Source organism: Symphalangus syndactylus, chromosome 12, assembly GCF_028878055.3.
Source record: "Symphalangus syndactylus isolate Jambi chromosome 12, NHGRI_mSymSyn1-v2.1_pri, whole genome shotgun sequence".
In the NCBI taxonomy this organism is placed as follows: domain Eukaryota; kingdom Metazoa; phylum Chordata; class Mammalia; order Primates; family Hylobatidae; genus Symphalangus; species Symphalangus syndactylus.
Genome location: NC_072441.2, coordinates 71,402,985 through 71,646,777, shown reverse-complemented (window position 1 = coordinate 71,646,777; position 243,793 = coordinate 71,402,985). Strand labels below are relative to the sequence as shown.

Sequence of the window (243,793 nt, the reverse complement as noted above, 5' to 3'; positions counted from 1 at the left end):
CACATCAGAGGCTACGGCTCAGAAGGGCTTTGCTAGTTGCTAGCACTTTAATATTTATAAAGAACGAGAGTGGTGACAACCCAAAGGCATCTTAGTCCAGGGACCTCCACAGCCTGCAGCCTGCTGCCCTCTTGAAGTTCTCCAGGGGCTACTTTCTGAGTCGCCTTTAAAAAAACGAAACCAAACCCCAACTCAACAGTGTTGAATCAGCTGCTCATTCTACCTGGTCCGCCCCATGTGATCTACAGCCACAATTGCTAACGGTCACCCAGGGACAAATTAAGGAATTGAAAATGCTGAGCTTGAGAAGTCGAATTCCTTACACTATTTGGGGTCGTTAATCACCCAGCAGAAACAGCAAGCAGGGAAAGTAGCCGGAGGGACAGAAAGACAGTGTAGGTCTGTGCGCTGATGTTAGCGGGGCTCAGGTGGTCGGATTCAAATATAGATGTGCACACGTGTCAGATGTACTCTAAGTGGGCACCCAAGCACATAGTGGAGCATTCCCAGGAATCTTTAGGCTGCCCCAATCACCCCCGTTGGACAAAAGAGGAACGTGGTCTCTGCAATTGAGACTTGTGCAAGGTTAGGTCGTGAGTCAATGTTCCAGTGAGTCCACCGGTCCACGCCCACATGCAGGGTGGACCTCCTGAGAGGAGGTAGCCGGTTTCTCACCCAAGGCGGTGAGAAAAATAAGAGATTACCTGATGCTCTCGGGAATCTACCCACAAGCGATCGGGGTGAGGTTAAGGGTGCTGTGTGTGTGTGTGTGTGTGTGTGTGTGTGTGTGTGTGTGTGAGACAGAGAGAGAGAGAGAGAGAGACTGACTTCTGTGCAGACCAGGAAGGGTGAAGCTTCACCACGAGCCACCTTCTGGAGTGGGGAATCCTGACAAATTCAATCTCTCCTTGCAAGGCCAGGAAACCTGGCGCTGGGGTTGGGTACCCTGGTAAGGGTGTTCCAAGGCAGACGCGCTTTCTACAAGCGCCAGCCAATGCTTGATTCTGCTCCCTTGCCCATTTGGAACCCATGAGTTTAGGTCTGGATCCCCCTGCTCCTGGGGCGTCGACACCGCTTGCTCGGCTTCGCGACCACGGCGCAGGGCGTCACTAAGGGGCCGAGCTCTTCTCTCCTCCTGACAGTTGGGGGGGTGGAGGGGTGGGGGGGTGGTTCCGGTCACATTTTCTGGCAGGCAGGCTCCAGGGCACAGGGCCTCACTAGAACCTGCCCTAACCCGCCCTTCGCAGCTCTATAGTTTTAGGGAAAATTTGTTCAGTGAAACTTCTCAGACAATAGAAAGTTCTGAGGTTTCCTAGACGTTGCGTTCGGGAGGCGGGGCCGGGACCCGCTGACGGCAGTTTCCCAGCCCTATTCCCCCTCCCCTGCCCCCTCAGCCTGCGGGCAGCAGAAGGAGGCGGCCAGCCTACTCCTGCCCCTCGGCTGAAAGAACCGCGGCTGCCGCGCCTGTCACCTCTGCACCTGCCTGGCTGAGGTGAGATGCCTGGCGCGCACGGTGAGGGCGGTGCGCGCAGGCCCGCACAGAACTGTTGGGGCTGCCCCGGGGTCGATGACTTCAAATGACAGGTGGGAGAAGGGCCTGCGAGGCTAACAGAATCACCCTCGCGGGAGTGGAAAGAACAAAAATTTTTAGGTGACCTAGGTAATAGTCCTAGCTTTGAGGCTCAAGAACTTGGGACCATTTAACGTCAAGTTGTAGGGACATTGGTTTCCTTATCTGGAAACGAGAATAACACTGTTGCCCCACACTCCCAAGGTGGGGATAGCTCCCAGATTGGAGGTGCAGTCTGGTGAGCGGCTGGAGAGAAGTAGAACCCAGGGCGGGAAAGAGCAGGCGCGCTCTCAGCTGTTTTAACCCATCCTTTTTTAATTGAAAAATCTGAAATTTGAAACAGAAATGGCCACATAAGGACAATTCAGATGAAGTGCAGGCGGGCTGACATCGCGCACTTGGGTCTTCCCTGGAAAGACAGCCGCGCTCTGGGAGAAGCCTAGTCCTCCGGCTTGTCCCCGGGCCCGCCCCAAAGGCCACTGGGAGCTCGGTGAGGACGTGGCGGTCCCCTTGCTCATCTTACTCCGGAGGCAGGTTCCGCAGAAAGAGCTCTCAATCTCGACAGCTGGGTTCCAAGATAATCTCCTGGCGAAAGCTAAGAGGCGGCCATCCCCTCCCGGGGACTCAGTCCCTAGATTCAGCTTCTTCCGCCGCAAAAAACTCCCAAGCCCTGCGAACTTGTAACTTGCCTCTCCAGGCTTCCGGCGTGGGCGTCCCAGCTACACTTTTTTTTTTTTTTTTTTTATTATACTTTAGGGTTTTAGGGTACATGTGCACAATGTGCAGGTTTGTTACATATGTATCCATGTGCCATGTTGATTTCCTGCACCCATTAACTCGTCATTTAGCATTAGGTGTGTCTCCTAATGCTGTCCCTCCCCCCTCCCCCCACCCCACAACAGTCCCCGGAGCGTGATGTTCCCCTTCCTGTGTCCATGAGTTCTCATTGTTCAATTCCCACCTATGAGTGAGAACATGCGGTGTTTGGTTTTTTGTCCTTGCGATAGTTTACTGAGAATGATGTTTTCCAGTTTCATCCATGTCCCTACAAAGGACACGAACTCATCATTTTTTATGGCTGCATAGTATTCCATGGTGTATATGTGCCACATTTTCTTAATCCAGTCTATCGTTGTTGGACATTTGGGTTGGTTCCAACTCTTTGCTATTGTGAATAGTGCCGCACTTTTGAGCACTTTGCTTGGCCGGCATCTACCCGCTCTTCGATTAAGGAAAGCGCAACGGGGACAGAGGGAACTCCTGCCTCCTGTACCAGGCCTACGTAGTCGCCCAGGTGGCCGGGTCACAAATAAACAATTCCACCATCAAGAACCCCGCTAACCTCTGTACTCCGCTAACCTCTGAAGACCTAATACTGATCCAGGTCTCCCAAATAATCTGAATCTCCCGAGTCCTTCCTGTGGAACAGCTAGCCTGAGCGCAGGGAAAATTGACAACGAGCCTTCAGCTAGCCTTCTAGCTTTGAGCTTGAGTAGGGGCATGGCTACTTGTTGGCTTCTTCTCGGTTTATTGGTGTATTTGGTGACTCTACAGATCCAGATCAGCCCCTACCCCACTCTCTTCCTCACCAAGCCTCCCCTCCGCACCCTCCCTCCACCGCGAGCTGGGCAAGTTGGTGTCTGTAGAAGAGCCTCAGGGTTCTGAGTCCCGTGGGGACGCGCAGATATGGTCAAAGCAAGGTTTCTCCACAAGCTCTGAACTCTGAAGCTACACGCTTCCCCGCTGCGCACCCTGCAAGATTGGTGGGGAAGAGAAGTTAAAATACAATGGCAAAATGCACTGTTGAGAACCCTTTGAAGTTGGGCAACCACGACTGCGCCACTCTCCCCCCTCTTTCCTCCCCATCTCCCCACTCCTCCAGATGCACCAGAAATCGGCATTTTGATCTTGCAAAGCAGCAATTTATATTTATTTATTTTTTTTTTTCCTGTAAAACGATGATTGGGCCGGAGAGAAAATAATGTAATTTCAAGGGCGCAGGGCTGAGCAGCGGCTGTCTAGGCCATGGCGGAGCTGGGTGAGGGCACCATGCACGTCTGTTCGCCCGGGTTTGCAGCGCATTCCTCTTCGCCAGGGTTCTCGTTCTCTCTCTCTCTCCCTCTCTCTCTCTCTCTCTCCCCCCCCCTCCACCGGAGAACCGGTCAACCCAGGCAGTAAGCTAGGCTTTATTTGTCTTTGACTGACGAAGAGATGCCGGGCGCGATGGTGGGGGCTTGGGGAGTGAAGGAAGAAAAGTCAAGGCTGAGGCTCCAGTCCGGGGAAGTGAATTAAAGAGAGGGGAGGAGGAGTTCAGAGAGAAAACCACCTCCTGCCTTGGAGAGGAAAACTCAAAGCCGTTCACCCTCTTCTCTAATAGTGGAGGGGTGGGGGCAGCTGCGGACTCAGTGGGTGGAGGGCCAATATTAGCCAGTTCTCACGTATCTTTCCCCACATCCAGAGCACGGAGATTTACTGGAATAACTCCGATGTGCAACCTTTTTCGGCACTTTGCCTAATAACCTCAAATTGGATTAACATTTGGGAAAATATTAACCACTTAAAGTGACAAACACCATGGCTTCCCACTAATTTCTCCCACCCTCATGCCAAACCCAAGGTCCCTCCATCCTCTGCCCGAGTCAACCTGGCCAAACTCCCACTGCTCTGGGTCTTGCTTCTGGGTCTTCCACTCCCTAGGGCCCTCAGTCTCTTAGCCCTTTCTCCCAATAACCACATTTTCTTTCTGCACTGAGATCTCTTGTTTTTGCTCTCTGGCTGCCCAGAGCATGCTGTATCCAACACATCAGTGTTTGAGAAAGGAGTTCAGGAGATGCACCCCTAACTGTCCTTCAATCTGCACAGCTGATTCCTCCAGGCCTTTGACCTTCCCACCCCACCCCCTGCTGCTTTGTGCTAGGAACCCTTTGCTGAGGCCTTCAAGCCCAGGCAGTGGGCCACCCTGGCTCTACTATACATGACGTGATTGGCTTGCTCAGAAGACACGTTCTAGGACCCCTAGTGCTCTGCCAGTACCTCAAATTCTGATAGTCTCAAGCTGCTTGGGGAAAACAGGCCAGGGTGTGGGGCATTGATACATGCCCCAGACAGAGGTGCAGTCAAGGTCTCAGTAACTGAGAAGCAGTGCTGACCACTTCCCTTCTATTTTTCTTTCCCTTTGTTTCCTTTTTCCATTCCTCTCTTCTTTTTTTCTTAAATTCTGTCTTCTCCTTCCATTCCCTCTCATGTTTCCCTAGCTTTCATTAGCCTCTCTCGATTCTAAATGGCTGCAATCCACATTCCTCAGGACCACAGAGACTGCTAGTACAGTTGTCCACCGGCATCTCCAGCCCTAGATAGAGCCCACAGGGGGTGCTGTGGGAAACTGGGAGCAAAACAGGAGCAGCTAGTGTTAGAACCCTCAGGGGCCTCCCAGGGCCCAAGGCCCAGGTGAGGGACTCAGTGGCTCCTCCTCGCACATATCTTTCCTTTGAGCATCTAATGCTTCCACTGGCTCACCTCCCTCCCCACAGTCTTCCTCAGGAAATAGGTGCTAGCTGGGCTTCCGGCCATAAGTTTAAAAAATCAGGAAAAATAGATGGAAAGAAGGCAAATGGTGGTCTCTTGATGATACAAGAGTCAGTTGGCTGGGTGAAAAAAATCCATCTGTAGCACTGAAGGAAGCTCCCCCAGTGGGGCGGACATGGTTGAGAGTTACTAGGGAGGACAGGAGGGAGATCCAGAGCAGCACAGAGCAGATGCCTGGGCAACACCTGCACCAAGGAAACCTGGGCAACACCACCTCACCTCAACAAGAGTTTTAATGCAGCATTTGCACAGAGCAAGACGGCCAGTGAGACTGGATTTGCCATCAAGGGGAGAGAAAAAGTAGCCCAAGAAAAGAGGCTGCCAACATTCCACTGAGAAGTCCAAAATGGGGAAAAGGCAAAAATAAAGAGGGGAGGTCTTCTTGCATTTCACCCTCTTCCCTTTCCTTTCTGGATCCCACAGGAAGCGGTGGTTTGGGGCCTGGTCCAGGGTGTCCCAGGGACTGGCTTTTTCCCCTCCATCCCTAAAAGCTTCCTTTACTCTGGCAGCCCAGGCCCTCCTGGCCAGCCTTTGCTGGGGGCAGGTGGGAGGGGGTGGGGGTTGGGTGGGGTGGGAAAGAGCTAGGCCTGTGGCCTCTGCTAGGGGAGGAGGCTGCAGCCACCTGGGCTCCAAAACAAGACCAAACTCACTCCCAGAACTGGGACTCCTCTAAGCCCAGAAGTCGAGAGGGACTTTGCAGCATCGCTGCCAAGGTTCATCCTTTGAGGGGTGGGGACTTTGAGGGGCGAGGCTGTCTCTCCCTCTCAGCCGCTTTTCCTAAGGCTAGTCTGCAGCTTGACAGGAGCCCTTCAAATTAAGCCAACAGCTTTTTCTCCCAAGCCGAGGTTTTTCCTCTGAACTCTGGAGTTCTGCTCCCTTCCATTTGGCTCCAAGGACCTGTGAGGTTTCTCTGTCTGTCCTCTTTCTCACGAGGAATCTGATTTCCAAGTCCTCAGCTACTCTCATAAATAACTGACACCAATAAGTGCTCGGAACCTTAAGACCATTTCTTATTTGCATTTCAAGTGGATCTGAGCTGTAGGGATGACCATTAAAATAAACAGAGGACCCCCGAGTTGAGCCCTGTGAGTGTATGTATGAGTGTGTGTTTGGGGATGGGTGAGAGGGGAACTCAGTTTGAAAATATTTGAGGGCCCACCATAGGCAGCTTTATCTCACTAGTGGCCATAATAGAGTGATGGAGATAGCTCCCATGCTGGGTTAACACACCCTGTCCTCAAGAAGCTCCCAATTGGCAGGCAGAGATGGTCTGCTTGGCACTGGCTACAGACCACCACTGCGAGGACAAATTCTACTTAAGACATAATTGCTGTTAGCAGCCTACAAGTGGGTGGGGTTGAAGGTCCAGAAGCCTTCAGAGAACAGGTGGCTCTGGGGTTAAGCCAATAAAGGTTCAAAGCCATGTAAAGCGGATGCTTTTGAGGTGAAGCCACCCAAGCTGACTGGGCACCCAGAGAGAAGGCTGACCAAGGGCTGGTCTGAGGCGGGCAATGGGGATCCTGGTGAGCAGAATAAGAGCTTAGCAGCATGATCCCAGTTGACTGCCCATAGCCCTAGGGGACTGCCTCCAGGTTGCCTTCCTGGAAGCAACCACCATGGCTCCTGCAGTGATACATGTTCTATTAGGCACCTGGCTGAGCCGTACCTTGAGTAATGTCAGAGTGGGAGACCCTGCCCCATTATCCTTTTGCTGGCAAGGATGCTTTGAAGGCCTCTCATGTGTATTTTAGATCTGGGCAGGCAAGAGTTTTTGGCCTGTGTAAGACAGTTCCACCAGTGCCCCATCTTTCCCTACTAAGTTACTTGAGTCAGTTGCAACCAGAGAGAACTTAGGTGTGCACAGAGAAGGACTGAGGGTATAGGAGCAAAGAATTCTAGCTCTAGAATTCTTTTTAGAATTTTACCTGCACTGAAAGCTGTGAGACCTTTGCCAAGCTGCCTAACTCCTTTGTACCTCAGTTTTCTCATGTGTAAAATGGGGCTGGTAATACTAGTTCTTGGCTTGTAGAGCTTGAAGCAGGCTACATAAGTCCATGCATGGAGTAACAAGCTCAGTAAATATTAGCTCTTCTTAATTTGTGCAGACCAGAAAGAGAGGAGCTACAGAATGAAACTTGGTGGCAAGAAAGGAAGGCCATGGAAATAAACACTTATCTTGTTCTCTTTGTCTTTCCTGGAAGGAGAGGCCTCTGGATAGCAAACACCTTCTGCTGTTTTCTGAGCTGGCTCAGAAGTTCTCATATCCTATGGTAAAGGCAACCAAGGATAGTAATATTGGATGTTGGTGAAGCTTCCATCCACCATAGTGCCACTGACCCTTGCCCCTCAGAGTCATCATGCCTCACAGGCCCCTAATGCCACAGACACCATTGATAATTAGGAGAAAATGGATTCATGAATGGTTCCATTTTGGAAATTCCTTCATTCGCCTAGATTTGTAGGCTGTCTTACAAAGTCCTTGTGAAAGTATGTGAATTCAGTATTTTTCTTGGTTTCAGATTGGCAATGGGCCAGAGTGCAATGCCTCTTGTGGCTGTTGGAGTGGGACCAGCAGTGGGGCTGTTCTTCCCCCCAGCTCTTCCCCAGCAGCAGCTCAAGGGACTCTGGCAATGTTTGCCTCTCAGCAGACACCACGTATGTGTCTCTGGTCTGAAAATAAAGTCAGGTTATAAAACAAAATTTAAAAATTACATATATCAATCGGTATCTACTGATTTACTTCAACCATTTGGAGGGCTCATTTGTGTGGGGACAACTGTGCACCTGCTCCTTACCCTGACTAATTTCAGTGTCACAGGATGCTGTGCATACCACCCGAGAGTTCTGGATTTCTTCCTATCCCCTTAGATTTGGTTTCAGATAGAAGAGGTAGCCTGTGAGTTATGGGCCAAAGTCACATAAAAGCCTCCCATGGACTAGCTCACGCCCCGCCAGCTCCCCCAACCTCACCTGAGGCTGTGGGCAGAGACAAGAACAATTCCAGCTGCCCCAGCTACCCTGACCTCGGCAGCCTGGAGGATGTAATGCCCCAGCCCCATCTGGGAGCTGCCCAGTTGTTCCAGTGTGGAGAGTTATTTTCCACTCTCCTTGAATAATGGAGAATAGCTATTGAACAATGGAGAATAGCCGCCCTACTCTCTTTAAATAACTATTTCGACTGGGGGAGAGGGGAGATTGAGTGTAAGGAGGCTGTAAAAATCCACATATGGGACTTTTTGGGTGATGGCTCAGGGCTGGGTAAGCTCTTGAATTTCCATCTTGGACATTTTGCTTGTAGGTGGCCATTTATTAGCAACAAATGAAATTCAACCACTTCTGGAAAAAATAGTCATCATCAAATTTAATCCCTAATGCCTCAATTCAGCTGCCTTTAGCTGCTGGTCCTTGTGCGCCAACAGATTTCAGTGCTAGAGGCCCCTCTCCCCTGCCTCCTTTCTGCCAACCTCAGCCTCCCCACCACCAGTCCGCAGAAATCTCAGGTACCCCCTTTATGTCCCAGGGTTGCTACAGAGTTAGACTGCAGGGCCCAGTGCTTCTTCCCGCGTAAGCTTTAGATAATTCTTCCTCTCAGTGGAAAAACTAAAGAGAGAAGTCTACTTAGCCAAGCACCTGCAAACCCAGCATGAAGTGGGAGATGGAGTCACATTTAGGGGGTGAACCTGGTAAAACTGGGGTTTCTGAGACCAGAAAGAACAGGAAAGAATTCTCTGTGTAGGACTCATCTGGCTCCCAAGATTTAGCTTTTTGGCCTGAGGCCTGCCCACTAAAGGGCCAAGGGGCTGCACATGAAAGCAAGACAAAGCCCTGCTGCTCCCACTTGGCCCCACCATTTCTCATTGTCCTGTCTGTCAGTCCCTGCTGAGGATCTTGGGGCTTTGGAAAAAGTCCTAATCTCCCCCAAGAATTGGGTGGCTCTCCGGAGGAGCGGAGGAGCCAGGGCTGGAAGCTGGGTACTCCTCATGTTTCATTTCTTTTGTTGCTTCGGAGACCTTGACCATTCAGGCAATCCCTTGCAGATAAAGGAGAGGAGGCTACAGGACAGCCGCATGTATTAAGCTTCAAGAAGCCAGGGAGATCCCGGGAGAGTTATGGATTGGGGACAAGAGATGCAGCAGGAGGGATGCGTGTTGATTTCTGCAGACCTTGGGGGCAATTGAGTGGGGCCAGGATGTTTCCTCACATGCCTGTGTGTGACGCTGTGTACCCACGTATGTGTTGTTTCCACATTCATGTTTGATTCTAGAAAGGTACATGGATACAACGCGTGTGAGTGTAGGAAGTGTATGCATGCTTATGTGTGCTGCCGGATAAACATATGGCTTTGCGTAGTCACACATGATACGTGCATGACGCTTGTACTTAGCTTCCTATAAAAAGTATATGGTAGTTGCTGATGTACCCGTATTTTTTCGGGGTGCATGTTGGGGCCTCAAAACTCGCCTATTTTGGATTGGGTTTTATGGTGCTGCCAAGCAATCTCGAGCTCCTGAGAGTGCAGAATGTTACCTGCCAGCATTGCGGAAGCAAGGCCAAGGAGAGGGGCTGGAGGGCTTCCCAGGAAGCCTCTTCACCTCGCACCCAAGGCCTGTCTTTCCGCCTTGGTAACCTGAGGCAGGCTCCTCCCTCATGCTCAGTGGGCTCAGCTCAGGTTCAAAGTTAGGCATCCTGCATCCTGCGAAGGCTGGCAGGGCCGGAGCTGGAGCCTGGCACGGCGGGCGCACACTGCAGTCGAAGGTCGGGCTGCGGCGTTGCGCGAAACGCCGTGGGGAAAGAGAAGTTGGGCCTGGGGGAACAGGATTTCCTCACCTTTTGGGCGCGGCCGCTCGGGCCTGGCCACACAAGGATCCTTTTGTGGAGGGGCCCTGCTCCTGCGCAGACCGAAGTCAGCGAACAATAGCGCAATTTTGCGGCCCGCCGGGCCGGCTCTGCCGGCCACACCGCGGCGGCCGAAGGCGAGGAAACCGGGTGGCGCTTTTTTATAGTCACAAATATAAAATCGGGGCTTTCCCCCCCTTTTCGCTCTCCTCTTGCCCCAATGCCGATAGAAAGCAGATAAATTTATGAAGGGCAAGCTAAGAGAATAATTACAGGGTGAAGGCCGTTAAATTTTATTTCCAGTCCCAAAGGCAAAACCTGCGATTTTATTGCAAACATCTGGAAGGACCAAGGGATGGGCACGCTGCTGGTTTAAAATAAAAATAAAAGATTTTATTTCGTGAAAACAAAAAAACATCATTAAAGACCTTTCACCCCCACGGACTTTTATTTTTAAAAAGTGTGAGGGGGTGGTTGAATAGTTAACGACTCATGCGGGTCCCGCAGCTCTCTGCGACTTGAAGGAGCGACTGGAGGTGCAGTCAGCAAGAGTGGGCCCACGCCGCCTCCGCGGAACTGGCATTGGGCGGGCGTTTCCAGAAATCCACTCCCTCTCCCCATCTCACCACGCCCGAGGGTTCCAGATCAGTTATGCTGTCCCATTTCATGCTCTTGTTTTTTGTTTTGTTTTGTTTTGCTTTGCTTTGCTTTGTTTTGCTTTGGGGGCACCTATTTGGGAAAATATGTGAAAAGTGGAATCGTTGACCTCACATTCCCAGAAGATTCGATCACAGCAATAATAAAATCTCAGGTCTGTCCAGCCCCAGGGTCGATGACCTTGCCTGCTTTGCTTAGCTGTAAAGTTTTAAGAACCCCTTCACTCTGAGGATAAGGAAACTGAGGCATAGGCCATTAATCGACTTGCCGAAGGTCACACAGTTTGGAGGTGAACCGGACCTGGTCACTAGGCTCCAGCTCGCCTTGCAGTCTAGATGGTTCCTTCCCACCCCATAGACGCCTCATAATGTTTTATACCTACCCTGATGGGCGAATTCATTGTAATTCTCTCACCCCCACAGGGTGTCCTACCCACGTGTTTAAGGGCAGCCTAATATGTCCCGCTGGCCAACTATTTTTAACTTTGTTTTCAATTACTCACTCAAAACTCTGAAATCAAAGCCGGCTGGTGGTTCACCTTGGTATTGAGGCATTAGCAGTGGTGTTATTTAAGGTGATATTCAGTGTGGGGTAATGGGAAGAAAAGACAGGTATGTGGAGGATGTGGGCGCTCCGTTTCTGGGAATGCCTATTTGTGTTTATGACTCTGATCTGTTGCCGCATGACTCTGCTCCTTCTTTGAAAAATCAAAATAGCTGGACCTGGTCAGCTGTAGGTGAACAGTTACTGTACTGCCTTTCTTTTTCTAACTTTTCCCCTTCCAAGACTAGGCCTGGACTTCCACTTCCCTGTAAGCCCCTGCGGGTAGCATGTGAAACCCCAGGGCTCCTCAGACTTCCCAGGTACCCAGTAACCTTCGCTTCCTTTTGGGGGACCTGCAGGGGTTAAGTGGGAGGCAGACATCTTGCTTGGTCTTTGTCAATCAGTTTCAGGCTGAAAACAGCTCTGAAATAGAGTCATTTCAGGGTGGATCGCCTGTAGGATCCACTCAGGGCGAAAAGTTGAAGTCTGCAGCAGGGAAACCTAGGTAGTGCCTAGGGAATTAGCCTCATAAACTGGGGACCCCACCCTTACCGATAAAGGTTAAAAGAGAGATAAACTGGGGTAATGAGGAGAGATTTTTAAAGCCCGTTGATGTAATCAGTAGGAGGAAAATTTGTATCACACTTCCAGATTCTTACATGTAATCTCCCAAACCCTCCCTCAATTGCACACGAGTGTACACCTAAGCACACATATTAAGCCGTCCTGCTTACTCTTTCTCCAGACTTTCCTTCCCATCAGCAGAGTCACCCACCAAGGAGTGCATGCTTCTGGGAAAAACCTTACAGTAACTCCTATAGAGTCACGGGAGTTTTCACTGCTCCTCCCATTCACTTAGAGGAAACCCCTTATTTTCAAGACTGTTAAAAACCAGCCTGCTTTCATTTGGGTTCGATTGGTTTTAGTGGCCTAACCTACAATTCCAGGATATGTGTGTCTGTGGAATGGGGGTGGGAGCAGCCTATGTGCAAAGCTGAAGGAGGGGTATGGGAACTCTTCTGGCTGACTCCTGACTCTGCTGAGTGCAAGCTTCGGGGAGGATGCAGATGCATGCTGTTGAAGCCATTGCTCATTCCTCTATGTATGCCTCTCAGATGCTGTGTCTTTGGACATACAGGAACAATCGGGACTCTGGACTTGTAATTATGTTCCTCGATAACCGAAAAGTCTTCCTTTTTTTTTTTTTTTTTTTTTTCTATTTTTGAGACAGGTTCTCACTCTGTCACCCAGTCTGGAGTGTAGTGGTGCGATCTGGGCTCACTTCGGCCTGGACCTCCTGGGCTCAGGTGATCCTCCCCTGTCAGCCTCCTGAGTAGCTGGGACTACAGGCCCACACCACCACACCTGGCTAATTTTTGTATTTTTTATAGAGATAGGGTTTCTCCATGTTGCCCAGGCTAAGTTCTCCTTTTTGAGAAAATTCCGTGGTCTCAGGGAGGGTGAGACCTGTGGTGTACCCGCTTCTCAGTCCAAACCATGCCTGTGAGAAACTGTGAAAGGCAAAAGGCTACCAGGGAGAGATGGGAGATACCGGCTATGGGGAGGAGAAAAGAGCTGGGAAAGTCTAGAGGCCGGCCCCATTGCTACCCCACCAAGCTTGGTAGGGGCAGGCTCCAGCCGCAGGCGGAAAACGCCGGGCGACACCAGAGTTGGGAGCTGAGAGAGAGGCCCCAGCCACTGGGGAAGGAAATTGCGGGCTCCCGTCTGCCTTGTCTCCAGCTTCTCTGCTGAAGCCCGGTAGCAGTGAATGCGCGCTGACTTTCAGCGACGACTCCTGGAAGCAACGCCAAATGGTGACTGAAGTGGGAGATCCTGCGCCTCTCCATCCCGGCTCCCCAAGTCCTCTGGGCAGAGCTGTAGGAGACGGGGACCAGTACCCTGCTTCCAGCTCCCCAGAGTTCATTTTCGTGCTCCCTGGGGACTTCCAAGCCTGAGACACAGGCTCCGGGGAGGTCAGGCTTGGCTGAATCACACTCATCCGGTGGCTTTTCCATTGTTCTTTTTGCATTCGCATGGGATGCTAGCTTCCTGACATCCTGGTTGGATCCTAATTTGGGGTGGGGGTGAAGGAAGGGGGCAAAAGTAGACTCTTGTCCAAAGAGGCCCAAGGTGCATTCACAACACTGTGGTTGCCTTTAGCACCAGAGCACTTCCAACTCTAATAATAAAGACTAGATTTCCCTGGGCCCCTCCGCAGTCTGGCAGAGAATTCGGCGTTTCAGAGGCCTGACAAGTCATCTTTTCTTGCCGCAAGGTGGGAGAGCTGATTCTCCCGGGCCTCGCGAAAACAAAAACAACAACAACAAATCTTAACAGGCTGTGGGCCCCCTAACCTAAACTTTCAGGTTTGGAGACTTCTAAGGGCCTGGCTGTAGTCACGACTGGCCTGCTTGGCCTCTCAGTCTGTCCCCCGCCCCCGGGACCCAGCTCTTTCCGGCTTCTTTGCAAAAGGATAGAACCGTCTCGACCAGGGCACTAGGACTGGAAGATCGGCTGTGTCTAGGCCGCTGTCCGCGAAATCCGAGACGTTTTTCCAGCTTGGCTAGGACCGACTTCGCCGCCGGTTTGAGCTTTCTCTGCACTCGGGGGTCTCCTGCCGTCCTCGACCAGTGGCGTAACTTGGGAAGGGGTGTGGGAATTAAGAATGGCCAGGAGCGTTGGATTTTTTAATTCCTTAGAAATCCATGTTGAATGCAGTCCTTACAGATTGCAAAAGGCGGGGGGCGGCCAGGGGGCAGATCAGCTGGCCGGGAAAGCCAGGGTCTTGAGGTAACGGGATTTGCAGGGAATTTTGAAAAAGCTCCTTCTCTTCTGTTAAAGTTCCTAGCTGCTCTCGCCTGTCACCTCTCCATAGGTTCTCTGCAACAAGAGCCCGGAACAGGCGAAGCGCAGCCCAGCGTTCGGGCCGTAGGGAAAGAGAGTATTTATTTGCAGCGTGAGGGGGCCCAGCTGGAATACTCCTGAGGAGCTCGCCCTAAACCCCGCTCTCCGTCGCCCACCCCTTGCTCTCAAGGCGCCGGTGTCTCCTCCTCCACCAGGTAGAGCTGGAAGGAGGAAGCGGTCTTTAAATTTTCAGTTACAAGACCCTGGTTAGTAACAGGGCTTTTTATTTGTTTGTTTGTTTGTTTCCTTTTGCCTTACCCAGATTTGCTTAGAAAACGTTCAATAGGAACATTAAAACCTGTGTGGCGAAATCCAGGAGGAACCAGAATATTCTAAAGCACCTGGGGCTGACGCGAAATTATCAGAATCGTTTTCTGGAGTTTTGGACAGGTTAACATTTTGTCAGAGCCCCAAAATTCCAGATCTGCAACTAAAGTGACTCTGGGCTTGCAGCGTCTAGGACACCAGCAGATCTGGAAGAAAATCATATGGATTTGGGATTTGCAGGAGTTTGTAAAGGCGCAGATCAGACCTCGACTTTCAACTGTCCTACCTCCCTCTTGGAGTAACCCATGGGGAAACCGGGAAGCCAGGGGTTAAAGTCGGCCCAGGAGCATCCAGGGGACGACTGGCGCGCAGCCTTGGCCCGGGCCTCAGTCTCTCCCTTCCTCTCATTGGTTCGCGCTCTCGGGGTTTCTCTTGTTCCCTCCTCGCTATTGGTTGGGGGCTGGCTTTTTTCCCCCTCAGTCTTTTTCTTCCTCCCCCTCCCTCTCCCTCACCCCTCGGACAGGAGCGCACCGCCTGCCCCCTGTTCCTCGGGAAGGGAGGAATTTAGCGGAAAAAAAAGTTTCCCAGAAGTTTGGATCACAGGGAGGACGGGAAGGCAGAGAGGAAGAGAGAGAGAGGGAGGAGAGAAAAAGAGAGGGAGGGGAGAAAGAGGAGACAGACAGAGAGAATAATAATAATAACAAAAACAAGATGAAGTTCAGTGGACACAGCCTGTGAGCGCCTGCCCCGGGGGTGGGAAGCAGGACTCCGGCGCTCATGCAGCGAGCGGGCGGCGCTCAGGGCGCTAGTTCCTAGCAGCTGGGCCAGCGTAGGGGCGCAGATCCGATCTGGCAGAGGAGGGCGGAGGAGGACGCAGTGGGAGGGTGCAGAGACCCGCGAGCCGCCGTCTCAGCCTCGTCCGCCGCGCCTCCGCCTCTCCCGGGCCGGGCCCGGTGGGCGCTCCGAGCTTGAGGGCACCAACTGCTCCCTCGGTAGCGGGGGCGAGCGGAGGCAGGGGTGTGGGCGGCTAAAATGAGTGAAAGGAGAAGATCTGCAGTCGCCCTGAGCTCGCGAGCACATGCCTTCTCCGTTGAAGCCTTGATCGGCTCAAATAAAAAACGGAAACTGCGAGACTGGGAGGAGAAGGGGCTGGACCTGTCCATGGAGGCGCTGAGCCCCGCGGGCCCACTCGGAGACACGGAGGACGCGGCGGCACACGGCCTGGAGCCTCACCCGGGTGAGTGCGTCGCAGCCGACCGCGGGAGGCGGGCGGAGAGGGGACGCCGAAGGGCCAGTCGCCAGTCGCTGGTGAGGAGCTAGGCCCTGCCGTTGACGCCCTGCCTTACCCCAACATAGGTTTCTTTTTCTCCGCGCAAATGCCCTGAGCCTCCCTAAATTCACCGGAACCAATTTTTGGGGCCGGACTGAGCCTTGCATTTTCGTCGCCAGCCTAAGCAAGGAGTCCTGTTTGTTTGCATTTCCTTTTCTTTTGGGAGGAGAGCGCAGCTTTCTGGGTGTCCGTGGGTGAAGGGCTGCCGGTCCCTGGGATTGGGAGGGGCGCGGGCCGAAGACAACCGCGGGAGCCGAGATCTGGGACTTGTTTCTGAGAACTCGGGAGGACTGGCGCGGCGTTCTCCAATCCAATACCTCAGTCTCGGGGAATGACCAGTTTGTCTCATTTAGCCTTCAACCTCGTCCTTGCCCTTCTCCCACCAACTTTTCGATGATGGAACATAATTATATTTCTACTCCTTTGGCGTTTACGGAAACAAGAATGGATGTTAGACCCCTTACTCCTTGGGTCACTCTTCAGGGCCCACATCTCTGTGTATTTAGGGTGTGAGTATGATTGATTTGTGTCTCAGATCCTACAGTAACCCATGTATATTATGTGCACGGAACATGTAAAAAGCAGGGCGGATGTCATGTCTGTATTTTAACAGAACCCTAGGAGGGGAGAAGCCAACTTTTAACATTTTGTGTTAAGTGCCAAGATTTCAACTGTGCAAAAACAGCCCGGGGGAACAGCTGTTGTCGAAAGAATCTTGAGTGTGCGCGCGCGCACATACACACAACGCTCGCAATTTGGTTTAGCGGTTTCAGAAGCTTTCCAGCCCGGACTTCTAAAACCATGCTGGAAGGTGCTCCTGCTGAACAGCCGGAGCTGGAGAGCAGACCCCGCTTCGCACGCTGGCAAGCCCGGGGAGGGGGCAGCGGCCTGCACTGGGATAGAGACGGCCTGGGGCTCAGGAGCTTGGGGATCCCAGCCGCAAAGCTGTCCAACTCAGAGAAGGGACAGCTGTCGCTTACATTTTCTCTTTAGGCAGTGACAGTTCAATTTCCATGCTCCCGAGGCTGGTAATAATGCGATTAGCGGGTGACCTGCAAAGATAGAGTTTTATGAATTCTCCGTGTTTTTGTGGCCCGTTACGGTATTTGAGTTTAGTACTGGGGAATTATTTTTATTAGTCGATGAAAAGAAAATTAAAAGGAGATTTATTTCGACCGTCCAAGCCTTTTCCTGTATTTGAATGCAAGTGCTTGTCCACGCGGACCCCTGCGTGGGCATTCCAGAAAGGGACCCAGGGCTGATGTGTGTTTCCCTTCCCTGGCCAGACCGTATTTCCTCAGCTCATTTATCTATTGTCAAAATCTCGCGTGGGCCTTCATACAGTTAGAAGTTCTTGCAGGGGTTATGACACCTTAGAATTTGTAAGGTTCTTTTATTTTCTCCACGGCGGAAAAAACAGAAGTTGTTTAGCTGCGCGTGGCAGACGTCCTGTCCCGGGGAAGTTTTCTCTTCGGAGGCCCCAGTTCGCACGGAGCTCGTCTAGGGCCTTATGTTCAAAATGGGCAATATATGGGGTCATAATTAGAGATTCAGATAAGAGTTTGCTCTTTCTGCCGTTCTCCTCAGCCTGAGCTCCATTCAGGAGGCGGAAGAGAGAAAAGTTAGGGAATGAGGCAAAAAGAAACCATTCTAGAGCGTGAACCTGGGGAGCTAAACTCATGAATTCTATTTACTCGCTCCCGCGGGATGGGGGTGGGGTGGAAGATCTAACAGAACTAACTTTATGTAACAGAGTTCGGTTGGTCATTTCCCATTACGTTATCATATTTTAAAAAAGAAAAAGATGAGTATTTGGATTGGAGAAAACGAAATGTATTTGTGGGGCAAGGGTCTAGGAGGAAGAAGCTGAAAGCCCAGCACCCTCTGGCTTTCTGCGGAGCTGGGCTACAGGCCGGGCCTAGCCTTTTAGTGGGCCGGGGGAATCCTTAAGGTGGAGACCCCGCAATGGCTAAGCCTTTCTTAACGATTTGCTGGTAGGATGAGAAAAGATCTTTTAGTAAAAAGGGCGCCGTGGCGTGGAGACGCGGCGGTCCAGGGAGCAGAAGAGGTGGAGCTGTGGGCTCCAGACTCAGGCGGTAGCGAAAGGCGGGACCAGGCCTGGGGCTGTTTTTAGGCCTTTCTTTTTCTGTAATATAGCACCCTAACGAGCACACACAGGGACACATTTAAAGATGTGTGTATGGAGGAGTAGCGCAGGCGACCCTATTGTGCCCAGGGCAGCGTCTCTTCGCGGGTGAGCCTCATTATTGTTTCAACTCTCTTCTCCTTAGGGCCGAGAAGCCGCTGCGTGGGTCTCCCGCCCTAGGCCGATAACAAACCGGGAATAGGAAAAAAACAAAAAATTGTTTTGGGGGAAGAATTAAACACACACACACACACACACACACACACACACACACACACACACACACACACACACGTTCATGCCTAGAGTATTCTCACCATCTCTCATAACACCGTTTTTTAGTCCGCTCTGCCGGAGCTTCAAAATTCCGCGATATTTAGACAACTCTAGGGTCAGATTTTAATGTTTAACTTTCATTCAAAGACGCGGCCTTTTGCTTTTTCACAGCCCATTTTTCTTTCCGCGTCTGGACAGAGCTGGCTTTAGTCGGCGCCCGAGCACCCGCAGCCTGGGGCACCAACCTGCAGCAACGGGGGATCAGTCCGGCCTGCGCGTTGTAGGCACTCACTCCACAGAGGAAACTATGTATTTCGAAAGTGTTTCAAAAATTCCACCGAGCCTGGTGGCCCCGAAAAACCCCAAGGCCCGCCAGACTTTGGAGAAGGGTCTGTGAGGTACCCTCACTGTCGTACCTACGCCGGCACTCGCAGTCTTTTGGAGAAGCCGCTAGAGTGCCTCAAGACCAGCCTCGGAGGGGCCTGGCTCTCGAGCCTGCTCGCCCCCGCCCTCTCCCAGAGCAACAGAGGAACTTTCGAGCTAGGATCGGCTGGAACAGCTGCTCCGGCTGCGGCCTTGCAAGTATATTGCTGCGGCCTTGCAAGTATATTTCAGGCGCTCGGCGGCGCCATCTGCGCTCGGACCTCAGCCCCAGCTCCACGCGGAGTCCTCAGCTAGGGCTTGGGCGTTTCCCGCCAAAATCTTCTGCAGAGTGCGGCCGAAGCCGGGTCTCCCGCGGAGCGAAATAATTTAAACCTTCTGTGGAGGGATTTCCTCCTCCTGAAACTTCGGGCCGGGCCACGCAGCAGCTGCGCTCCAGAGGCCTGGGGAGGTGGTGGCGCGCGCGGGTGGGCACCTAGACAGGCACACCCAAGGACACGCAGGCAGATCGACACTCCGCATACACGTGCACAAGTGGCAGGTCTCACATTCTCGCACGCACCAGTCAGCTCAACTGCTAGTGAAATGAGACAGGAAAAGCCCGTGCAGAAAGCGCGGCCGCCCCAGGGCACTTTCTTTTTTGGAGTTATCTAGACCAAGTGGTCACATGAATTAATCTGCCAGTTTATGGTTTGTTTGCTCAAAATAAAACTCAGAGATTTTAATTCTGACATCACCTCTCTACCAACCTCCAACCCCCAATAGGGAAACAGGGTGAACACGGAGGAAGTGACTCTTCACTGACGTTTAAGTAACGAATAAAAAGTGACGAGTTCAAGCCAGCGGGGGAGAATGTGTTTGTGTTTGCGCGGGGCAAGCGCCAGCCAGGGCACAGGCCGGAGCTCGGACCGCAGGGACAGGGTGTTCGGCGAACGCGTAGAGTGAGATGCCTGAGGGTCTGCTGGGGTAGAGTCCAGGGACAAGGAACCTTGATTCGGCTCTGCCGTGCACGCCTCTGCTCTGGTGCTGGCCTGGAGGTGCCTGGCTCCGAGGAGTCAAGGGTGAGGCCTGGTGGACCTACGCAAGGCACTCGCTTGTCAGGTTAAAACGGTCTTCCACGGAGGTCACCCTTTTGGTAAGTGACCTTGTGTGAAGGGAAGCGAAAGGGATCTAAGGCCCGAGTTTGTCATGGGCCAGTGAGGATTATTGTGCGCTGAGGGGATGAACGCCAAGGACCTTTTTCTGCGCACTGATCGGATCTTACTAAATTAGACGCCCTTTGGGTGCGCGGGGCTGGGTTCCCGGGCAGCAGGGATGGTTATGAAGACATTCTATGTAAAACTCCGGCCCCGGCGCGGTGGCACAATAGAAATCAGTCGGCAAAGGGAAGTAATTGTAACCAGTTCCCACCCAAAGAAATGACCACGGCAAACTGCACTAGGGCAATGGGAAGTTCAGAGAATGGGAAAACCCAGATGTAGAGTTTGGACTGTGATGGGGAGGAAGGTAAAATGTGCTATGGTTTGCACCTCCAAAGGTCCCTTCCCACTCTAGGTTCCCGCGCTTCAGAAGCCAGTAATGATAGACCCAGGGATCACAAGCGGGTGTGCAGGTCTCTCCTTTTGCTGCCACGAAGGGCAGGGCGACCCCTCACCCGCCTCTGGCGTCCACCTCTGCACCTCAGAGACCCGCTGGGGAAGCACAAACCTCATGGGCAGCGAAGGCTTTCCTAGGCAACTTCACACACAGTCTACCGCCGCTGCAATTCTGAATTCAGATCTTCTACTCCCAACTCAACGTTATTTCTTACTGAACACTATATTTGGGCTCTGAGCTTGCCACTTTGGGTATCTTGATTTGTATAGGTGAAATTCCCAGAAGGAAAATTTCATGGGGGCAACCTTCATGCAGGGAGGAAGGGAGAATTAAATTTCTTAAACAAGAGTTCAGACTGAAATGATGGTGACACAAATTGTCTGCCATTTTTCTGACACCTCCCATACCAATGACTTCAAATGGTTAAAAATCTTTTAATTATGAAAGAAAATTTGTTTAAAATATCTTTTAATATAGAAAGCATGTGAGGAGTGAGTGAAGAATGGCATGCAATGCCTAAACTGGAGACCAAAACTAAAAATGCTGAGTATTGTGGTTTGTGTTCCCCATTTATCTGTATACTGTTCTTCATGAGTGTAAACATGGAAACGAGTCCCTCGTCATTAACCCTCATATTAGGCCACAAGGAGAATGGGACAAATACATTTAGGCTTAAAAGACCTAAACATTGTGTTCATCCAGTCCCCTCTTAGGGCATGCAATGCTATTATTGAGTGAAATATTTCTGGTCCATCACAATCGTTCTATTGCCAAAAAAATTATAAAATGAGAGGACCGCTTTGAGATCCTGATTATAGACTCTGGTAGAACTTTATTTCTCACATCCGGGAGAAAAACAATTACCTCTTAAATCTGTGAATTCCTTCTCAGGGTGGCTATAATTTTTTGTTTGTTTGTTTTTTGTTTTTTAAAGCAAGGCCGAACTGTACAAATTCGACAGGGATAAAGGGCAGATTGGCATGCTATATACCTTTCTCCTTTCTGGAAACAGGACTCCATTTGATTATTATTCTGGGAGTGCAGCTGGTTATTGCTTTCTTACTCTCAAAAGATAAAATTGTTCAATAGGAGAAAATACTTAAATGATTTTCCCATCTGAGCTTTATGTTTTGACCTTTTGAGATACTTTTCACAAAATGGAAAACTAAGGAACTGGTGGAATGTGGAATCTCTTTTCCTTGCTCTTTCTCATCCGTGTAGTTTATTTTTGCTTTGCTTTTCCTGGTTTCTAGTAAGTCTGGAATTTTATATGTGCATGACTGACATACTCAGGAGTCTGCACTAGGAACAGCAATTAGCAAATTTATAAATTAGGGTCCTGTTTACACTTCTTTGGGGGAAGGATAATCATTAGTTAATTTAAGTGAGGCCCTTGCTTTAAGTGTCAGAGGTGGAAAATGTGATTTGGTAGGGAGGACCCGCTGTGAAATGGGAAAAGGGGAATTCAAGAAACTGGTGAGGACCAATCAACATTTCTTCAGTGCCATCAATGGCTTCACTTTTAGGCAGGATATCTTGCTGACTGCAAAACTGGTGATGAGCTTTTGATACCAGAAGTGAAACAGGCCTTGCAAATGACTACTTTTCATTTTACACTTTTAATATTAGCTAGTGTTTTATATATTTTATAGATAAGTGTATAAAACATATGTTCACAAATGTATGTGCTTATATACAAACTTACGTGTGTGAACACCATAATATCACCAGAACACTATATCTACATCAAAATATCAGTTCTGAATTGGATGTAGATAAAAATTTGGGACAAGAAACTGCCATTGTGTGTGTGTGTGTGTGTGTGTGTGTGTGTGTGTGTGTGTGTGTGTAGCCAGTTTAACAAATTGGGAATGTATAAAATTTGGGAGGCCAAAAGTTTTGTTACCCCTAGGTATCCCAGTTTTGAAACTTCCAGGTAATGGGCATTTTCATTTAATTTGTAAATAAACTGATGACTGTGACCAAAGTCAGAAGTACCAGTCAAGGCCGGGCGAGGTGGGTCACGCCTGTAACCCTAGCACTTTGGGAGGCCGGGGCAGGGGGATCACGAGGTCAGGAGTTGAAGACCAGCCTGGGCAAGATGGTGAAACCCCGTCTCTACTAAAAATACAAATACTAGCCAGGTGTGGTGGTGCGGGCTTGTAATCCCAGCTACTTGGGAGGCTGAGGCAGGAGAATAGCTTGAACCAGGGAGGCAGAGGTTGCAATGAGCCGAGATCGTGCCACTGCACTCCAACCTGGGCGACAGAGCGAGACTCCGTCTCAAAAAAAAAAAAAAAAAGAAAAAAAAGAAAGAAGCACCAGTCAAAATACCAGAAATTGAGACTGTACAGATGCTATTTAAAAGAACAGGAGGAGTGGAAATTTTTCTAACTAAATTTAGCATTTAATTTTGTAATTTGTATTAATTTTGGATTGGCAGAATGGTACTTTTTATTCTAAAAAGTGGTTTCATGTTCTTCCATGTAGAAAGTAAACAGAATAACTAAAAGAAATCTTAATAACAAATATAGCTTATAGAAATAACTAGAGAAACATCGTGATTTGAGGAAATTAATTTAAGAACATAAGAAATGCATGTAAAAGCGTCCTCTTATTTGTCTTCTTATATTTTCTACAATATAGTTGCCAAGGCTCAAATGAGCTGACAGTTTCCAAAATGTTGCCATACACTTTAGAGGATTAAAAAACAAAAACACAAACCACCCACTGCAGATGACGAGTAGAGTTCCCTTGGAAAGGGAACATTAGAGAGGTCATTATTATAGACCTAGCCCGGAGCCTTGGAGGTTTTTTTAGCTCCTAGTTCTCAACTGGATGAACCGATTTTCCGAATCCCCTCACCGCTGCGTTCTCTTTACTATCCCACAGCTGGGAACGTGTAGTTTAAACTCCGGATAGGGGTCCGGGAAGCTGTTAACCCCCTTACTTGCCACTCACTTCCCCTCTCCCAATTTTCCTCCACCCACGATGAAAACGTCCAATTCTTCCCCCTCTCCAAGAATTTCAGATCCCATTTCACCGCAGAAGGAACTGGGATTGCATCTCTTCTCTTCAACCCATCTCTGGGAAAACAGAGCAGTTTCGGTGACCTTCACAAGTCAGAATTGGGCCGTGGCCGTGTCTGCCCGCCCTCGGCCCCTCGGCCCCTCGGCCCCTCGGCCAGGCCTTGGAGGCGCCGCGGGGCGGGAACGGCGAACCGGTCAGGCGCGGCTTGGCTGCGCGGCCTCGGTGTGCCAGCCCGAGTTCCTGTTCTCGCGCCCGGGGCTCCCCGCTGGCCCCGCCGCCTCGCCTCGCCGCGCCGCGTGCGCCCGGGGTTATCGTGGGGCCTTGGAAACCCGGGACCCGGAACCCTGAGGGATGGCGGCTGTTCTTAGCTCTAATTACATCCTGGAGAAATGTGGGGACCCTGGGCTAACCGGGAAGGCCCTGGTGAAAGACACTCCCCCCAAAACAAAACAAAACAAAAACAAATCAGGAACCCGCCAACGACAAACCAGAAATGCAAATGGAACCCAACAGTCTCACACCTCGCGCCCTGAGGGGAGTTCGAGCTTTTGCTTTCATCAGGCAGAACAAATTTCCGAGGAATCAAACTGACTTCAAACATTAGCAATTAGAAACCAAGAATCCGCTGACTTGAAGAACTTTTAATCCCTAACCATTTCCAAATGGGTAAATCTAGGGTCAGTATATATCGTAGCTAGTCTGTTAAAAAGGAAAGTCATCCTGTGGGATCCTGACGTGGAGGATCCCTGGGTGCCTAAGAGGCAGGGACGCTGACGCCCAGAAAGCGAGCATTGCCCACCAAGACAAAGAAAAGCAAATGATTGTCTTTCCCGCTGCTCTTGGGGATTAAAAAACAATGAACTAATTCTTTTATTAAAAAAAAAAAAAGAAGAAAAAGAAACCAACCAAGTGTAAAAGCAGAGTGAGAAGTGACTACTATACTAGTAGCTGAAATAACTGCGTTCTTTTAAGAACCCGGCGGGAATGGCTTCCCTTTGGAGGGAAGTCCTGTCCCGATGCATCCTTGCTCCAAAGCTTTAATCTCTCCAGGATACAGGGCTCCGAATTGTAAACCTAGGGGCTAGGTGCCTTGGGTGGTTTAGTGCTTCCACTCTTGCTCCTGAAAAATAAATAACTGATTTTCGCAGTGGGGAGGGGCAAACATTTGAGCCAACAAGTGATTGTGAACACAGCAGTGCCTTCCCTGGGTTCAGAAATATTTTTTCAGTTTAGAAAGTTAATTAATAATTTGATTTTTTTTGGCATCAAAGGGTGGGAGGGGCTATACGTACTATTTAGAAAGAAGGATTTAGTTAGAAAATTAAAGGTATAAACAAACTTACAAAGGAATACTGAATTGTAAAATATATCAGAAACTTTACTTACTTATGTGGATATACATGTCTTCACTCTCCTGCAAAGCTTTCAACATAGACCCTCATGTTCTGTATTATATCCATATTTTTATGGTAGAAAGAGGGCTGGAGGAGCTTAAGTTAGTAGTCCTAGATTCTAGTGCTAGCTTTGAAATTGGTGTTGGAACCAGGGATATTTGTTTTAAAACCAGACATATTAATGTTGAAAAAAAGTTTCAAAATTGTTTTATAGCCACTGATGAGTCCTCAGTGCCTCATTTGTGAAGTGAGGGAGACAAGGCTTAAATGACATCCGAGGCCCCTTTAGCTACAAGATTCTGTGATCCTAACTTTGGTTTTGTTTTTTGAAATATTAACATTTTCTCCTAAAGTACTTTGGTCATCACTGGACCCATCCTTACTTTGTTGGAACTAAGGAATTTTACTGCAGTTGTAGAAATTAACAGCAATAGCAACACAAGGCCAAAAAAATTAAAAAAGAGAGAGAGATTTTTAGAGCTAGAATTAAAAGCTTTGGTAAAGTTCTTAAAAGAGTTTTTATATTAATATCACATGTTCAGAAGTCCTGGATCAGTGATTTCCAGTCCTTGTGTATGATGTAACCTATTGTTGCTTGTGTGAACGCTGTTGAAAGGGTTCTACAGCATTAGCGAATTTAAAGGAAATGTAAGTTATTTATGCTTTGAACATTTTCTGTGCCATTCCCAGAAATAACTGGAAAAACTCTGGATTTGAAAAATGAGGGTTGAAAAAAGCAACTTCATCACTGGTGAGTTGAATTGGTGGGCTAATAAAAATCAGTTGCCCCCTCATTACTATTTGAGCCTGATGGAAAGCACTAGTAACTATTTTCCATGTCTAGTCTGCTACGCCGAGATCTTGATCTGGCAGAGATGTGAGAATGCTAAAAGGATGACTTAGTAACAGGCAAAACGCTTGTCAACAAGATAGATCAGAAGACAGCTTAGCATTCAAGGCCTCTATTCATAGCTGCTGAACTTGAGGGCAGGGTCAGATGCAAAACTGTGCCCAGCACACACCTAGGAGGGTTTCTAGTGTTTCTATTTGTGGGACTTTATTTCCTTACAGACTTCTGCAGGTGGGTTCAAACTCCACTGATGGCTCCCCACCCTCATCTGATGTCCACATTCTGCGCAGCCCCTGTGCAGAATTCTGCAATCATGGAACCGGTGGATTTACTAGTTGTCCTCTGTCACTACTACCCTATAAACTACTGTAGGCCAATGACCTTGTCCTCATTGTTTTTGTATCTCCAGAACCTAGGACAAGTGGCTGTTACATAGGAAGCACTTAATAAATAACAAAACTATAATAATGATAACACGATAAGAACAACGATAAGAAACAGCAACGTTTATTAAATAGGCACTCTGTGCCAGCCCCTGTGCTATATATATATGTGCATATATATGTGTATATAACAATTATATGTATATCAAAACACTCACAAAATACTCTATCTTATTATCATTTCTATTTGGTGCAATGAATGAATGAATTATACAGTGTAGTGGTTAAAAGCTCAGATTCTTGGGGGTCAGACTGCATGTGTCTGAGCCCTGGTTTTAACGCTTGCTAGTTGTATGACCTTGGGCAAGTTAATCACCCTCAACCCTAGTTTCTGCATCTATAAAATCGGAATAATAAATGTGTTCACTAAAGGATTACTTGAGAATTACATGAGATAGTTCACATACAGGAACAAAAGATTTAGCACAATGCCTATTATTCCTATCAATTGAATTGACAGTGATTACTCACCTTAGTGAGCAGCTTAGGGATAAGAAATTGTTGCAAATTGTAATCTATAGCAGCCATTGCCCCCTCCCCCATTCTTTTGCTTTAAATGGAATGTGTGGGACTTGAAGTGGAATCCCCACTTTGTTTATAGCCTACGGTTAGAAACAGTACAGAATTTGAGTACCTGTAGCTAATAAAGACGAAAGGAATTTTGACAGCTCTTGCTATTGAATGTTCCACTGAGGCAAAATGCCAACCTGAGTGAGCATCTGGGGAAGGGGTGGGAAGTAGCTGGCTGGCAAACAGTAGGAAGAGGGAGTGAGCAGCGGTGCTGAGGAGACTTAGCCTTACCAACTTCCCCAGGAGCTCTGCTCTGAGAAGACAGGAGGGCCTTTCTGAATGCAGGGAAGTGGAATAACACAAGCATGTTTCTCTTTGGTTAGTTTTTGATATTTCTTCCTGGAGCTCAGAAATCCCCAAAAAACCAGACCTTACCTGATAGGAAATAGAAGGATTCATTCTTTGTCTGTAAAGCCATATTCCAATGTACCCCCAGGATTCCGGGAAAAACGAGCCAGTTGCACCAGTTAGTTGAAGCTGCAGTAGAGGATTAGTAGGTGTTGCTTGGCTGAATTTAAACAACAACAACAACAAGAATAAAAGAAGAAAGAGACTAAATTAAAAGAAAACCTGTAACTGAGCTGAATGTTGGGGAAGAGGAATCTGGGAAGTCTTTTTTTAGAGAAACAACAGGAACCCCAGATCTGTTTTGCCCAGTTTAGGACTGGACAACCCACATTTGGCAGCCCTGGTTTTCCCAGTTTTCTTCCTTCTGTAAAACAGAAGCCTGGATTTGATAATTTACTACTTTTTAAAAAATTTTTGTTTCACCCTAGACTTTGTTTATATTATTTCCTGGGAACAGAGGGAGAAGGTGGCTTCCCTAGGAAAGAGGAACAGAGAAGAAATCCTTTCCTCAGCCTCCTTCAAGAAGCCCAGGGCCCTTAAGAAGAAGTGCTGAGGTCCTGACCATCCAGAGGAAAAGGGAACTGCCTTTTCCTTCTGGAATCCAGGTCTCAGTGTTCAAATTAGACTCTGCCCTATGTTTTATCTCCAAGACAGATGTTACTATACTTCTCCAATTTTCCAAGCATTATTTTTGCTCAGTGTCCACAACTCTAACCAGCAGTAGCTTTCATGGATTGAGAGCACACTCTGTACCAGGTACTGTGTGGATGGTTTTATTCACATTCTCTCATTGCATCTACCCAATAGGCTTGAGGATGGTAATTCTTTCCCCATTTTACAAATGAGGAAATTGAGGCTCAACAGATTAAATAGCTCACCCACAGTTGCACAGTTCCAGTATACTTTAAGTGACCAGGCCAGAATTTAAACTCAGCCCTGCGTGGCTCCAGAGTAATATCCTTAACCACTAGATTATATTGCCTGCCCTGTAGATGATGCTTAAGAGCTCTAGGGAGAATGTTGAACCTTTGTAGGTGGAAATTTATGTTTGCTGCTCATGTTGTCACCAAAACAGAAATTGTTAAATTGTGAATGAGAGAGAGGTTATTTAGTTTCCACGTCTTTTCCTTCCTTCCTTGTCATTAGTAGTTCCTCTGCTCCTAAGGTGACTTTTCCATACCTGCTAGTAGAGGTCTTTTTGTGGCAGTGATATAGGGTTGTTTTCTAAGCCATGGTCTTTGGAATGGCACATGTGCAGCCTTCCCAACATGATCTGTGTTTCTTTGACTTTAATGCACAAAAATCTCAGTCAGTGTCTGAAGTGTAGTGACTACATATTGAATTTTATCTAAAACCTCTCCATCCTAAATCTCCTCATGCAGTGAAATTCGGGGGGAAACTTTAACTGTGCTGTTTTACCCATTCCCTTCTCCATTCACAACGGGATGGATGGAATCTTATTGGTAATTGATTCAAAATGGAACAGCTTAGAAACATATCAGTTGCAATGACGGGCAATTCGTGCATTTCTAAGTACTGTTGATTTTTTTCAAACTCAGTAATCGCAGCTGAAATCCCCTTGCCATGGATTGAATTTACAAAGGAAGAGATTCTGATTTCCACAGTGGCTTCTTTTTAATGCCCTAGGATTAGGAAACTGCCTTGAGGACCCACGGCAAGTACACCCACTGTTAGGGTAGAGGTTTTAACTTTAACCTCTGAGTGACTGCTCTGATTCATTTATTTTGTAACAGCTCTATTTAGAGTAGCCTTGTTTGGTATGGTATCAGTTATTTGCAGAAGTCTCTCATCTCAGTGAACACTTACACCCTGTGCTCCATTACTCTTCTAATGCTGTAAGTGGATGAGATGCCAGCAGTGAGTTTCAGAGAACTTAACAACAGGTTTCATGCTTTTCTGGCGCACCTGTTCACTGTCTTTCCTTTACTTTTTCTCCACTCCAAGTAACCTTCCTCTCTTAGGAAGTCTGATGTCTCCGACAGGGATTTGAAGAAAATCCAGCCCCCTGCCCCTGTTTTGGTGCGTGGATTTTAGCATTAATGTGTTTCTTGGCTGTTTAGTTGTACAGTCTGTCATATTCCTGTCTGTTGTGCCCAGTGATTAAAAAAATGGCTTTCAGAAGCGAAAAAGAGAAAGACATAAAATCCATCTCTGTTTTAAAGCTTTGCTTTCTCCTGTTGCCAGCACCACTCTATGCAGGCCACTGATTGATGGGATTTGATACGCTCTTTCAGCAACAGAAGCATATGAATCTCTGGGTCCATTTCCTTTCCCAAGGAACCCATAGAGAGCCAAACTCTTGAAATATAGAATGTGGCAGAGGATGAGATGAACACTGCAATCTTGGGTGATTTACTGGATCTCATCCATAAGATCTATCACATTAGAAATGTAGATTCTGCAAGGTATGCAACTAGCCAGGCCTTGGTCATTTCATTTTCCCTGCAGTGTTCAGAGCACTAGTTGCATGACCAACATTAATCCTGGGAACATTAGATCCCATCTGGTACAACTGTGCATTACCCAGATTAGACTGTGACAACACAGAGATTTAAGGCATCTCTGTGATATTCTGACTGGGTGGTAGGTACTGCAGGAGGTGCTTCCTAAAGACACAGGCCAATTTGATGGCTGTAGGGTTGAGCAGAGAGTAAGCCAAGCCTCAGCCAGTGTGTATGAGTGTGTGTGTGTGTGTGTGTGTGTATGTGTGTAGGGGAGTGTTGGGGGCGGTGCTGAAGGGTGTTACGGAGAACTGGGTGTAATAGTTCCCTAGCCTGCGTGGGTGAATTGGTTCCGGATGTTAACATTTTTTCTTTGGGGCTTGACTACATTCTTCTTTTTCTTTGCCAGTCTGTTTTCCTTCCCAAATTCTTAGGCTTCCACAGCTGTGTGGCTCATTGCTGGTCAGTGCTGAGAATGAAAAATCTGCTTTATTATAAGGGCAGTTTTTAGGCATGTGTATAGGTTTAGACTTTTGAGGGGTTTTTATTCAGCACCTTTTCTGAATTCTGAGGGCTTTTTTTTTTGCCCATCATCTTATCAGCTGAGTACTAATTCTGTAGTGTATTGGATGGCCTCTGTTGGGAGATGAGCATGAGTGTGAGTATGAAAGCATGAAAGCAGACAGCCTTCATATACTAGAAGCAGAGAAAGCTGGTTGGTATGGGAAACTAAGACAGTAGATAGAGGCCAAAGAAGTAGCACTGAACTGCAGGGAAGAGTCAGGGAGACCTGATTTGAGCAACTCTTCTGGCTGTGACTTTGAACACATGACCTGGGCACACTGTACCTCAGCTGTGTACATGTCAAATGAGGGCAAAAATATTGCTGCAGAGTTGTTGTGAGAATTAAGTGAGATAACAAATCTAAGGTGCTTGGCATAGTACCTGGTACATTCATCATGTCAATTAACGTTTATATCAAATTACCCTTTTCCATCTTAGAATATTCCTGTCATATTTGGTGCAAAATTAGGGAGTGCTCAATATTATCAACTGTCTACCTTGCTCATAATTATACTTTTCATACATTGAGACAACTCAGACACTCTTTAGTGTTTTTATGAGAAACCATTTGGCCGGGCGCCGTGGCTCACGCCTGTAATCCCAGCACTTTGGGAGGACAAGGCAGGTGGATCATCTGAGGTCAGGAGTTCAAGACCAGCCTGGCCAACATGGTGAAACTTTGTCTCTACTAAAAGTACAAAAATTAACTGGGTGTGGTGGTGGGCACCCGTAATCTCAGCAACTTGGGAGGCTGAGGGCAGGAGAATCACTTGAACCCAGGAGGCAGAGGTTGCAATGAGCCGAGATTGCACCACTACACTCCAGCCTGGGTGACAAGAGTGAGACTCCATCTAAAAAAAAAAAAAAAAAAGAAAGAAAGGAAAAGAAACCATTTGGAGAGTGTTGGCACAAGATGGTCCCAAACTACCAAACTACCCTCCTTGCCCACTTTTCACTGCTGCCCTATTCACAGCTCCTCTCCACACAGGCTTTTTCTCCTCTTCCATGCCATTATTGCTGCTGTCTGGAGCACCGTTTCTCCTACTTTTTCCCATAAAATTCTTTCTAAAGAAAGTTATTCTACTTTCAAGATCTATCTTGAGGACCAAATATGACAGGAATATTTTAAGAAGGAAAAAGGCAATTTGATATAAATGTTAATTGACATGATGTGTAAATCCAAACATGTAATGGCTTCAGAACATTACATATGTCCATGCAGAGCTTATATGTTTGGGAATACCGTAATGGAGGAAAGTTCTTGGATGCACCAATTGTACCTTTAACTCGGAGTTGGCTAAAGGGAGCTCTTTTAGGGATGTCTTTTTGGTTTCCTCTCAAAATGGCACCAGGGTGCTTCTGTGGTTTTGTGGTCACAAAAGAGCCCCAGTTAGGTATTCTGCAACTCTCGAAGGTGTAGCCAAGATTGTACAAATACAAGGGTCTCCCTTTGGCCATCATCATCAGCTCCTCTTGGAAGGAGGTCTTCACCAAGTAACCTGACTTGACCATTAATCAAGGCTCCTGTCCTGCCTTTATCATCATAGAATACCTGCCGGCTTTACACTATCAACAGGACAGTAATTTGGTTTTAATCTGTTATTTTCTTGGCAGGATGCACACCTGTTCTATTCCTTTTGCCCTATTAGATTGACATTAACTTTTAGACTTTTGGGCAATTGATGCCTATACCCAAGGGGTTGTTGGCTTTGGCTGTCCCTCTTATTCTGTGGCCATCTTTGTGCACATGTAAATACATATACACACTCACACAATGGTTTTGGTTGATCTTTTCTACATTTTAGAATTGGTCATAGGTGAATGGATAAGTTAGAAGCCTTTAAAAATTAATATTTTGTACCTTTCTTATGACATCCAACGTATTTTTCCTTGAATTATCACTTTTTGGAAGAAATATTTATTTTACAAGCCCCAACTAGACTGCAAAACCCTGGAGAGCACTGTGTCTTACTCATCTTTGAATTCCTGTTGGCACTCAGTTAACATTTGTAAAACTGAATTGGTGGTTGTCAAACTTTAGTGATGGGTTTTGTGACCACTACAGCCACTTTACAGATGACTTGGCTTCAAGATGATCCTGGAGCCCAGCATGAGGTGCCTGCCAGTCACCTGTAGGTGTGACCTGGAATGTGTCAGTTGATCTCTCTATATTCTGGAATCTCTATAATAGGAGTAAGACCCCTGCACTTAGAGAAGAAAGAAAGGACATTTGACATTTTTGTAGATAGAAATTGTTGAATGCTCATGGAGTCTTTTTTGGAGCTTTTGCCTGATGAGGTGTTAGCATTTAGAAGCATAATTAGTTTGTGGGAACCTCTCTGCCTCCTCTTTTCCCATTTGTTTCAGGATTGTGACCATGGCAACCTCTGTTTTCTGCCCAGCAAAGGAGAAAAAGAAATAGAATAAAAAGCAATCTGAAACTATCTAGTGTTCTTAAACAGTAGTGCAAAAAAATTTCTAAATGAAAGACAGATTGTGTGTGTTTGCCTGAGGGAGCAGAATTGTGTTAACCTGAAGCAGAATGACAGATTTTTTTTCTGGCTTTTCCTTCCCAAGAGCAGTGGAGAATATGTGCATGAACTGACAGGAGATCCCAGCTTAGGTCTCAGCCCCATGGTACCAGGGAAGGCAGATTGTCAGGAGAAGGAAGGAGAAAAACCCCTCATACACAAGGTAATCACTGAGCAAAATGGAGGAGTGAGAAATGTGAGGCAGCTCTGTGAGAATGCATTAAAAAACTGCACGGTCAAGCATCAGCCGCAGAGATCCATAGAGTGCCAGGTGCTTTTTGGTCCTGTCAAATTACATGTAAAATCCTCAGTACTGTTTTGGTTCTGATGCAGATGGTCAAGGAGAAAAACAGCCTCACTTTGCTATTTCCTTTCTTCTTTTATGCTTTATGACCTGCCTTCCTGCTGTTGCTTGGAAAGAGATGTTCTGACTACTATGCCAGTTGCTTTTCATGACTTGCAAGACGGTTTCTCTTTAACCCAGATCTTGTTAACAATCCATTGGTTTAGAAGATAAAGGTCTCCTTGATTCAGTGTGAATTCTCAGCTAGTATGCCCACAGTGGCAGTGGACTGTTAGGGCTGACCCAGTGTCATTGTGGGTTCTGCAGGGGTGGTGGTTTCCAAGCCATTGTTATATTCTAAATCCTGCAAAGTGGAGACAGATGTGGAGGGCCAAACTTACACAAGGAGGCTGTATTAGTCTATTCTCACACTGCTATAAAGAACTACCTGAGACTGGGTAATTTTTGAAGAAAAGATGTTTAGCTGACTCACAGTTGCACAGGCTGTACAGTAGGCATGGCAGGGGAAGCCTCAGGAAGCTTACAATCATGGCAGAGGTGAAGGGGAAGCCAGCATGTCTTCACATGGCAGCAGGAGACAGAGAACACGGAGAGGGAAGTGCTACACACTTTTAAACAACCAGATATTGTGAGAACTCACTATCACAAGAACAGCAAGGGGGAAACCCCATGATCCAATCATCTTCCACCAGGTCCCTCTCCCAGCACTTAGGATTACAAAACAACATGAGATTTGGGTGGGAACATAGAGCCAAACTATATCAAAGGCCAACAGACTTGAGGTGAATGGATGCCTTGAGCTCCAAGCATGGGAAAAGAGAGTTTCTCTGCACTTAATATGTAAATGATCAGAATAACCTAGTCTATCTTTCTCTAGTTGAGAATCCCTGATCCTGAATCTTGGAGGATACTTCTTCAAGATACATTTGTGGGTTTCTAAATGTTAATAGCCAACAGACTCTAGGAATTGTTAAATGACCTAGTGTCTTTTGGGAGAATGCCACTTCAACATGGTTCTTATTCTGTATCCTCTTTAGAAAGGGAATGTGACCCAGGACTCAACCCAAGAAGGGTTGTACAAGATGACTCACCAAGATCTGATTATAGGTCATGAAGGACCTAATTTGATGCCTCTGAAGAACAAGAAGTCTCTTCAGATGCTAAAGTGCTTTTTGAGGACATATATTGTCCACAAAGATTTGAAAGTTCATTATTCATTCTTCTGTATGCTGATCCTTAAGGCTTACAGAGTTCTCTTATAGGCTTCCCTTCAGGTCTTTCATGGTTCAGAGGCCAGAATCAACAACTCCAGAGAGTAACCCCAGAAGGTCATTGCCTTGACACCCCTATAATAATCACACAGTTTGAGCTCCCCTATTTTCTGTTTCACAGTGAAATGGGTCCTATTAAGTGATGGAGAAGATGGGATGAACCTGAACCATAGGCTACTGGGAGAGGTCTATCCTTTGAGCTGCACTAGGTACAGGGAATAAGTTCATTTGTCCACAATGCTAAGGAACATGGTGCAGATACTCTGGGGCAAGAGATCTGACTGCTGTGCCAGTTGCTTTTTATGACTTGCAAGAAGGTTTTTCTAACCCAGATCTTGTTAACAATTCATGCTAGGTGATGTATTGATTATGCCATTTGGGCTGTTGTATCTTAGGAAAACCCCAAAACCTACTTTCTAATCCCAACCATATCGATACTTTTCAAAGAAGCTGAAGTGCCTGGTATTCACGATGGAGATAGAGGCCTGGTGTCTTTATCAAAAAGAGGGTCTAGGTAAACAGGGAAGCTCCCTGTGCCTGGCTCTGGGGCTCACCATAGACTGTAATCCAAGTTTCACATCATATGGTTCTCTTTAGATGGGAAGCAGGGCACCAACACCTTCTTCTGGAAGCCTAAATCAGAACAGACCCTCAAACTAGTTTCCATGCTGAGAACTTCTGGGTCTTTCCTTCTCCACCCAACAGCATTGGCAAAATAGCCTGTTTACTCACAAATGCAATATGTATATATTCGCAATATATATGTGTGTATATATATATACCATTGAGAGAAAGTATTTAAGTTTGTTTTTCAGAAAATTCCTCAGATGATGTTAGGCTGGGCATGGTGGTTCACACCTGTAATCCCAGCACTTTGGGAGGCCGAGGTGGGCAGATCACTTGAGGTCAGGAGTTCGAGACCCACCTGGCCAACATAATGAAACCCCATCTCTACTAAAAATACAAAAATTAGTGTGATGCATGCCTGTAATCCCAGCTATTCTGGAGACTGAGGCAGGAGACTCTCTCGAACCTGGGAGATGGAGGTTGCAGTGAGCCGAGACCACGCCACTGCACTCCAGCCTGGGTGACAGAGGGAGACCCTGTCTCAAAAAAGAAAAAAAGAGAAAGTCCTCCGATGATTTTGATGGACAGCCAGGTTTGGAAAACACTGTTCTGTACCACTGTCTTTTTCTTAGGAATTCCCAGGAGAAAAAGACTGAGAAGTGTACATTTGGCAAAAATGATCACAGTGCTCTGGAACCTGTATTTGTAATGCTATTGTAATAGTTCTACAAGTATACAAATAAATGTCATAACTGAGAATATTAATTACTCTAGCTAAGTCAGAAAATTACTTTTTGTTTTAATAGGAGGGACTCATGGCTATTGAAATAATGTGAGGGCAGTAAGTAATGTCTGATTACAGGCTCCCTAAGCAAATGAGGCCTGGGATGTTTTTCTGGTTGTGGCAAATACAACTTGTTATTTTATAGAGGTCATGGAAAATGAAACTCCTTCAGGGTTTTAACACTGACAACAGAATACCATTCTGGAAATAAATTAAATTAGAATTAAATTTAATTTTATGCAGGTTGACTCTGGGAACTATGCTCAACATTTGCAACTCTTAGGATGATATTTAGACCTGAATGAAACACCAAATTGAATAAAACACAAGTTTAAAAGTGAAGTATTTGGGTAACCTCTTCTTTTGTCTACATGGCTTTAAACAACTGCTTTGACTATTTTATCTTCTACTTGTCCCTTTCCTTCACTTAACTGATGGATTTGACTTGTCGAGTTGACAGATGAGGTGCTGTTTCTATGGAATATAGCTATCTTTGTCAGGTATACAGAGAACATAAAATCTTAGCTCAGTGGTGGCAAACACATTATTTTAAATCATTTTGTTGAAATATTGCCTAATTATGCTGCTACTTATAGGTCATTTTTATGATTTTTATATAGCATTTCTACCTCTGTGAAATCTTGACAATTTTAGTCCTTCATTTTTGAAATTATTCACTTAGATGCTTGTCTAAGTGAAAACAATACAAAGCAACAAATAAAAAATAAATATTTGGTGAATCTGCATGAGAAGGTCAATAATGTAGGTGTCTCGAGGTCAACCCTTTTCTTTTTCTCTTGTGGCACTTTGCTTGTACCTCTAACAGAATACTGCAGTGATGGTATTGGAGTACAATTATTTGTTTACATCTGCCTTCTTCACTAGATCTGGTATTTCCTATAGGTCAGGAGTCTGTCTTTATCTCTGTATGTCTAGTCTTCACACCATCCCTGGCTTGCAATAAGTGCTCTATTAATTAACATGTGTGGCAATTAATGAATAATCATAGTTTTGGGTTTTGTCTGTCCTGAGCTATCAGATTAACTGTTTTGACTGAACCAGCTGGCTGGAAAATTTAGTCAAATCACTGGCTTTTCTCCAAAATGATCACTTGCATAATACTGCTAATATTTTATATTGTATATTGGTTTATTTTCTCAAAGTACTGTCTGTCCCAGGACAGAAAATCATGTTGATAATTTTATTTCATTCTCTCAAAAACATAGAAAATGAACCACTAGTCTTATCTTAGAAGCAGGAAAGCAAATGAAGACAGCTTAAGCAAGATCACAGCCAGGTATGAGCAGAGCTGTTGGCATAGATCTGTTGCTTTCCTGCTAAAATGCCCAGTCTCAGTATACCTTCCTTTCCTCAGTATACTCTCCTCCTTTGCATACCTCATTTCCTTACCCTGGGCAGTGTGGATGGAAGTTTAGAGGATGTGCTGGAGGCAGGCCGAATACCATTTTACATTCTAAGGGCCTATGAACGTGCAATGAGTTTTCTTCTAGTTCTCCTAGGAATTGGGTTGAAGGCCAGACCTAGAGGCACACAGTAGTGATATAGAGGGTTTCCTTCACTTTTTTTTGAGGAGCCAGTGTTTCTAAGCCCAGAATGTCTACCTTTGTGTTTCCTTAGCTGCTGCCCAGCAGGCCCAGGAGAACCTGCTCTGCATAATTTGTGAAATCGCTGCTGGGTGACAGTCCATTAGGTATCTTCTTCTGTTCATGGGCCTCTGGTTTTCCCTGAAAGACTGAATCAAAACCTCAAAGTCACAAGATTGGTTCCATTCTTCTTTTCATCTTAAAGTACCAGGTGCACTTCTGTGCCTGATAAGATTGTGTTGGCCTCAGTTTCTATTCTCTAATAGACTGTGATATTTTTTACTTATTCTTTTTTACTTATAAATTTAAAAAACTCAGATAATTTGTATACTTTTAAAAAATCCAGACAGCCCAAAATGAACAGTGAGAAGCATAAAGAGCAATCTCCCATCCCTAGTTTCCGAGCTTATCCCAGGATAACCACTCTTACCAGTTTCCTTTTGCATCATTCCAGATACATGTATGATATATATGAGTCCTTATATACACATACACACATATGTATATATACAAACTTTTAAAATGAAAAGAGAGATTGTGGCATAATATATATAGTACTTTAGACTTTATAATTTTAGTTGTGAGCTGTTGTGTTGGAGACTGTCAAATAGTCATTATTGCAAGTTCTCCACTTCCCCCCTTTTAAAAGTCTCTTAGAATTCCATCGTGTGGATCTATCATAATGTTTATTGAACCTATTTTGATGAGCCTTCAGGTTGTTTGCAGTCATCTCCTTCTTTAAATAAGGCTCCATGATTACTTTTGGGCATTCTTGTGATAGCACTTATAGAATAAATTCTAGAAGTAGAGTTGTACAGTTGAAGTCATGGCATTTAAAATTTTGATGATTATTCCAGATTACCCTCCCAAAAGGTTGTTCAATTTACACTTCCACCCACAGTGTATGACAGCCCATTTTCCTATCCATTTGCCAACAGTATGTTAGAAAATATTTTTGTCTTTGCTACCCAATACCCTTGTATTTGAAGGGTATAATGCTTGCAAATTGATTTCATCATAAATTCTCTTCTGTTCTGCCTCCAACTTCTCCATTTTTTCCAGGTACAGAGCTTAAGTTTATAGATTTGTAGAGTAATTCCTTCTTCTCTTTAAACAGGCATAGGGTTTTGTTTAATATCACAGGCTTCCCTGTTCCTCCATTTATTACCAATCATTACTTTAACTTATTCTTTTAGGATCCTGGGGTGCACGTCTTCAGTGCCGGAGGCTTTCAAGGTGTTGAGTAAATAAGAAATGGCAGCAAACATTTCTTGTTAGTGAGGGAGAGAATAAAAGGCATGTCAGTCAGGTTTTCTGGGTGCAACTTTGGTTCAATTATCTTCAGATGTTTAAAATAAAGGCTGTTTCCAAACCATTTCAAAGAACGGCAGGGCAACCTGCTGAGACCTGTGTGAAATGAACACCCTGTTACAACTAATTAGTGTTACTGTTTTCCTTGCAGTTGGGGGTGAAAGGAAATATATGAAGGGTGTTTATCTCTTCCTGTAGTAGGAAAGAATTGGAACCACTGGAAAAGCCTGGAGGGGGACCCAAACCATGACTCCAGCTGGCTATTCCCACCTTTCTCCAAAGAGTGGCTGCAAGCAGCTATGAGCCATGTGGCTGATTTGACCCAGTGCATATGCCTTCTTTCACCATGCACAGCCTTCAGGTTGTTTTTACAAGAGGCCTGAGACAAATAGCCCATTCGATTAAATTTGACAACTATTTATTGAACACTTAAAATATGTAGATGAGTAAGGAATAGTCCCTGCCCTAAAAACTTTACAATCTAGGCAGAAAGGATAATTGAGTAGATGTTTGGAGCGCCTGGAAGTTTTCAAGGAGGATAGCGGTTATGAGCTTAGGCTGGGTTTGAATTGTGACTCTAATCCTTATTAGCTCTGAAAACATGGGTAAGTTGCTTAATTTCTCTTGACTTCTATTTACTTATCTATAAAGGTTTTGTCATAAGAATTAAAGTCATCAACAATTAGTGATCTATTAACGTCAGTAACTACTACATAATTAGGGCTATGCCTTAGGAAGATTCATGTCACAGTAGTAAATAGGACGCTAAAGCATGGAATGGGGAAAGATAAGAAATGGGGAGATATGAGTTTAGTCAGGATAGGTTTGGCCCCATGGCAAGACAAACAAACCCTGAAGTCTTAGTGGCTTAATATATACAAGTTTATTTCTTGCTCACTGTTTCAGTTATCAGTTTGTGCGCTTAGTGCCTTAGAACCCTTAGTGGCACCATTTCGTTTGCTCCTGATTCTGTGGGTCAGGTATTCAGGGCACAGCATGATACATGGGGCCTCAGCTGGGGTGGCTTAAATGGCTGGCTGAGATGACCTAATGTGGGATGTATGTCTGTAGTCTCCATTTTGGCTGTCAGATGGTCTTCTCTGTTCTTCTCCATGTGGCTTCTCTATGTTGCTAGCTTGGGCTTCCTCACTGCATGTCAGCTGGGCTCCAAGAGCGTGTGTTCTAAGAGGACAGACTCCAGTGTGCAAACATGTATCAACCCTTGCATCATGCTTACAAAAGTCCACTTGGCTAAAGCAAGTCATGTTACTAAACTCAGGGTCAGTGTGGGAGGAGACTGTACAACGGTACAAATACTGAGAAGAAGAGTTCATTAATTGAGACCCACTGATGTAACAGTCTGTACTACTGTGAGAAATCTGGACATCTTCCAGCATGCCTCTCTTCTGAGTGGTGACTCAGGGACCCAGTATGCTTTCATTTTATAGTTCCACCATCTCAACACATGGCTTCCAATATTGCCATGGCTAGGGAAGAGAGTTACACTGAGGCCTTAGCCTGTAAGTTAAATATGTCACAGTCCAAAACTAATCATCGCCTGTCTAAGAACAGAGGGTCTTAGCTATGTATTCTGATGCTCAGGAGAGGGAAACAAGTAAGAATGAAACTAGAAATCTTTTCTGTTATCACTAGGGAAGATGCCTGTGGTGGTCCAGGTAAGCAGTAATGCAGATCTGAAACAAAGTGTTTAGGAAGACATTATAAAGGAGAGGATTGATTCAATGAAAGAGCCCTTCAAATACCTGGTTAGTAATAGTTCAGATAAAACAGTGTCCTAAATCAACTTTCTGCTATATTTTTTAACCTCATAAAAACACGTTTTCTTCATTTCTGTGAGTTAATATTATAGCTTGGTTTTGCTCTAAGGATATGAGGTCCCATCATGGATTATTTTATTTACTTAGATGTATATTCTCTACTTTTCTTTTTCAACAAGAATGTTAGGCTTTACAGCATAAAGGTTAGAAAGACTTTCAGAGATTAGACAGTGTAATGATAAACCTGAATGACAAACTTTTAAAAGTGCCTTGTTTCTTATCTCCATTTTCCAAATATGCCATCTTCCTGAAAAGCAAATTCCTTAAAAGTTTCATTCTTCCCTTTTCTAGAAAATTTTAGTTTTAATGGAACTGAGGGATTGTCATAAACTATTTCTGCTTTTGAGATCTCTCCTACCAACTTGTAATTTAATTATGTAATAACCATTTCTAAATTAATTCAGTTACCTAAATGGTCAGTGTTCATTGATATTTTTCCAAAGATCATCATTGTCACCAATTTTCTAGATTCCCACTGAAGGCTTTATTGTGTAGCTAAATAAACCAATACAGTGAGGAAAGTGTGTGAAGGGGTAGAGAGAATCCCTTAAATCCTAGAGGTTACACTTTATGGGGACATGAAAACTTCAGTTTAGCACTTGGTTTGGCCATTTTTGAGAGCACTTTGATATGATGCACCAGTATTTCATAATTGATTAGAGGTAGTGAGGTGGCTCACTGAAGTTCATGAAGCCTTATCAGTTTTCCACTTGTCCAGCTAGGATATTTTGAGGCTTTGGAACGAGCATCATTGTCATTTAAATACAGAAGGCAGTGTTGTTGGTAGCTTTTGGCCACAGAGACAAGAGTAAGTAGCCTGCTTTACTTTTGGGAGAAGTGATGATAGTTACCCTTATCATCAGCTGAATTGTCATTACGCATTAAGGAAATGTAGGCACGATTTGAGGTTATGTAGGCAACCAGAAGTTGAAGGCTGTTTTTAAGGGTTACCTAAAACAGCGATTGTCAATTTTTTATTTATCTGATATTGGAGCAAATTGTAAGCTCACATAGCCAAAAATTTTATCAGTGCTGGTCTGTAGTAATGGACCCTTACACAGTTTTCCTTAGAGTTCTACAAAAAATGAATGTGCCTTTTGTGTAACACTGTCCTCATAGAAAAAAGAAATTTTGTTGGCTAGGATTTGGGCTTAATGTACTAGAACTTTTGAAAAATTGGCATATCCTCATGATATAAATGTTAATCCTGGCTTCCTGTAGTTCTTCTGGAAAAGTAGAAGTTGACTGTAACTTAAAAAGTTCTTCCGTAAACATCCATATATTGGGTTGTTGGAAGACCAAAGCCATTGTCATTTGCTTCAGCATGGGTACCATAGTCTGTCTTGATTATAGGAGAGGGTCTTATCTCAGCACTTGGACTGTACATACCTTGAAGACAGGGATAGTGCCTTAATCACCTTTGCATTCCCCTCAGAGCTCACCAGAGAGTCCCCCAGGTAGCAGGTACCAAGGAGATGTTCATGGAAGTGACTCAGCTTGTAGTGGGAAAGAACGGGGTTAGACACATGATACTCCCCACTCTGCTAGTACTAGATAGGAAATTTTGAGCAAATCAGTTTTCTTCCCTAGGCTTCAGGATTCACACTTAAATAAGGGGATCTAGTGAGATGAAACTTCTTGTCCTTTTTTGGCCTCCATCATCAAGCTTCTGCTTCAGAGAGTCAGAGGAAGGCTCTAGGAACCTGAATTTTACATAGGAATTGGGGCATTCTTCTGACATCTCCCTTCCCCTCATGCACTTTGAGTAATGCTTCTTCTCCCCACGGAAGATGGCTGTCTTATTCCTAGCAGTACTTTGCAAACATCGAGACTGTACAAGAGTACATGCTCAATTTCAGTGGAGAGAATGAATCACACTCTCATCATAGCAATAGTTGATTCACGTATTCAACAAACACGGTATTAGGTGCTGGGAGGTATAAAGATGAATAAACACCATTCTCTGCTCTTAAGAAGACAGATACATAATCAGATAAATGAAACACAGGGAGATGGGTGTCTCGACAGAATATGAACAGAGTATGGAGCACAGAGCCTGAGTTAGGAAGGGGGAACCAGGAAATCATTTTTAGTCTCTTGATTCCCATCAGGTTTCCTATAGCAGGGCCTGGATGAAGAAGGACCTTGCATGAATTCCCAGTCCTTGGGGGCCACCACTCTCCTGCAGTTCCTATAGCCCAGCACAACTGCCACCCACTTCTTTTGCTCTCCAGCCTTTCCTGCTACTGCTGCTGCCTGCAGATCTCTGTCCATAGCCGCCCAGTGTCAATGACAGCAGCAATAACAAATTGCTCCTCCCTCACACCAAGAGGATGGGTTGGGCCAAGTCCAGGATGATTAAATTGCACTTTGAGCCACTGCTGTGTTGACCAGACCTTGGCTCTGCCCTCCCTCCTCCCTTCAAAGCAACAGTAGCAAACACTGGAGATGATTGAGTCAGAGTGGCCGCTTGTCCCTATTTCCTCACACCAGCTGGACTTTAGAACATGAAGCCCTGATCCTGAGGGAGACTCTGCCGGCTCACTCAGTAGCCTGCCTGGGAGGCTGTGTCATCTCCTACAAATTAAACCTTGTGCTTTCTACTCTGGCAGGCCTTCCCTGCAGCCCTTCCTCTCATTGTCCAGTTTGGCCTCCTGGTCGCTCACTTGTGTTGTGTAAACTTTGGTACTTTTTAGAACTGGCCTCCTCTTCTGGGTCCTGGGAAGCTTGCAGCTGTGGATGTCAAAGCTTGGAGAAGCTCAGTCACTGAGTCTGGCCATGCAAGCCATTCGCTTCAAAGGTTACATGGAGGTGCAAGGGCAGTGAAGAGCTGCAGGTGTTCTCCAGGTCTGATTTGCATCCAGTTGTTTCCATTCAGCTGCAAAAATGCATGGGGCTCTTGAAACTAGAGCTTCGTGGTGTGAATCAGATGAAACCTGAACTGGGCGGAAGGTGGCAAGTTTTCCAGTGCAAGCCTAGCGGGTGTACTTGGGTGGAAAGTCACGTCAGGCCCATAAACACAGCAAGATGGAGATGCCGCCAAAAGCAGAGGCAGAAATAGCCAGGGGGTCCCCCATCTCGCCTCACTCAAACCACAGGCTCCTGCCAGACATTCTTCTCCCTTGCTCTGCCTTCCCTTTTTCCCTTCTTTTTTTTTCTCTTTGTCTTCAAGTTTTGTTTTGCTCCAGTGATTCTTCAGCTAGCCCTGCAGCTGTCTTGCCAATCTCTAAGTTGCTGCTGGGCCTTTTCTTGGAGTGCGGGAGAGATTCAGAGAAGATGGTTTCCATCTAGGGCTTTTCTCTGGGAAGCCGCAGGTGAAACATGCCTCTCTGCTCCACCCCAAGGTACTATATTCCAGGTGTCTGTACAAGGAGGAGAAATTGGCTTCTAACTCTAGTTGTATTCAGAGCATCTTTGGATATACTGAATTTATTGCAGACATTTGTGCCTATTCTGATTCTGAAGTCAGATTTCATCTCTTTCTCATTTGGTCTATATGTAGCTCCCCTTGCTCACCGAACTGAGTTCATTCACTATTTAACAATGATGAATTAGGGGGCTGGAGTAGGACTGACACTGTTCTGGAGAACAAAGCTCTATATTTTGCTAGTGCTCAGAGTGTTCAGGTAGTTTTAGGGAAAACACAATAGCAGTGAAACAGGTGCTGCAGTGGCAGTAACTCCAGGGAAGGCTCAGTTCAGCTTGGCAGGGCTGATGTGTTTTTTTCCAGCTACAGAGACGGGAGCCCCTACAGTGCTGACAGAGGTTTGGTACTGGAAATATCAAGGACCATCATCTCTCAGGCCTGAAACACCTTGTACATTTCATGTTCAGATGCAGAAGCCTTGAACACCTGGCAGAACACAGCTGTCTGCCTTCCAAAGGAGAGCTGATGGTCTCTCTTGCAGATGTCTATAAATACAAATTCTTATTCACCTGAAGGCTTTCTGGCATGGATCAGAGTGTATCCTCCACAGCCCAGCGTTCATAGTTGGGAGGATTCAGTGAGGTAATGTGGGAGGTATCTAGCACAATTCCTGGTGCAGAGGAGGCCTTAATTGTTGACATTTCCCACTCTATTCCACATTCCCTTTTTTCCTTTGTTCTTAATTTCTACCCTCTCCCACAAGGAATGTTACCAGAGTATACGTTTAACTTAACACACACATACTCTCTCTCTCTCTCTCTCTCTATATATATATATATATATATATATATATGAAGATATTATACCTTCTGATGATCACTAAGGCATTTTCTTCCCAAGTTAGAGAGCCTCCCTATTAATTAGTATTTATAATACTGGAACACTAAACATGGTCTTCTACCCATCTTTTACCAATCTTCCCTCTCATTTACTATTCCAGCCTCTGTTTTTGCTCCTTCTAGGGTGAAACAGCTGTTTAATATTTTTCTTCTTTTGAACCAGGCCATCAGAAAGCAGAGGAGGTAGTGGCCAGGTAGAGTTGGTAGGAAATGGTGAGCATCTCAACATGCCTAATAAGATCAGACATTGGTGAAATGCAGTCTCAGGAACCATGAGGTTTAGCTACTTGTCTGGGAGGTGGGAGGTGGAGCTGGTGGGAATATGGAAGGATATTGTGGTGGGAATGGAGTCATAGACTGTGTTTGTTAGGGTAGGGCCAGGACCATGTGGAGGCAAAAATTATACCACTGATCAAGATAAATAATATTTAGTGCAGTATTTTAAAAATTCAGAATTAATGTAAAAAAAATCTATGTTGAACTAAACATCAAAATATTGGAGTGATATTGGAACCTGAAGCAAAAGGAAAAGTCAGGAATACTGACCTGTCTGTTTTAGTCTGCTCAGGTTGCCACAACAAAATACCATAGACTTGGAGGCTTAAACAACATAAATTTATTTCTCACTGCTCTGAAGGCTAAAAGTCCCAGGTCAAGGAACAGCAGGGCTAGGCTCTGGTGATGGCTCTCCTCCTTATTTGCAGATGGCCATCCACATGGTAGAGAGAGAGAACAAACTCTCTGCTGCCTCTTCTTATAGGGGCACTAATCCCACTGGACCAACCCCTACCCTTATGACTTCATCTAATCCTAATTACCTCCCCAAAGTCCCGTCTCCAAAAACTGCCACATTGGAGGTTAGGGTTTTGACATAAGAATTTTGTGGGGACACAAACATTCAGTCCATAGCACTATCTTTATTAAATATTTTGATAACTTCATTCATGGCAAATTTTTGCATTAATTTTAATTTTTAAAAATATTGCATTGAGAATAGTGCCACAATAAACATACGTGTGCATGTGTCTTTTTTTTTTGCATGTGTCTTTATAGCAGCATAATTTATGTTTATTGCGGCACCATTCACAATAGCAAAGACTTAGAACCAAGCCAAATGTCCAACAATGATAGACTGGATTAAGAAAATGTGGCACATATACACCATGGAATACTATGCAGCCATAAAAAGGATGAGTTCATGTCATTTGTAGGGACATGGATGAAGCTGGAAACCATCATTCTCAGCAAATTATCACAAGGACAAAAAACTAAACACCGTATGTTCTCATTCATAGGTGGGAATTGAACAATGAGAACACATGGACACAGGAAGGGGAACATCACACACTGGGGCCTGTTGTGGGGTTGGGGGAGGGGGGAGAGATAGCTTTACCATATACCTAATGTTAAATGACGAGTTAATGGGTGCAGCACACCAACATGGCACATGTATACATATGTAACTAACCTGCATGTTGTGCACATGTACCCTAAAACTTAAAATATAATTAAAAAAATAAAATATTGCATTGAAATATTATTGATCTTGATTGCTGAAATTTTTGGTGCCCCTCAAATTTTTCACTCCAGGCCAGTGCATTGCCCACCTCACTCCAGTCCTGGTCCTGCCCTGGAGAAACCCAGCTCCTGGATTTGGGGTAGAGCAGTGGGTCAAGGAATCACTCTAAGTCAAAGGGGCAAGGTCTGACCCTCACTGGATTGGTCCAACTGACCAAATTCTTCATTTCCTTTTTCTTCCTTGATTATTGTCAAGTGCATGGTTGTGTTTTCAATGCTCAATTGTTTTCATTGTTCCACAATAGTTTGAATTTTACCCAACATTACAATAATTAGTTAAATATAACATTCAGTAGCCAAGTATGATTTTCTAAATTTCTCATAGGAATGGAGGTAGGCAGGAACTAGAGAACCCATTCAGAACCTTCAGCTTTGTTAGGCTGAATGTTCTTTTGTTGTGACTTCTGTCATCTTGAAGCGTTAGTGGATTTAATCTTTTTTTTTTTTTTTTTTTTTTTTTGAGACAGAGTCTCTCTCTGTTGCCCAGGCTGGAGTGCAGTGGTGCAATCTCGGCTCACTGCAAACTCCACCTCCCGGGTTCATGCTATTCTCCTGCCTCAGCCTCCCGAGTAGCTGGGACTATAGGTGCCCGCCACCACGCCTGGCTAATTTCCTGCTATTTTTTTTTTTTTTTTTTTTTGTATTTTTAGTAGAAACGGTGTTTCACTGTGTTAGCCAGGATGGTCTGGATCTCCTGACCTCGTGATCTGCCCACTTTGGCCTCCCAAAGTGCTGGGATTACAGGTGTGAGCCACTGCGCCCGGCCGGATTTAATCTATTTTTAAAAGACTATGAATATCTTTCAGCTCTCTGATGATGTGGTTATTTTTTCAAAATTGTTGGAATGAGTTTCCAAAATGATTAAACATTCTTGAACTTTTAATTCTGATGTAATTTTAAGTTTACAGAAAATTTACAGCAACTATTAGAAGGAACTCCTTCATGTATATATACCCTTTACACAGTTTCACAAATTGTTTATATTTTGCTCCATTTGCCATCTCTGTGAGTGTGTGTTTTTGTATAAACATTTATACATAAATACCTAATTTTTTTCTGAACTATTTGTTAGTAAATTGGAGACTCATATATTGACACAATCTGTTATTTAACCCAGTTGGTATTTACATTTTACCATTTGTCCTAATATCCAGTACTAGTATTTTTTTTTCTAATCTAAGATCTAATTCAAGATTATTGTCTTAGTCTGTTCAGACCACTAGAAAAAAAATACCATGAACGGAGTAGCTTATAGACAGAAATTTATTTCTAACAGTTCTGGAGGCTGGAGGGTCCAAGATCAAGGTGCTGGAAGATTTGGGATTTGGTGTCTGGTGAGGGCCTGCTTCCTGATTCATAGATAGCACCTTCTAGCTGTGTCCCCGTGTAGTAGAAGGGGCAGGGTCACTTTCTGGGGCCTCTTATATAAGGGGCACTAATCATATTAATTAGAGATCTTCAAGGAGGTTATGGATGGAGAAGCCAGGCATGACCCACAGCTCATAACCGTTAGGATGAGAAGTCTTTGAAGACCTAGGATAAACTCTGTGCTCATTTACTTTGCCTGGAAGGATAACGATTTGGTAGACGATCTTTTACACCTGAACTATAAATCTCCATGAGGCACACATAGGGAAGAGTGGGCTGTTGTAACTAATCCTTGGGTCTTACTCAATTTCCATACAGAAGCATTCCATAAACTCTAGAATAGGGTCAGGGAATTGAAACAGAAGAGGATGACCTTATGTGATTCTCTGCCTTTTTTCACTTTCTAATGGCCCTAGAGCAGGCAGTTCTTACTCTTTGTAAAATGGCTCTGAGAGCTCTTTTTCTAGACTCTAGTGGAAAATGTCTTGACTCGCAGAAAAGCAGGCCGAGGTTTTCTTCTGGCTGAATAGTTTTGTATTTCCGCACTGTCTACACACTAGATTGTAAAAGCCTTGGGAGCAGTGCCCTGAATTATTCTTATTAGCATCCCCCATTAATCACTGATTGATTTGTTTTCTGGAACAACACCAAATGCTTTGGGGTGAGATGGGAGATATAGTGAGACGTGACTTGTGTATAAGTATAAAGTTTTTCTGTGTTAGCTTAATCTTATAACCTTGGGTGGTTCTGGAGTTTCCCTTGTACAAGCAAAATCACTACAGCAGTTCCAGACTTCACTTTTCCTAAACATCCATTTTTTAAAAAATCACATTGTTCATATTTAAAGGGCAGATGGCATTTTAAAAGAATGGAGCTTCTACATATTTAAAAGCCCCTTTTAGATAAAAATAAACCTGTGGGCTAACTGATCTTCCATGGGGAGGTATAGGTAAACTTAGGGCAAGGGAGGCCTTCTTGGCAACCCTAAAGTGATGCCATGTAGATGACTCCTATGCCACCCATGAAGAGGGATTCTGGAAAGGTGGCTTACATTCTTCACACTCCCTTTATGGGTCTCACTCTTGGGCCTGATGAAGGCTGAAGCTTGATATATTGTAATTCTAGCCAAGGAGGTGCTTGGGACTCTTCCCTCTTTATGGTGGGGATAGGCTCTGAAGGAACTTGAGGGGTATGCTCAACAAGGGCATATAAAATCATGCAGTGCTTCCAGCTGAGATGCCTGTGTGCATCAGTTGTGGAAACCAACAGTTGGATTAGGGAAATCCCCTAACCTGAAATGAATATCGGTTTGAGTTATTAATCCCAGAAATATTTCCTGTCTTTGAGATTTGCTGGCAGGCCATTCTTGTGTTAATTTAAAGGGTCAGATTTTCCTGAAAGCGGTTGAGCTCCCTTGGTATTTTGGGTAATCATCTCTCCACACACATATGGTTAATCAAGAGCTGGAGCATAGTGAACTTTATTGACTTTGTCCTGTGCCTAAATTAGGATCTCTTCCTTGGCCAAGTGAATGCTCTTGATGAGTTTGCCTCCTTCTGTGATCATGTTGTAGGGCTTTTGATTAGACATTGCTGTATGTAATCCACTCTCAAGTTGACAAGCATTCCTCTAAGTAAAGATAAGATCTGGCTCGTGGTAGATGATGACTCTTTTCCTGAGATCTCCTGGGGACAGGCTGGTGCTTTTAGAACTGTCTTGTGCCTTGATCTTAATTTATCTGTTGTATTCAATATCATTGGAAGCCAGGAAAAGGCCAAATACCTGACCTCTGTTCCAGGGCTGTGATATGCCACCCACTCCAAGCTTCCTTTGATCCTTTCTTTGCCCAGCCAAGCAGGGAAACTCCTTAGCTTTCCTTGGTCTCCAGAGGTCCATCTGACTGTTGATTTGTGATATTTAGTCTTCCTATTACAGTTTGATTTGATTATATGTTGGGGAAGTAGAAGGCTCTGACAGCCCCTGGAAAGTAACTATTTAGAATGGTGCTCTTCCAAGTGTCCACGTGAAGATTAGTGTTTCTCCCATGACCACCTGGCTGTCATGTGACAAATCTTGAGGGATAGAACCTTGGCTTTATTTGGTCTGGCCTGGTTATAAGAACTTAGAAGGGTAGGCAAAGGACACTATAGATAGCTTAGAATATTCTCGTTAAGTTCACTGCCTCCTCAGATAAAGACAACTCCTTGACTGTCCATTTCAGACTGTTTATTAAAACTAATTCAGATCTGCTGAAATAATGTCTACCTTTGTAGGAGGCAAATGAACATTCATCAGAAAATTTCACATAGTGAAGAGAATTGTTGACTTTCTTGAGAGTGAAAACCAATAAACTTAAAAAAAGAAAAAACTTGGAACAACCCTGTGTATAAAGTGTTGGTACTGGGTTAGGAAGAGATGGGTTTCAGATAATTCCCATATGTGTAACATCAAACATATTATAGGCACATGGCCCTTCTCATTTCACTTCCATTCCCATCTGAAATATTATTGTGTAAGCTGTGGAATAATGAAATTTCACTTTAAAATGTGTTTTACAATTGGAATTTTGAGTGTCATTCTTACCTTTCTTTCTAATTAGAGTGAGGCTCTGAGGATCCCAAAGTCCAGAGTGGGAGGTTGGGAATGAGTGAAACAGTGGAGACCCCATGTTTCTCTTGGGGATGTGGAGCAGTTGGAATTCGCCAAGATTCTATTTAATCTCTTCTTATTTGTATATCCTATTTTGTATTTATTCTATGTCTTGTATTTTATGTTTGGTTGGCTAAGTCAAGTGTTATAAGGGTTAAAATAAAAAGTAGCATTTAGAATGAATTAAATTCCAGTGACTCATTTATAAGGGTTAGGTTCAGAGGACAACCAAAGAAATTGCTAGTCTGAAAAAATACCAGTGGCCTTAATTAATTTAGTCATAAAAGCAAATCTTAAAGAGAATACCGTTAGTTGGCCACAGGTGTATTTTTTTTTTTTTTTTTTTCAGAAACTATTCCTTGGCAACATGGAAAAATGTCAGTATTGGGTTTATACATTTAAAAAACATGAAGTGCCTCTCTTTCCTCCAGCCATCTTTTCCTATTTCTATTCTGCTTTAAGAAGCCTGAGCTGTGGGTGGATCTAAATATGAGATGCACCATTCCTTCAAGTGCTAAAGGCACTTGGCTGACGACAGTTTTTCCTGGTGGTTTCCTGTACTTCATTTTCTGAGATAGCAGAATTTCAAATAAAATAAATACTTGATTTCTGTCTCTTGTGGCTCCTAGTGTAGTTTCTTGGCCAAGGAAAAAGTCCTTATTAGCTTTCTGAGCCAAAGAGTTACTATTATTTATTGGTCAAAACTACTATGGCTAGCCCACTTGGCAAGTTTAGCCATACTTTATGCTGGTGCCTAGTCTGGGCATCTGTAGGTATTTAGGGCTATGTTACGGCAGACTGCCCAGGAGAAAGAGGGATTAGACATTGGGAACTGATGGTTGGCGCAGGATTGTAAAATGTCTTATAAAAAAAAGAGGGTGGCCGGGCGCGGTGGCTCACGCTTGTAATCCCAGCACTTTGGGAGGCCGAGGCGGGCGGATCATGAGGTCAGGAGATCAAGACCACGGTGAAACCCCGTCTCTACCAAAAAATACAAAAAATTAGCTGGGCGTGGTGGCGGGCACCTGTAGTCCCAGCTACTCGGAGAGGCTGAGGCAGGAGAATGACGTGAACCCGGGAGGCGGAGCTTGCAGTGAGCCGAGATTGCGCCACTGCACTCCAGCCTGGGCGACAGAGCGAGACTCCGTCTCAAAAAAAAAAAAAAAAAAAAAAAAAAAAAAAGAGGGAGTAAGACTGTTGACACTCAGTGAGGGCACTGAGTGAGATGAGAACCCACGCTTAAAATAATTGAGAATTTAGAGTCTTGGTTTGAATCTAAAGACATGGTTGGTTTTAAGGACAGAATTTTTTTTTTCTAAATTTTTCTTTCTATATTATTAACCCTTGAAAAATGTGACGGTTGTGGTGCTGACTCCCTGTGTAGCCAAAAATCTGGATATAACTTCCGATTTTCCCAAAACTTAACTGCTATAGCCTATTGTTGACTGGAAGCCTTACCAATAACATAAACAGCTGGTTAATACATATTTTGTACATGTATTATATACTATATTCTTACAATAAGGTAAGCTAGAGAGAAGAAAAAGTTAAGAAAACCTCATGGAAGAGAAAATATATTTACTGTTGATTAAGTGGCAGTGGATTGTCACAAGTCTTCATCCTTATTGTTTTCACATTGTGTAGCTGAAGAGGAGGAGGAAGAGGAGGGGTTGGTTTTGCTGTCTCATGGGTGAAAAAGGCAAAAGAAGATCTACATATAAGTGGACCTGCACAGTTCAAATCTTTGGTGTTCTAGGGTCAAATGTACTTATATCAACTTCCACTGCAGCCCTACATTCCTGCAAGCTGAAGGCAGGGATAGAGAGTCACATTCAGATTTTGAACACTGGCAGGAGCAGGGCCCTCCCACCCTTGCCCAGGGATGGCACAGGGAAGAGACATAACCTTGTTGGGGCCAGCTGTGGAGAAGCAGTGAGGCCCAGATAGGGCTGGGACACTAACATCAAGTTGGTGACCTTTTGAGTGTGTGGTGTGAATTGGCAGATATGGGAGCAGGAAGCAATTTTGGCCCAGGTTAATGGTGACCTTTAGGTTTTGCCACTTGGAATCAGGAACAATGAGATGTTGCAACCGAGGGCATGAGGCAAAGTAGAAAAAGGCACCTGTGGTTGTGGCAGGTGACCTTTAAAAATTGCCAAGAAGAGCTAAGGAACCATTTGGAGACCTTGCCAACAAGAGAGGAAGGACCAGGGTTCTGGGACTCCACAGATCTCCCAACACTCCTGCCCTGGGCTCAGAGCCAATGGCTGTTATTATTGTTACTCAAAACCCCTCCACTGGACTTTCTCCAGCTGGGAGAAGTAGGGGTGGCATAGGTTACCTCTATTTCTTAGGAGAGAGTTGTCGTTGCTTCTTATTCTGGGAATTGCATGTTAGCTGCTACCTGTGTATCCCAAGAATTTAGAATGCTGAGCCAATTAGGGGAAATGTCTTCTACATTGGGGGGTAAACTCCTTTCTCATGATTTTGTTATCCTTATGACAGTTGGAGTTTGAACATTTCTGGTCTCTGGATAAAAGGAATCTTTTTTCTCCTGTCAAGGAAATTTATTTCTAGCCAGGTATTTTATGACATTAAAGATGTAGTCATAGTTTGTAAGTTGTTTTCTATAATATCCTATTCTTTTTATAGATAGCTACATGACATCTGAATTGTGTAATGATTCTATTTCTTAAAACTTTAAATTTTTTGCAGTATGAAAATTGTTCTTGTGCATTGCTCTTTTGGGGGCAGTAGATGCCAATGTCTTTTCAGAGTGCACAGTGGCATGTTGGACTTTTTTCTTTTATCACCACTGCTTCATTTGGTAAGGAACCAAGATCACATGCTGATGTTTGGACTGCCCCACCTGATCCTCCAGTGAGAACTATGAGGCATATTGTGCTTTTATACTGGCAAGCTTGAGAACTGAAGCTGGTTTTTTTCTTCCTTTTTTGTGATGGTCTTTGAAACATAGCTGACATTCTGAGTTAAGCTTTTCTATTAGAGAATAATAAAGGCCCATACTTGTCAAGGTATGAATATCAGATGTTCATTTAAGAAACAGAACAGCAACAACAAAACCACATGACAGGTCAGGCAGCTCAGTCCACTACCACTTCAACAGGCTTTTCTGGGAAGGCCGCAGCCTGGCCCTGTACTTGCAGTTTGCTCTCAGGGAAGGTGCTTATATATTTTCTTCAGCTGCTATTGGGAGATACTTTAATGGTCCAACATGGCTCTTGTCCTCATTTAAACTATATTTAAGGCCAAAGATGAGACCACACCAAGTGGCCTCTGCCCCAAGGATGCATGAAGAAAGAGCTCCTCTTTATGTCAGTAAGTCTTGGCTCAGCATGAGCTGGCTTCATCTTGGGTTCTGCATCCTCAATCCTGTCTTTGTCTCCTCTCAGTGAAGCACAAGTCAGACAAGAGCCTGTCCCAATGAAGCCAGAGGCCTCAAAGCAGCAGAGAAATCTCTCTTCCAGAAGCCACATATGCCTAGACCCCGAGAGTATATGACTATTACCATGAAGAGGGGATTCCTTCTGCCGCTGAAGAGCAATCTTTTACAATTTCTTCCTTTACCCTCCCTATTTGTTTCTCTGAGCTGTGTCATGTAGCCAGAATTTTATCAAGTTAAAAGCAAGGTATTTATTGTGTGCCCATGCTAGGAGCTGGTTTTTCAAGCCAGATAGTAGGAGATTATTTTAAATGCAAATGTATCTCGAGGACCACAGAAGGGAAATAAGTACTGTCTTGGAGAATCTGGATTGGGTGATGGCTGCCACTATGGATCATATAAAAGAAGTTTAAGACTATTCTTTCTTTAAGGTTGTTTTGCGATTTTTGTGAAACTCACTGAGAGATCCGGAGACAACCTGAATAGTGGGTCACGGGTTCAAAGTCTTTGTCTTTTTCTCCCATATTCTCCCAGTTCTCGGGGTCCTGGCAATCTGGGCCATCTTAAGCCATTGAACCAGTGCTAATGGAAAGGCAGGAAAAGTAGCAGCTGCTTCTCTTATTCTCAGACTCAAGGGCCTCAGCTAAGAGGCCTCACGGCCAGGTCCCTGCCAAGGACATTGGGTTTCTTGAGTGACTTGATCACACACTGATGTTTCAAGGCTGGGTGCTCCCCAGCTGGAGCCCTGAAAATGCTTGTGTGACATCCTTGGAGAAGGAAACAAACTTGAAAGAAACTCCCACAAAGTAAATCACCAGGACTGGATGGTTTTCATCCAAGAGTTGGGGAGAAAATGAAGTGTGAAATAGCACAGATACTGATGAAGACATTAGTTCTCCATTAAAACCACAACTGTATCAGAGCAGAGGAAGTTTGCTAACATGATGACCTTATTTCTAGAGGGGAGAGATTAGTGGCCTCTCAGATGCCTCTGGAAAATCTGGGCCACTTGGAAAGGATAATATAAAATATGAACAATGACACAATAGCTTTTATTTCCTGAAAGCAGGTAAGAGGGATATTGTGACAATTCGTGCACAGCAGCATTCCAGTAGAAGCCTTAGAAATAATATGATAATAAATATGTAATGCATATGCTGCTATTCCTTACTCCTGTGTCCATGAAAGACATCACCACTCAATCTGGTACTCTTCCCTTTGAGCTTGGATTGGGCCTCATGCTTCTGAATTTCAAGCTCTCAAATGCCACATTCAAATGGCTAGAGTTGACATGCATGTTGAAACTCATTTGCTCTCCCTTCCTAAGAGGATATATTTTATCCTGGTCCACACTGACTCATAATTAAATTGTAAATAATGACAAGAAGGAGGTCTTTCACAGGTAGTTTAGGAGCATGAAAAGAAACATGTTGCGTTTTTTCTAAGGACCAAGTTAGCAGAACATTTATCTCTAAGTAGTAATATTTATCTTGTGCAAACTGAATTCAAATGTGTAATCACAACTCAAACCATGGTAGGGTCTTTCTGGAGGGAAGAAAAGTCACTTTCTCTGAGGAAACAAGCAGCATGTTTTGCAAGATCATTTTGAGAAATGAGAATCAATAGAAAGATCTTTCACTAGGTGTTTCTTCGTGAAGTTGAAAAACAGTTGTAAACATTGAGTCCTGCCACAACAGTGACTCTGTGGGGTAAAGGCAAAGTGAGGTATGCTTTGAGAGAAGAATTGCACTGAGGCCCAGAGGGGAAAAGAGCCAGGCAGGTTGGACCCTAGAGAAATTGAGCAACTTTATGTAAAACCTGAGGCTTCTTTGGGACTAGCTTTTGTTTTAGGAGGGAGCAGAAGGCCAGCTCTGCTGCTGGTCTCAGAATCCCATAGGACCAGTCCCTGGAACATTTTGCCATTGGATTGAGCAAAGCCTTCTTTTGCTGAAAATAATTAGAGCAATTTGGCTATACTAATTATCCTGCAGCCTAGTGGCCTCTGTATAAGAGGATATGTGATAGAGCCAATCTCTTGGTGTGGACTTTAAACTGACCTTTTAAAGATGTTATCTGCCTGCCCCCATAATAAAAAGTTATTTTGCTTGATCAGTGAAAAGTTGCTACATATGTCTCTTAACAGAGAATCAGAATGTAGGAAAAGGCACTTAGCATGATAGAGACCCTGACTGTACTGTGACTCTTCACTGAGTCACCACTGAGGAGATGGTCAGATGCGATGCTTCAGAAACCAAAAGAACAAATGGGGTCCATTGGTCAGCACACTTGGCTGCTAGTTCCCCACCACCACAAGATAACTCATGACCTTGCTCACATCTTGCAGAATCACAGCTCATGGAACAAGATGCTGGGTAGGTCATTTTGTCTAGATCTTTGTCTCATAGGAGCAAGCAGTTAACGTCTCCATTTTAAAAATGAGGCAATAGTTGCTTAACAAGAGTAAATGAAGTACTGGTGCTGGGGGAGGCATGGACCAGTTTGAGGAGAGAACCCAGGCTCTCAGCAAGCAGGTCTTCTCACTTCACCACTTTGCTTCACCGAGTTTCACTTTCCTCATCTCTAATGGGCACTGCAGGTATGGATTAAGCATGGTATTTAGAGCACATTGAAAAATCTCTGCAGGGTAAATGATTAAATGTAGTGCTGATAAGTTACATTTTTATATGGCACTTTATAATTTACAAAGTGCTTTCCTCTGCATTATTTTATTTTGCTGGTGCCTCATTGAGTTGGGTAAGCAGTAGGATTCCTTCTCCACTTTTCACAGATGTGTCAACTGAGGCACCACAGGGTTAAATGGCTCCTCAAGATCATATCTCTAGGTAGAGTCAGAATCAGGACTCACACTCCTGCTTTCTGATTCCAAACCAGGACTAACACTCCTACCTTCTGATTCTGAATCCAGAGTTCCTTTCACCATAAAATGACAAATAATGCAGTTGACTGTATTTATTATTCACTTTAAAGACAGCAGAGTCTTCAGTGTCACAGTGTGGTAAAAATAGATGTTTAGCTGGGAGGACAAGGAGGTTCTTGGTAGCAAACAAACTGAGCTCACCAAAATGTTCTTCTCATGGGCAGGCTCCATTGCCATGGCCTTTAGGAAAGCCTTGGCAGGCCTACCGGGGGCAGCCTCACTGACTCACTGTGTCCAACTTTCCCTGTGGAGCTGCCTCTCAACCCCAGTGCCAGATGCAGACATTGCCTTAGAGGACATGAGGTGGAGGGATTTCTTCTGAGATACAGGGACCACTGCCTAAGAGCACATCCCCAGTGAGGGGATTGGACTGCAAGTCCCACAACAGCAGACTTGCTGTGCAGACTTTTTGCACACATAAGGAGAAAGAACCTGGTGAGCTTGGGGTTCCTGTGACACTAATGTTTTCCTGGGAGATAGGGGAAAAGAGAACCAGAGTAAAAGCAGCAAGGCCAAATGAAAAGCCACGTTTTCATTCACTCAAAAATAATTTATAATTCATCTACTTTCCTCAAGTAAGTAGGTGAATATGGATTATAATTTATCCAACTTATATATATATGTATGTGTGGTTAAAATAAAGATCAATGGAAAACAGGGAATCATACAGAGAAAGCAAGATGGTCTCAGGTGGCCATTTTAATACTCATTACTGCATAGAGAAACATGACCCCTTCATTTTCATAATAAAGATAAAAATATATTTTTATTAAGATGCACCATTAGTATTCTGTGTCATATTCTTTTGAATCTTTCTTTCATTGTAAATATCTGGCTGAGGGAAAATGCATTTTGTTACAGCAGAATAGAGCTTGGAAAGATGGATGTTTATTACACTTGAAGAAAACCTATCAAACCAGTGTAGTCCTTAAAGCCTTTTAAAGTCGTAGATTCCTTTGAGAATCTCATAAATCCCGTGCTTCCTAGCCCCAGAAAAGCACACAAGCTTTTGCAAATTTAACTTATCATTTTAGGTGACTTGTAAACCTCCAAAGCCTGTCCATTGACTTTAGGTTAATAACCTCTTCATTTAAATAATTAGAAGTCAATATTTTATATAATAAATTTTTTCTTTATAAAAAGATTCATCTCAAACTATGACTGTAGTTAAAACGTACAAGTATAGCAAGTGTCATATCAAATATTCTGATATCTATGAAATTTCCTAGCCTATAGCATTTGTGTTTTAAACTTGTACTCATTGCACATTCACTTATAGTTCTACTCTAGTCTTATTTTTTTAAAGATCCTATATATTGTATACTTTATTGTAATTTGCATTTGATAACACTTGTGTAGTACTTGGTATAAAAAGGAAAATCTGCCTTCACTCATAAATCAATGTTGATTATATGTAGAATATGTATATAAAGTAATACTTTAATATATACAACAGCTCATACACCATCAATAAGATCTCATCCTCCAGACTTGTAAATTCTTGGAAAAAATTACTTCCACATGTTCCTAAAAGTACTTAAAGATTTTTGACTGGTTGGTGGTCCATTGACTCTGAATATCTGACCTGTCAAAATGCCATCTTTAAACTCCAGTGATGCATACAGGCTTGGAATTAGCCAGGGTTGAATTTATTACAGAACAAAGAGAGGTGATGATTAACACACCCATCTGAACAGTAGGGGGGGAAAATAATCCTTGAATGGATTAGATGCCATGATCCTAAAACCACATTCTCTGAGTGTTGGGTTCTTGCCCAGGAATGGGAAAGGCCAAACGTTGATGCCTTTTAAATGACAGGTTGTCTCCATGGAACTCTGGTTAGGGACAGTGGAGTAGAGAGTTTGGGGTCAATTGAGAAAAAGCCTTTCTTTCTCCTGTGACCTATCAGATTGAGGACCTAGACCTGCTCTGTGTGCAGTAACCCTCAAAACTTACAGCCCACCTGATAAGTGTTATACAATTATCAGTCTGCCTGTCTGGGTGGAGATTAATGTGAATATGTAAATAAATGGACTTAATTTTTAACCACTAACCAGAATTAACTTACAATTTTGGGGAGACTCTAGTATGCTGCTTTAAAGACTGGAATAAATGCTGCCAAGAAGATGAAGTGAATTCTTATACACTGTCCCACTTAATTGTGAAATAGACAGGCTCTCTCAATTCACTGGCAATATCTGGTAGGTTCTGAACACTCCCAGGCTATGTTTTCAGGGAAATTTATCTTTGTAAGAATAGTCCATGAATAGAGTACTAAACCCATTTTCTGACTGACTTTCCTATTCTCCTCTCTTTCCCTGCTACGTATTGCAAGCTGTATAAAAAGTATGGATTTTTAAACAGTATTGTGTAACAGCATTGATGGAGATTGACTCTGAGAAGAGGCCTCCAACAGAAAGACACCATCCTAAGAAGGAAACAGGTCATCAGAGGAAAGTCATTTTGACCCCCATTCCCTGGGAGGAGGAGTGCTCGAATCGCAAGCCCAGGTGCTCAGGAAATCTCCTGTCACTCTGAGATGGGCTGGAACATGGTGCCATGTCCAAGCTTCTAAATACAGTTCAGGCTGGGTCATCATGACAGATGCTGAACTGGCACCACTGTGGGAATTGAAGTGGGAACTCTGACAGTGCTTAAATGCCATGGCCCCTGGGCTCAAAGTCTTCCTAGGCAGGGATGGGGAGAGGCAGGGCAGAGTCTTGTGGGGAGGAGGGTAGGAGCAACTTTGGCAAGGAAATCCTGCTGTCTCGGCGACACTGCCACTCTTTCAGAAGGCAACAGACACTCAACAACACACCAGCTATTTTGGAAGCTGTCAGTTTCTGAATTGCTGACACACTTGAAGGACACTGTCTCTTCAAGGGTCATTCTGACCCTTCAAGGTAGGTAGGCCTGGGGAAAAACAGAGGCTTGCTGAAGCCAAGATGTTGACCATAGAATGAGTGGAATTAAGTGACATGGTGAGGATGACTCAAGGAGTTGGGAATGGAGTTAAGAATAACATGTTCACTTTGCGATTCCCAAATCAGCCTTCTACACAGAAGACAGTGTAAGGCAATTCCTTACTCCACTCCACCCTCCTTTTCTTGGCCATCATAAGAACTCCACCCTGGGGTTAGCATCCTTTGATGACTCATTCCCTTTTGGGAAGAGCTTTAGAGGAAAAAGAAAGACAGGAGAGACTTGGGAGGAAGGCTTTTCCTGGAGGGTCTGGGAACTTGGGACGTGAGGGTGGGATTCTAAGTTTTGCAAGCATCTTAATCTGGGTTTGTTGAGTTGTAAATATAAAGACACTCAATGATTTCACTCTCAATGATTGCCTTGTGCCCCAAAAGTGAACTTCTTTCTGCCATCAAAGCATTTGATTTTAGGGTTTCTGAAGATGGTGTGGGATGGTGGATGAGGTGAAGTTTCAAAATGGGAGAGACTTAGGTTCATTTGTTCTCTCTAATACTTCTGGGTGGGTGGCACTGGGCATGTTCCCTTGTGTAAGTCTCAAAATAGGGTTAAAATGCCTACCTTTCAGGCCTCCTGCTCATGCTCCCTGGGAGCCTCACCTAGGTACTAGATTTTTTTTCTGCCTCCTCAGTGTGTTTTCCTTATCCTGAGCCAGGTGAGTGTTTCTGACAAGGCTGTCCATCTGGAGTCAGGGCTTCCTGCAGCTTCCAAGCTCTGCCCTGTCCTTTCCACCTCTCATGGAACAATGCCTTTGGGCAGTTTTTTCAGCCTCAGTTGCTATCTCTGCTTCTCTGCTCAAGGTGAAAGTTTGCTCCCTGGCCCATTTTCCTTACTGAAAACCCAGCATACCTCTTTTCTTAGTGATCTACCCTTTTCTCTCTTCTTTTAGACCTTATCACTTTCCTTCTCAGATATTGTGCCAGCCATTATGGACCAAGAGAGCATCACTCAAGCAGACCCACACAAAAGCAGGCTTCCCTACATGGCATTTTCATTGTTTCTTCTGCTTTCCCCTCTTTCTTCCTTTCCACCATTTCTCCTAACACCATTCAGTTTTGATAGTTTTGCCCTAGGCCCTGAAATATTTTCTTCATCATGTGATCTTTTCCCACTCTGTATTTTACATTTTCTTTGGTGAGGTTTGCATTTATTCATTTGAAAGTCTTCTTTCTGCCTTTCTGACAGGGACAGGGAAGTGACTGGGAAAAGACTTAACACGTATGGTCATTTTCTGTTCCAAATGATGGAAAGAATTTATATTAAGTATATTCCTATTGTGCGCCAGGGGCTTCACTGAGACACATGGTATCCACTATCTCCATTTTAGATGAAGAAATTGGCTCAGAAAAGTTAAGTAGCTTTCCCAGTCATAATCTGGGTCCGTGGAATTCTAAAGGAGGTTTGCAATCTTTTGCCTTACTTCTCAGCAACTCTGGAAACCCCACTTCACTGCAGACAACAGAGACACTGGATGTGTAGGGGACCTGGTGAGCACAGCAGTCATTCTGTTCCTGAAGGAGGAGGATATCTCTGTCTCACTACCTCTCCCTTAGCATTACTAGCTCTAGCATTTGTAGAACTTGATCCTTTCCCCATTTTATCCTCATGATTATAAGTACCTTCTCTTCTTATGTTAATGTGGAGGAGAGTTAGTATCTGAGTATTTTCTAGGTGTTTGACTGAGTGCTTCTCACAGAAGTGAGGGAACTCTTTGAACTCAGTTGAAACCCCTGAAAGATTTCGGGTCAGACCTTGCCAATCAATTTGACACAGCTCATAGTCATGCAAGGAAAAGCTGGTAGTATTCCAGTAGTTCAGGTTATGATGTCAGGAGGTGACCCTGGGACTTAATAGGGATTTCACTGGGAACATGTCATGCAATTAAGACACCTCATTACTAGGGATATATTTGTCTCCTGGAAGAAGATGAGAAGAATAGCATTCAAGATTCTTCATCTGGCTCCAGCCTACCCTCCCAGATCTTCTCTGGCTATATCTCTTCTCTTATTTTGCTAAACCTACAGCATCTCATTCATTAATTCATTCAACAAAAACATTTTATTGAGTGCATAATAGGCGCCAGACACTGTTCCAGGTGCTGAGGATACAAGAGGAATAACACAGATGTGGTCAGGATGACATAGATTGCTGCTCTCTAAATACGTTTGGTAGATTTTATTGCCATGCCTCTGCCAGAAAATTCCCTTTTCCTAGAAGACCCCTCTCTTTCTTCCCCATTTCTGCCTTTGCATCTCACAGACATATCTTCATTAGGCCCAGAAAAAATCCCTGGACTTGGAGAGATTTCTCTTACCTCTAAACTCCCATAGGATTTTGTTGCTATTTCTCTTAGATAATAGTATCTGAAAATTAGCATTCATATGTCTGGATCTTTATTGTTGATAAAGTATTAATGCAAATACACATACACAGGCACTTTGTTAATAGTTCATAGAAGTTTCACAAAGTAGATACAAATGATATCCTCATTTTACAAATGATAAAACAAAGGCTTAAGAAGTTAAGTGACTTGCTTAAGGTTAGATGGTTGGAAAGAGGAGAGATGAGCTCAAGAACTCAGTCTTTTTGATCCTAAGCCCCAGCATGCTGTGTGCTATGGTGGATTTTGACTATTCTACTTTTATTAGACTTATTTATGGACCTATCCTCTCTCCCTAAATGATTGTATAAGCTCCTGAGGACATGGATCATCTCTTATTCAATTTTGTGCCCCTAATAACACCAAGTACATTCCCAGGTCCAGCCTAGAAAATGAGTATTATTTGCTGAACAAATGAATGATTGATTGAATGGACGAGTTTTGATTACTGGAGAGGTTGTTACATTGTTGTCAGCCATGTTATATTTACTAAACAGGATGGTTTTCTATGTTTGCATGGTGAGTTGGGTAGATTTTAAACTTGGAATAGTTGGTGGTCTCCTGGGATCATTTGAAGGGCATTCCTGGCTGTGCTCAAATGTTTATCATACTTACATCTTTGAAACTGCCACATCCAGAGGCACTCTCTCCAGAAGTCATAGTTAAATTACTCTTGATGTTTAGAAACTGGCTTCTTAGTTCTTCCCTTTTAGTGCATCATCATGAATTTGTTTCTTTATTGGTGCTCAGTGGGAACATTCTAACAAGGTATAAAGCAAATGCTTGTAGGGCCTTTGGAGAAAGGCCCACTTTTCACATCACAGAAATTAAAAGACCACAATGGCAGATATATAATGGTGCTATGACAGTGGCTGATGTCGGAGGTGGTGGTGGGAGGTTGGAAGTAGTGGTTGCAAACAGCAAATAAACATTGACTTGGGGATGAGATAATATATCACTTCACCCGGGAAAAATGCCAAGAGCCTTAGGATGGGGCCTGCGTTGATAGCGGCTCACCTGAAATTCATAAATCTTGAAGACCACCCAGTTTATCAGAATGAACTTTTGAAGGACCTTTGGTGCAAGAGGTACTTAGGTTGAACATTTCCATGTGGCTCGTGGCCAATTTTTGATTATTCCACTTTTGCACTGTCTGTGTGTTCATCAGGAATATTTTCTAACCCAAAAGTTGGTCTCATAAATATTAATTTTGTGGGAAGAATACAATAAAATATTTGAAATTTGAAGTTAGGACTGTTTTAGAAAATTCGGGACCCATATTTGTCCTTTATTTATGTATGTATGTATGTATGTATGTATGTATGTATGTATTTTTTGTTTTTCTGATACGCTTGGTCACTGGCGTAGAATCTTATATGTTAATTTGACACTTTACTGTTTATGAAGTGCTTTCATATACATTATTATCAGCTGAATTCTCTTCAAGCATAGATATCCACTTAGGACCATCAAAAACTCTTGGGTCCTGCACTCTGACTTGAGTTAAGCCTAAATAAACCAAATTCTGCACAAGTAGGGCCCACTTCAGTTGCCTTCTGTCTTTCAATGCTTCCATTAAAAATTTCTCAAAGCCCAAACATCTTCCAAGTACCTTGTAATGTTTTGATTAATGGTCTAGGCTAAAGCAAAAGGATGATTTGACATTGACAGTGATCTTCAGTGTCTGTCATATTTGGATCTTCTACCTAGGTTGGATTGGGGATAGGAAGTGAAATACAGCAAAAGAGGCCTTTCATACTTGTACTTACTTACTAAATAATGTTAAGTTGATGAAGAGAGCTAAAATATTTCTGAATATAACTGCCCTTGTACTGACAGGGGAAAATTCCCATCAGACCTTCGTTTGAATTTTCCCTTCTCAAAAAACCAACAGTGTTAATTTCCATAGCACTACCTTCTGATTGAGCAGCCTGAGCATTAACTCTGCATTTCTGAGTTCAGAATAGGATGTGCACAGCTCTGCAGTTCTAGTTATGAAAAATGGGCAACAGAGTATAGTGAAAAGAGCAACTCTAGTGTCAGACTAATTCAATTCCCACTCTAACACCTCCCATTTATATAATGTGAGACAAGTCTTTTATTCATGTCATGCCTCAGGTTTCTTATATATAAAATGGCAGCAATGATGCCTACTTTAAAGGTTTCTGTGAAAATTCTATGAGATAATAACGTATATAAAGTGCCTAATACAGTACTTGCTACTTCTCTTCCTTTTTTTCATTTCCAGCTTCAAAGCATGCTGGATCACTAGAGGTTGAAACTTTTGCATATTGTTCTAGGCTAAAGCAAAGTTTTTAATAATTTCATCTTTTACTTGAAATTTCAACTTCAAACAATTTTAAATCTAGGAGATACCTGTGCAGGTTTGTTGCATGGGAATATTGTGTGATGCTGAGGTTTAGGTTATGAATCCCATCACCCAGGTAGTGAGCACAGTACCCTATAGGTACTTTTTCAACCCTATGCCTCCTTCTTCCACCATCTAGCAGTCTTCAGTGTCTGTTGTTCCTGTATTTATGTCCATGTGTGCTAAATGTTTAGCTCTCACTTATAAAAGAAGATGAGATATTTGGTTTTCTGTTTCTGTTTTTTTTTTTTTTTGAGACTAGATCTCATTCTGTTGCCCAGGCTGGAGTACAGTGATGCCATCGCAGCTCACTGCAGCCTCAACCTTCCCAGGCTCAGGTGATCCTCCCATCTCAGTCTTCCAAGTAGCTAGGACTACAGGCACGTGCCATCATGCCTGGCTAATTTTTGGATTTTTAGTAGGGATAGGGCTTTGCCATGTTGCCCAGGCTGGTCTCAAACTCCTGGGCTCAAGCGATCTGCCTGCGTCAGCTTTCCAAAGTGCTAAGATTACAGGCATGAGCCACTAGGCCTGGCCCGCTCCTGTGTTAATTCACTTAGGATTATGGCCTCTAGCTGCATCCATGTTGCTGCAAAGGACATGATTTCATTCTCTTTTTATGGTCGCATAGTATGCCACGGTATATATGTACCACATTTTCTTTATCCAATCTACTATTGATAGGCACCTGGGTTGATGCCATGTCTTTGCTATTTTGAATAGTACAGCAATGAACATACAAATGCATGTGTCTTTTTGGTTAAATGCCTAATATACAGAATCTATAGGGAACGTAAACAAATCAATAAATAAAAAACAGCCCCATTAAAAATGGACAAAGGACATGAACAGACACTTCTCAATAGAAGACATACAAGCGGACAAGAAACAGGAAAAAACCCTGAGCATCACTAATTAACAGATAAATGCAAATCAAAATCACAATGAGGTACTATCTCACACCAGTCAGAATGGCTATTATTAAAAAGAGGAAAAAACAACAAATGCTAGCAAGGCTGTGGAGAAAAGGGAATACTTATACACTGGTGGTGGGAATGCAAATTAATCCAGCCACTGTGGAGAGCAATCTGAAGCTTTTTCAAATAACTTAAAACAGAGGTTGAACCTTTAATGGCATTGAGCCTTTGTCTGCTCAGCAAGAAACAGATATAAAAATTACTACTACGACTTCTTTGCAAAGACTCTCTCAAAGGCTTTGATCTCGGGATGACTTTGGGTCCTTGCTGTGGTTCTATGTATCGCTGAGAGAGGTTCTGCTTGTTAAGTGGAGAGTGCTGTAGGCAGCTGGTGAGACATGATGTGCCCTTAGTCTCCTTAATTGGCTTATTGGCATGGGAATTGCAGGCTTCAGGTTACTCCCTTTTCCCAAATAGAACTTGGAGGGCATGGAGAGCTCAGAGACACCATTCCATTACTAAAGCCAATTAACAGGCTCATTTGAGTGTTTGCTATCATCATAATTTTAGTTTAATCCAACCCAGGTTATAGTTCATTCCCTTGAAGCTCTGGACTGAGTATCAAATTTGGGCTCCGTTCGTACTCAGGTCAGTGCCAAATGCTCTGCTTCTGCCATATTTAGAGTTACTCTATGAAAAATTTCGTCACCAGCATTCTCTAAGCTACTCGATAAAATCTGATAGCCCACAACCAATTTCCACTGCAGAGGTCCTCTGGAAATAGGAACTTACTTGCTCCTGGTACAGAGAGGGCTGCCTGGGTTTTAAGATTCTGGTATGTGCCCTTCTGTGAATGGGAGCCCTGAGATAGTCATGAGAGTTTTGGTTTTAGAGACTTTGGGATTTATGAACTAGATCAAGAAGTGGCTGTCCTACCAATATCAGATAGGAAACACCACTCAATGTGGTTGTGTACCAGTATTTGGCAGAAAAGAAAGTAAGATGAATTGTCTATCATCTGGGTGGGGTTTTTCTCCTTTGATTGTTTCAAACTATTTTCTTCCTTGTGGAAAATATGACAGCTGAGCTCCAGTCTTATAGAAGTAACACTGTGCATCTAATCTCAGAGCATTCTACATCTCTTATCTGACTGTACAGTCAGCTTACACATTTCACATAGAAACCAGGCTATCTTGCATCATTCATACAGGAGATGGGGCAAAGTATTAAACTGAGCTTATGGAATTCATAGTCTGGATAGAAGACAGAACTATCACTACCTGCATGTAAAAGAAAACTTTAGCATGTAGATGATAAAGTCTAAACTCCATATCCTGACACCCAAGATCTTCGGCCATAAATTTTTGTTTGTTCCCTGATGTCCCAAGAGTTTAGAATAGTGACTGGCACATAGTAAATGTTCAATATGTAGTCATTTAGTTGAGTTGAACCTGAGCTTCCACCCTCATCATTTATCTTACTTCTCCTCTCCCTTTACATAATCTAAACTCTGACATACCAGTTTGTTTGTAATTTTCTAAAACTCCAAATCCTTAATCACTGTTATTCCCACTACCTGAAGTTCTTTCTCTATCATTTTGTTGTTTATTGGTTTCAAACTTCTACTTCAAGACCATATTCAAATGTTACCTCATAAAATCTTCTCAATCCTCTTATCATTGACTTGCTTCCACTTCAAAGCTCCTCAACACTTTTCCCCACCTCTGCAGGTGTGTCTGTCACAGTCAGCCTTCCTTAACAGTTTCTATACCCTTTCTACCAAGTTGTGAGCTCCTTCAGAGCAAGAACCTGTTTTATTTGTCTTGGTCCATTAATATGTAACCTAATCAAGGCAAAGCAGAAATATTTGGTGATATAAAAATTGAATTAAATGTAGTCTTCTGTGCTGGAAATCCTTAGGCAGTAGAATGGATGTAACCTGGACTCTGGCATCAATAATGTATAAAATGGAGATAATAATAATAACAACTCTTAGGCTTGCCTGTACTAAGTGATGTTATGCATGTACAGTCTTGGCAGAGTGCCTGACAAATAGTAAGAGCTCAATAATGTTGACCATTAACTCCAAGACTTGGTGGTCTCTAAGCTGTACTACTAATCCACCCATTAGACATTCAGGTTAAAAGGGACTTTATACACTTCTAACTAAATGTGCATGTGCTGTGCCATAAAGATTAAGGAAATTGGGGACCAGAATAGTCATGTGACTTGGCCAAGATCAAACATATTTAAGCCACCTTAGTTGTGAGGATGGTTAAAATAGTTAAGGGGTGTTACAGAGTTGCCAGCTGTTTTGGCTGGGTTCAACTTAGTATGCTTTTGGGGAGATCTGACCGTTGGATCAGGATGGAGAAGACCTACATTTTAGTACATGTTAGTTTTCAATTTCTCTTGTTTCAATGTCTTTGTCCACAAAATAGACATACAAATACAAGCTATGTCTATCTTATCAATGGGAAGACAATATTAGGTAATGTGTAAAGTATAAATTAAAAGTTCTTTTATTATTGTTGTAGAGTGAGAATTGAACTTACTCTAAGCTAAACTCAACTTTCTGTGGGAACTTAGTGTTACAGTATTCATTTTATCAAAGTGAAATAGGTCAGAGATAGAAAGTAAAATGATGGTTAAAATCTCTTTTTAAAGAATTTTTTTGGGGGGATGAGAATAAATATGTTGCTTTGGCCCTGTGAGTCACAAAATGTTCTCTAGTGACTTGTAACTGGCTCAGCGCAAGTTACTTAAGTTTTCTCCTTTAGCTGCCTTGGTTACGTGTAACATTTTATGTTCCTGATTTACTTAAACTTATTCTGTTGAAATACTATTCTGACAGTATCTGATAGCCAAGAAATCCTGCATCATTCATATGAGTTCCTAATGGCTATTTTTTTGAGGACAGGAAGTCACAAATTGCCAAGAATAAATGAACTTGAAAACACAGAGGTGTTTTTTGATCTTTAAGGGGCTGACTAATTATTTTTCTAAATGGATGATCTGATTTGATTAAAATAACCAGCTGTGTGTTTCTTTCATGAATTAGATAACTTTATTATACATCCTAATTAATAGCTAAAAATTTAGATCTGGTTAGCCAAAATATTTTTTATAACTATGATTTAGAAATGTATTTTACAAAAGATTAAATTTTATTTTTACCTAGGCTGTTATTCTTGACTCTGAGATTACTATTTTAAGAGTTTTGTAGGGTTGCTTACCCCACAGGTGGCCCTAACCCTTCTAGAAGCTTTTTAAAAAGAGCCTCTATAAAAGTAACAGTAACTTTATTTCAAGATTATAATATTTAAGAAACAATTGAGAATAGAAGATTGGATAGGCATTCATGTTATTGAACATGTGGGCTGTTGCTTACATTCTTTATATAAAGGTCACTGGATCCTGTTTTGTGAGAGAGTGAAAATCTAGAATTTCAGGGTATTTCCAGTTAAATAAATGTCTTTGAAAATCCTCTTCATGGACAAATACTGCCTATGCCCCCACAGACTTGCCCATTTCCTTTCTAGTAACCATGGGTTCCCCAGGAGTGTTCTAGCCCTCTTGGATCTCTTTCTCTTCTGGACTTCTAAGAGATATCTGAGACAGTATGTAATGGTGTGGAAAACTGTGTGGCAGTTATTTGTGTTGCTCTCTGATTATTTTTGAGTGCTCCTAGTCTCTACTGTACTGTACTTGAAGAGAGGTCCCATTGTGTACTTTGTTATTTCCCAGAATCTAGCACAGTGCTGGGCACATAGTAAGCACTCAATAAACACATAATTAATCAACACTAACCGGGAAATTTCAGAAGGTCTTGGATTCTGTTTCTAATTATCTCCATGGTACTTCATCTAAGGCCATATGCTGATAGGTGCTTATTGATTGATTTGATTGAAACTATAAACCCTTATAGAATACCCACTCAATTATTTAACTCCTATGGTAATGTGAATCTGAGCCCCCAGTCTTTTTCCTTATTTAACTTGTCTTGTTCAAAGAGTTTTAAATTTGATGTTTCTAATTGAGGTTACCTGGGTTAGCACTTGCACTGGGGAGGATTCTTACATTCAGGTCATTAGAGGTGGAATCCTTAAGCTCTTTCTTTCCCATTGCACATTGAGGACCTAGGCCCCGCTGTGGTTAAATGGCTTGTCTAAGGTTATTCATTAATTCGTTTGATGTTATATTTTGAGTCCCTGTTTTGTTCCAGATGACATACTGAGTTAAGGGTAGAGTCTCTTATTTCATAATTCTCTAGCCGTAGTCCCAATTCCAATCTCAACCTCAATTTAGCTACCATTAATACTTATCTCTTAGTGTAGTGATACCTTTCCTTCCCTTTCCCACTTCCTAAACATACATTGGAGAAATCATATGTCCAAAATTTCTGCTGGGTCCTACTTAAGGTGTCTGTTTCCAATTTTTTGTAATTGTGGCACTTTATGGTGGATTTCATAACTTTTCGCTTCCAAAGGCAGGACAATAATATATTTTAAAAATCTTTTTTTGAGGAGTTTTTTGAAAAATTTACAGTATTCATGATAAGTGAGGAGCTCTTAAAATATCCCAGAAACAAAATAGGATTTGGGAATCCATGTCTCAGGGGACATGAATTAGTGTGTTTGCCTGAGTTTGTGATGATATAATGGCTCTGCTACTGAAAGGCATATAGAATCAAGCTAGGATATAGATTTGTCACTCAGCAACAGCTGTCATCTTAGATAAGTAGTTCTACTTTTCAGTGCTTGGAGAAGACCAAAAATAGCTGCTGCTTAGTCCTAGGTATAAAATTATGTGCTTAGACATGTAAAACCTAGTTATAAAACTTTATAGATTTTTTGTGAGTGGGGGGAAGAGGGGGAGGGAGAATGAAGATAGTGACTACAGTAGTGATTATGGGTAAACTGAAGTTTTTGGTCAGAAACTTCCCCTTTATTTAGAAGTTTTGTTTGGTTCTTTAACAACCTGAATATCTTCACAAGTGACAGGTGAGGAATTGGGGAGATGGAGAGAAATGACACTTTTTCCCCTGTGGGCACTTTATTCCCTGTGGCTTTGACACAGCTGTTAGATATTCTTGCCAGAGATGCTGCCTGGTGTTGCAAGAGAAAAAAGTCAGTGACAAAAGGAAAGAAAAGTAAAGGAACAATGGGATGTATCTTTCACAGGGCTGCAAACCTGCTGCAGGTAAGTGAGGTTGGCAGCAATGTGATTGGGCATTCTGTCCCATTCTTTTACCATCTTACTAGTGCCAAGGATTGATGCTCAAGAAGCTCTGACCCTTGACACCATTGAAAAGTCACTTCTCAGAGTACAACACTTGTTTCCAGCCTTTACTCATGTATATATTTAACCCCAAGGAAAGCAATCAGAATTCTAGATGTTAAGGGTGGGTTAGAGAAATGGATTCTTAGGCTTGACTTGCAGCATCATTTGACTTAAGAAAATTATACTAGATAATCTGAATTTGAAAAATTTTAGGACATACAATTCTTGGCATTAAGTTCCTAAAGGTAAATGTTTAAAATTCCAGAAAATCTTCCCTGGTAAATCTGGCTCTAGCCTTCTCCATCAGTCAGCTTCCCCTGCCCCCCAGCCCCACTTGTCTTCACGAGTGCAGAAGACACAGGAAAGGACCATCTGGCCCAGCATGCCAACTTTTTATTTGGTTGCTCTCAATCCCACCTTCCTGTTTGGATCACCCCTCCCATCTGCCTATACTTCAGAAACCAATCAAGGTGTCTCCTGACCTCATTTATTCCCTTTGTTTCAACTGCCTTTTTGGGTAACTTTTTCCATATGCTTACATCCTTGACTCACAACAGAGGTTTTTTTCCCATTCAACATGGCCTGATTAGACTCTTAGGAAAAACCATTTACTCAAATATATGACAAAGTACTTCTAAAGATCCCAAGCAGCTTTTCATTACTTTTGATGGCCATGGCTTATGTAAGTAGAGGAAAAATTTCTGTGTTTAAAAATAACTGACAGGCAGTGATGCTGAGTGGTATGGAATTGAAGAACATATTGTTAGCACTGAATCTTTACTCGCACAAATGAAATAGTCTAATCTAGGTTTGGATCTATAATTTATAATTATTTTAGTTTAATTTGGCATTTATTTTGTTGCCCCAGTTTGGCCTCATTCCCTTCAACATGGTGACATTAGTACTATTTATATTGCCTGTTGTGGACCAATTTTCTTCAGCTGTTGCTAAAACTTACTAAAATGCCAGATGTCACGTTGGAAACACGAAACCTGAAAGAAGGTCATAAATCACAAAAACAAACCATAAAAAATAATAAAATATCCTGAGTGCTGTGCTCTGGAGCTTCCCAGCTTTAAGTCTCCTTTTGTTTACCCCTCTCCCCACTTCATTGCATTTCCCACCCCCATCTTTTAGGGCCAGGGGTGAGCGGAGCTCAGCAGTTTCTCACCTAAGGCTTGATTGTTTATTTTGCAGATTCTGAGCAGAGCACTGGTTCAGATTCTGAGGTCCTCACTGAGCGGACTTCCTGCTCCTTCAGCACTCACACTGACCTGGCCTCTGGTGCTGCAGGCCCTGTGCCTGCTGCCATGTCTTCCATGGAGGAGATTCAGGTGGAGCTGCAATGTGCTGACCTCTGGAAGCGGTTCCATGATATTGGAACTGAAATGATCATCACCAAAGCAGGCAGGTAAGGACAAATTCCTTTGAGTGGCCAGATTCAAAGAATTTGCAGAAGTAGGAGCCATTACATTCTTCCATTCTTATTTATTTGTGATGGCATCAATAAAACCAAAGCAGCTTGCACTCACTTTCTGTATTTGGACATCTTGGTAAAGTGGTTCTGTTGTGTTTGTTGTGATTGTATTATTTTCCTCCAAGGGCCAATCAAATGTAAATCATGTAAATCACAAACATTTTCCACCTACAAATGTATTTCAGCTAATATTGGAAGTCCATGGGATCTTAACAGCCAAAATATATATTTCCAAAGCAAGTGTTTACTTCACCATTAAATACTTTCAAGAAGTTTGCTTCCCAAATAAAAACTTGCATCTTCTAAAGTATTTAAAGCAACAATGCTTTTGTAATAATTTTTTAAAAAGAATTGGCTTGATGCATATTCTGAGCCTGTTGATGTCCATTGGGTTTTATCATTGACTTGAAATTATTACACAACTTTATTGGTGACCTATGGAATTTCTTGCAAAACTGTTTTTCTAGGATTACAAAGTTTTAAAAACACAGCTTCTCTTGATATAGTCACTTTTAGTTAAGCTACTCCTTTATTAGTATGTTTCAGCTTTCTATAGTTAAGTATCTATTTTGTGCTGGACACTCAAAATACATCTTCGAAACTTACAGGAATCCTATGAGGTTGGACATAATCATCCCATATATGGATTAGGATGCAGAGGGTGAAAGACATTAATTAGCTTGGCTGAGGCACATGGGTACTAAGAGGCAGCTCCAGAATTCTGCATAAATCTGTGTGGCTCTAAAACAGTGGTCTCAACTCTGAACTGTTAAGAAATTGCTGTAGTTCTTGCCCCTTGGATTCAAAATGAAACAATTTAGATAAAATTAAATTTGGGCTGGGCACAGTGTCTCACACCTGTGATCCCAGCACTTTGGGAGGCCGAGATGGGTGTTTAACCTAAGGTCAGGCAGGAGAATCGCTTGAAGCTGGGAGGCAGAGGTTGCAGTGAGCCTAGATCATGCCATTGCACTCCACCCTGGGTGAGAGAGCAAGACTCTGTCTCAAAAATAAATAAATAAATTTGGACTAAACTTTTCAGCATTTAGGAATAGTTCACTGAAATTAAGCAAAACAATTATGCTACTTTTGTGTTTTCAAAGCCAGTGTACATAATCTCACATGTCATGGGGAACAAAAATCACATCTTACTGATTGTGAGCTGTTTTCATGAACATAGCCATTTAAAGTAAAATAATATTTTGATTGGGTCCAGTTTATCTACGTGTATATAAGGAAACCTTCCAAAACAATAAGATGTGACAAAAACGTGAGATTAGAATAGAGCTGAAATGTTGTTTATTTTCTTTCTTTTCTGGAGCTCTCTTCCTTCTCTCAGTAGTGAATAAAACCATTAAAGGCTTCCTAGGGGGAGAAGCTGGGCTAGATAACTGTGTTCAATATCATCTCTTTTTCGTTGATTGGGTCGCAGGGTACTTCTGTTCCACATTTTGGGGTGTAAAGGCTTGGAAGAAAACAAAGTAACTCAAGGAAATTTTTTTAAAGTTTGTGGTAGAAGAGTTGTTTTAGAGAGAGAAGAAATATTACTTTTTTTTGTCTATAAGATTTTCCGGTATTCTTTTTGGGTTTTTACTTTATTACTCTTGGGTCTGTTTATTCCAGTCATGTTTGTTCCTGATATCACTCCCTTATTGCCTGTGCTTTAGTGAATTGAGTTCATTTGAGCATCTCCTTGACAACCCTCTTGTGACTTATTTTGTAATTCTTCTGCAGTATTTTCATTTCCATATCTCTGATTTCACAAATTCACCTTAATATCTGGATACTCTACATATTCCCCAAGACAGACACATAGTTTGTTCTTTAGTAATAATTGAAATCCTTTGTTTAGGTTTAGAAACTACATTAATTGGTTCTGTATTCAGTTGTCTCAACTGTTGTTACTACATCTAATTCTTCTCAGGTAATTCTGAAACAACTCAGAATCATACAAATAAGGCTTTCTCTTCTGTGAATTTTCTTTGTTCCTTCTCATTCTCCTGGTTAATTTCTTGCTTCTCACTCATTTTTCTTGCTATGCAGTATTGTCAGTATTCTTTTCCGTTTTAATTCCGATCTCCATCTTCTTAGTTATGTTAGTTATATATGGCTTTCTCTCCTTTTTCTCATTTAGATGATCTTAGTCACCATCTACCTCCTCCCACACTCCAAACTGTGATCCTATTGATTCAGAGCTGCTGAAGTCTATAGAGCCCTCAGTCTTTGAGTGTACCAACCCAACCTGCATGATCAGCACCATGGACAGAGGTGCTGGCGAGGATTAATGGGTTTAGAAGACAAAAGAACTGGCCTACATTTAGCCATAAAATTAAAACCAAACACATCTCTTTTTGTAAAACATGAAAGGTTAACTTTTTCCTTAGAATGTTGTGACTTCACTTGATATTCTATGCTAAAATGTGACAAAAAGAAAAAAAAGGCTTGCAAAGTTTTTAAGAAGAGAATTCAAAGGTAGTCACAGAATTTTAAAGCAAGGGGGCACTGTAGAGATTATCTAGTTGATTTCCTTTGTTTTATAGGTGATGGGGTTAAATGATTTATCCAAAGTCACATAGTTCATTCATTTTAGAAGTTGGGTACTGGAAAGGGATGGGTAGCTTCTCCATTAAAGGTCATATAACTGTTCCAGACAAAACAGATATTGAATTAAAAACATCTAACACCTTTTTTTGTAAAGGTATGAAGAAAAGAAATCTCTCTCTTTCATGTAATACAGCCTCTCTAGGTGACTGGGGGAAACCATATTTTCTTAACTCAGGTAGTAAGTGAGAGGACTTTTGCCCCATCTCTGGCAAGATGCCCTCCAAACATTTACATATACAGGGAAGCTATAAATCAGTGTTATTAAGAAGGGAATTACTTATCTGTATTTAAGTATATAGATCAATGTTCCCAAAATTTTTGGAATTAATTAATGCAAATTAAAGTTCCTTACCTATAGTGAATGTTAGATTTAGTCAATGTGAGTATCCCATCATCAAATTTCATTAGCCGACCATAAGACAAAAGTATGAGGCTTTTAAATAAAAATTGTGAAGTAGGGGGAGAAATTTTTAAATGATATACCGCTAGAAGCTTCTGAAGAGTAATAAGGTGAGAAAGATGAAATATTTATGCATTAATTTTGTAAATAAGAATTAGCCACCATCTCTATTAAAGGACTGTGATTCTTCTTGTGCTTTCTCTCAGATATGATTATCATGTCACTGACCTACTGCCAGGGGATATTAGCCTTTTGGGTTGCTTTTCCTGGATGAGTAGTGAGTGTGTAACTAGAACAGAGAGCCTCTCCTGTGAGGAACCAGTATATATTTGCAAGATGGCTGTCTGAGGTCAGGGTATGGTCTATGGCCATGAAATGGAGCAAAGCCAATTAGGCCATATGTGGATCAAGCCTGTGACCTTGACCTCATTAGCACCGTGCTCTGCCCAGCTCAACTAACTAGCCCCAGATGGTTAAGCTTAATGCAGCATTTTGCATACAAGTAGCCTAGAGCACATTCAGTGCAATCCAAATTTTTGAACTGAGGACTTTTTATGTCCGGCTTGATAGAAAAGAGCTTGAGCTTGATGTTTTTCTTCTTTCTTATGGTTAAAGAAGAATGGTGAACTTTATTCTAGACTTATTGAAACTCAATATCTCTTTTGGGCTGCTCTGTCTCCTCCTCTCTTCAATTATGAGAGAAGTCGTAAAGTGCTATATCCTGACCTCACTTGCTTTGGCAAGTTTAACAAGCCATTGTGGTAGAAACAAGGTATTGCCCAGAGGCCACGAGAATTCATTTGGTATTTGCTTCCAATTCCACAGGGTCCTTCCTCTGACACACACGTTGACAGCCTGAGAACTTGCAGAAAATTTTCTACAGTTTTATGCACTAAAAAATCTGGTGGCTCTTTGTTTGGAGACTGGTAGCACCTTCCTTTTTTCTTTTATACTTGAGAGACTATTTTTAGAGTGGTTATTTTCAAATAAACTCAGTTGAAAATATTTTATGATAACTTGCAATAAACTGAAAAGCTCTTTGGATTATAAGAAGAGTGTAAGTTGCTATACTAACCTTTAAACAGATTATAGCTAATAGGAAATGTATGCATGGCTACACACATGCACACACATGCCTATGTATACATATATATCACAACAAAGATTAACTAAAAATACAAAGCAGGGTTGAACACTTGGAGAGTATGAATCATCAGATAGGTCAATTTAAGTTAAGAAGAGATACTAGTTCAGTAGTGTAAGTCTCCAGTATATTTCATAGTGATAATTTCCAAAGTGAAAAAAATTAGTCAACTTTGAGAGTTAGAGGACATTAGAATTTGATGTGCTTAGAGTACCTAATAAGAATACATTGTTTAGGCCGGGCGCATTGGCTCACACCTGTAATCTCAGTACTTTGGGAGGCCGAGGCAGGCAGATCACGAGGTCAGGAGTTCGAGACCAGCATGGCCAATATGGTGAAACCCCATCTCTACTGAACACACACACAGACACACACACACAGAAATTAGCTGGGCGTGGTGGCTTATACCTGTAGTCCCAGCTACTTGGGAGGCTAAGGCAGAAGAATCCCTTGAACTCGGGAGGCGGAGGTTGCAGTGAGCCAAGATTGTGCTACTGCACTCCAGCCTGGGTGACAGAGCGAGACTTCGTCTCAAAACAAACAAAAACACATTGTTTAAGCTTTTACCCCTGCTACTTCTCACACTCTGATTTCTGAGCTTTCTATTTTATTCATCTTTATAGGAGGATGTTTCCTGCCATGAGAGTGAAAATCACTGGCCTAGATCCACATCAGCAGTACTACATAGCAATGGACATTGTGCCTGTGGACAATAAAAGATACAGGTAACAATAACTCTGGGATGCGGAAATGTGGATATCACCAGCATTCCAAGACAATTCTTCAAACTCCTTAGAGGATATATTTTAGCAATGTATGCTGTACAGGGAACAAGGAATGCAGACTATGCCAATGGCCTGTGGCAGAGCACCAGGTGGAAAAAGCGTTAACTTTGACCTGGGATTCCCCACTATGTCTCTGGATAAAATGGGATTGTATAGTGTCTCCCAAGGTAGCAAAAATCAAGTGGATCTTAAGTCTAAAATTAATTTAATTAACATTGGAAGTGATTAATATATTGAATAATTTGGTCTGTGAAATGCTAAATAAATTGGGGCGATTTATTTTGGAAAGAGGAAGGAGAGGTGGAACAATAAATCATATTAAAATGTATATTTGATGGATCACCCCATAGATGATGGAGAGGAAGAACAGGAGAACTGGGTAAAATTTCAAGAAGAATATCTACTTAGGGAGAATTATTATTCATTGATATGGGTTGTGAGTGAGATTGTTAAGTAATTTTCCCTCAAACTGATTAAAAGCCAACATAGTCTCCATGTCTCTTGGATGGCTTATACATTGCTCTTGCCAGAAAAAAAAAGTTGTGGCTTATTTGTTTTCTTGAGGTCTCACTCAAATCAGTAAATCATTACTCATTTTTGAAATATCTAAAGTGTAACAACTTGGCCCTAAACCCGTGAATAGGGAGGCAAGAGTTGATGAAAAAGGCCAGGACTAGTATAGCAAGTGGGGAGAGAGCTGGCTGAGAGAGACACGGTCTGGATTTCAGGACTTAGGAGAAAAGATACTTCCAGCTTGTTTCAGGGGATCTTGGGATTGTGATTTGGACTGGGTGCCTCTACTTGTCAGGGTCCAGGTCACATGTGGTCCTTTAGAACTGAGAAGCAGGGAAGTACCAGATCCATGGAGATGTTTCTTCTGAACCATGAGAAAATTGTCAAAGTCGGGAAAACTGACTTCCTTTGCTACCAAACAATGTCTTTTTTCCAGTGACTTTGTGGGAAAATAGTGTAGAAGATGATGTTCAAAACAGGTTCATCAGACAATGTGAACTGGGAGTATTTGGTGGTGCTTCTGAAATGGTTGCAGAGAGGCAAAGGCCCATCATAGAAATGCCTCAAAGTCCAGATTCTTAGCAAGGAAATGGTTAACCAGTGAGAGGCTTGGGAAGGCTCTGCACATGGCTGCATTTTATAGGACAATATGGAAGATGTTTTTAATAAGGAACAAAATCCTGAACAAATGGCCAAGGGATTATATGGTTTGCATTTGAAAGGTGAAAGGTTGCAGTAAAATGCCTTTTCTATAGCTAGACATGTGAGTTCAGGATGCCTGTGTGCACACAGGGGTGCACGGCATGGAGAGAGGGAAGAAAGGAAGACGGCCGTGAGAATGTTTTCCTTGCGAGGGCTGTAGATTTGATCATTAACCACAACACCTCTCTGCCCTCCCCACTCCATCTTTTTGTCCATTTCTATCTCTATTTCATTTCCCTGGTTATCTGCCCTTCTCTTTGCCTCCTTTGATTCTCTGTTTCTTTCCCATTACTTCTCCATTCATGTAATCTCTTTGTTTTTCTCTCCTTTCCCCTGTCTCAACTTGTTTCCTGGGCCTCTGTCCCTTCTCTGCCTCTGTCTCTGAATTTTCCTCTCTTCCTCTTTATCTCAGATATGTGTATCACAGCTCCAAGTGGATGGTGGCTGGCAATGCTGATTCGCCTGTGCCCCCAAGAGTTTATATACACCCTGATTCTCTAGCTTCTGGAGACACCTGGATGAGACAGGTGGTTAGTTTTGACAAACTCAAGCTTACCAACAATGAATTGGATGATCAAGGACATGTGAGTCAAAGAATCCTATCTCCCCTTTCTTTCTCTCTTCCTCTGTTTGCTTTAGAGCTGGCTAGCCCCAGTCTTTCTCAAATAGGTAAAATAAGGAATCTCTATGCCACTTTAAGTAATTTTAAGTAAATAAGCATAAAAGTGTTTTTTTCCAGTTAAATTCCATTTATTACAAATCTAACATTTAGCAAACATCTGTTGTATATCAAGCTGTGTTTACCAGACAAAGTCCTTTTGCTCCAGAGGCTTACAGTCTAGTTGAGGAGGCAAGACAGCAAAACAAGACAAATCAACTAGTGGTTAAAAAAAATCACAACAATCAGTAGAATAACCCATGAGGCCATAAAACAAGAGAAACAAGTGAATGACAGTTTCAGCTAATTTGTCAAGAAATTTTTTATACAGAAGACTAAATCTTAAGGCTTTCCAGGTATATTTGGAGCATGTGGTGTTATTAATTTATCTTTGGCAGTGAAACACATACTGAATTTTCACTGAATGGCAGGACCCATACTGGGTGCTATGGGAAGATTGAATAAGCTAAAACCATTGCTTCCACCTTCAAGGCAATAACAATTTTCTGAAAGAGTGAAAACCCATATCTACCATTTACTCTCACATAACAAAATAATGTTCACATATTCAATAATGAATGCAAATAATAGGATGTAGAATTTAAAGACAGCATGAATACATGCTGAAAATTTGAAGCTGGAGGGAACAACTTGTCACATGGCAGAGATTCTGAGACCTTTTAGTGACATGTTGTCCATTGGTACTAAAGAAGTCATTCAGCATTATCCAATTGAAGCAAATGTATTACTTTTACCCTCCATGATAAGGATGTCCTGCTATTTGGTTTCATGTAATGCTATTTAATCACTTAGTTCTTCCTGGGCAAGTATACTGATTTCTAGTTTTCTGTACATCTCACCTCCAATCTGTGCTTTTCTTATAGTGCTTCTACTTACTGATTTATTTTTGCATGAGAGCAAAATGTAGGTTCCTTAAAGCCAAGCCTGGTACAATTCCCCTTTTTATTTCAGATCATTCTGCACTCTATGCACAAATACCAGCCTCGAGTTCACGTGATTCGCAAAGACTTCAGCAGCGACCTTTCACCCACTAAGCCTGTTCCTGTTGGGGATGGGGTGAAAACGTTCAACTTTCCTGAGACTGTGTTCACCACAGTTACGGCCTATCAGAACCAGCAGGTAAGAAGTGGCCCTTGAGAGTCTTCTGCTACATCTCTTTTTAAAACAGTCTCTTCTTGCTTTGGGCAAGAAATGCTTAGTCCTGCATGGCACTGAAGGATTAGTATGAGAGACAAGAGTTTTTCAGTACACACAGGGCATTGGTGATAACAATATGGTAGTGCCTAGTAACAGCTTATACAGTCTAGGTTTAGATCAGAGACAAGATCTTGACCGAGAGGACCAAACCTATTAAATTATTTTTATGTCTCTCTGTACTTGCACCTGTGTTCATGATCTCTACTACATCCTGGCAAATGATCCTCATCGTTTGGAATTCCTTTGCAAGTATTGAGGTTTGAGTCATGCCTTCTCTCTTATATACAGTTTTCTGTGTATCCTTCCACCAGGCTACATCAAAGTCATCAAGCTATTGTGGGTCTATTTAAGACCCACTACTTTCACTTACACTTTCAGATTTAATTTACTTCTGTGTGACCACTGGCCACATCCTAAGATCTGTAAGTTTATATCTGTAATACATTCATTCATTCCATAAATATTTATTGAGAACATACTATGTTCCAGATTTAGCAGCGAAATAGAGCTGATTAAGATGAATTTTTTGTTCAAGAAAATAAGAATTTTTGTTGAATGAAAGACATATAAAAACATAATCATAGTAAAATGAAATAATTCAATGACAGAGATGTAGGCAGAATGTTTCTTGGTTTGTGGAATAAGGTAAGTTTTCCTGGAAGAGTTGACACTTTTCTGATGTTGACACACACACACACGAACTAGCCAGAAGAATGCAGGAGAAATACATATAGGAGAGGGGGAAGGAGAAGTCAAGCCTGGAATTACTGTGGGTATTCTAAACGTGTTTTTTTTTTTTTGTTTTTGTTTCTGTATTTTTTTTTGGAGGAAGGTGGCTAGGTGGACTTACAAGTGGTCTCACTTTACCCAACTCCCTAAAAGTTGCATAAAAATGCTATTTTTGTTAATTGGATGGTGTTTGTTTGTCAAAATATGTAATTACAAAGATTCTGCAGTGAACCTTTCCAAAACAAAGAAATGTTTTGTTTGTTTATCTTGCTTGAAACTGTGCTCACTTTTATTTGGGGCCTATGGAAGCAAAGTGAATGTACACCATTATACTCAATACCTTTTGTACTGGATGCTCTGCTTCGTGCTCTAACAATGAAAGCAATATCTAGAAAAGCATTCATTTACTAATTCTATATCAAGTGCTTATTATGCGCAAGGCAGCTGAAGGTGAATTATGTAAGTATTGACTCATATAAAAAGGGTATTTCTATCTTTCATGGTCCTTCTGCATAAGATTCCTTAGGTATTATTTACTTTCAGGGGAATTTGACATACAACAAACCTTAGTCCACTAAATGTTAAGTACTATACAGCGTTAGACTTCTCAGCAGCTGTGAAGTGTTTTCAACTTCAGATTTTCCTTGTGAATGCCACATTTGATCTAAAATAGAAGAAAAGCTTTAGTTTGGTTTGGGTGCTATTTAAGAAGCTATTAAACCATCTCAAATTCCTTAGATAGTAAAATTGCAGAAGCCATGGAGGATCCATACAGAAAACTGTAATAATTAAGATTTTTCAAGCTCTGATACAAGATATAGCATCAATATAGACATGGACTTTGGAGCAACCAGAACTTTGGGATTAGTTCTGGCTCAGAAGAAGGGGAATAAGAGTCTGAGTTCTTTGGATAACTGATTAGACTTTTCTAAGAATATTCCAGCCACAATTTAAAATAGTTTCTGATGAAGGCAGTGATGTGACAATAAATATTTCAACATCAGAATTTACTTTGTAGAACACTGAAGAACAAACATTCTACTGCCTCATTGAGATCAGTTATAGAGACTAGGAGAGCCATTATTGTAACCCAAGTTGAAACTAGAAAGCTACAACTCACTTTGACAAAGAAAGAGGACCAAGCGTGGGTTTCCGACAGCCTCTTCACATCCTTTACCTTCTTTCATAGACAGTGTTCTAGCACATGAGTACATTCTACTCATAGAAATATTTTGTTTACATCTGGGCTGAAGTGGGAGCAGGATACCATGGTTAAGATCATGAAATTTGGCAGCAGATAAACTTGGTTTGATTTCTGATCTTTTCACTGACATTGCATGGCATTAATTTCTTTCAACTTGTGTTTCCGGTCTTGAAAATGCACCTACCTCGTAGTGCTATGAGGACTAAATAAGGGAACATGTATAAATTCACTGACACAAACCTGACATCTAATTAATAGTAGTCAGCCTAGGTTGCTCCGTGGCTGGGTCTGAACAGGCATGAAAAGCGGGGCATAGAAGCAATTTTAAAGAATAAATTGCTTATTAAGGAAAAAGTGCATTGTTGGAAATTGGAGGAGCTGCAATGGCTCTCAAAGGAATTATAATCCATAGGTAACTACTTTGATCTCTCTGTCGTCATGTCATATTGGTGAATTCATGATGTGCTGACATGCAAAATAGATGAGTCATACTCAATTCTGCCCATTTTGGGATCAAGATGACAGCTTTTGCCTGTTTAACAAGCCTCTAATCCCTGGATAAATCAGCAAGCATGCTTATTTAACATTCCCTTTGGCTGCACAGATATGATTTAATATAATACGGTACCTTCTAGTAATACAAAATAACCTTGGGTCTTTCCCCCAGGAATCCTGAAGTTTGCATCCTGTAGGTCAGAGCTGTTACCTAACTATACTTTTCGGACTTGTTATGAAGATGCCAGGTAGCATAAATTGTTCTCTTTTGTGAGCTATTTTCACCTATTACTGTGTTTTTATTCTTCATAACATTCTAGAATGAGAACAATCAATACGGCAAAATTATTTACTTCATTTATTTCTTTTTAAAGAAATGGTTAGGAGACCTGTGAAATAGTAAACAGAAAAAAATTTAGTGGTAGGTCCTTAGTGTTCTCAGGAACTTGTTTGGGGAAACACTGAAGAAAAGACAATAGAGGGAATGTAATGGAAATGGAACATTACCCAGACTTTCTAAGGAAAAGCAGTGTCCTGCTCCACAGACAGCAATGGGCTAGACATTTGGAGACCTGGGTTTTAGTCTTAAATTTTCTACTAGCTACACATGCTGCTCTGAGCAAATTGTGTTTTTTTACAATAATTGTGCTTCAGTGCTTCAGTTTCTTCTCTTAGAAAATGAGGAATTGGCCTGTGCTTTACAAGGTCCCTGAAAGCTCTGGAATTCTAATTTATCCCTCTTTTTTTTCTGCATGATTTTAAATGAGGATTGGGAGCAATTGTTCTCAAACCAAGGCAATCAACACAATTTTCAACTACTGAAAATTATTAGAATGTTCATGTCTAAAAATTGTTTTTATTCACCAGATAATCTATACCAATACATTTTTAGTAAGTCTATACTTGAGAGGTATGAACACAGTGTTTTGTAAATAAAATATTCCCCAATATACTGTTTATTTGTGACTCTCTTCAATTCTCCTGTTGTTTTTATTTTTTGTTTGTTTGTTTTTTGGGACAGGGTCTTGCCCTGTCACTCAGGCTGGAGTGCAGTGGTGTGAACATGGCTCACTGCAGCCCTGGCCTCCTGGGATCAAGCCGTCCTCCTGTGTCAGCTTTCTGTGTAGCTGGGACCACAGGCGGGTATCACCATGCCCACCTAATTGTTTTGATTTTTTTTTTAGAGATGGGGTCTCATTTTGTTGCCCAGGCTAGTCTTGAACTCCTGGGCTCAAGCGATTCTCCCACCTCAGCCTCCCAAAGTGTTGGGATTATGAGTGGCATTGTTAAACCCCCTGTTCCTGCTAACTTCCATCTTGTCACCCAGGTTGAACACCTGGTTGTCACAACATCCAGTCTGCCACTAATGTCTTTTGCTTCTACTGACAGAATATTTTCTTCTTTCGAATCTGATTGATTTTGTCCTTGTTCTGTTCCTGCCTTCCCCTGACCTTGGGTTCTTATGATAGCTTCCAGTTAGGTCACCTGGACTACAAGCTTAATATCTCACAGGCCATCCTATACATCATTGTAAAGCACAGTGATAATTGCACCATATCTATGCCAAAAATTGTCAATGACTCCTCAGTGCCTAGGGAGTCAAGTCCTGGACCCCGAGTCTTTCCAATAATGTCCTCCGTGGCTAATCACCAACAACATTTCTGGGCTCAATTTCTGTTATTCCTCCTCACACATCTGCAAGAGTGGTGCAATCTGGTCAGATTTTTACTGTTGCCTGAACTTTGTAGCATCCCTGCCTTTGTATGTCCCTTTTTCTTTTCCAGGAATGCCCTTCCCTTTCATTTTTATTTGTCTTGATTCCTTCTACTCTTCAAAAATTCGGTGAAAATACCATTCCCTACCACTTCCTTTCCTTTTTTCAGCTGCAAATGAGCTCTCCCCAGTTAGAACTGTTAGGGGACTGCATCTCTCTCGTGACCTCATCACATTGTAACTTTGGCGTGCATGTCCAATCTTCCTCTTGATATTTTGAGCTTTTTAAGAACAAAAGTTCTACCTTTTACAGATAAACAGTATGATGTAGAAAACACGAAGTTGGGAGTTAGAAGACTTGAGTTCTAGACCCAATTCTGCAATTGACGGACTGTACTACTTTTGACAAATCACTTTACCTTAGAATTCTCATTTACAAATTGATGATTTGGTCTGAATCAGTACTAGTCTATGGAAAAGTTTTTTATGGTCCACTGAAAAATGAGAAAAATAAAGAAATGTGGGGACTTTTACGAATGTAGACGTTTAATTTAATAGACTTTATTTTATTTTGTCTTTCCTACTTTTTTGATATAAAAACGTCACTTATTTTATGAAATTATGAGACAGGAGAAAGTAGATAGATGTCAACTGTCTCCATTTGGTAGAATGAAAAATTCAGATGTAATGTTGATTCCTCAAATAATGGGAGGGGGATTAGAATTGGCCTAAAAAATTCTGAAGCACATTTCCGTAAATCTAAGATATTTGTGTCTGACCTATATTGCATAGCACTGAATACATATGGTTGGCAAATGACTGAAATGAAACTGAATGAATGATTAGCCAATACGACTCTACCACTGGTTTCTTTATATATCTGTGGTTCTGTTTCTTTGGATGTAAGTAGTAGTAAAGAGAGCTTTTCTATTTTCATGGAATATGTTATGCTTTTCTTTCCCCATTTTCCATTCCTTCTTTCCATCCTTGCTTACTGACCAATAGACTCTTAGGGCTGCTAGCATACTGAAGTTATTATTACTATTATTTGCTTTCTATGTGCCAACTTGGCAGGCCTATCACAGAGAGAAAGGTGCAACATGCCCAGAATCTCTTCATGGAGAATAAAGTGGGAGATGTGGGAATAAAGGTGACTCAACACTTCATGCTTTTTCTTAGGAGAATCTGACGCCAACACATCCTCACAGAATTAGCAAGAAATTTCCATTGCAAAGTCTTTGTCTTCTCTAAGGGAAAAAGAATGCTGAATGTTGATTTTAGTTTTCAGACAGGAAACTAGATTTCAAAAAGACATGGCCTTGTTTTCCCAGGTAACACAGTCTTATTCTTGATGAGAATTGGCTACATGAACCAGATAGGAAGTCGGAAACCACAGCCAGGTTTGTGTGAGCAAATCCAATAGGATTTCTGAGCCACTCATTATGGTCTAAACTAGAGAGCCATTTTGCTGGCTCAAACCAGTGTGGAATCTTTTTCATATGGGCTAAGGTTTTTTATTTTGTTTTGTTTTCCCCCCTATGGAAAACCTTTCAAGCAATATAGTATGAAATACAAATAACGAAGAGTGTTAATAAGAGAAGGCCCTTTCAGCCTTTGTACTGTAAAACCATACTCAGGATATTCAAGTTTCATTTCCTTTTCAGGTTGTGCTATTTATGTCTGCCTGGTGCACTGTGAAGTATACCTCATTTATTAACTGCCTCCATGTTACTAGGCAAGAAGTCCATGACAATGATTAACATTAATGGTGGCAAGTCGGCAACCACCCCCTTATGTGCCTCATTATGTAGTTCTATAATTCAAACTACACAACTTAGTATAAGGTTATGGAAATAAAATCGGTAAAGTAAAATGCTTTTACAACCTCTGTATTTTCCCTGTCTTCTCATTATCACTGGACAAAGTTTGGACATGTAGACTAGTAGACTTGTTTTAGTCACACAGGAGGTTACTAATAGACCTTGTTCTATTAGTATAGGATTTTTGTCTCTAATGCCTCTAGTGAAAGCAAATAGAATCAAGAGCATTGTTTGGTCTAGATTCTCTAAAGCTTATCATGGTTTTGGGACTCTTGATCCCTGGCTCTCACATCATCATTTATTCATTCACTTGCTCATTGAATAAATATTCATTGAGCATGTCACACTAGGTTCTGCTTAATTAAATGGTATAAAAAATAGACATGGTTCCTACTTGTGGTCCAGGGGGAGTTACATTTAGTAAACATGTAAATACAAAAATACGTGTGTAATTACCAATTGTGTTAAGAGGAAAGATGGAATTTAAAAGGGTGCAGTTAAGAAGAGTAGCAGAAGTATCCTATTTTGGAGAGATGATCAGAGAAGATCTCTCTCAGGAGATAACATTTTGACTGAGGTTTAGGACGAGGAGTCAGCTATGTGCAAAGTAGAGAAATGAGCATTTCGAATCTGGTTGTAGAGCAAATGTGAGTGGCCTGAACACAGAAAGAGCTTGGCACATTCCAGTACTGGGAGCATCTCAGTCTGGCTGAGTTGCTCAGTCTGCCCTGAGCCTGTGGATCAAGGCAAGGGAGTGTGAATGGGTTGGAGAGGCAGGCCAGAGTAAGGGCCTGCTGGCTCTGCAAGGCTAGACAAGGAATTTGGATTAAATTCTGAGTGGTAGTGGCCACTAAAGAGAATGACTTGGTCCAGTTACATGTCAACGAAGACCAAATGGGGTGCTCGACAGAGAAGAGATTATACAGGGATGAGAATGGAAGAAAGGAGTTCAGTTCTAAGGCTACATAGAATAGTTCAGTCAAGAGATGATGATGACATGGGCTAAGGTTTCTGGAATATGTGTCATTCTTTCCCACTTTGATATTCATGCTTACATAGGGCCTTTCTTTTAAAAAATTTAAATTAAATTTTATTTTAAGTTCCACGATACATATGCAGGATGTGCAGGTTTGTTTCATGGGTAAACGTGTGCCGTGGTAGTTTGCTGCACATATCAACCCATCACCTAGGTATTAAGCCCCCACATGCATTAGCTATTTATCCTGATGCTCTTCCTCTCCTGCTCCCTGACAGGCCTCAGTGTGTATTGTTCCCTTCCCTGTGTCTATGTGTCATCATTCAGCTCCCACTTATAAGAGAGAACATGTGGTGTTTGGTTTTCTGCTCCTGCGTTCGTTTGCTTAGGATATTGGCTTCCAGCTCCATCCATGTTCCTTCCAAGGATATGATCTCATTCCTTTTTATGGCTGCGTAGTATTCCATGATGTATATGTATCACATTTTCTTTATCCAGTCTATTATTGATGGGCATTTTGGTTGATTCCACATCTTTGTTATTGTGAATAGTGCTACAATGAACATACACATGCATATATCTTTATAATAGAATGATTTCTATTTATTTGGGTATGTATCCAGTAATAAGATTGCTAGGTTAAATGCTATTTCTGGTTCTAGGTCTTTGAGGAATTGCTGCACTGTCTTTCACAATGATTGAACTAATTTGCATTCCCACTGACAGTGAAAAGAATTCCTATTTCTCCACAGCCTTGCCAGCATCTGTTTTTTCTCGATTTTTATTTATTTGTTGTTATTTTTTATTTCTTTATTTTTTTTGGAGACAGAGTCTTGCTCTGTCACCCAGGCTGGAGTGCAGTGGTGCAATCGTAGCTCACCGTAGCCCCCACTTCCTGGGTTCAAGCGATTCTCTCGCCTCAGCCTCCCAAGTAGCTGGGACTACAAGTGCACGCCACCATGCCTAGGTAATTTTTTGTATTTTTAAGTAGAGATGGGGTTTCACTATGTTTCCCAGGCTTGTCTCGAACTCCTGAGCTCAGGCAATCCACCTGCCTCGGCCTCCCAAAGTATGAGGATTACAGGCATGAGCCACCATGCTTGGTCTCTTGACTTTTTAATAATCACCATTTCTGACTGGCGTGTGATGGTATCTCATTGTGGTTTTGATTTGCATTTCTCTAATGATCAGTGATGTTGAGCTTTTTTTCGTGTGTTTCTTGGCCACATAAATGTCTTCTTTTGCGAAATGTCTGTTCATATCCTGTGTTACATAGTGCCTTTCTTAAGAAATGCTTCCTTTGTCCTTTTTCCTTGTCTTGTGTTTTCATTAAAATCCTACACATCGTGCAAGGTCTGGCTCACATGCTGTCTCTAACATGAAACCCCAGAGCCCTTCAACATGGAGTAATTCCTACTTCGTCTAAGCTCTCAGGGTACTTTGCCTTTATTGTAAGCTTTATGACCTTCTTTTTTATATTGTAATTGTTAGTGCACATCTGCTTCTTTCTTAAGGATTATAAGCTCCTTGAGGAAAAATGGATGACACATATCTGTACACTGGCTGTACACGGTTCTGTCACCTGTGTTGCTTGTCACACTGCTTTGCACACAGAAGGTATTTGATGATAAATGATAAGTGGCACAACCACACTCTTCATAAAGCTCTCTAGTTCTCACATTAAAAGCTTTAAAACAAGTGTACGGATATTGTTTTTTTCTAACACTTGAGGCATTTGCTATTAAATTTCCATGCATACCCATTGGCCTGGGATCCAATGAGCTGTGGGAAACATGTTTTCAACCATTTCTCCCAGGCCCATGAAGTAGAGTGCTGTTATATTTACAGGGGTCTGTGGAGACCCCCAAAACATGGCATCACAGTCATGTGTCAGAAATCCGTATCATAAATGAGTTGGACAGGATAAACCAACTTGAAAGAGAAAATAAAATACTATAACCCCAACTTGAAAAGAAAATATGGTGCATGGTTTATTGCTGTAGATTATGGAGGAAGAAAGAACTGATTTTAAGTCAAACACAGAAAAGCAGTGACACTCTTTAAACTCAATACAATATTCAGACGGCAGACACTCGACTTTAGAAAGCCAAACTTTTAGACTCCTGCTATGGTCTATAAAATACATGTAAAATTGCTTTTGCTACATTATTAGTGCTGCATAATTAGTGTGCAATTTTAAAGGCAAGGAATATTTAGGAAGAAAATAACCTTGAAGCCTTGAAGACTCTTTCAAGTCAGAGTCTGTTTGTCAGAATCTCTCATTGCTTTGAAAGACCTTTAAAGACTGTGGTCTTGGGAAATTCCACTCTGATAAAATGAGGTGAAAGAGAACTAGGAAAGATTTGCAATGTAGGAAACAACTTTAGCTGTCTTAGTGATAAGTTCTACAATTATCAAAAATATGGGTCTTAAATAATGAGATTCCCTTATTTCTAGAATCACCTTGCATTGGGAGTGCCTTCCTTCCTTCCTGAACTCCCTAGCACCTATGCCTAAGTCTCCATTGCTTGCATGTAGTGAGTCATTAACAATTGGTTCAGACACAAAGGTACCAAGGCTGAAAGTGGAAACACTAGAGTGCATGTGAAATATGTTGTTCAGGCTTGTTCTAGTCTACAGGCGTGAAGGCAATATATACAACCATGGCAGGGTTTGCCAGAACTAAGATAGGATGCAATGGATGGGGACTTATGCATTGAGTGGAGGTTGAAACACATGGCCCCTGAAGACCAAGCTGGTGACACAGTTGGATGTGCTAGCTTGGTCAGCCTTATGAAACTGGCTCTTTATTTCTGATTTGCTTGTGAGTCTTGGAGACTGGATAACATGTACTGCATCCTGCCCCATTCAGTCTCACATTGCAGATTTTCCTTTGGGTAAGACCCTGGCAAAAGTCTGCTTTTTCTGTCTTTTACATGAACATTTCAAGTCATTAAATGAATAATTTCTAGTAGTAGGAAAGGCATGCCTTCAGTGAAACGGCAAATGCAGTCAATTTTTTGGGTCTTTCAGGCTAAGGCAGATTGTCTGGTGGTCTGATTCAACCTAACTGAATTGACTGAGTCCATTATTAATTATTAACCCACTTGCACATCATTTGTTTACTCATTCATTCAACAAGCATTTTTTAAGTGCCTCCCATGTGTCATGTACTATGGACGTGACCATTGACCAATTTTCCATTTCAATATCTGTCTAGGCAAGTGATTTATCACCACTCTGGGGCAAAGAAGGTGAATAGGAGAGAGTTTATAGAGTCACATACTGGGCAAATTTTAGTTTTTATAGAGAAGTGAGTCGGGTGGGTCAGACATCTGTGTGCCAGGCCAAGTTCTATATCCAGCTTCAAATTAAATCTCAAGCTGAAAGGAAATTAAATAAAAGCAACAACTGTTATTAAAAAAGTGATTTTTGTAATTTTCTAGGAGTACTAAAAAAGAAATTAGTTAATATAAAAGCAATTCATAATTATTTGTTTGTTTCCAGATTACCAGATTAAAAATTGACCGAAACCCTTTTGCTAAAGGATTCAGAGATTCTGGGAGAAACAGGTAAGAATCATTGGGGAAGAGGCACTTCTTTTCTATGTGACATTACTTCCCTCACATCCTGCTGATAGTTGATGGCTCCTGCCTTTTAGAAAACACCTATATGCTCCACCACTCTGTACACTTCGGCAAAGAGAAATGGATAGCTAACGTAAGAATGAAATTCTTTGTTGCATAGTCTAAATCACCAGATCAAATCCCTCATGCTGTTTTCTTCCCCACATCATATTTAGTAATTGAGTCACTTAAAACAAATTTTATGTTAATTTGTTATCATTAAAAGATTGCCATTTTTTCTCTGATAAGTATCTATAGGTGGCTTCAGCACCTGCAGTGATATCTCATATATTTCGCATTCCCAGGAAACAAGGAGTTGTAGACAAATAACATTTTTTTCAGAAAATTACTACCTTAAGAACTAAAACAGTGTGAAAAAAAATGTAACTGTTTTTCTCCTGGGAAATAGTTCCAAAATATATCAGATGCTTCCTGCTTTAGAAAAGAGAGTTTATAGAACACCCCTTTCTTGATGACTTAGCCTCAGTCATTATGACTAGGTTATTATATAGTGAATCTCTTATTGCTGAAGTTTATAGGACTATTTGCTCCTGCTATAAATGTCCTAAGAGACTGTGTCATTTCTCTGGTTGATACTTCTTTCTTTTCTCTAAATTCTTTCTCACTCCTCCTATATAAAATTAAAAGCTGTTACCTATGGAAAGTTAGGGGAGAATCAAAATAGGTAGGGAAACCAGCTATATCTAAGATTATTCGATCAAAAAATTTCATCTTATATAGACAGTATTGAATCCACAAACGTGACACATCTGTCTCATAAAGTGCATAGGCTTTGCAATGACTGTTTATTTTAATAGATTTTTAAAAATAATTTGAGGGCATTTATTTACATTCAAATGACAGATTACCAGGGGTTATCTTTGGTATTCTGTCTGTAAGAGTTTTCTAATAAACCAAAAACTTTAACTTCAAACCATTTCGTGAAATGTGCAGTGCATTGTATTAGAATCCAGATTTATGCTAAAAATCAGTTACGGCAATCATTTTCTTTACAAAATGACTTATGAATCACTTCTCTGCTAAACTTATGTATATTTAAAATATATTTAGATTTGAAGAAAATTGTATTCACCTCAGAATTTTTAAAAATTATATATACTGAGAAAAGTAAAAATCACTTAAAATTCCAGCTTGTAGATGACAAAATTGAGCAATATATTTTTGGTCAAGCAACTACTAGTTAGTGGTAGAGCGTAGTAGAACTCAGGCATGTGGACTACACGTCAAATGCTTTCCTTTTGATCACTCTTTGTTTATAACAAGACAAAGGCCCTCATTTTCAAAATTTAGCCAGTGAGGAATGAATACCTATTACTTTCATTTCAGGTGGCTCATCCTCTTCCATCCCATTAGCTTATTTCACATGTCCAGGTCAGCAGAATGTGCTTGCAAGCCATTTCCTATTGCCTTTTTTTCCAAGGTTCTGTACTATGGGCTAATGGAAGACCTTGTTAGTGATAAGGAGATCAAAAATGAAGCTGGCCTTTTGTAAAGAAGCCTCTAGACCTGTCTTGGTGGTGATTCTTTGGGGCAGGACTTTCATGACAGGCTATTTCTGGAGGCAGGCCACGGCATGCAAGGGCTTATAAGACCTTCAGCTTGGAGTACACGGATAGATTTTTCAGGGGTTTTAGATATTGTAGGTAAAATTGTGTTAGGATGAATAGATGCACATTTTTCCTGGAGAGAGGTCTATATCTTTCTGCAGATTTTCAAAAAAGTCTTAAAGTTAAGAATTTCTGCTCTAGATACAACTCTCTCTCTCTCAAGGGTTCCAACCTACTGGTGTTAGTTATTAAACTATTTCTTTCTTTTTCCTTCCTTCTGTGTCTCCAATAGCATTCAGTATTTGCTTATTTTATTCTTCAGCACTTGAAATATTTTATATTCTTTGCTTTTTTCTCCCATTTGAGTCCTTGTTTTTCTGAGTTTTTATTCATTTTTCTAAAGTTGAATTTGATTTCTAAATAAGTGCTTTCCTATGAGCAGGCACCCTATCCTTGGAAATTGCCATCTGAATGTACTTTAACCATTTGTTGTCTGCACTGCAAAGGCATCAAGAAATATGTATGTCAATTATTGATACATGCAAAGAAGAAAAATAAATCAGATTAAGAGGTAGAGTGAGAGTGGAAGACACTTTTACAGCATGAATAGGGATGGTGTCCTGATAAGATGCCATGAATGTTGCAAAAGAAGCTGCCAGCTATGCACTCCGGGCAGTGGAAACAGCAAGTGCAAAGACAGACGTGTGCCATGCATGTCTGTGCAACATCAAGGAGGCCCTGTGGCTACAAGGCATGACCCCTGCCCAGGAACATGACTGAGCATCATGAGAATGAAGGTGCTGAGGCATGATTTAGAACAGAAAAGTAGGCTAGATAAGCTAGTGTTGACCAGCATTAGATCTATGTTGTAGGAATTAGAGCCACTCTTTAACTTTGAGAATTAGACTGTTGCATCTTGAAGGATTTGCTGTTGGTTAGGAATTGTGATGACATCTCAGTTCAAGTGCTGAGGCCCTCGTTCCTCTACTGGCTTGAAGGCTGGTGACTGTCTTACTGCTCAGGGCAGACAGTTATGTGTGTGTCCTTCCTAATGGGCTCTGTTCTCTCTAAGGGCTCTGGGAAAGCAGAACTATGGATCTTCATTAATCCATTTCACAGTGTTATTTTTTTATTCTTTTCTGATACCATGGGAATTCTTCATTATGTTCTGTCAAAATCTGAGGGCTACTTTAAGTACTATCAGAAATTTTATCAGTTAACTTACTGTGTTCCAGACCTTTAATTATGTTTTCTCTAATCTTCAAAACAACTTGTATTTTAGAAATGAAGCAACTGAGGCTCAGAGAGGTTGGGCAGTTTTCCTACTGTCACATAGTAAAGCTGGAGCAGGTATTAAAATCGACTCTGCCTGACTTCAAAGCCTGAATGGTTTGTGCTATATCATGCTAACTGTTTACACTTGACTTATTTTGTCTTCAGCAGATATTGAGAACAGAATTCTAACTCTAAAAGGCAGAATCCTACCTCTTAATCTGTGTAAAAACACTATTCAAGTCACCTAGAACCTTTGCTTTTCCAAGTAAAACAAACTGTATATTCTCAGTTTGTCTTCGTCGTCTACTCCCCATGACTTCATTGTCAACTTTCTATCCCCGTGTCAGTAAGTGTTTTCCTAGTAGAGAACAGGAAGCCAGCCTGACCTTCCCTAGCAGGTGAAACTATGATATAATGACATTGAAGTCATGTGTCTCATGATGGGACAAGGATGAATTACTAAAGATAGAAGCCATTTTTGTCCTTCAGCATTCTAGAAAACTAGATTAAAATAAATTGCTACGGCAAGTAAGAGGGCCCTTGTATTTTTCTCTTTAAATATCTCAAAATTACCTGATAATCACACTTTAATTCTCACTGGCTACCCACAGGATCTGATAAGGGCAACAATTATTAATGCCACTTTGCAGGTGGGAAATATTGATAGATGAGGATATAGAGAATTATTTGCAAATCTTCTGGGAACTGGTGGTTCTGTGTCAGAATCAGGACCCAGTTCACCATCTTCCATCCAGCACCTCATCTATTGCCCTTCTGTGGTAAAAAAACAAAAAAACAAAACAAAAAAAAAACACAAAACTTATAAATCTAAGATCTTCCCCATGCATTTTAGACATCAAGTGACTACTCATGCAGAGGAGCATGGCTTGATGAGTTGCGTATAAATTTACCCAAAACATACGGATTACATTTCGTTTAAACACACATGGGCTTAAAAATTAGGGGGGAAAGTGCTTGTCCAATGTTTTTTGGTTTTGCAGAACACAAAACATTTGTGGAAGACTTTGGAGTTACAGAGTTTGCCAAACCTCAAACCAAAACATGTTCAGGTTTGTCGATCTCAATCCATCCTAGTACAATCCAGAGGCTCAAGAAGGGGGGAGTGAGAGGAAAGATGCGGAGGACACAGCTACCCACGACACTCTCCTCAAATGCCTATGAGAGTCTCTCTCAGCCCATAAGCCTCTCACACTCAGAACCATCCGAGTGTGGCCCCCTGGCTGACAGCTATGTCCTCTGAAATATAGAAAAGAGTGCTTGAGGGACCTGTGGCTGAGCATACTAGCTTCCCATTTTTCATATGTTGATGTAAAGAGACATCTGGCTGGGTGCGGTGGCTCATGCCTGTAATCCCAGCACTTTGGGAGGCCAAGGCGGGTGGATCACCTGAGGTCAGGAGTTTCAGACCAGCCTGGCCAACATGGTGAAACCCCATCTCTAGTAAAAATACAAAAATTAGCCAGACATGGTGGCGCGTGCCTGTAATCCCAGCTACTAGGGGTGCTGAGGCAGGAGGATCGCTTGAACCTGGGAGGTGGAGGTTGCAGTGAGCCGAAATCATGCCACTGCACTTCAGCCTGGGCAACAGAGTGAGTCTCCGTCTCAAAGAAGAAGAAGAAAACAAACAAACAAACAAACAAACAACAACAACAACAAAACAGAGATATCCATGGAGAAGTCCTCCTGGCTTCTAGCCCCATCCCTTTCTCATTCCTCTCAGTGGGAACCAGAATGACTGACCTGATTGGTGAGTCTGGAGGAAGGAACCCCCCAGATTCTTGCCTGCTTGCCTGCAGAACATACATTCCCAGCTGTCTTTCCATTATGTGGAAAGTCTAGCAGAGGAGGCCTACATTTCTGGGGCATCAGCTTATTTCAGGGGAGTTCAGCCTAGCTCATTCAGCCTTCTCACTTATGCCACAACACCCAAACACCTTTATCTATAGTAAAAATGGTATTCTGGTCTCCATGGCGTTAGGCTCCTGTGCCTTCCACAGAATAGATTCTGAGCTTGGGTGAAACAAGAGGTGATATTCATTGGACTGTGTAAGACCCCAAGGGGAGCCCCAGTGAATCCACATTTCAGCCCTGTGGTGCCACCATCATTAGAGCCTATTGTAGTTCTCCCTGATTCTTTAAGAAGTGTCATGTGAGAAGCATAGGAAGGTCTCCACCCTTCAGACTTGACTTATGGAACTGCTACTTTCCATTACCAAGTAATTAAGCCCCTGATGAGAAGTCTTCACTGGGAGCATGCATGTGTGTGTGTGTGTGTGTGTGAATGTTGAGTGTGCGTATGTGTAAGTAAACCTGTATATGTGTGAGTGTGTGTCTATGTGTGTATGTATAAATATTGTAAGTATTCATATATGTGTGAATGTGTGTGTGTGCAAGTATAAGTATATCTATATATGTGTGAGTGTGTGTGTGTGTGTGTGAGAGAGAGAGAGAGAAGAGTAGGTGTATGTGTGTGTTCATGTTGTGGTGAAGAATAGCAGATGGCCATTTCATCTGGAGTGAAATCACTGACAGATTTTGCTTCCCGGCATTGTCTCTGCAGTGGGAGGGAAATTGTTTTTTTTTTTTTTTTTTCTAAGTTGTTTCTACTTCCAGATTTCTTAGAAATGGTGTGGCCCAAATCTGGTTTTGGGTGTGTGTGTGGGATGGGGGCAGCCTTCACCTATTATCAGGCATATAGCTCTCAGGCACAATATCCAGGGTTGCCTCTGGGAGATTTCTCTTACTGGGGGAGACAGTAACACTTGCCTGTTTTCAGGGAAAAATAGCTTTTCTCAGCTTGAGATTTTTTTTTTCTTGTCTTGTACTCTGTGTTCCTGGGCTCTACCCTCTACTAGAATATAAGCTCCTGGAAGACTGGGACTGTACCTATTCCAGGTTTCTTTTCTTGTATTTTTTTTTCCATGGTGCCAGGAATACAGAATAAAACAATAATTTTTCATTTAGCTACAAAACAGTAAAAAGGTATCGATGAATGGCACAGAAATTAAAAATCAGGAGCTCTAGAGAGAGAAAGCCCTATCCCAGCCAGGGGGAAATCAGGTAGATCAGCAGTGAGGAGCTACTTTTGAACACCACATAAGGAGGGAAGAAGGAGCAAATCTCTAAATAGGCTTAGTTTAAAGATTAATGGCAATTGTGATTAAAGTCAGAGACTGATCACTGCTGTAAGACATTGAGTTAGCCTAACTGTAGATTAGACACACACACCCTTGAGGCCCTCTGATCTGGCTCTGGGTAGCTGGGGCATGTCTCTGTGTTCTGGCTCCCTGGAGAAAGATACCTAGCAATTTTCAGTGCCTGTGAGCTTCAGGAAAGAAGTGGTTCCCAGAGACTGAGCTAAAGCAGAATGAGGTTTGGTTGAGAAAGGCCACCCAGTAGTGAACCAAGAGGTAAAATTATGTCTTTGAGTATGGCCACCCCAATGGGGAACCTGCACCAAGGAGAAGACAAAGATCCTGAAGCTAAAGACAAAGATCCTGGAGCAAGAGTCTTTGCACTGGGTCTAATTGTCGAGAAGCACCTATGGGAGGTGCATGTGCACACATACCTGGAGAGTCCACTGTGCTCAGCTAGAGGGAGCATGACAACTGCCAAGACCCTGCACATGAAAGAGATAACCAAAGAAGTGGAAAGAAAGAGACTGCATCTTTCATCCCACATCTGATGTGAAAACTTTGTCCTTGATAGGGTGGCTGCCAAGATTTTACAGAAAGCACAAGTCAGCTTGGGAAATTTTATATAATAATTCTCAGGGACTTCCTCCAAAGCATACACATACATAAAAAAGAGATGATTAAGGTTGTGGTCTGTCTGGGTAGTGAAGGGTTCTATGAAATTGTCTTAAAAGTGCTATGGAGTGAAAGACTCTGGGATTTTCCTCTGAGCCTTCATCCTGTCTGTGACCTTGGGCTTTACCCTTACTCCTGCCTCCATTGCATCTAGTACAGCTGCAGGCGGAACTGTCCCATCTGACACAGTTTCCTCCAGATATTTCCAGCTGGTATGACACCCCAAAGCCACTGCTGTTGGTCCCATGATAGGGCCCAAGTGGAATGGCTCTTCTGTAGCCCAAGGAATTGGTACAACTTTTTAGGAGGGTATGTTTTTCTCTTTGAAATCCACCATTGGAGGCCTGAGCCAGACACTCAAATTCTATAACTTAGAACCTGTCAGAAAGGAGCCAGTGTAAGGCTCTGTATCACAAGGAGGTTGTTTTATATGGGTAAGTAGTTTTAATGAATTGCCCCTCACTGAAGAAACAGTAGGGCTTGCAGGATGAGGTGCAAGAAGAAATCTGAGTCTGAGCTCATTCTTGGAGTGTTTGCAGCCAGCAGTGCTGTTTGCTGGGAATGTGGTTGGTGGCAGTCCTTCTTGGTGCCTAGTGTCGTTTTACATAACGTGTCAGAGGATGCTGATCTAAAACTGGTGCCACTCACTGCATTATGGGAATGGATATATTTGCTCACTGAAAAAGAATGTTTAATGAGGTTGATACTTAGCCTGAGAGAAATAATTTCTCTCTAATGGTGGTGGAGAAAATATTTGGGAGTAAAGAACTTTCCCATGATCCCCTCTTCAGCAACTGCTGTCCCATGGTCATGTTTATAAAGAACCACCTCTCTTGGGCACAAATAGGTGTCCCCTGTTGGAGGGCCAGCCCCTCCTCACAACACCCAATGGAAGGTGGAATGTAAGGTGAGGAATCAAAGTGCCTAATAGTAACAGAAGGAAAAGAAGGGACAAGGAAAAGTAGGCTAGGAATTAATCCCAGGCCAGTTTGTTTTTGCTGAAATCTGAAACAACTTGTCATTGGGGGTGGGAGGAGAAAGGGTATACAGAGGACCTCAGTTAAAATTTGCCAATAGAACTCTCTATTATAACCAAGTAACTCAAATCTTATCTATACCTTTATCTATTAAGTTAAACATAGAAAATTACTGTATTTATAGGTCAAAAATGGCAAAATGCTAGCAATTTCATACAGTTTAACCTCATATATTTATTTTTAGCCATTCAAATCATAAGTATACAAGCAATAGTAACAATTATTTCATAGAGTATCTGTGGTCCAAGTTGTCCATTTTTATCTCCAAGTGGATGACATCAATACACTATTTCCCATTTTACTGATGGTAAGACTGAACACTATGAGGTATTAGCTTTAAGAATTTGTAAATCCAGCTAATGACAGCGTACAGTGAATGATTTCAACAGAAATTGTATCTTTGTTCACCTCTGGCTCCATGTCACTCCTGAAGGCTCATGTAGTGAGCTTAGAGCCAGTGAACTGACCACTTGTCTTTAATTCAACCAGCATGACGTCTCAAGTGTCTACCTCACTTTCAATTTCTATATTTTCATTTGGTTTCCCTAAAGCCATTGGGTATATTTGTCCAGCCAATCTCTTTCTACTCTTTCCTGGCACTCTTACCAGCCCCCACAAATTTTGCAAACCCTTTTGTTATCCCTGGCATGGGTGGCTTCTGCCATTTAGCAGATCTATGGAAGTAATCAGTGCTGGACACTCCATCAGGCACTACTGCATCTACAATTCAAGGTAGCTGGCCCTGTGCTGGATTCTGGCAGATGATCCAGCTGGACTCCTGCTTTTCATGCAGGCCATAGCTGTTTATCATATTCCTTGGCTTGTGGTCTTTTAGCCAGTACTTAACATTTTTTCTGCCTTATTTGTTCTCCCTGCCTTGTCATGAGCCTTTTCCACCATTGTCCTCTTGGCTGTGTGGCCTTGCCAGAGAAAATTGGCGATCATTTTGTTATCTGTGGCTTTTGCCCAGGGATGGTGTCATCGAACAGAGAGACGTCTTTTTAATGGCTAACATATTTGAGTCTGAAATATCTGCAGGATAATGAGGCCTACAGGAACTTGAGGGACACGTTTTTGTTTCTTTGAGAAGACAACGAAAAATGGAATTAGGTACCATACAGCTCCCTCCACATTTAATCCAGAGCCAGAGGGCTGACAGAACTTTGGATTTCAGTGAAGTAAGAATATATTCTTCTATTATAGGTTACAGTCTGAGGAGAATGATTGTAATTCTTTTGCTTGAGTTAGACCAATGCTCCTCAAACTTTCATTATGTTTTATCTCTTGTTTTGATACATTTTGTCTTTAATCAGTCTGCATTTATTAGGTTAGGAGGAAGTATTATGATTATCTCCATTTTACAGATAGGCAGACTTAGAAATGAAGAGGTTATATAACTTGGCAAAGGTTGCACTAATAATCAGCAGGGTTGCAGTTTGAGGCCAGGTAATCTAGCCCCAGAGCCTGTGCTCTTAACCATTATGCTATTTTGTCCCTCATGTGATTTTAGCATTACCGAATTAAAGTTAGACAATTTCAGTTAAATGCAAAGAAACTTAATATTCTAGTTAGCCAGCTTGGTGTGATCATGGGTTATTACTACACTTATTGAGTCAGTGAAAACTCTTTATGGACTGCCATTACTACTGATTCATACTCCAAGGGAGGACAGGGTTCTCAAGTTGGGAATCACTTGGTAAGGAACAATTTTAACTCAACCCCAGGTATCTGTCCATTGGACACTTGTTCTCTCAAGCCATTGCAAGGCACATTAATGACAGCTACTTCATCACGTAGATATACTTATGGTACTATTTAACACCAAGTTTTGAATGATGGTTAGGTTTTTAGTCAATTTGCACACCTCTGCTGGGAGGTCTTTTAGAATATCCCTGGACAATAACATTCCTGAGTAATCTGGATATTTTGATATGAGTAATTCTATTTCAGATCCAGTGAAGGAGAAAGAAGTATGGAAGGTTTGGCTTTACCTAAACCAAGCAAGAAAATCTATGAATGTTGAGACGTGATAATTATATCTGAAGGAACAGTATATTCTAGTTATATGTCCTTTCAAATACTAGAAGGGAAAAGAAAGGGGATCAGAGGCATAGCACCACCTATGGGATAAAATCTAAGCACCTATCATGTAATAAATGCTCATGGTGTCTACTGCCCTTCTCCCATTCTGTACCCTAGGCTCCAGTCACCCTGAACTATGTCCCCAAAACATGCCTTCTCTTGCATACCTCCAAGTCTTTGCACATACTGTTAAGTCTACTAGAAAAACTTTTACTGACTCTTTTCTGGATGGAAAACTGCTGATTACTCTTTAATAGTAAGCTTAAATAACTGGCCTTTTGTGGAATCTTCCTTGAGCTTTTCAGGTGTATTAAGTGATTCTTGCCCAATATTCCATGGCATCTTGGCATACATGTCTTCAGTGTAACATCTACTGCATAGTTCAGAAAGTAGTCATTTATATCTTGTTCCTTTTTTAAAAACCAAGACAGTCATAAAGGGTAGAGACCCTGTGTCTTTTCTGTCTTTATATTTTCTGAACTTAGCATTATAAGTATTTTTTTCTGGTTGGATAATTCTCTTATTACTTCAAGACCTCTGTCTCAGTAGGCTTCCCTTAGTCCTTTTCCATCTTCTACTGAGAAGACCAATGGCCTTATCAACCTATAGCATATGTTGCCTTTGTTACCAGTGTCACCAGCAAATAGTATGAGGAAGAGTAAAAATTAAGGAAGTCAGAACTAAAGAGAAAATAAACAAAGGAAACATTAAAAAGCAACTCCCTATCTCAAGACAAAAGAAAAGCAGAAATATGTATTGGAGTGCTACCAAGTAGGGTTATGAAAGTTATTATAATTATTGTTGTACTTATCAAATATTTGTTGAACTTTGAAGGAATAATACTACCATCTTTTTTGGATCGGAAATGTTGCAAGGATGTTTTTTTCTGTATCCTGACTATTTTTCCAAATAAATTGATTTCAGGGCATCATCAATTTGCAAAAGAGGTCCTTGGCTTGTTTTCTCTTCTTCCTCTTTCCCCTTCTCTTCAGCACATTCTGTTGGTTTGGCTAGTGAGCAGCCTGAAAAGCCTAAAGAGAAGAGGCCTGGAAACCAGAGAGGTGATTACAGCCAAAGCACTGAACAAAGGTGGTTTGGATACAGCCTATGTTGTCACTGGAGCTAACAGGGAAAAAATGAGCAAGAGGGGGACACTTGCCAATTTGACCGTCTCTGATTGGAAATCTCAGAGATGACATCAGGTCTCTGGTGTTCAGCAGACCTGAGAGGCTCACCATGTGGAACACGTTAATGGCATACCATTACCTAAGACTGCTTTTTCACCCGTTAGACAATGAATTCACTTTTAAAAACTTGGAGATAAAATTTTACAAAACTAGGGTAAAATGATGACAAATGAGTAAACAATGTGTAGCACAGGGTAAATTTTGACTAGACATCCAACTGGCCGAAGATGTTAATAGGTGGTTGGCAAGAACTCTCATAAGAAAATATGAGAGGTGAAATGACTCGCCCCTGCGAGGGAGCTCAGACTCTGCTGAAGCTCAAAAGTTCTATGGCTGGAATGGAAAAAAACAAGGAAAATGCAAACCTCTCTGAGCCTGAAGTTAATAAAGGCACAATCACAATCAGCTGTAGAAACAATTCCCAAATCTCTAATACTGGAGGATCTCTTCTGTTTTCAGATACTTTATTTTGCACCAAGTTGTGTTCCTAAGTTTTAGGCTTAGAAAAATGAATGCTTGTTAAAGTGTAAGAATGACTCAGCAATAAAGCATTCATTCTTCTACTTATTAATTCAATGCATATCAGTTGCGATCTTACCCTGTAACCAGCACTGTGCTAGAAAACTGGGCATAGAAGAACATGGGACCTAAGCCCTTGAGATGCGAACATACTAGTGGTGGAGAGAGGTGAATTGTTTAATCTTGCCATGGCACCACACCAAATATTGATATATAGAACTAGTACTTTCTAATAATTAGATCTATCCAATGAAGCGTAATAGAGTTGAGGACAAATAAAACAGGTAGAATATGGTAAATAACTAGGATTAATTTTTCTAAAAAGCAATACACACTGAATATATAAATAAAATCAATAATATAAATCTATGAGACCAATATTATTCTCTGTAGGATAATATGTATTATAGGATCATTTCTATTATAGAATAACTTATATATATGCTACGTAGGATATATTTACAAGACATAGATCCACTGTGGATTAATAAGACATGGTTAGGCATGTATGGTCTTAGCCATTTTTTTTTGGGAGCCATAACCCTCCCCACACAATTCCACTACCAAACTGATCCTTGCTGTAACAGACCCCTGGATGGATTACATATGTGTCCATAGGTGGCATGTTGTACTTTATGTTCTTTAGCTAAGGAAGGTCTCCCTGCTGAGGATGTGGCAGGTGGACTCCTTGTGGGAAATGCCTGTCACTCTCACTATTTACTTATTGGTAATGGAACCAGAGGGTGAAAGTTATATCAGATCAATCAAAAAACTGAAAATTTTCCTGGGGATATATATACCAACAGAGGTGGATAACCATTCAAGATGGTATCATAAGAGGTATAGTAGATGACATCCAAGATTCTTCCTGGATTTAAAATCTGTGATTTTACAACTCAGTTCTTTTAGTTGGATTTTAGATTTGAATTCATGAGTAAATGGTCACTATTCTATATAGAGTTAACCACTTAAATAATATAAAACTATGAACACTTTTGTCACAGTCTTCTTGCCTATTATGAAAATGAAACTGCTATGGTTTGAATATGTCCTCCAAAGTTTATATGTTCCAAACTTAATCTGCAATACAACAATGTTAAGAGCTGGGACCTTTAAGAGGTGATTAGGCTCTGAGAGCTGTGCCCCATGAATGGCTAATTAACACAGGAGTGTGTTCCTGATGAAAGAATGAGTTTGGTGCCTTTCTCTCTTGCTCTTGCCCTCTCTTGACCTTCCATCTTTTGCCATGTATGACTCAGCACAAAGGCCCCTACCAAGTGCCAGCACCTTGCTCTTGGACTTCTCAGCCACCAAAACTGTGAGCCAAATAAACTTTATTGTTTATAAATTACCTAGCGTATGGTAAGTTATAGCAGCACAAAATGAACTAGGATAGAAAATGAAGTTCATTTTCTATTTATTCAACAAATAAAATATTGGCAGTGTATCAGTATATTATTGCAATTTCATAGTCTTCCAGCAGTTTATTATGAACTGAGAAGGGACTGTTCTTTGTCCTTGAGCTAATATTTTGTCCTCATGATCAGTACATGTTCCTGGGAAGAATGAACTAGGAGGTGGAACAATAAAGACTCTGCCATTTTCAGTGAGCCTCCTGTGCCATTAAAGGGAATCCTGAGATATTCTGGTGGGTGGCCAACATTCCAAAACAAAGCAGTAAGACCTAAGCCTGGCCTGTCTATTTCTTCTATCCATCCAGGCTCAGTGTGGCTTTATTTGCCTATCCCCTTATTATTCTGAACTCCCTAATTGCCTGGGCTCTTTCTCTCCACAAATAGTTTCATGTACTGTATTCAACATTAATGTAGAGTGACTATGTGGAGATGTCTCCTATTCCTACTTCTAACAGATTAACAGCTAATAAACACCATGCAGCACTCTCTTCTCTGAACCTCTTCTTAAAATACAGAGTTTGGTTTGCCAACATTGGTGTATTTAAAGCCTCCAAGATTCCAGGGAAGACTTTAGAAAGTTAACTGTGCAAGTGAGGCCTGTTCAGAGAGGAAATTTTCCAACACAAAGAGTCAATCAGCATATCAGCAGCTCATCTGAGAAGAACCTCAGGGTATCCTATAGTTGTTGATAAGTAAAGGATATTTATTCTCACCTAAAATAAAATTTCTTTATTCTTGCTGTGTAAGGCTGAAGAGAACTCTGGAAATACATTACCAAGAAAGAAACACAGGCAGCAGAAGTTTCATCTCAAAAGGGGAAGCTAATCCATTTCAGGAAGGGATGCCATACCACCCACCTTCCAGTGACCTTGCAATGGAAAGATTTATGCCATCTGCTCTTTCCTATTCTCCTCCCACCTTTCTGACAGGTCCCACACTTTTCCTCCCTCTATTTAGTTAAGTGAAACAGTTTTTTTTTTTAAAGAAAGATCAATAATTAGAAGCTGTGTTCAAAGCTTCAAACAAAGCCGCAGCTGATATTTTGTTTTGAGGGTGTGGATATCAGCAAGAATATGTCTGTGATAACCTCAATAATCATGTGAAAATGATGTTTATCAGCACTTGCTTATGCGTTAGAGACATAGTTAATTGAAGGGTAAAAAGACAGTATGCATATAGTCCAATTTATGGAATTTCCAATACAAATGAACCAGGAGCCTTAAAGGAATGTACTTGTAAAATGTTGGATACTTCCTGAACTCTGACAGTTTGTGATGGCCAAAGGCCAAACTGATTATTAGGTTACTAAAATGCAGATGAATATTTGGAGAAATGTATTAGTCTTTTTGCCTGAGCCATAATTTCTGAGACCAAGCCCTTTCTTTATCTTCAGGTAGGTGTTTCTAATTGCAGCAGAAACCCAAGTCTATTTCATTGCTTACCTCTCCTTTTATTTCTGTTGCCCTACCCATCTTTGTTGATTTAAGAAGCCTTTAAAACCACAGCAGTTTGACAGTTCCATTCATTCTGTACATACCCAAGGTGAGGAGTTGACTCTCGGTCAGGCTGTGTCAGTGCAGTGTGGTAATGATGACGACATTGTTCTGTGCTAGAGAAGCAGTCAGTGTTACTTTCTGCACAGCTGTACTCATGGTATTAGTGGCCTTGATCTTTAACACTTACCATGCTTTTTTTCCTGCAGACCAAGCCTCCTTTAAAGGAGGGTCAGAATAAAATTCCATCATTGTTGTAGATTTGCTTGCAAATGATCTGAATTGGGTTGTTATTCCCCCTGCAGTCCAGCATCATTGTACCTTGAGTTTTTTCACCCTAATTTACCCTGATGGTGGTAGCTCTTAGTACCTATGCTTTTATTACCTGTTTGACAGTCCACCTCTGGATCTCTGAAAAGTCAATGCATTTCTTGAAATTATTTATGACTTCCTTTGCTGGCTTTTCTCTCATCAGAACTGGACTTGAAGCCATCATGGAGACGTATGCATTCTGGAGACCTCCTGTGCGCACACTCACCTTCGAAGACTTCACCACCATGCAGAAGCAGCAAGGTAAAGCCCTGGAGCAAGGCGTCTGCTTAGTGATAGGGCCAGGGACAGAGTGGGAGCTCAACTGAATATAGCACATCTGGCCTCAGGCCAAGATATGGGTTATACCAATTCTCCTGGAATGAAGAGAACTCAGGAGCTCTGTAAATAACCAAAGCATCACCACTTGGGTAAACAAGCTGGGTCCAAAGGCAGCATTTCATCTGGCACTCAAAATGCTCTCTCCCTTCCTAAGAGTGCAGTTATATATTTATAATGATGATGATATTATTATTAATATTGCTAAGCATTCACATATGCCTTGGTATTTGAAGAGATTTTCTTAATAACTTCATTTATTCCTCATGGTAGCCTTCTCAGTTTTCTTAGAATAAGAAAAGTTTTGTGATGAGCAAAATCTTAGCTCTGGACAATGGGAATAAATTGTATCAAGTCTCAAGGTGAGGAATGGGCTGCTGCAAGCCTATCTGAACCTTGCAACTTATGTTCTTTCCTTTTTTGCTTATATAAAACACCCCTCTCAGTTGGTGGACTAAATAGACTTTCCCCCCTACTGCTTTGAACTTTGTGCTTTTTATCCAATTTATAATTTTTCTTTCCTCACAGCTCAGGTTGGGAAACCTGTGGCCAGATGGGTCGTGACTTATTTCAGATTTTCTCAGTCTAGTCTGTAGCTTTCCCAGGCATAGCACCCATATATTATATTTAACATTCCCTTTTCAGGGGAGCTTCTAACATTTTGCACGCTGAATTAGGTTTGTAACCTAAATTGCTGAAATCTGTCAGGTTTTAAGATGAGTGTAGTGATTAAAAGCATAGACTCTGGAGTTAGACTAGGTCTAGGCTAGGCTCTTATCACTGATCCTTTCTAGCTTTGTGACCTTGGTCAAGTCCCTCAACTTTTCTGACACCCAGTTTTATCATCTGCATTATATGGAAAAGTAGAATCAAACAGAATTCTTGAATTAAATGAGATACTGTATTTAAAATCATAGTAAGCATTTAATACAACTAGTTATTATTGTCTTCGTCATCCTCATTATCTTCACTTTCAAGGCCCTTATGTCCCTGTATGTAGACACTTAAGCAAAGATGTGTCAGGACCAAGGAATATTGCCTTTCTGATGATTAATTATTTAAAACATGATTAGAGTATTCATTTTCACAGGGATCTGGTGAAGTAAGTGATCCAGAATTTCCAGCTGTGATTAGAAGCAGAGTCTATAGTTATTCAAGGTGTCACCACAGCTTTGAGGCCCTCATGGATGGCCATTAAGAGACAGGGGCTTAAAGGGACTCAGGAAAATCTAGGCCCTCATCTTTGATGGTCATGAATTCTCTAAATTGAGGCAATTTACTTCTATTCCTGCATGCCAGTTTTCTCACTTACAAAAGAGGGATAATTTTTTGGTGTGAGGAAATTTATATAAACATGCTGTGTAGACAAAAATGTGTCATTGATTTGATTTAGTTCTGTGGTGGCTTCTTTGCTTGTCTGGCCTTGCTTTACTCCTTGCCTTTCCAAGCTCTAGGTAAGCAGGAGTTTGTATCATGGAGGCTGGTCGGAGAAGGTTGGCAGGGATATTGCCAGTTCCAGAGGGCAGGCATTAATGGCAACAATTGTGTTCAATGCTGTATCCTCAAGATCTACTACAGGGCCTGGCACCCAGTACGTACCCAATGAATAGTGAATGGGATCACTTGCTGGCACTGTGGCTCAGGTGGGCAGAGCCACTCTCAAACTTCATCTTGGAGCACAACCACCTAATATGTATGTAGACATGGACATGGAGTGATCATTGAGGGTGGCCATTGGGCAGGCACAGACACAGGAAGCTTGCATGGGTTACTTAGATGTGCAGCATAGTAGGTTTCATGGTACTTATAACTAAAATTTTACCAGTATGAAGGGTTATTATCGACATTTTGAAAACAATGGTTTCAGATAAACTGAACTTTCAAAACACTTCAGTGACCCTCACTTTTATCGGAAGAGAAGAAAGAACTTGAATTATTGGATACATATGGTGATGGGATGGGGTTAGAGAAAAAGCCAGGACTCTATTAAATTGTTTAATTGGAATATATTTTTGAAATATCCACTGAAGTTGATCCAGATTCTCATTATTAAAAAATATGTGGCTTGGTTTCTTGACGTTAACAAAGGATGTAAAACCAACAACACCCATCCCCTCTTCCCTTAAGAACTAAGAGTTTCAGTGACTCTGGACAGTATTACTCATAAAATGAAGAGAAGAGACACAGCCATGCATGCTGAACTGCTTTGCATCTTAGAAGGAATAGAGAGGAATGAGCTTCTAGTGGAAACTGCAGTGGTAGGCTATTTTTTACAGCAATTCCCTTTTAATGAGGTGAGTATTGGCAGTGTTTGCACCAAACCTAAGATAGGTGCCAAATATTGACTGACTTATCCAGTTGTCCATATTACCTCATTGTTTCAGCATATGAATATCTGTCATGTCACATAGCAGTCCTAGACAGTTTTGTGCTGCTACTGGTGAGGGTGGATCTGTCTTTCTGTATAGATGAGGTTGAGAATGCTTTTTCCATCCTGCTTTGCTGCCATCTTTTATTTCTCTTGTCATTAAGACTCATCTGCTGATAAAACTTCGAAGAAAGCACTTCGGTAAATTTTCCACAGTTTTGCAAAAATTCAAATCTTTTTATTTTTAAAATCACATTGAATAGAGTATTTTAAATAGTTGCTTTAGGGAGAAGAATGCATGAGATTCATTATCTTCTGCCTTTGACACAAAAAAGAAACTGAGGCATGAGACAGTCTAGTACAGGGATGTCCAGTGTTTTGGCTTCCTTACACCACATTGGAAGAAGAAAAATCGTCTTGGGCCACACATGAAATATACTAAAACTAATGATAGCCGAGGAGCTAAAAAACCTACAAAAAATCTCATAATGTTTTAAGAAAGTTTACAAATTTGTGTTGAGCTGCATTCAAAGCTATTCTTGGCCGCATGTAGCCCTTGGGCATGGGTTGGACAAGTCTGCCCTAGTATCATATCTGTAGTTAAGTGGTGACCGAGCTAAGTTCAGAGTACCAAGGCAGATCTCTTATTTGACAGGACAGTTTCCTTTACACCAGATAACATTACTTTTCTTGTTCTTTCTTACTACGGCTTTAATTTTCCACAAAGATTTTAGTTTGCTCTTCCTATTGATGGTTTTTATTGTTCAACAACTTGAGCATTAACTCTCAATAGGTCAATTTTTTTTTATAAGTCCAGTATATGGTCTTCAAATGTCTTCAGTTAGACTCAAGGATGTTTATGTGTTTGGGGAGTCTAGAGAGGCTGGAGGTTCTGGAGATGAAGATTCTATCTCAGGAATGGCTTTTGCCTGAACACTGCTAGTGACAAGGAGGAAATGAACTAACCAGGCAAGTTATGCTTGGAGAAAGTGACTGAGGCAATGTAAACATAGAAGGAAAAGGAAATAAGAGTCCAGGTCAGTTATAGCTAAATGCAATGCAATCCTGTTGTTGTTCTGATGGATATCCTTGAATAAAATCTGTGCTTCAACTTCCTCATGTATATAATGGAGCTATTTGAGTGGCCAAAACCGAGAGCTTTATCAGCAGTGACTTCAAGCTATTTGATAACTGTTGTTCTAAAAGGAATCATTCTGGACCAATGACACCAGAACTGCCAACTTTCCATCTGTGGACATGAGGGCACCTGCCATTTACAAAAGCTCTCCATTCCCCAAGAGAGTTGGCAGACATCACTACAGAGCTCAGTACCACTGGGTGTTTCAGTGTTTGTCAGGCAGTTAAAGAGTTAGGATTATGAGGGTCTCTATTGATGACTGAATTTTCATCAGTTTGACTTGTATTAGTTGAGGTTGGTTAGTGAGAGGGATCAGCTACTGATCAAGTCATACAAGTAAGATACTGAGAAAGAAGAACAATTCAGTGGACATGAGTCACTGAACTATGACGTCACTGTAATGATCAAAACATAGCTGATTTATACAGATTTCATTTATCACTGAGGTGAGGAATAATGCCCATACATATGGCTTATCACATAGAATTTTTTTTAAAGCACTCCCTTTTTAGCTATAGAAGAGCAATATCCTAATTCTGCACTACAATCGTGAAGAGCTACTGATAGGGGGTAGGGAGCATCTCAATTCAATCCATTAAAACAAACAGTAATTGATTACATATTTTGTTTTGTCCCCAAAGTTCCTTATGCTCAGCATGTCCAAAACCGACTCATCATCTACCTCACAGCCTGGTGCCCTCTCCACGGGGAAGGAGAACATTCGATATCCCGGAAGTTTCCCTCCCTGCCCTACCCCCGTGCCCAACCATTACTAAGTTCTTAAATCTGCCCACATCTCTAACCTTCCTTGTTACCATGCCACTCTGCACTGACGTCACCTCTCACTGCATGACCATCATGTCCTCCATAGTTCCTACATTTTCTTCCAAGCCATTCCTCATGTAGAAATGAGAATCATTTTTTTCAAAACACACATCTTTGCACCTCAAACTTCTATCTCCAGTCTGCTTAAAGCTGCTCAATGGCCACAGTTTACTTTCACCTATGAAAGACAGACCTTGCATGTTCTGGCTTTTGCTACCTCACCTCTAAAATAGGGATAATAACAATGAGAATTAATGAATGTAAAGTGCTTAGGAAAGAGCCTAGGATTTACTGAGTGTTCAAAAATGTTCTCTATGATCATCATTATTGCTATTATTACTACTCTAGCTTCAGCCTATATCACCTCCCCTCGTTCTCTCTGTTGTTTCAGCATCACTCATCTTACTTCCCTTTCTCAAACATGGTGTGCTCTTTCCTGCCACGTTGTTCTCTTTCTCTGGAAGGCTCCTTGCTACCCACTTGCCTTCTTAGTGCTATCTGTCTTTGAGATCACAGATTAAATATGACTTCTTTGGGGAAATTCCCTGCCATCCAGAGTAGGCCAAGTCTCCTTAAGGTGAGCTCTTGTTTATTTGTGTCATTCTTTCATTAATGTCTCTTATCCACATTTTTCTCACTATTTTTTTCCTGCATGATTAAATCCCTGGGTCCAAACACTCCCTGTTGGTTGAGTGTATATTTAGTACTCAAATAGTGATTGAATAAGTGAATAAACTCTGCTAGGTTCTGTATCATAGGGACTAACATCAATGTGTTTGGCAAAAATTAACCAGAGACAACTTTAGGATAAAATTTGAAGGGCATGATGATTAGAAAAGAAAAACGAAGAAAATAAGTTTTGTAAAGGATAGTGAAGAAAGTGCTCAAAATTCTTTTCTTTTCCTTCCTTCCTTCCTTCCTTCCTTCCTTCCTTCCTTCCTTCCTTCCTTCCTTCCTTCCTTCTTTCCTTCCCTCCCTCCCTGTCTTCTTTCTTTTCTTTTCTTTTTTTCTTTTCTTATTCTTTTCTTTCTTTCTTTTTGACAGAGTTTTGCCCTGTCACCCAGGCCGGAGTTCAGTGGTACCATCTCGGCTCACTGCAACCTCTACCTCCTGGGTTCAAGCAATTCTTCTGCCTCAGCCTCCTGAGTAGCTGGGACTACAGGTGCACACCACCATGCCTGGCTAATTTCTGTATTTTTTGTAGAGACAGGGTTTCACCATGCTGGCCATGCTGGTCTCAAACTCCTGACCTGAAGCGATTTGCCCACTTTGGCCTCCCAAAGTGCTGGGATTACAGGCATGAGTCACCACACCTGGCTCCCAAAATTCTTAAGTGAAAATAACAAGATAGTAAGTTGGGAACAATTATTTATGGTCTCAGGAATCCATATGTCAGTGCATATAATATGAGGAGTGAGTAAAATGACCTTGAAGCTTTAAGAAGTAAGAGTCACTTGTTCACTCATGCAGTCAATTAACATTAGCGTTTCTCATGCTGTCATGGGTAATGTTAAGTCTTCTTGGGACAGAAATAATGACAAGAATAGTAAATTAAAGTGATATACTTTGAAAGAAATAAACCCAGTAGGAGAAAAATCATGAGTATTACTGTTAGGGAAGACTACAAACTTCACTGAATTCTAGGCATCCTAATGTTATTCCCACAAGATCACACCATTTTTTTTCCTGCTTTTATTTATATATTCTTCCTTTTATGTCTTATCTAACTGCATTTCACAAACCTATCAGAGAATGTCCACTTTGATGTCTTTGGACACTCCTCTTTTATCTTCTTACCATTTGTGGTGTTATAATTGGTTTTTGAAATTACCTTTTTGTTTAGATTTGTGCATTTCTTTCTACTGAACTTTTAGAAAACTTAAAAAAAATAGCAGCTGTTGTTTTTCTATTCTGTACATTATCTTCCTTATTTGTCATGGACACTAATATGAAAAAATCATCTTGAAAAGTTGCCAGCATTTTTACTTCATTGTTTAACCTGTTCTTATTGATCAGAATGAGGCCAGCAACCATTTAAGAGATTATGTATTTTTCTAAAGTAAAGTCACTATCTTATTAGATTTTTTTTATAGAGCTAGATGTCTATTTACATAGCTGAAATCCCTTGTTCCTACTCATAGGTAATTTATCATGTCTTAGGAAGGAATCATCCACAGCTTCCATTTGACAAAGTGGTTCATAGTCTAGTCCTACCATTCTCATTTTTATTTCTCTCTCTTCCAGCTTTATCTTAAAATTCCTACCCCTTCAGATTCATAGTGGAATTACCTATAGAATTAGGGAAGTATATCGATTAGGATTCTTACTGTTGTAAATAAAATAAAACCCAAATGGGAAAGCAAAAAAGAAACTCATTGGGTCATGAAACTGAAATGACTCAAATATCCAGTTTTAGGCAAAGCTTAATGTAGGCACCCACAAAAGATCATCAACTCCATTTTTCAACTTTGCTCTCTATCATCCTGACTTTATTCTCAGTTTCCCCATGGTATAAACATGCTTACCAGAACCCCTGACCCTACATATTTTGAGGTTTAAATCTGATGGGAAAAGGCATGTACCTTTCTCCTAAGATTTCTACCAAAATCTCATTGAGTCTAATTGTCTTTAATCGAGTCATCTCAATTTTAATTACTGTAGTAGGGGGGAATATGATGCTTTGATTGTCCAGGCCTGAGTCACATGCCTTCCTTGAAGGTAGGGCTGAAGCAGTGAGAGTGGGAGAAAGTGTGTAGTAGTGGGGAAACTAGATACTGTTGCCAGAAAGAAGCAGATGAATTCTAAATGAAGATAACAGATGCATGCTGCAGCAAGGAAGGCAGCAAATCAAGTAGGGGAGAAAACAATTAAGTTAATCAAAGTGAGGAAATGCTGCAGTCCACCTAAGGAATGTGGTAGGTATAAAATAGGACCATCTAAGAAGCAGAGACACTCAAGCACAGAGTAACAATGTGCAAAACGAGAATTGGATGAATATATTCAAAGCAATTTTAAAGAGAAGGAGTTTAGGTCTGTGCATACCTTTAACTTTTATGGAGAATGATTCACTAGGAGTCTTTCTAAGATTGAAACCACGCAATTCCTATTAGCACTCTAATGTTCATGTTTGTATTATAAGGATGGTACTCATCTCAACTAAGTAATTCTTTTGTTGAGATGAACAGTGCTGTGCTCATTAAACTTTACAATCTCTGGGTTTATTCTCTGGAATCAGTCTATAGGGTGCTGATATTTTACCTCTTACCTGTTTGAAAGCCTCAAAGAAGACTTCTCAAGGCTACACAGTGAATCAGCACTCCTCAGAGACAGATGCCATTGAATTATACAAGAGAAGAGTCTGGCTCATGGAACAAAGTAATTACATGGAAATTTATTCTTTACTAGCCTAGATGGGGTTTTGCCTTACTGTTTTTCAATTTTAGGGGAGGAGGAAGAAAAGCACAGCAAAATAAATCGAAAAAGAAACTGTATGTGAAAGCCCTCATATTACAATCTGGAAATGATCAATTTAGAGATGCAAAAGTCAGCAGGTTTAGTATTCAGGATTTTCATGGTCACGTTTAACTTGTCTTTATGGTAAAAACAAGTATATTCTAGGTTATTGTCCTCGTACAGAATTACTGCTAAATGTATCCTTTTTGGTTATTTTGGCCATTAGCCTTGGATATTGGAGCAAGTTAATGTCATATATGAATTTTCATGTGTGCCGCCTCATATTGGCCCATAGATGAAATAGGATGAAAGGAGCTGGGGCTGTAGGAGATCGATCCTACAGATCCTACAGGACCTACAGATCCTACAGATGCTACAGAACTCTTGAAAGTTTTAAGCTACTTAGGGCATTATATTTTAATCACTTCTCAGAAGTGAATTAAGACCTCTAAGGATAGTGGGAAAAACACCAGTCTAGCTATTTGTGTTCTGTCAATCCCACTTTGCTTCATTTGAGGAAAGATGGAGACACGGGCAGCCATTCTTGTCCTGAACTGGAAGTGAGGGAGGAGGGACAGACAATTCAGAGAGGAACCAGAGTTATGTTAGCCTTTGGGAATATGGCACAGGTAGGGCCATAGCTGCTACCTGGCCTAGTGCTCCATCATTCACAGTGATTGAGGTTCCTCTAGCGTGTAACAAAAAACATGTAGTTGTTGTGACATAATGCTCACCAGGGTGAGGAGAGGCCAAGATGCTTAGCTCCACAGACAGAGGCCAACACCGCAGAGCCATTCTCATTAGAACCCAAGTTCCTTTCTCCTTCCTTCACTCTTCTCTCATAGAAGAGAATAGTTAATGCTTATGTGCTGGGCTAGGTGCAGTGGCTCACACCTGTAATCCTAACACTTTGAGGCTGAGATAGGAGGATTTCTTGAGCCCAGGAGTTTAAGACCAGCCTGAGAAACATAGTTAGACCCCATCTCTACTAAAAATTATTTTTTAAAAATATTAATGCCTATGTGCCAAATACTGTTATGAGCACTTTGTAATATATACTATTATATCTTATCTATTTCTCAAAACATCTCTACAAAATAGATATTGGCAATTCCTTAAAATGTAAAAGGCTTGGAGATGCTAACTTGCTAAGGTTCTGTCCTTAATCAGTAAGACAGCTGGGAATGGAACTGGGTTTGTTTGACCCTATACAACACACTCATCCATTAAATAAAATTTCTGTCAAGATGCTCAGACACTTGGGACCTGGCAAGTACAGAGGGGAGGAGGGCACAGGGAAGAGAGGCATGCTTTGCTTTGAGAGGCAGCTCTGACTCTCCTATATCAGTATGGCCTGGCCTGGACTGGCCTCCCACCCTGCCCTAGCTTTTCTGTGATGAGAATCTCTAGTCAGCCAAGTGTTGAAAATGAACAAGGAGGATGGGCTCCCTCTTTGTGCTCATTTTGCACTTGGCTGGAAATTCCAATCTTGTTTAACAGTTGACAAGCTGTTAGATCATAGGAGGAGAAAGACTTGTCAGTATCTCGGTTTGCTTCTCTGCAAAATGAATACCATAGTCTTCTCTTTCTATGGGAACTTTGAAAAATAGCTGTTATCTGTATTGAGTACTTTATGTGCACAAGAGCATTTCTTCAAAGTGCATGGAAGCAAGGTGACCTTCTCTTGGACAGCCTTGCCCCTGCCTCCTTCAAACAGTAGTTCATATGGAGGCTTCGCCCACTCAAGCTCAGCAGGCCACCAAGTCTCATTTCCAGTGAATGTCATTTAAAAGCCCAAGAAAGCTGACTACAAACTTTTTAACATGTGCCTCTCATCTGGTCAGCAGAAATCCCTGTAACTTGTTAATAGTTCCACCCCCCCACCTTTTTTTTTTTTTCTTTTTGTAGTGAAACCAATTGAGGCCTTAAATCAGTACCATTCGTTCCATCTTGGGCCATCAGAGAAAACCATTTAGAGTTGTAGGAAGTCATCTGCTCCATCTTGCACTTCCTGCTGCAGGGCTAGGACCAGTGCCTGATAGAACACACCTATAACAGGACAGTATGGCATGCTGAACAGGTGGTCTCCTCAGGGACCACATAAACACAAGATCAGGGAGAGCAAGGATGAACTTTCAAAGAGAAGTGACCAGATACCTATCCCATAAAACACAAATCTCTTTACAGCTGGAGTCAGGTTTCTCCATTTGTGCCATAGCATTTATTTCAGAGAAGCTCATGGCATTTAGAGTGGAAAATAAGGAAAATGTGTAGGATGCCTCAAAGAGGAACCACACACTTGAAATGAATCCTTGAGATTTCTGCAAGGCACAGAAGGCCTGGCCATTCAGCTATATAGAAACAAGACAGATGAGATGTTCTTCCTCCCCCTTCTAGAGTCTTCTCCTGCCAGAGATCCTTTATTATATTAAAATAATTCCATGGAAAGTACTTGTTGTTGGCGATTCACACTTTATATTATTTGAAACTTCAGTTACAGATATGCTGAGAAGGAGAGAAACTGAGGCCCACTGGTTCAAGCCCCTGATTTCACAGCTAATGAGAATGAAGAGGTGGCCTGCATTGCTAGTGGTCATGAGCTGGACAGAGGTTAATAGGCCTGGAATCAGGCTCAGAGCTCTTTCCAACATGGCCAGCTGCTGTCTTCCTTCTCCCAGCAGTATTTACAATGTTGGCCTTGTCTCAAATTGTGGAATAAAAATCATTTTACTTTTCTTAAAGGATTTTAAGTTGAGTATTAGAAAGGAGGAAGGAGAAGTTTCTGAAATGTCTCTAAAATCAGCAGCTACTTATATCTAAATGCAATTCTTCCTTGAAAGTTCACTGGGGAGAATTCTTTTGAAATTCTTTTGTTATTAGTTAGGCTTTGTCAAAATTTACCTCTGAAGAAACTATTATAATAACGAGAGCCAAATTTGTACTTCTATAGCCAGCACTACTACCTATGTCCATGGATGTAAGCTGAACGCTTTTTTTTTCCTGTTAAAAATTAACTTTGGGTTCCTCTTTGAGGGCATCTGTCTCTTAATTGACACATCTGGAACCCCTGTGTCCTTAGCACACTGTGGGTGGTTTCTTTGTATTCCAGTGTCTCTGGAATCCTGCTTTTTTTTTTTTTTTGACAGAGAGTTTTACTCTTGTTGCCCAAGCCAGAGTGCAATGGTGCTATCTTGGCTCACTACAACCTCCGCCTCCTGGGCTCAAGAGATTCTCCTGCCTCAGCCTCCCAAGTAGCTGGTATTACAGGCGCCCACCACCACATCCGGCTAATTTTTGTATTTTTAGTAGAGACGGGGTTTCACCATGTAGACCAGGCTGGTTTTGAACTCCTGACCTCAAGTGATCCACCCACCTTGGCCTCCCAAATTGCTAGGATTACAGGCATGAGCCAGTGTGCCCAACCCCTGCTAGTTTTTATAACATTTTCTTCACTAAGAAAAACCTTATTCCTGCTCTTTTATACCTAAAATGCCCTTTACCCTTTTATAATGCTCAGCTTCTAAGAGTCCCAACATGAGTGGGTAGGTGATCTAAAGGATATTACATTCCTTGGGGGAATCACAGCTCTTGACAATGCTGGGAAATTCCTAACCTTGTTGTGAAGGAGGAAGTTACATCATGGAAGATTCCCTATGGAAGACAAAGCAGCTGCTCTTTCCAGAATTCAAATAAAGGGCCCCGCAGCCCTAGCACACACCCATGTCTTTAACTTCCATTGGATGAGACAGGAGGCAGATGCTGCACTGCTGCTTCCTGACTTTGGGAAAGAGGAGGCTCGTAAAGGTCATTTTTGGCCTTCTTAAACTATCTGAGAACACACTGAAGTAGGTTGGATTGAACTGGTCCTGTCTGTTGGTGCATCATCTACCTGTCTAGCTCTAACATTCGCACATCATAAGATCAACTCGTTCAAATACAGATTTAGGGACTTTTGGAAATGAAAGGAATCTGGAGTTCCTCTAACCCAAAGCGTGGTCTCTGGACCATCACCTGAGAACTTGTTGGAAATGCAAATTCTTAGGCCCCACCCCAGACCTACAGAATCAGAGACTCTAGGGATGGAGTCAGCAATCTACGCTTTAACAAGCCATCTAGCTGACTCTCATACACACTCAAGTTTAGGAAGGACTATTCTGAGTACTTAGAAATGAGGAATTTGGGTTGTATGGTTGGTTCTTAAGCCACACTGCACATCTAGGGGAGCTTTTAAAACAATACTCATGTGGAGGTTCCATGCCCAGAAACTCTCCTTTAGTTCATCCAAGGTAGGATCCTGGAACATCAGCAGTTTTAAAAGCTGCCAGGTCCTCTATGCCTGAGAACTGCTGATCTAAGTTGATTCCTCATCTCTAGATGAAGAAATTGTAACCTGCAGAGGCTAAGTGATGTGCCTAGGGTTACCTGGGCAGTTAGTGTGGCAGAGTTCTGAGCAGACCCAGATCTCCTGACTCTCAGGTCAGTTTAAGGCCTTTTTGGCTTCTTGTTCTGATAAATATTAAAACTCCGAAGACTCCATTTACAGTCTTTATTCCAGTCTCTGAGAATGGGCACGATCCTATAAAAGGAGATCAGCAGAGCCTCTGGTTCATAATGATTTTGTTTTGGGTTAGCCTTGCTTTATTCTAATCTAGCTCTTACAATTGTGTTCCCAATGTCTTCCATGTGACGCTTCAATCTCATACCCCAGGCTCCACTGCTCTGCACCCCTAGGCCTCAATTTTGACTTGGCATTCTCTTCCATTACCACATTTCCTCCGAGATTAGGGTCCTGCTTCGGTGTCCTGCATGTTTGGCTGGAAGACTAAAAATGGCAAAGTAGGCAACAGCCCTTGAATAAAATACATATTTAAAGCATTTCCATTAAGAATGGGAAAAACTGAGCTAGTGGATTTTAATGCTGACATCAGAGGTCTTATTAGAAAGTGAATTTGATGGTGAGAAATGGCAACGTGAATCTTGGAAGGTTTATTGTTATTTTTATACAAAGGACTTACTAAGGCTCTTACAGAGAAAACAAACAAAAGAATTTGGTGTTGTTTTTGATCCTTCTGGAGTGTGTGTGTGTGTGTGTGTGTGTGTGTGACTGTATGACTGTGTATGTGTCCACAGGTGGAATCACTTAGCATAGGTCTGCTGAGTTAAGAGGAAAAATGATTCTATAAAAATGAGCCCTATCTTGGACATTTGAAGGTAGCTCTTGTATGGCTTGCATGTGACTTAGGCAGACTCATCTTAAAAGACTCTGTCTCAATAGTATTCACGTTTTATTTTTCAGGAGGCAGCACAGGCACATCCCCAACCACCTCCAGCACTGGGACGCCATCCCCTTCGGCTTCTTCTCATCTTTTATCTCCATCCTGTTCTCCTCCAACTTTTCATCTGGCCCCCAACACTTTCAATGTGGGCTGTCGAGAAAGCCAGCTGTGTAATCTAAACCTCTCTGATTATCCACCATGTGCCCGAAGCAACATGGCTGCCTTGCAGAGCTACCCAGGGCTGAGTGACAGTGGCTACAACAGGCTTCAGAGTGGCACTGCTTCAGCCACTCAGCCCTCTGAAACCTTCATGCCTCAGAGGACTCCATCCCTGATCTCAGGAATACCAACTCCTCCCTCGTTGCCTGGCAACAGCAAGATGGAAGCCTACGGTGGCCAGCTGGGGTCCTTTCCCACTTCCCAGTTTCAGTATGTCATGCAGGCAGGCAATGCTGCCTCCAGCTCCTCATCACCACACATGTTCGGGGGCAGCCACATGCAGCAGAGCTCCTACAATGCCTTCTCCCTTCACAACCCTTACAACCTGTATGGATACAATTTCCCCACTTCCCCTAGGCTAGCTACAAGCCCAGAAAAACTGAGCGCCTCTCAAAGCACTTTACTCTGTTCTTCTCCTTCCAATGGGGCCTTTGGAGAGAGGCAGTACCTGCCGTCAGGGATGGAGCACAGCATGCACATGATTAGCCCTTCACCCAATAACCAACAGGCAACCAACACTTGTGATGGCCGGCAGTATGGGGCAGTTCCAGGCTCCTCCTCCCAGATGTCCGTGCACATGGTTTAAAGGCCAGTCCAAACACCACGGAGCTTTTGGCAATCAAGGCCCCAGAGTCTCCGTGGTCAGATCCTCCTCTTCGGGAGTCCAGTGCCTTTGGAAAACAGGAACTGTGTATTATTTTTTTTTTTTCTGGAGGAAAACATATACCCAAGAACAAGAGATACCTTTAAGCCAGTGAAGGATACTTGCGCTAGAATCATCCACAACTCAGTGGCCGTTCTTCTGCCTTCCCAGACCTTAGTTTTATAAAGCATTGTCTGTTCCAGAGTGGCCTTTGAAGAGACTGAATAATCACTTCGTCATAATGTTAAGGGAGATGCTAGTGTGTGGCAGCCGTGAAAAGTTACACATACACACCCACATACAGACAGACCTACCTATACATACATGCACACACACATATATATTCATACACAATTCATACATATGCAATCATACGTGCACACTGACTCTGAACTGGGTGAACTCTGTGGAGGGAGGCCCAGAATGGGTGCTTTCACCAAGAATTTGTCTATGTACAACTCTAGATGGAGTGGGCCAGCAATAGCTGCCAGTCTTTCTCCCCTGCAGCTTCCTCTGCTTCTGGAATGAACCATGTATCCTGGAGACCCTCCCCATGGATAAGAGTGGAAATACATCAGTACAACTGGACTTGGCTTCTGGAAAAAGATTGCTTTTGAACTTTGGCTCTCTTCACTTGTATGCTATCATTGATATTCCCAGTGGTGCCCATGGAAAGAGGGAGGAATGAGCAGCTGAACAGGAGAAAGACAAACAGAAAGAATAGAGAAGAGGAGTGAGGTGGAGAGCAAGACTGACAGAGAAAGTGTGAGCAATGATGAGAGTTTTAATTCACCAAGGAGATAGGTTTTTGGTTTGTCCCCCCAAACCCCGCCCACCCCACTGTAGGCTATAGAAAGAATCATGGCATTACTGAGGAGTAAACCTCTCTGGCACACTGAGCATGGTCAGGGTATTGGTCAGAGGGACAGAGCAAGGAATGCATCCTGAGCCTACAGCTTTGACCACTGCGATCCAGAAGAGAGGTGCACTATGTGGGAAGTGCTGATTCCACAGCATGCAGCCTGGTAGGGGAAGGAAAATAAAAGGGTGTGAAGAAGGAATAGTTTTATAATCTCTGAAGATGATACCAAGAGCAGAGGCAACAAATAGAGGCCTGGCCTCCAGGTGCCGGATCCAGACACCTGACCTAGAATGCCTGCCCGCTACCCTGTGGCAGGAAATATCCCCTCATGTCCCAGGGAATTGCAGATGGGTCTTCTATACCTTTCTACCTGCCCTTAGATCTCCATTTTTATCAAATAGTACATTGCATTTTGAAGTTTTGGGTTTTTTCCTTCATCTTTCCCTTTCCCTTCAAGTCTTTTAATGGTAAGAAAGCAAGTGAAGCTTGGTGCAACTAAAGTTTTTAAATGGTGTGGAAATGCAAATAATACCAAGTAAAATAATACAGATATTATTAAGATTTCTGGTTTTGAGGTGTTGTAGATAAACGTATTTATGTGCCTAGTGGGGAATCCAATATTATGAATATGAAAAAGGGGGCAATAAAAGGGTATGTAAAATATGTATGAAGAAAAGGTGTATAAAAATTTGCCCTTATGCACGGAACTCTGTTTCTAAGTGCCAAGCACAGAAAGCCGCTAAATAAAATCTTTGCAATTGTTTTCTGCATGTTTGTTTATACAGAAAAATCAAATAACAGCCTTGTGCATTTTCATCGTGCATTACAGTGAGTATAAAAGTTATATATATATATTACTGTATGTGATTTTTATATAGACCCCATGAAGTGAATATTAGCATCTTTTTATAAGTAGTAACTGCATTCCAGAGAGATTGAATGAAATTTGTAGCATTATCCAGCCTGTCACAGAGGGACCGAGGACTTGAAACCAGATCTTCTGACTCTAATGGGATTTTTGCCTTCATATTAGCTGCAGAAACCTGTGTGAGGCTAATAGTAATTGTCATTGTTACTGTGTGCCACCTGATACTATACCATGTGTTTTACATGATTATCTTATCCTCCCACAATTCTGTGAGATAGGTAATATTTGAATCATCATTTTATAGATCCAGTAACGAGCTTATAAAATGTTAAATATTTGACCAAGTGGTGGAGCTGGCAATCTGACCTTAGGGTCTGTGCAATTAGCACTGTCATTCAGCAGTACCACGAGGCGCTTGGACAATCAGGAAAGAAGACGTATCTTAAGGGATAGAGGTGAGAGTGCCTCTGAGGCTGGATTTTGCTTGGTATATTGAACAATAAGTATACACTATCCTCCTTGAATGCATCACTGCAGCATGGGGAGAGTGGTTTTGAGTTGTCATGCACCAACTGACAACTTAGACTAAAAAAGTCTAGGACTATGCCATTTGCAAGAACTTTCATATATTATCTCACTGGAGCCTCACAATAACCATGAAAGGTGGACAGGCCAGGAAGTATTGTTTTGCAAATGGAGAAGTAAAAGATAAAGTTTGTGACCTGCCCATTCTTAAGTGGCTGGGAAGCAGCAGAGCCAGGACTTGAAACCTCTTGCTCTTGCCCCTACTCCAGACTGTTTCCTGGTGGACAGTTACATTGGTTGCTCACTGACCCATTTCATCAGGGTTTGATTTGGTGGGCTCAGGTTGCCAACCACCACAGCCATTCACTGGAAATGGAGGTTGGTTTGGGAGAGCAAAAACCTTATTCATTACTCTGGTTTTATAAATAACTGCAGAGGGTGGCATGCTAGTTAATTCCATTAGCCATCAGATCATTGCCAAAATAACTGGACAATGACTGACTGAGTACCTCCACGGATTATAGGGTGTCTGGGATTGACATGCCTCAAAACTTAGAAAACCACTCCTATTTGGAAACCTTGCATCACCCCTTGGTTTCATAATGGTATAACAAAAACAACTACATGTGAAGCTTACGGTTATTATTATTTTTTAATTTAGCAGCATACCAAACATTGTTCACTGATCTAACACCCTTTGAGGTTTGGGGTAATAGATAATCACAGTATGCCAATCAGAAAACTTGACATAGAAATCTCCATATTTTCACCCAATAGTAAGAATAATAATTTCAATAATCATTTAGAATATTAAGTACAGAACATTTTTGTAATTTGGGTTAATTAGAACAGTCCAAGTTAGTTACATCTGAATTATGGCATATGTTTCCATGTGTACCTGAAGAAGTAATAAAAATGTTTTTTAAAAGACAAATTGGATAAAGATTTGTGAAGAATATGCTCTACGCAATTCTCTTTCATGAAATAGTGAGCATTTATTGTAATTGGCATAATGATTACACAAAGGGGTGTTTACTAGAAGGATTATTCTTCTATAGTCTAAGGTGCTCCACAATTGCTCATTTTTCTGGGGGAAAGGCTATCTTATTCATCTTTGCATCCTCAATAGCTAGGACAGTTCCTGATCTATTATAGAATCTCCGTACATACTTATTGTTTAATTTGTTGACCAAAGCCTTTTTTTAAGGATGATAAGAAATGGTTGCATGGCTAAATAATATTATTTACTCCAAGTTAAAGCTACCTAAGTTAACAAAGGTTTATTGTTCTTCATATAGTATTCTGTAATAGATTAGTGTAAATTTAAATAGTAGCTAGCAAGCATCCGTTATACATAATGAACAGTAAAAATCACACCATGGTTTCTTTCTTGAAAGGGCTCGCTTTTTAGGCAGCCATTCACAATGAGGTGCATGATATAAAAGGCTCTGGAAACTCAAAGAAGATGTTTAGGGTAAGGAGAGGTTAATTGTTTTCATTGGTGAGGAAGAACTTCTACTGAGATTTTAAGGCTGCTCAGAATTTTTATAGAAATAAGAAATGGTGGGTTAAGAACAAAATAAGATTTTAAAAGACACTACAATGAATAAACATTGGAGGAAAAATGATAGCGTTTCAATTCAGGGAGCAACTTAATAAAGATAGAGATATTCATAACTTTCTTACAGCTTATAGATTAATATCTTTTTCTATGGAATATTTTTTCATTAGTGGGAGTTTTGAGAGCTGAGATCCAAGAGCAGAGCTGTTTGGTTGACGCGATTCACTGCTTAGTACTTTGAGGATTTCAGAGAGGCTCTGTTGTACCAGTTTGCATTCAGTAAGCTAAAGGAGAGTTGTTTTCCCAAGGAAACCCAGCCACAAAGATGCATTTCACAAAAGCTTTTTTGCCTATGATCATCAACTGGAGATTTGTTCCCCACACTTATGTCAAGGTTCATCAAGTTCAATTCGATACATATTATATAATGCTCTGTGTTGAGCACTGCTGTAGGCACTGAGAACGTAGCAATGAACAACCAGACATGTTCTTGCCTTTAAGGAGCTCATGGTCTATTGGGAGACTGACAATGAATACACTAGCAAGTAAATGAATAATTTCAGATTGCAATGATGACTTTGAAGAAATTAAAAATAATAGAATGATAGAGAATGACTGGGCAATGAGAATGAAGGCTTATTTAGATGTGATTTTCTAAGAGGGCTGCTCTCAGAGGGTGGTGTTTGAACTAGTACAAATATAGCCATTTTCTTAGAATTGGCTTACTCTAACTCGTGCTGAGAGCAGCCATGTGTCACTGAAAGATGTGCTCAGTTGTTATTGTATCAGCGTAGGCCAGGCATTTTTGTCTTTACAATAGCTTTGTATAGCATTGATACTAATTTTTTGAAGTCTTCTTGGGACTGGAGTAATTTAGAGACTCTTCAAAATATGAATCTATCTTCTATACAGCCCAAGTAAAACCATATTTTCATGACATTCTTAGAGGATGAGAAGCACCTTTCTATCTAACTTTGTAAAAGGTTAAAACTAATGATCAACCAACCAACTGATATCAATCAGATTAAGGATGAACAGTAATTAATAAGTAAATATATTAAATATGGCTTGGTAGTCTATAATGATCTGAGACATTCTGTTCCAGAAGGGGATTTTACTCTGGTTGAAGAGTCAAGCTACATGCATACGAAACAATAAAAGTATTAAATTAGTGGTAAAGACCATATATGCTGCAAAATTTCAGAAGGAAACTAATTTTTATTGAGTGTTTATTCCATCTTACACATTATGCAAGGTAATATCCTGTAATCCTTGCAGCCACCCTATAGGATTTATATTTCAATCCCTATTTTATAGATAGGGAAACCGAAACTTACAGAGGTTAGTAATGTGCACAAAATCACAGAACTTGCAAGTAACAAAGGCAGGGCTCCAACCCAGGCCTTTCCACTACTATATTTTTCCAAAAATGAGATTTATAGGGACTATAATAAAAAGTGGTGGGCTCATGGAGAAAGTTGAACTTGAATCGTACTTCGAAGAATTCATGGAAACTGCCTAAACTGAGGAGGAGGAAGGTGTCCTGGTGCTAGGGTGGGGCCAGCACAGTAAAGACTCATGTTCTCTGTGTGGTATAATGAGCTATGGTAGTGGGATTGAAGCAGAGGATATTCATTTTCTTGAGTCAAATCTCATAAAGTTCTCCCTGCTGTTCCCGGCACCATGACCTCTGGGTTCCCTTTCCCTATGTGAGGTGTCCTTGCTCCGTAACTTGGGCAATTCAGGATTTCCTCCAGTGTCTCAGTGGGAACCTTCAACCTGGAAAGCATCAGTAAGGCCTGGGAGGTGATGAAGAAATCAAGTTGCATCCCTCCACCCCCCCAACACCTCCACCCCACTCTACTCCCCCAGTCGGGGCCCCAGGAATAGGCTCAACTGCCACACTCCCTGAGTCAGGCTTTGCACAGAGGCCCTTGCTTTTTCCAGCCAGGCACACAGTGCCACGTGGGATGGTGAAATGGGATCTTGCTGCTTAAGGCCGAGAAAACATTCATCATGTTTTCCTTCTTAGCTCATTTTACTGCTCACAGCACTCATCTTTTATGGGCCAGCCTAACGGCATTTCCCACTTCAGATGCTTCCTACTCACAGTTTCTGCTTTTATTACACTTTACTGCAGGCTCTGCAGAGGCACAGAAAACCAAAGGGGTTTTGAGTCATTTTTAGTATTTTCACCTAGTGAAGCCAAAGTGGACAAAGGGGGCTATCAAAGGATTGCCAAGTCAACCTCTAGCAGCTCTTCTTCTCAGGGAAGCTTTTGAAATCCATGAAGAAGATTCTTGGAGCTCTCCTCATCTTGCCCACACCACGCATCCTTCCTCTACACATGGGCAGGTAGAGCCTCTCTTAGGCTGTCTCTAGGTGAGGTAACAGATAAATCTCCAAATCTTAACATAATAATGTTCATTTCTCACTCATCTCACAACTCAACATGGAGTTTCTCATTGAGTGGCTCTTCTCCAAGCAATGATTTAGGAAAACAATCTTCTTCCATTTAATGGCTCCAATATCTTCAGCACTTAGCTCAGTACCTCTCCATTCAGCTAAAAGATGAGGAGAAAGAATAAAAACTTGGGAGATAGTCATAAGCCCAGTCTTGTATTGGTGCATGACTTCCTCTCTATTCTAATGGTTAGAACTCCAATGACCACACCTAACTGAAAAGGAAACTGGGCAATATAGTCTAGCTGAGTGCATAGGAAAAAGAGGAAACAGATTTGTTAGGCATTAGGGAGTTTCTGCGAGTCCCTGAGCCAACCTATCCTGAGCCGATCTCAATCTGCTTTTCCTATAAACCCAGCAGGCAAAGATAAGGCTAATTTCTAGTCCCAGCTTCTCAGATGCTTTGCAAAGCAATCTGGAACAGTTAACTTTGCCCCACTGGGGTTCAGTTCATCTGTGAGATATATTTTTTAGTAGGATTCCTTCCTGTTCTCCTAAAACATCTTGAGGATTTATAAAATGCTGAGTGAGCTTTTCTCAAGTGATAAGTATAAACAAGAAACATTTATCAAGTGCTTATTCATGCCAGCTTAAGTGCTTTAGCTAGTACAGTGTCTTATTTAATTCCCAACGACTTTATGAAGCTGACAGTATTATTACTATACCCACATTATAGGTGAGAGAAAAATGCAGAAAGACTAAGAATCTTACCAAAGGTCACACTCAGGCGATCTGACGTTAGAGCCATTAATATTCGATAAGGCAGACTTTTAGAAAATATTTCTTTTCTTGGGCAAAATTCTGAGAATGCTACACAAGCCATGTTCCCTGGTTTAAATAAGCTTATAGTATAACAGGAATCACCTCTTGTTTGGTTTCATTCAGGAAGAGCTCAAGAATGACTTGTATATGGAAGTCATCTCCAGGGTGTCAGGATCACACTCTGCTCAGCCTGTAGTTTTTGCAGGTCTTTGCGTAATACTTCCTACCTCAAAGCAGGAGTGTGGAAGGCCTGATCATGTAATGTTATTTGCAGTCCCCAAAGATTCAGTCTGTTTGGAAACTATATTCATACATGGCTTCTGGACTAAGCTTCTGGAATTAGGCTTTGTCTAACCCTGTGACAATGCTCAGGCCTTTGACCTAAGGATGTTGCTGGTGGTGCTCCTCAGAAAGGAAGCTCACAGGGTGAGGCACCCTCTACAACAGCAACTATCTTGGGTCCCATCACTGATGAATCTTTACAGAGAAAAATTAGCTATCCCTTCATCCAGAATGGTGCCCAGAACAAATAGGCAAAATGCCACTGGTTCCATTTTCCATTTCCAGAGTGTGCTGGTCTCAGGAGGGATTTTGCTTAATCAACAGAGCCTTTTTTCTGTATTCTTGTTTTGTCTCTTTGCAACATGGGCTTACATTAAAGAGACAATGCCTCAACCATGGAAATGGAAAGACTTTTTTTAACTGTTAAGAATTAGAGAAGAGTAAGACCCTAGTAAAATAATCAGGGCAAAAGCCAAAGGATCCAGAGTTGGAAAATCTCAGTTTTCTGGTCAAACCTCTGGCATACAAAATTCCCCAGACTTAGTCTCTCAGGGACATCTTTACCATGTAGCTAAACAGAGAAAACTGGAGATGTTGAGATTAGTAAAGATTATCTCTTGGGCTCCCGGTCTATATCTGAGACAAAGGCATGCTTGTGTTTCAGTGGAGGGTGGGAAGACCATAGATAAAAAGTTGAAACAGAGGTTGAGGGGTACATATGTCTTATCAGGCAGTTTAGTTTGGTAATGTCCATGAAACCTTATACAGACTTTTGGGAAGATTTAAGGAAGATAACACTGAAGGATACTGAGGTATAGACAAAACTAAAGGCCAATCTAGGTGGCTGCTAAATTCCTTGTCTCCTACAAGGTGAAAGCATGGGGAAGTCAGTCATCCTTTCAACACCTCCCCTCCAACAAAGGCATGATAAATAAAGTTACCCTTTGAGAGTTAAACTAATTAGCCTTTTTGCAGTGACAACTCTAGTGGGCTGTATGTCCTTCTGTCTGAGTGTTAACACAAGTCATACTTAATATTTCATGACAGTAATATTGGCAACAGAAAGAGTTCTGGAATAGAATTAATTCACAGGCCTGGAAATAATTTTTACCTTAACGCATTCAACTAAACCTTCAACAATGGCTCACCAATATGTAGCGAATTTATATTTTCTGTAGGACATAGTGCTAAGTGTTGGTAATATGCAGATAAGTGAGAGCTAGTCCATCCAACTTAGGAGCTCTAATGTGTCTAGTGTGGTGACAGACCAAAAATAGAAACAATTACTGTAGTGAGGAAATGCCATGATAGAGCTAAACATGGATGCTATGGGAGAAGTTGGGTCAGCCTAAAGTTCAGGGGAGGCTTTCTGGAGACGATGATGAGTAGCTGAAAGTGAGACTGCTTAACACAGACAGAGGATAAGCTGACGACCAGTGATTATAATTAGGGTGGCCTGTCATAATGCTCCAAGGAAATGCAGAAGCCCAGTGCCACATGATGCAGTATGCCTATGGATTTCTGGAAATTTTATATAAGAGGAAATGGCTCTGGGGTGGTATGAAATAACAACGCATGGTCTAAGATTTAGAGTCTAAGGGACTAAGCACCATTAGATATGTGGAAGCTCACTTTCATAAAAAGTGCTGTGCAGCTCAAGGGGCTACACAAATCAAAACAATAGATATACGTAGGGCAGTCATCATCTTGCCATATCCTCATATCCATACTTATCCCAGAAAAGATTGCAGGAGCCTGAGCAGAGCTTCAATGTCCTTTGCATGTTTGGAGATCAATAGCACGTATGACCATGCCATCTTCACATCGGGAACATGATGACGTGAATGTGTGCAGACACTTAACCCACCACAGAAAAGCCAAGCACAGAGTGAAAAGGTCATTTGTGGGAAGGTGTGAGATGTGTGGGGAAAGCCAAATCACAGAAGAGTTACCCATGAAGGGGCCAAGTCAAGCAAGATTCAACAGGGGCCGTCTTGCCTGTTCAGGAATTTTATAAGCCCACACTCAAGGGTGCTAGCGGGACCCAGAGATCCAAAATTATGAGTTATTTAACTTGGCCTTCAGCATGACTAGCTCTTTTGTGACTTGGCTGTTCTTGGGGATGTCACACCTTGATTCTATTGGGCTTTACTGAAGAATATTTTTTTAGGTGCATTTTATGCTTCCAGTGACACAGTCCTTTCTGTTTAGAGAAAAAATTAAAGAAGAACCAGCAGTAGGGGATATATATTTATTTCAGCTCATTATCTCAAGGAAAACGTTGCTTTGAAAAGAGTTGCAGTACAAGAACACAGTCACAATGGGACCTGCTACTGTAAACAAAACATCATTTTTCTCCTACTGCATTAAACAGTAGACCCTGATTAGAACTAGGTGACATTAAGATGGAGGTGGGAGGATGGGAGAGTAACCCTTAGATTTAAATGAGTATCTATTTTTGGCTTTAGCACTCCTAAATGCCCACCACAAAAAAATCAATGGTTTAAAGTCTGAGTTCTGTCATCTGTCCAAGACAGCAGAGATTTCTTATGCTTGGACAGGATGGAGTGCTGCTGTGATGAGAGGAGATCGAGAAACTGGCCTGAAGACAAGATTAAAAAATCTGGAACAATGAGAAATGAGCAGAGACTCCTGTAAGGCCTAATGGCAGCAACTCACCAGGAGTTTGGTCTTCTAACTCTGTTTTATAGGTCAGGAGATGACAGAATGAAATATATTCTTATTTGATTTCCATTGACACCCAGCTGGAAACCGAGATTTTATTGGCATATTTTGCTTCTAAAGAAGCTACAATCTTTGGGATAAATTCAGTGGTTTTTCTGCTATACCCTGGAAGGCAAAACACAGAGAAAGAGCCCTAGACCTAGCTTTTTTTAAAAAAGCGCTGGATTTTAGCCTTTGGTCCCATTATTTATTAGCTATAAGATAGACTTCAATACCCCATAGACTATTAAAGATAATGTTAAAATAATGCAACCAAAAACCCTAATCTCATTGAGGGCCCTATAATAGATACTTGATAAATGCTAGTTGTGATGGTGTTTGCCTATCTATCTTCTGGACAGAAAACAACATGTCAGCCCAAGCTATTTAAAGAAAGACATGGTTAGATGATGACTGCCTATTCCATTAATGCCAATCTGCAGAACCATTGAACCAGTGAGAATTTTGCTTAGGTCAGATTGCAATTGATGAGAGCACCTTCCTGGTAAAGTGGGGCACCGAGTAATGCTAGTTGGATGTTTCACTGGGTCATTCATAACGATAAGCATGGCACGGATGGGCTGAAAGAGTAGTAGATTCAAGTCCCAGCTCTGCCACTAATCACCAGTTATGACAGCCTTCTGGACTTTCTGGGCTTCAGTTTCCTGTCTTTAAAATAGAGGTGTCAAAAGAGAAGATTTCTAAGTTCTTTGCCATCTCTCATGCTCCATGAAAGATAGCCGGGTCTTGTCCATGATTTTTGGCCAATCTTTGGAGTAGATTCTGTTTAAAGAAATAAATAAGAAAGATGATTAATGATAAGCTGACAAATCTCATTTGAATAGAAAATTAAACTAGAAAACTTGGGTACATCATCTCTGCCCAGGGACTTGTAAGTGCTTCTTAATACTTAGTTTTTATTGAAATATATTTTCTCTTCATAGCCATGGCACTCTGAGAAACAGAAAACCTGAAAGAAGACACTTACCCATCAACATTCGGTAGAGAAACTCCTGGATTTGGAATCACAATACAGTTCTCTCATTTGCTGGCATCAGTTTCTCTGCAGGTCACCTTCCTTCATCTATAAAATAATGACAGTTGTTTTTTACTTATGGAAAAGAAAGGACTACTAGAGTTTGAAAAATATTTGTAAACTATCCATACATATAGGCTCCTCTACTGGATTATGATGCTTAAAGACAGAAGTTTTTTCTTTTATACTTTTGATGGCATATAGTACAGTTGTGGAGTCACAGTAGGTGCTAAGTTAATGAGTTAATGAATTAATGAGTTGATCTGATAAGGACTAAATATTTTCTTTATATATTCACTTTCAAAATTTACAAAATGACTTCCTGCTTGTTGTAACAAAACGAAATACCGAAGTATATTCAACAAAAATGAAAACTGTCCCCAGATGTACTATTGTTAATGGTTTGGTATGTAGCTTTCCAGATTTTTTTCTCTAAACCTATTCAACCTACATACTCACATATATGTTTACTCTGACACATATATTCACATATATTTTTATTTCCTTCCTTTTTTTCTTTATTTGCTTTAACCAAAAAGGAATAATACCATACATATTATTCTATACATAGCCTTTGAAAAATTCATTTATCCCATAGCTGGCTGCCTATGATTCCATATTATTGATGTGCCATAATTTTTTTTTTTTTTTTTTTTTTTTTTTTTTGAGACAGAGTCTCTCTCTGCTGCCAAGGCTGGAGTGCAGTGGTACGATCTCGGCTCACTGCAAGCTCCACCTCCTGGGTTCACACCATTCTCCTGCCTCAGCCTTCCAAGTAGCTGGAACTACAGGTGCCCGCCACCACACCTGGTTAATTTTTTATATTTTTAGTAGAGACGGGATTTCACCGTGTTAGCCAGGATGGTCTCGATCTCCTGACCTCGTGATCTGCCTGCCTCAGCCTCCCAAAGTGTTGGGATTACATGCGTGAACCACTGCACTTGGCTTATGTGCCATAATTTTTATGCAGTTCACTGCAGATAATCATTTAGGTTGCTCTTATTTATTTATTTATTTATCTATTTATTTACTTATTTATTTCCAGTATAAATAATGATGAAATAGGCCTGGGTGGTGGCTCATGCCTGTAATCCCAGCACTTAGGGAGGCAGAGGGGAGAGGAAAGCTTGAGCCCAGGAGTTTGAGAGCTGCTTGGGCAACATAGTGAGGGCTTCTTCTCCACAAAAAGAAAAAAAAGCCAAAAAATGATGAAATAAAATTTTAAAATATATTTTGACTACCTATAGGCATTAAATTTTAACTAACCCTAGCTCTAGCTCCCTGTGGATCAAGTCTGCAGGAAAATTATGCAGGATTCCAAAGATAGACTTTGCTCTTAGCGGCTTATCAAGGCTTCCTCAGCTCTCTCATAATCCTAAAATGAGCAAGGCTTACTCAACAGCTGCTACCAGCCCTGGTTTCCCCAAATGGATCATCTTGTGAGCTTCAGCAGACTTGAGTGCAAACACGTTGGTTGCTGGCCCCAATAACCTCCCCGTCTTTTCAACAAATGTTCAGGGCAGGGGTGAGGTTCTCCTTGCCTCTAACCATACATAGACAATTTTAGCAATAGCTTCTCTGGCATCTGTTTTACCGGGTTCTTAATCTCAGGAGCATTAGTAACTGATACCATAAATAATATCACCGGTGAGTGGCTGGAATCTTGGGATGGGCTGAGAATTTGACCTGGAGGTTCTGGGGGATCTGACAAGAGTAGTCTTGTGGTAAACTAATATCTGTGGCAAAAAAAAAGGGTGACTCTAGCACATAGCTGAGTGGACACGCAGGTTTCCCAGCCTGGAGGTGATCCATAAATAAGATAAGGTTTCCTGACCTATCTCTGGGATTATTTGTAGTCATGGTAACAGCATGTGGTAGCTACAAGTCTGTTCTGTGACTAGGAGAGTGGGGCTTCAGACTCAGGCTGTGAGCCAGAGGTTGCCAACAGGTGGTATGTTGTTAGTAAGCATGTAAGTGCTAGATATTGAAAAAATAACTTCCTGACATTTGAAAATTGAGAAATTTTACATAAAAGTCTGGATTTCCGGTATCTCTTGGGACAAATGCAAAAGAAGATTTGGTAATTTTGAGGTCACAGTTTTATGTGGGTGCCAAGTAGGGCTGCCCCGTTGAAAGTGTCGTCAATTATCCAATTCGACAGTCCTCATGTAACCTGCTCCACTGGCATTTGAGTTTGCAACTTTTGGCTTGGATGTAATGATATTTACAACTCAAAAATTATGTTGCTGCTTATTGCTAAGTGGAAGAGGTAAGCACTCACATGATGTAAATTTAGTGGCAAACTTCAGAGTTCTCAATCCTCAATTATTTCTTCTTTTATTTACCAGAAGACAAAAATGCCAACATTAAAATCGATTTGACGATAAGTAATAGCTGACATCTGTCCTAGCAGAATTGTAATCCGCATGCTACAGATAAATAAACTAAGGCCCAGAAAGGTCAAGTACATTGCCCAAGTTCACCGAGGTGTAAGTGGTAAGTCAGTACCAGACAGCATCTCTCCAAAAATTGAACTTGGAATCAATGGATCTCATTTCTTCAGTCCCTTCCAAAGATGAAAAATGCCTCCAGGTAGAGGGAAACTTGGAGTGTTCGTCAGCTGAGACCAAAGGATAGTTAGTTGACAGCTATGTCTTCAGCTTATGGGTATCCTAGGGCATGGAATGCCCCAACGGAGAGTGGGCAGGGCACTGAGAAGAATCTTCTAGTTAAAGATCATGACTGCACAGAGGGCATGGGAAGGGCCCTGATGTTCAGGAGAATGAAATTCAAAGAACAGTCCTGATAGAAAAAAGATAACCTTAGGATAAAGAGCAAAATGCGCATCCTGAGGACTCAGGGAAATCAAGGCTCACCAACAAGATCAAGAGGATTTTAGGCTACATGTGGAGGGTGAGGTTGGAGTCAAAATAAAAATGTAGAATAAGTTGAAGCTTATGAAAAAAATAAGAAAGCTTCTTTTGCTGGAATATGCTCAGTCACTTGGGGAAGTGCCTATAATATATGACAGACAGGAGAGGGGAGAAGCAAAGTGGCCTCAGTTTCTGACAAATCCCCATTTCCTTCACCAAGAAGTGTCTCAATACTAGAAAGTGTAGAACAGGCATAAATGAATAGGAATTGAAAACCCCAATAGGCAAGAAGAGAGTATAAGAGCCGTAGAAAAAAGAGAGGTGTGACTCAGTGGAGAGATTCTGCATTTGGGATTTAGAAAGACCTGGTTGATTCCAGACTCAGCCTGACTCTAGCTGTATAACCTTGGTCAATTTTTTTTCTGTGAACCTCAGTTTTCCCAACATTGTGGTTAGGATTAAATGTGCTATGTGTATTAAATGCCTGGTACATAGCAGACCCTCAGCACAAAGCTGGGCGGACATGCAGGCTTTCCAGATTGGAGATGCTCCATAAAGGAGATAAAGTTTCCTGACCTGTTGCTGGGATGACTTGCAGTCATGGTTACAGTATTTTGTAGCTGCAAGTGCTTTCTGTGCCTCAGAGTGGGGCTCCAGATTTCATTAAGCTCAATTCTTCAGCCCAGATGAATCTAAATATGTGGGCACTACAGAAATGTATAGATGAGATGAGGAAATGGTTGGTAATTGTTAAGAACATGGATATTGAGAGAAGTCCTGGAAAATTTGGAGAAGGGCAAACATCATTATTTTGAAAGAGAAGTTGGGAGGAAGAAATTTTAAATGCTATAGACTTGACGTGAAACCCAGGAAATATTCTGAAATGTATTAGTAAGCAGATGACTTGAGAGTACTTGGAAAAGACAGCAGTGATGTCAAGGAGTCAGCCCAGGATCATTAATAAACAATTATTTCAAGCAAATACCATTGTATCTTTATGTCAGAATTACTGAGCTAATTGGTAAGGAGAATGCTATCACATAGCAAATCACATTATGAATGGGACATTTGACAAAGATTTTAAGATATTTTGGGGACAAAATAGTGAGTCATGGATTGAATGACAATACAGTCCAAGCTTGTAGAACTGAAATACTGTTAATGAGTTGACCACTCTAAATTCTTGAGGGAGCCCCCAGAGCTACACTACAGTGGGTTTTGTACTTAGCCTTATCTTCACCAAAATCTTTGTTAGCAATTTAGAAGAAAATAGATTGCGTATCAGAAAAATTTGTAACATATTATCACTGAGAGAAGAAAATAAGACACTGAACGAGGGGATCAAGATTAAAAAATATGTTAACAGCCTTCAAAATGCGTCAGTAATTAAAATTAGCGAACTTAACAGAGGTATGTATTTATTCTTACTTTTGAATTCCAAAATGTTTAGAATGTACAGAAAAAGGGGAGAACTATGTTGAAAAAGCACATGTGAAAATAAATCTGTTTTTCTCTTTCTTTGTGGAGTTGTTGACTGGAATTTCAATACAAGTCAAAGTATGTTGTGATTCTTAAAATAGCAGGTTCAATTCCAGGCTGAAGTGACTAGATTAAGTAAGAGAATACATTAGACTCCCATCAGACTATGTGTATAGTAGTGGCAATAGTAGCAGTGGTGATAGAGGTGCTGTTAGTGGTAATGGTAGCTAATACTTATTGAGCATTTCTCTACCTGACACGGTTTTTCCATGGAAGTATTAGCTTAATATACATAGCTGCATTAGATTAAGGGCTGAAAGAACTTTAAAATCTCAGTGACTTAATATAGTAAAATTTTATTCTTGCCTCTGTTGCATACCATGGGTCAAGGGAGAGATGGGGGTGAAGAAATGCAGTCATGCAGACTCAGGTTTTTTAATTTTGTAGCTCCACCCTCCTGTAAGTCCTTGGAGCTGTTTCCATTCAGTAGGCAGATGGAGAAAGACAGGGAGGATCACACACAAAAAAGATGGACTAAACCAATTAGTGAGGAAAAAATAAGAATATGTGGAAATTTGCTTTTAACCTTCTTGCATGAAAAACAACAACCATTTACTCCATTTAAAAGCACTGATTTATTTGCCAGAAAAGCACACACACAATGTCAGGCTTAGTCTGAAAGTGGTATATATCCTTAGGCCCACCTTCCCTTCCTGGAAGCCAGTCATATGGTCTCTTCTAACTACTAGGGAGGCTGGAACATGGACTCCAGTGTGCCCTAGAGGATGAGCAGAGCACAGATGCTGGTAAAAACAAACTGTAGGTACTATTTCTTTTAATGTTCAACATACACCTATGAGGTAGAAAATACTACTAGCCCCATTTTGAAGAAGAAAAAAAACAGACTCAATGGTGGCACAGTCCAGAGCTGTGTATTATACATAAAGAAAAATAATGGCAAGTAACATATTTCAAAGCAATGAGATCTTTATAGGTATTTCATGGGATCTCTATATATGAAATAGGATCTTCATAGTAAAAGTTTGACGGAACTGTTTATATATAACCTGGAAAGGATAAGATGACATGGATGCTATGATAAATATCTTTCAGATGGTTGATGAGTTGATTTCAACTTGACTTGAAATTATTTTCTAGAAGCTAGGGGCATTCTCATAACAGCCATGATTCCTGGCATTGGTAAGAACTCTTTGAATCAACCTAGATGCCCATCAATAGTGAACTGGACAAAACCCAGAAATGAGGCACATACACACTATGGAATACTATGCAACTATTAAAAATGAGATCATGTCCTTTGAAGCAATGTGCATGAAACTGGAGGCCATTATCCTAAGTGAATTAATGCAGGAACAGAAAACCAAATACGGTATATTCTCACTTATAAGTGGGGACTAAACATTGAGTACACATTGACACTGAGATGCATTTGACGGTGTCGGGTTAGGGGAGCAAGAGAATTGAAAAACTACCTATTGGGTATTATGCTGATTACCTGGGTGACAAAATTATCTGTACATCAAACCCCCATGAGACGCAATTTACCCATCTAACAAACTTGCACATAAACCCCTTAATGTTAAATCAAAATTGGAAGAAAAAAAATGTTCCTAGGCAGACAAAAGGAGTACCTCGTATGGATATTGTTGAAGGAACTCCCAAATTGGGTAGAAGCATCCTTTCTATGATTTTGTAGGATAAAAAGACACTATCTGTACTTAAAATTTTGCCATGGGGCCCTACTTTCTTACTTGGCATTATGGCTGGAAACAGTTTTCTACAAATTTACCATATGAACACAGTAAAATTTCTTTAATTTAGATGTACTGGGCAGGGTGTGTAAGTGTGAAGTTGTGGGGGTGGTGGTAAAGAGGAAGTAAGATATAAACAAGCTGGTCTGAATTAGGTATTAAGAATGAATAAAATACTATTAAAAATAAATTTAGTTTTATTCTATTATTTTGAACTGGATTAATATCACCTCCTTTTTGGATCTATTTTTAGTGACTAATCCTGCTGTTGTGTGTGTGCTTTTCTGGGAAATAAATCAGTGCTTTTAAATGGGGTAAATGGTTGTCGTTTTTCATTCAAGAAGGTTACAAGCAAATTTCCACATATTCTTATTTACCTCCCACTAATTGGTTTAGTCCATCTTTCTTAATATTGTATTACAAATGCAAACTAAATTTCAGATCCTATTCTAAGGATTAGAAACTAAATTAGGGACATTTGAACGAATGAGAAACATATAAATCATTTTGTTCCTTAAGGCAAATCTTTGAGGAGTTTCTACTAATACCTCACTTACGTGAAAACAACATAGTAAAATTTAATTTAATTTTAAAACATTCCTTTATTTGGATAAATTTTTATTAGACTGGAATTCTTATTCCCTTCTTCCTTCCCCTTCTTCTCTGCCCACCATCTGCTTGCTCTTAAGTTTGTGTTTGTTTTGTACTTGATTAAGTTTGTTGTTTTTTTCTTAATTCTTGATTAAGTTTGTGTGATTTTTTTAAAAAAGCTCTCACCCACAAATGTTGGCAGTAGTTAGGTATCTTGGGCTCTAGAGCCCTAAGAGAGCTTGAGAGGAAGTGGATGGAGCTGGAAGGAGGGGCGGGGCATGGAGCTGCTAGAATAACAATTTGCTGAACTGACTAACATTTTCTATGATTCAAATGAAGGACTTTACTGGTGTTTTGTAGACTCAGTCCTACTGGAGGAGGGCGGAAGGCGTGGGCAGGAGTTCCAGCTCTCCCTTCTATGAGCTACAAAACCTTAGGCGAGTGGTTTAAATGTTCCAAAACTCAGTTCCCACATTTAAAACATAAGAATAATAAGATGACCTGCCCTATCTTCATCCACTTTTCAGAGTAATGTTTCAATATTGCAATGGATGTGAAAGTGCTTTCTTTTTCCCTCACCTCCTCCTCTCTTTTTCTTTTTTTTTATTTATTTAAAAATTACTTCATAGACCACAACAGCCAAAAGATACCTAACTTTTGGGCAATTTTCTCAGAATCACCCTTAACGTTTTACAGGATGGGGGTTGTGGAAGGGGCTGATTGAATGAGTCTCCTCTCTGGGGCTCCAAAAACCCAGTAGAGCTGATGTGTGCCACGAAAGAAGCATTCTGGGGGAAAAGCTTCACTTCCTCAAAGAGACAGGACAGAGGCATCTTCAGCAGAGAATATTGTTCTGCTTTTGGGGGAAACAATGGCTGAAGAACAACTTCACACAGGAAGAGGCTGGGATAATTGAATTCCTTGCGGGTAAGAGTCAAGGGTGGATCTGGTTTTGTCATTAACTCCATGTGAAGTTCGATGTGGTGGTCATGAAAATGCACCCTAAGGACTTGCGAATACAGGGAAAATGACCAAGGGCCTAGATACTGCTCCTGAAATCTCCTTCACGCCAAGGCCACGCCTCCCATATGTGCTGCAACCAAGGGTCAGCAGGGCTGGGATTCTGAGGCAAGACTGTTCCTGGGAGGTGTAGGGGCTGGGAGCTGACTCTGGCTGGCTCAAAGAAGCCCCAACAGCCTCCTCGAATCTTTTTCTTAGATGGCACAGCAGTCTAGGGCTCTTCCACCCAACCGTCTCATTCTCTTCTTCACTCCGGGTCAGACTTGCTTCCTGGTGTGAGTCTCCCATCTTTCTCCCTTTTCTCTCACAGAGCCGTTTCCTCTAATAAAATCCTTTGCACATTTGATCCCAAGTTGACTTCTGCTTTTTATAGGATCCAGAATAACACAATTGGCAGATCATCTAAATCGCTCAGCTTTACCTTTTATATCTTGCAAATTGGGAGAAATGGGGGACAGAAAGAGAAGCTAGAAGAGCAAAGGGGAACCGAGGTTTATTCAGTTATGTCTCATGACAGAAGGAGACATACACGATTTCACATAATTATCTCACCAATTTAAACGTTCTAGGTAGTTGTGCTGTCTTACAGAAGAGGAAGCCCTTGTTCAGAGAAATTAAATAACTAGCTCACGTTCAAATGACTAATCATCGCAGAGCCTGGATTGGAACCCAGTTTTCTTCTAACTTCATGATTTTGTCTTTTCTTCCACTTTCTCTCTTTTTCTGGATGCTTTATTGTGAGGATCAAATGAGATAACAAGTGTGAATGCCCTTTGAAAACGTAAAAAAAAGTGTTACTCCAAAGCCAGAAGTATATTTTTATTGGTTGCAGTCAGGATCACTACATCTTATGCAGAATAGTGCAAAGTGAAAATGTGGGTCTCCTTGTTCAAATTTATTGAGCATTTCAAGATGGCAATGGCAGGGCATTAAACGATGGGACTTCCTGAGTGTGAAACTCATGAATCTAGCCCTGGTAACAGAATCGTCAATATGGGGCAATCAAATTGAGCTTGTGGGACATTTTCTAGAAGAATAAATTCTAAAACTTGATAGTTCTGAGAGGTAATGTAGAAAAGAAAGCCTTAGCTTTCAGAGGCTCTCAATGCAGTCGAAATGACCTCTGGCTATCTTTAGAAGTCATCATGCATGTTAAACAAAAACAGAGACTTCTGGGCCCAAGAGATCCAATAATGTTTATGGGAAAGCAAGGGGCAAAGGGCAGGATGTGCCTGTAGCAGTTCCCTCCCAGGTCCTGTGTTTCTGGTGCTGGATGCCTTGGCTTCATCTAAAGACATTAAGGGGTTTAATGGCTCCAAACCTTACCTCATGGAAAAGTACAGGCCCTGCTGCCTTTTCTGTCCAGCAATATAAAGCCATACTTACTAAATTAGCTATGGGCTCAGTTTTTGGGGCAGCCTGCTCTCTTGAGGGCAGTGCTGCTGTCTTCAAGTATGCGGCAAACGTTCATCATGGGCCACCAGAAACCCATACTCACTTCACTTAACCAGATGGGTGGCAACATGGTCCTGTGGAGGCTTCAGATCCAAATTGCCTCATTAAGGGTGCCAGACAAAAAATCAGTGTGATTCCTTCTGTGGCTGGGGACATCTTCTGTCAGGTCAAATATCTATTTGTCTGGAAAAACCCAGATGAGCCTCTTTGTAAGCAGTGTGAGGCATACATGCACATTATCCTGGCCCTTGGTGCAGCTAGTTTCCAGTGAGCATACGGATCCTTTTAAACTAGGCAGGGAAATCCATCAGCATTGTCCTCATTCCTGCTTGGATTTGACCTTCCACTTTGAGCTTTTGACATGGTTAATAAGAGCTACTCTATCATTTCATGGCACATAAGCTGGTGACACCCTGGAGGAAAATGATCATGAATCTTAGAGTTATTGAGTGGTAGGGACCTCAGTTGTCCACCCTTGTGCCTTTGGGCAATCTAGCACCAGCCTCATCTCTTACCACTTCCTCATTTGTTCTTTGTGCTAACTAATGTCATACTGTTTTATATGTATTCACTTTTGCAGAGTCCTTTAACTGGCCTGGAATACCCTGTGTAGAAAGTAAAAAGTTTCCTCTTCAAAGTTTCCCTTCTTGTTAAAGAATAAATCATAAGTGTTAGAAATAATAGTTTCTTTTAAAGACTAACGTACTTCAAGCCTCTTTGCTTTGTGCTAATAACTCTTTGTTAAGCCCTATCCTATGTAACTGTTGTACATGCTCACAGACACGTTCCAGCTCACAGCCTATGCCCCTTCCTTATTTGGAAATGTTATTGCTTCCTTAAACCTTTCATAAGCAACTTTCTCTCCTTCTTTGTTCTTCCTTGTACTTACCTATTTAGGAAAGTTTTAGGTTATTAGCAAATCAGGTATTAGTTTAAGATTGTGAGGTCCAGCCCCAGCCAATGGATGCAGGACACAGCAGTAAGGACAACTCAAATGTATAAGGGATAAATATGTCTGCTTTTCCTTTGTTCAGGTGTGCTCTCACCATTGTTCCATCTGCGATTGAGCACCCTTTCTGCAGAAAGTAAAGATTGCCTTGCTGAGAGATCTTTTGTCTCTGTGCTGACATTTCTTTGTGGCACTGATTATCTGTTTCTAACACCTGTCTATTTTGTTCATGTGGGGAACTCTTACTTTTTAAAACTGCTGCTGAGAAATGTCAATAGCTTGCTAGGGGCCTCATTCCTCTCTCTCAGTATTAACTCACATATAGTCGTTATCTACTGTGTGTTGTCTTTCCTGCTAGTTGTTGTGAGCTTAAAGGCCTGGAATTGTCCTTGCTGGTCTCCATAAGCCTGGGTATTGTGGTATGTAAACCATAGTAGATTTTCATTAATGATTGGTGAACAGAAGTGAATGAATGAATCATCCCATATCCAGAATATCTCTCCCAGGGTCTTTCCACAGAACCAAATAGTTTCCTAGTCCGTGTTCTCTTAGTCTGGCCTCAGTGGAAATGTAGACATTGTCTTTGTATAACAAACTGTGGACCATACTCAGGCTTCACCTTTCACAGAGAAACAATACTTGCTTCTTTCATAAAGTTATACAGGTATTTTTTTTGTTTTGTTTTGTTTTGAGATGGAGTTTCACTCTTGTTGCCCAGGCTGGAGTGCAGTGGCGCAATCTTGGCTGATCACAACATCTGCCTGCTAGGTTCAAGCAATTCTCCTGCCTCAGCCTCCTAAGTAGCTGGGATTACAGGCATGCGCCACCATGTGCAGCTAATTTTTACATTTTTTAGTACAGACAAGGTATCTCCCTGTTGATGGGGCTGGTCACCCAACCTCAGGTGATCTGGCCACCTTGGCCTCCCAAAGTGCTGGGATTACAGGTGTGAGCCACCACACCCAGCTGGGGAATTCTTTAAAAAAAAATTTTTTTTAACTTTCAGCTACATTCAATGCTCTTACCAGAAATTTCTACAGGAATAAGTCATAGCAATAAGGGGGTTTATTCTTTGATAATATTCAGAAGGCCAGGATACAGTCAGCATGGCTTAATGGACTGTCCAGCTCTATAAAGTCACTCCTGAGTGGCTTTTGATTGAGTCTCCAGTTTGGGTGAGAAGAAAAATTTTCCCCGAAGATCAAAGGGGACCCATGTCTTGGAACTAAGGATGAGGTAAATCAAAGTCATCAAATAATTCCACAGATTAGAATAGTTTAAGGATTGTCAGAGGCCCACTCCTGGATTATAGTATTTATATCACCCACTGTTTATACCTGGAAGTGTTTAGAAGCAATTCTGTTTCACCTTTCCTGCTGAGAGTCATGGGACAGTTATTTTATAAGAGGAAGATACTGGCACATTAACTAAGTATCATTTCAGATTTTGGAGAAATATTAAAGATGATTTGTAAGACCGTGACCAAGCTTGTAACAAATTGGAAACATTTTTCAAAACCATTTTGGTTAGCATAGATATTCTGAGTGGAGAAATAAAAGATATGACAGAAAAAATCCTAGGTTTATGGTAAAGGAAACACAAATGTCCATTTCTCTAGGCTGTAAGAGTTTTCACCCTGTGATGTTTGCAGATGCCTCTTATTTGCTGGGCACTGCACAATGGGATAAGGCTTTAACTCTGTTATAAATTTGGATTTGTCAGAAGTACACAAGGTGTGGTTTGTTTTCATGGCAAAGATTAGAGGATGGGTGGGTGAGATCCAGTCAGTCATGTCTTTACCCCATGAACCAGAGAGGAGGCTACCATGACCCTATGGAAGGTGGTCTCTACCCAATGACCCCATGGAAGGTGGCCTGCTTTTGTGCCTGAGCACTCAGCCTTTTAGTGGCTGACCTGCATGGTAGAGCAGGCAAGGCTGGTAGAGTAACAGTATCACTTTACTGTCCCAGGAGGATTTCAGAGATAGGCCTGGACATATTAGTGATACGAGCTCCCACTGAGGGGTTGAAAAAATCTGTCCTGAAGTTGTCCATGAAAGGATTGTAGGCAGGACCATGTATAGATGTCTCAGATTTGTTTAGGTCTGTCCTGATTTCAAAGATCTTGTCTCATTTTTAGACCATGTCAGATCAATAGGTCAGATCATGTTGTCTGATTTTTAATAAAAAATATGGTTATGACCAACGTGGATAATTTGCAGAGGGTATCATTCACCCTTCACATGATCATATGCTTCTCCTTGAAAGATTTCTTTGAAATTCTGAGAGGAGAAGCACATTGAGTCTCTTACACTTCAGGGAAGTGTTTTCCAAACTGTTTTGCAAGGAACTATTGATATGTGTTTATCAAAAATCAAGGCTGTGGTTTAATAAATATTGGGAACATTGGGCTTAACAAAGTTAAGCAGACATATTTATGCAGGGACTTCTCAGAGCTTTTAATTTGCTAATAAAAGTTGTGATTCTCTAAGACAAAATGAGAGATGTTTTCCAAACTTATTGCCTAAGAAAACATATTGCTCTGGCATCTTCTGATGGTATCATTTAAAAAGAACTCTCTTTAGAAAACATAGTTTGAAAATAGGGTGTCTTTATAATTTGTCATCCAAGCAAGGACAATTTTGAGAGAAAAAGAGGCATTGTTAATATCAGTACAAGTGAAGCTAGGACTGTGCAAGATAAACTGAAGACATCTGATCACCTTACTTAGAAGACATAGGCTTAACTTCTTTCAGAGCTAACTCGATGGGAGACTTGGAGCATTGGGATTTTTAAGGAGAAAGTGATATTGATAGAGACTGTTGCTGGGAATGCAAGAGGCATCAATAACAAATTCACAGTTGACTTAGGGATCCTTGTGCCTCGCAAAGGAGGAGGACTTTGGAAGACTCCTTGGCAGAGCTACAAACAGTAGCCATCAGTAATAGAGGTTGGAAATACATTGCCATCCTTAAGCACAGCCTATCTCCCATGCAGCGGACCTTACCCAAGTCCTATATTTTAGCAGAATAACGTGCACACAGGTGGCATCAGGTCTCAGTGTGAGTGCTCATGACCCCTACTTGTAAAACGGCCAATTGCAAAAACAAACAAGCAGCTTCAAGCACCTTGGGAAAAGAGAATGCCATTTCACTCAAGATGTGCCAAATAAAACAGTCTAGAAAAAACAAAATAAATAACTTTCTTGGGCCTAATGAGAAACGGCAAATGTTTCTAATTCAGGCTTCCTCTGAGCCTCATCCCTTGATGGGCCGTTGGAACATGGTCTTGCTGAAGTTGCTGTTATTTGCCCAGCTGACTGAACCTGCCTCACAGTTGGCTTAGATGTCCTGGGCTTCCTCTGAATGGCTGCATGTATTCCACATAGCATAGTGTCCAATTCCTGCTCTGTACATCATCCAATTTCACAAATCTTCTATCAACTAAGATCTGATGTTTATTTTGCCTGACTCCTAATCCTGGGGCCTCAACTGGAGGAAGACTACTAGAAGATCACCCCAACATTCTTCTGTCCCTGGATCACAAGAAGCAAGGTCTGCGTCATTTATTATTTCAATACATATTTTTTGGTAAGAGTTTTTAAGCAGAAAGTAAACGGCATGATTAGATTTCAAAAATTTGGAAATAATCCTCTGGCCACAGTGAGAAGACTGGATTGAAAGGGACAATTTTGGGGGCAGGGAGTTCCACAGGGAGGATTTTGTAGGAGTCCATCTCCATCTGTGTTAGAAGCTGAGAGATCTCAGATCCTCCAGCCTTCAAAGTGATTGTCCTGTTTGTCTTGTGTAGCAAAAGGACAGGAGTTGGCAGCAGCCTGTAACAAAGACTTATATTGTATATGGATTATTAGTACACTTTTACAATGATCCCATGTAATCCTCACAGCTATTTTGTGAATTTGGAAGTGCAGGGGTTTATATTTCCATTGCAGAGACAGGGAACTCTGAGGTTCAGAGTGGTTTAGTATTTCTGCTGAAGGCCACTGTGGTGGTTAATGAAGGAGCCAGGACTAGAACCCATCTCCTAATTCCAGTCCTGAATGTGTTTTACCTTAGCAAGCTCCTCGCTAGACAGCAGTTCTTTTGGAGTTCAGAGTATCTGTGGTGATTGTGTGAGGGGACATGGTGAGCATATCTCACCACTCAAGGCTGAGAAAATGTGCCTTCTCCATGGAGGCAAGGCTTGGACTCCTGTTTCCTGAAAAGGACAGGTTTAGCCATTGTACGGGCTTCAATACTGTTTTATAAATTTATATCTTTCTAGAACCTTAGAATGTGGCCTTGGTTGAAAGTAGGGTCTTTGATCATATTGGAGATGGGTGGGTCTTAAATCTGACATGACTGATGCCCTTAAACAAAGAGGAGAAGAGACAGAAACAGAGACTCACTGAGAAGAATACCAGTTAACAATGGAGGCAGGGACTGGACTGATACATTTACAAATAAAAACCGCAAGGATTGCAAACAACTACCAAAAGCTAGGAGAGAGGCCTGGAGCAGATTCTTCTTCAGAGTGCTCCAGAGGGACCACCTTGTTCACGTCTTTATTTCAGACCTGTGGCCTCCAGAACTGTGTGAGAATACATTTCTGTTGTTTTAGGGCATCTAGCTTATGGTACTTTGTCAGGGTAGCCCTAGGAAACTAACATAGCCATGCTTTGGAATAGGGCTGTCCAATAGAAATATACTGTGACTCACATATGTGATCTTAAATATTTTAATAGCTGAATTAAAAAAGTAAAAAAAGAATAAGTCAATTTAGTAATACATTTAATTTTACCCAGTGTGAAAATATATTACAACGTAATGATAAGTATGTGAGGCAAAGGATATGTTAATTAGCCTAATTTAATCATTCCACATTGTATACATGTATCATAACATTGCATTCTAACTCATAAATATATACAATTATTATTTGTCAACTAAAAATTAAAAAATCATTTTAACACGTAATCCATATAAAATTATTAATGGTATATTTTACAATTTTTTTTCACACGAAGCCTTTGAATCTGATGTGTATTTCACACATATAGCACATTTCAAATTCATACTATTTCACGTCCTCAACTGTCACACGTCACTAGTGGCTTTCATACTAGCTAATGCAAGGTTGGATTTTCTTTCTTTCTTCTTTTTTTTTTTTTTTTTGAGACAGTCTTTCTCTGTTGCCCAGGCTGGAGTGCAATGGTGTGATCTTGGCTCACTGCAACCTCCGCCTCCCAGGTTCAAGCGATTCTCCTGCCTCAGCCTCCTGAGTAGCTGGGATTATAGGCGCGTGCCACCACACCCGGCTAATTTTTGTATTTTTAGTAGAGACAGGGTTTCACCATGTCGATCAGGCTGGTCTTGAACTCCTAACCTAGTGATCCCCCCACCTCAGCCTCCCAAAGTGCTGGGATTACAGGCAAGAACCGCTGTGCCCGGCCAAGGCTGGATTTTCAGAAGGCCTTTTCCCCTACAACCCTGCCTCCTGGTGCTCTCTCAGTTCCTATTGATTTGTTCTACATACACAGTCCCTCAGATACCCACTGCTTCTCCACTGGGGGACATCAGGGTGAGCCCTGCCCGTGGTGCCACCAGAATATCTTGCATGGAGGAGCTGGGGCAGAATTTCTTTCCAGACTTGCTGCTTCCTCACTATGGTTCCAGGACCTGTCTTAGGACTTTCTCGTTGACTTGGGTCAATCTTGTTTTAGCCCTCTGCTTTCTCCCGGGGGCAAGGTATTGTCAGTCCTCTGGTTCCATAGCTGAACCCCAAATCTCCGTTGTCCTGAAGCACATATTTAAGCACATGTTCTTCCTTTCCTCCCTTACACTACTGCCAGGAGCGAGGAAGCAGGCAAAGGTCTGAATCTGACACTGACAGATTCTCATACCGATTCTAAAGAGATGCCCAAGACCAAATGTTATAAAGACAAACCATATGGGAACCCCAGCACTCTGGGCCATTAATAGGAATTTTTAAATGACTGTGATTGATGGCACAGCTCTTACAAGTCCAAGATCAATGAAAATGCATCTTGATCTTTTGAACTTGCTCGTTTTATCTTGGATCCTTTTTCTGTACAATGAGACCCACTTCTGTGATGCCTGGAGGCATCTGGAGCCCCTGCAATGGATTTGCCATCTATGCCCTTGCCAGCCAGCTGGAATGGCGTAGGAATGGTGGAGGGTGAGAGCCTTGGCAACTAGAATTCTCATCGCAATGCTAGATGCCAAACCAGTCCTTACAAAGTGAAAATTTCACACTCTTCCTAGAAAAAGACTCTGGACCAACTTAGGAATATCACCCACATCGTTACTGACCCAGGGATGTTTAATTAATAAATGTTTATTAGATAAACATTTGTGTTCTTGAGTTTGTTTATGTGTCCCCATTTACCTGGAAGTGAAAATAATTCCCTTTCTCCTTCCCCCATATTGTTCCAAAGTAACGAAGAAGGATTTGGTAGAGAACTTGCCTTAGTTTGGAGTCTTGAATTCCTCCTTATATCTGAAGTCCTGTCTCCCAAGAATACATCGGTGAATATAATTTTGCATGCAATTTCAGGGCATTCACAAACCTTCTGGGACTCATCTATGGACCGCTCACATTAAGGACAATTGGTGCAGAAAAACTATTATGGGCTCCAAGTGAGGCCATAAAATTGAAGTGGGACACTATGCCATTTGTTTAAAAACAGGCAGAAAACCATATCATTTTCTTCCTTTATGTGTTTCTCAGAAAGCCACAATGCTGCTTTATGAAGATAGGTTCTTTGGTCAAATGAGTCTGGGAACCAGTGAACCAGTTATTCTCTCTTCACTTCCACTTTGGAAGTTAATGATACAAAGCAACATATTGCATGTTTTTAAGACATTCAGAAAAAATTCCAAATTAATTTGACCAGATAATCTTATTTTTGTCCAACACCTCAAACAATCTGCCAAATACACTTTGGGAAACGTTAAATATGGACCATATAGGCCATTCCATGTTTTGGTTTCTCCCATAAAAACCACAAAGTTCTACTTTTCTCTCCACTTCAAACTATCGTGTATGTGTCTGCCTTTGCAGTGTCCTGGGTAGCATGGCTATTGGCACACATTGTTAAGTGTGGGGAGGCAGGGCTACAGATGAGTGCAGAAGGGCTGCATTTTTTCCCATCCCCAGAAGCCATTATTATGCACATTGTTTTTTGCTAGAGAGGATGCCACTCTCATTGAATACAAAATTAACAATGTCCCCTGGAGTTGTGCAGTGGTGTGGTACTGGAGTGCAGATTTAGTTCTCAAAGGTGCTAACTGGCTTTTGCTCATTCTTTGGGTTGTGGACAACTAGGGCTTTGCTTTGGTCCAGCTGTCTGGAGTCACCCAACAGGAAGGGCAGTTGTCAGGTTTGGTGGAGGACCTGGCGGAGAGAGGGACAAAGAAAATGTCTCCAAGAAGTTGGCATTGGAGGTAAGCCTTGAGGGACGTGAGGGGTTAATTCAGCAGAGATTCTCCTTGGCAGAGAGGATGGCCTGAACAATGGTATGGGGGCTTGCACATCATAGAACAAGTGATCTGTGGAGCATATACTGAGAAACAGATCTGCATAACTAGGGGGTGTCTGGCTGCATTTCCAATGGTTCATATTCTAGAGAAGGCTGTAGCAGTATACAAACCTAACTTCATTTAAAGCTCATAGTTTTGGTATGGTAGATAATAAAGGACCCCACAGAGTTAGGTGTCTGGCAGAACATTCCAAACCCTCATTCAAGGGCTCAAACTTGGACAATGGCCATACATGGTTTCCCTTTTTAAAACTTGTTTTTGTTATTGTTAATTGTTAAGCCCTGGGTATTCTGTGAGAAACTTAATCCATCTGTTTCTGATTCTTTCACACTTAACTTATTGAAACCTTTTGTAACAGCTTTTGGATAGTGAACCATCCCTCAGAACCATTTCCATAAGCCTTTTAAGCCTGTTGACTCTGAAGTAGGAAGTTGCTATTTTGCCAAAAGAACATGAATCTTGGGACTGAGGACTCTACTGCTGGACATTCTGCCAATCTCATAGGCTTCCAACCCGGCCAAAGTGTCTCCCCATTCTGAATTGGAAGCTGCAGAGTTTCCCCAAGTTCTGTGACCTTATTGATAGAACAGACTCAGTTTTCTCCATCCTCATAGCATCTATGAGATTGATCAGCTTCTTGGCACCTTCAGCTTGCATAAAGTATGGAAGTAGGTGAGCTCAGCATGCAATTTTCAAAATGTTCATTTCCAAATAAGATTTCTTCAAACAAGGTAACTCATAAGAACACGTGGATACTCATTCAGAGGGCAGCTGCTTCTCCAATTTCCCTTGGCCCATGATGTCAGGAACCACGTCTTACTTATCTTTGAATCTCCAGTATTTATTTCAGGGTTCAGCATAAGATAAATGCTCAGGAAATGTGTGTTGAATGACTAACTACTGTCTAAGGGGTCAGTGTGTGAAAACAAAAATCACAGAAGTTCTCCTCAACCAAACTAAACTAAATTTAAAAATATTCTTAAGGAATTATTATCGGTATGGATATTAAAACATGTATTAGTTCTTGGAGGCAAGTTTTCCCTCTATTATATAAAGACAAATTTAGTGCTTTAATAAAAAGAATATCAAGCTTACCAGAATCCAAGGTGGCTTAATTTCCATGAGGGAGACTGGCTTGACTTGGAAAATATAACTGTTTTTCATATGGAAAGTGAAAAACTGGTGACTGTATTGGTTCATGTCCACCAGTCTTAAGGCTTTTGTCATAATAGTTTTGATGAATGTAGTCAGAATTTCCAGTGGAATTTGAGAGTTTGAAATATTAATGCCTCTGATCGGAGGGAGGAAAAACCCTGAGCAAAGTGGAATCAGGAAGGAGTTATGGACACAGGCAGCAGATAGAGGCTTTGGCACCAGAAGACTGAGTTTGACGATAATGGTGAAGGCTTGTTAAGAACTCACCAGCTGCCAGACACTGTCCTAAGTGTCTAACTGGCATTATTTTATTTAATTCTCATAACAGTAGCAACCCAATGAGGTAGGAGCTATTATTCTTTCTGTTTACTAATGAGGAAACTAAGGCACAGAGATGTTATCACTTGCCTAAGGTCACACAGCAGAGGATGGACTTGATCCCAAGTAGTAGAGCTCCAGTCTCGGTATTCTTTTTTTTGAGACAGTCTCACTCTGTCACTCAGGCTGGAGTGCAGTGGCGTGATCTCAGCTCACTGCAACCTCCACCTCCTGGATTCAAGCAATTCTCCTGCCTCAGCCTCCCGAGTAGCTGGGATTACAGGCATGCACCATCATGCCCGGCTAATTTTTATATTTTTAGTAGAGATGGGGTTTCACCATGTTGGCCTGGCTGGTCTGAAACTCCTGACCTCAAGTGATCCACCTGCCTTGGCCTCCCAAAGTGCTGGGATTACAGGCGTGAGCCACCACGCCCGGCCCAGTCTCAGTGTTCTTAATCTCTGCCTAGTAACAACACTGCTCATCAGCTATGCAATATTGAGAAGGGCATTTTGAAACCTTGACTCTGGGTACTCAGGACCATGACTGGAATAATAATAATAATAATAATAGCTTTGCTTTGTCTTCAGCACAGGATAATTCTGTGGACCATTTCAGGTAATGAATATGAAAACATTTGTATTAAAGCCCAAGACATACAATACTTACCTATTTATCTGAACAAGTGCCTGTCTCAGAGTAATGGCTTAACAAATATTTTTTGAATAATGGAATGAAGAAGAATAGATTTATAATAAAGCAAAACTCATTTTTTCTCCAAATCTGCTACATATTTATTCACACAGGCTCTTTTAACATACCATAATTCTTGCAGGTAAATGTAAATCTTATTCTTGATATAAACATGGTATAGACCAAACACCTCCCAAAGATCACCTGCAATTTAGGTGCATTTCAGGGTCTTTCTTTCTTGAGTCATTTTATTTAATAATAGATATCAGGTAAGGTGGCAAACCTTATCATTCAAAAATTTAAATAAATATCTATTATCTATCCTCTTCCATTCTTGAAAATTACAGTAACTCAAGAGGTAGGTATCTCAGGGAAGAACACTGTGATGTGTGGCTGGAGCAAGAAATGTGTATCTCTTGTTCAATGTTGAGTTTTGGCTCATAGAACAGAGACTGGCTCATAATAGGTACTCAGATATCTGTTGAAATAACCCAGGAAGAGGTGTGGTGGGGGGATTAGCAGCAGCTGGTCATAAACTGCCTGAGCAGTATGTGGGAAAGTGCTGGCCCAGGAGGTAGCTGGATATCTGGGAGCCTTTTCATCCCAGGAGGCTGTTCCTAGCGGCCTTCCCACTCAGCCATGGGAAGCTGCTTCTCTCTCTATGAAGTTTAGACTTTCCTGTGCACCCAGAGGTCTCTTTCAACACTCAGGAGCTGAGTGCTTAGACAAAAGGTGAGGTGAGCTTGGACAAAAATCAAGATGAATATCTGTGCCTACGCACATACTTGGTACAGACACATCCATATATGCAACAGACACAAATACATGGAGATTGAAGTGAACTAAATCAGGAATCCCTGGATGATCTACTGAACTCAAACAGAAACCACTTATGAATATTTTTCTGAACATTCAATTGAAACCTCTCCTACAATAATAATTGTAATAAAAACCCCAAACACACACCTGCACACCAAAGAAATGAAAATACTCCTATGAATCAGTTTGAAGTAGAACTGACCTCCACATTTAAAAAAAACTACTGAGCCCCTGGATTAAAATATTATCCAGACAGACCATTAACCAAACTCCTATTTCCTCTCTTTAAATTCATTTAAATAGAATTATTTAATTATTTAAATTAAATTCATTTAAATAGAGCTACACTGTACTTTATGCAAATAATATGTTCAACGAAAGGTGAATGGACCTAGTTTTGAGAACCAAGCATATTTTAACAGTAGCAGAGAATGGAATACATAAAATAACCTTATTCTGAATAGTTTTATAAAGAAAGATCCCATTTGTGATGAGAATAATTGGATCCTGGTTTATCTTTTAAATCAATTTAGATTTCCATATCTTGGCTTTTCCTAAAAAGTGGCCCCACCAGTATTATGCTAAGTTAAATAAGCCAGGCACAGAAAGACAAATACTGCATGATCTCACTTATATATGAAATCTAAAAAGGTCAAATTCCTAAAAGCAGAAAGTAGACAGGTGGTTCCCAGGGACTGTGGGGGTTGGGGAAAATGGAGAGATGGTGGTTAAAAGGTACAAAGTTTCTGTCATGGAGGGTAAATAAGTTCTGGCGACCTTACGTACAACACGATGACTATAGTTACTAACATTGTATTGTATACTTGAAATTTGCTAGAAGAGTTTATCTTAAATGTTCTTACCACACCAAAAAGGGTAACTATTTGAGGTGATAGATACATTAATTAGCTTGATTGTGATAATCATTTCACAATGTACACATATATTAAAACATTGTATTGTACCTGTCGTATATAAATACATAGAATTCTTATTTGTCAAGTATACCTCAATAAAGCTGGGGGAAAAGTAGCTGATATGGTTTGGCTGTGTCTCTATCCACATATCATCTTGAAGTCCCATGTGTTATGGGAGGGACCTGGTGGGAGGTAATTGAATCATGGGGCCAGGGCTTTACTGTGCTTTTGTTTTCTTTTTTGTTTTTGAGATGGAGTTTCACTCTTGTCGCCCAGGCTGGAGTGTGATGGTGCGATCTTGGCTCACCACAACCTCCGCCTCCCAGATTCAAGCAATTCTCCTGCCTCAACCTTCCAAGTAGCTGGGATTACCACAGCCAGCTAATTTTTTGTATTTTTAGTAGAGATGAGGTTTCTCTATGTGACCAGGCTGGTCTCGAACTCCCAATCTCAGGTGATCCACCCACCTCAGCCTCCCAAAGTGCTGGGATTACAGGCGTGAGCCACAGCACTCGGCTTTTCCTGTGCTTTTCTAGTGATAGTGAATAAGCCTCATGGGGGATCTGATGGTTTTAAAAGGGGAGTTTCCCTGCATAGCTCTCTCTTTGCCTGCTGCCATCCATGTAAGACGTGACTTGCTCCTCCTTGCCTTCTGCCATGATTGTGAGGCCTCCCCAGCCATGTGGAACTGTAAGTCCATTAAATCTTTTTCTTTTGTAAATTGCCCAGTCTCAGATATGTCTTTATCAGCAGCATGAAAATGGACTAACACAGTAGTCTACAAAAAAAGTGGCCCCACCAGTATACACATCTAGATGCATTTCAGCACCCTGTATCAGGTTGAGTATTGGTTTTTATTGTCCCTTGCAGGCTCCTTTGTCATTAAACCTCTGCTTTGAAGTATTTTACTGAGCCCGGTCCAAAGAGTTTCTGCTATGGCTTCCTGCCCAGGTTTCTGATCAGGGTCTTGGGAGCTGCACAGACACCTGAGGCTTGGACAGTGATGTCACTGTTCTCAGATGCAGGTGAGCCAAAAAGTGTCCAAACACTTGATGGTGGTGGTATCTCCAGTCTTGATCCAAAAGGAGCTGCTGTAACTCAGGAATTGATGAAGGAGCTAAATGATGATGGCACTCAGGCTCATCCAGTCTCAGGACACTCCAGAGATTTTACACAGTACCACACCACACACAGCGTGGATGTGGTCTCCACCAACCTTTAGAGATTCACACACAAGTGAGGATGATCTGACTTCCCCACTGTGAAATGTCTGTTCATAGATTCTGGGGCCAATGAAATTGTGAAATGTAAGTGGTTTTAGCTACATTGCTCAGTCACCCACCATAATCCACTTTCTTGATTCCTTCATTATGCAACACTATATAAACACTACAATAATTTTCTAAACTTCATGAGTTATTGTTATATAAACCTGATGCCTGTCAACAGGTAGGAAAGTTGTTGTATTTCATTCAGCACTATCTTGATACTTTTTCTACCATGAGTAATTTTCAAGCTAAATTTTGTTTTGTTTTGTGTTAATTACTCTTTTATTTTTGTTTTTGTTCTTATTATTTTTTACAATTTCCATTAAAGTGCATATCCTCAATTCATTTGTAAAACTTAACTTTAGGAATCCTCTGAATCTACCTCTTTGCTATATCTCAATGTTTCCAATAAGATTTTCCCAGGAGTTTTATCTGGGTCTATATTAGAGGGTCACAGCAAATGATTTTTAAATAATTTTCAATTCTTGGCCAATTTTAAAGCTCAATGCTTATTTCTACTACTCGGAAAGCATTGCTTCTGGATTTTCTCTCCATAGCTTTTCTTAAAAACTAAAAATTATCACACATTTAAAACATAAATAAATTCTCGTTATAAAAATCCAAAGTATATTTCTAGAAAGAAGTTACAGTTTTTTCTTTCCCCAATCCTTTCTCAGGAAAGATGCACAGAATTGTGGCCCTTGTGCCTAAACAGTTAAATTTGCTGGAGTTTCGGTGAGTCTTCCTGATACAGGAATTCTTGGATACTCATCAATTCCCTACAATAATTATGGATAGTTTAGCTGAAGTTAATCATCATTAGTAATCTCCATCTTCTACAATCTGATGTGGACCTACCATGTGCTGGGCACTGTTTTCTTTAAACCTATGTTTTTAACTAATAGGTGTTTATTCTGTATGATCCTGGTTTAAAATATGAGAAATGTAAGGCTCAGAGAGGTTAAGTAACTTGTGCAAGGTCACATAGCTACTAAGAGGCAGGCCCAGATTGGAGATGAATATGTTTGACTCCCAGAATCCATGTGCTCATCTATGGGATACTGGAGCCAGCTATACCAGCTCACCACCATGATTCTGCATATCTTTTTGCAACTCTGCCTTCCCTGACGTCACAATGGTAGTTTGAAATCCTGTATTTAGACCATGGAAATCTGAAGATTTTACAAGTCAGAGCTTTTCGTAACCTTCGGAGACCTGCTTTTACTACTTTGCGTGTTCTCCTTTGCCAAACTACTTCTCTGAAGAGGAAGGACACAGAGTAAACCTATGGGAGCAGTGAAGGGAAATGGTTTCCAGAAACCTTTGCCCAAATATGTCATACTAGTTTTTGTGGCTGAATGAGCTATAAAAACTTCCTCAGCCAGAGAGCTCTTATTGACTGGCACTCAATACCCATCCTCACGCCCCCACAAAGCACTTTTTATGGAAATCGCGTCAATATTTGCACACCCTTAACAAGACCTTGTCTCAATTCCTGGTACTTCAGCATCTCCTCTGAGTTTCTCACACACTCTTGGGTAGAAAGGGGATTCTGCAAATCTAGTTAAACCAAATCTTCAGGGACTGATTACACAGGTCATGGATAATCCAGGCCCTCTTTTCCCCTACTTCTTTTCACCTTCTGGCCTTTTTACTGCTCATTAGCACCTCGGCCAGAGACCTGGGCTTGGGAAGGAGTGAGTGGGTGTGGAAGTCCCATCGGCCCCTCTGGCTTCTGGCCAGCAACCCTTGTGTAGCTTTTGTTGGGAGGAGTAACCTAGAGACGAGGTAAATGGATCCCTGGCATATGTGGGGTTTTATTCAGCTGAGTTACCGACATCGGCCTCACCCACTCCCAGCACTGCTTACACTGATGCCACAAATCATTAAGTGTTGGTTGCATTAACTGTCGTCCTACTCCATGGTTATTTAATTTGCTTCAAAATATTTCACTGGTGGCCAGTTTAGTTACCACCATTTGTGAATCTGGTTGATCATTATGCAGTGAAGAGAAAGGAAGACAGAGACAATTCAAATTAAATAATGCTCATAAAGTAGGCCTTGAGAGAAATAAAAGGCTACTATCTATGCCAAGATTTCAGGGATATCTCATAAGCTGCTGCCCCTTAGTGCTTCCTGAAATTGTACCAGGAAGATGAAATATTTTATTCCATATCACTCCTTCCTGAAAGAAACCTTACATATGTTGGATCATTATTAAACAAAACCATACGCTTTAGTAAAGTCTTTGGGTATGGTTGTTTACTTGGCTGTGCATTTACCTGCTCATTAATATATTCATTTATACAATACTTGAGCATCCACCATAAGCTGGATACAGTGCTTGAGATGTGTTGCTGAGTAAAACAGACATGGTCTCTGTTCTTGTGCTGCTTGAAATTTTGTTGGCAGTACAAAGCTAATAAATAGGGCACAGCTATACAGAATAATGAGGGATCATATTTTAGATACGGCAGGGCTGGTCAGAGAAGGTTTCTCTGTGAAGAGACATTTAAACTGAGATGTGAGCAATGGGAAGAGACCCATCATGTAAAAAGCTGGGAAGAGCAGTCTTTTTTCCAGATTGATCAAACAGTAAGCTCAGAGGCTCTGGGGTGAGTCTTACATGCCGAGGAACTGAAAGAAGGTCAGTGTGGCTGGTGTGCATGAGGAAGGGGGAGTGGCAAGAAACTGGATTGGAGAAGTTGCTGGGGACAGGGGTGAATGGGGGCACATTATGCAGGACTTGCTGGCTTTAATAAGGAATTTAGACTTAGTATTCCAAGTGCAATGGGAAAGTATATCAGTCAGAGTTCTCCAAAAGACCAGAGCCAATAGGATGTGTGTGTGTCTGTGTGTGTGTGTGTGTGTGCGCATGCGTGTGTGTGTATCTATGGGTGGGGAGGATTTTTTTCTAAGGAATTGACTCACAGGATTATGGAGGCTGAGAAGTCCTGATCCAGGAGAGATGGTGATACAGTTTCAGCACAAATTCCAAGGTCTGAGCGCAAGAAAGCCAATGATGTATGTGTGAGTGTGCGTCTGAATCTGAGAAACAGTAGGGCCAATGATGTAAGTTCCAGTCTAATTCTGAGTCTCAAGGCAGGAGAAGGTCAATATCCCAGCTCAAAGACAGCCATTCAGAGCAAAAGAGTTCTTTCTTACTCAGCTTTTTATTCTACTCAGTCCTTTAATATATTGAATGAGCTCCCCACCCTATATTGTAGAGGGCAATCTACTTTAGTCAGTGCCATGGTCTAAATGCTTGTGTCCCCCCAAAATTCATATATTGGAATCTAATCCCCGGTGAGATAATATTAACAGGTGGGAAGTTTTTTGGTCATGAGAACTTTGTCATCATGAATGGAATTAGTGCCCTTATAAAGGGATCCAGGGAAGCTTGTTATCCCCTTCTGCCATGTGAGGATGCAGCAAGAAGGCACCATCTATGAGGAATGGGCCCTCCCCAGGTACTGAATCTGCTGACATCTTGATCTTGGACTACCTGGCCTCCAGAACTGTGAACACTATATTTCTTTTTAAAAAAGATTATCAACTTTTATTTTAGATATGGGGGTATATGTGCAGGTTTGTTACATGGCAATATTGTGTGATGCCGTGCTATAGAATATAAATTTCTATTGTTTATAAATTACCCACTCTGAGGTATTTTGTTATAGCAGCTCATATGCATACTCAGTCTATTCATTCAAATGTTAATCTTACCCAGAAACACCGCTCTTGCCTCAGATACACCAATAAATAATGTTTAGCCAAAAATCTGAGTACTCAATGGCCTAGTCAGATCAACACATAAAATTAACTATCACAGAAGGCATGGAAGGGTTTTAAGCAGGGAAATAACATAAAACATATTTTAAAAGTTCTACTCTGGCTTCTGCATGGAGAATGCCTTGTAGGGACTGGGAGTGGAAATGAGGAGGTCAGTTAGGTGGCTATTGTGAGATTCTAGATGAGAGAGAGTCACGGGATGTACCAAGTTGGTAGCAGTCAGGATGAAGACAAGTAGATAAACTCAAGATATAGTTTGGAGGGAGAATTTATGAGACTTATTTGATTATTTGCACATGTGTCTGTGTGGGAATTAGGGATCAAGATGATTCCTAGGTGATATGGTTTGATTGTGTCCCCACCCAAATCTCATCTTGAATTCACACATGTTGTGGGAGGGACTCAGTGGGAGATAATTGAACATAGGGGCGAGTATTTCCCGTGCTGTTCTCGTGATGTGAGTAAGTCTCATGAGATCTGATGGTTTTAAAAAATGGGAGTTTCCCTGCACAAGCTCTCTTTTGTCTGCTGCCATGTGAGATGTGCCTTTCACCTTCTGCCATGATTGTGAAGCCTTCCCAGTCACATGGAACTGTTAAGTTCATGAAACCTCTTTCTTTTGTAAGAGTATCCCTTTATCAGCAGCATGAAAATGGGCTAATATACCAGGTTTCTGTATTGATGATGGACCATTTCTGGGATAAGGGAGACTGGGATAGAGTTAGGTTAGGTGGTAGTGGAGAGAATTAAGAGTTCTGTTCTGAACATGTTCATCTTGAATACCACTCCCTTAAGCTTCAACTTGTTGTGTACATAAAGATGTTAGGAAAAGCTTCCTGAAATAAAAAAAGAAAAGCTATTAAAGGAAACTTAAATGTTTGAAATGAAGTTTACACATTATACATTATTCACTTTCTTGTAGTGATTTATTTCCCTGAGTACTCACAATAAGCAGTGCACACATCTGCTTGAAAACTTTCTTAGAAGTAAATGAAGTTTCTGGAAAACATTGTTTTGCTCTTTCTTGCAGATTAGTCAGTATAGATATCTTTAGCCTTCTGCCAATTTTTTCATATACTAAATTATATAGAATCATTGATGGTGGTTATGAGCTCTCTTCTGTTTCTTCTTTTAGTATTAATAAGAACTATTCACATGTATTGAGCACTTACTATTTGGCATGCACTTTTCTAAGAGTATGACATGTATTTATATATAAATAAATAAATGCTGGGAGATTACTATTATTATTTCCATTATAAAAGGGGGAAATGAAGGAGAAAGTGTATTTACTTGTCTAAGATCACATAGCTAGCAAGTAGCAGAGCCAACATTATATTCTAGACTGTTATACCCTAAGAGAGCTTGATCTTTTGACCATCGAGTCCTATTGCTCCTTGACAAGAGGTTGGAGAATAATGCACGTGAACTCGCCACTTAAACCATTTTAATTGTCTAAGTCACTGTTTCCAAAACCAGCTGCTCATCAAAATCACCTAGAAAGCTTGTTAAAATAAGACTCCCTGCTCTATGCAGACCTAAATCAGTGTCTGTTAGAATTGGGGCTGGGAATCTGTGTCCTTTGTAAGTTTTCCAAGTAATTCTGATGTAGCCAATCTACAGAGCAATATTTTTTAAGAATAAGTGATACAAATTATCTTTTATCGCTTTTCATCCTTCTGAGACGAAATTTACTTGTAAATAGTGCTTGTTCTGTTCTTTCCTGTTTTCAGACTGTTTTCTTTGATTAGGAGCTGAAAGCTCCATAGAATCTGGGAGTTTTGCTGTCTGCATCCAGTTAGGATCATTCTTTCATGTTTCCCCATTAATTCAAAGTAAACTTTACAGTTGAGAAATTATATTTTAACTTTTAAACTTTTTTTAACAGAAGGTCAACATTTCTGTAAGACATTTTCCATCGTTTCAATATTTCACCACAAAGGCTAGTTGTTTTCAATTTGAATAAACTAAAATGAAAAAATGTGGATTTTATTTTAGAATTTTTTAGTTGAAGCATCCTAATTTATCCAGAATAAAGGAATTTGGGGGAATATTATACCCATTTTTGAATTTTCATGTTTTTTAGTCTCAAAAAAATGGGTTAAAGCTCTTCTTCAGTCAAGACCTGGGTCTCTACAAAACTGTGAGGGAGGTAGTTAGTCTATTGTGTTGTTCCAGTTACCACTTCCATGCCACCCCCCAGTCCTGCTGTGTGTGCTCAGTGGCAACTCAGGACTTCACGTGGTATGTTCAGAGACGGTGACCAAACTTCTTACTTTACATGAAACTAATGGCTTTCTTGGAATGTGAGACTCTCAGTGCTAAGACTTGGTTAGTCCCAGGGCCAGGAAAGTTTGTTGCCCTACCTGTATTATAGAAAGAGAATCAGCAGGAGGAAAGATTATTATTCTTTTCTGTTTCCCTGAGATGCTATTAGCAGGTACCCCAGAGTAAGAATAGGTTTATATTCTAAGGGTGAAAGGAAGCAGTTGTTAATACCATGCTTGGGCACCACTGTGTTGGTGAACCTGCTTGGGCAAAGAAAAGTCAAGAACTGGAGAAATTATGCCGAAGGGATCCTTTTATCTTCTTCCACTGAGGAATAAAATACAATTTCTCAATGTGGCTGTATATGAAAGTTATAGTCAAACATTTTCTATGTTAAATTTGGGGCTTTCCCATAGTTCAGCGTGCATTTTAACTGTCAGATCTTTCACATCAGATAGGTAAATTCTTCATACTAGACCTGAATCGGGTAAGAGACGGTGCTGGAAAATGATTTGAGAAACCAAATGTGGCATTTGAGGTAAATTTCTACTTCTCCCATGCAGAGGGGTGGAAACTCTTATGTTCCCTGCCCCATCTCTCTCACTGCACCATAATCTCATCACTTTCTGCAGAGTGTGTATCATGTATTGTAAGTATGTAATTATTTGTGTAGTGATATGTTTAAAGTTCACTCCTCATTTAGCTCTTTGTCTGCCTATGCACTTTACAATGTTGGCTTTTCTTCTCCAGTCTGCAAGTTACATAGCATGCTTCTTCCTGCTTGTGGATCCAAATTTTAAGCCTCACGGACATGGGAGTGTATTATGTGAGTGTGTTGCAGGGTGGAGTAGTTGTGCACGGTGTTAACTCCTTTCAGGCAAGAGTTAGTTATAAAATAAATCAAGGGACATTTGGAGCAAGGGGAGATGGTAGATATTATCTTCTTCAACCTCTCTTCCACTATTATTTGACAGACAGTTAACTTTTTTGGTATTTATGTCTTTCTTATCTTTGCCTTAAGTTTTCTACTATTTCCCCTCCCTGCTTTCACCAAGTAGGGTGGGTCAAAAGGAATTGTTGGACCCAGCAGTAGAACAAGATTTGGGCCCCATTATATTGCATATCAATCCTAGTTCAATCTTTCTGCCCGAGGGCCTATATTCCCTCTCAACGACCCAATTCTAACTGATCTTCACTGCCCAAATTCTATTCCTTCTTCAGTGTGCATCTCAAATGCTTACATTTTCCTTGGATCCTTCAGACAGAAGGTATAGCTTTCTCTCCTTTTCTTTTTTATAGCACTTCATTGTTATATGTTCTTGTGGCCATTTGTGGGTGGGTCTCTTCTCTCCTGCTTTTTAAGATCCTTCAGGTCTGGGACTTTTCTTTATTTCCTTGCTTCTCCATCTGCACTTAGCACAACTCTTGGCACAGAGAGACTTTAGTAAATGCTTGTTGATGGTTGCTACTGCACTTCAACTATTCTAATTTCCGTTAATGAATCCTGTGATAGGTTCATCTTCCATGGGTTTTTCTCACTTATTTGTGTAGCCATTTATAGTTTCAGATTGTTTCACATCTTGGGGGTAATGGTTACCATAATCATGAAATCTATCATGACAAATGACTCATTTATTTATTCCTTTTCAGTTTGCCTCTTTCTAGCTTCAGGCGGTTGTCTCCTAATGAAAGTGTATGTTCCCTAGATGGACTTATGATTCATTAGATTTCTATCATGTCCCCTTTCAGTCCATCTTGAGTGTTCACAACGTATTCAGTTCCCCCACCCCCTTCTTCCACTATTTTATTACACTTCTCTATTTGTCCAGCTCCATGTTATGCTTCCTCCTGTGGGTGGAGCCTCATACCAGGAATGGTGTAGAAATGGAGTGAGAGGAAGTGAAGATACAGAAGAGAAGGAAGTAGAGATTCATGTCCTTAAGGAGCTTGCAGTTTAGTAGAGAAGCTTACTACATTTGAGGTGTAGATACCTCTTGTATTACCTGGATATAAAGTGGTGGAAACGGTGTAAAAGTGGAACCCTAAGCATTTTGTGGTATAAGCCATAGGTATCCATCAGCATGTGAAAGCAAGTCTATCTGTATAATTTACAATCTGACCACATGTGTGATTGGACCATTATAGATAGCAGTAGATAATGACTGCAACTATAATAGTTATCATTCACAAAGCATCAATTTTGTATCAGGTAGTTACCATGCAATTTTCTCACTTTGCTTTATCTTCTGTAACACTGCAAAGTTGGTATTTTTCATTCCATTTTATAATTGAGGATACTGAGCCTTAGAAAAGTTAATTAACCAGCTGGGCACAGTGGCTCATGCCTGTAATCCCAGCACTTTGGGAGGCGGAGGCAGGTGAATCACAAGGTCAGGAGTTCGAGACCAGCCTGGCCAATATGGTGAAACCCTGTCTCTACTAAAAATACAAAAATTAGCCAGGCATGGTGATGCATGCCTGTAGTCCCAGCTACTCGGGAGGCTGAGGCAGGAGACTCGCTTGAACCTGGGAACCTGGCTCTCAGTGAGCCGAGATCATGCCACTCAATGATCTTACTTGGACAAGTAAGATCATACTTGCCCAGTACTCCAACCTGGGCAACAGAGCGAGACTCTGAAACAACAAACAAACAAAAAAAGGTAATTAACCAGGATAAGTTCTTGGGACAGATTGTAGTTTAAACTCAAAGTCCATGATCTTTCTACTATAAAATAAAGCATTTTTCCTTAGGGACTTAAACAGTAAATCTGTAATTTTAGGACTTTCTCAGGACAAATAAATTTTTGAAAGAACTGCTTTTCCTGGAAAATCTGTCCTATGTGGATAGGAGATCCAGTGAGTTGTTAAGATGGACAAGAAAATTCACCTAGACTGGCTTATTGTAACTATCTTGCTTGAGGAGTGCCTAAACTGCATAGTCTCTAAAAATAAGTTAGAATCTTTGATTAAAATACATTTACTCTTTTAGGCCACTAGAGTACCATTTACACAATATGAGAAACCAACTATTATTATCAAATCAATATTTGGATCAAAATATATTGAGTAATGTAACCTGGAGGACACAGTGAGGTTTAGTAGGGCTGGTATCCAACTGGGACACACTAGAATGGCTGAGCTCCACTCTCACTGGTTGGTGCCTCTGATGAACTAGCTATTAAATATTTTGATCATTACTCCACGGTATTAGGCATAATTCCCATCCTCAAGGAAATAACAGACCAATTGAAAAAATGGAACATCAATAAGCGAAACTTTAAATAATAACAGAATTAATGAAAAGGCAAACAACACTCTATTCACCTTAACTTGCTTTATTTTTCTTCTTAGTGTACATCTGCCACTAAACATACTTTATATTTGTTCATTTTCTTATTGTTTAATGCTGTACCTCAAATACTTACAACACTGCTTGATCCTGTTGAATAAATGAATACATACGGTAGGCATTTAAAGCAGTAAGTTTGTGCTGGAGTGGTTAGGGATAATGTCACGGGGGAGAAAAAAAGCAGAATCTGGAAGGAATAGACAGTTTTGGAAAAAAAGAGGTTCAGGAAGGGAGAACCTGTTCTATGAACAACAGCATGGAATTTAGATAATACCCTTCAAGCAAAGGATTTGTGAGTAAACTACTCTGGTTGGAACAAAGGGAGACCTTGAAGTGGCCAGTTTATACCAAAAGGTGTAATGCGCAGTCTGTGAGAACTCTTTGGGGCATTTAAGTTGACTACTGACTGTCTAAAGCACTGAGGTGAAATCTGTAATGACTGAGACTTTTGTCAACAACGAAACATCCATCTTTATTCCTTTGCATGAGTAATATGGGTTGAAACTTCATTTATGAGAAACAATAAATGGAGGTTACAAATATTTCTTAGCTGATGCTCCAGAAAGGAATGCCACTAATGAGAAATGTGCAAATGAGTACTGCTGGCTGAGATTTTAAGGTTGTTGCATGAAATTCTAATTTTTTAGATTGTGGTTTTATTTTCTTTCGGTGTTCCCCTTGCTGTACTGCAACTTTCTCATTTAAAACAATAATTTAAAACCAATTTAAAGACAAACACATGCACATATAATTGTTCACTTGTGTGGTGCATGCAGACACACACACACACACACACATTCTCTCTCTCTCTCTCTCTCTGTCTCTCTCACACTCCCAGGCACACAGCTTCTTTCAGCTCAGCTTCTATTTCCTCTCATCTGGCAGCTTTCAGAATAATCTCACCCACCTGTTAAATCAGAGAATGTCAAGTTTAATTTATAACAATGAGTAGAAACAGGATGCTACAGAAAGCATTTTAATTAAAATCCTTTAATTGGATACATGCTTCTTGTGAAAAGGGAGCTGTGGAGAGGGCCTCTTTGTCGGCACCTTTCACTCCAGTTGCCAGAGATTGTTGCAGGAATGGCCTTGCAATTGGAACCAGCTCTCCAGGGTGGAGGAGGTGGGGAAAGAGGTAGAGGCTGAGAGAGGGAAATTGGGAGCAATAGAGGAAGGACAAAGCGGGTGAGTCGCCATGGATTTTGTATAGAAACACAGCCTTGGTGTTTTCGGGAGGCAGTTCTGCCAACAGCTATTGGTATCATTTCACGTTGGTTTCTTCTTAATCCTTTCATCATTCTTAGGATGGCATAGTCTTTAGGGGGAATCCACAAATACCCCTGACTTCAGGTACTAGTTTAGGAAACCTTGGCAGTGTAGGCCAATTGGTGAGTGTGGGCAGTGGGCAGATGACAGCACGGGGTTTGGAAAGCCCAGCTCTTGCACCTGTAGTTCCTTAAATGACAGCACTTAGCACTGTCCAGCCTACATTGCAGAAAGAAAGTGTTGGACTCAAGTAGAGCCCAGTTTAAGGAGGGGACTGTGTGCTAAAGCCGGAGGCTTCGTCTGGAAACTATCCCAAGTGCTCATATGGGGTGACAGCAATAGAGTGTGCCAAGAGAGCAGAAAGGCATGGAAGTGTTTTACTGGATACACTCAAAGTAGCTGGGAGAAGTGGGAAGTGGAAGTAGTTTCAGTGTCAGGTATGTTGTCAAAGAAACAAGATCCTAAACTGAGTTGATGAGAGAGGGGAGGATGAATGGATTTTTACCTCCTTGGTTTGGCTTCAACTTGCAGTGCCAGAGGATAATGCAAGAGAGTCTAAAGGATATTGGTTCTTCCCTCTGAGTGAAGAAATCAGCACTATGACCATTTGGGTGTAGAAAAGAGACACACCTTGAAGGATTTTTAAGTGCTGTTCATCCATTGCTACTGCTTGGCTCCCAGAGGCTCTGTTTGCCAAGAAAACAATAGTAGCCAGTTTTATTTGTTTACACTTATTGGTTCCCTCTAGCGGTGTGCTGGTAAATGTTGAACAACCACCCTTGAGGAAGTGAGGAGAGGGGAGAGAAGTTCAGTTTGTAGCATTTTCCAACTGCCATGGTGTGAAAATTTCCATCAAAGTCCAGTTGAAGATATTAATGGATTAACAATCATCTGGCCAAAACCCTGAAATTAAAAAATGACTGTTGGCTGTAATCCTAGCACTTTGGGAGGCTGAGGTGGGCGGATCATAAGGTCAGGAGTTCGAGACCAGCCTGGCCAATATGGTGAAACCCTGTCTCTACTAAAAATACAAAAATTAGCAGGGTGTGGTGGCGGGCGCCAGTAGTCCCAGCTACTCGGGAGGCTGAGGCAGGAGAATTGCTTGAACCCAGGAGGCAGAGGTTGCAGTGAGCTGAGATCACGCCACTGCACTCTAGCCTGGTGACAGAGCGAGACTCCATCTCAAAAAAAAAAAAAAAAAAAAAATTGCTGTTAGAAGCCAGTATGAGCTGGTTCTAGCATACCACTGGCTCTTTTATGCCCTAGTTAAGCTTTCCTGTAGGAGGTATCTACTTTCCTGTCCCACTGACTTTGGGATTGGCTATATAACTTGCTTTGGGCATTGAAATATGAGCAGATGACATAAACCACCTTCAAAGGTTTAAATGTGCTTGCTTGTATGGTTTGGCTCTGCTCTCCCCACCCACTTTGAGCTTCTGTCCTCTACTTTGAAAACAGCTTGTTCCAGTTAGTGGCTCATCCTTCAGCCTGAGTCTCAGAATGAGAAGGCACAGGGGCTGCCTAAACTGAGGTATTCTCAGCATAGCCTGACAAAACCACAGCAAAGCTGCAACCCTCATGTAATGTGAGCAAACAAACAAACAAACAAATTTTGTTGTTATAAGACCCTGAGGTTTTGAGATCTGAATAGTACAGAAATTTTCACCTAATCAATAAACACTAAACAACTGTTGGCACATAGCAAATGCTGTGGAGTTGTATCTAGGTGATGCAAAAGAACTAGAGATTCCAAGTTCTAGAAGAACCTTAAAAACCCAGTTATTTCAACAATCTGTGCTACTTAAACCTCTTCTATAACACCTGTGCCAAATGTTTTTCTACTTTAGTTGTTCTCTTTAAACTTGAAAACCTCTGTAACTGCGGACATCTTAGTACCTCTTGAGAGTGTCCATGCTATCTTTGGCAGTTCTGAATGTTGGAAAATTCTCTGTATGAACCAGAAGCCATTCCTTGTAGCAGACACATAGTAGCCCTAGTTTCATTTTGCCAGGTGACACAGAAATTTTATTTATTCTTCTACAGGCAAACACTTCATATTTTTGAAGATAACCTATATTTTCTACATTAAATTGTCTCTCCATGTGAACCTCCTTAAAATTCTGAGGAAGAAAATGTAAACCTAGAATTTTTTTACCCAGTAAAAGTGTTATTATTCAAGAATAAGAATGAAATAAAGATTTGTTTTTGGATAAACAAACCCTCCACTTGACATGATTTTGAGGCTTGTTACCATTCTGGCCCATCCTGTCCCATATCTCTACTTTGTTTATATTGACGTGCATCAATCTATTGGCAGCGCAGCAGAATACTGGACTAAGATATAGGCCCAAGAAACTAGAAGCCAAAATTTGAATACTGTTAAGACAACAGGAGACATAAGTGTAGACATATAAATGGGAGGAGCTAGAATGAAAATTCCTACATAAGGCTAGTACCTGGAAGAGCAGAGATGAAGAAAATGCCCAGAATGTAGCCTCGGTACAAAACAGGATAGAAAATATGAATGAGAAATTAAGAATCATGGAGGTTAGAATTAAAGGGATAATATATATATCTAATAGGAGTTACAAACAGAAAAAATGGAGAGACTAAGAAAAAGGTAATATTTAAAGATTATATCATAGCTGAGATATAAAAATTCCAGTTGTGAACTCCTGTTTGAAGAAGCACAATAAGACTTGAACAAGACCAAGAAAAATATATTCACACCTTTTAGTATAACATATTCATAACTTTTAGTATAACAAAGAATAAAACAAAAATTAAATGTAGCCAGAGACCAAAGAAGAAATATTGTCAACCTAGAATTCTAGTCTTATTCAAGAGTGAGTATTGACCATTCACAGATCTCGCTAAAAGAATTTCTGAAGACATTTCTTCAGAAAAAAAGGGACCCAGATGGAAGGCAAAGGTGTACAAAGAATAGAATGCAAAAACATTGGTATGCATGTAGTTTTGTTTGTTTGTTTGTTTGTTTGTTTTTTTAGTAGATAAGATAGCAACGGAAGTGTGCTGGGCCCATAAAAAAAGTGGATAAATGCAAGCAAGCATGAATTGTAAAAAAAAAAAAAAAATATGGGAGGAAGATATCATAGTTAAGGTACTTTAGAGTCCTGCATCTTTCTGGGGGACAGAGATAGTGATTTTCAATTTCGTTATGTCAAATATACAAGTTAAAAGTGCAAGGTAACTACTAAAGGAATAGTGATAGAAGGTGTAATTCCCAGACCAGCAGAGTGATCAAAAAGTATGCAAACACTGAAAATAAGAATACATATCAACTTCAATTTATTGGTTATTTCCTATAAGGAATAAAAATGCATGAGCTATAGTAAGATTGCTAGGAGAGGGGGATTGTCAGCCATATTTGCAACACTGTATTTATTTAAAGACTGTAAGGCAAATAAAACAAAATGTCAAAGTATTAAATCTAAAGGGTGGGTACGTTGACTTTTACATTTTAATACATTAACTTTTGTATTTTTTATATACTTCAACTTTTCCCCCTTAAAAATTCAAATAATTAAGAGTAAATCCAAATTTCTACAAGCCTGTGAAAGGATGCCAAAATTTACTAGTAGTAAGAGAAACACAAATTCAAATAATGATGAGATAATACATTTAGACCACTGGATAGGCACAATTTTAAAAGAACTATAATAAGAATTGCTGAACAAGATGTATGAAAAAAGACAGTCTTTTCTAGTAGAAGCATTGTGGCTTTATTTTCAGAAGTTAAAATAAAAATACATAAACTCTTTTACCTAAAAATTTCAGTTCCAGGAATCTATCCCATCAAGATAGACTGTATTTATTGCAGTGATGTTAGTATGAGCAAAATACGGAAACAAAACAAATGGCCACCCTTATAGGTATGATTAAATGAGTCATGTATTCACAAATGGGTAAATTGTATACTAAAAGGAAAAAATTAAAGATATGTTGGTTCACGTATGTTTATTGCGGCACTATTCACAATAGCAAAGACTTGGAACCAACCCAAATGTCCAACAATGATAGACTGCATTAAGAAAATGTGGCACATATGCACCATGGAATAGTATGTAGCCATAGAAAATGATGAGTTCATGTCCTTTGTAGGGACATGGATGAAACTGGAAATCATAATTCTCAGTAAACTATCACAAGGATGAAAAACCAAACACCGCATGTTGTTACTCATAGGTGGGAATTGAACAATGAGAACACATGGACACAGGAAGGGGAACGTCACACTCCGGGGACTGTTGTGGGGTCGGGGGAGGGAGGAGGGACAGCATTAGGAGATACGCTTAATGCTAAATGACGAGTTAATGGGTGCAGCACACCAACATGGCACATGGATACATATGTAACAAACCTGCACATTGTGCATATGTACCCTAAAACTTAAAGTACAATGAAAAAAAAAAAGATATGCCAGTTTACTCGGAGGCTTTTTTTCAAAATAAAGAATTGTGTGATAAACAACAAGATGCAGGAAAAAAATGTAGATGGTATTATTCCATCTTTGTTACAATAATGTTCAAAAGATTTTCTTATATGCGTGTATGCACATATATGCCTCATAAGATTATGTGATGCTAGAAAAAAAGCAAATGAATACAAATTAGTTATAAACGTGGGCCTCTTTGGTGGGCGTGAAGATAATTTGGACAGAAATGGGGAAACAAGAGTGACAAGAAGCCAACCAAAAAAAAGTGTCTGGGGGGAGACACAAATATTCAGTGTTAGTTAGTTAACAATCACATTCATGTGCTTATGTAAAAATATATGAACATGTAAACATAACTAAAATTCAAAGCACAGAATTCAGTGATAGAAAGATTAGAACAGTTTGGCATACATTTCTCAGCTTCAGTAATCACTATGATCTGCACCCTCCCCCCGCCGATTGTTTTTATAGCTTTTTACTCTGCCACTGTCATGCGAGGTCACTCTACAGTTCTCTTCCCTACCTCTGAACACTGTTGCCCTTTTATCTGGAATATTTTCCTTACCAACATTAATCTATGTATATTGGAGTGAATTGAATGAAATTCACAAAATTTGCAAAACAGTTAAGAAACTGAGTTAGGGGAGACAATTGAGGCAGAAGTAAAAAATGAAGTCTCTGTGTCTGAGAAGGAATAGGGCATGTTGCTCAGAAGTGACTTTTTACCACTGGAGGAAGTATGTTGGCAGCTGTTGGGAAGTACTATTGGATGAATTTGGTAAGACTGGTTATAAGGAATCCAGAAAGGCTAGCAGGGAAGGCTGGGCTTGAGGCAGTATTTACCAGAGAGCTCCTGTATGTTTTCAAGCAGTGCAGTAACAGCCTTTAAGGAAGATTTGTTTTCAGTGGTATTCAAGATAGGAAAGAATGTTGGGTAATTCAGATACTGACTGATGAAAAACTTATATAGAGGAATGAGAGGAAAGATAATGCAAGTGGCAGTAAAGGGATATCTGGAAAGACCTACGATTGTCTGGATATTACGGAGGGAGGTCAGTAATGAGTCCAACATGACTTCATTTGAATTTAGTAATTAGGAAGAAATTTGGTATCACTGGGAAATGGTTTAGAATGGAATGATTAATTATGAATAATTCAGTTATCATTGCAGTGTGGTTTTGATATTAGTTATTCGATTCATCCTCACAGCACTGTCTTTGATTTCTTTAACCAGAAGTGGAGAGTGTGGAATGTCCAATAGATCCTCCAGTTTCAGGTGCTGGTTTTGCATAATCTAGTGATCTGCTTTCATGCCTCGTTCTCATTTATGCTGATCGCTGCCCTATGCAAACCTAATTTTTCCATACAGCTGATTTACTAATTGAGACCATTTAAAAATCCTCATTTTCTTCCAGATTGTACAAATATCAGTTTTAAAATAGTCTCTATCAAAACATCATGGATTCCATGAATTGCATTTGCACATTTCCAGTTATGTATTTTCCAACTAGTTGTTGTACAAACTTACACATATTCAGAAATGCTGAAAGGTTTCTCTTTCATTGCAGAGCTGTTTTGTTAATTCAAATGTTATTTTCTAAAGAAGTGGGAGGATCTTATACATATTTGCATGGCCAAATGTTATGAAGAACATTCTGTGCTCATAGTTAGAAACTTTTTCCCTTGTGATTCAATCCTTTCACATGTCCTCCTGGCTATAGCATCAGAAAGAAAAGGTTATCCAGTTAGTGTTTTGTTGAAACTCTCTGTCAATGATTTAGTTTCTACCTAAAGGTGGTTTATGTCCATCCTGTGGGAGTCTATACAATTTATATAAGAATCTGAGCAATGCTAATGGCCAACATATCAGTGTAGACCAGAAATCCATCTGGAGTCAGAATTAACCCTAGTTGCTCTTGCTGCTAGCATCTCTCTTTTTACCAGGAAGACATGGCTTTCAATTGAAAAAAAATCGAGGCAAATTCTCTGTATAAATTTCTTTTTAAAAACTCTTTTTTATTAATTTTTATTGGTTGCTCTAAGAAGTACAGTATGCCTCCTTTAAAATACCAACTTTCAAATTACAACTGCAGATTTGTCACATGGAAATATTGCATGATGCTGAAGTTTGGAGTACAGATCCCATCACCCAGGTGTGAGCATAGTACCTGGTAGGTAGTTTTTTTTAACCTCTCACCCAGTAGTCCACGGTGTCTATTGTTCTCATATTTCTGTTCATGTGTGCTCAATGTTTAGCTCTCACTTATAACTGAGAACATGTGATGCTTGGCTTTTGTTCCTGTGTTGTTTAGGATTATGGCCTCCAGCTCCATCCATGTTGCTGCAAAGGACGTGATTTCATTGTTTTGTATGGCTGCATAGTATTCCATGGTGTACATGTACCATATTTTCTTTATCCAATCTACCATTGATAGGCACCTGGGTTGAATCTATGTCTTTGCTATTGCGAATAGTGCAGCAATGAACATATGAGTGCATGTGTCTTTTTGGTAGAACGATTTATTTTCTTTTGAGTATATACCCTGTAATGGGATCGTTGGGTTGAATGGTAGCTCTGTTTCAAACTCTTTGAGAAATCTACGTATTGCTTTCCACTGTGGCTGGACTAAGTTACATTCCCATCAACAATGTATAAGTACTTCCTTTTATTCTGCAGGCTTGCCAAAGTCTGTTATTTTTTGACTTCTTTTTTTTTTTTTTTTTTTTGAGATGGAGTCTCGCTCTGTTGCCCAGGCTGGAGTGCAGTGGCGCGACCTTGGCTCACTACAAGCTCCACCTCCGGGGTTCACGCCATTCTCCTGCCTCAGCCTCCTGAGTAGCTGGGACTACAGGCACCTGCCACCACGCCCGGCTAATTTTTTGTATTTTTAGTTGAGACAGGGTTTCACCGTGTTAGCCAGGATGGTCTCGATCTCCTGACCTCGTGATCTGCCCGTCTTGGCCTCCCAAAGTGCTGGGATTACAGGCGTGAGCCACCACGCCCCGCCTATTTTTTGACTTCTTAATAATGCCATTTTGACTGGTGGGAGATGGTATCTTATTGTGGTTTTGATTTGCATTTCCCTCATGATTAATGATGCTGAGCATTTTTTTCATATGTTTGCTGGCCACATGTATGTTTTCTTTTGAGAAGTGTCTGTTCATGTCTTTTGCCTTTGTTGTTGTTGTTTTTGAGACGGAGTCTCGCTCTGTCACCCAGGCTGCAGTGTGGTGGTGCGGTCTTGGCTCACTGCAAGCTCTGCCTCTCAGGTTCACACCACTCTCCTGCCTCAGCCTCCCGAGTTGCTGGGACTACAGGCGCCCACCACCACGTCTGGCTAATTTTTTTTTTTTTTTGTATGTTTTAGTAGAGACGAGGTTTCACTGTGTTAGCCAGGATGGTTTCCATCTCCTGACCTCGTGATCCACCCGACTCAGCCTCCCAAAGTGCTGGGATTACAGGTGTGAGCCATTGCGCCTGGCCTCTTTTGCCCATATTTTAATTGGGTTATTTGTTTTTTGCTTATTGATTTAAGTTATCTATACATTCTGGGTATTAGGCCTTTGTTGGATGCATAATTTGCAAATATCTTCTCTCGTTCTGTTTACTCTGTTCATAGCTTCTTTTGCTGTGCAGAAGCTCTTTAGTTTAATTAGGCCCCACTTGTCTATTTTCGTTTTTGTTGCAAGTGCTTTTGGGGACTTAGGCAAAAATTCTTCACCAAGGCTGATGTTGAGAAGAGTATTTCCTAGGTTGCCTTCCAGTATTTTTATAGTTTGAGACCTTACATTTAAATATTTAATTTAGTTTGAGTTAGTTTTTATATATGGTAAGAGGTAGGGGTCTGGTTTCAATCTTCTGGATATGCCGAGCTATTAATAGTTATCTGAGCACCATTTATGGATAAGGAGTCCTTTCCCCATTGCTTGTTTTTGTCAGCCTTATGGATGATCAGATGGTTGTAGGTATGTGGCTTTACTTCTGATTTTTCTATTCTGTTCCATTGCTTTATTTGTCTGTTTTTGTACCAGTACCAAGCTGTTTTGGTTATTGTGGCTCTATAGTATAGTTTGAATTCAGGTAGTGTGATGCTTAGGATTTCTTTGGCTATTCAGGCTCCCTTTTGGTCCCATATGAATTTTAGAATTGTTTTTTTCTAATTCTGTAAAGCATGATGTTGGTAGTTTGATAGGAATAGCATTGAATCTGTAATTTTTTGCACAAATTTCTAAATCTCAGATAATCTTTGCAGAAGTAGGTACCTCATCCTCAAGAAATTTCACAATTTCCAGAGAGGTCTTTCCTTATCTTCCTTTATGGGAAAAGAGTAATTCTTTCTATTGACAGATGTCTGTGTGATCTAATAAACACTTGAAGCTGGAACCTTCATTAGGAAAATATTTGTTTTTAAAAAGGCAAAAATTGCAGAGTTTAATCTTAAGATAAAGTTAAAAAAATAAGATGTTGATATATACTCCAACCTTAAACAATCATAAAGCAGTTATCTTTATACCTTTCTGGGTGTTGAGTTGTGTTATTCCCTTAAAATGTGAGAATGGATGTCCACACAATCAAAATGTATAACTTGGGACCAGATGGCATTTTTGGCCAAATCACCTGTTTTAGGTAGAATACTCTTACTTAGTAGAAACATTTAGACCTCCATGTTTCTGCAGAGATAATTTGATTTAAGTGAAGTGATCCACATAAGGTTATAAACAAGGTGAGGTCCAGAGCAGATCCTTTTTTACTATGTTTTTTATTCTGTATGCTCTCCTTTAGACCCACAACTCCTGTAGTATTGTTTTGAGAGGCCTCCAGGTAACCTAAAGGTTGGTTTTAGGTAGAATTTATGTGTTTTTATAATATAACATTTGATGCTACTATTCTGAATCTCCAAATAGAGATTATTTCTAATGATTAATAAAAACCTAAGCATTTTATTTGAGTTACACTAGAGACAAGACTCTACATTTTCTTGTAATTTTTTTTTTCAGCAGTACACTGTAGCCAGCAGGTCTTATGTGGCTAATGATCAGAATTCTTGAGGCAGACCAAAGTGCCCTTTTATGGCATCTAAACTTAAAAGTTAATTTTGCTTTTCATAGGCTTACTGAATAATATCTCATTGTAATTCCTAAGTTATGTAATTATTCCGAGATATTTAAAAAACCATATTGGGTGCATCAGACAAACAATGGGAAGCATTATGGAGGAGCTATCTCACGTATTCTTATTTATTTCATGATGTCCAACATGGACATCTTACAAAGGTAAGACAATTTTGCTTCCAAGCATTCTCCCTTTGAAGATAATTTATCAATTGTCCCTTTGGGTGAGACACTGCTGTCTCATCCCAGTACCTTGTCAAGTCCTAAAGGATGTTAGCAGACCTCAGAGAAGGTGAAATTCCCCTTTCTTCTAGAATAGATATGTCTAGACAACATCAAAGCAAGCTGACTAAAAAAAGCTTTAATCAACGGAACATGTCTTTTTGGTATCTAATGCTTTGTTGAATCTGTTTCTGTCTTTTTCCCTCTCTCCATTTCATTTAGCTGGTAGGTATGGCCATTTAGAAGAATGTTTAAGCTTCAAATTCAATGAAATTTATCTCTTTTAATTAGGAACTATGTATATTTCTACCCTGAAAGATCTCAAAGCACTTTAAAATTTTCTCTGTGCTCAAGCACAAACTCACTATTGGGATCATTTTACCTTCCACTACATGTGTCTGTATTAGAGGTGGAATGTGGCATCTGTTTAACCCTGAGAGGCTTCCCAGAACTTGAAGACAGGGAATGAAGAATTATGTATTCTATTCCTTCTGTGGTTTCTTAGAACTAGAATCTAGTGTGACCAGATTAGAATCTGCCAAGCCTTCTCAATTACTCAGTCAGCAGGAGTTGAATAAATGCAGATGGTTAAGGTCTTAAATTCAGGGCCTTGTTTCATACATTGGTAGGGGATGGTAGCTTCTTACATTGATTCTCACTGAGGAAGTATGTGGGTTGAGAAACAATTTAGAAGCAAATTCCATTTTGTGAAGATGCAGAAAAAGGCTAATTGGTGAAAGGTGGCAGAAAAAGTTCAGGATTGTGAATACAAAGACTTGGGAGTCCTTCATCATGTATGAAGATAAAGTGCTGTAGATGAACTCCAGGTAATTGAGCATCATCCATCTATATGGAAAAACCCTAATTAAATGAGAACTGGGCCCTAGAACCTTTCTTCAAACAAACTTTATGGTCTTTTCCCTCCTTATTTGAAAAGTAATACATTATTCTAGTTAAAATTTTTGAAAATATTAAAAACATACGACTCTTTATCCCACTATCTATAGTTAATTGTTATTAGTATTTGAGTGAATTTCCTTGTAAGGTTTTATCTGCATATAAAAAATATAAGGAAAGGAGGAAGTCCTCAGTATTCATGACCTACCCAGGCACAAAGAAACAGAATGTGACTGGGGTTATGAGGCTCATCATCATCATCCAAATATAATATTTTCTTCAGAAGAAGAGAGGTTTAGGAGCTAGAACATGTTATTGATGATAATAATTTACAGTGAATTATCTGGAGAATGTTCTCAGTTCTTCAATTTCCTGAAATAGATCTGCCTTATGATTGTGTAAATATTTGTAGAACAGGGCTTGGTTGAGACAAAAACAAGACAGGAATATTTTGAAACTCTGAAACTTTGGGGAAATTATAATTTTATTTAGTGTAAATAAACATTCATATATTTATAAAACCTTCTGACACATCACTCTCTTATCCTCATTTCCTTTTTGGCTTTTTATGCTTTTGGAAGGGAGGGTAGTGAACTTTTACATAATTATGAAACCTCTGACACATCACTCTTTTATCCTCATTTCCTTTATGACTTTGTACTTTTGGAAAGGAAGGTGGTGAGGAATCAAAGGTTTTGTGAAATAGCACCAGTTTAGAAGGGGCTCCAAGTTAAAGCTAAGTTTTTCTGTCACTTTATTCAGCCTTTATCTGCCCTGTTGGTTCTGTTCATCTATGGAATACATGGTGGGTGGCCTATGGACATTTCCACCATTTTACTTACAGTGGATTTGGCTATAACGATCATAATGAATCAGGAAGACAACAGATATAATGTACTGATGACAGTTCATGGTAATTATAAAACCTCAGAGATGCCCCTAAGGATCTCATTTTATCAGATGCTTTCTATGCTAAACTAAATCAAGATGTTCCCTCATCATTTCAGGTGCTAGTTAATGTGCTAAATGGGTGGAATTTTATGACCATAAAAGGTCAAGTTTCAAGAGTTTTATTTTTAATGAAAATTTCCTGGCATCTAAAATGTGAGGTCCAATCATACTGAATTCGTTGGCAACCAGACATGCTTAAAAGTGAAACCCCATTTCCCCAGGGCTTTCAAGTCAGAGAGGAGAAAGTCCCCTCAGGTTGCTCCTACTCTTGCCAGGTTTCAGTTATAACAGAGAATCTTTTCACAAAATGTAGTCAATTTATATTTCTAGCATTTAAAAGCATATTTCATTGGCTCATCTGGATACTGGAAAATCTTATGTCTCTTCCCGAGTGATTTGGCACATTACCTTGGCACACAGAAAGAACTCGCACACCTGGCAAATCATCTCAACTTTTTTGATGCTCAGAAGGAGGCTTCAAAACTGGAAGCATTTTGGATGGTGAGCTATGCTCATTGTGCCCAAATCCAAAGAATGTGAAAACAACCATTTATACTCAGAGATGGGAAGTGGGAACAGAGAACAAGGGCAAGGGGCGGGAAAGAAGACACAGTTTCAAATGAGAAAAGAAAAATAAATATGGATGTATTCTTTGATCAAAACTTATTTATTTATTAAATTATTTTATTATTAAATACGAAACATTTGATTGCATGGTATATATATATTTGAGACAGGGTCTCACTCTGTTGCCCAGGCTAGATTGCAGTGGTGCGATTATGGCTCACTGTAGCCTCGACCTCCCCAGGCTCAGGTGATCTTCCCACCTTAGCCTCCTGAGTAGCTGCAATTATAGGCATGTGTCACCTCATCCTGCTAATTTTTGTATTTTTAGTAAAAACAGATTTCACCCTGTTGGCCAGGCTGACTTCGAACTCCTGACCTCCTGACAAGCAACCTGCCTGTCTCAGCCTCCTAAAGTTCTGGGATTATAGGCATGAGCCACTATACCCATCCTGATCAACATTTAATAAAGCCATGAACATATTCCAGTGAACATATTCTTGATTTTATTAATGTTCTGTCTCAGATAGTCATCCTCTTTGTGACTAACTTGAAGTTAGGTTTCTCATAAAGCCAGAGAGTAATGCGATTCTTTTTTTTTTTTTATCATAACAAAGAAGTTTTTTTTTTTTATTATACTTTAGGTTTTAGGGTACATGTGCACAATGTGCAGGTTTGTTACATATGTATCCATGTGCCATGTTGATTTCCTGCACCCATTAACTCGTCATTTAGCATTAGGTATATCTCCTAATGCTGTCCCTCCCCCCTCCCCCAACCCCACAACAGTCCCCGGAGTGTGATGTTCCCCTTCCTGTGTCCATGAGTTCTCATTGTTCAATTCCCACCTATGAGTGAGAACATGCGGTGTTTGGTTTTTTGTCCTTGCGATAGTTTACTGAGAATGATGTTTTCCAGTTTCATCCACGTCCCTACAAAGGACATGAACTCATCATTTTTTATGGCTGCATAGTATTCCATGGAGTATATGTGCCACATTTTCTTAATCCAGTCTATCGTTGTTGGACATTTGGGTTGGTTCCAACTCTTTGCTATTGTGAATAGTGCCGCAATAAACATACGTGTGCATGTGTCTTTATAGCAGCATGATTTATAGTCCTTTGGGTATATACCCAGTAATGGGATGGCTAGGTCAAATGGTATTTCTAGTTCTAGATCCCTGAGGAATCGCTACATTGTCTTCCACAATGGTTGAACTAGTTTACAGTCCCACCAACAGTGTAAAAGTGTTCCTATTTCTCCACATCCTCTCCAGCACCTGTTGTTTCCTGACGTTTTAGTGATCACCATTCTAACTGGTGTGAGATGGTATCTCCTTGTGGTTTTGATTTGCATTTCTTTGATGGCCAGTAATGATGAGCATTTTTTCATGTGTTTTTTGGCTGCATAAATGTCTTCTTTTGAGAAGTGTCTGTTCATATCCTTTGCCCACTTTTTGATTAGGAACTTTTTCTAAGGTGTGTCTGTGTAGAATTTCTAATTGCACCAATGAATTTTCCTCTAAATTCAAAATATGAAACATTTGATTGCGTGGTATAGTATGTGAGCACCATGGTCCCTAGAAGCACTCATTGGTAATGAAAAAATGGTATCTTGTGGCCATGAATGATGGAGGGAATTAAAGATGGTGGCAGTTTTTCTTTTCTAGCAGAAAGAGGGAATGTGTTAGCAGAGTTGGTTCTGGAAGGAAAATGGCAAAGTAATTAGGTATTAAAATATCCACATTTTTGGAAATTATAGCCTGTGTTGTATGTATCTTGGGTCATAATCAATTTGAATAAGGACTATTTCCTCGGACTGGTTTTCAGGTATTTGAGAGTCATATTGAGCAATATTTGATACAACCAAATTGCAAAATCCTGGAAGCAATAGGACATCCCTTTATGCTTCTTGAAGCTCATCATCACAAGATTTGACCTAAAACTTTTTACACAGCCAGCTCTTAGTCATTTGTGGGAATACAGGCCAAGATTGGTATACTTTTTTTCTGCCCATTTGTAACAATTCCAGATAGTGTAAAGGATCAGCAGAAGTTCAGTGGCAGTAATTCATTTCTGGTTCAAGTGTAGCTTATGACTGTACTTCCACAGGTCTCCATGCCATCTCCTCTTTCTTTGTACTTCTTCTATTGATACTGCCTTAGATAAGAGCTGTTAAAGGTATAATAGCAAAATGGCATGTGAGGAGAGACCATTCATCAATAGGCAAAAATAAGTCTTAGTCTAACTATAGACTTTAATCACTGGTCTAAAATTACATTTCTTTAAATTACTGGTTTCTAACTGCACTCTATTTTAGCATCCATTTCTAGTCTTTGACTACTATAACTTTCGTTTTATTTATTTATTTATTTATATATTTATTTATTGTTTTTTAAAGAGAGGGTCTCATTCTGTTACCCAGGCTGGGGTGTAGTGGCATGATCATGGCTCACTGCAGCCTCAACCTCCCAGCCTCAAGTGATCCTTCTGCCTTGGCCTCCCAAGTAGCTGGGACCACAGGCATGCACCACCATGCCCAGCTAATTCTTAAAAATTTTTCGTAGTGATGATATGTCAACATGTTGCCCAGGCTGGCTTCAAACTCCTGGGTTCAAGCAATCCTCTTGTCTCAGCTTCCCAAAGGGGTGAGATTAGAGGTGTGAGCCACCATGCCTGGCCTGGCTACACTACTATATCTTATTTTCTATAATCCTCTCTTCAAACTGTTACAGAACAAGTGTGGGTCCAGGAAAAATGATAATGTCAGTGATTTAACTTTCACTTCTTTGGAAGCCTCTCCCATATTTTTTGTAAGGTTCTTTTCACTTTCTTTTTGTTGCCCAACCTCTCTGAAAGCTTCTTCTCAGAACAATATCTGTCACAAATTATTCATATCTTGATGCAAATTTAGATCAGTATGTTACATTTCTTTGGGGTGTTTCCACTTTAAGACTTTCCTATAAATATGTAATAACATTTTTTCTTGTTTCTAGAGGAATTTAAGCTTTATTGCCCCAAGAGTAGGACTGATATTTTACAGGTAAGAGCCTTCCCTTATGTCCCTATTATTCCACCAGGCCACCCTTAGGTTAAAGGCTGGCTCCTCCCATAAACTGTACTTCAATTGCCCATCTTGGATGCAGACTGAAAGTCTCAATTCACTTTGATTTAGGCTCTATAGAAGCCAAGGAGAGGCCAGTATTTATCTCTGTAATGAGACAAAGGGTCTTTGAGAGAAGGATTTGTAAAAAATCTGGCTGGATGTGGCCCATCTTCTTTGTTTGTATGATAGCTGGCCTCCAAGATGACCCCCAATGATTCATATCTCCTAGAATTCACACTGTTGTGTAGTGTTCCTTCACTTTGAATCAGGACTGGTTCTGTGTGACCAATAAAATATGGTGAGAATCACAGTATGTGGCTCTTGAGGCTGAGTCATTAAAGGCATTGCAGCTTCCACCTTTATGTCTTAAATCCTCTTCTCAGGGGGATGCTAGCTGCCATGCCGTAACACATACTCAAGGAGCTCCATGGAGGTGCTAAGGCAGAGGTTTCCATTAATACCCAAAACCAACTGGACAACCATGCAGTTGTGCCACTTAGGAAGTGGCCCAGCCCTTAACAATCTCCACTTGATTGCAGCTACAGCTGACATCTGACTGCATTCTTCTTTCATAAGAAATCCCAAGTGAGAATATCCAGCTAACTTATCCTCAAATTCTTGACCCACAGAAAACATGAGACACGATAAATTATTATTGTTATTTTAAACCACTAGTTTGGAGTAATTTGTTACTTGGCACCATCTCTCAGCTTTCCAGCACTAATCGCCGACTCTGGAAATTTTTACATAAAATGCTGGCAACAGATTTGCTCCAAAGTGAATTGTAATTTTTTTCTAACAAGATAGGGTGATTCAACTGAGGGCAATTTAACCAAATACAATTTCATATGAAGCAAGCTGACCAATATAATCGTGTGCTGGAGTATGAATAGCCTGTCTCTAGTTTCATGACATTTTTAATTTTGGTACATCATGGAAAGTTGTTTTGTAACCCCTATGAATCTTCAGGAATTTTTTTCTGCCTTTTAGGATTTGGGAAGTTTCTACTTTTATTTTACTTTTATATATCCATTTCTCCAGTCACTAGGATATATTTTGACCAAATTGTTGTTGGACCACTCTATTTCCACAAAATTGCTTTCAGTCAGATTGTTTTTGGCTAAATCATCCATCATGTTGTAATACTTTTTATATGTTACCTCTAATTGATCCATAAAACTTTAAGAAACAAATTCTATAAATTCACACAAAACAAACCCTTTAATTAAAGTGAATCAATGATAAATAGTGTAATAGATGGCCTCTAAGATCATCTTAATGATCCCAAGTATTCATGCTTTTGAATAATCCTCCCTCCTTAAATGTGGCTTGGACTAATTGATCCACTTCTGCTGAACAGAATATGGCAGAAGTGTTCAGATATAACTTCTATGTTACATACTTTTTAAAATAACCTTCTAAGATTAGGTTATAAAAATAATGTGACTGTTATTTTGGGAATATTCTGTTGCTGTCTTTTGGATTGCCCACCCTTTGGAAAGCCATCTGCAATGTTATCAGACAGCCCTGTGGAAGCTTCACTATAAAGATCATGTAGAAATTAGGTCTGGACTAGAAAGAAGACTCAGTATTTGGACTAGTAATAGTTTTTCTGTTTTAATAACAACAGACTTCCAAAACAATGAGACCAGATCTCCCTGAGGGTTGTTGGACAGCCTCAGCATTTGCTGGGATTCTAAACTGCCTAAGTGTTTTCAATGAGTTAGCAGACAGTGGTCCTAGTAGAATCCTTGGTATGAGGAATTATATCCTGCCAATGACCACATGAATGTGTTTGGAAATAGACCTCCCCCAGTCAAGTGTTCAGATAAGACTATAGCCCCGGTCCAAAGCATGCCTGCAGTTTCATGAGACAATTTGAGCCATACATACCCATCTAAGTTGTGTCTGGATTTATGATTCAGAGACACTATAAAATGATAAATGTTAGTTATTTTAAGCCTCTATTTTTGGAGTAAGTTGTTACACAGTAATAGAAAACTAATAGAGGGGACAAGAGCATTGAATTCAAAATGTGTTCTAAAAGATGGATTTAGATTCTTTGCTTTATATCTTTTGTAAAATCAAGTCTTACTCCTGACCTTTCCTGGTAATTCAGGAAAGCAGCTTACTGGGGTTAATTACCAACTCTTCCCTCTTCCTTTCTACCTTTTCCTTGATCCAGTCACCCCCAAACATAAGCATAGGGTCGATCTCTGTTTCCTGCTACACATCTGTCCTCTCTCCCTCCACCTCCTCCTACTTCCTTTCTTGTTTTTATTCAGAATAATAAAGGGGTAAAGTGATTTGAATTAAAGTGCGACATTAATGCCTCTGAACAGATTCTCTTTGGAGAGAATGTGACAGACCGTCCAGGGGAATGGGCTGGGGTCCTCAGAATCTGGACAAAGATGTGGCTGATAATCACCCAAGATGGCAAGCAGAAGCTGGGTGTTGAGAGTGGGGTCCCGGGTGACAGCTGTGGTTTTTATAGTTTGGGTCTGATGACAATTTGGGAGGGATCTGTTTCTGGGGCAGGATTTATGTTTGTCCTTAGAATCTAGAATCTTCCTGATTGCCAGTAAAAGCTGAGTGTGGACTGATTATCTTTCTCTAGAATCACCTCTGCTTCTCATGTTGTGGGTCAATGGTAGGAGTGGTTGCTAAGTGAATGACCTTTGTGTTTCCACTGAACAAATCTTCAAAGAGAAAAAAATACCTATTCAGGTAATACACCATGATTTCCTTCATAAGTTTCAGAACATATGTCCTGAGAAAAACACCCCCATTGGAAGTTATTGCAAAAATAATAGAGACATTCAACAGTAGATGATGGAGACATTTGAAAGATAACAACAATGCAGGAACTCACATGGGCAGAGTTTGCTAATGACATTGCTATTCCTTGGTGGCAACAAAACCTCTAATCCATGACCTGGCCACAGGCAAACTCTAATAAGGTTTTACAACAAGGATCAATGAGATAGAAATTAATAAAAATAAAAAGACTAACCACTGATCAGGTATCTCTGACTGGGCTTGAGCTCCAAGGACCCTGTGTACAGAAGTAGTCTCCTTAAGAGCATTATAAAGATTTGAAGCAAATAGGCCGGGCGCGATGGCTCATGCCTGTAATGCTAGCACTTTGGAAGGCCAAGGCAGGTGGATCATGAGGTCAGGAAATCGAGACCATCCTGGCTAACACAGTGAAACCCCGTCTCTAGTAAAAGTACAAAAAAAATTAGCCGGGCATGGTGGCAGGTGCCTGTAGTTCCAGCTACTCGGGAAGCTGAGGCAGGAGAATGGTGTGAACCTGGGAGGTGGAGCTTGCAGTGAGCCAAGATGGCGCCACTGCACTCCAGCCTGGGGGACAGAGTTTTTTTATTCAAAAAAAAAAAAGATTTGAAGCAAATATAAAAAGTTAAGACTTTGGGGAAGAAGAAGTACATCTCTGTGTGTTATATTCATCTTTATGGTTATTTGTGTGATTGAAAAAGGAAAAGAACTAATCTCTTTAAGATGGCCTTTCACTTTCTCTGAATGCAGGAATGAACAGAACACTTTGGAAAATGTCACGGTGAACTTGTCCATCAATGACAGACTGGATTAAGAAAATGTGGCACATATACACCATGGAATACTCTGCAGCCATAAAAAAGGATGAGCTCATGTCCTTTGTAGGGACATGGATGAAGCTGGAAACCATCATTCTCAGCAAACTATCACAAGGACAGAAAACCAAACATCACATGTTCTCACTCATAGGTGGGAACTGAACAATAAGAACACTTGGACATAGGAAGGGGAACATCACACACCGGCGCCTGTCGTGGGGTGGGGGGAGGGGGGAGCATTAGGAGATATACCTAATGTAAATGATGAGTTAATGGGTGCAGCACACCAATATGGCACATGTATACATATGTAACAAACCTGCATGTTGTGCACATGTACCCTAGAACTTAAAATATAATTTAAAAAAAAGAAAAAATAAAATAAAAATAAAAAGTTAAGACTTTGGGTAAGCAGAAGTACATCCGTGTGTGTTATATTCATCTCTATGGTTATTTGTGTGATTGAAAAAAAAAAGAAGTAATCTCTTTAAGATGGGCTTTTCACTTTCTCTGAATGCAGGAATGGACAGAACACTTTGGAAAATGTCACAGGGCATTACGTTGCAGGGCTGGCCCTATGTGGTTCATTTCTTCCTCCTGCAGCACACTGCACAGTGTCAGATCTTTGGCATATAGTAGGCCATCAGATTCTGCCTGATTGAAAGGCTGTTCTATTCTACCACCAAGCCTTCAGTGACAAGCATTCAGAGAAAAATAGGACGAGAGGATAAGACCAGCATAAAAGAGAGCAATAAACCAAAACAACAACAACAAAAAGGAATAGAAGGCAATACAACAATAGCAGAAGATTGTATTCTCTCTGACTCTTCTCCTCCTCTTCCATCTAGAGGAAATTTTTCTTTTAGATTTCTCTCCAAGTCCACAATGGAATAAAAAGCACTGGTCCTGAGCCCTATGAACTCCTTCTTATTTAAATTCCTACCAAAGAAGAACTTGATAAAAAGCAGATGATCTAAAAAGCAGATTGTGACTGGAGAGAAGACTGAGTAGTTGGACTAGTAACAGTTTTTCTGTTTCAATAAAACAAACTCCCCAAGCCATGAGGCTAGGTGTTTCTACAGACAGCTGGACTGCCTGGGCATTTGCTGAAGGCCCAACCTGCAAAAGAGTTCCACTGAATTAGCAGACACTGAGCCTGCAGTATCCTTGGTGTGTGTGAAAGATTCAAGTATGGAGCTGATGCTCTAAGGCCACATCTCAATGAGGCAAAACCAGAGTGACATAAAGGGTACATACGAAAAATTGTCTCTGCATAGAAAAGCATGTTCACAGTTGGAGGAAGGCAGAAAGATTAGATTTTTTTACTTACATTTCTTTTGATTTAAGGTTGACAAAAGTGATAAGGTCCTGACTGGGTTATGAATGATGCTTAAGAAAGTAATCAAGCCAACAAACAAACGGACAAACTAACAAGCGAATAAAAGTAGTACTGTGGCAAGGGAAAGAACTCTCATAGAAACAAAAGGTCTGTATCCTAGTTTAGCACTGTGCAATAGAAATACATTTTGAGTGATGAATATGATTTAAAATTTTCTGGTAGCCCCATTAAAAATAAATGATTAGGTTAATTTTAATAATATATTCTATTTAACCCAATATAGAAATATTATAATTTTGTCAGGTAATTGGAACAAAAAATTATTGAAATATTTTATGTTCTTTTTACCAAGACTTTGAAACTCAATGTGTATTGTACATCATGGCACATCTCAATTTGACTAGCCACATTTTTAATTCTCAAGAGCAATGTGTGCTTTGTGGCTGTCATACTAGGCAGTGCAATTGTAGCCCTCCCTCCCTCTTTCCCTCAATCACTCATCGTGTGACTTTGGCCAAGACATTCTCTTCTATGGCTCATTTCTCTCTTTCATAAGATAAGAAGACCAGTCCTCATCACTCTTTTTCATATTTTTTTGGCACAGAATCTTACTCAGAATATCAATAGGTAAAATAAATAATACCAATGGAGTTTAAATCATAATTGATGGGCAGGAAATTGCTACTTGTACTACTTGTTAGTAAACTCCAGAATTTTTAGAGTCCCTTTTAAACCTAGAATTCTCTTTAATGACTGATCACACTTTGTTTTGCTCACATTTGTCCAATATTAACCACATGTCAAATCTTGATCACACCTGCTCCAACCCTCATGCTACTTGGTATTAGGAGAGGGAATGAAAATCAAGGATGGGGAATTGAAGGAGAAAACCATCTGGAGAGCAAAGCAGGAGAGACAAGGAAAGAAAAAGAGCTGAAAATCGAGGAATGGAGTGAAGAAGGTAATTTATGCCTGCTCAGATATTGTGGAACCAAATTCAAGACAAGAAAAGAGGAGGATCACTGCTCTGCCTCCTGCCATCCTTAAACCTCATTAACCCTATCACAATTAAAGATTGCTGAGAACCATACAACTTAAGCCTATGTTTGCTGAAAGAGGCATCTTCTTTGGATATTTGCTGTCACCTATTATTCTTCTGTTTTGTTATGGAACAGATACACACTACTCATTTATTAGGGTGGTATACCAGCATCTGTATACTGCACAGACACTGTGCAGGTGCTAGTGGTATACAGATGCTTGTAAGGAGCCAGTCTACTCATCCTGTCTCCTCTCTTCCCATTGCATCCTATCGCATCTCATCCAATTTTGTCTTAATACAGACATGACCAAGTGTTTCTATCTGAGTGGGTTGTGCTACAGTTCAGTGTGTAGGACCAGAAAGTGGTTTGCTGAACTAGGACTAAGGCTTATGGAGTCCTATGGAGACTATTAGTGCCCATCTCTGTCCTTTGTGTTCCTCTGCATTGTCCAGCCTGTCTCACAGTTAGTTGTCCATGTGACTAGCATAGCCTAAGGATTATGAGAAGTTAACGCTGCAACGGCTGAGATGGTAAGTATCTGACATGCCTTCCTCATACTTTCATTATTCTCTCATCTAACTATTGAATAATGTCTAAGCCACAAAAAGGAGGCAGCCTGAAGAAGAACCACCCAACATGCATTGGACTGTGACATAAGTAAGAAAATAGCCTTAGTTGTGTTAAGCCACTGGAAATTGGGAGTTTGTTACAGTTGCTGGTATTACTACCCTGATGAATACAGTGGCCCCTGACTGGTGAATTTGCTCCTTTCCAAGGAAGACATTGTGTTTGGGTGGCGATCTGATAATGACCATGGGCCAGGGCTATTACTTTATTCATTTTTACTGCATTAAGCATATTGAAAAAAATCCTGGCCGGCACCTATAAGTCTTTCTAACTGAACAGGAGAGCTGTGCTCAGAGGCAGACATTTCCTAAGACTCTAACATCAACAGAGGGAATGTGGTTCTTTCATTGGACAATACCCAGTGAAGCCTCTGCATTTTTTTTTTTAAAGAAAAACAAAAAATATGCCTTACACTTTTATTGTTCTTAATACTTTTCAAAGGATATTCCCATCAATAATCTTAATTGACTCTCACTAGTATCTGTAAGATAAACATGACAGGTATTACCATTTTTTAAATTGCTTTTGAAAAATTTCCCTTTTTATTTTAGATTCAGGGAGTACATGTGCAGGATTGTTACAGAGGTATAATGCGTGGTGCTGAGGTTTGTACTTCTATTGATCCCATTACCCAGATAGTAAATATAGTATCCAATAGGAAGTTTTCTGGCCCTTGCCTCCCTCCTTTTATACTTCTCTTTCTTTTTGGAGGCCCCAGTGTGTATTGCTTCCATCTCTATGTCCTTGTGAACCCAAGATTTAGCTCCCTCTTATCAGTGAAAACATGCAGTATTTGGTTTTCTGCTTCTGTGTTAGTTCACTTAGAATAATGGCCTCTAGCTGCATCCATGTTGCTGCAAAGGACATGATTTTTAAAAAAAATTTAAATGGCTGCATAGTATTCCATGATGTATATGTACCACATTTGCTTTATCTAATCCACCATTGATGGGCACCTAGGTTGAATCCATGTCTTTGCTATTGTGAACAGTGGTGTGATGAATATATGAGTGCATGTGCTTTTTGGTAGAACAATTTATTTTCCTTTGGGTACATACCCAGTAATGGGATTGCTGGATTAAATGGTAGTTCTATTTTTATTTCTTTGAGAAAACTCTAAACTACTTTCCACAAGGGCTGAACTAATATACATTTCCCTCAACAGTGTATGAACATTTCCTTTTCTCTGCAACCTTGCCAATGTCTGTTATTTTTTGCCTTTTTCATAATAGCCATTCTGATTGGTATGAGATGCTATCTCATTGAGGTTTTAATCTCTCTGATGTGATTTGCATCTCTCTGGTGATTAGTGATGTTGAGCATTTTAAAATATATGTCTTGGCCACTTGTATGTCTTTTTCTGAGAAGTGTTCATGTCCTTCGCCCACTTTGTAATGGGGTTGTTTGGTTTTTGCTTGTGTATTAGTCCGTTTTCACGCTGCTGATTAAGACATACAAGACTGGGAAGAAAAAGAGGTTTAATTGGACTTACAGTTCCACATGGCTGGAGAGGCCTCAGAATCATGGCAGGAGGTGAAAGGCACTTCCTACATGGCAGCAGCAAGAGAAAATGAGGAAGATGCAAAAGTGGAGGGAAGCCCCTGATAAAACCATCAGATCTTGTGAGACTACCACAAGAACAGTATGCAGGAAACTGCTCCCATGATTCAAATTATCTACCATCAGGTCCCTTCCACAACACATGGGAATTATGGGAGTACAATTCAAGATAAGACTTGAGTGGGGACAAACAGCCAAACCATATTGGCTTGTTAATTTGTTTAAGTTCCTTGTAGATTCTAGATATTACTCCTTTGTCAGATGCACAATTTGCAAATATTTGCTCTCATTCTGTAGGTTGTCTATTTGCTCTGCTGAGAATTTCTTTTGCCATGCAGAAGTGCTTCAGTTTAATTAAGTCCCATCTGTCTACATTTGATTTTGCTTCATTTGCTTTTGGGGTTTTCTTCATAAATTCTTTGCCTAGGCCAAAGTCTAGAAGAGTATTTCTTAGATGTTCTTCTAGAATTTTTGTAATTTGAAGACTTACCTTTAAGTCTTCACTCCATCTTGAGTTATTTTTGTCTATGGTGAGAGGTAGGGGTCTAGTTTCATTCTTCTGCAGGTGGTTAGCCAGTTTTTCCAGCACTATTTAGTGAATAGGTTTTCCTTTCCCCATTGTTTATTTTTGTCAACTTTGTTGAAGATGAGTTTGTTGTGGGTGTATTTTAGGGGTCTCTATTCTGTTCCATTGGTCTATGTGCTTATTTTTGTACCCGTAATTTAAAAATTGTTTTTATAAACATGTAATTTAAGGTAGAAACTATACCACAGGTAGAAGCTAAAAGTATAGTAACACTGTTATAGGAGCTCGATTTTCTTTCTTCTATTTCTTCAATGATATTTTAAGACAATTTTTAAAAATCTATCAGCTTTATTTTGCTTAATGGTAAAATTAGAAAAAAACCCACTACTTTTCAGAGCTATTATAAAGATTAGAAATAATGTAAGTACAAAGTAAAAATAATGGTCGTTGCTTTTAATATATCCCTAATGCAAGTGCCATTTTAAAAATAAATTTCTTAGAGTTGTTCATTATTTATGCTTTAATAAGTGAGAGTCCATCTGTTGAGAAAACACTGGCCTTGGTGATGTGTGTGTGTGTGTGTGTGTGTGTACATATCTCAAACCCACAGTCTGGAGATGAGTTGCTCTTCTCTAGTTTAAGAATTTAAAAACTATAGACTCATAGGAGGGACCACAAATTCGGGAGAATGGCAGAATAAATATCAGAGGCTTATCCTCTCCTTTTATTTTTCCCATATTCAAACATTTTAATGCTATCTACATGATATTTTGCCATCTATACCTAACAATTATATTATGGTGATGATGTAATATTTCCTTAAATTGACCTTAATTAAACTCATTCATTTTACATCACATTGTCTTAATAAAAAATACTCTTAAAATTATAAATAATACAGGCATATCAGGTCTATACATAACAGTTATATTTTTTCAAGAATCAGATTAAATGAGATGAGGCCACATTTCAAAAGATAATAAAATTATATCAAAAGATAAATATTACTGAAATTATTATTGAAATTCTATGTCTCAACTCTTACTGTCTCAAACTCATGACATTAGTTGGAAAAAGGTGAGCTTTCTTTCTTTGCTATGTGTTTTTTGACTGTTGACATGGCTGGCTCTTTCTTGTAAAATGAAATTTTCTTAATATGTTCACACACTTATGGTTACATATTTGTAGCACATAATGCCTTAGTCACTCAGAGATTGTCACAAAATATTTCTGTCTAGCTCTATAATTATTCCATTTCTTAACTGTTTCATAATTTTAATGGCAAAATTTTAGTTATATTAACAACTTCTCTACTCCTGCCAAGTGAAGACTTCTGTAATAAAGATTTCCCAGAATTTGTAGATTTTACTTTTAAAGGCTGTACATGCTTGGAAACAATTAATAACGAAAGGGCTAAACAATTTGAAACATCTGAGTTTAAGTACTGACTTTTGTACCTGATTAGCTGTTTAACATTTCACAGCTGCAATGCTCTTATTTTACAAGTAGATTGCTAAGGTACATTGTAGCTCTAAATTGCATCTGAGAACTTCCTTAATGTAGAAAAGAGTGTATAGAATTTTGATACTGTATTTATTTTAAAAAAACATTTATTGAGGTATAATTGACATATAAAATTTAATCTTTGTTTACATATGTATAAATTTAGTATATACAACTTAGTAAGTATGTATACAACTTAGTATAAAAGTAGGTATACACCCTTGAAATCATCACCACAATCTATGCCCTAAACCTATCCATCACTTCCAAATATTTCTCTTGCCTTCTTTGTTTATTACTATTATTATTGTGGTAAGAACACTTAGCATAAGATCTATCCTTTTAATAAAAGTTTAAATATATAATGCACTATTTTTAATTATAGGCACTATGCTGTATAGTAGATCCTTAAGAGTTATTCACCTTGTATAACAGATACTTTTACACTTTGACTACTACTTAGTCTTTTCCCCTTTCTCGTATTCCCTTTCACCACCATTCCACTGTCTGCTTCTGAGTCTGGCTATCCTATATTATTCATATAAATGATATCATGTAATATTTGTCCTTCTTTGTCTGGCTTATTTCACTTAACATAATGTCTCACAGGCTCATCCACTATTGTAGCAAATAGTAGTATTTCTTTTTATAAGGCTCAATAGCATTCCATTTTATGGATATACCATATTTTCTTAATTATACATCTGTTGATGGACATTTAGCTTGCTTCCATGTGTTGACTATTGTAAACAATGCTGCAATGAACATATGAATGCAGGTATCCTTTTGAGATTCTGATTTCAATTCTTTTGAATAAATATCCAGAAGTTGGATTGCTGGATCTTATGGTAGTTCTATTTTTAATATTTTGAGGAACCTCCCTATTGTTTTCAATAATGGCTATACTAATTCACATTCCCACCCACAGTATACAAGTGTCCCTTTTCTCCATAAAATTTACCAACACTCGTTATCTTAAAAAATATACAATAGCAATTTTAATGGGTGTGAAATCATTGTCACGGGACACTGTAGTTTTAATTTGCATTTCTCTGATGATTAATGATGTTGGCATTGTCTCAAACTCCTGCTGACCATTTGTATATCTTTTTGGAGAAATATCTATTCAGATTTGCCCATTTTTAAGTTGGGTTATTTTCTTTCTTGTTATTGAGTTGTAGGAGTTTCTTATCTATTTTGAATATTAACCCCTTAACAGATATATGGTTTACAAATATTTTCTCCTATTCCATAGGTTGTCTAGTCACTCTCTTGATTGTTTCCTTCACTGTGCAGAAGCTGTTTAGTTTTAGCTTTTGCTTTGGTTGCCTGTGTTTTTGGGGTCACATCTAAAAAAAATTATTATCCAGAGCAATGTCAAGAAGCTTTTCCCAATTAATTAGGAAGTTCTAACAATTGTAATCTATTAATATTTGCTTTATATATTTAGGCGTTCTGATGTTGGGCACATAACAATAAACAATATATGCACCCAACATCAGCGCACCTAAATATATAAAGCAAATATTAATAGCTCTGAGTGGAGAGAAACAGTGCAATACAATAATAGTAGGAGGCTTCAACACCCCACTTTCAACACTGAACAGATTATCTAGATAGAATATCAATAAGGGAACATTGGACTTGAACTAACTTTAGACCAAATTGACCTAACAGATATTTACAGAAAATTCCATTCAACAGCAACAGAATACACATTCTTCCCAAGTTAACATGAAATATTCTACAGAATAGATGATATGTTAGGCTACAAAACAAGTTTTAACAAATTTGAGATTTAAATCATATCAAGCATCTTTTCTGACTACAATAGTATGAAACTAAAAGTCAATAACAGGAGGAATCTTGAAAAACTCACAAATATGTGAATATTAAACAACATGCTTCCAATCAACTAATAGGTCTAAAAACAAATTAAGAGATAAATTAAAGAATATTTAGAGACAAACAAAAATGGAAACACAACATACCAAAACTTTCAGGACATAGTCAGTGCAGTCCTAAGAGGTAAGCTTATAGCAATAAACACCCACATAAAAAAAGAACAAAGACCTTAAACCACCTTATGTTACATCTGAAGAAACTAGGAAATAAGAAAATAAGCCCAAACTTAGCAGAAGAAAGGAAATAACAAAGATCAGAGCAGAAATAAACAAAATAGAAACTAGAAAACAATAAAAAGATCAACAAAACTAAAAGCTGGTTTGTTGAAAAGAGATGAACAAAATCGACCAAACTTTAGCTAGGCTAACAAAGGAAAAAAGAGATAAGTCTCAAATAACCAAAATCATATATGAAAGATGAGACATTAGAATTCTTAACACAGAAATAGAAAGGATAATAAGAGGCTACTATGAACAATTATACATCAGCAAATTGGAAAATCTAGTAGAAATGAATGAATTCTTAAAAAACATGCTACCTATCAAGACTTAGGAGGAAATAGAAAATCTGAACAGAGTAATAGTGAGTAAAGAGATTGAATCAGTAATAGAAAGTAGCCAATCAAAGAAAAACCCAAGACCCGATGTCTTCACTGCTGAATTCTACTGTACATAGAAAGAAAGAATACTGATTCTTCTCAAACTCTTTCAAAAATTTAAGAGAAGGAAGCACTTCCAAACTCATTTTATAAAGCAGTAGTGCTCTGATACTAAAGCCAGGTAATGACCCTACAAGACAAGCAAACTGCAGGCCAATATCCCTGATAAACATAGATGCAAAAATCCCAAGAAAATACTAGCAAACTGAATTCAATACCACATTAAAAAGATCATTTATCACGATCAGATGGGATTTATCCCAGAGATGCAAGTATGGTTCAACATACATAAATCAATAAATGTAATACACCATGTTAACAAAATGAAGGACTAAATCTGTATGATCATTTCAATAACGGAAAACATTTAACAAAATTCAACATCCATTTAGTATTAAAAGAAAACTGGACAAAATAGATATAAAAGGAATGTACCTCAATAGAGGCCTACAGCTAATATCATACTAAATGTGAAAAGTTAAAAGCTTTTTCTTTAAGACCAGGGACAAAACAAGGATATCTACTCTCACCACTTTTACTTCTCTACTATGTTTATTCAACATAGTACTGGAAGTCCTAGCCAGAACAATAAAACAAGAGAAAAAAAGAAAAAGCATCCATATCAGAAAGGAAAAAGTAAAACTATTTCTGTTTGTAGATGGGATAATCTTATACATAGGAAACTCTAAAGACTCCACCACAGGCTGGGCGTGGCGGTTCACAACTATAATGCTAGCACTTTGGGAGGCTTGATGCTGGGAATTTGAGACCATCCTAGGCAACAAAGCTGAGACCTCATCTCTACAAAAATATTAAATTAGCTGGGCATGGTGGCATGCCCCTGAGGTCCCAGCTACTTGGGAGGCTGAGGTGGACAGATCGCTAGAGCCTGGGAGATCAAGGCTGCAGTGAGCTACAATTGTGCCACTGCACTCCAGCTTAAGTGACAGACAGAGCAAGACTCTGTCTTCAAAAATAAATGAAATAAAATAATAAAAATAAAGACTCCACCAAAAATCTTGTTAGAATTAAATGAATTCAGTAAAGTTGGAGAATACATAATCAATATACGAAGATCAGTAGCATTTCTTTTTTCTTTTTCTTGTCAAACTTTATTCATGACTACCAATATGACAGTTCCATAATTTATTTTTCAGATCTAAACAGAAAAAAATATATAAAATTTTCTAACCTTAAGCTTAAATATGTTGTGGAGAAAAATGCCAAATTATCTCCTACATGTAAGTTTTCCTAAATTCATTTTTTTTGTAAAAATAACAGTGTTGAATGGGTTTTGCTGTAAGTAACAGAAAGTCTAGCAAATACAATCAATAGCATTTCTATACACTAACAATGAAGTATCTGAAAAAGAAATCAAGTAAACAATCCCATTTACAATGCATAAAAACAGTTACAAATAAATTTAACCAAGGAGATGAAAGATCTTACACTGAAAACTATAAAACATTGATGTAAGAAATTAAAGAATACACAAATAAATGGATATCAATGTTAATGGATTACAAGGATTAATATTGTTAAAATGTTCATATTACCTAATGTAATCTACAGATTCAATTTCTATAAAAATCCCACTATCGGTTTTCACAGAAATTAAAAAAATCCTAAAATTTGTATGGAAACAGAAAAGATCTTGAATAGTCAAAGCAATCTTGAGCAAACAGAGCAAAGTTGGAAGCATCACACTGGTTGATTTTCAAATATAAAGCGATTATAATGAATCAACATGGTACTGGTATAAAAATAGATTCATCAACCAATGGAATAGAATAAAAAGCCCATCAATAAACCTAAGTATTTATGCTCAATTGATTTTCAGCAAAGGTGCTAAGAACACACAATGGGAAATGGACAGTCTCTTCAATAAAATTGTTGGGAAAACTGGATAGACCCATGTAGAGGATGAAATTGAACTCTGTCATACCATATAGAAAATCAACAGAAATGAATTAAAGATTTAAATGTAAGACCTAAAACCATAAAGCTACTAGAGGAAAGCAAGGAAGAAGCTCTACTGCTTTAGTCTGGGCAATGATTTCTTCGATAAGATTTGAAAGCACATGCAACAAAAGCAAAAATAAACAAATGGGAATGCATCAAACTAAAAAGTTTCTGAACAGTGAAAGAAACCATGAACAAAGTGAAGAGACAGCCCAGGGATTGAAAGGAGATATTTGCAAACCATAACTCAGATAAGGAGCTAATGTCCAAAAGACATAAAGAACTAAAACAACTCAACAGCAGAAAAAACAAATAACCCAATGAAAAAATAGGCAAATGATCTGAACAGACATTTCTAAAAGGAAGAAATGTAAATGGCCAATAGCCATATGAAAAAAAAAGTCCAACTTTTCAAATCATCAGGGAAATGCAAATTAAAACCATAATCAAATATTATCTCACATCTGTTAGAATGGCCATTATCAATAAGATGAATAATAACAAGCGCTGGTGAGGATGCAGAGAAAAATTAGCCCTTATACACTGTTGGTGGAAATGTAAGTTAATACAATCATTCTGGAAAACAGTATGGAGCTTCCTAAAAATGGAATTGCCATATGACCCAGCAATTCCACTTCTGGGTATATATTCAACAGAATTGAAACTGGTAGGTTGAAGAAATATCTTTGCCAAGATATGGAAGCAATCTAAGTTTTCATCAATAGATAAGTGGATAAAGAAAATATGGTATGTATACAAAATGGAATACTACATAGCTGTAAAAGAGAAAACATGGATGGAACTTGAAGACATTACGCTAAGTCAAATAAGTGAGGTCAGGAAGACAAATTCTGCATGATCTCACTTGTATGTGGAATCTAACAAAAACCAATCCCATAGAAACAGAGAGTAGAATGGTTGTTGCCAAAGGCTTGGGGTTAGGGGAAAGGCAGGCATGGGGAAAGGGGAGATGTTGATCAAAGTGTACAAAATTCCAGTTAGATTCAAAGAATAAGTTTTAGTGATCTATTGCACTGCATGGTGACTACAGTTACTAATAATGTATTGTAAGCATCAAAATTGCTAAAATGAAAGCTAATATCTTCACCACCAAATAATGAATGATAATTTGGTGAAGCATTGGATATGTTAATTAGCTTGATTGGATCTCTCTACAATGTACACATGGATCGAAATGTCACACTGTACCATAAAATATACACAATTATTTGTCAATTAAAAATAAATTAACAAAAAAGCTTTTCTTCTAGTTATTTAACAGTTTCAGGTCTTATGTGTAAGTGTTAAATTCATTTTGAGCTAATTTTTGTGTATTTGGTGAGACAAGGATTCAATTTCATTCTTCTGCATGTAGATATCCAGTCTTCTGAACATTTATTAAAGAGACTGTCCTTTCTCCATTGCATGTTCTTGGCACTTTTGTCAAAGATCGATGAGCCATAAACCTATACACTTAATACTGTAATCTATATTCTGTTCCATTGGTCTATATGTCTATTTCTGTGCCAGTACTGAGCTGCTTTGATTCCTATAGCTTTGTAGTAAAATTTGAAATTAGGCAGTGTAATGCCTTCAACATTGTTCTTTTTACTTAAGATTGCTTTGGCTATTTGGAATCTTTTGTGGCTTTATATGATTTTAATGGTATTTTTATTTCTGTGAAAAAAGTCTTGAAATTTTAATAGGTATTGCATGAATTTGTACATCACTCTGGGTAGTATGGGCATTTTAATAATATTAACTCTTGCAATTCATCAACACTGATATCCTTCTATTTATTTTTGTCTTCTGCAATTTCTTTTATCAATGTTTTATAGTTTTAGAGTACAAGTCTTTCACCTCCTTGGTTAAAATTACGCCTAATTATTTTATATTTTTGATGCTACTCTAAATGAGATTATTTTTGGCTTCTTTTATGATAGTTCATTGTTTGATAGTGTATAGAAATGCTACTAATTTTTGTATGTTGGTTTGTATTCTGCAACTTTACTGAATTCATGTATTCTAAAAGTTTCTTGTTGGGATACTTAGGGCTTTATATATAAGATCAGTCATCTGCAAGCAGGGGCAGTTTTACTTCTTTATTTCCAACTTGGATGTCTATTTCTTTCTTTTGCTTAATTGCTCTAGCTAGGACTGCTAGTTCTATGTGGAATATAAGTGTCAAGAGTGGGAATTCTTGTCTTGTTCCTGATCTTTGAGAAAAAGCATTTAGCTTTTCACCATTGTATATGATATTAATTGTAGGCTTGTCTTATATGGTCTTTACTGTGTTCACATAGGTTTCTTCTATACCTAATATGTAGATAATTTTTATCATAAAATAGTGTTAAATTTTCCAGTGCTTTTTCTGCATCTACTGAGATGACTGCATAATTTTTATCCATCATCTGTTAAAGTGGTATATCACATTAATTGATTTTTGCATATTGGCTTATTTATGCATTTCAGGGATAGATCCCCATCCTCATCCCCATGGTGTATGGTTCTTTTAATATGATGTTGAATTTCTTTTGCTAATATTTTCTAATTATTTCTGTATCTGTGTTCATCAGAGATACTAGCCTGTAGTTTTCTTTTCTTATGGTGTCTTTTTTCTGGCTTTTGTATCAGGTAATGCTGGCCTCATAAAAAGAGTGTGAAAGTGTTCCCTCTTTGATTTTTTGGAAGAGCTTAGAAAGGATTGATATTAATTCTTCTTTAAATGTTTGATAGACTTTGCCCACGAAGCTATCTAGTCCTGGGCTTTTCTATGATGCAAGGTTTTCGATTACTGATTAAATCTCCTTATTTCTTACTGGCCTTTCTATTTTTTTCTTGTTTCAGTCTTTGTAGGTAGATTGTGCATTTCTAAAAATTTATTACTTTTTTATAAGTTGCCCAATTTGTTGCCATGTAATTGTTCATAGTAGTCCCTTATGATCTTTTTTATTTTTGTGTTATCAATTTTCATGTCTCCTCTTTGTTTCTAATTTTATTTATTTGAGTCTTCTTTCTCTTTTTTTTGGTTAGTCTAGCTAAGGATTTGTCAATTTTGTTTATCTTTTTAAAAAACCCTAACACAAGTTAATCAAGTTTTTCTATTTATCTCTGCATTAACCTTTATTATTTTTTCCTTCTATTAACTTTAAGCCTTGTTCATTTTTTTCCATTTCCTTGAGGTGTCGTGTTAGGTTGTTCATTTAAAATCATTCTTATTTTTAAATGCAGGTATTTATAGCTGTAAACTTTCCTCTTAGTAGTGCTTTAGCTGCATCCTATAAGTTTCAGTGTGTTACATTTTATTTTTGTTTGCCTGAGATATTTTATAATTTCCCCTTTGATTTTTGCATTGACTCAATGATTGTTCAAGAGTACATGGTTTAATTTTTGTATATTCATAGATTTTTTCCATTTTCCTTTTTTATTGATTTTAACTTAATTCTATTGTGGTCAGAAAAGATATTTGGAAATATTTGAATCTTCTTAAATTTACTAACACTTGTTTTGTGACCTAGCATGTGATCTAGCCTGGAGAATGTTTCATGTGCATTTTAGAAAAATGTATATTCTGCTACTATTGGCTGGAATGTTCTGTGTATGTCTGTTAGGTTGATTGTCGAGTCTGCTCATTCCTTGTTGATTTTCTGCCTGGAAGATATGTCCATTACTGCAAGTGGGTTATTAAAGTCTTCTATAATTATTTTATGGTTATCTACTTTTCCCTTCATATCTGTCAATATTTCCTTTATATATTAGGTTCTCTGATGATGAGTGCATATATATTTATAAGTGTTATAGCTCCCTGTTGAATTGATCTCATTATTATATAGTGATCTTGTCTCTAGTGACACATTTTTCACTTTAAGTTTATGACTTAAAGTCTATTTTATATGATATAAGTATAGCTATAGCCACCCCTGCTCTCTTTTGGTTACAATTTCCATCCCTGTGCTTTCAGCTTAGGTGTATCCTTAAATGTAAAGTAAGTCCCCTGTAGACAGCATATAGCTGGATCTTGTTTTTTTTAATCAGCTATTTTGTATCTTTTGAGTGAAAAGTTTATTTACATTTAAAATAATTATTCATCAGAAGGACTTATTATTGTCATTTTTAAAATTGTTTTCTGTCTCTTTATAGTTCTTTTGTTCTCTTCATCTCTTGCTAATTTTCTCTGTGGTGTGATGACTTTTTGTAATGATATGATTTCATACTTTTCTTTTTATCTTCTGTGTATCTACTACAGGTTTTTTCTCTCTAGTTAGTATGAGGCTTGCATTGAAACTCTCATAGTATAACATTCAATTTTAAGCTGATAATAACAACTTTAATGACATAAAAGCTCCAGACTTTTACTGTTCACTTTATGTTACTGATGTCAGAGTTTATTTCTTTTTATATTGTGTATTTAGCAGCAATTTTTTGTGGTTACAGTTATTCTCAGTTTTTCTATTTTGACTTTTATGCTAGGGTTAAAAGTGATTTACACATCATTATTACAGTATTATGTTATTCTGTGATTGTTTATATATTTACTTTCACCAGTGAGATTTATACTTTTTATCTAGTGCTGAGCTCCATAGGTAGGCAGACCTGCTGCTGCAGTCTGGGATTCATGGGCAGCCCTAGTGCCAACATCTATATGCAAGTGAGCCTGTTGCTGTGGCCTAGGGTCCACAGGGTGGCCTGGTGCTATAATTTCTTTCTTAGCACTGCGTTAGCTGTGCCCCAGAGATTCTGGTACATTTTATCTTTGTTCTCATTAGTTTAAAAGAACTTCTTGAGTTCTGCCTTGATTTTATTATTTACCCAGAAGTCATACAGGAGCAGGTTATTGAATTTCCATGTAATTGTATGGTTTTGAGTGAATTTCTTAGTTTTGAGTTTTAATTTGATTGCACTGTGGTCTGAGAGACCATTTGTTATTATTTCAGTTATTTTGCATTTGCTGAGGAGTGCTTTTTACTTCAGATTATGTGGTCAGTTTTAGATTAAATGCCATGTGGCAATAAGAAAAATGTATATTCTGTTGTTTTTTTAGTGAAGTGTTTTGTAGATATCTATTAGGTCCATTTGATTCAGAGCTGAATTCAGGTCCTAAATATCTTTGTTAATTTTCTGTCTTGATGATGTGTTCTAGTACTGCCAGTGGGGTGTTAAAGTCTCCCACTATTATTATGTGGAAGTCTAAGTCTCTTTAAAGGTTTCTAGGAACTTGCTTTAAGAATCTGGGTGTTCCACTGCTGGGTGCATATCTATTTAGGATAGTTAGCTCTTCATGTTGAATCAAACCCTTTACCATTATGTAATGCCCTTTGTCTTTTTTTTTGTCTTTATTTGTATAAAGTCTGTTTTGTCAGAAACTAGGTTTGCAACTCCTGATTTTATCTGTTTTTCATTTACTTTGTACATTTTCCTCCATCCCTCTATTTTAAGCCTATGTGTGTCACTACATGTGAGATGGGTCCCTTGAAGACAGCATACCAATAGGTCATGGGTCTTCATCCAGTTTGCCATACGGTGTCTTTTAATTGGGGCATTTAGCCCATTTATATTTAAAGTTACTATTGGTTGTGTGGATTTGATCCTTTTATTCTGATGCTAGCTAGTTATTTTGCGGACTTGTTTATGTGGTTGCTTTACAGTGTCACTGGTCTGTGTACTTCAGTGTGTTTTTGTAGTGACTGGTAATGGTTTTTCCTTTCCATATTTAGTGCTTCCTTCAGGAACTCTTCTAAAGCAGATCTGGTGGTTACAAATTTCCTCAGCATTGATAGTCTGAAAAGAATCTTATTTCTCCTTCATTCATGAAACTTAGTTTGGTGAGATATGAAATTCTGGGCTGGAATTTCTTTTCTTTAAGAATGTTGAGGGGCCGGGTGCAGTGGCTCACACCTGTAATCCCAGCACTTTGGGAGTCTGAAGCGGGCATATCACGAGGTCAAGAGATCGAGACCATCTTGGCCAACATGGTAAAACTCCATCTATATTAAAAATACAAAAGTTAGCTGGGCATGGTTGTCCACACCCATAGTCCCAGCTACTTGGGAGGCTAAGTCAGGAAAATTGCTTGAACTTAGGAGGTAGAGGTTGCAGTAAGCCGAGATCATACCACTGCATTCCAGCCTGGCGACACAGCGAGACTCCATCTCAAAAAAAAAAAAAAGAAAAAGAATGTTGAATATTGGACCCCAATCTCTTCTGGCTTGTAGGGTTTCTGCTGAGAGTCCTACTGTTAGTCTGATGGGCTTTCCTTTGTAGGTGACCCAGCCTTCCTCTCTGGCTGTTCTTATCAGTTTTGTTTGTTTGCTTGTTTTTACATTTTGACCTTGGAGAATCTGATGATTGTGTCTTGGGGAGGATCTTCTCCTGTAGTATTGGGTTTCTCTGCATTCCCTGTATTTGAATGTTGTCCTATCTATCCAGGTTGGGGAAGTTCTCATGCATTATATCCTGAAATATGTTTCCCAAATTAGTTTCATTCTTCCTATCTCTTTCGGGTACACCCTGTAGTTGTAGATTTGGTCTCTTTACATAATCCCATATTGCTCAGAGGTTTCATTAATTTTTTAATTCTTTTTTCTCTATTCTTATCTGCTTGTCTTATTTCAGAAAGATAGTTTTCAAGTTCTGAGATTCTTTCCTTTGCTTCGTCTATTCTGCTATTAATACTTGTGATTGAATTATGAAATTCTTGTACTGTGTTTTTCAGCTGTATCAGGTTGGTTATGTTCCTCTCTGTACTGGCTATTTTGACTGTCAGCTCCTGCAATGTTTTATCGTGATTTTTAGCTTCCTTGCATTGAGTTAGAATGTGCTGTTTTAGCTCAGAGAATATCATTTTAATCCACATTCTGGAGTCTACTTCTGCTATTTCAGTCATTTCAGCTTCAGCCTGGTTCTGAACCCTTGCTGGAGGGTTGGTGTTGTCATTTGGAGGACAGAAGGTACTCTGGCTTTTTGAGTTTTCAGTGTTCTTTCACTGATTCCTTCTCATCTTTGTGGGCTTATCTACCTTCAATCTTTGAGGTTTTCTGTCTGTTTTTCTTTTAACAGCATGGCTTGTGTGGTTTGTTGGGTATCTACTCCAGTCCCTAGTCACCTCAGATTTTCTGGTACCTGGAGGTATCACCACTGAAGTCTGTGAAATAGCAAAGATGGCAGCCTTCCCTTTCCTCTGGGAGCTCTGTCCCAGGAGGTATGGACCTGTTGCCCGCCCAAATGCAGCTATAGGAAGTGGCTAGAGATCCCAGTTGGGAGTCTCACCCAGTCAGGAGGAATAGGATCAGGGACACACTTAAAGAATCAGCCTAGCCATGCTTTTGTAGAGTAGCTGTACTGTGCTGGGGTGCCACTTCCACCTCCAGTCAGCTTGGGCTTTCCAAAGCCTAGAGGCTAGAATGGCTAAGTTGCCAAAACAGCAAAGATGGCCTGCCCCTCCCTCTAGGAGCTCTGTCCCAGGAAGTTTTCAGACCTCTGTTGGGCGGAGAACATTGGCAGGAGTGGCTGGAGGCCCTGGTTCAAAGTCCTGCCTAGCGAGGAGAAAGAGAGTGGGGACCCACTTAAGGAAGCAGCTTGGCCACACTTTCATAGAGCAGCTGTGCCATGCTGGGGTACCACTTCTGTCCCAGTTGACTTGGGCTCTCCAAAGCCCACAGGCTGGATCAACTGAGTCACCCAAACAGCAAAGATGGTGGCCCACCCTTCCTCTGAGAACTCTGTCCCAGGAAGAAATAAAAACTCTGTCAGCTAGAAAATACAGGCAGGGATGGCTAGAGGCTCTGGTTGGGAAGTCCCACCCAGAAATGAGGAACTGATCAGGGTCTCAATTAAAGAGGCAGTCTGGCAATGTTTTGGTAGAGCAGCTGTGCCATGCTGGGGGATCCCTTCTGTCCTCTGTTGGTTTGGGCTCTCCTAAACCCCTGGGCTGGAATGGCTGAGTCATCTAAACAGCAAAGACGGTGGCCTTCCTCTCTCCCCGAGAACTCCATCCTGCCCCAGGAAAGTGCAACAGTGTTGCTAGGGGCTGGCTGAAATTCCAAGCCAGTGGGTCTTATTCCATGAGGCTCCATGGCAGTGGGGCCCACAGACTGACACTGCTCAACCCCCTGGATCCAGCCCTCTTCCTAGGGGTATATATGGACTTCCTGCCTTGCCTGAGTTGCAGTCACCTTTGGCAGGGATCCCAGAGCCAGAGAATATAAAACTCCTGGGTGTCTCTGCATGACTGAGCAGCTGCTCTGCCAAGACTTCATGCAGCTATGTGTGTCAGACCAAAGGCCCTGGTGGAATGGGTTCATGAGGGGATCTCCTGACCTGAGGGCTGCAAAGATCCATGGGAGAAGTGTGGTTTCTGGAGGTCACACAATCAGTCACCATATCCTGGGCTGGGGGACTTACCAATTTTAAAAATGGAGAAATTGATACTTGAAGCTAAGTGACTTGTTGAAGATAATATTGAGAATAGAATGGTCTAAATTTCTACTTTTCTTTAAGATGAACATCCCTCATCTATAAAAAACTCAATGCTAATTAGAGGTTTTCAACAATATATGTAAAATTATGTATCAACACATACCATGTAATAAATATAAATTATTTGTATTGTCAAGCTATATCTTATATATACTAATGAAAGCTTGTATTTCATTTGTGCAGTAAATTACAGTTTCCGACGAGCTTTCATATTTATCATCTTATTTAATTCCTATAAATCTATAAGGGAGGCAGCAAAGCCATCATACCCAATTTATATAGCTGAGGAAACAGGCCAGAAAAAATAAGAAAATGTCCAAGATGGGCATATACAAGATTGAAATCTATGTCTTTTAATTCCAAACCACTGCTTTAAGAAATAATATGAAGACATTTGTTTTACAATGTCTTATGAATATGAAGACATTTGTTTTACAAATGTCTTAGGTCATTTGTCCTGTTAAAACAAAATACCATAAACTGGGTGGCTTATAAACAACATAAATTTATTTTTCACATTTCTGGAGGCTGAAATGTGCAAAGTTAAGGCATCAGCAGCTTCAGTGTGTGGTGAGGGACCCTTTACAGGTTCATAAACAGCAGTCTCCTTGCTGTAACCTCACATGGTGTAAGAAATGGGAGTCTACCTCAGATCTCTTTTGTAGGGGCATTGATCCCATTCATGAGGGCTCCACCTTCATGACCTAATCACTTCCCAGAGCCCTCACCTCCTAATGCTATCACCATGGGTGCCATTGCCCCACCTCCTAATGCCGTGCTTTCTAAGTTTATCACTTTGGGGATAAGGATTTCAACGTATGAATTTAGGGGTGGGGACATGTTCTGACCACAGGAAAAAATACAATTTATTTAAAAAATCTAATAAAATAAAATTTAATTTGTACTAGATGCTCTTGAGTCTCAAGTGTGATAGAACTGAGATTGGCCTATCTTGCACAATCTGCCAGTTTCTGGTAAATTGATTCTGTCTCAGGAAGGTCCTAGCTTTTCTTGAGGAGTTAATTCAAAGCCCATTTAGTTCAGGCCCCACAGATCTTCTCCATCTTAAGAATTGAAAGGTGTATCTCCTCATGAAGATGCAGAATGACCAGGGCATTTAGGCAGGGAGAAAAAGGAGACATGCTTAAGGGACACTCTTATTAACAATCTTTCAAGTCATAGTGATATGGTTTGGTTCTGTGACCCCACCCAAATCTCATGTCGAATTGTAATCTCCCCATGTTCAAGGAGGGGCCTGGTTGGGAGGTGATTGATTTATGGGAGTGGATCAGCCCCATGCTGTTCTTTTTTTTTTTTTTTTTTTTTTTTTTTAACATTTTGGAATGCTTCTTTTATTTCTTTTTGAAACCTAGGTTTTTGGTGGTAGTGGTGATATTTATTTTTGCCAAACTAACCATTCCATGTAATTTTGTAGCATTTTGGGTTGATGACCACTGTAAGTCTAGTATTCCCATATGTGTTAAAATTTATCTTTACAATTAATATATTTTCACTGAATTATTTAATTAAAAATTAAACTACAATTTCTAATACATGTTCAGTGAGATTATTAGGCATTACCTGAAAGGGATTTCTGGAGAAAGAAAGAATTTCTGGTTAAAAAGAGTTGAGCAGGTTTTCCTAGAGCGATTCTCTCGGTCTCTAAGATGGAGCTACAGCATAAAATATCCTCCAAATTTACTTCACAAATTAGCCCTTAGATTTCATGAATTACTTATAATTTCTTTTGTAGACCACAGTTTCTTTGCTCTTCAGTATTACACTTGCTTATGTGAGCTTCTAAAACTAAGTTTAATTTTGGAAATTCTTAATTTTATGTTTATATTTTGAATTGTGTTTAAAATTAAGTTTAGTAAAAAGCTAGGTTTTTATTTCTACCTACAAATTCAGTGTCCCATCAATAGAAAAAAAATTCTCAATAATTTTTTAAAGTTACTTACTTTAGTCTTTGTCATTAAAGAATAAAATTTACCAGGCAGAAATGCCCCAGAAGCTACCTATGGAGGAAATATAAATATTATTATTACCTACTAATAGTAATATACAAAATAGTCAATTATGTGTATAGAAGTTAAATATATGTTCTTTTAATAGAGTTATCATGAGATCTGGTTGGTTGAATGTGTGTAGCACCTCTCCCCCTTCACTCTCTCTCTCCTACTTTGCATGATTGTAAGTTTCCTGAGACCTTCTATCCATGCTTCCTGTACAGTCTGCAGAACTGTGAATCAATTAAGCCACTTTTCTTCATAAATTACCCAGTCTCAGGTAGTACTTTATAGCGGTGTGAAAATGAAATAATACACATGAGTAATAGGTAGGGGTTACTTGTGTGATTATTAGACTCTCAGTTGCTCTGGTAGCAGGGATAGCACAATACTCCCTGGGGAATGCTGCAGTCGGATGTCTCTATGCTTCTTGCTGATCACGAATGTGTCTCTAGGAATGCACATTCAGCAGTGCTTTAAGACTGCTCTCTCACCTGAAAATGTACCTGTCACTTCACATTCCAAATTGACTGAATAAGCAAAGTTCAGTCATTCAGAAATACTGAATATATGCTATGCCATGCTGACATATACAGGTGTGCCAATGTCAGTATTTATGTTTTTTAATGGGAGCTTTCTAGAACCACTTCTAGTAACACTCACTACCAAAAGTACTCCAATATTAGGAATATGACAGCTGAATTATTCATTCGTGCATTCAACATTTTTTAAATGAATGCTAACCATGTAGCAGACATTGAACTGACCACTGGGCATAGAGTTGGGAACAAATGTAGACATTGTTTCTGATGGTGTAGTTCATGTTTTTGGAGAAGTAAGCCTTTTTATTTCTTGTGAATCATATAAATTCAAAAAATTATTCAAACGGGCTCATTGCAGGACAGTTTTGCAATATAAGAGTGGGGTTTAGTGTCTTAAAATCTTGTTCTGCCTGCAGAGTGCTTCTAAGAACCCAATAGTGCCTGTTGGTTCACGGACCAAAGTCTCACAATAAACTATACAGATCCACACTTATAAAGTGCTTTATTTTTCTTTCCATCTCTAGCCAGTTTTAGGTAAATAAAGATGAAGCTACTAAGTTAAGGAAATTTGAGACAACAAGGCATGTTTATGAAGGACACCTTGAGTGAGCAGTCTCATCCAACTTTGTTCCCTTTTCCTAAATCAACTAGATTTCCTTAACTCTCTCAAAAACCCAGATTCTGAGCTGATGAGATTAAAGGCAGGCCTGCTCTTCATAGACTCTTATTGGTTATGTTCTCTGTAGGGACAGGGGTGATCCCTTGCCAGCAGCAATTTCTCGTAATTTCTTCCTTGCATGCAGGTTTGAGGCCCACGGAAAGCTGTGTGTGACCCAGGCCTTTCTGTAAGTCAGCTAACGATCACCCAAACCACTGGAGAAAATTGATTGTGTCAAAACTCATGAAGAGATTCGTGTTGATCAATGTCTCACTGAAGTCAAGTTTCACACAAAACTGCCCCAAGCTGGAATTAAATGTCAAGTACAATTTAGCACTGATGCTCTAGCAGTGCTTTTGGAAAGGGAGGCTCGTTCTTGATTCTACATGTCAGACTCCCTCCCCCATGGCAGGCTCTCCTGGCTAAGTGATCAGGGCCTGGCAAGCTGCCACACCACAAATCTCTTGGTAAGATCTGCAAAAGTGAGAACTTGGTGCTCAGGGCTGCTCTAAGGCTGTGGATCCTGTCAAGGCTAGAAGGGAAATGTCCTGGGGAAGAAAATAGAGAGGTGCAGGGTGTCAGGTCTGATTTACATAAGCCTGTGGCATTGATTGGGGAGCCTAAAATGGTAACTTTCTGGAATGTATCCTATTAGGAACAGAGGATGACTCACAGGGAGTTGGAGAGGTAGGCTGCTGTGTGCCATACATGACCAGGTTTCAAAGCCTCCATGACTAAGTTCTGCCTAACTTCTTGCACTAAGCCCAGTAATAGTCTTCACATGCCTTCTAACCTAGTCAAAGGGCTAGTTTGCTCTGTAAAGCCATGTCTTCCTTGTGCCTGTTCTTCCTTTTTCTGTATCTTCCCTTCTGCCTATATTAAGTTCTATCGTTCTTTAATGCCAAGATCAAATGTCATCTCCTTCATAAATCTTCCATTGATTCCTGCAGCTTTAAGGAATTTCTCATCGCCTGAACTGCTGTATAACCTAACCATATCATTTTTATGTCATTTTTACTTCCATTTTGCACTATAGTCATTTATTTTTATGTTTTGTCTTCCCCATTGTAAAGATACTTTCAGAATCTGTTTTTTTCTAACCTCTTAGAAGAGGTTAGAAAACCGCTTAGATCTGCTTTTTCAAACCTCAAAGCCTGATCTCTAATAAAAGAAACTCAATTTTTGCTTTGTAAGTTTGTAATTAAGACTTCTTACATTTGTACAGTGCTTAAAAGTTTAAAAAGTAATTTCATATAACTCTTATTTGATTCTTCCAGCAATCAAAGAGAGTTAATCAACTCTTAAAGATCAATAATCTTAAGAACTAAAAAAACTAAGAACGCTGTTAGGATAACACAGCTGGAGAGTGGCAGACCTGAACTCAGAATCTCTTCTGTTTCTTACTTTTAGTTTTTCCTTATTTTTTTCTCTCTATATATGTATTTCTTTATATTTTTATGTTTATATTTTCTTCATATTCTTTCTTTCTCTCTCTCTCTCTGTCTCTCTCTCTCTCTCTGTCTTTCTCTCTCTCTCTATGTGTATATATATATATATATATATTATCTAGGAAGAACTTGTAACTCCAACTCTGGGGCTCTTTTTATTACCCACAGCTGTTCATGAGCTTTAGTAAATGCACCTAAATTGGAATTGCTTTTGATGCCTGAGGCACCATCTTGAAATATCCTTAAACGAACAACATATTCTTCTCTGGGAAGCACTGCTGTTCTAAGCAAGCACCTGAGAACCTAGTGCTGATCCAAATGAGCAAATCTATTTAGTAAAATTGAAGATGTGACTCTAAAGTCAAGAGGCTGGTTGTGTACATTTGTTTGTGTGTGTCGTGAGTGTGACTTACAAAAAGAGGTTTCCAAAGTGCCTTGAACCACAGCAGCATTTTGGGGTTGACCAAGGCAGCCGACAGGGAAATAAACATGTCCCAAGCTAGTTATTTAGAGTGGACTATGTATCTATCAAGAAATCTATCCCATCGCTAGACAGACATTGAATATCTTTACTCAAAAGCTCACTGGGTAGGAAAGAGAAGTTACAAAGAGAAGAAAGTAGAAGACAGGCTTTGCCCTTGAGTGGTTTATAAGCAAGGTGGAAAGACATGACTGGCAAGAAGCAAGTATAACTCTTGAGTTCTCTAGGATAGTCCTTTTGCTCATTTTCTCCATGATCACATCATAGGTTCAGACTGTTGGTCATCAAAGTATTAAACTCTGGTTCCTTGCTTGTTGTCTTAGGTTTGGGATTGCAGTAGACAGGTGTGGAGAGATTTTCAGTGCTGGGAGCAGCCCTTTTCAACGGCATCCTAATCACCATGGACAATTGCCATGAATGCTCTCTGCTTTTCCCGCTAGCACCTGCAGGAAAGCCTGTTTCCTGATACTCACTTATGCCAGACCACATGCTGGCAAAGAGTCTGTCTGCAGGAATTCTTTGCGAAAATATGTAGTTTTTACATTTTAAGTTTAAGCTTATTGTTGTTTAACAGTTTTTATTGTGTTATAATATGTATCGTGTTATAATAACAGTTTTAATGTTATAATATGAAAATTTATAAAATACATAAACCTTTTAGAAAATGATGACAAAGCAAACATTTTGCATTCACCACTCAATTTAAAAACTAGAACAGTATTAGTAACTGAAAAGCCCTCTTCGTGCCCTGCCAGATCACATCCCAGAAATAGTTACTATTCTGAATTTTGTTTTACTATTTTCTTGCTTTTTAAACAATTTCTCACTGATACATAAATTCATAAGAAACAGGCTTTTGGTTTTACTTGTCTTCAAATTTCATATGAACTTTATCACAGCGTGTGTATCAGTCTGTGACTTGCTTCTCCTGCTCTAAAATTTTGCTTTTGAAATTTATCCATGTTAATGTTATAGGTAATTTATTAACATTATTTCTCTTTTAGAAATGTGCCATAGTTTATTTTTCCATGTTATTGTCTATAGATTTTTTTTCTCTTTACTATCATGGACAGTTTTGCTTTGGACATTTGCAGGTGTATCGTGCTACATGCACATCCAAAAATTTACCTCTAGTGTGTAAACATGTAGGAGTAAAATTTCTAGTCATAAAGCATAAACATGTTTAGATTCACTAGGTAGTGTTGAACTTACTCAGTGTGGTTGCACCAACTATACTCCTATTATTAATGAATGAAATTTCTTTCTGCTTTATATTCTTGCCACCTCTTGGTGTTTTCAACTTTTCAAATTTTTGCCAATCTAGTGGATATAAAATTACATACCACTGTGGTGTTTTAATTTTTATTTTTTCTATCTGAATTAGAAAGGAAGAAGAAAAAGTTGCCTCAGTTTGCAGATGATATAATTTTATGTATAGTGTTCTATACTTTCTATTGAAAGCTCTAAAGAACACTCACACACACACAGACACACACATACACACACAGGTAGATCTTGTAAATGAATTTAGCAAAGCTGCTGGATACAAAATCAACATAAAAAAATTAGTTGCATTTCCATAGTAATAATGAATAATCAAAATGAAAATTAAGAAAACAATTCTATTGACAATAGCATCAAAAAGAGTGAATTATTTAGAAATAAATGTAACCAAGGAGGTGAAAGACTTGTACACTGAAAACTATAAAACATTGCTAGAAAAAATTAAAGAAGACATAAATAAAAGAAAACATATCCTGTGTTCATGGATTTGAAGGCATAACACTGTTGAAATGTAGATACTACCCAAGGCCGTCCCCAGATTTGATGCACTCTCTATCAAAACCCAATGGAGTTTTTTGCAGCAGTAGAAAAATCCATTCTAAACTTCATATGGAATGCAAGGCACCCTTAGTAGTCAAAATAATCTTTAAAAACAAGAATAAAATTGTGCATCTCATATTTGCTACAAAGCTACAATAATCAAAACAAGTGTGGTACGGGCATAAAGGTGGACATGTATACCAATGGCATAGAATAGAGAACCCAGAAACACACATTCTTTTGTATGTAGTCAAATGATTTTTAACAAGTTTGCCAAGACCATGCAATGGGAAAAGATAGATTTTCAACAAATAGTTTTGGGAAAATTTGATGTCCACATGCAAAAAAAATGGAGTTGGACCTTTAGCTTATACAGTATTCAAAAATTGAGTCTAGAAAAAAGATTCCTGGGCAAGATGGTTGAATAGGAACAGCTATGGTCTGCAGCTGCCAGCGAGACCAATGCAGAAGGCAGGTTATTTCTGCATTTCCAACTGAGGTACCCAGTTCATCTCATTGGGACTTGTTAGATAGTGCCACGGAGAGCAAGCAGAAGCAGGGTGGGGCATCACCTCACCTGGGAAGGGCAAGGGGTAAGGGAACTCCCTCCCCTAGCCAAGGGAAGCCATGAGGGACTCTGCTGTGAAGGATGGTGCTATCTGGCCAGATACTAAGCTTTCCCCACAGTCTTTACAACCCACAGACAAGGAGAGTCCCTCGGGTGCCTACACCACAAGGGCCCTGGGTTTCAAGCACAAAACTGGGTGGCCTTTTGGGCAGACACCAAGCTAACTGCAGGAATTTTATATTTTGTACCCCAGTGACACCTGGAATGCCAGTGAGACTGAACTGTTCACTCACTTGGAAAAAGGGCTGAAGCCAGGGAGCAAAGTGGTCTTGCTTAGGGGATCCCACCCCCACAAAGCCCAGCAAGCTAAGATTCACTGGCTTGAAATTCTGGCTGCCAGCACAGCAGTGTGAAGTCGACCTGGGATGCTCCAGTTTAGTGGGGCAAGGGGCTCCTGCCATTACTGAGGTTTGACCAGGCAATTTTCCCCTCACACTGTAAACAAAGCCACCAGGAAGTTTAGACCGGATGGAGCCCAGCACAGCTTGGAAAAGCTGCTGTAGTCAGACTGCCTCTCTAGATTCCTCCTCTCTGGGCAGAGTATCTCTGAAAGAAAGGCAGCAGCCCCAGTCAGGGGCTTATAGATAAAACTCCCATCTCCCTGAGACAGAGCACCTGAGGGAAGGGGTGGCTGTGGATGCAGCTTCAGCAGACTTGTACATTCCTGCCTGCCAGCTCTGAAGAGAGCAACAGATCTCCCAGCACTAAGCTTGAGCTCTGCTAAGGAACAGACTCCCTCCTCCCGTGCCTTCTGACTGGGAGACACATCTCAGCAGGGGTTGATAGACCCCCTCATACAGGAAAGCTCCAGCTGGCATCTGACGGGTGCCCGTCTGGGGAAATTAAGGCAGAAATAAATAAGTTCTTTGAAACCAATGAGAACAAAGACACAATGTACCAGAATCTCTGGGACACAGCTAAAGCAGTGTTTAGAGGGAAATTTATAGCACTAAATGCCCACATGATAAAGCAGGAAAAGATCTAAAATCGACACCTTAACATCATAATAAAAAGAACTAGAGAAGCAAGAGCAAACAAATTTAAAAGCTATCAGAAGACAAGAAATCACTAAGATCAGAGCAGAACTGGAGGAGATAGAGACACAGAAAACCCTTCAAAAAATCAATGAACCTAGGAGCTGTTTTTTTTTTGAAAAGATTAACAAAATAGCCCAGACTAACAAAGAAAAAGAAGGAAGAATCAAATAGACACAATAAAAAATGATAAAGGGGATATTACCACTGATCCTACAGAAATACAAACTACCATCAGAGAATACTATAAACACCTCTATGCAAATAAACTAGAAAACATAGAAGAAATGGATAAATTCCTGGACATATACACCATCCCAACACTAAACCAGGGAGAAGTCGAATCCCTGAATAGACCAATAACAAGTTCTGAAATTGAGGCAGTAATTAAAATTCTACCAACCAAAAAACAGCCCAGGACCAGAAAGATTCACAGCTGAATTCTACCAGAGGTACAAAGAGCAGCTGGTACCATTGCTTCTGAAACTATTCCAAGCAATAGCAAAAGGACTCTTCCCTAACTCATTTTATGAGGCCAGCATCATCCTGATACCAAAACCTGGCAGAGACACAACAAAAAAAGAAAATTTCAGGCCAATATCCCTGATGAATATCAATGTGAAAATCCTCAATAAAATACTGGCTAACCGAATCCAGCAGCACATTAAAAAGCTTATCCACCACGATCAAGTTGGCTTCATCCCTGGGATTCAAGGCTGGTTCAACATATGCAAATCAATAAATGTAATCCATCACATAAACAGAACCAATGACAAAAACCACATGATTATCTCAATAGATACAGAAAAAGCCTTCAATAAAATTTAACACCCCTTCATGTTAAAAACACTAAGTTAACTAGGTATTGATCAACCATATCTCAAAATAATATGAGCTATTTATGACAAACCCACAGCCAATATCATACTAAATGGGCAAAAGTTGCAAGTATTCCTTTTGAGAACTGGCACAAGACAAGGATGCCTTCTCTCACCACTCTTATTCAACATAGTATTGGAAGTTCTGGCCAGGGCAATCAGGCAAGGGAAAGAAATAAATTGTATTCAAATAGGAAGAGAGGAAGTCAAATTATCTCTTTTTGCAGATGACATAATTCTATATTTAGAAAACTCCATCATCTCAGCCCAAGAACTCCTTAAGCTGATAAGCAACTTCAGCAAAGTCTTAGGATACAAAATCAAAAAAAATGTGCAAAAATCACAAGTATTTCTATACACCAATAATAGATAAACAGAGAGTCAAATCATGAGTGAACTCCCATTCACAATTGCTACAAAGAGAATAAAATACCTAGGAATACAACTTACAAGGGATGCCAAGGACCTCTTCAAGGAGAACTACAAACCACTACTCAAGGAAATAAGAGAGGACACAAACAAATCGAAAAACATTTCATGCTCATGGATAGGAAGAATCAATATCCTGAAAATGGCGATACTGCCCAAAGTAATTTATAGATTCAATGCTATTCCCTTCAAGCTACCATTGATTTTCTTCACAGAACTAGAAAAAACTACTTTAAATTTCATATGGAACCAAAAAAGAACTCATATAGCCAAGACAATCCTAAGCAGAAAGAACAAAGCTGCAGGCATCACGCTAACTGACTTCAAACTATACTACAAGTCTACAGTAACCAAAACAGCATGGTACTGGTTCCAAAACAGATATATAGACCAATGGAACAGAACAGAAGCCTCAGAAATAACACCACACATCTACAACCATCTGATCTCTGACAAACCTGACAAAAACAAGCAACTGGGAAAGCATTCCCTATTTAATAAATGGTATTGAGAAAACTAGATCGCCATATGTGGAAAACTGGATAGCCATATGCAAAAAACTGAAACTGGACCCCTTCCTTATAACTTATACAAAAATCAACGCAAAATGGATTAAAGATTTAAACATAAGACTTAAAACCATAAAAACCCTAGAAAAAAATCTAGGCAATACCATTCAGGATATAGGCATGGGCAAAGACTTCATGACTAACACACCAAAAGCAATTGCTACAAAAGCCAAAATTGACAAATGGGATGTAATTAAACTAAAGAGCTTCTGCACAGCAAAAGAAACTATCATCAGAGTGAACAAGCAACCTACAGAATGGGAGAAAATTTTTGCAATCTATCCATATGACAAAGGACTAATATCCAGAATCTACAAGGAACTTAAACAAATTTGCAAGAAAAAAGAAAAGAACAACCCCATCAAAAAGTGGGCAAAGGATATGAACAGACGCTTTTCAAAAGAAGACATTTACATGGCCAAGAAACATGAAAAAAAAGCTAATCATCTCCGGTCATTAGAGAAATCCAAATCAAAACCACAATGAGATACCATCTCACGCCAGTTAGAATGGCGATCATTAGAAAGTCAGGAGACAACAGATTCTGGAGAGGATGTGGAGAAATAGGAACGCTTTTACACTGTTGGTGGGAGTGTAAATTAGTTCAACCATTGTGGAAGACAGTGTGGCAATTCCACAAGGATCTAGAACTAGAAATACCATTTGACCCAGCAATCCCATTACTGGGTATATTCCCAAAGGATTATAAATCATTCTACTATAAAGACACATGCACATGTATATTTGTTGTGGCACTATTCACAATAGCAAAGACTTGGAACCAACCCAAATGTCCATCAGTGATAGACTGTATGAAGAAAATGCAGCACATATAAAACAGGATACTATACAGCCATAAGAAAGAATGATTTCATGTCCCTGCAAGGGACATGAATGAAGCTGGAAACCATCATTCTCACCAAACTAACACAGGAACAGAAAAACAAACACTGCATGTTCTCACTCATAAGTGGGAGTTGAACAATGAGAACACATGGGCACAGGGAGGGGAACATGACACACTGGGGCCTGTTGGAGGGTTGGGAGCATGGGGAGGGATAGTATTAGATGAAATACCTAATGCAGATGATGGGTTGATGGGTGCAGCAAACCACCATGCACATGTATACCTATGTAACAAACTTGCATTTTCTGCACATGTATCCTAGAACTTAAAGTACAGTAAATAAATAAATAAATAAATAAATAAATAAATAAATAAATATAAAAAATAAAAACACAGTGGTCACAGCCATATAAGTTCTGCCTTCACGAGACATGGAAGACTCCCACAAAGACTTCCCTGAATGTTGAGCTGAGTATTGACGGTTGAGTAGATCATCATTGGAGAAGAGGGAGACTTTGAGACAGGGGAAATCAAATGTGCAAAGGCAGCAAGGTACAGGTTACCAAGTTGTATCAGTTTTACACCAAACATGCCTGGTTGCCCTCCCCTCCTTTCCACACATATGGCCATTCTTCTAATTCCCTAATTCAGGCCTTATGTGTGAATCAACTGAACTACTGCAGAACGTTCCCTCCTGCTTGAAAAATTCCCCCTCCCTACTGCTGCCTACAGTACAGGCTGATAACGCTGTTTCCTGTGGTATAAATACATAACTAATACATGCTCTGACAGCACCCCTCCACCACCCCTGAATAATCATGTCCCCAATTCATACCAAGGTACCCTAGCTTTCTAGCCTCGTCTATACTTCATACTGACCCGACTCTACCTACAAATCTACTTGTCAAGTTCCCACCCCACTGGACTACTTGCAGTTGTCCAGTTCTATCTCTCACTTCCATGTTTCCATGTTTTTGGTCACTGTATTAGCTACCTATTCCACAATAATGCTATGAGACAAATAACCACACACTTCAGTGGCAAACAACACTAGGCATTTACTGCTCATGTATCTGCAGTCAGAAACTAGGTAGCACTGCCAATCTTAGCTGGACACACTCATAAGTCTGTGGCATAAGTTCCAACCAGAGGCTGTTTTGCCCCTTGGGGGCATTTGGCAATGTCTGGAGATATTTTTGGTTGTCACACCTTTGGCGGTGGGGTGGGGGGTACTACTGGGATCTGGTGAGTAGAGGCCAGGGATGATGCTAACCATCCAGAAATGAACAGCTCCCCACAACAAATAATGATCCAACCCCTAACTTCAAAGTGCTTCTACAGAGAAACTTCACTGTAGGTGCTGTCCGGCTATTAGCTGATCTAGGATAGCCTTCTCTGGGGCAAGTGGGGCAACTTGGCTTAGTCCAAGTTTCTCTTCCTCCAGCAGGCTATCTGGGGCATCTTGTCATAGTGATGGCAGAGGAGCAGTGATGAACAGAATTACCCAAGGCGTCTTACAGCCTAAGCTTGAAATGGGCTCCTCATTACTTCTGCTGCATTCCACTGGCCAAAGCAAGTCAGAGGGCCAGTCCAGATTCAAGGAGTCAGGAAACAGACTCCACCTCTTCAGGGAGAAGAACTGCAGTCACTTGGCAATGGGTGTGTATACAGGAGAGGATGGAAACCTGGTATAGCCAACTACATCAATTCAGCTCCCTCTGCGAGGGAAACATGAATGTGGAATTATAAAAGTGGCCCCCTCTCTCTGCTCCCTCTTGTTTATATTCATCATTGGGTGTTTAAAATACTGCACTTGGTATTACCTATACTCAGGGCTGACAGATAGCTGGTATTCACCATGGCAGGGGCTACTGTGACTGGGTCTGCTCGGATTGGTTGGTGCTGTGCTGTACAGTTATTAAAGTTTCATTACCTTGGCTTCCACTTATTTGTGTACTTTTTTGTCTCCTCTACTGGGACAGAGAATCAGTCATTGGGTGCTGGAATCTATATTAAGATATTAGTTTAAGAATAAAGTTAAGATCTTCCTTGGGCATTCAGTGCCTTGGACATTAAATGTACATACCTGGCACACAGTAAGTGTTCAAGATCTGTTTATTGAATAAATGAATAAATGAGGACCTTTATACAAAGGAAAAAATGACTCTAAATGGATCAAAGATCTAAATATAAAAGCTAATACTATAAAATCATTAGAAGAAAACATAGAGAAAAGCTTCATGACACTGAATTTGTCAATGATTTCTTGGCTATGATGCCAAAAGCATGGATAACAAAAGTTAAAATAAATGAATTGGCCTACGTCAAAATAAAAAACTTCTGTGTATCAAAGGACATAATCAACAGGGTGAAAATGTAACCTATGAAATGAGAGAAAATATTTGAAAATCATATATCTGATAAGGAGTTAGTAACCAGAATATATAAAGAACTAAAATTCAATAACAAAAAAAACCAAATAATTCAAAAATGGGCAAAACTTGAATATGCATTTCTTTAAGGAAGATATGCAAATGACCAACAGGCACATAAAAAAAGATGCCGGCCATTGCTAATCATTAGGGGAATGCAAATCACAAACACACTGAGATATCATGTCAATCCCATTGAGGGGGTGGCTATTTAAAAAAACACAGAAAATAACAGTTGGTGAGGATGAAGAGAACTTGGTCTTTGTGCACCTTTCTTGGGAATGTAAAAAGGTGTAGCCACTATGGAAAGTAGTATGGAAGTTACTAAAAATGGTAAAGATAGAATTACCATATGATCCAGAGGTGTCACTACTGTGTATACATAAAAAAATTGGGAGCAGCATCAAAAGAGATATTTCTACACCTATTCATAGCAGCATTATTCACAATAACTAAAACGTCCATGCAACCCAAGTTTTCATTGATGGATGAATAGATAAATGAAATGTGGTATATAAAAACAATGGAATTTAGTCAGCCTAAAAAGGAAGGAAATTATGATACATGCAATAACATAGATGAATCTTGAGGATATTATGCTAAGTAAAATGAGCAAGTCACAAAAAGAAAAATACTGTATGAGGCACCTAGAATAGTCAAATTTGTAGAGACAGGAAGTAGAATGGTTGCTGCTGGGGCTGAACGGAGGGGAGAATGGAGAGTTGTTTAAAGGATATAGAGTTTCAGTTTTGCAATATGAAAAGAGTTCTGAAACTGAACAACAATTTGAACATACTTAACACTTCTGAACTGTATGCTTAAAAATAGTTAAGATGATACATTTTGTTTGTACATTTCACCTTTTTTTTTTTTTTTTTTTTGCAAAAGAGGTAATGAGGACCAAACTTTGTATCTTTGCATCTGGCTCAGGACTTAAAAGTTCCTTGCATATAGTAAATGTTAATGAAATGTTTTGATTGAATAAAACAATGAAAGCTGAATCACAGCAATGTTAATAGGGTTGGTGTTTGGATGTAAGACAATACAATAGTGGTCTTATTTTTCTCCTTCACATGTTAAGGAGAGAGATCTATTCTGTGGACCAACCAGGGTTTGCTGTGGAAAAGCTAGATAATAAAAACCTACCTGTCTTGTTGGTAACTCTGATGCCATGAAATTGTAATGTTGGCGTTTCCTGTTTCTACCTAGTTAGTTCAACTACAAAGATGCGTTGGGCCACGCAGGAGGCATAAACTAACTTTATTTTGTGACTCATCAAGTAAAAACCAGTATTAGAAATTACGGAGCACATCATTTGGCAGGCAGTTTTATCCATTTTAATGTGTTATCTCATTTAATCCAAAATAACTACGAGAAATAACATTTTCCCCTCATTTAATAGATGAAGAAACTGAGACATGTAAGGGTTTAATATCTTAAGGCCACAGAGTTAATATTTGAAGTAGGTAGTCTGATTTTGGAGTCTCTAATGTGATGCCTGTAGATTTGTTCTTTTTGCTTAGTGTTGTTATGGCTATGCAGGCTCTCTTTTGGTTCTATACGAATTTTAGGAATTTTTTTCTAGTTCTGTGAAGAATGACGGTGGTATTTTTATGGGAATTGCAATGAATTTATAGATTGTTTTTGGCAGTATGGTCATTTTCACAATATTGACTCTACCCATCCCTGAGCATAGAATGTGTTTCTATTTATTTGTGTCATCTATGATTTCTTTCAGCAGTGTTTTGTTGTTTTCCTTGTAGAGATCATTCACCCCCTTGGTGACATATATTCCTAAGTATATGTTTTGTTTTGTTTTGTTTTGTTTTTGCAGCTGTTGTAGAAGGGATTGGGTTCTTGATTTGAGTCTCAGCTTGGTCAGTGTTGGTGTATAGCAGTGCTACTAGTTTGTGTACATAGATTTTGTGTCCTGAAACTTTATTGAATTCATTTATCAGATCTAGGAGCTTTTTGGATGAGTCTTTAGGGTTTACAATCATATCATCAGTGAGCAGCAACAGTTTGACTTCCTCTTTACTGATTAGGATGCTCTTTATTTCTTTCTTAAAAGCAAGGAACTTTTAAGTCCTGTGCCGGATGCAAATTTTAGTGATTTGGAATGCTCTGGCTAGCACTTCCAGAACTATATTGTATATAAGTGGTGAGAGTGGGCACTCTTGTCTTGTTCCAGTTCTCAGGGGTAATACTTTCAACTTTTCCTCATTCAGTGTAATGTTGGCTGTGGGTTTGTCATAGATTGCTTTTATTACCTTAAGATATACCCTTTCTATGCAGATTTTGCTAAGGATTTTAATCATAAAGTGATGCTGAATTTTGTCAAATGGTTTTTCTGTGTTTATTGAGATAATCATATTATTTTTGTTTTCAATTTTTTTATGTGGTGTATCATGTTTATTGACTTGGACATGTTAAATCATCCCTGCATCCCTGATAGGAAACCGACTTGATCATAATGGATTGTCTTTTTAACATGCTGTTAGATTCGGTTGGCTGTTATCTTGTTGAGAATTTTGGATACAGGTTTATCAGGAATATTGGTCTGTAGTTTTTTGTGTTTTTTCTTGTTGTTGTTGTTGTTATGTCCTCTCCTGGTTTTGGTATTAGGGTAACATTGGCTCCATAGAATGATTTAGAGAGGATTCCCTCTTTCTCTATCTTATGGAATAGTGTCATTAGGATTGCTACCAATTCTCCTTGGAATGTCTGATAGAATTCAGTTGTGACTCCATCTGATCCTGGACTTTTTTTTTGTTGGTAATATTTTTATTACCATTTCAATCACACTGCTTGTTACTGGTCTGTTCAGAGTTTCTATTTCTTCCTGGTTTAATCTAGGAAGGCTGTATATTTCCAGGAATTCATCCATCTCCTCTAGGTTTTCTAGTTTATGTGCATAAAGTTGTTCATAGTAGCCATGAATGATCTTTTGTATTTTTGTGGTATCAATTGTAATACCTCTCATTTCATTTCTAATTGAGCTTATTTGGATCTTCTCTTTTCTTTTCTTGGTTATTCTCACTAATGATCTATCAATTTTACTTATCTTTTCAAAGAACCAGCTATTGTTTCATTTATCTCTTGTATTGTTTTTTGTTGTTGTTTCAATTTTATTTAGTTCTGCTCTGATCTTTGTTATTTCTTTTCTTCTACAGGGTTTGGGTTTGGATTGTTCTTGTTTCTCTAGGTCCTTGAGGTGTGACCTTACATTGTCTATATTTGCCCTTTCAGACTTTTAGATGTAGGTATTTAAAGCTATGAACGTTCCTCTTAACACTGCTTTTGCTATATTCCAGAGGTTTTGATAGGTTGTGTCACTATTATTGTTCAGTTCAAAGAATTTCTTAATTTCCATCTTGATTTCTTTGTTGACCCAAAGATCATTCAGGAGCAGATTATTTAATTCCCATGTATTTGTACAGTTTTGAGGGTTACTTTTGGAATTAGTTTCTAATTTTATTCCACTGTGGTCTGAGACAGTACTTGATATAATTTTGATTTTCTTAAATTTATTGGGACTTGTTTTGTGGCCTATTATATGGTCCATCTTGAAGAATGTTTGATGTGTCAATGAAAAGAATGTATATTCTTCAGTTGTTGGGTAGAATGTTCTGTAAATACTTGTTAAGTCCATTTGTTCTAAGGTATAGTATAAGTTCATTGTTTTTCTTTGTTGACATTCTGTTTTGGTGACGTGTCTAGTGCTATCAGTAGAGTATTGAAGTCCCCCACGATTATTGTGTTACTGTCTATGACATTTCTTAGGTCCGGTAGTAATTGATTTATAAATTTTGGAACTCCAGTGTTTTATATATATAACACAGCACATCATATTAGTGCATATGCTCTCAGGTTGAGTTATCACTGATGACGTTAAATTTTTTTAATCATATAAATTTTTATTATAATTTGACTGAAATATTTTTGCAAAAGTTGGCATTTAAATGTGCATCTGAATTAAGGCAAAATAAAACTTACCTTAATTTTTAAGGTAATCTTTAAGAGAGAAAAATAGTCACTTTACAGAGACTAGGCAGACACCACCTTAACCAAAGTGATCGAAATTGATGTCACCAGGAATAAGACATACGAACACCATGTACCCCCAATATGATGCACTGAGAAGAGCACAATGTCACATCTGGGATATTCTTGCTAAAATGCATAACCTTGGATGGATGTGGTGGCTCCTGCCTATAATCCTAGCACTTTGGGACTCTAAATCCTTTTGTATTTTCAGTAAAGATGGGGTTTCACCATGTTGGCCAGGCTCGTCTCGAACTCTGGTGATGTTAATTTTGATCACCTGGCCAAAGTAATGTCAACAGTATTTTCTAGTGTAAAATTAATTTTCCCCATCTCTATATTTTTTACAAGGAAATCACAAAGTTCAGTTAACACTCCAGGAGGAAGGAAATTAAACTTCATCTCTTGGAAGCTAGGGGGTTAGCTACATAAATTATTTGGAATTTTTTTTGTAGAGAAGATTTGTCTGTTTTCCCTTATTAATTTATTCATGTCAGCATGAAATCATACATATTTGTTTTATGCTTTGTGTAATAACTCAATACTATGTGATTTATTTTGTTTCTCAAATTGCTCCAGCTTTGATCATTGGGAGTTCCTCCAGGTTGATTCCTGTGTCCATTTGAAACGCACCCATCTCTATGTTTTTTGAGCACTTACTTACTTTCTGTCATTATTAGATGCTCCAGTCTCACCTTCTGTTTTCTTTGTTGGTTCTAGAATCAGTCACTTCTCCCAGGGTTTTGATTCCTTTATTGGGGAATGGCATTCAGAAATCAGGATCTGATTATGGCCGCTTTATTTATCATTTACTTTATTTTCTGTCTATTACTAATTTTTCTCAAATGTTCCAATGGATCTTCCAGCTGTCTTTTAATTTTATTTCCAAAATCTCAAACAAGCATATATGCTGTCAGTTCTATTTTCCTTTAGACACCTGTCTCCTGGAGTCAGGTGTCCTCTTGTCCTCTTGATTCCATTTGGCTTTTATTCCAGACCTGCTTCATTGCTGTCTTCCCATGCTTTTCTTTTTTTGTCATAATAGAATTTTTCCTTGTTACTAAATTATAATAGAGTTTCTTTCTCCTGGATCCCCAATATGATTGCTTTTTGGTTTTACTGGAGCATATAGTCATTTGCTGGTTAACATACTTGGTATATATTTCTAAAAAGGAACATAGGAGATAAAGTTTCTTATTGTAAGTCTTAAAATGTATTTATTCTATTCTCACACTAAATGGATAGATTTCTGTGAATCTGAATATATATTTTTCTCAATTTTATTTTAGTTTCAGGGGTTATATGTGCAGGTTTGTTACCTGGGTAAATTGCATGTTGCTGGGGTTTGTTGTACAAATGATCTCATCACCCAGGTAGTGAGCATAGCACCTAATAAGTAGTTTTTCAACCCTCACTCACTCCCACTCACCCTGCTTCAAGTAGTTCCCAGTGTCCAGTGTCTGTTATTTCCATCTTTATGCTTATGTGTACAAATGCTTAGCTCCTACTTATAGTATCTGAATGTTTAAGGCATTATTCCACTATATACGTATTCAATTTTCCTTTGTCTACAGTAGTTGCTATTGAGTAGTCTGAAGTCACTCTGATTTCCTATTTATATGTCATTTGTTATTTTTTTCCTCTTGCAATACTTTAAATGTTTTCATTCATTTTATTTTTTTTGACTGACGATAATGCCCAGAGTGGAACATTCTAATCTGGAGACTCATGTCTTTCAGTTCTGAGGAATTGTTTTTTTTTGTTTGTTGGTTTGTTTAGCAGTTTTACTTTCCTCCTTTTCTGCCTCCTCTTTATTTGGAGCTACAGTTAGTTAAATGTTCCTGAATTAATTTTCTTTTATCTTTTATTGTCTTTTATTTTGACATTATTTTCTTTATTTTCTGAGGTATTTCCTTGACTACATTGCACCATGCTTCTATTTAAATTATTATATTAACTTTCCTAAAATAATGTTTTGACAATTCTTTTTATCTGTCATGTCTTTCTCTCTTTGTCCACTCAGTTCCCTCTTCATGGTATCCCATTTGTTTTATAGATGCATTGCCTTATCTTCAGTTTATGATGATATTAATGGTAATATTCTCCCAACCACTAATCAAATTGTTTCTACACAGAATTTTTGGTTGAAAGTCATTATTTCAGAATTTTAAGGCATTATTCTTTTTCTAGCTTTAGTGGTTATTGGTGAGAAGTCTGATATTACTCTGATTTATAGTTGTTTGTACATAATCTAGATTTTCCTTATCTACTAGAAACCCTTCTTTATCTCTGGCTTTCTGAAATTTCATATTATATGTCCCTTTCCTTTATAGTATAGGGCACATAGTGGTGCCTCAATCTGAACACATATTTTATCTATAGATATAAATAACAATAATAACTCCTAACTTTTACTGAGTGACTGCTAAGTGAGCCCTCTATAGTAAGCAGTATGACATGGCAACTCAGAAAAGTTGTGCCAGCTGCCAACAGCCAATTGAAGAGAGATTCAAATATTTACTGAGACTTTTTTGGGGTGTTGCTATATCTGAGTGAATTAATCATTGGGGAGACAATTTTGCTGTATGTTAAGTATACTGCCAAGTGCGAAACTGGGAAAAAGAATGAAAAGCACTCCAGTTCAGTCATGTGTAACATATTTTTAATAAATTGTCATTGAACTGAGGTGACTGGTCTTTCTGCGTAAAGCTTTTTGATCATAAGTCAAAATTACTAGGGAGTTAACGATACTTCTCTAGAATAACCTTCTGAATTATCCAAAATAAGCATTTACACACAGGCACTTAATGCTGAGTAATTAATGTCTGTCTGGATAACCCAGCAGCTAATGAGGTGGGGTGTAGCAGGGGCATACTGAGTCACTGGAGAACCCCAGAGGGCTGGCTGTGAAAATAGCCCTGAGCTTGCCAGGGTTTTTGGTAATAGTTGGAAAATTTTTATAGGTGCATCATTATTGACTTCTTGCCTAAAGATATATTGGCTGTAGGCAAGTTTTCGTGTGCCCTATTATAATGCAGATACAAATGCATCTTTAGATTAATTGTGACAATCAATTTATACATCCTGTATGGGCAAAACTTTTGAAAGTATAAAGCTCTGTAGTAAATTAGACTTCAGCTGAGATATAGATTTGGCCTGAAACCCCAGATCATAGAGTAGATAATCTTTGGTGTCTCCCTTTTATGAAACATTTATTTCCCTTTTAAATAATCCTTTTCCATACTTCCCAGCCCCTGATATTTTTAATCCTCAGATGGATCTCTGCAAGAGGAGTACCTATAGTTTACCAATAATAATTACTGAATTGGCATTACAACATAATGTTCTTCCCAAGAATATTTGCATTTAAGAAGCTTTGTAGTAAATGAATTTAAAGGAATGATGTATGATCAAATCTCAAGCCTTGCATCAATTCATAGAAAATTAATTGATATTCTGCTATGTGTCAGATGCTGAAGAAGCAAAGATTCATAAGATGTGGCTCTAATCTTTGAGATGTTCACTTTCTAGCAGAGGAGGGAGAAATATATAAAGCTAATTGTAAAATAGAATATGACCAGTTTTATAGAGACCAATGAGGGGGTGATTTATCACATCTGGAGCAGGAGGCTGAAATTATGAGAGGCTTCATGGAGAAAGTCACATTTGAGTAGCTCATGGGGTTAATAACAATGAGAGACTTTAAGCACCCAATACATTTAAAGGAGGGAACAGATTTTCAGGACTCAGGACTCCCTTGGAATCTGTAGAATCAAATCAGTTAGATGAACTCCTACACTGCTTGTGCTGAAGCAGCACCAAGAGCAGCAAAACCAGAAACTGAAGCAAAGCCAGAACGATAAAGCACAAGAGGTGTCATACTTAGCTTTCTTTAAGGGAAACAGCAATGTCTATAACATTAAAAAAATGCTGGGAAAGCTACTCTGCACCCTCCTAAGTCCAAATTTATTAAGTGCACTAAAATGATGCTGCCAAAAGGAAATAACTGGAGAATTTTCTGGAGCCAAGGCGGGCAGAATATGCAGTGATGAGAAGTTGGAAAGCATCATTATCATTTTCCAGACTGGATTTCACTTTGTTCCACTTCAGCCAATGACCACCTTGGTCCAAGACAAAATTTTAAAAGACCATAGCAAGCCTTTGCTCCAAATGAGAAGATGGAAAATAACAAATACAATAGAAGTAAGGAAATCCTTCTGCAAGCCTCCTTGGCAGAAAAAGGTGCTAGGGCAAGGCAAGGAAAAGGTGGAGGAGCAGGGGAGGGAGGAGTCTGGAATCAGTGGCTGTTAATATTTTACAACAAGGCTTTGTGTAATGGTTGAGTACCTTGTTGAAGTGCACAATGGTCAACTATTCCTTACTTCAAAATTGATTGCTTAATTGGCTAATTATCTTACTGATCTGGAGCCTTCCTCCTGTGTCTGAGTCAGCCCTCAGTAGGGATGAAGTGGTGATAGTGGGTGCTCAGAGAAATGTGTGGCACTGTCAATTTGTGCTTTTTTGTTTGTGACATTTAGGAAGCAAATATAAAATCTAACATTCTTTGTCAATTGTTTTTGTTGTCATAACTTCTAAATATAGAGGCTGCACAGATGATTTTTTTAAATACTGAATTTGTTGACAGTTAAAGAAGTTTCTTAGGAAAAAAATATTGCTCATAAACATGGTTTATATACCTATCTATGCTATCCCAATCCAAGCACAAATTATTTTCTATTAGCAATTATTTTATTCAATGCATTCCTTATGTTTGGTTCTGCAGGACAGCATCACTCATTTAAAAAAAATGTCCTTTTGAGTACCCACTGTGTTCAAGAACTATTTTTGCCACTTAATATGATACAAATTTGAGTTGAATTTTGAGAGTCGAATTTTGTTTTTAAGGAGCTTAGTGTCTAATAGGGGAAATAGGTATAGAACAAGGTAGAGAGTGACTAGTGCCAGTAGTATAGCTACTGTGCTCACAACATTTGAATAAAAGAAAACTTACTTCATTTGTGGCAGTCAGAAAAGATTTGTGGAGAAAGTAGTGCTTGACTTGTCTTTGAAGGAGTCTAAATGTAAATAGATGGGAGCTAAGTAGAAAGGTCATTTTAGTGGAGCATAAACTGGTATGAGTTAAAACAGACACAGGAAAGGTCAAGTTTAGACAGAGACAATGAGTAGGCAATGACTTCAGGGAAGGAGTCATCCAGGGGAGTGGTGGAAGCTAAGGGTGTTAGCTAAGAATAATAGTATGGCAAGGAAGGATAGCAACAGACTGTAGAGAGCCTTGAAGACTGAGTCAAATAGTTTGAAATTTTGTTCAAATAAGTAGGATCAGCCGGGCATGGTGGCTCACGCCTGTAATCCCAGCACTTTGGGAGGCTGAGGCAAGCAGATCACAAGGTCAGGAGTTCGAGACCAGTCTGGCCAACATAGTGAAATCCTGTCTCTACTAAAAATACACAAAAAATTAGCCGGGTGTGGTGGTGTGTGCCTGTAATCCCAGCTACTCAGGAGGCTGAGGCAGGAGAATCACGTGAACCTGGGAGGCGGAGGTTACAGTGAGCCAAGATTGTGCCACCGCACTCCAGCCTGGGCAACAGAACGAGACTCTGTCTCAAAAAAAAATAAAATAAAATAAGTAGGATCAAGTCAATAGTTTTTTAGAAGATATATCTTTTCTTATTTTTATCTTATTGTGGTAAGAACACTTAACATGAGATCTATCCTCTTAAATTTTTAAGTGTTAACTATAGGCACATTTTGTACAGCAAATCTCTAGAATGTATCCATCTTGTATACCTGAAACTTTATACTGTTTGATTATCAACTTCCCAATTCCCATTCCCCCAGGCCATCAACCAACATTCTACTCTCAGCTTCAATGAGTTAGACTATTTTAGATACCTCACATAACTGGAATCATGCAGTGTTTATCCTTTTGTGACTGGCTTATTTCACTTAGCAAAATGTCCTCTAGGTTCAGTCATTTTGTTGCAAATGATAGGATTTCCTTATTTTTAAGGCTGAGTAATATCCCATTGTATATATTTATCACATTTTCTTTTTCCATTTATCCATCCATGGACATTTAGGTTTTTTCTACTTCTTGGCTATTATGAATAGTGCTGCAGTGAACTCAGGAGTGCTAATATATATATATATTTGAGATCCTGATTTCAAATTTTGAATAAATACCCCAGAAGTGAGATTGCTGGATCTGATGGTAGTCTATCTATAATCTTTTGAGGAACCTCCATACTTTTTTCCATAATAGCTTTATCAATTTATATTCTCACCAATAGTTTACATGGGTTCCAATTTCTCTAAATCCTTGCCAACACTTGTTGTCTTAAAAAAATACTAGCCATCCTAGTAGGTGTAAAACAGTATCTCATTGTGGTTTTGATTATCATTTCTCTGACAATTAGTGACATTGAGCAATATTGACAATTACTGATACCTGTTGGCCATCTGTTTGTGTACTTTGTAGAAATGTGTATTTGTGTTCTTAGCCTATTTTAAATTTAGATTATTCATTTCTTTGAATAATTTCCTTATATATTTTGGAAATTAACCCTTATCAAGTATATGGTTTGCAAATATTTTCTCCCATCTCATAGGTTGGCTTTCACTCTCTTGATTTTTTCCTTTGTTGTGCAGAAGCTTTTTAGTTTATAGTCCCACTTGTCTACTTTTTGCTTTTATTACCTGTGCTTTGGTGTCATTCCAATGAAATCATTGCTAGGACCAACGCCATGAAGCTTTTCCTATGTTTTCTCTAGGATTTTTACTGTTTCAGGTCTTATGTTTAAGTCTTTAATCCATTTTGTAATTTTTTTGTATAGTCTAATATAGGCATCCAATTTCATTCCTTTGCATATGTATATTCAATTCTCCCAATATCTCCCAGGATATTGAAGAGACTATCCTTTCCATTTGGGTTACCCTTGGTACTCTTGTCACAAATCAGTTGACCATATATGTGTAGATTTATTTCTGGGCTTTGTATTCTGTTCCATTAATCTATACATCTGTCTTCACGTGAGTACCATACTGTTTTGATTACTGTAGCTTTGTAATATATTTTGAAATAATGCAATATGATGCCTCCACCATTGTTCTGCTTTCTCAAGATAGTTTTGGCTATTAGTGGGTCCTTTGTGGTTCCATATATTAGAGAATTGCTTTCTTTATTTCTATAAAAAAATTCCATTGGAATTTTGATAGGGATTGTATTGAATCCATACATTGCTTTAGTTAGTATGGACATTTTAACAATATTGAGTCTTCTAGTCCAGGAATGTGGGATGTCATTCATTTATTTTTTATCTGCTTTAATGCCTTCCAGCAATATTTTGTAATTTTAAGGTAGAAGTCTTTCATTCCCTTGGCTAACTTTATTCCTAAATATTTTATTCTCTTTGATTGTATTGAAAAGAGATTGTTTTCTTAATTCCTTTTTCAAATAGTTCATTTTAATGTATAGAAATGCAACTAATTGGCCAGGCGCGGTGGCTCACGCTTGTAATCCCAGCACTTTGGGAGGCCGAGGCGGGTGGATCACAAGGTCAGGAGATCGAGACCACGGTGAAACCCCGTCTCTACTAAAAAAAATACAAAAAATTAGCCGGGCGTGGTGGCGGGCGCCTGTAGTCCCAGCTACTCGGAGAGGCTGAGGCAGGAGAATGGCGTGAACCCGGCAGGCGGAGCTTGCAGTGAGCCGAGATTGCGCCACTGCACTCCACCCCGGGCGACAGAGCGAGACTCCGTCTCAAAAAAAAAAAAAAAAAAAACAAAGAAATGCAACTAATTTTTATATGCTGAATTTGTATCCTACAGCTTTATTGAAGACATTTATTAGATCTTTTCTTCTGGCTTTATTAAGACATACTTGACAAATAAAAATTATATATAGTTGCAGTGTACAATATAATATTTTGAAATATGTATATATTATGAAATGATTAATCAACCTAATTAATATATTCATCACTTCACATACTTACTTTTTGTAGTGAGAACATTTAATATCTATTGCCTTAGCAATATTCAAATATATGATGTTTTGTTTTGTTTTGTTTTGTTTTGTTTTGTTTTTGAGATGGAGTCTTGCTCTGTCTCCCAGGCTGGAGTGCAATGGCATGATCTTGGCTCACTGCAACCTCCGCCTCCTGGGTTCAAACCATTCACCTGCCTCAGCCTCCCCAGTAGCTGGGATTACAGGCATGCACCACCATGCCCATCTAATTTTTGTATTTTTAGTAGAGACGGGGTTTCACCATCTTGGCCAGGCTGGTCTTGAACTCCTGACCTCATGATCCACCTCCCTTGGCCTCCCAAAAGTGCTGGGATTACAGGCTTGAGTCACTGTGCCTGGCCACAATATTTTGTTTTTAACTACAGTCATCATGCTGTGTAACAGATCTTCATAAATTATTCATCCCCTCAAACTTTTTGTCCATTAGAATCACCATTCTACTCTCTGCTTCTGTTAGTTCAACTTTCTTAGTGTCCATCTATAAGTGAGATCATGTAGCATTTGTCTGTCTGTGCCTGGCCTATTTCACTTAGAACAATGTCCTCCAGGTTCATTCATGTTGTTAAAAATGACAGGGCTTCTTTCTTAAAGGCTGAGTAGTATTTCATTATATATATTTATATATATTAGTTATAATTTATATATGTTTATATCATATTTCCTTCAGACATTCATTAATCAATAGACACTTAGGTTTGTTCCACAGCTTGACTATTCTGAATAATGCCACAGTAAACATGGAAGTATAGCTGTTTCTTTGACATACTACTTTCATTCACTATGGATATATACCCAGACATGAGATTGATGGATTATATAGTAGTTCTATTTTTAGTATTTTGAGGAGCCTCTATATGTTTTTAATAATTGTTGTACTAATTTACACTCCCACCAACAATATACGAGGGTTCTTCTTTCCTCCATATTCTCACCAACACTTGTTATGTTTTTGCTTTTTGATCATACTCTTTTTTACAGGTGTCAGGTGACAGCTCATTGAGGTTTTAACTTGCGTTTACTTGATGATTAGTGATGTTGAGCATTTTTCATATACTTTTTGGCCATTTGTATGTCTTCTTTTATGAAATGTGTATTCAGGTCCTTTGCCCATTTTTAAATCATTTTCAAATCATTGAGTTGTATGAATTTCATATTTTTTTATTATACTTTAAGTTCTGGGATACATGTGCAGAACGTGCAGTTTTGTTACATAGGTATACATGTGCCATGGTGGTTTGCTGTACCCATCAACCTGTCATCTACATGAGGTATTTCTCCTAATTCTATCCCTTCCCTTGCCCCCCACCACCTAACAGGCCTCAGTGTGTGATGTTCCCATCGCTGTGTCCATGTGTTCTCACTGTTCAACTCCCACTTATGAGTGAGAACATGTGGTATTTGGTTTTCTGTTCCTGTGTTCGTTTGGTGAGAATGATGGTTTCCAGCTTCATCCATGTCCCTGCAAAGGACATGAACTCATTCTTATTTTTATGGCTGCAAATTATTCCATGGTGTATATGTGCTACATTTTCTTTATCCAGTCTGTCATTGATGAGCATTTGGGTTGGTTCCAAGTCTTTGTTATTGTGAATAGTGCTGCAATAAACATACATGTGCACCTGCCTTTATAGTAGAATGATTTATAATCCTTTGGGTATATACCCAGTAATGGGATTGCTAGGTCAAGTGGTATTTCTAGTTCTAGATCCTTGAGGAATTGCCACACCGTCTTCCATAATGGTTGAAATAATTTACACTCCCACCAACAGTGTAAAAGTGTTCCTATTTCTCCACATCCTCTCCAGCATGTGTTGTTTCCTGACTTTTTAATGATCATCATTCTAACTGGCATGAGATGGTACCTCACTGTGGTTTTGATTTGCATTTCTCTAATGACCAGTGATGATGGTCTTTTTTCATATGTTTGTTGGCCGCATAAATGTTTTCTTTTGAAAAGTGTCTGTTTATGTCTCTCACCCACTTTTTGATGGGGTTGTTTTCTTCTTGCAAATTTATTTTTAAGTTCCTTGTAGATTCTGGATATTAGTCCTTTGGCAGATGGATAGATTGCAAAAATTCTTTTGCCCACACAGAATAGCTACAGGCTTTTTATCTTGCTAGTATAATGAGGGAAAAGCATAGTATCTTGGCCAGATAGCACCGTCCCTCAGGGCAGAATCCCTCATGGCTTCCCTTGGTTAGTGGAAGGAGTTCTCCGACCCCTTGTGCTTCCCGAGGGAGGCGACATCCTACCCTGCTTCTGCTCCTTCTCCGTGGGCTCCACCCACTGTCTAATCACTCCCAGTGAGATGAGCTGGGTACCTCAGTTGGAAATGCAGAAATCACCTGCCTTCTGCATTGGTCTCACTGGGAGCTGCAGACCAGAGCAGTTCCTATTCAGCCATCTTGCCAGACCCTCCCTGAATTTCATATTTTTTACATATTTTGAAAATTAACTGTTTGTAAGATATGTTGTTTGTGAATATTTTCTCCCATTCTGTAGGTTGTCTCTTCACTCTGTTGATTGTTTTCCTGGCTACATAGAAGCTTTTTAGTTTGATGTAATCACATTTGTCAATGTTTGCTTTATATATTTTGGTGCTCTTTTGTTGGGCACACATATATTTTTTTTTTTTTTTTTTGAGACAGAGTCTCGCTCTGTCGCCCGGGCTGGAGTGCAGTGGCGCAATCTCGGCTCACTGCAAGCTCCGCCTCCCGGGTTCACGCCATTCTCCTGCCTCAGCCTCCGAGTAGCTGGGACTACAGGCGCCCGCCACCGCGCCCGGCTAATTTTTTGTATTTTTTAGTAGAGACGGGGTTTCACCGTGGTCTCGATCTCCTGACCTCGTGATCCGCCCGCCTCGGCCTCCCAAAGTGCTGGGATTACAAGCATGAGCCACCGCGCCCGGCCAGGCACACATATATTTATAATAATTATATATTCCCGGTGAATTACTCTTTTTACCATTTCATTATAACCTTTTTTATTTCCTGTTACAGTTTTTGACTTAAAGTCTACTTTGTCTTATATAAATATAGCCGTCTCTGCTCTCTCCTGGCTACTGTTTGCATGGAATATTTCTTTTTATCCCTTCACTTTCAGCCTAACAGTGTCCTTAAATCTAAAGTGAGTCTTTTGTACACAGCATATAGTTGGATCTTGTTTCTTTCTGCATTCAGCTACTGTATGTCTTTTTCTTTTTTTCTTTCTGTTGCCCAGGCTGGGGTGCAATGGTGCAATCTTGGTTCACTGCAGCCTCTGCCTCCTGAGTTCAAGTGATTCTCCTGTCTTAGCCTCCTGAGTAGCTGGGTCTACAGGCACGTGCCGCCACACCTGCCTAATTTTTGTATTTTAGTTTTAACTGGATTTCACCATGTTGGCCAAGCTGGTCTTGAACTCCTGACCTCAAGTGATCTGCCCACCTCAGCCTTTCAAGTGCTGGGATTACAGGCATAAGTCACCATGCCCAGCCTGTTCTATGTTTTCTGATTGGGGTGCTTAATCAATTTATGTTTAAAGTAATTATTAATAGAAAAGAATTTACTCTTGGTAAGTCAATTATACCAATTTACTATTGTTAATTTACTATTGATAAGCTAGTTAACAAAATTAATTGTTTTCTGTTTGTCTTATATTATTTTGGTTCTTCTTTTTCTTCTTGCAGCTTTCCTTTTATAAAATTGATATGCTTTGAATCTCTCTTTTCTTTTGTGAAACTTCTATGTTTTTTTTTTTTTTTGGTGGTTGCTAGGAGCTTTTATGAAATATAGTTATTACAGTACTCACAGTTGATAAAGATTTAATTTGAATCACATATAAAACCAATACATTTTTGCTTCTCACTTCTTCACGCTTTGTGTTATTAAGGTAACAATTTACATTTATCTATATTTTGTATCCATCAATATATTTTTTAGTTATAGTTATTTTTAATACTTTTGTCTTTTAATTTGTACTAGATTTAAAGTGTTTTACCCACCACCATTATGGTAATGTAATATTGTCTATTTGTCTATATATTTGGCTTTACCAATGAGTTACATGTATTAAATTTATTTCAACCTATGATATTTTCATCTTACAATGGATTTATCAGGACACAACACCATCATAAGTCAAGGAGCATCTTAATTTTTTTATTCTACTTCTATGAAGTACTTAGAGTAGTCAAATCATAGAGACAGAAAGTAGAATGGTGGTTTCCAGTGGGTGGGGGAAGGGGAAAATAAGAAGTTATTATTTAATGGGTATTGAATTTAAGTTTTATGGGACTAACAGAATTATGGAGATAAATAGTGGTGATGGCTGTATAACATTATGCACATTTAAAAATGACTAAGATGATAAATTTTATGTTATATATATTTTACACACATAAAAATAAAAGAAAAGCTGAGGGAATTCACCACCACTAGACCCGCCTCTCAAGAAATGCTGAAGGAAGTTCTTCAGCATGAATCAAAACGATACTAAATAACAACACAGTAGTAGAAGAAAGCATAAATTCATTGGTGAAGATAAATATATAGGCACACGGAGAATATTGTATTACTGTAATAATGGTATATTCTCCTGAGCTCATTGAGTATTTGTACAATACTTATTTTAAATTATCTTTCAGGTAATGTATTTATCTCTGTTTCATTAGAATCAATATTTGCAGTTTATCTTGTTTTTTGTTTGGTTTATGTTTCTTGAATCTTTCACTTGTCGTGACAAGTTGGTATCTTGTTGGTATCTATGCATTAGAAAAAACAACCATTTCTCCCAGTCTTTATGTACTGACCTCATACAGAAGACTTTCACCAGCCAAGCTGGCCAGAGTTTCTGTTTGTATGACTCCAAATTGTTCTTAGCAGCCCCCAGGTGTCTAGATTATGCTGGCTCCTGTCAGCACATGACAGGGGAGACGGAAACCAATTCTTCAGGTATTACCCAGAGGAGTTGGAATGTTAGATGTGTGGCCCAACTCTTTCTCTCCCCAGAGGGAATATGGGAACTGGAGGTTTTTTGCCCACTTACTCTGTGCTGGGCTAGGGGTAGAGGCTGGGGTAAGTGCCTCTATGCTAGTTGAAACCACCTTTTATATACTCAATGGCCCTAGGCATTTACAGTATGCCAGTTTATGGCAGTGCTCAAAACCAGGCAAGACAAAAACTAGTCCCTGGGGAAATACCTAGAAAAGGTGAGATGTTGGATATATGGTCCAACCATTTCTTTCCTCAGTGAGAAGTTGGGAGCTGGATATCTTTTTCCTTATCACATGGCTCCATGCCAAGGGTGGGTATTATGGTGACAATGTATCTCCAATTTTCTTACAAGTTTTGACGTGGCTGGTTTTGCATTTGTCAGGGATGCAGGAGCCTCTCAGCTGGACTTCTCACAAAAGGAATTGATCCATACTTTGCTGTTGAATAGATGTATCTGTGGAGTGAAGGAAAGTCCAGGGCTTCCTGATTTTGCCTTGCTGATGTCACTCTCAATTGGGTTTTTAATTAAGGTATTGATATAATCAAAGAGGTGATTGCTGAGTATTTCTCTCACGTAAATGTTATGGGCTTGCTAACAGGTATATTGATGCAGATGAGCCACATCTAGGTATGTGCTCCCGAAAGTTCAGTTTTTTTCATTTAGACGAGGTCATAGAAATTATCTCAGCTTTATTAGTCTTACCACATACCAATCATTAGGGAAGGTTTGTGCAATGTATTTTTATTTCTACCTTCCTCCCTTCCTTCATCCATCCACCCAAACAACATTATTTTAAAGAAATTAATGTTTTTCTGTGCATCTAAGCCATACATTCTGTGTACTCCCAACTCCCAAATCGCATAAAATGGATATATGACTTCTAGGAATTTGCATCCATAGGAAAATTCTATCTGATTCATATGATCAAACTTGAAGACAAAATCAAGTGTCCTAGTTAAAAGTCTTTTGGCTTGAACTAGTCAAATTAACCATATAATGAACAGACAACACTTTGATTTTGTCTATGGGGACTCTAAGTCTATACTAAGCAAAATGAAGTGGAGAATTAAGCAAATTTGGTCCCTACATCCTTTTTGTTTCCCTAAAGAAAGGTAGGATTAAAAAACATTTGCAGTGGTGGGGATTGCAGACTGACTAGAGTTAGCCAAATTAGTAATATCTAGTAATTATTCACTAAATAATTATTTGATTTTCACTCAATTTTCTTCACATAGACATTGTAAATAATAAAATCCTTATTTAGTAGAAGAGCCCTTAATCTGTCTGATTTTATATCCATGGAAATAGTAATGTCCTATAATGATCACTTGGTCCTTTATGGTTTAAAATGTCTCCTCATAACCAACCTGTTTCCTCAGAACTATCTTTTAGCAAACTCCATCAATATGGCCAAGATTTGCACCTAAAGTGTCCCAGAGTCAAAACTTGAATTTCTTGCATTTTTTAAACCATTCACCTCCTAAGTAATATCCTCTAGTCTCATTTTAAACATCATCGATATACTGATAACTCCAAAACTTACATCTTCCATTTGAACCTCTCTGCAGAAATCTAGAGTTATAAATCCATTTCTCTACTTGACATTCCCACTTGGATAAAGTGATTTCAAATATGGCAAGTTCAGCTGATTTTCTTCTCGAACCTTGAATTTCCATCCAATAAATATCACCTTTATTCATCCAATTGGCCGGGACAAAAATGCTGTCATCCTTGTTTCCTCTATTTCTACCTCACTTTAAATCCATTAGCAGATTCTTTCAGCATTACCTTTGGATGCCATCCAGAATTTTTAACACTTCCACTGCTACTATCCTAGTTTAAGCCATCATTATATCTTGTCGAGATTATTGCAATGCTATCCCTAACTGGTCTCCATGCTTCTGCCCTGGACCCCCTATAGTCTTTTTCAACTCAGTAGGCAGAGTAATTTGCCCACATAGAATAGCTAAAGGCTTTTCATCTCGTTAGTGTAACTTTCTTGCTCTTCAGAGGCTACCTATCATACTCAGTTCTGGTTCACACATTAGGCCTGGATTGGTGTGGCTCTGTGCCCAGAGCAATCTGGTTTTCTTCACTAACAGCAGCTTACAGTTTCACTTGTACCATTAAAGAAAAATGTATAGAACTTCCCAAAGAGCATAATGCTATGGTATATGTAAGGACTCCAGCATTCCTTTCAGAGCCGTCCATATGTGACCAGCTAGGATTTAATGACTCTTGGCCCATTTCATTAAGGCCGGGCTATGGAATGGGTAGAAAATTTCAAGAGTCTAAGCTTTATTGCTCATTGATTAGTTTCACTTAGGTGCATTTGAATACTGAAAGTCTCTATTTGCTGATATCTTTATCTGTGATACAGGATTATTAAACCTATTTTTCTAACAACAAATACCTATGCTGAGAAGTTCTTTTGATATTTATTCCCAGGAGAGGTAAGATTGAACTTGCCTCTCTTCTATTTTAATGAACTACGTGAATGCCAACGATGGCATGCTGTCTCACTGTAGGCACCTAGTTGTGTGGCTGCACACCTAATGGTATTTCTCTAGGAATATATTCGTCTCCTTTACGCTTAACACGTGCATTTTCTTTTCTTTTCTTTTCTTTCTTTTTTTTTTTTTTTTTGAGATGGCATCTCACTCTGTCACCCAGGTTGGAATGCAGTGGCGTGATCTCAGGTCACTGCAACCTCTGCCTCCTGGGTTCAAGCAATTCTCTGCCTCAGCCTCCTGAGTAACTGGGATTACAGGAACCCGCGGCCATACGCCTGGCTAATTTTTTGTATTGTTAGTAGAGATGGGGTTTCACCAAGTTGGCCAGGCTGGTCTTGAACTGCTAATGTCATGATCCATCCGCCTTGGCCTCCCAAAGTGCTGGGATTACAGGCGTGAGCCACCGCGCCCGACCGAGCATTTTCTTACTTAGTTTTCAGAGCCCGTTGAGGTGTGTTGTTAGTTGCGGGACATGCAAACTGACAGGAGAGTGTGTATGAATCAATCAAACATTGAGTGCTTGCAATGTGTAAGGCACGGTACTAAGCTAGGTTTAAGCAGAGTATTAAGATGAGATGGAGAAAAAGTGTGTTTGTTTTAGAAGATCTCAGAGGCTCAATGTCAGATGGAGGGGGAAAGCTGTAAAATAATACTTTTCAATTCTGTCGAAAATTGTGAATTAGGAGTTTTACCTCCCTGTTTTAACTTAGTTCTCTTTCTTGCTTCTTCCTCTCTCACATCTTTTCCTACTTACTCAGGTCCCTTAGACCCTCCCCCCACTGCAACCACACTACCCACAGCAGTAGCAGCATGATTTCCTTCAGTTATGCTTCGACTTTCCAGCCCCACTGACATTTATCAAACATCTCATTTCTTCAGTTCCATTCCCCTGGGTTACAACTTGCTCTCTCATCTCATTTATATACTAATATTCAAAAATCACTTAGTGCATTGATTTACCAGAGGCATTTGCATTTTAATAGGCATCTTATTCATGACAATACTTGCTTTGAAAAAAAAAACAAAACCAAAACCTCTAATGATGGCATTAAAGGTGTTCTAGCAGGTTAGAAAGGGAGATTTGTTTTTTAGATAGGTATGTATTTCTGGAGTCCTTCAAATTACACTTCTGTTGGCAGCCACCTATTTTGTTCAGAAGTAAAATTAACCCTATTTACTACTCATTTACTCCCCACATCCCACTGCCATGGATTCAATTTAAAAGAAACTTGCAACTGCTTAAATTACCTTAATTTACCTTTTTCACTTTCATTTAGCAGATTCCTGAAAAAAAGTGTTGCATTTTAGACTCTAAGAACCCTAGAGTTCTTTTTTTATTTTTTTTTCATGTATTTGGTATATATTCACTGATGCACAGGTGATTGGTTCTTTAGATTTTCAATACGTTACATCTGCATTTTCCAAATCAGAGGAGCTCTCACATGAAGATTACGCTGAAGTATTGCTGAGGCTCTAAATAGGTTTTAAAATTATTGTGCTCTAATAAAAAATCGATCATAATTTTAGAGAAAGATAAAAAAGACCAAGTAAATGTAGGCTAGCTACATGATAGATAAAGGTGAAGAGCCACATAGAAGAATGGTAACAAGAGAATTCCTGGATAGTGGTAAACCTGCAGCCAGGAAGCAGGTTTACCTGCCGGTCCTGAAATGTGAATGCTGATCCATATGCCTCACACTTCTTGTGTGCTCAGTTGGAGCTGTATGAGGAGTAACAATTGTGAGAACTGTGTGCTCTTCTGACTGTAAAGGGAACTCCAAGACGCAGAGAGGTAAGGACAGCCTGAGAAACAGGAAAAGATAAAGTCCTATCTAAAGAAGTAAAGAAAGCAAGACATTACAAGTTTTGACAGAGGCTTAAAATGTTGAATTTTTATAAAATGCTCTGAATCCCAGAAACCTCAAAGAAATCCAGAGATCTGGTTGAATAGCAATGTCAGGAATATAAGACAAGGCGAGGACAAGGTGACTGTTATCATTAAAAGTTAATATAAGAAATTGAGAGTAGAAAATATGTACGTGACTAGGTTGTATTTCTGTCAGTCTTTCTACCTCATGTGTAATCTTTTAAAGTCATCTGAATATTATCCTAAGCAAACTAACACAGGAATAGAGAACCAAACACCACATGTTATCACTTATAAGCAGAAGCTAAACACTGAATACACATGGACACAAAAATGGCAACAATAGACACTAGGGACTGCTTGAGCAGGGAAGGTGGGAAGGGGGTGTGGGTTCAAGGCTGCCTATCAGGTACTATGCTCAGTACCTTGGTGATGGGATCACTCATATACTAAGCCTCAGTGACACACAATTTACTCATGTAACAAAGCTGCACGTGTACCCGCAAACATAAAATAAAAGTAAATAAAAAGCAACAAAAAAGAAAATAAAATCATTTGAACAATAGTAATTTTATAGAAAAAACTCTGCTACTTAGATTTTGTGTGTTTTTTCCTTCTCTGGACCACACACTGCTGCATGTTGGACCTAGACTCCCGCTAATGGCAAAGTTTTCCCTCTTGGCAGCTACAAATTAGAGAAATAACAACATAAGAAGCAGCACAACAGATATTCAGACTGATTTTGCAAGTCTAACAGTAAGTGATAGTAAGCTATGATCCCACAACACTGTTAGAGCCAATATTACACAAGTGGGCACATATAAGACACAAATTTGAAAAAAAATAGAGCATCCTAATTAGCCAGAAAGACATCCTGGCATCCTAGTGTTTATAGCTTCGCAGGTGCTTGGCACTGATAGTATTTGTCTCACTGTGGAATGGTCAGGGCTAATGTCATGCATATTAACAAATATGTTTTTCATTCCTCTCTAACAGTTTTCTTGAGATGACAGGCTCAGGCCACAGGTTAGAAATCAAGACAGGACTCAAGAATGTGTGCCCAGCAACTGGCTTAGAAGCATACTGCACTTGGGGAGGTGGCTGTTCTTGGGACTGAGCAATTAAAATAACTTTCTCCCACGTGGCTAAGGAGCCAACTCCAGCCCACTGAGGACTGAGTGTGATAGATCATGTCTTCAGTGCTTTTGGATTCTAACTCGGTGAACTTCTTTAGGATTTCGCCTGTGACCTAAATAAATCACTTACCCTCATCTCTTGAGTTCAATTTCTCTATTGTGCTGCTTCCTAGTTCCTCAAGCATATGCTGATTATTTAATTATTATTAAATAATAATTCCTAGTTCCTCAAGCATATGTTAATTATTTAATTGAGATGGGGCTGCTCATAACAAAAGTGGAGGAAAAACATTTGTCTCATAGGTTATCTGGATTACTGAATGTAATAATAGTAAGCAAGATACAAGGCATAGTCCTTGGAATACAGTGGGTGTTCAATTATTGGAGCAAAAATAATTCCCTTCCTGCCTTTCCACTCTTACCTTTCTCCCATTTCTCAAGATAATTTCTTTCTGTTAAAATAGCTCTTCTTTTGTGAAATAAAAACACCATTTGGTTGCCTATTAATGTAAACAATCCACCAGAAATGAATAAGCAAATTACAAACTAAAGTTTCTCAACTTTGGCACTGCTGACTTTTTAGGCTGGATAGTTATTTGTTGTAGGGGGTTATTGTGTGCATGGTAGGAAGTTTGGCATCATCTCTGGCTTCTAGTCACTAGATGCTACTAGCACTCCCTTAGTTAGAACATCCCAAATATCTCCAGACATTACCCAGTATCTCCTGGGCTGAATCATCCCTGCTTGAGAACCACTGATTTAAACCAACTGGGTTCATCACATCCATCCCCGTTGACCTCCTCTCGGCTCTCTGTTTTTGGACGAATAATGAAACAACAAAAGAAGCAAAGATCAGACATTTGTTGAAAACAGTAACGGTAAGGTTTCACGCAGTATTGTCATTTTGGGGGGTTCATTCACAACGTGACTGGCACCCTAAAACGAAGTTTTTAGTATGAATGGTGTCCTCTGGAATTGGGCAGTGTCATAAACTTTGGAGAATGATGTGACCAGGACACAGGCAGCCTAGTTCTTTACCCCTTCCACCTGTAGTCCTAGACAGTGAGAATAAAGGTCTGTGACACTACACATTTCCCAACAGCAGAAAAACTCTAGTATGTTGACCACACCGTGTGGAAAACTGCAGGAAATTTTTTCCAAAAAATATAGAGACCAGCTTGGGCAACATAGGGAGACTCTGTCTCCACAAAAAAATAAAAACTTAACTGGGCATGGTGGTGTGCGCCTGTGGTCCCAGATACTCGGGAGGCTGAGGTGGGAGGATTGCTTAAGCCCAGTAGGCCAAGGCTGCATTGAGCAGTGATCATGCCACTGCACTCCAGCCTGGGTAACAGAGCGAGACTCAGTCTCAACACGATGCAAAACAAAAGAAAACAAAAATATAGATGACAATAACAGGAGTTTTCTGAATAATTTTTAGTTTACCAGTTAGGATTTTTTAAACAGAATGACTCATATCTTGAATATTTTGTTTATTTGAGGGGGTTGTTTTCTCAATAATAACTGTTCTCCTATGATATTTTGGCAAATAATGGAAATATGTGTTGGTCTTGGAATGGCATAGTTTATTGATTGACATTTGTTTCAAGATAAATTACCACTTGATAAAATACACAACTCTGAATCCTGCCAGTAGTTTCAGATACATCTGCTTACAATCATCCTATCATTGGCTAGTTATTTCTTCTGATGGTTCACAGCTCTCTATATTCTCTGAATGTGATAAAAGCCAAATGGCTTTACTCTTAGCTTGAATTTTTCTTCTCTTTTTTAGTCTTATTCCTGACTTCCACATAAGCTCTTTAATACATTAAGCTTCTGAGTCAGTGGTCTAGTAAGAATTTGAACAACCCTCAATTTTTTGTAATCTACAACTCCAGGGTAGCAGAATATCTTCTTTTGGATATTTAGTGTGCCATCCACCTTATTGTCATTTTCCCAAGTATTTACAGATGCTGAAGTTATAAAAATTTCTGAAACTACACAGCTGTGATGAAAGATTACTTTTTTTTGTTATTAATTATTTGAAAGGTCAAGCTTTAACATATGCAGTAGCAGCCAGGTAAAGACCTAGTACCTTGATTTTGTCTTTTCTGTACAAATTTTTTCCCCCAGTTTTTAATAATGCTGTATGCAGCAGGCCTTATTGTGCTCTTTTCCTGAGAACATCCGGAGCTTTATCCATAGGGAAATAATCAGTATTTTACATTAGTGAAACCCAGATGAGCTGTGAGAGAAACATGCCATGAAGGGGAGGTTGAGTACATATGAATATAGAGGGAAGAATCAGGCTGAGATGATGCCGAGAGTTGGAGGGTATAGCAGGGGTCATTTAGAGTATGAGGGCTGGAGGAACTATTTTCAGATATGTGATGTTCAAGGTGAATTGTGATATATACACAATTGTCACCCTTACAGCTTTGTTATTGTCCAGTTTCAGTTCTGACCATTACTGAGCCCTTTGTGTTTTTTGAAAGAATTCTTTGTGCTAAATATTTATTTCCTAAATGGACTCCAAACATATTAAAGGGCAAAGAGTATGTTGCCTAAGCTGCTTCTCTATTTGACAAGAGAGCATAACATTTCCCTTGCTTGTCTTTAAAATCATCATTACCACTTTGTCTTCATAACAAGAGATATTTATAGCATGACTACTATTTTTAGGGCACTGTCCATGGCCCAGTGATTAGAGCTCCTCATTGACTTGCCATTATGCCATGAATCAAACTTTAATACTTTATGCTTTCTTTCATGGTGTCATACTGGAGTGCCCCCAATTTTTTGTAATCTATTCTCCTGTCCTCTCAGCTAATTTTAGGCAAATCTGTTCAGTACTCCTTCACCATTCTAATCCTGCTTTAACCTTGCCCATTGTCTGTACTGTTCTCATTGTTCTTTCTTGCTTCCAGAGAACTCCTGAAGTTATACTCCACAAGGAGCCTCTGTGAGCCATAAACAAGTAGCTTGTATGACTCTCACAGTGTCACCCTCCAAGAATATGCAGAACAATGAGGAAACCCAGATGCTTCAATTCTTGTGACCTATAAAATTCAAAGGGGTCACATGCAACTGTTGCTGGATAAATTTCAGAGTGAGGACATTTTAACAGATATGTAGCAAGGCATTAGGGCTGACACAATATGTCCATAACCACCTTGATTTCTATCTGAATGACTATAAGGAAATGCCTCCCTCATTCCACTGGAAGCAAAGGGCAGACATAAGAGAAAAATAACACATAGTTATTTCCACTTTGCATCCACTGTTTGTTTCATTTTCATGTGTAGTACTGATGTTCATGCATTTCCTAGTTTGTAAACTCTCAAAAGACAAGAATTGTGAATGTTCAGTTTGCAGTTTTCCCAAAACATGATCATAGATGGGTATTAATGAAGTGTTTTGTTGATGATGCCATTTAACTAAATAATCCCCACCTACCATTGTAGTATTTACTATTGGTGGTCATTGCCCATTTCTTTTTTTTTTTTTTGGAGACCGAGTCTTGCTCTGTCACCCGGGCTGGAGTGCAGTGGCGCAATCTTGGCTCACTGCAACCTCTGCCTCCCAGGTTCAAGCAATTCTCCTGCCTCAGCCTCCCGAGTAGCTGGGACTACAGGCGCCTGCCACCATGCCTGGCTAATTTTTTGTGTGTTTTTAGTAGAGATGGGGTTTCACCATATTGGCCAGGCTGGTCTTGAACTCCTGACCTTGTGATCCACTGGCCTCGGCCTCCCAAAGTGCTAGGATTACAAGGGTGAGCCACCGTGCTCAGTCTTGCCCATCATTTTTTCTTCCTGTTTTGTGTAAACACTTTGGAAGTCTAATTTATTCAATTAACATTTGGCCAAGGGACTTAGAAACTCTGAATCCTGCTTTTGGCCACTGTCTTCTTTCTATGGGGTCCCCCAGGGAAAACCACAGAAGGCATATGAAGGCACTCCTAACTTCATAAAGCTATAAAGTGAGAACAGAGGTCCTAATTTGGACCAGAAACCATAAATTACATGGTGGTAATTCTCATGTTTTCTTGTATGACCATGACCAAAACCAGTTTAAGTTTTCTGTGATTTTACTTCTTTCCTCATACCCTCTTCCCATGAAAGAATAAAAAATATGGGGCAAGTTATTTAGTCTATTTGAACCCCAGTTTCTGCATGTGTATGGTCATAATAATACCTCATATTGTCATTGTGAAAATTAGATGACTTAACATATCTAAAGTGCCTAGAATACAACAGTGTATAATAGTAAGTGCCAAATAAGTATGCACTATTACTATTATCTGGGGTACCTCTTAGTATGAAGTAATAGTCAATGATTTCCATAAGTGTTCTTTTACCTTTGAATAAAGGCCCCTGGCAATTGAATTACAATTAGCTGTGTTTCTCTAAAGAAAGTGCTAATCCCTTAATGGTTGATGACGAAAGTATTTTTACTTGTTATGACCAGTATTATAGAAATGTTGGGAATATTTACTAGAAATTTTTGCCTAATGAGTACAAATTGCAGTAAATACGATACAAATTGAAAACATATACACATTAATGACACAGGAAACATTCTTTTAAAAAAGCATGGATAAATTATATTTATTTGGGTTTTCTCTCTTTTTTTCTTAGTCTAGCTAATGGTTATCTTTTCAGAAAACCAATTTTCTATTTCATCGATCTTTTGTATTTTTTTTCTAGTCTCTATTTCATGTATTATTTCTCCTCTGATCTTTATTCTTTCTTTCTACTAATTTTGGGTTTGGTTTGCTCTTGCTTTTCTAGTTTGTTGAGGTATATTGTTAGGTTGTTTATTTGAAATTTTTCTGTTTAGATGCAGGCATTTATTTCTACAGACTTTCCTCTTAGTACTACTTAGATACTGCTTTTGCTGTATCCACAGGTTTTGGTATATCGTGTTTCTATTTCATTTGTTTCAGAGAATTTTTAAACTTCCTTTTAAATTTCTTTATAACCCATTGGTCATTCAGGAGTGTGTTGTTTAATTTTTATGTATTTGTACATTTTCCAAAATTGCCCCTGCTATTGATTCCTAGTTTTACTTCATTGTGGTCTGAAAATAAATTTGTTATAATTTTGATTTTTAAATATTTGTTAGGCTAGTTTTGTGGCCTAACATATGGTCTAG

At 40.0% G+C, this 243,793-nt stretch overlaps 1 protein-coding gene across 2 annotated transcripts; it reads left to right on the top strand.

Annotated features, from left to right (window-relative positions):
• Positions 1 to 1,389: 1,389 nt before the first annotated feature.
• Positions 1,390 to 120,755, top strand: TBX15 (T-box transcription factor 15). 2 transcript variants are annotated; one of them, XM_063624693.1, is made up of 8 exons: positions 1,390 to 1,492; positions 71,289 to 71,502; positions 76,340 to 76,441; positions 78,129 to 78,300; positions 79,347 to 79,514; positions 90,037 to 90,101; positions 105,037 to 105,134; positions 118,290 to 120,736. In XM_063624693.1, the coding sequence occupies exons 2-8, from the start codon at positions 71,402 to 71,404 to the stop codon at positions 119,072 to 119,074; spliced, it is 1,491 nt and encodes a 496-aa protein (XP_063480763.1). In that variant the 5' UTR covers positions 1,390 to 1,492; positions 71,289 to 71,401; the 3' UTR covers positions 119,075 to 120,736. The 2 variants fall into 2 exon arrangements, with proteins under 2 accessions (XP_063480763.1, XP_063480762.1); XM_063624692.1 differs by lacking the exon at positions 1,390 to 1,492 and adding an exon at positions 14,856 to 15,599 and having other exon boundaries at positions 118,290 to 120,755.
• Positions 120,756 to 243,793: the final 123,038 nt, after the last annotated feature.

What these genes read in the sequence shown, in the direction of transcription:
- TBX15 (XM_063624692.1), top strand. Translation starts at nt 15,395, where the DNA reads ATGAGTGAAAGGAGAAGATCTGCAGTCGCCCTGAGCTCGCGAGCACAT. An exon ending in ATCATCACCAAAGCAGGCAG is followed by an intron (nt 71,503 to 76,339) that starts GTAAGGACAAAT and finishes TCATCTTTATAG; the next exon opens with GAGGATGTTTCCTGCCATGA. An exon ending in CACCATGCAGAAGCAGCAAG is followed by an intron (nt 105,135 to 118,289) that starts GTAAAGCCCTGG and finishes TTTATTTTTCAG; the next exon opens with GAGGCAGCACAGGCACATCC.